Raw genomic sequence first — 288,358 nt, 5'->3', positions numbered from 1 at the left:
CCATTATTATCATATCTCCATCTTCCCCACTGGACAGCATTCTGTCCTGTTCTGACCTTCCTAACTGTGCTTGTCATCCATGTTTCTCTGGCTCCTGCCCCCATCTGCTAACATGTCTCGGTTATTCATAAACTCCAAGCATTTCTGGGGAATTCCAGAGATTATGTCATCAGTTTTTGGAGCATCTGAGGCTGAGATGCCACATCTGAGATGTCACATGGCATCTGCCATTTTTATCTTCTGCTGCTGCTCCAAACCCCTCCATCAGATAAACCTCATCCTTGCCATACAAGCACCGTTTCATTACAGGTCACCACTCCCGCTGTGTCATTCCTTTGCCACTGGCAGTCTGCTCTTGGTGGATACTTATGTGTCCTGTGGACACGGCGGCCCACCCAGGCATCTTTGTTCGCACATGGAGGACTCAGAGGGCCAGAGCTGTATGCCGTTCTAGGTTGAAGTGGGAGAGTTCTCTTTTCCCCTTTCATGTGCTACACTGTTAGGAAAATCTTAAATCAGTCCTACCTTCCTCATCACACCCTGTGGAAGGAAATCCAGAATTAAATCCAAGGATGTTGTCTGAACAAGACCTTCTACCTGGAAAGACCACCAAACAAAGTGCCTGGCTTTAATAAAAGGAAATGTCACCAAAGCACCATTTTTAATCTTAATGAACAAATCATCCAAGCTCTTTGCTGTATGTCACCTAGAGCAAAATCACACTGGAGCCTGCTTTTATAGCTCAACCTGTAGTGACCTGACCCATCGCAGTGAAACCTCAAATTACCCTGGCTGGCAGAGGCCAGAGAAATTAATCCCACTTTGCTTTAGATAACCCGAGCACAGGGCAGGTATCAAAACAGGACAGAATGCTGCAAAACTCCTTACCATAATAAAGCAGCAAAGGTATTCCCAAAAGCCAAATAACAGACAATTGCATCAATTAATTTTAAAAAAATATCCATGTATTAGCGTGCTAGGAAGGTATACTCCTTGTTGATCTGAATGGATTTGGAGGTTTTGTCTTTTGTTTTTTCTCCCCTGATTTTAATCCTGAGCAACCCTCTGAGGATTGCCTTTTTAAAAGATTTTTCTCTAGCAGCACTTTAAAAAAATCAGCCTCACTTTTTTTTCATGTACAAAGAAGCAACAAAAATCTGTTGATTTCATTGACGTCTCCCAGGGTTCTAAAGAGTCTAAAAATATTGAATGCAAGCCCTTCGTGATCCTGCTACCAGGTATTATGATCTCTTGGAAGCATTTCTTTATTTTCACGTCCTCCTTTTGCTGACTACCCAGTTCCCATGCACACTTTCATTCTGGGATTTCCAGTCCCCCTGTTCCTCACCCTATTAATTGCTCCTTTCTGTGTAGACAGGGTTTGCAATGTATTTTCCTAAACAGCTTTCATGCTTTTGTTTCATTTACTATTTGGGGAGGAAATCAGATGAGGTTTTGGAATTACCTACTATGTCTTAAGAAATAAAAAAGAAGTGCAACCTCCGGGTAGTGCTGTTTTGCCGAGATCCCACCCATCAGAACACCAGATGAAACGGCTAAATCCATTTCCCTACTGTGACACTCACAAGCTGACAACCCGAGACACTGAGATAAGGCCCAGGCAGCAGCAGACTAATACCCCCCAAGAATTCCTCAAGCAGGAAGATGCACCTGGCATCTGTGAGTCGTGAAGAAGGTCATCCTGATATGGTCCTGTCCTTGGCAGAAGGTGAAAGTCTAGCTGAAGAAGTAAAACCCACAGACAGGAAACAGTGGGGGAATAAGGAAGTAGCTGCTAAGCTCCTGGGGGCTGATTCTTGGAGAAGGTGGTTGGGAGGAGGCGTCTGGAGGAGGTGAGATTTGAGCTGGGCCTTGAATGAGCAGGATTAAAAACAGGCAGAGGGGAACAGGAAAGCATTTTGGGTAGTGGGTGAGCAGTTAAAGAAATGTTAGAAAGGAGGCTGGTATAAAGGGTGGCAGGGGAGGGTGGATGGAGATGGGTCAAGAAGGCAGAAGCCAGCCTGCTCAAGGGTGGAAAGCAAGGTTTAACACTGCACAGTCTACAGAGGTGATGGCAGGTGTGAGAAACCACAAGGGTGGCAAGGTATCCTTGGACCAGCAATGGTGGGGAGCAGTTATAAGCCCTGACCCTAGAGGAGCAAGGGGAGAGAGCCCGTATCTGGACCCAGAGAGGGCAGTTCTCTAGAGGGGGTCACCTGGAGGCACCTAAGGTCTTTGTAGAGTGAAGCAGTCCCACCCCAAGAGATTCCACAGGGACGGAGCTGGGGAAGGCCCAGCCTGACCAATTGCCACCAGCAGCCATGCTCTGGTCTCGTGCTGAGCACTGGCTAAGACCACACAAGTACCAGAGAACCCGCCAGTGGCTCTAAAGGTGACCAGGAGACACCTGGATGGAGGAGGGCAGAGAACAAATTCAGAGGGGCATAGAGGAGAGAGAGTTAGCAAACAAGTCAGCTGGAGACAGTGGCACCAAGTCCTATAGCAACTCGGGTTGGACATGATGGGCATTTAGGCTAAATGTAGTAGATGAGGCTTTCTGAACAGGTGAACTGCAATCGGTCCTCTTGTCTCCTAGGTATCTGCATTAAATGAGCCCCCCAAACCCCAAACACATTCTAACACATCAACCCTGTTTTATTTCTCTCACAGCCCTCATCTGAAATTATCCTGTTCCCTTTGTGGTCTTCTATCATCTGCCCCCAGGAGTGTCAATTTTCCCAAGAACCTCTCTCATTTGTCACTGTTCTCCCAGCGCTGAGAACAATGCCTGCCAGGGTCGCCACCTGCTGAAACCTAGACAATGATCATTCCTGGACAAGAACAAAACACACAAGCCCAAGACACAAATTGTGCTACAAGCAAACTCCAGTCTACGTAGGAGCTAGGGAGCAGGACAGGAAATGGGAGGGAGAGTGGGGAAAACCTCTTTCCTGCCGAATGTTACATGGTCACATGTTCTGTCCTCATCACAGTGTTACCAAGTCAAAGCTCACTCTGCTCGCCACATGACAGGCCAATAAACCAGGAGACAAGGTGTTGAGGCAAGGAATACGACTTTATCTGGAAAGCTGGCGGACCGAAAAGATGGCAGACTAGTGTCTACAAAAAACCATCTTATGGGGCCTGGATGCCAGTTTCTTTTATAGAATCAGACAGGAGAGTAAAGCAAAAAGGCAGAATAGAGAGGGAGAGGCAGGAAGAAAGAAAAGTAAAACTGGCAAACATCTCCTGGAATGGCCAGCCTCAGGCAGGGAATGTGTTCATTTCTTCTTTCTTGCAGCCATTCAGAGGTGGGTAGGATTCCCTGAGGCAGGCCATTATGTATGATTATAAAAAAAGCAACAAAAAGCAAAGGCTAAAGTCAAAGAAACAGGATCCAACATGGTGTCAGAATTGGCTCTTCCCTGTTACAACAGCAGATGGCCAAAAAATATGAGAGTTGGGCCCCTCTGTCACCTCCAAGGAGATTTCTCTGCCCATCCTTCATGGAGAGCTGCTGAGAGACTCCAAACTGGCAGCCCAGCCACTACCTACATGGGCTCTCTCATTTACTGAAGCACGAGGGCAGCTCACAGAGCTCAGAGTGCCTTTCCGGTTAGAGGGTCCCCAGCCATACAAGGATTTATGTTGCACCCACTTCCTGGGGGAGGAAGGTCTGTTCTGACATCAAACAGTCCGTCAGCATCACTGTTCCAGAAACTGCTGGCATGATGAGTGGGCCGCTCAGAGGTAGCAGGGCAACGATTAGCTCATCTCTAATTATATGGGATTTACGATTAGGCAGCAAGTTTATTTTGGAACATTGCAATAACAAGACGCACAGCACTGGAGGACGAGGGGGTGGAGTTCTAGCTTGGCCTTTAGAATATAATAGCTTGTCATTGCCATGGAAACCAACTCCCTGGGAGTTCGCAGGCACCTTATTCTATAATTATAAGAGATCTGATAAGGGCTGTGGGGGGATGGTGGTGTGTGTGGTTTTTTTCTTTATAAATTGTATTCAGTGGCTGAAAATAGAAGAACCTGGAGAACAAAGCCTGTTATTAACCACCATCTGCTAAGAGGCGCCTGCACTTCAGCTGCCTGGAGAGGCTCTTCCTGCGAGCTCTGCAGATATGCCCAGAATGCCAGGGGTTGGTCAGGATGCAGTTTGCCCGCAGAGGAGAGGGGTGTGTCCAGGCAAAGCAGGTGGAAATGCGGCTTCAGGCTGAAACGGCCCATTCGGGCTCATTGGGATGGACTGTACCCACTGTCCGCCAGCTGCCTGTGCCCCCCACCCCAGGAAAACCTGCGGGGTCTCCTCCCTCCTTCTACCCACATACCCCTCACTCCCAGACTTCACGTCCAAGTGCAATCACAGCCATCCCAACCATGGGACTTGAGCTTCAGCAAATGTCTTAAGCTTTCTGAACCTCTGTTCTTTTGCAATTAAAAATTGTTAAGAGGATTAAACAAAAGAATGACCATGCAGGGAACATGTCTGTCACACACAGCTGGACTCTCTGGAGAACGGAGCCAAACCCACTTTGGGAGAAAATCACCCTTCATTCAAAAATCAAACCACCAGTTGGCTGATTTTATCAATAATTCCACAGTAGATATTAAAGAGAACAGGAATGCCTATATAATAATAATACCTTTCATCTGTATATTATTTTATAGCTTAAGAGTGTTTTCACCCTGTTTTACTGTGGTTGCATGTTGCCTTAATGGAGGGAGCACTGCCTGTGTTGATTCATTTATAAGGAAGCCCAGGCAGTCTGGAAAGCTTCTTTTCTAAAAGGCCTTCCCTGTTTAAAATGGGTCATGGCCGTTAAAAGCGGAAGCCTAGCAGCTTTGCATATGGCTGTCTATGTGAAGGGCACTGAGTCAATAAAATCACCAGGAGTTTTTTTTGAAAGCTATTCAGACTCTAAAGAGTTCATCCAATTGCCCTCTGAAAGCAGGAAATGGGTGAGAAGAATAGAGGACAATACTTCATTCTGTTCATGGCCACAGTCAGCCACTGTCCCAAATTCATATACTTTCAAATCCAGAGACGTATCAGGGGAGAACTATCCCTCTTACGTTGCTCCCCAACTACCTATGACTCCCGTGGAGCGCCCATCAGTTCTGGAAATAGCAGGAGTGTTCATTGCTCAGTATCTACCACCAGTGAGTGTTCTGTAACATTTCGAGTAATAGAATCCCAAATGAATAATGGCTAAAGTGAGATAAAAGTGTATTTATCCCTCAAGTAAAGCTCCAGAGGTAGACAGCACAGGGCTGGTACAGGGATTCTGCTCATGGTGTCCTCAAGGACCCAGCTCACCACTCTGCCATCTCCATGGCCTGGCCTCATCCTCATGGCCCACTGGGGCAGCTAGAGCACTGGCTCTCACAACCACATTCCACAGATCTAGGTGGAGAAGGGACAAAGGATAGGGAGACAGAGAATGCTAGTTGCCTGCCTTTTACAAAATGTTCTTAGGAGCTTCCATACAACAATTCTGCTCACATGACCAACAATGAAGGCTGGAAAATAAAGTCTATGCGGGGCCACTAGTTTTCCAGCTTAAAGTCCGAGGTTTTAGAAGCAGGGGAGGTGGATTTTAGGGAAAACCAGCATGCTGTACCCATGTCTTTTACACTTTGACTCTGCTTCCACATCACTTTTTGCCAGATGACACACTTGGAGTTATCCTCGGTTACAGATTCAACTACATGGAGCCAGGAAGTTTCTGGGAGGCCAGAGCTAACCAGAGGCCCTTGTGGTTAGTTACCCAACAAACACATCTCATGCTCCTGGATATATAGCCACGTTATAGGCATGGAGGGGTACTTCACACCACACTCCTAGCCTCAGGAGCTTACCTTCTTCTGTGGTTCTCCCCTTCATTTCTCATGAGAAGACACTACAACCTCAAAGCCCACAGTTGACAACAGCTAGAAACCCAACCCAACTGGTCTAAGCAAAAACAAGGACTTACTAGAAAGATCATAGATGATCTCATAGATGTCTAGGACAGGAGAATGTGTCTGGACCTCCAGAGGACTAGCATCAGGCCCTGCAAAGCCATACAGGCTCCCATTCTCTCTGCATGTGTATCTTTCCCGCTGATGGACTGCTTTCTCCATGGAGAGGATAATGGGGCTGCCAACAGCTTCTGAGCTTTCCATTTGGCAGCTTCAACAACCTGAGAGAGAGTGTGACAAGATGTTCCCTCTGGTTCAAAGTCAAGAAACACCAGGAAGAAATTTCATTGGTCCAGTTTAGCCAGGTGTTGACACTGGGATAATCAGGTATGTCCAGGTGGGCAGGGCCAGCTGAACCACGTGGACAAGACAGGAGAAAGGTGGTTCCTGTAAACAGGTAGCTTGTTAGATTAAACAAGTAAGTATCCATGGCAACAGTCATTTTCCAATGATCAGTTTCCACAACAGGTCAAAATTCTCTGGGAAACAGCCACAGAGCAGTTGTCGTTGAGGACTCCTTCATATGGCTCTCCCCACCAGGCTTCCGGAGCCCTGAGGCACCCCGTTTTTCTCCCTTATGTCCCCTGAACAAATAGGTTCTCTGCCTACAGCTCCCAAGGGTACACACGTGAACCCTTCCAGGCCTTGCCCAGAGAACGGTGCACCTCCAAATGAGCAGGGCATCAGACACCAGGAAAGTATCAGACTAGATTATTTTGTTCCCTGTGATAAATTTTTTAAAAAATTTTAAATTTAAAATGTCTTTTTAAGAGGCATCTTGAAAAGGGAGCCCCAAAACAATTACATCTACCGAGGAGGAAGTGGTCCCTGGGCGCTCACACAGCTCAGGATGATGAAGTCCCTGAAGGTACTCTGAGAATCCTCTGCATTTCCACCTCACCATTCAACAGCTCAGGATCGCCAGAAGCAGGTCAAATTAAACAGCCACAAAAAATTTTTTTAAATATTTTAATGTGTCCCCTGACAGGAAAGCTTGACCCTCAGCTCCTGTCTCGGTCTACCGCATTCAACGGGCCCCCGAGGTCACACTGATCGGGATCATTTTTAAATAAGTCCACAGCATCTCTATACACTTAGGATCTCATCTTCCATGATATTTTCTTTGGCTTTTCTCAAGAGTGAGAAAAACAAAAAGACTAAATATCCCAATTCGGTCACCAAAGCATTCATCGTGAAGACATATTCACGGCTATTGCTAGACTACCCCTACTTTCCTCTCAGTGGCTCCCTTGAGATAACCTTTGCTGCTGTCCCTCAGAGCACAGAACAGCAGTCTCCCCGCAGCCACCTCACTTACCGTCAGAGCAGCAAGAGAGAAGCGGAGGTTCCCAGTGAGGCACTCACCTCGGTGCACCCCAAGAACTGAGCTCTGCCCCGGAGGACTCGCCCAGGCTGTGCAACGTGGTCTTCAGGCGCTAACCCAGGAGGCTTCCTCCACTGGGGCGTGTCATGGCAGTTAGCATCATGGAAACAATATTGAATCGTAAAAGTTTAACGTTCAAGCCACAGCTCCGTGACTTTCCATGAGCACTGAAGTCATGTAACCTTTCTCACCCTTGCTGAATACAAAAATAGGATCATACCTCCCTCAAGAATTTGATATTGGTCTATGAAAATTCTTTGAAACTGTAGGTTTTTAACTGCAGATAAAATGAAGTGTGCTGAATTCTCCGGCATCATAAATACAGAGATTAAAGACATAGCTGTTGAAAGGAAGACATGCATACAAGCAGATTATGCAAAGACACAAAAACAATTGCTTATGTCAGTAAAAACTGCAGATCAGTCATCAGAAATGGGACCAGAGGGACTTCCCTGGTGGCGCAGTGGTTAAGAATCCACCTGCCAATGCAGGGGACACGGGTTCGAGCCCTACTCTGGGAAGATCCCACATGCCACAGAGCAACTAAGCCCGTGCACCACAACTACTGAGCCTGCACTGTAGAGCCAGCAAGCCATAACCACTGAGCCCACGTGCTGCAACAACTGAAGCCCACGCGCCTAGAGCCTGTGCTCCACAACAAGGAGTAGCCCCTGCTTGCCACAACTAGAGAAAGCCCTCATACAGCAATGAAGACCCAATACAGCCAAAAATAAATACATAATAAATAATTCTTTTTAAAAAAAGAAAGAAATGGGGCCAAAGTCAGATCCCAAATTCCCACACCCTCCTTCCATGGACTCTCAACAGAAAATGGTCAAGGTAACCTTAGGTCTTTTTGACATCCTCTTCTAGACTGAGACACTGGGCTGGATGCCTTTCCTTTGAAAATTACCTTGGATATGTTCATTATGCCCCACAGGGCTGTTCTCTCTGGAACCATTTAGAAGGTTAGGGAAGAGAAAACAAAGCACCTTCGTCAAAACAGAGGTTCCAAGTAATTGAAACATCAAATTTATTTGTGTTCAATTTCTAGCAATTTGGATGTTTTATCTCTGTCCCTGAGCAATACTTTGAGGTTAAAAAATAAGTAAATAGCTTCATTTCCGGTACCAGTTTGAAAATTAGCCACTAGGTGGTAGGTTTCGTTGGTTCGCTTTTTCATATACTTCAAAATGTTTTTAGTTTGACATAATGTAGAGTTTAAAAAGAGTAACAAAACTTTCAAGGTAAGTTGCAAGCCAGCTAGTGACTCCAGATCTCAGTGTCCCAACAGCACATCAAATACTTATGACGGCCAAAGGATGCAAAGGTGCTATAAAACTGGAAACAAAGGAAATTAATAATCCAATGTTCTCCAGGCAAAATTTACACTAACACAGCATAGATGAAGTCCTGGAACAGAAGAGCAGAGAAAGGAAGTAACAGGGAATTTATGTTACCCTCCCCCACTCCACCTCCGACTCCCATTTCCTTGCAAACCTCCACCTTAGAGACATTAGGCCTTTGCTGCCCATGAGACTGGTAGCCAGTCTCCTACTGTAAAGAAACCAGTTTATGAGATGTCCACTTTTTGTTTCATACAATAGCAGTCACCAGTGCTGCCTACCAAGTATTTCTCTCTCTTTCCTGGTATCTGATAGAATTGCCTTTCCCCAATCCCTGGAGATTTGATATAGCCACATGACTCGCTTTGGCCTGAGAGGAGTGATGTGTGTCACTTCTGGATGGAAGCTTTAACACCCAGTGCACAAGTAGCCACACTCCTTTTGCCTTGGTGAAGGTGACCAGAAGCTCTCCAGGTAGTGGCTGCTCCAACAGTCTAGATCCTGAATGAGCACCGCTGACCCATGATGAGTACTCGGCAGGAGTGAGAAATGAACTTACTATATTAAGGCACTGAGAATTGGGGGTTGTTTGTTGCTGCAGCATGACCTCACTCATGCTGACTTCTACTCATTTATCCTAAAAGAGGGTTGTCAGATATTCCTTACAAGTATCAGACCTTCAGTGGATGCAAGGGGGGAAATATGCATTTTGTTTGTTAAGAAATCAAAAGCATTTATATTTTCTAATATTTACATTTCAAAAACTGTTCTTTTAACTATAATAACTATATAGAGCAGGAGTTGGCAAATTTTTCTGTACAGGACCAGACAGCAAATATCTTAACCTTTTTGGGCCATATGGTCTTTGTCACAAGTACTCAAACCTGCCAAAGTCTCACAAAAGCAATCCTAGACAACATATAAGTGAATGCCAATGGCTGTATTTCAATAATATTTCACTTACAAAAATATATGGTTGGCCACATTTGGTCCACAGGCCATGGTTCTGCCAACCTCTGACAGAGAGCATTGAAGAGGGAACATAACTAACTTTATACTTGCTTCTCCCAACATTCAGCTTCATTTATTGACTTACACATTGTTCATTACACTGAGAAATCTTTCTATAACTGCATTCAGGACAGGAATCAAAGCAGGAGAAATTAATTTTAACAATTTTAGAGCTTCTATTAATTAAATAACTGTGTTGCCCCACAGGAAAAGAAATGGTATAGTTAAAGTAAGAACTTCATCATAAAGGGAATTAGGAAAGCAACCTCTTTCTCCTACGTGAGAGTCATTAAATTTTTCCGATTTCATCCATGGTTGGGTATTTATTACTAGAAATGCAGCATGCACTGAGGCTATAAAAATGCAATATACAAAGCTATCCAAAGGATACATTTCCCTGGCTACCTTGCATAAATATTTAAGGCTTCTTTTTTAAATGTTCAATAAATATACTGGAAAACAATTGCTTGTACAATGTAAGTGTAACCCTTTTTTCAAAAAGCAATTTTTTTACCAAGGAATTAAATTTTCTCATAATGAAATAAAGGGCCAATTTATTTCTTATTTTGAGCAGTGACTATTATGACTACAGATATAAGTGAACAGAATAGACAGAGTTCTGGAAATGTTGCCTATCGTAGGAGGGTGAACTATTGGCTTAGAGTTCTTTCTTTCTCCCTCATCCTTGTCGGTGAAATCCACTGTTTACCTCTCCATCCCATTGATGACGGGCTCAGCCATGTGACTTGCTTTAGCCAATGGAATGCCAACAAAACAACAGTGTGGCATTTTAGAGCAGGGCTTTTAATGAACTCTCATAAGTTGGCTTCCCCATCTTGCACTTCTACCATCTTCCATGAGGAAAGCAGGTGCTTTGCAGCTGCTCTCTGTGATGTCCAAAACAAAGGAACAGACTTGAACCCAACTCTCAGCCTAGAGTAGAACCATTCCAACTAACCTGCAGATCTGTGGGTGAGGAAATTAATGTTTTTTGTTGTACACCATTGAGATTCTGGAGTTGTTTGTTATACAGTATTATCACATCAATAGTTGACTAATACAGCTATTATTGACCATTTTTTATTACCTAATCAGAAAATGTTTTCACAATGCCATATGAAAAATTATAATCTGTAAATGGTCATCAGTTCAGTAAAAATGTTTCAACTCACTCAAGAAACTGAGCCCTCAGTGTGATTAAGCCTAATAATTTCATATAACTCATTTTCAAAAACCTCTGAACTTTTCCAATGTTTAAATAGTGTAGCAGGACAGTATTTTGAAGTACTAAAAAATGTGTCCTCAACCATTTCCTGTGTTTCACTGAATTATTATCCATATACCTTTTTGCAGCCCAAGGGCTAGAAAAGAGACAACTATTAACTTAGGAAGGGATGTTTCCAACAGTGGATTGTAAACCATAATGGATCATCAAATCAATTAAGAAGGTCTCAACTAATATATTTAAATGAAAAACAGAATAGAAAACATCAGAGTGTCTCATACATAAAAAGGTAAACATTGTTTTGCAAATATATACAGGAAAAACAGAGACCAAAATAGGTTAAGTCAAAATTAAAAATTTTTGAGAGCCACTGCCTTAAAGGAAGTTTATTTTAATGGAAACAGAGGAATCAAATAGTTAGTTCTAGTTCAATATTGGACCCTTCTACAAATTGTAATTAGCACTTTACTTTCTGCATCATCCTGAGACCATAACTACATATAATGTAAAACAGAAAGACATTATTTAAAAATGGAAAAGGCCACAGCAAATTATATGCTAAACAGTGAATTACTGGAGTCATTTCCATTAAAATCAGGACCAAGATAGGAATGTATACTATGCCCACTACTTTTCAATAATGTTTAGAAATATTTAGCTAATGCACAAAAACAAAATAAACAGAATATGAAAAAGAAGATAAATACCTTTCTTTCTTTATAGATGACATTAAATTCCTAGAGAACTTAAGATTTCATAAAACATAGACTTGGTAAAGGGGCTAATTACAAAATAAATATATATAAATTAGTACCTTTTATCCAGATTAACCATAACCAATTAGAAATGTAAGTGAAAAAATTCTCAGTTGTGATCAAAACTATCACACATAGGAAAAAGCATTTTTTAAGCTATAGGACGTAAGTGAAAGGGCAAGCCACAGAGTAGGAAAAGCTATTTGCAAAGCATACATCCAACAAAAAAACTTATATCCAGAATATATAAAACATTCTTTCAAATCAATAAGAAAAAGACAAACAATCCAATTTTTTAAAGGCAAAAGATTTAAACCAGACACTTCATGAAAGTGGCTGTCCAAATGATCAATATGCATATGAAAGACACTCGGCATTATTAGTCCCAATGAGATACACTATGCACTCATCAGAGTGGCTAACATTTCAACAACCGACAAGGCTAAGCTGGCAAGAATGGAAACAAATGGAACTCTCAGAGTGCGGGCGGTAGTGTTAGTTGGTACTGGTACTTTGGAAAAAGTCTGGGATGCTCTGTTAGAGATGACCATATGCATACGTACAATCCTGTTCCTGGCATATACCCATGAAAACGTTTTGTACATAAGTGCACAAACAGACATGTGTAAGCATGCTTTTTGTATTATTCATAGTAGCCCAAACTAGAAACAACCCCCCAAATGTCCATCAAGAGTAGAATGGAGGGGTAGAAATGTAAAATGATGCAGCCACTGTGGAAAACAGTATGGTGATTCCTCAAAAAAATTAAACACAGGATTAACTCAAGGCCCAGCAATGTCACCTCTGGATACATACTCAAAAGAATAGAAAACAGAGATCTGAGTGGATATTGGTACACCCATGTTCCCACGAACAACATTCACAGTAGCCCAAAGGTGGAAGCAAGCCAAGTGCCCATTAATAGATGAATGGATAAATAAGATGCTGGATATCTGTACAGTAGAATATTATTCAGCCTTAAAAGCGAGGAAAGTGATACATACTACAACATATATGAGCCTTGAAAGCATTATGCTTAGTGAAATAAGCCAGACACCAAAGGACAAATATTGTACAATTCCACTTATATGATGTCCCTAAAGTAGTCAAACCCACAGAGGCAGAAAGTGGAATGGTGGTTGGCAGGGGGTGGGGGAAGGGGGAATGGGAATTATTGTTTAATGAGTGCGGCGTTTCTGTTTGGGAGGATGAAAATTTCTGGAGACAGATGGGGGTGATAGTTGTACAACAGCATAAATGTACTTAATGCCACTGAACTGTGCACTTTAAAATAGTTAAAATGGTAAATTTTTATCTTATGTATATTTTACCACAATAAAAAATTTTGAGTAAAATGGATAATTGCGATATATTCATATAGTGAAAGACAGCCTCTTCAATAAATGGTATTGAGAAAACTAACAGTTACGCTTCAAAAGCAAACAAACTCATAGGAAAAGAGATCAGATAGGTGGTTACCAGAGGCGTAGGATGGGGGGAGAGGGAATTGGATGAAGGCAGTCAGAGGGTACAAACTTCCAGCTATAAGATAAATAAGTACTAGAGATGTAATGTTCAACCTGATAAATGTATTTAACACTGCTGTATGTTGCACGTGAAAGTTAAGAGAGTAAACCCTAAGAGCTCTCACCACAAGGAAAAAAATTATTTCTATTTCTTTAATTTTGTATCTGTATGAGATGATGGGTATTCACCAAACTTATTGTGACAATCACTTTGTAATGTATGTAAGTTAAGTCATTATGTGTATACCTTAAACAGTGCTGTATGTCAACTATATCTCAATAAAAGTGAAAAAGAGAAAGAAAGAAAGAAAGAAAGAAAGAAAGAAAGAGAGAGAGAGAGAGAGAGAAAGAAAGAAAGAAAAAGAAAGAAAGAAAAAGAAAGAAAGAAAGGAAGGAAGGAAGGAAGGAAGGAAGGAAGAAGAAATAAAGAGAGAGAGAAAGAGAGAGAGAGAAAGAGAGAAAGAGAGAAAGAAAGAGAGAGAGAGAAAGAAAGAAAGAAAAAGAAAGAAAGAAAAAGAAAGAAAGAAAGAAAGGAAGGAAGGAAGGAAGGAAGGAAGAAGAAATAAAGAGAGAGAGAAAGAGAGAAAGAAAGAAAGAAAGAAAGAAAGAAAGAAAGAAAGAAAGAAAGAAAGAAAGAAAGAAAGAAAGAAAGGAAGGAAGGAAGGAAGAAAAAGAAAGGAAGGACACGGAAGGAAGGACATGGAAGGAAGGAAGGAAAAGAAAACAATCACACTGGAAAATATATACATAAATATAAACAAAATTTTAAGAGTAAAATGGATAAATTGTGATATATTCTATATAATAATATATAATGAAATGAAATGAAGAAACTACTGCTACACAATAACATAGATTTAAAATTTTTGTTATCCAATAGCTTAAAAATGTACATGTGTAAAGAGAAAGACAAATATTGTACGCTAACTCACATATACGGAATCTAAAAATGGTACTGATGATCTCAGTGACAAGAACAAGGACGCAGATACAGAGAATGGACTGGAGAACTCGAGGTTTGGGAGGGGGTGGGGGGTGAAGGGGAAGCTGAGATGAAGCGAGAAAGTAGCACAGACATATATATACTACCAACTGTAAAACAGATAGTCAGTGGGAAGTCGTTGTATAACAAAGGGAGTCCAACTCGAGGATGAAAGATGCCCTACAGGACTGGAACGGGGAGGGTGAGGGGGACTCGAGGTGGGGGGGGAGTCAAGGAAGGGAGGGAATACGGGGATCTGTGTATAAAAACAGATGATCGAACTTGGTGTACCCCCAAAAAAATAATAAATAAATAAAATTTTAAAAAAATGTACGTGTGTTTGAACAAGTATATAAAGTAAACAATGACAAAAATAAATTCAAAGGGACAATTTTACACCCTTAGGACTTTAGAAGACACATTTCTAGCAGTTTTATAATTACATTATGTTCCAGCTTTAACCATGAAGCTTTCTGAAAACTGAGGCCAAGAAAATTTCAAATAGTCAAGGCAAATATTTACATAACTTTTCTTTTAATATTTTTTAAAATTTAATAAACAAGAAACAACAATATCGGACTATTTTTTTCATACTGGGCCCTAGCATCTTTTCCCTAAACCGCATTGTCAGTTGGCTTCCTGCACCATTCTGAGGCTGTAACTACATGGAATGCAATCTGGCCAGGAGCTGAAATAGACAAGGCAGAAAATGATCATTTCCAAGGTATGGGATTTGGAGGAAAGAGGGACAGAATCAGGAATGGCCACTGGGGAAGTGTCCTGCAGAAACTGAAATTTTTTCTTTTCTTTCTCTGATGAAGAAAGAATGATAGGTTATTTCAAAAAGAACTACATTTGCACCCAATTATTCAACAGTCCTTACAAGGAGAAAAGATGCCTGCACAGTTAGCCAAGTATGATGCACAAGCACTCACCCTTATCCCTTAAGATCTGAGAAGAGGACACTGGCAGCATTCTGGTGGATATTGAGAGGGATCGAGGCCAACCCCTGTCCCTAGCCAGGTGAACCGAGCCTGACTAGCCCTGCACTGCTTCAGTGTCAAATAAACAGAAAAAAGCAACACGGAGCCTAAGAAGCAAAGTTCAGTGACTAGAGAAAAAGGAAACAGTACACTCAGGTTGCAGAAGAGAAACATACTTTTTTAAGAGCTAAAACCCATGACATTTATTTTTGAAAAAGAATGATAAACACTCAAATTAAGCTGAAAAATCATTCCCCAAAACTCATAGCCCAATACTACTCTTTTTTAGGAAACTTATTTCCCTAAAAAATGAAATACATAAGTGTGGTGTGTTAAATAGTGTTCCCCCAAAACACATCCACCCAGGACCTCAGAACTGGTCACCTTGGAAATAGCATCTTGGCAGTTGTAATTAGTTAAATTAAGATGAAGTCATACTGGATTAGGGTGGGCCTTAGAGGAAGGCCTTATAGGGTGGTATCTTTAAAGGAAGAAAAGACTCACAGAAACCCACACAAGGAAGACGGCCATGTGATGGAGGCAGATGGAGGCAGAGATTGGAAGGATGCAGCTACAAGCCAAGGATTCCTGGGAGCCACTAGAGCGAAGAAGAGGCAAGAAAGGCTTCTACCCTAGAGCTTTCAGAAGAAGCCTGGCCCTGGGGCTTCCTAGGTGGCGCAGTGGTTGAGAATCGGCCTGCCAATGCAGGGGACATGGGTTCGAGCCCTGCTCCAGGAAGATCCCACATGCCACGGAGCAACTAAGCCCGTGTGCCACAACTACTGAGCCTGCGCTTTAGAGCCCGTGAGCCACAACTATTGAGCCCATGTGCTGCAACTACTGAAGCTCACGTGCCTAGAGCCCATGCTCTGCAATGAGAAGCCACGACAATGAGGAGCCCACATACCACAACGAAGAGTAGCCCCCACTCACCACAACTAAAAAGAAAGCCCGCGCAGAGCAAAAATGACCCAACACAGCCAATAAAATAAATAAATAAATTTATTTTAAAAAAAAGAAGAAGAAGCCTGGCCCTGCTGACACCTTGATTTAGTTGCCAGAACTAAATTTCAGACAACAGAGAATAAATTTCTGCTGTTTTAAGATGCGGGCTTCCTTGGTTGTGCAGTGGTTAAGAATCCTCCTGCCAAGGTAGTAGACATGGGTTTGAGCCCTGGTCTGGAAAGATCCCACATGCTGTGGAGCAATTAAGCCCGTGCGCCACAACTACTGAGCCCATGCACCTAGAGCCAGTGCTCCACAATGAGAGAAGCCACCACAATAAGAAGCCTGCGCATCGCAACAAAGAGTAGTCCCCGCTCGCCACAACTAGAGAAAGCCCACATGCAGCAAAGAAGACCCAACGCAGCCAAAAATTAAATTTTTTTTTAATTTATAAAAAAAAAAAAACAACAGATGCCTACATTGTGACAGTTTGTTACAGTAGCCTTGGGAAACTAATACACTGAGATATACAAAATGGTGTATCCATATATGTAAATGAACAGTTCAAAATCAATAACAATAAAATAAACACCCATTTATCTGCAATCCAACTTAAGAAAGAAAAGTTACTGGTAATTTTGAAACCCCCTACAGCGCCCCTCCCTACTCACAAGCCCCCACCCCTTGTCTCTACTATCTGGACTTTTTATTAAGTGTTTCTTTCCTTTTATTTGTAATTTCTTCATACATACATATGAATAAATTCCCAAACAATATATTGTTTAGTTTTGTTTGTTTCAAGCTTTTATATAGAGTCATACCTTATATACTCTTCTTCATGTGTGTTTTGCACAGTATTTTGTTTTTGAAAATAATTCATGATGATGTGCAATATTGCCTATACAATATATTTTTTTCATTTTACAACTAATCACACTTAAATGGTACCCAATATTTTTCCACTGTAAACAATAGTACCATGGACATTCTTTATATGTCTCCTAAGAGACATGTGTATTGTTATGGGACTATAGCAACCTGAATTGGAATAGGCTTAGATTTGAAACAGAGTTTCTACCTAGTAGTAGAATTGCTGAATTATAGATGTTTATGCTCAACTTCATGAAAATTATACTTTAAAATAATAATAATAATATTAAAAGGAACTTTTTAGATATCAAAATCACAGACTAGAAACAGGACAGAAAAGACGAGATATGTAGAGAATGGATTTGAGGACATGGGGAGGGGGAAAGGGGAAGCTGGAACGAAGTGAGAGAGTAGCATTGACATACACTACCCAATGTAAAATAGCTAGTGGGAATTTGCTGTATAACACAGGGAGGTCAACTCGCTGATTGGTGATGACCTAGAGAGGTGGGATAGGGAGGGTGAGAGGGAGGCTTGAGAGGGAGACGATATGGGAATGTATGTATAAATACAGTGATTCACTTTGTTGTACAGCAGAAACTAACACAACTTTGTAAAGCAATTACACTCCAATAAAGATCTGAAAAAAAAGTTAAAAATTTTAAAAAAAGAAAAAAAAGATGAGATAAAAGACAATCAGTTAATCCATAACCTGACAAAAATAGAGGGGAAAAAAAAAAAAACCACAGAGCAATCTCACTTAGGAATATGATGTGAAAATTATAAATAAAATATATGCAATTCAAATCTTAAAAGTCCATAGTAATAATTTATCATTACCAAGTTGACTTTACTCCATGAATGCAAGCATGATTAAATGTTAAGAAAAAATGCATATAGTTTATAAAATTAGTCAAAGTATGAAAGCATATGATCATCTCAATCAGTATTGAAAAGATACTTGATACTATTCAAAACCTATTTTCCTTTTTTAAAAAAAAAACCTCTATGAATCAACACTAGAAAAATAGATTCTTAACATGATGAAATATATCCACAGTAACTAAATTAGGAGCAAGAACAGAATACTAGCTTTCACATCCATTATTCAAACTGGAACTTCTATGTATTAAAAAGGGAGTTCTAAACATTATAAAAGAGACAAAAATCAGAAAAGAGAAAATTTATTATTTGGAGATGATTTGATTTGCAAATGATTTTTCACTTAGAAAACAAAAGACCAAAAATCTAGTACTGTAAAATTACCATTGAAAAATTTCAACAGAAAGGAGACGGATATACACACCACTTGTCCATGTGCCCAGCAAAGACAATTTGTCCAATATTCCCTTTGTCATGCTTACTCTTGTATATAACTTTTTTAGATGGAATAGGTGATAGAATTTTCTAACATTCACATCATTTTTTTTCCTTTTCTTTCTTCCTCATTTTTTTCCCTGTCAGAGCAGACATTTGAATTCATGTACATCAAATGCATATATAATCCAACACCATTATAAATAAAACCTTGATATCCAATTATACCCATATGTAGATTCTGCTTTTGCTTCATGCCAAGCTTGATGCAAAATTCAAATCTGCCACAAATCCCACTTTCTAACAAATAATCCTCTAGCACTACGAATATTATTGAAAATAAAAACTAGAATCTGCTAGGATGTTGACATTGAGAGAGGTTGATGGGCGGGGGTATATGGGAATTCTCTGTATTTTGCACCCAATTTTCCTGTGACCCTAAAAATAAATTTTATTAAGGAAATAGAATTTGCTAACCAGGTAGCCAAACTGAAAAGCTGACACCACATAGCACACATTATTTCCATCAGACAATTCCTTCCATAGTGGCTCTTGCCAACAGTACAAACATGGATAGTCAGGACCCCAGCTCTTGGCCCCAGAATTAAAAGGCCTACTTCTGGCTTCTTTAGTTGAATCCACGCTTGTGATTTGGGGTCTTTGAGGTCAAGGAGCTGTGCTCACCAGAGACCACATTCTAGAACTTTCCTTTTGTCGCTCACCTACTCTTTCTCTTCTTTTAAAAGCTTCTTTTCATTTTCATGAAACCTAAATATCAGCCACACAATCACTTGTATCCTTGGGATTATTACAGTGTTTTTGCAGTAAAACCAAGCTCTTCATATAAACAAAAGTTAATATCAACTGCTGAGACACTAGAATATTCTTCACCTCATTTATATTCTGTCTACATGTCACCATTAATTTCTTAGAAACAGTAAGGGAAATTTTTCCTTTCAGAGAGCAATGGAGACAAAAATAACTAAAAGTAGAATCAAAACTAAATGCATTTAGGATTTATATGAAAAGGATTACAAACCTTTACTGAGGTACCTAAAAGGTACAAAATGTGGAAAGATATATTGTAGTCCAGATTAGAAGCTTTTATATTGTAAGCATTACAATTATTCCCAAATTAACATCTAATGGAATGAAACTCTAATCAAATTCACAATTGGATTTTTAAATTTGAAATGATAAAAATAAACAGAATAATAAAGTACGTATATTATCTCAAAAAAAAGAAGGCCTCAGAAGAATAGAATAAAACCCAAAAGCCATCTAGGAAAATATCAATAGAATGAACTCATAAAAATTTAGAATTTCTGTATGGCAAAAAAAGCTATGAAAACATTTAAAAAGGTAAATGACAATCTAAAATAAATTTACAACATAGAAATCAGAAAAAAAGTTGATGTATCGGAAGAGGTGTTTTCCATCAATAAAATAAAGCCAATAATGTATGAAGTATTATCCAGGAAAGTATTCTCAAGGATTCAGGAATTACACATTCTCAGGCTCCATCAGTGGGGGTCAATCTGTGTAACTTTTTTAAAGTACACATAAAATCCAAAAAATGTGCAATAACACTTGGGTTATTGGTCCTTCTTTCAGGACCAATGGAATTTCAGGACCAATGTAGTCCAAGGAAATAGTTATACAAAACGTATAATTATCTGGGCAAAAGAATTATTTTCTTGACTTTCACAAATAGTGAAAAATTAGAGAAGGCTTCAATTTCCATCATTTTCAGGATTGGTAAACAAAGTACGGCGCTCCCCTGTGAGGGACGATTGTGTGTGAAAAACGATGATTCAGGTTCCAGCCATGCAGCAACAGGAGTGGCAGCAGCCCTCACCACCACAAGCACAGCCAAGATGCCCGAGAGCCAGAGCAGTTCAGCCCAAGGGGCAGCAAAGAAACCCAGAGGAGGGATCAGCAAAATGGTCCACCAAACTGTATCTGCAAACATTGAAACTAAGCGGCAAAAAGGCAGCAGGGAAGAAGCAATCTTTAGTGTGCAAACCAAAAAAGGTGAAAGAGGAGCAAAAGAAGGAAGCTGAAGTGGGTCAGGAAGACACTAAAGAAGGGGTAACTGCAGAAAACAGAAGAGAGTCCAGCCTCTGATGAAGCAGAAGGAAAAGAAGCCAAGTCTGATGATGCGTAGCCTCTCCCAAATCTTCTCCATGGTCTCCATTCTCCCCTTACTGTTCAACTGTCTTGCAAAGGCATGTTTTTTAGATGCTCCAAAAATAACTAAGAATTTTTTTACATATTTAGATAAGTGTAAATGCTTTTTCTCAAAAGGTAAAATCAGTTGCTGTTTTTTATTTTTCTGCATAACTTGGAATTCGAGGAACGTTGAACTAAGGAAGTCTTAGACACCTTGTGCTCCATCTTACCGTTCCACAGGCTGGGAGCGGGGAGGGTTGCATCCTTTACCGTGAAGCATAATTAAGTGCAATTCACAATCATAATTGTGCTCTTAGCATGTCTCAAGCATTTCATTGCTGATCTTCTATACCCACGCTGTTCTTTGGTAGAATAGTTGTCTAGGGAAATTGCTTCCTGATCTTGGCCCTCTTGGTAAGACTTGAGTGCCATCTGTGACATCTTCGGTAGCAGTAGCCAAGTTTATCCTACAGCTTTGATCATACACTGTGAAAGACTGAACCTTTTTCTAGTATATTTAAGTGTGTTATTAAATCTTGAATTAGTGGGACTTTAACCTAACAACTTATCAATATTTTATCATATTAGTGATTGATATCCTCTTCCGAAGGACAATTTGCCTCCAAATTTTAACTGAAGTAACTGGGTGACTTTTTAGAAAAGGATTGCAACCACTTTTTTTTAGATTTGTTAGTACTTGCATAAGAATTGTGTATAGATTATTTTAAAGTCTGTGAACAGACAAAACGATAAACCAGTAAAATCTCAATTATAAAAAAAAATGATGCTGCATATATGCTATATTTCGCTGACTCTTAGACCTACATTTTTCACATAGGTTCTGCTCTCCTCCTAACTGCTTGGGCATGTATGAACTCCTGCAAAGCTTTTATATGTCATTTCAAATTGAGTTATACACCTTATTGGTATTACACACGTTGAGTTTGTTATTTAAAATGACTTGCTGTAAAGCAATTATATTCCAATAAAGAGCTTAAAAAAACAAAAATAAATAAATAAATAAAATGACTTGCAAAAGATTTCACATAACCAGCACTGAAACAAGATCATATAATGTATGCAGAAAGATATGGAAATAGAAAAGCAGAGCGCAAAGGTAGTATTACTGAAGCAAATAATTTTCATCAGAAGAATGACCACAGTTTCATATTTTTCTGGAGAAAAAGCAACCAGTGCTTGATGGCACCCAAGAAAGAAGATAGCCAAAGTGGCTAAAGATAAGGAAATGCAAAGAGATTGCCTTCGCATACCATACAATGCAGCTTGAAGGGTGGAGAAAATGGCAAACTTCAGAACAGATGAAGGAAATTTCAAAGCGTCAAGAAGCTGGTTATATCAGACAGAGAAAGACAAATACTGTATGATCTCATTTACAGGTGGAATCTAAAACAAACAAACAAATGAAAAACAAACAAAAAAACAAACTCATGGATTCAGAGAACAAATTGATGGTTGCCAGAGGCAGGGGAAGGGGGATGGGCAACATGGGTGAAGGGGGCCCCAAGGTACAAACTTCCAGTTATAAAATGAGAAAGTCCTGGGGATGTAATGTACAGCATGGTGACTATAGTTAATAATACTGTATTGTACACTTGAAAGTTGCTGAGAGAGTAGATCTTCAAAGTTCTCATCAGAAGAAAAAAATGTGCTGTGTGTGGTGATGGATGTTAACTAGACTTATTGTGGTGATCATTTTGCAATATACAAATACTGACTCATTATGCTGCATACCCAAAACTAATATAATGTTAAATGTCAATTACATCTCAGTTTTTTTTAAAAAAGAAGATGGTTTTGGCACAGGATTTTCCTATCTAGAAAGCGTTGTGCTATATAGTTTAGTTGGCACTTGTTGCTTGCTTTGTTCCTTTTTCTCTTTCCCTCTTCTTCTTTCTCCCTCCCTCCATCCCTCTTTCTTTCTTCCTTCCTTTCTTTTTCTTCCTTTCTCTGTCTCTCTTTCTTTCTTTCCTTCTTTCTTTCTTTCTCTGCAATACCTAAAACAATGGACACTAACAATCAATGATGTCTTATAGTCAATGAAATATAGTTCCTTTGTTAACATGAAAATGTATCCTTGATACATTTTAAGTGTACCTTTCAGGAGCACATAAACTAAAATTAGAATGATACAGAGTTAGCATGGCACCTGGGTAAGGATGACATGCAAACTGGTAAAATGTTCCACATTGTTTCTTTTTCTTAATCTGAGTGTTTATTTGTGAACATTTATCCAGCTCTTTTGTGCTGGGTAACACATTTATCCACTTATGTTTTGTGCACATTTTTCTAAGTGTGCCGTGCTTTAATGTAAGTTTTCTTAAAATATCAGTATATAACAGAGTTTGCATAGCATGGATCCCATTTCTGCAATGATGGAGGTATATGTGACTTCTCACATTGGTGCACATATTTCTGTATGTCAGCACAGAATTCAAATGTCAGCAGGAATTATGGAAAGACAGGTGACTTCTACTTCCTTCTTGGTCCTTTTCTGTGTCTGAATATTTTTTCACAGTGAGCATGTATTTCCTTCACAATAAGAAGAAAAAGACAGAAAGAGCTAGTCCCATTTTAAAAACACACATACTTAAACAAAACCTGCAAATTCTCTGAACAACAATTCCACTTCATGGAATTTGTGTGCAGAAATACTTAAGGGCATGCACAACAATTTAGCTGTAAGAATGCTCATCACATTTCATATCTTCTATCCAATATTTTCATTTGAGTATTTAGCCTAAAAAATGATTTGTGATGTAGACAGTTACTTATTCACAAGGTTTTTCACCATAGTGTTTTTTAAAATAGCAAATACTTCCAATAATGTGGAGATAGTTAGATAAGTTATTGTACATTCATGTGAGGAAACTAGTCACGAATATGGACATGGGTTTTGAAAAAATGGGGTGACGTAGGAGATGCTTATTAACACTGTCACATGAAAAACTAATACAAAATTCTCAATGCAATATAAAGCAAGTTTTGTAAAACATGTACAAAATAAATATATGACATATATATGTAAATAAAAAAGGAAAAAATACGTGCAAATGTTTATAGTGGTTATTCCTAACTGAAATTATAATTTTTAATTACATTTTTGTACATTTCTGTATTTCCCAGATTCTCTAAAATGAGTATTATGTGTTCTGTAACTTTTGGAAAGTCATTTTTTAATCACTGCAGTCACATGTACTTATCTAGAGAGCTAACATCCACATAAAAACAAAATTCTTATTCTAGAAGGAAGCACAGAAGGTGCCCTAGGCCCTGCTTCACAGTGCTTGTGCTCATGTAATTGAAGGATGGCCTGTTACTTAGAGCCTATTGGATTCATTTAAATGCAGTCCTATTACACCTGCTCATCCAGTTTCCTTGCCCCAAATAAATTAGAAATACTGATAGAGGCAGGCAGAGTAATGCAGCTGTCAAGAGCCATAAGGATTAATGTAAAAGTGAGGGAGAAGAGAGAAAAACAGTAATACTAGGCATATAATAATGTGTGTTTGTGTCAGGGCATAGGTACCTGTAGATCTGAGGGCAACAGAGAATTAAAACAGCGCATATTCATATCCAGGATGTGATTCAAGATGTTAAAAACTTTTATATGCATCACTTCTATTAAAAACCTTTGAGTTATAAAATTTCATGGAAATGAACAAAGTTACAAAAATCAAACCAAAGAGTTTTAAAATTCTTTTGATTACACAACAAATATTTATTTTCATAGATTAATATTATACTACTATATTTATATATAAAGAGAAACATACACACAAAAATACAATTTTTAAAGGATCAAAGTTTGAAATCTTTGTTTTTACTCCCAAAATGGATCATCTTGTACATTGATTTGGTTCAGAATTTTATTTGTCATCTTATGATTTTCCTGGCAATCTTACAAGAGAGCACAAGGACAGACCATATCATTAGTCTAATACTACCAGATGATCAAGTTAGGCAATATTTTGATATATAACAAATCATTCCTTTACCTGACAAACTCCCGATCTCTCAAAAGCAATACAAAGCACAATACAGGGACTTATCTGGTGGTCCAGTGGTTAAGAATCTGCCTTCCAATGCAGAGGACACGGGTTCTATCCCTGGTCAGGAAACTAAGATCCCACATCTAAGCCTGTGCACCGCAACTGCTGATCCCGCATGCCACAATGAAGATCCCGCGTGCTGCAACTAAGACCCAAAGCAGCCAAATAAATAAATAAATTTTTTTTTTACAAAAAGCACAATACATTATCTTCCTCATACCTACCCTGTGACAATTTGGGGGTCTTTATTTGTGTCTGCTCATGCCTCCTATAGTCACAAATTTTTCTTGATATAAGCATCTTGATATAAGCAAAGGAAAGCAATTTTATGATGAATTAAGTTTAGAAACTACTACATTCCTTTCTTGGAAATTGACAGTGTCATTAACATATCAAAAGCCCTGAGAAGGCCCATGATAAAGATGCTTTGTCTAATCTAGAACTGTATAATGTAGAATTTCAACCCCTTTCTTCTTTGCCACCTGCTAATATCTCATGGAACTAGTGTTCCTGGGAATATACTTAGGGAAGCTCTATCTCCAATTCCAAACAAGGAAATTGACCATGGAGAAGTTGGGTGACCTACCCAATATTTCACAACCAGTAAGAGGCAGGGCTGGAATAGGTGCTCAAGCTTCTGACCCACATCCATGGTCTTTACCTGACAACTTGTCTCTCACCCACTTTACTATTAATAATAAAATAGCTGAGTAAAGAAGAAACCTACGAGTCCTCATTTAAAATATGCTCTCCTTGTTTTGTGACCTTGTTTTATGACTCTTCAGCTGGCAGTGGTTTTGGTCTTGTCAATACTCTAGATTACTAATGAAAAATGAGTGACTTGTAGTAGAAAAATAAACGCTTTATGAAAACTGAGAAAGAAATGAGGGAGTACTTTATTCTGAATATTATTAGTTTTTCTTTCCTTTAAAAAACATTGAATTGTAAGATTTTATTGGAATAATATAATATACAAGAAAAATTATAGTTGTGTTTTTTGCTTCAAAAACCAATTCCTGAAACTATACAATGGAAAGAACTATAAGAACAATTGTTATGCAGATCAGTGGGCTTTTCCATGTATTTCTTACCAAGTGGCTCAAATAATATTAACATCTTTGTTGTTAAAAGAAGAAGAAAATAACAATGTTAAGTACTAATAAAACTCTTACTGAGTTCCTGTGACATGCCAAATACTTTATATCCATCGTCTCATTTAATTCTCAGCATGACCCTGCAAGGTACATGCTCATATTCTCATTTGAAAGGAAAATAGAGGCTCTGGGAGTTAACACAGAGGTTAAGAGGAACTTGGGCTCCAGAGCCAATGCACCTTGGTTTAAAACCTCTTCTCACTTCTAACTGACCTCAGCAAGTCACTGAGCATCCCTGCCTCAGTGTCTTTACCTGCAAAACAGGGGTAATACGTAATACTCAAAAAGAAGTCATCAGGATTAAATAAGGCTCCATAAATGTAGGTTCTTGTTTTTTAGTAAATGTCAGAAGCTCACAGAGTGGAAGCTTGTCCTCTCTCATGGCAACAACCAGCTCCCTCACCCTCTGAATTTGCTGTCCTATAAATGTTTTAAATCAGAATTCAAAAGCAGCAACATGAGTGGCATTTCAGTCTACTTTCTCCAGCTCATAGAACGAACACCCATACCTAGCATTCCGCACCGAAAGCACATCACTTTTACCCTCTGCAGAAGCACAGAGGCCTGGCTCTGACCCTCAGGTGGGATGCTGCTGGACACGCCCTGAGACAACCTGCAATTAACAAGGTTTCAAAACCACTGGCTACTGGGTCGCTTCAGACCCTCCATGCACTGTAAAGACGTGTATCAACAGCGTGCACACCTGAAAACACGGACAACCCAAACACAAAAACACCCAGGAAGAAAGGATGGAGAAGCTGTCTTTAACACGCTAATCTTTAATTTTCTCAAGTTTGTGAAGGTGATGAGGAAGAAACATTTTTTAAAAAATTGGAAAAGCTGACTGTGACTGTGAAGAAAATTCACTTCAGCTGCACAAATATTTACTGAGCATTTACTGGTTCAGACTCCGGCAGATGCAAAGGAGTAGGATTGGAATTTTAAGTAGTTTATAATTGGACTTCCTATTAAATATGGCAGGTTGAACACCTGTGTCCCCTCCCCAAATCACTCTAAAATGACTGAAAATGAATTTTTCAAAAAGAACAAAATAAGTTTAAACCCACCCTCTCAGCTTATCCCCATCCTCACTCTCAGCTAATGACCTTGCCTCACATTCCAAGAAAAATTCCCCAAACTCCCATCTCTGCCTTCAGCTGCTGCAGCATCCCTACCATGTGCCCTTCCTTCCTGTGACTGAAGTGAGCTAAGCATGGCTACCAAAGGCCGCCTTCTAGCTATAAAGCTCCCCATGTTGTGATCTAGTTCGGAGGACCACTCCAAAATTTTCCCCCATCCTACCCCATCATTTATCCTCTCTACTGAGTCATCCCCCATCAACATACAAACCAGCTGAATTCTCCTCCTTCAGCTCCCTCCTCATTTCTCCATACTAAAGGCCTGCAAAACCAGCTTACGATGCTTTTGCATTTATTCCAACTCCTCTCCCTTTTTAGGCTCACTCCACTCACATTTTCGTCCCACAATCTTAGCATGGTTACCAGTGACATCCGTATTGCTAAATCCAATACTCAGTTCTCTCTTTCCTTACTTGGCACAATTTTTCACCCCTCTGACTTGATACACGTTCTTCCCTTTGCTTCTCCAACACCACTCTCTCCTGACTGCCCCACATCCCTCACATTTAATCCTTTGTTCTCTCTTCCTGTTCCATGGGAACTTGGAGGCCACATATTGAAGATGGTGGCATCAAAGGAGGAAAGGAGTGTGGGTTCCTGAATGTGTGGAGAACATCTTCTCATCTCCTTTGATGACCTACACTGGAAAGAAACTTTTGTTGTGTTAAGCTAGGGTGATGGAGAGGTTATTATAGCAGTTACCATTACTTAGCCTGACTCATACATTCAACTACTGCAATAAGAAGGCAATGAAAAATCTGATTAACCAAGAAATAGACATTGAAGCAAATTATTTAGATATATGGATGTAGATAGCCAAGGAAACAGGAAAAAGAGCTGAAAGTGGTACATCCAAGGAGTGGTCCTAGTAGGACTAGAGTAGGGTGGGGTAGGTGACTGCTGGTTTTTATTATAAGCCAAATAGTATTGATAATACTTTACTTTTAACTACATATATGTATAATTTAAATAAAAATATAAATTATTGATTTAAAAGAGGTTTACAACTTTTGAGGAGAAGCAGATATGAACATAGATAATTATGGAATGTATACTGTAAATACCCAAAGTGAAGCATGATGTTTTATGAGTGAACCATAGGAAAAGCTCTTAAAAAGGATCAAATGCACTTGAGCACAATAAAAGTTGTGTTCCATTTGGTTAGATTGTTTTCCAGCTTTTGGATATGATGGCTTCACAGAGGGTAGAAAACTTGGGAGCGTTTTCTTTCTTTTTTCTTTTCTTCCTCTTTTGGGAGGAGTGTAAGAGGAAGATATTTTAAATAGTAAGTGGAAGAAGGCCAGGAAGCAGGGCTCTGCTAACACATACGCTTCCTTTGTGCAAATTTTTTTAAAGCACCCCTTCCACGAGACACATTTTTCTCCTTGGGAAAATTGCCTTTACCAGCCCATGTTGCGAGAATGAGACGCTTTACTGACACCTGGTGGATGAGCATCATAATAAATATTCAAGTTCAAATATTCACACCTGCAAAGTGCATGGCTCTCCTTAGATGTGTGATGTGGTCCATCCACAGCCTGTGCTCAGGCTCTGGGCGTCATCATTGCTCAAATATCTGTTGACTGCCCCAGGCCCTTGGCCCCGACCCTACCTTGCCAGCTCCTCTCTCTCCCCTTCTCCTTTCTCTCCTTCTCTTTCTCTCCAGCCCTCCTGTCTAAGAGTGCCTGTCCCCTCGAAAAATCACCCCCTACTTTTGCCAAGCAAAAGCCCTGTTTTCAGCAGACACCTAGACCTTTAGAGCTTCTCCTTCTATCCCGAGCTCTATCCAAAACTCTGATATAGATCCAGAGCCTGTTGCTTATAAAATAAATTATTTTCCACTTCAATCTAGATGCAGGCCGTAATTCAGTCTATCTTTTAATTAAATTCTGTGCACTGTGCAAATGGGATCCTAAGGCAGCTGCTCAAGACAGACTCTTTCCCTGAAGCTCTCCGGCTCCACCACTAGGACCGTGAACACCAAGGGCTTGGAAGTGAGTACTTGCCATGCCCACTTAGATTGTTTCCAAGCCCTCCACTCAGACAGGGGCCAGAAAATCAATATGTGCTTTCTTTACCACGTCTCGTAGGAATCTAGGCTGGTTTTGCTAATGGTTGCTCGGAGCCCCTGATTCAGCTTAGGTGATTAAAAGGGAAGCCTTACTTATTTTTCCTCTGCTTTTTTCTTTTCCGGTTTACTTAAGAGATTGGCTGATACACATTAGCTGGGGTGGGGGCAGGGGGGACACAAAAACAAAACTTTCTTTCCAGGTCTGACTCCTGTCTTTCCCTTTGTGGGAAACTGAATGAGGCTGCCTATGATTTGAGAATGTAAAGTGACCCAAAACCCCTTTACCTACCTGCAGAGTTTGATGCCACCACTTCTCTGCATTACTTTCTAAAACCCATAATACCAGATTGGATTAAAGGATTTACCTTTAATGAATCCCTTTCTTGCCATTCATCTGCCCTAACTGAAGGGAAATGAGGAGGCTACAGGAGGCAACCCAATCTCAATGACTAGCTTCTGAATCATTCTCATTCTTAAACATGATGAACTGTTGTAAAACAAAATAATTCTAGAACACATTGTCCCTAAACCAGGTATGGTATAAATTCAACTGTCTTTAGCAAATTTCATCATCCTCTTCTGAGTCTGAGTGCTGGGAAATTTTTAAGAAATTGAGATAATTTAGTCCACAAAGAAAAAGAAAGAGAAAGAAGCCGGAGAAGGTTTGAATGCCTTCAGATATAAAAAGAGTTGTATAAAGGTCTTACCATTCATTTTTATTTATGTCCAACAAAATTAGCTTAATCTGTTATTATGTAGCGTTCAGTTAGAGAAAGATCTTAAACATGTAGATAAATAAGCTTTGGAAGGCTATCCTAACTCACACTGGCGAGAGTTTTTGCTTTGTTGGCAGCTCACTGGAGACAGGGGAATGAAGAGACGGCTCCCCAAACTCCCTGGAGCCCTGAGCCCACCCTACTCATCCAACAAGCACTGATTGGGCCTCTCTATTTGCCAGACACTTGTGAGATTAGGAGGACAGAGTGAATCAGCTAAAATCCTTGCCCTAAGGAGCCCATGATCTGCCAGTGGAATCCGGTTTGTACAATCCTGTGAGAACTCTGTCTACCAGGTAAGGGGAAGTCCCTCCCTTAAGCTAAATTCCTGCTGATCTGAGCATCTCTCAGATTCACCTGCCAATATAAGTGCATCTGTAACTTAGCCTAAAGCACTGAATGCCAGGAATCTATGCTCTCCCTAAGAAGACCCCTTGGCTCTCTGTAAGCCAGCCAGCAAGGGAGGAAGGAGGGTTTTTTAAGTATCTCAGAGGTACCTTTATGTATTATACATTATGAATGATTGAACAGTAATGAAGGGAAGGAATTCCTACCCCAAGCTGGAAAAGTCAAGGCTGATCTGTCTCTTCTGCAGCTGTAGTTGAGGGTTTTTTTGCCTGTCCAGGATCACAAGGTTTGTAAAAAAATCAGAGCAAGGGTACTATCAAGACTGCTCACACTGATATATGAAAATGTGTCATATTGTCCCCTTAGTCCTCTTAGAACTAGGTCATTAATATCATGCTCAATTAATGACAGTTTTTCATAGATGTGTAACAGTCAAGGTTCCAGTAGGAAAAAAGATGTCATGCTCAAATTAGGATAATTCAAGAAATATTAAATAAAAGAATTATTGAACATTTTGCAGGGAAACCACAAGGAATAGTGCAGGCTCCGAACGAATGTCACTGGGATTAGACACGTGGGACTCCAGGGAAGAGAGGAAGCCATGGTTCCCAAGCTGAAGACGAAAGTCCTGTAGAGCATGCCATCTTGAGAGGAACTGCAATCTTCTGTCAAAGGGCACAGCCATCCAAGGCCAGCCCACAGGAGCAGGGATCCAGGAAAACAAATATCCCAACCTCACTCTCCTCCCTCCAACCCCATCAGCAGAATCCAAGAGAGAGCTGGAGGGCAAGGAAGCCCATTTGTTCAGTCAGGTTCATCACCATTAGGAAGAGAGCAAGGGAGAGTAGATGTAGACAGGCAAGGAACATCCAGCCCAGAACCTGAGGTCTGAAACTGACATCCAGTTCCTAGAGTCCCCCAAACAATCTGAAAATCATCTCAGTCAACCCAGGCTGATTAAGAAACAGATGCAGCAAATTCTCAGTCCATATTTGACCACTTCCCAACCCACCCTTCTGCCCTCCACACACTTTTTTCCAGCCCTGTGTCATCAAGTGCCAAGGAACGTCCTTAATAAGTCATGAATGTGTTAATGAACGGAGCCGGGGTCGGGGTGGGGGGGGAACCCTTTCACAGTACATGTCTGTCAGATCATCATTTGGTACACTTTAAATATCTTACAATTTTGTCAATTATGACTCAGTAAAGCTGAAAAAAATGATAAAATAATTCTTTAAAAGAGAGAAAAACATCACCTGAGAAAATAAAGATACTGGTAACAATTTAGTAAATGTATTTAAGACGCAGGGTCAGAAGCATGATTAATAAATGGAAAAGCATCTATAAAATTCAAAACCTTTCACCACTTTTTAAAATAATTCTTGCTTCTCTTCTCCTTGTTCTATATATTCTATATTGCTCTATTTATATCTACAGATAGATACAGATTCTATAAAAATAGAATGAGACTTTCCATTTGAAATACCCAACTGAATACAAACATTTACCTTTTCTCTGCGCAAAACCCTACTGAAGTAATAAAATAAATATAAATAATTGAAATAAATCTGTAGCAGTTCCTATAAACCAGAGCAGTGCCACCAGAAGATCAGATAGGGATAAATTTAGAGATAAAGCAGAAGGGAAGCACTTGATGGCAAACTTAATAGGCCTGAGGAACTCATAAACCCAAAACTAACAGGGAAGGACATCTACAAAGAGTGAGGTTCACCATTCAGATACTCTGAGTAATCTAAGTCAGCAACAAAGGTCTGGAGAAGGAGCCTTCAGGGGGTGAAAATCTGACCATTGGCTCTAGCTTTCTCAAAGTGCACTTCCAATGTGGCTGTGACCCTGGGTGGTTGCTGGGGGCCACCAAAGCTGATTTGTATAAGGGACACGTGATGCCCTTGTAACCCAGAGCACAAGTTACTAGCACACCTGCCTCGTACCTGGCGAGAGAAGTAGCTCATTGTGCAGGCTGAGGTGCTGGAACCCACACTGGACACTGTCAAAAACAAAACACAGCAAGTATATGTGAAGCTCTGATTGGCTTTATTCAGCAGTTCCCGAACTGGGCAGCATCCAGTGTAGCAACTTGCAAGACGCTCAGCTCCCAGGAGTGGTACAATACCCCTGGAAGGCTTTCATAGAAAGGAAGGGGGGGCAAGGAAGCCATTAGCAAAAACAAAAAAAGAAAGAAAAAGAAGGTCATTTTAGGCCAGGACACCTTCTTTTTGGAGGGCAGGGAACAGCATGGGGTTTATCATGCAGACTAGACTGCCTCTTCTTCCTCTGGAGGTGGGGTGGGCGGGTGGAGAGGACCCACCTGACCAATGATGAACAGAAAACTGATTGATTAAGATTCCATTTCTGGGAAAGGTCGTCACTGCAGTTGAGTTTGGTATTGACTCTAGGTTTGGCATCATGGACTTTAGCACAAGTGACGCCATCTTGGGCCTGTGGTTTTTCTCTTTAACAGCACTTTGGAGGGGACATGGGCTCCAGGCCCACAAACTAGCTGGTGCCTTTCCTAATGATTTCAATCAATATTAAATGTAACAAATTTTGTTTTTAAATACATGTGTGTAATACAATCCCACCCTTCAGAAATTATTTCTGTACATATGTGTGTGCACCCTCATGTAGATGCATGCATAGGTATCTATTTTAATGTTCAGAAAATAATAACACAGGTGTTTGGGGGATAGTTGAATTTAGTGTGGTTTGTAGCCTTCTTTTTTGTACTTTCTAAAACACACACCTTAAAGACTGAATGGACAACAAAAGGTGAGGTATCCTCCTTACTGTGTCAGAGCAGAACTGGGGCACAAGCACAGCTTCTTAATTCCTCTGCCTGTGGGGCTGTGAATCCTCGGTCACACCAGCTGCAGAGACCAGCCTTAACAACCGGCAGCAGACCCCCAGGCCCCCAGAGGAACATCGGGTGCCTGATTCACCAGCAAAGGTAATTCTTAGAAAATTAGGGGACAAGGGATGTGATGGGTGGTTCTAAGAAAATCGGGAGAGAAGTAGCCTCAGGAAAAGACTGAACTTCCTGCCAATCTAATGGGTTAGAACTGAGACTCTTTATAACGGGATATCAAGACAAGAGGAGCCTAATCTACTCTTCCACGCCGTTCTCATCCATTATCGCTCTCAGATGTTACTCTTTTCAACTCTTTTCCCTCATCAGAAGGAAGAAAGGAAGGAAGGAAGGATTGCCATTTATTTTTATATTTTTGTACCTGTATATATATTGCTCCATATCTTTATATATTTATGTATCTCTGAATTGCTAATTCAGACTTTTAGTCAACTGCTTTATAACAAATATTCCAGTGGCAATTATTTCATTTATCTGACAATTGCTTTCTTCTCCCTCTCTCCCACACTGGAATACAATCTCCAGGAGGGCAGAGAAAATACGTATTTTGTTTATTGCAATATTTCCACTGCCCAGCACAGTCCAGCACAGTCCAATGTCTGTGTAATTAACTAAAAAATGTCCTTACAGAACAGACTTGCGGTTGCCAAGGGGGAGGGATGGTGGGGGAGGGATGGATTGGGAGTTTGGGATTAGCAGATGAAAACTATTATATGTAGGATGGAGAAACAACAAGGTCCTACTGTATAGCACAGGGAACTAGATTCAATATCCTGTGATAAACCATAACGGAAAAGAATATTTAAAAAAGAATGTGTGTGTATATATATATATATATATATATATAAACTGAATCACTTTGCTGTACAGCAGAAATTAACACAACATTGTAAACAACTATATTTGAATAAAATAAATTTTAAAATAAAATAAAGTCCTGAGTTTGTACCATGTGGCATTTCATACACTGGGTGCTTTACCTGCATCCTCTCATTTTAGGGACTTCCAGCAGCTGGATTAGATTTCTGAAATAACCACCCATCACAAATCACTCAAACGTTGGATGAATTCATCAAACACAATTTATACCGCATTGCTGTGCTTACAAGAAAGTAAAGGACATCTCCACGCCACCTCACCCCTCCAGAAACCCCAAACCTAGGCTGCACTGGAGTGAGAGCCAATGCTGATGTCAGGGACCAGAGCCTCAGGCGTTCAGAGCCACGGGCACAGGAATAAGAAACCGGACCTTGAGTTCACTGAAAATGAGACTCCTGCAGAAAACCAGGACCACTGAAGTGGCTACAAACTCATTGAAGGGTGGGCAGGGGGACATCAGCCAGAATCAAAGGGAACCCACAGGGAAGCTTACCTGTCCCTACCAGCTCCCTGTAGAAAAACCAACAATCCTGTCGTCTCCCTGGAGAGTCTGTAGGCATAGGCCTGCTCACACAAGAAGCTGAGAAGAAACCCATCCTGGCTGGGGGGCTTTGCCACGTGTCCACTTGACTGGGATGAACCACATGTCCCTCAATTCCCTTCGCCCCAGGTTTCCTGTCAGGGTGGGAGACAAAAGAGACCTTGTGGGAGATCTGGAGGCCAGAGAAAACGCGGCAGCCACGTGGAAGCGCGTGCACTTCCTGGCTACCTGCTGGCTCATCTCCGCAGCACGAGGCCACAGCCAGTCCAGCAGCTTCTCCTCCTTCCTCTGGACCCTCTTCAACTTCTCTGACTCTTGGGCCAGGTGTGTGTGTGGAGCTTCATGACAAAGAGCCCACACCACCAAGATCAAAGGTGATGCGAAGAGTCATGGGTTTCAGTTCTCTCTTCCGGGGCTCCTGTTTCTGCAATGGTCTGTCGTGTCCTTGCTCTTCCCCACTTTACAACCATCTTCTCTTCTCCAGCACCCATAGGACTTGGCTCCAGCATCAGATGCAAAGACCACAATCCCAAAGAACCTTAAACAGCAGCCACAAATGCATAGTCAAGTCCTGCGAAAATCACATGCGTGTATTTATCCTAGTGGTCCAGCTGCTCTAACGGAACCCTGACTGATATAGAATTTGGTATCCAAGTCTGGTTCTAGAGGAGCAGAACCTTAAGGATAGGTTCCCTGAATTGCTTCTGGGTTTTCTTTTTTTATTATTTTTTAAGAATTGAGATATAATTGACATATAACATTGTATTAGATTTAGGTGCACAACATAGTGGTTTGATACATGTTTACATTGTGAGATGACACCACAGTTACAAATTTTTTTTATGCTGAGAACTTTAAAACTACCCTCTTAGCAACTTGCAAATATATAATACAGTATTATTAACTATAGTCACCATTCTGTACACTACATCCCCAAGACTTATTCATAAGTGGAAGTTTGTACTTTTTGATCACCTTCACCCATTTTTCCCATCCCTCACCCCACCCCCAACCTCTGGCAACTGCCAATCAGTTCTCTGTATCTAAGAGCTTAGTTTGTTTGGTGTTTGTTTGTTTGTTTGTTTTAGATTCTATGTATAAGGTCATATGGCATCTGTCTTTCTCTGTCTGACTTAATTCACTTAGTATAATACATGCCATCAAGGTCCATCCTTGTTGTTACAAAAGGTAGGATTCCCTTCTTTTTTAAGGCTGAATGATATTCCATTGTGTGTATACATACGGCATTTTCTTTATCCATCCATTTGTTGATGGATGCTCAGGTGTTTCTGTGTCTCGGCTATTGTAAACAATGCTGCAATGAATACAACTGCAGTTGTGATACTGATTTCACTTCCTTCAGATAAATATTCAGTAGTGAAATTGTTGGATCATATGGTAGTTCTATTTTTAGTTTTTTGAGGAAACTTCATACTGTTTTCATAGTGGCTGCACCAATTTTTATTCCTACCAATAATGCACAAACACTCCCTTTCCTCCTATCCTCCCCAAGACTTTCATTTCTTGTCTTTTGGTAATAACTATCCGAACAGGTATGAGGTAATATCTCACTATGGATTTGATTTGCATTTCCCTGATTAGTGACGTTTAGCACATTTTCGTGTACCTATTGCCCATTTTACATCTTCTTTGGAAAAATGTCTACTTAGACCCTCTGCCCATGTTTAATTGGATTTTTTTTTCTGAGCTTGTATGAGTTCTTTATATATTTTAGATATTAATCCCTTGTCATATATATGATATGCCAATATTTCCTCCCATTCCATAGGTTGCCTTTTCATTTTGTTAATGGTTCCCTTTGCTATACAGAAGCTTTTAGTTTGATATAATCCCCTTTATTTGGGGGGTTTTTTGGTTTTATTTTTGCCTTTGTTGCTTTTGCTTTTGGTGTCAAATCCAAAAATTAAAAAATCATCATTAAGACTGATATCAAGGGTTCTGGGTCTTCTGATGCTTGGTTCTCTGGTCTAATTCCATTTAAAAGGCACAAATGACTCCGCTTCCAGTGGTAAAGAGGGGACTGTTCTTTAGTGAAGTAATAAAACAAAACAACATTTTGTTTACCATACATACCTTTCTTAGCCCTGCTCTCTGTCAGCTAAAACTATTCTGGTTCTTGAAATGTTTGCTCCAGACCTAAGATTAGATATTATATAATTCTTCCAATTCTGTGCCTGAAGACTAGAGTTAATGTATGATTTTCATGTTTTATTTAATTTCTTAAACCTTAATTTAGTTTTATCTTTATAAATGTATACATAATTCTCTGTTTTTTTCCTTCACCTGTTGACCTATGTTCTTGAGTAACCCCATCATGCGATGTCATTTGGTATCTGCCTACCCAGAGCCCCTTCTAAGGAAAATCACTCTACTCACAGCCCCTGCCACCTAATCTTAAAGCCCGTGGCCCCTTTACCCCCTCATCTTTGCAGATTGGGCTAGGAAGGGTGGGACCCTGGAGATCAGGCTTTCACTGCAGAGGGACCAGGCTGAGTCTCTCTAATCTAGTCCAGGCTCCCAGTCTCTCCGGGGACAGAGCTGTTGGGACACCTTTTCCTCAGGTCCCATGTTCGAGGAGTCCCTGATAGCTCCCCTTCACCTGCACCTTTTTACCTCCACTCTATCTTGGGACATGAACCATTTTGAAAGTTGAAAGTGAAGTTGCCCCTGTAAGAAGACATCATTAAACTATGGACCTCACCAGACAGCCATCAACTCCCCTTATCCTTCCTCCTCAAACAGAAATACCTTTCTTTTCAAGGTGCTCTTGTTACAGAATTAAGCAAATAGAGCTGCTAGGGCTTGGTTACAAAATCCAGCAATTGTCCCAAGTGTTGCTAGGGCTCAGAAAGACAGGCTCTGTGTTTGTTCTTGTGAACAAAGGTTCTTCCCGTTGGTGGAAGAAATGTCAGATACACCAAGCATAGATAGTTTCAATTTTATAGTTTCAACAGAGACAGAAAAGAAAAAAAAGTTACCAACAGAGACATGGCCTCTGGGAAAGAGTTGATAAATACCAAATTTTCAAGTCTCATCCCCTAATACCATCCCTATGGGGCCTTGTCAGCAAGTTAATTGCCCTCCCAACCATCAAAGGAACACTTCTTTCTCACAAAAGAGCCCTTAAGAACCTCAAATGCAGAGAGAAAAACATCTCAACAACAGTGGTTTCAGGGGAACTTTTCAGAAGGAAACTCTGATCAACTAAAGATGAGGGATGGAGAAGCTCTTCAAGAAACCTGTGCCTTTGGAAGAATATTGGGACAACGGAACTTTGAAGTGGTCCCTGAGGTTGCAGGGGGCCACTAAATGAGCAAAAGATAGCAGGCTGGAAGCTCGACTATCAAGTTACTTAGACAAAAGTTGAGCTTCCTAAAAAGTGTGAAACAAGAACACATCAGGGACTTCCTTGGTGGCGCAGTGGTTAAGAATCTGCCGCCAACACATGGGACACAAGTTCGATCCCTGGTCCAGGAAGAGCCCACATGCTGCAGAGCAACTAAGCCTGTGTGCCACAACTACTGAGCCTGTGTTCTAGGGCCTGCGAGCCACAACTACTGAGCCCACATGCCACAACTACTGAAGCTCACACGCCTAGAGCCCATGCTCCACAACAAGAGAAGCCATTGCAATGAGAAGCCTGCACACTGCAACAAAGAGTAGCCCCCAATTGCCACAACTAGGGAAAGCCCATGCACAGCAATGAAGACCCAATGAAGCAAAGAAGAAAGAAAGAAAGAAAGAAAGAAAGAAAGAAAGAAAGAAAGAAAGAAAGAAAGAAAGAAAGAAAGAAAGAAAGAAAGAAAGAAAGAAAGAAAGAAAGAAAGAAAGAAAGAAAGAAAGAAAGAAAGAAAGAAAGAAAGAAAGGAAGAAAGAAAGAAAGAAAGACATTAAAAAAAATAAGAAGAACACATTATATGTCAGGAGCAAGTGTTTGAGATGCCTAAGTGAATGTACCTTGTGATGGAGCTTCGTGGGGAGGGAGAACTCAAAGAAATTCTGAGCATCAGTCCAAGTCAATCATCCAAAACCTCACTCACATCAGCTAGAGCATATCTTCACAACAGGGTACACAGAGATCTGAAGGTGGAAAGCACAATGGTTTAAAGCAGCTTTTTTGATGCTACCAACTTCAACATAAAGGCAATTGTGGCTTAGCTGTGGAAGCATGCTGTGAGGCGCGCGTGGAACCCCTGCAGCTATCAGTGCCCATGGCCAAAGCCAGCAATGTGACATTGGGTCATGGATGCATCAGGACATGTTATTATGTGGGAACCATACTTTATGGCAAGCTCAGAAGAGAAATGTTTGAATTAATAAAAAAGAGAGAGCTATGTTTTGAAAATCCACTAGGGGATTCTGTAAGTGATTGTGCTAAAAGCATTTTGAAACAACCTACAAAAGTGGATCTTGCAACTAGAATCACAGCTGAGAAACTGCTAGATGACCAGTCATTAGCAGGCAACATGCTTTCTCTGGCCAGATCAACCACTGTGTGGGAAATGATTTAAGCATGGAAAAAACAACTCAGGAACTGATGAAGAAAACACAGCAGATGAAAAGAAGAGCAATCGCTCTATTCAAGGACAATCAAGAAGTTACCAGCCCAGGGGAAGTGGAGCTGATGTCTTAACACTTTGATTGAAAAGGAAAACCAGCCCTCTGCTTGTGAAATTGTAGCTCCTGTGACCAGTAAGAAGGCAAAATGGCCAGTTTGGACATGTTCTCTTCAGCCTCCACATCTTGCAAACTCTTTCCAGTTGGGCTCAAGGAAGAAATAGAGAAACCCATTGTGATTTTGAGCCAAGGAGTAGAAACCAGATGCACTGTTAAATCCAATGCCCTTTGTAGAACCAGAAAGTGTACAGTTTCCTCCCACGCTGACTAGTACAAGGACAGGCTGCTCTTTCTAGTGCTGAGATGAGAGGAGGGGAGGGGAAATGGCAGGGCTATGCTGAGCCTGTTAGCAAGCTGAGCCCTGCATCTGACTGCATCCGTGAAAAAAAGTGAAGCTAGTTATCTCCAGAGCAGCATGACCTGCATAGAGAGTTTGAAGGACAATCCCCGATGGGCTTGATGGCAGGCTGTGGCTGGAACCCAGTTAGGACAAACAGATGCAAGGGTTGTCTAGACAGGCAGAGACCCCCCAAAGCAGCAAGGCCAGCTGGGAAGGCTTTAGGGTATACTTGCTCAGTTTCACTTACATCAGATTGCATTCAGTCACAATCATTTATAGAGGAAGGCAAGTGACCAGATGTGATTGTGGAGGTCCTAGATTAGATGCACTTTGCAAGAGAAGGCTCTGTTAGGAAACCCCCAATAACCTCGTCACAGGCTTTACAGGGAAGTGCTTCAGCCATTCACACGTGTTCTTGTGGTTTAAGGTTGCTGGAGACGGCTCAAGACAACTTATTTTAAACTTGGAAAAAGGTATTTTATAATTACTACGAACCAGCTGCTAAAGTCCCCATATATTGATTGAATTAATTAAAAGTAGATGTTAACTGTACCTACCCAGGCCCCTCAAAACGTGAATTATGCAAGAGTGTGCGGAGATTCACTGCTGATGGTAATGTAAATCACAACAAATTTTCTGCAAAGTTACGGAGCATGTACTGAAAGGCTTCACGACGTGCATATTCTTTGCACAATCATCTTTGGCCTGGGTTTTCTCACCTGCACAATGAGAACAATGACGCCCCTCCTCAGATTGCTGTGACGTCTGAAATTCTGTGTTCAGATCCCCTGAAATGAATCGCTGCCCCGCAAATGCCACTTGCATTTCTCTTTGCTCTGGTAAAACCGCATCTCGTTTGCCATCGTGTCCATTTGCTGTGGTCCTGCACATGTATGACAACTTGGTGGATACCGGGACTCCCTGTGTTATTATTCAGACCTGGCACCTCGTGGCATGCCCTCTGAGATGGCTTTTAAACGGGGATGATGAGCAAGGTATGTCTAAGGCCAAGAAGCCAGTTGCAACCAGCTCATGAGACATTAAATCCATGATGTCCCCACCTTGTTAGCTTTGTGTTCTGATCAAATGAGACAAGAAGGAGAGAGAAGATGCACCATGACTATCTGTGGTGTACCTAGGACTGTCCCATATGCGATCTTATTTCATCCTCACAGCAACCAGCTTAAATAAAGCAATATTAACTCCACTCTAACAGATGTTACAGTAACGTAATATGATGCATGAGGCCTCACGACCCAGAGGAAATGAGCGGCTCCCACATGGCAGTCAGAGGTAGATCCGGGGTTCTCAGAGGCAAGATGGCGGATGAAGAAAGATGGCTTTGTGAAGAAGCTCTCCTACGGTGAAGGGTTGGAAGGGGTGCTGGAGTGACCACCACTCTCCCCTCCAGCACTCACTGGTTTCTCTGAGTCCTGGACTCATTTCAATGAGCCTGGCACAACTAAAAATGAGCGGGTCTTCTTCCCCAACCCGCCCTCGTTTCTGTGAAGCCCATCACCGTTGCATAGAAATATGTAGCGCGACGGAGCCCATCACATTGTCGAGACGCTGGTGAAGCTCTGGGGGAGTTGATCTGAGAAGTGTGAGGAATGCCAGTGCTTCCTTTTCTCAAACTTTATAGGCACATGTTTCTGCATGGAGAATTTAACACATGGAAGGTTTCCTTTTTGCAATTTCCAGATGTTCTTCTGTTATCTGTGAGGAAGACAAATTCCATTTATTTTCTTTGTTTGCATATTAAATACACATACACACAACCATCCTCCCATCTAGCTACAAAGCAGAGAACATTTTTTTCTTCGATTTTTATCTTTCCTCTCCCTTTGAATACAGATCAAGCATGGAAACTGTCCAGTCAAAGGAATAATTCTTCCCAAAGCTGTGATACAAATGAGGAGGGGGTGGTAATGTTACATCCCTGGATGCAAGGCTGACCACTCATTGTGGTGTCCGGGGGACAAACACTGGCCTGGGAGGGCCAGCTCATACTGTGTCCACCCCTCCACAACTTGTCCAGACACTCAGCCACTCTGGGCTTCATTTCCCATCCTTCCAACAAAGAGGATGAAAGCATATGTTCTCTCCCCAAGGAAGCCATGGAAAGGGCGTGTGAGAATCCACTGTGTGCCGTTGTGTGGTCTGGGTCACTCTAAGATGGAAAACGTAAGAACAGAAGTATGAAAGTAAAAGACATGCTTTAAGGGGAGAGTCTTCTTTGATCTCACTTGGCGATTACATAAATCAGTACTATTAACCCAATACATACGTTTCCCACTCATTGCCTCAAAAACTCTTTATACAAATAATATTATAAATGTCGATGTACATGTATTTATGTAGAGACACACTTCTCATATGCAGTTATATACAAGGACACTGTAGGTTGCATGTATATTAAATATCTAGAAATCTTTTCTGAACTCCTACCCTGTGCCAAGGGTCCAGCTAAGTGCCACAGATTCAAAAATGAATAATGCACAAAATACCTTGTCTTGTGGGGTTCACTGTCTAAGAGTGGAAAGAGAGTTCTAAACAATCTCAGCCTGCTTATCAAGTGCAACATTAGGCATTTTGTTCAGATATAGAGAACATTCAGGGGAGGTTCAGAGCACCACTATCTTGCAGACAATAGAGGCTGAATAATGGCCCCCAAAGATATCCAGATCCTTACCCCAAAGGCTGTGAATGTGTTACCTTAAAGGTAAAGGGACTTTGCAGATGTGATTGTCCATGTGGGCCCACTGTAATCACAAGGCTCCTTACACAAGGGCTGCAGGATCAGATTCAGGATAAAGAGATGTGACAACAGAAGCAGAAGTTAGAGGGATATGCTTGAAGATGAGGGAAGGGGCCACAAGCTGAGGAATGTGGGTGACCTCTAGAAGCTGGAAGAGACAGGAATAGATGGCTCCTTCTGAAGTCCCCTCAAAAGGATCAGCCTTGCTAATATCTTGAGTTTAGACTTCTGACCTTCAGAAATGAGAGAGAATAAATGTGTGCTGTTTTAAGCCACTAAATTTTTGGTAATTGGTTATGGGGGTGAAAGGGAACTAATGTAGAAGGCTAAGAAGGGATTCCTGAAAGAGATCAGATTTGGGCTTAAAAGCTCAGTAGACTATTTCAGGAAGCCAATACGGGGCAACAGGTGGGGGCAGCCAGACAGGGGACCATCTCAGCAGTGGATGAAAGTGTGGAAGCCAGTGTGCTACAGAGGCTTTGCTTTAGTTGTTTGTTCTGTTCTGATGGTAGAGGGAGAGGAGGAAGAGGTGGCACGAAGCAGTCTGTGAAGGACATGGGTAGGGAATATCAGTTATGTCAGATAGCAGGTGGGCCGTGGGATGCTTGGTCGAGCTTGACCTCAGCTGGGGGTCTCGGCTCTACGTGTGTCTCTCACATTTTTCCAGGGGGCTATCTTGGGTATGTTCTCTTAGTAGTAGCAGGGGTCAAAAGAGAAGAAACAGAAACCTACAAGCACTTTTCAACCTTGTGCTTGCATAAAGGTGACTACCATCTGGCACTTCCCTGGTGGCACAGTGGTTAAGAATCTGCCTGCCGATGCAGGGGACATGGGTTCAATCCCTGATCCAGGAAGATCCCACATGCCGTGAAGCAACTAAGCCCATGCACCACAACTACTGAGCCTATGCTCTAGAGCCACGACTATTGAGCCCACGTGCCACAACTACTGAAGCCCACATGCCTAGATCCCATACTCCACAAGAGAAGCCACCACAATGAGAAATCTGCGCACCACAACAAAGAGTAGCCACCGCTCATCACAAATACAGAAAGCCTGTGCGCAGCAATGAAGACCAAATGCAACCAATTAATTAATCAATTTAAAAAAAAGATTACTACTGTCCCTGGCAACCTAAATGGGAAGGAAATCCAAAATATATGTATATGTATAGCTGATTCACTTTGCTGTACAGTAGAAACTAACACAACATTGAAAAGCAGCTATATTCCAATAAAAACTAATTAAAATGAACTCAGTGACAAGACAAGAACAAGGATGCAGATGCAGAGAATGGACTGGAGAACTCGAGGTTTGGGGAGGGTGGGGGGTCAAGGGGAAGCTGAGACGAAGTGAGAGAATAGCATAGACATATATATACTACAAACTGTAAAATAGATAGCCAGTGGGAATTTGCTGTATAACAAAGGGAGTTCAGCTCGAGGATGGATGATGCCTTAGAGGACTGGGATGGGGAGGGTGGGGGGGAGTCGAGGGAGGGAGGGAATACGGGGATATGTGTATAAAAACAGATGATTGAACTTGGTGTACCCCCCCAAAAAAAATAATAAATAAATAAAATGAAAAAATTAATTACAAAAAAGAAATAGGTAACGTGGAGTAAGAGGTATAAACTTCCAGTATTAAATAAGTCATGTACAGCATAGGTAATATAGTCAATAATAATGTAAAAAAAAATCAAATCGCAATGATGTACACCTGAAACCAATATAGTATTTTTACATTAATTATAATTCAATTTTTTAAAATTAAAAAAAAAAGATTACTTCCATCCCATTGGCAAGAGCAAGTCACATGGTGTAATCGTTTGCTAGGGCTGCCATAACAAAGTACCACAGACTAGGTACCTTACACAACAGAAACTGATTTCCTCACTATTCTGGAGGCTAGACGCCCAAGATCAAGGCGTTGGCATGGTCGTTTTCTTCTGAGGCCTCTGTCCTTGGCTTGTAGATAGCCTTCTTCTCCCTGTGTCTTCACGTGGTCTTCCCTCAATATGTGTCTGGGTCCTAATTTCCTCCTCTTATAAGGACATCAGTCATATTGGATTAGAGCCACCCTAATGACTTCGTTTTAGCTCAGCTCTTTAAAGGTCCCACCTCCAAGTACAATTACATTCTCAGGTGCTGGTGGCGGGGGGTGGGGGAGGGGGCTGCGGCTAAGACGTCAGCATACGAATGTTAGGGGGACACAGTTCCATCCATGACACATGGCCTAGTCCAGCATCACTGGGAGCGGTGGGTACCAAAGGGCCTGGACCCTGGGCAGCGTGAAAATTTGGGACCACTAAAGTCATCAACCTACCACACGAGGAACTGAGAATTTTGATTTAGACTCATTACATGATTGGAAGTCTGCAGACTTTTAACTGGGGAGTATACTAATAATAAACTGCATTTAAGGAAATTATAGTTCCAAATACATTTCTTGCTGAACAGAACACCGATTTACAGAATATTAACCAAAGTGGATTCTGAATGTCATGGCTGTGACCCAACACAGTGATTTCAGTTATCTACTGCAGAGTAGCCCAAAGCCTCATGGCTTCAACAGCCATTCATTAGGTTTCATAATTTTATGGGTCAGAAGCCTGGGCTGGACTAGCCCGGCAGCTCAGAGCACCGAGAGGGGACGTTCAAGACAGAGAGGGTCGAGGATTGCAGTCTTTCAAGGATGGGCTTGGAAACAGGCACAGAGAACCTTGCACTGCTCTCTGCTGGTCAAAGCAGTCAAACAAGATCCCTGTATTCATTTCTAAAGTCCTGTTGCTTCCTCCAGAGAATGGGGCCTGAATAGCTGGGTTTACATGTTGCCCTTTCTGCACATGTCTGAGAAGGGCTTTACAAGAAGGTGAGCCACATTTCAAACCTATGTGGAACAGCGTGTGACCCGGAAGGCAGGTCTGTGGCCCCTGCTCCATCCTGGAGAACCAACCTATGCGTGGCGTCCAGACCCAGGGTCCCCCGGCGTGGACTCCTGTGTTCTTGGTGCTGCCGGTAGCCCTGGGCTCCACACCCACTGGAAAGGGGTGGAAGGAATGAAGGAGGACAAACCTCTGACCCTTTCCTCTTGGTATTTTCATTCTCCTCGCCTCCTCCAGCAAAGCGGCGAGGGGCCCGGGAGAGCATCCTGCCAGCCCCTCCGCCCCATGAGAGCCTGGGGGCGGAGCCGAGCTCCTGGAAGGCTTCCTCCTTCCACTTGCTCCTCTCATAAGTGCTTACTTCTTCAGAATCTCCTCAATCTACCTCAACTACAAGAAGTTAAGGTGGGAAGTGATCCCAGGAAGCACCAGTATGGAGTGGGGAAGGGAAGGAAGCCAGGAGAGGACGCGTTACCCAGCAGATCGCCACCGTGGGCACCCAGGGCTCACCCTCGCTGAGACCTCTGGGGATGCCGTAGAGCGTACCTCAGAGTTGGCCCATCCACGGGTTGGAAGCTGAGATACGGACCTTCCCGGACCATCCGTCCTGGCTGATGCCTGCTCTCAGGCACCAACTCCCCTGCACGTTGCACCTGCCCCAGACACGGGCCTAGCAGCCAGAGATGGGCTCGGGCGGAGCCCCAGATGCTTGTGTGGGAAGCTGCCGCATGCTCAGGGCAGGAACAGGAAGTGTTGAGGGGTTACAGATGGGGCACCAGCAACGTCTGCCACATCTCATATTCAGGCACACACATTAGACCTCACATCACGGCCATTTTTACCAAACACATTACTGAGATATTTTTATCAAATAAGAAATAAACCAAATTTTGAATGTCGTATGTGTCTTCAGCAAAATAAAATACAGTGAAAGAGGTTCAAACAGTACAGAAAAGTATGGAACCAAAAATAAAAGTCAGTCTCATGTCTGTCTCTGCAGCCCATTCCACAGAGGTAGCCACTCTCTTAACTGTTTCTGTTTTAAATATTTGGTTATAATCATCCCCCTAAATACACTTAGACAGAAGGGCCTCATTATCCAAGGACAATTGAGCCACTTAAAGTGAACCCATTTAAAACAGAGAACAAAAAAAAAAAAGAGAGAGAGATCAAAATTTCACAGTAAATGGTGATTAGGAGATTATCTTGGAAACTGAAACTAAAATGATAAAAATAAATGTATTTTTATTTAATTAAACTTTTACTATAATGGCAACTGTGCACTAATTCTTAGAAAGAATAAAGAATAAATCAAGCATTTAAACGGTGTGGGGAGTAATTTTTGCAGACAAAATTGTACAATAGCAAAATAGGGCATCCTTCATTTCATATTTTACTTTCACGTTTCAATTATAGAGTGGTCATTTTTGTACAGCATTTGAAAACTTCATAAATTCCAAGCACCTCTCTTTATTGTGTGATATTCAAATCCATTTCCTCTGAACTGTTGTCATCCTGCTCAGCTTTTCTCTTCTCAGTTGTTAACCGGCCTCACTCCACCAGGCCCTCATTTGTCCTTGGCTTTGAGTGTGACTCATGGAGCTGTCCTGTACCACTTTACAGTTTAAATAAATTCCTACATCTTATTTAAGGTTTGCAATGACTGAATTAATGTAGTAGGTGCAGATAACTGCAGGTCTCAAGAAGGGAAGATGTCTTAGTAGGAACTAATTTGACCAATATTCATATAATTTTTGAATATATGCATACTTTGACAACTTTGGATTCCCTACACAACCTCATAAGTACAGGGAACAGCATAATGAGTATTCAGATAGCTGGGACCGCTATACCTCCATTTCTTAATTTACTAACCTTGGACAATATCCACAGATGTTCCCACTATGAAAGATGGAAAATTACTGCCCTTCAATAGCCTGCTGCATCCCCACTGTCCGTACCTCTTGATTTTTGTTGCATAATCAATCTTCTTGTTCTTCTAGGTTTGCCTTTATACTTTTAGATATACTTAAACTTCTATTTCCTGATCCAGAAATATTAACCTGCATCTCTTGACTCTGCCCCTGAGAACCACTGACTCAAGCCACCGACAGAGCTTGCCCAGCAGCCCTAAGAGCATGGAGACAAGTGTAAGTCATGACCACAAGCTGTGCAGTGCCCTCCCAGGCAGCTGAAATTGAACTTGATTCAGTCCAGGTCTCTAGATCTGTTCTGTTCTCAGTTTCATGGGGAAACTGAGGTAGCTGACTGCCAAAAACACAGCAGAGAAAAACATCTTTGACATAACAATCTATTCCAAAAACAGGAGCTAACGTCAATGATAATTTTCAAACCAGTGTATCTATCCCGTAAAGTGAATTAAACTTAAAATCTAAAGGAACAGTAACCTCGAGGGCAGCAGTCTCCAAAGCTGGTAACACATCCCAAGCACCTGAGAGCCTGATTTTGCAGCCCCACTTCTGGCCTCTGGGAAGAGGGCTGGGAATCAGCCTTTTCATCAGGAACCCCAAGTTTGTGGTCCTTCTGGAGCCACTGCAGCCCAGGGCCTCACAGGAGCCCTTCAGGACCACTTCTCTAGAGGCACCCAGTTATCCTGGCTAAGCCACAGGCGCTGAAGTGGGAGGAAGAGTGGGGAGGGAGGGGGAAAGACATGTAGTACGCACCTCACCCCACCTAGTGCCGGGCCAGGCTCCTAACACACATTGTCCCCTTTCACCCTCACAACACCACCACCAAGTACTGATATTCCCACTTTACAGATAATAAAACTGAAGCTCAAAGAGGTCAGGCAAATTATCTGGGTCATTTAGCTTACAAATGGAAGAAACAAGATTTGAACCCATGTAACTTGATTAAGCAAGACCATTTCTGGGGACAGAGTGGAGAAGAGGGTGTGATGGGTTGAACTGGGCCCCCTCAAATTTCATATATTGAAGCCCTAACCCCCAGTACCTCAGTGTGTGACCGTACTTGGAAACAGGACGTTTTAAAAGGTAATTGGGGTTAAATGAGGTAATAAGGGTAGGCCCCAATCCAGTAGGACTGCTCCTTATAAGAAGAGGAAGAGACACCAGGTATGCACCAGTACAGAGGGAAGAACCGTGAGGACACAGGGAAAGGATGGCATCTTCAGGCCAAGGAGAGAGGCCTTGGGAGAAACCAAACCCACAGCACCTTGACCTTGGACTTCCAACTTCCAGAGCTGTGAGGAAACAAAGGTCTGCTGTTTAAACCAGCCCATCTTTGGTATTTTGTTATGGCAGCCCTGGAAAACTAATATGGAGAGAAAGTGGAAAACAAAAGGAGGAAGAAGAGAAGAGAAGGGAACATTAAAAAACAGGAAGCAGAACAAGTAAGGAGAAAGTGTTCATTCTTGGCTGCACTTGGGATTTGGGGGAGGAGCTTACATATCATGAATCCATGGAAGTGCAGCGAACAAAACTTGGAGGAAACCTCTTTTAACCACTGACAGGGGCCCCTAGAATGAACTGCACGTGAACACGAGCTCTTCACACACGTCCCCATCCCAGCCAAGCATCTGCTGGCCCCCAACAAGGGATGACCTCTGCCTCCCCGCCTCCTGCACTGGACATGACAGGATGCCCCAGATGGAGGCATCAAGAGGAAATCGTTGAATTCCGACTAAACAGTCAGATTCTGTTTTTCAAATGGGTTTTCAAATTCATCATGGAGGGTTCAGAGCTGCATGTTTTTCCTAACTTTACAGCCCCTGTGTTTTCCCCATCCCCACTGCGGAGATTCTGACTTCAAGGGTCCAGGGAGGTTTAAAGAAGTGAATTGAAGACAAGCAGCTTTGTCTCCATCAAAAGCGGATTCCACAAAGCAGCAGTAGCCCTCCGCACAGAGCATGTGGATTGCTCCGCGTTCACGGTTAACAGCATGTCAGCTGGGGAGGAGTCCGCCCTGGGGGCACCGAGGCACCCACCAAGGTGTGTTCACAGCAGATGCTTCCTTCTTGCTTTAATGTCCTCTAATCATTAGAGGAAGCGGAGCTTGAAAGAGATTCTGTCCGAGGATGCAAAGGGCTGAGCACCTCACACTAGTAGCTGTGAAAGCAGGGTCTTCAAAGATGTGATAAATTCATGACCACAGGGAAGTGTGGTTAGGGCTGGGGAGGGGAGGGAGGATTTTTTTTTTTTAACCTTGCATTAGAGATTCCAAGAAAATAGGACAGTTTGTTTGGGGTTGTTGTGTTTTTTTTGTTTCGGCTTATAAACCACAGGAATTTATTGCTCACACTTCTAAGGCTGGAAGTCCAAAATCAGGAAGTCAGTATGGCTAGGATCTGGCGAGAGCCCTCTTCAGGGTTGTAGATGGCCAGCTTCTCATTGTGCCTTCACATAGTGGAAGGGGTGAAGGAGCTCTCTGGGGTCTCTTTTATAAGAGCAGTCGTCTCAGTGGTGTGGGCTCCACCCTCATGACCGAATCACCTCCCAAGAGCCCACCTCCTAATGCCATCACATTGCAGGGGTGAGGATTTCAGCATACAAATTAGGGGAGGAAAGGATACAAAGAGTTAGACCACAGCACAAGGTGACCAGTGAAGGCTCCTGTGAGGTGTGTAAGCTGAGATCTTCATTGAAGTGGGACTTTTGTGGTTGCAGGTCTTAGAAACTCAACTTGGAGCCACAGGCACACACACCCCAAAATAATTTATTGACTTGCCTAATAAGAAAGTCGAGGAGTAGCTGACTTCAGGCATGGCTGAACTTGGGACAGGGTCATTTATCATGTTATTAGTTTGTGTTTGGCTTTTACTGTGTTTTTCCCCTCTGAGAACCAGGAAAGCAATAATGGTTTCCTCATTCCCAAACTTCAGAGAGGGTCATCTTACAGAGAAAACAGAAGGAGTTGCCTGTACCCCACTCACATTTTGTTTCCCTGAAACATGGCATCCTTGGGAGGGCGACTTCCTGTGCCCAGGAACCCCAAAAACCCACCCTGAGACAAGGACATCAGTGTCCATAGCTGTTTGGGAGGTGATGTCAGGAGGAAGTGAAGGAAGGGAGGAGACGGGCAGGTTCCCAACGTGGGTGACTGGAGCTCACACTGACCAGGAAGCCCTGGGAGATGGTGTAGACGACATCTCTGAGTTATCCTAGTCAAGGGGGTATTTATCCACCAATCCCATCCATTGTTGGTTGAGGGCTGCTCCTGGGGGATGATAACAGCCCAGTACTTCAGCCTGATCAGTGAGCAGCCCAGGGGGCCACAGAGGCCAGAGGAAGGCCGAGTCCACACACACTTGCAGTTGGAAGGGGCTTGGGAATGATGAGGGCTGGAGGGACTTGAGTGGGACACCACAGTTTCTGCCATAGGGGTTATGCTAAGGGAAGAGACAGAGGTGAGTGCCTTTGAGGACCATGAGAGAGAGGAAGAGAGTTCCTAGGTTATAAAGAACTGGCAGTTTTCACACTTGACCACACATAGGTTGGTCAAGACCTAAGGTTATGGGCCCCAGAGAGATGACAGGACTGGACTGGCCATCCCGTGTTTGTCTTCCACACTTGGGACCTAAGGATTGTTCCTACCACTGGGGTTTAGCCTCCTAGGGTGCACTTCATAACTACCAATCAGTGCAGACACCCAATGAATCTTAAAGGACACTCAACAAATCAGAATAGATGTCCAAGTTAGAACTGACATTTGACCAGCCAGAACCAACGATGGCCATTAGCAGTGGGTTGAATGGGTAGAATAGCTCTGGCTGTAGGGAAACCCAGACATAAACAAAGGCTTGAGATCAGTGAGCTCTGAGTATCAGTTCCCAGCCTCCACTTTCTGCATCCTTTCTCTCTTCTCCATCTTCTCTCTCTCAGCCACCCAGTACCTTCATGTGGCCCAGTGCTCTTCACTTCAGAATTCTCACTCAGAAAAGACTCACTTATCAGTCATTTACACCATAGTATGAACTTTAGATACTAAACATCTGAACAGTGAACTTCATCTTGACTGTGGAAGAAAAGGCAGAATCTGTGAAAGACATAACCACAACAGGGAGATTTGTCCTAAAACAACTCCATGGTGACAGCCCACCGGGTAGGCTGTAAAGCAGGCAAACCTTACTTTAGTGTTTTGGGGGATGTTGCTGCCTGCCTGTCTTCCCAGATCCGTCACAGCTATTGGGTCTCATGTCCCTCACATGTCAAAGTCTGATGACCACCTAGGTCACCAACTCAGCTCTTCCCTACTGCCCAACCCACACATAGCACAGTCTCACCAGAAACCAGCTCTGTTTTCTCACTCCACGGGGCGGTGAGAAGCCTCAGGTCTATTTTAAACAGAACGTCCTGTGCTAAGTACAAGACGGTGCCAGCCAGGTTCCAAAGAACGCCATGCATGTGCTCTCGGTTATCTTGGATTAGGGCTGTCTCTGTGGCAGGGTGAGGAAGAACTCCTGTCTAATCTTCCACGGCAGCATCAGGCCCCTTTGTGTCATCTCAATCAGTCCCCCAAACCCTGGGCACATTTCTCCACCCTTCCTTCCAGTCACCTCGCCACACTCTGTCCTGGATTTTGCTGCAGATTTTTCATCTGAAAGCACAGCTTGAAGGGAGCCATTCCCTCCAGCTGCCCCTCCAGTGGGTTCCTGCTGCCCATTCAGAAGTTCTAAGCATTGAACCTGACTTCAATGTCATAAAACAACCAGTGCCATGCAGCTTTCCTACAGTCCTCTCCCAGTTTCAGAACCCAGGGAACGAACCACCGCAACCTCAGTGGCTGAAACAGCAACCCTTCAGCATGCCCATGGCTTCTGTGGATCAAGAACAAGAAAGGCACAGAGGGACAGCTCCCCTCTGTTCCGCCACATCTGGAGCCTGACCTGGGAAGACGCAGAGGCTGGGGTGACCCGGGATCAGGAGACTGGAGTCACTGGAACGCCCAGGCCTGGGCTGGGAGCACAGGAATGCTCGTCAGGACGCCTCCCTGTGGCCACTCGGTGTAGAGCAGCTTCCTCCTGCCCTGGCAGCCTAGCAGGGTCGGGGCGTCACACGTGGGGGCTGGGATGCCATCGGTGAGCATTCGCACGCACAGGGCAGTCCTGTGATGGCACTCCCACTTGTTCTGCTGACTCTGTGCAGGGCACTGGCCACGTGATGCAGAGGGAAGGGAATTCGACTACGCCACTTGTTGGGGAGAAAATTACGGGGCATGGAGATGCTATTGGGATCTTCTTTGGAAAATAGGATCAGCCTCATACCTCAAAGCCGAATGAAACACTGGCTGTTGGCCAAGCATGCCCACACTCTCCCACCCCTTGTTCCTTATCCCCACGCGTCTAAATCTGACACATCCGACAAGGCCTACCACGAATGCTTCCTCCTCCACGAAGCCAGCGCCCCTGCCAAAAGTAAACTCTCCATCTCCTCTCCACTGCCCATGCTGTAGCTGTTCTTCTCGGGTGCGTGCCTCTTCTACCCTACAACCTAGGTGTCTGGGCCTGCCCTGGCTCAGGCCCCAACCTCCCTCTGGCCCTTCTGTGCCTGAGAATTGGCCTGACCCACAGCAGATTTAAACCCTATACGTTTTCCAAGAGTATACCGTGAGGCGCCAGCGTTATGGGAACACCGTGTGCTGGGCATGTGTCTGTGGATGAAATATATCTCTGGAAAGTTTAGCAGCCTTTGAACGCAGCCCAACCCTGGCCCAGCCCCAGCTGGCAAGCTCTGGAGAACAAGCTGGACACTGTCACTTATACTCTCCAGGTCCACATTCCCGCCCATGGCTCCTTTAATATGGTGCTCTGAGATGAGGTTCCCCAACGCTAGGCAGACATCGCCTCCGGGGCTGCACGGGGCAGGCTGGCACACAAAGCTCTTGGCTGAGACGTCTTTTCCATCTGGCCGATGACATTCACGCGAAAGACTGTGGCCACTCCATCTTTTTTTCCAGCTTTATTGACGTATAATTGACAAAGAAATTTGAAGATATTTAAGGCATACATCATGATGATTTGATCTATGTATACACTGTGAAAATATTCCTCCCATCCAGTTAATTTGCTCCATCTTCTCAGTCAAGCCCTGCAATTTACACCTACGGGCCGTATCCAGCCCATTGCCTGCACTGGTGAGTAAAGTTTTACTGGAACACAGCCCCCCATTCATGCATTTTGTCTATGGCTACTTTCCCACTACAGTGGTGGAGTTGAGGGGTGTGACAGAGATCAGGAGGCTGGCCAAGCCTAGGATATTTCCTCTCTGGCCCTTTACAGAAAAGGTTTGCCAAGCCCTGCTATAGATGTTCCTGGATGCCCTCACCATCCCCGAGTCTAGAAATGAGTGTCAGGGAGGAAAAGGGCCAGCTGGCGTGTCCCACCTTACACTCTACTCAAGTAAAAACATAGCTCAGGCATTCAAACAGGGAGGAGAAGACACCAGAAAGTCCACAAGAGAGAGTCCCACATAATGGCTCAAAGGCATAACAAGGAAGAGACTCCTGGGACCACCAGGCCACCCAGCCTCTGCTTCTCCCATCTCCCCATATAGAGGTAGGCCAGCTCACTTACCCTGCTTTAGTAAGAGGTGGGATTGGTATTGTAGTAAAGGAAAACCCAGAAAAACAACCAACAAAGAGGGTCGGGATACATCAAAGGCTTAGGAGTGCACCTGTGCACACGGAGAGCCACACTGCTGATGGAAGGAAAGACCAGCTCCAATCAGCCAAGCAAGAACTGCCCCCAGACTCAGGGCCTGCAGCCCCCGTCCACCAGGCTGGGGGCACAGTGGCTGACTGGCGTGGAAACCTGGGTCCTCACATAAGATTCAGGTCCACCATACAACATCCTGCTTCTCTGGGGTCCTTTCTCATCCCAAATCACAGTTGTCACCACTGTCCCAGGACCCCTCTTATGGGACCAGTAGACCCATTCTTCTTCACCATGGTGAGCCACCCACCACATGAGTCTCTACAAAGAGACACTATTTTCACCTACCTGCAGGGGACAGATGGAGACCCTCCCCTGAGCTCAGGGAATGTTCAGATGCTTTCCTTCTCGGGGGACCAACTTGTAGCCTTTTCCTTAAGAAAGGATGCCTGCTGAGTTCTTGTTTGTAAGGCTTTCAAAATAACGAGTTCCAAGAGTGAATCTGTCACTTGCCAGCTTTGTAACCTTAAGCAAAGTACTTAATTCTCCTGAAACTCATTTTTCTTTTCTGGAAATAGAATATAATACAACCTAGGATGGTTCAGTGATAGACATGAGGCCTTTGGTACATGTGATGAATGAGGGCTTTGAACAAATGGAAAGAGTGGCACCTATGTGATAGGGGAAGTCTCCTTCCCTCACAGCACCCCTTGGAAACATCCCTGTTTTCTCCCTTTTGTCCCATTTCACCCAATTTGTCCTTATTTATCCACACAGAAATTCCTTTCTTTTATTCTTAAGGCAATAAAGAACAGGCGATACACGTGTAAATTAAATTTCTATTTGGTTAATTATGCTGTATTGAAATTATTATACTATATTGAAATTATATTATATTAAAATTTGGCAGGATAGTCCTACATCCCCGCTTCCTTTCTTTCTTACCCTAGACAAAAATTAGCCCCATATATGGAGTCAAAAATAAATATAGATATATGTGCGTGTGTACCTGGTTTGCACAAAGATGTAACTAAAACATTTTTAATGTCCAGTGACCAGGATTCAAGTCTTTGCTTTACCACAAACATTTTATACAACCTTCGGAGAGTCACTTGACCACTACGGGCCTCAGTTTCCCCATCTGTGACATAAGGGACTTGGACTAGATTCTGTTATGTCTGGCTGTATTATAGGATATACAGTGTGAGAAAGCAGTTTGGACAAAGGATCAGAAAGCTCTTCTGATTTCTAGCCAATCAGCCATGGCTGAGTCAAAGTTGGCAGACTTACTGAAATTAGAGACTAATTTTTACTTTAATTTCTCCTTATGTCAGTCCTCCTCATTTGTGCCCTATCCCCTAATCATGTAAGCTTCCACTACAAATTCACCCTCAAAGAAAAGAAAGTCTAAAAGAATCTGCTAAATCCCCAATTATCTGAACTCCTCCTCTCTGTGGATGTTGTGCATCTTCAGAATTTGGGCGAAGGACTGGAACCGATCAGCTGTCTGCCATGGAGCCAAATGTATATATATGTGTCTGATAAATATATGTATATGCCCTTGGTTTGCATAAGGAAGTAGCAAACTAAAAGGAATTATTCTAAAGGCATCCTAAAAGTCATCTTCAGCAACTTCCAGAAACCACTGACTGGGTGGGGTTTAATCCTCAGCCCCCAGTTAGCTGGTCTAGGCCAAGAGCCTCAAGTCCTTGGTCTGGGGTCCAGGGGCACTGCTCGCTCTTCAGAGAACTGTCATCTCTCAGGAGCAGATCAGGGAGGCATGGGGGAGCTCAGCCACAGTGGTGAGTGACCTCAGCAGCCACGTCAGGGCTCCTGCAGCTTTTCCCACTGCAGCAGCTCACCCCTTGGCTGTGGAGGACAGCCTGGCACCCAGTGCACCCACGCTGTCTACTCACTGTCCTCATCTCTACAGGTGGTTCCCAGCCTGGGAGGCCAAGCTTAACCCCAAGCCAGGCCCTCCTCTCCGGCCTCTCTGGAGCCCTTCCCTCCTCCCATCTACCTTCCACACCCCTCATCAGTGATCTCTGAATTTCGTAAATGACCTGGCCACCCCCTGTTTAAAAATATTCAATACTGGCTGGTAGCTTGAAATTCATTCTGCAGCATTATGACATCCAAAGATTCAGCCTACCCTTGCCAGCATTATTTTTATTCCATACATGCCAGCACACACACACACACACACACACACACACAAAGTCAGAAACATACACTCATACACACACAAACCCACATTCATACATATATACAAATACACCCTGCACATACAAAGTCACACAGTCATACACATACAACACAAACATACACATGACATACACACACACACACACACACACACACACACACACTCCAGAGTCACCATTTGCCAGAGTCACCAATAAATCCTCCTTGTGTTTGTACAACAGTGTTCTGTGAATCTGGACCTCAAGACATTGTCAGTCAGTGATGGCCCCCTCTCCTGGTCCCATCTCCTCTGTGATACAACTGTCTTGCTGAATGGTAAATTATCTATTTCTATATCTTTTTCCATCCAGACAGAAAGCTCTTAAGGGATAAGGACTGAGTGGATCCTAAAATTGGAGCATAACAGTTCTCTCATAACAGATTTGCTGAACCTGTAGCTCAGGTTGGGATCTGAAGCACAGAAAGTTGCTCAATCATTGTCACACCACGATTGACATAACTCATCCTGATCTCCTTTCATTAGCACCCACCATGACATGTGCCCCATTTGGGGTAAATGCAGTCCTATTGACATTTCTTAGAACTCTTTATTTCCTTATTTTGCACATCTGTGTCAATGAGCAGCTTCTCCCCATTCATTCTCACCCATATGGTATGCAGATGAGTCAAAGATCACTCTGTACACTCCAGGAACATAAGTAATCCCAACCCAAGGGGACCCCACAGCCCAGTCACCAAGTGTATCCACAGGATTATTTCTCTTCTCCTCTGACCCCAAAAGTCATTGTCAGCCATCCAGAACATGCTTAATTAGACAAATTTCTCCATTGAGATTTTTTTCTTACCTTGCATTCTCTTTCTCTCTCTTTTTTTCAAACAGACTTTGCTCTTTAGAGCAGTTTTGGGTTCACAGCAAAACTGAGAAGGAGGCACAGAGATGTCCCACATATTCCTGCCCTCCTCAGGCTCCCCTGTGATCAACACCCCTCAACAGAGTGGAATGTTGACACAATATTGTTACCACAGTCTGCAGTTCCACTAGGTTTCACTCTCGGTGTTGGATAAATGTATAATGACGTGTATTAGTCATTATAGTATCACACAGAATAGCTTCATTACCTTACACTCTGCTTACTCATCCCTGCATTCCCCTAACCACTAGCAACGACTGATATTTTTATTGTCTCCATAGTTTTGCCCTTTCCAGAATGTTGCGCAGTTGGAATCATACACTACGTACATTTTTCAGATTGGCTTCTTTCACTTACTAATATGCATTTAAGTTCCCATCATGCCTTTTCATGGCTTGATGGCTCATTTCTTTTTAGTGCTGAATAATAGTCCATTTCCTGGATGTACCACAGTTTATTTATGCCTCCGCCTGCTGAAGGATATCTTGGTGGCTTCCAAGTTTTGGCAATTATAAATAAAGCTGCTGTAAACATTCACATACAGGTTTTTGTTATGGACATAGGTTTTCAGCTCCTTTTGGTAAATGCCCAGGATCATGATGGCTGGATCTTATGGAAAGGGTATATTTAGTTTTGGAGAGATGAATCAAGAAGGCGGAGTAGGAGGACGTGCGCTCACTCCCTCTTGCAAGAGCACCGGAATTACAACAAACTGCTGAACAATCATAGGCAGAAAGACACTGGAACTCACCAAAAAAGACACCCCACATCCAGAGACAAAGGAGAAGCTGCAATGAGATGGTAGGAGGGGCGCAATCACGTTAAAAATCAAATCCCATAAATGCTGGGTGGGTGACTCACAAACTGCAGAACAGTTATACCACAGAAGTCCACCCACTAAAGTGAGGGTTCTGAGCCCCACATCAGGCTTCCCAACCTGGGAGTCCAGCAACAGGAGGAGGAATCCCCAGAGAATCAGACTTTGAAAGCCAGTGGGATTTGATTGCAGGACCTCCACAGGACTGGGGGAAACAGAGACTCCACTCTTGGAGGGCACACAAAAAAGTGTGCTCACCAGGACCCAGGGGGAAGGAGCAGTGACTCCATAGGAGACTGAACCAGACCTACCTGCTGGTGTTGGGGGGTTGCCTGTGGAGGTGGGGGGCAGCTGTGGCTCACTGAGGAGAAAGGGTATATTTAGTTTTATAAGAGAACACCAAACTGCATTCCAAAGCAGAGGTACTATTTTGCATTCCCATCAACAATGAATGAGAGGTCCTATTGCTCCACATCTTCGTCAGCATCTGGTTTTGTCAGTGCTCTGCATTTTGCCCTTCTAATAGGTATGTAGTGACATCTCACTATTGTTTTAATTTGCATTTCCCTGATGACATATGACGTTGAACATTCTTTCATATGCTTCTTTACCTACTGTATATCTTCTTTAGTGAGGTGTCTTTTAAGACCTTTGGCCTATTTTTGATTGGATTATTCATTTACTTATTGTTGAGTTTTAAGTGTTCTTTATATATTTTGGATAATAGTTTTTTTTTTATCAGATCCGTCTTTTGCCAATATTTTCCCCCAGTCTGAGGCTTCTCTTTTTATTCTATTAAAATTGTGTTTCACAGAGCAGAAGTTTTTAATTTTACTAAAGTCCAGCTTATCAATTATTTCTGCTGTTGATCATGACTTTGGTGCTGTATATAAAAAGTCATCACCAAACCCAAGGTCATCTATATTTCCTCCTATGTTATCTTCCAGGAGTTTTATGCCCTTAAGCTTTACATTTAGGTTTGTGATCCCTTTTGAGTTAATTTTTGTGAAGATTTTAAGGTCTTTGTTTAGAGTCATTGTTTTTTGCTTGTGGATGTCCAGTTGTTCCAGCACCTCTTGTTGAAAAGACTATCCTTTCTCCACTGTATTGCCTTTGCTCATTTGTTAATATATTTTTCTCCTTTGGCTATATTTATTGGGTCTATTTCTGACCTCTCTACTCTGCTGCATTGATCTTTTTGTCTAGGCTTTTACCAATACCACACTACCTTAATTACTATAGTTACATATTAAGTCTTACAGTTGAGCAGTGTCAGTCCTCCAGTTTTGTTCTTCTCCTTCAATATTGTACTGGCTATTCTGGGTCTTTCGCCTCTCCATATAAACCTTAGAATTAGTTTACTGATAGCCACAAAATAACTTGCTAAGATTTTTATTGGAATTGCATTGATCCATAGATCAAGATGGGAATAACCGACATCTTACCAATATTGAATCTTCCTACCCATGAGCATGGAATATCTCTCCATTTATTTAATTCTGACTTGATTTCTTTCATCAAAGTTTTGTAGTTTTCCTCATTAGATCTTATAAGTATTTGCTATATTTACACTTAAGTATTTCATTTTTCTGAGTGCTAATGTAAATGGTATTGTGTTTTAATTTCAAATTCCACCTGTTCATTGTTAGTAACTAACTTTTGTTTACTAACCTTGTATCCTGAAACTCTGCTATCATCACTGGTTAGCTCTGGGAGAGTTTTTTTGTGTGTTGTTTGTTTCAGCTTTTCTACATGGACAATCATGTTATCTTCAAACAAAGACAGTTGTACTCATATTTCTTCCTTCACAATCTATATACCATTTATTTTCTTTTCTTGTCTTATTTCTTTAGCTAGGACTTCCAGAATGATGTTGAAAAGCAGTGGTGAGAGGGGAAAAATTTTTGAGTTTCTCACCATCTATTCTTGCATGCTGTCTACTTTATCCTTTAGAGCTCCAAGCATGTTAATCATAGTTGTTTTAAATTCCCAGTCTTATAATTCCAACATTCCTGCCATGTATGATTCTGGTTTTGATGCTTGCTCTATCTCTTCAAACTGTGCTGCTTTCCTTTCAGTATGTCTTGTAATTTTTTTCTTGATAGCCAGATATGATGTACTAGACAAAAGGAACTGCTATACATGTGTATTTAGTGATGTGGTGGTAAGGGATAGGGGAGGGGAGCATTCTGTATTTGTATGATTAGGTCTCAGTCTTTAAGTGAGCCTGTGCCTCTGGACTGTAAACTTCATATGTGCTTCTCTGTCTTCCTCTCACTCTCATCCTACCCCTTACCCCTGAATTAGGTGGAAGGCTAGAGGAGGCTAGAGTTGGGTATTTTCTTTCTCCCAGATCAGTTAGGCTCTGATAAAATCCTAGCCAGTTAAATGGTTAAATGGTTTCTCCTGAAGAAACAACTTTGTTAAAAACAGAACAATCAGATTTCTCTCTGATATTCCTTGTGAGAACCTGGTAGATCTCCTGGAGGTAAAACTCACATCACAAAAGCATGTGGCCTCTCTATGACTGGGCCCCACCCCCGGAGTTTTTAACTCCAGCCTTGTTGACACTGAGTCTCCAGCAATTCATCAGTTACAGTTAGGTTTTCCTACTTTGGCACTGGTTCCCATGGAGTTTGCTTTGCTACTCATGGTTTTCTGCTCTGATAAGTTTTGATTTTCTGTATTCACCAGTCTGTGTCTCCAATTCTGGGGGCAATGGTTTGCCCTGTGACCTCACTTCTCTGAAGGAAAATTGTTGATTTTTCAGTTTGCTCAGTTTTTTAATTTATTGTTTGGATGGAGTGGCAACTTCTAACCTTCTTACATGCCAGATTGGAAACCAGAAGACTCCAACAAGATTTTTAATCTTGAGCAGTGGGGCTTTCCCAAATATGAAAAGTATGAGGCAAGTATGGAATTGCAGTAACTTGGAATAGGTAGATAAAGAGTAGCTCCACCAATGAAAAGATATTGACTCTCATAGTCTGTAGAAGGACAGACTCAAAGGAACAAATAAAAATATGAAATGATATGGAAGAGGAAACCACTGAACACAAGAGGGGGAAAAATCTACTCTAATCACATGAAATAAAATCCATCCACCATGCAAATCCCATATTGTTATCATTTGGAAATTATGTCTGGATTTCCCTCCCTAAATCTTTTATTGTGAGGGCATAAAATTATGCATATAATTAGCACATGCCTGGATCTTCCAAATTACAGTTTTCTTGATCATATCAATGATTTTCTGTTTGTAGCCTTGGGATCTTGTTTCAAATGGAATCTTTTGTGAAAGTCCAAGAGATAAGACAAATAAAAGTAGGTGCATATGACTGAAGAAGACCCTAGATCCCAAGGTTCTTGTCCTCTCTTTAATACTCTTGGCCCCTGAGCTGCCTCCTCTTTTTTCCTGGGGCCCCTCAGGGTAATTTTAGAAATCATACCTAAGATTATCTTTATTGTAATCTATAGTTTTCCTTACAGTCTTCTGGAAGAAATTCTACACTACATGGTTTCTACAACTTCTGCAAAGCAGCCCCTTTTACAAAGAAGGCCACCTTCCCACTCACTCTTAAAACTCTCAATACTCTGAAAGTATCCAAATGAGAAGCTAAGAAAAGGCAACACTGTCATCCTCCCTTGAGAGATTTCCTCCTGCCCAGAACAAGGCAGATGCTCTGGGGAAGTGAAGATACAATAGCTCAACAGCCTTTTGTCCTCTACCTTTTACACTACATCCAGGATCTTAGGTAGACTAAAGGTTCAAGATACTAAAATACTCTAACTTTACACCCATTCTTGGAGCCCAGAAGTTAGCTAGGAGATGGCTGTTGATTTTGTCTCAGTAGCAACTTATCCTCCTGCTAATAACAGCACCTAACTTTCCTGAGGATCCTTTCCTCCATTCTCAGTCTTTGCGCTTCACCTTCCAACTCCAGGGCTGAAGCATATAACTAACACCAGCAATCAGCAGATCATATTCCCCTGGCCATGGAATTAACTCAGGAGTGGGAATATGACTCAATCAAGATCAATGAAACATAGTGATACTTTTCTGAACATGGTAGACGTGGATATTTCTCATATGAACTTAAACTCTATAAGAAGAGGGGCTGGCAGCCATCTCAACATCACATGGCACCTGTGAATTAACACACATATTGTAAAGAAACCAAGAACTGAAAATATCATTTGAGCCTTGATCAAGCCATACCTGAAACTAACATACACCATAGTTGTTAGCTAATAAATTGTTATTATTGTTCCTTTGTTGAAACCTGGTTGAGTTGGGTTTGGGGGGGCTTTTTTGTTGTTGTTGTTTGCTTGGTTGGTTGGTTGTTTTATTGGCTGTGTTGGATCTTCGTTGTTGCACACAGGCTTTCTCTAGTTGCCACAAGTGAGGGCTACTCTTCATTGTGGTGCGAGGGCTCATTGTAGTGGCTTCTCTTGTTGTGGAGCACAGGTTTTAGGCACGTGGGCTTCAATAATTGCAGCACATGGGCTCAATAGTTGTGGCTCACGGGCTCTAGGGCACAGGCTCAATAGTTGTGGCACACAGGCTTAGTTGCTCCGCGGCATGTGGAATCTTCCCAGAGCAGGGCTCGAATCCGTGTCCCCTGCATTGGCAGGTGAATTCTTAACCACTGCACCACCTAGGAAGTCCTGAGTTGGGTTTTTAATCAACTAAATGTCTAGACGTCTAGAATGATTCAGACACCCAGGAATCAAGTGCCTGAGCATTCACAAATGCCTGTCAACTCAATTTCTTCTTAACAGCTATACTCTCCTTCCTGGACTGAGCTGACTATCTTTACAGACTAAGGCTCAGTCTTCTTTCTTTTGTACTCTGTTGGAAACTACCACTGTGCTTTGCACATAATATCCTGGCCCGCACATTAAACCTTTTTCCTGAGATGATATAGCATTCAGAGTTATTGAAAGTTGGAGCAGAATTTTAACTCCAAATTTTAAGTATTTCTCTCATACAAAAACTTGAACAGGACTGGTCATAGCAGCATTATTCATAATAGACAAAAACTGGAAAAAATGTACAATGTCCATCAACTGGTGAATGGGTTAAAAATGTAGTATGTCCATGCAATGGAATAATATTCTACAATTAAAGGAAATAGACAGCAGATATATGATGAGACATGAATGGACCTCAAGAACATTTTATTAAGTGAATGAAACCGAACACAGGAGACTACATGTTGTATGGTGTCATTTAAAATGTTCAGAAAAGGCTAATATACAGAGATAAAGTAAATTTGTGGTTGTCTGGGGTGCAGAACAGGGGAACTGGGAGGAATGGAGATAACAGTAAAGGTAGGAGAGAAGTTATAGGGAAATGTGATTTATGATAATGATTGCACACCTTGGTAAGTTATCCCAAAAATGAAATCATTGAATTGAGCACTTGAAATGGATGAACTATATGATATGTAAAATATACCTCAATAAAGTATTTTGTTTTCATTCTAAAATTCACAAGCTTGTATTTTAACATCCTTTTTGCATGACTCTGCCTCCCAGCCTCACTAAGTCGGTTGGGTGAACCATGCTGCATTTTCATCTAATTATTGCTGAAGATTTTACGCCAGAAATGCAGAAGCTTCAAATACGGAGCTAACACGTTGAGTCTCACAAGACCTATGCAGTAAGCTTTTTTTAGAAAATTCACAAGTCTCCAGCTTTGACACACCTGCAAGGTGTTCATATTTCTGTAGGCTGGGTTATAATTGATCAGGATTTTTATCATATTTTCTTCTCTCTACCTCCAGAATCTCCTCCCAGGAAAAGAGAAACAGCTAGACAGTCAAAAATGTTTTAGGAAACCTCAAATAGAGGCCCTATTTATTCCTGCACTCCCCTTCACCTAGCACATAGTAGGAGCTCCATGTTTATGTGCTAAATAAAAAGGCAGAGCATTTGTATTTCATTCGGGAAACATACATGGCCCACCGCCCAAGCACCTCCAAGTGGAGCAGCTGACTAAACACAGCACCAGTGAGTCAAATTTGTGTTTGCAGGGGAAACAAGTAATTAAAACAGATCAAAGACTCAGTGTGAGAATTAGAAACATGCCCATCACTGTTCAGTCGCCGCTGAGGATCTCTACTCTCAAAGATGTAGAAAAAGCCGCAGGCACTGTTTTAAAACTGTCTTCACTCCCTAACTCCATCCCTTGGGTTTAGTTTTCTTCTTTCTACTGAGGGGCTGACATTTCTGCTTGCCATATTTGCAACCAAAGGATCGGTCCCCTTCCTTCTCAGCCTGTTGGCTTCTTTTTTTTTTTTTTTTTTTTTTAATTTTATTTATTTATTTATTATTTTTGGGGGGGTACACCAAGTTCAATCAACTGTTTTTATACGCATATCCCCGTATTCCCTCCCTTCCTTGACTCCCCCCACCTCGAGTCCCCCCCACCCTCCCCACCCCAGTCCTCTAAGGCATCTTCCATCCTCGAGTTGGACTCCCTTTGTTATACAACAGCTTCCCACTGACTATCTATTTTACAGTTGGTAGTATATATATGTCTGTGCTACTCTCTCGCTTCATCTCAGTTTCCCCTTCACCCCCCGCCCCCTCCCATACCTCGAGTTCTCCAGTGCATTCTCTGTATCTGCGTCCTTGTTCTTGTCACTGAGTTCATCAGTACCATTTTTAGATTCCGTATATGTGAGTTAGCATACAATATTTGTCTTTCTCTTTCTGACTTACTTCACTCTGTATGACAGACTGTAGTTCTATCCACCTCATGACATATAGCTCCATCTCATCCCTTTTTATAGCTGAGTAATATTCCATTGTATATATATGCCACATCTTCTTTATCCATTCATTTGTTGAAGCCTGTTGGCTTCTTGTACATCCTTTAAGACAACCTTAAATGCCATGTCCTCTGGGAAGCTGGTCCTGGTCCCTTGGGGCGCAGGCTCACAGCTGTTGGAGCACTTCCTGCTGCTTTGTTCTAGGCCCAGAGATGAGGCTGCTGACAGCACCACCGGACCATAAGCCCCATGAGGGTAAAGCCTGTGTCACTCACCTCCTCGGCCTTCTGACCACCCACAGTGTGCAGGTATCCAGCATGTGCACAGAAAGGCTCACTCAGACACACCACCAACTCAACAGTGACGAGATCTCTTGCCCTCTTGGAAGGGCCCACTGCCTTACGAATCCAGCCTCACTCACCTCTAGATTCACCAAGATGAGAAACCATTCAGACTTAATATTTCCTCTGCCTCTAAACTGTTTGAGCTAGTTTTCACCCAGTTCCTCCCTGTCCAGAAGAGGAGACATCCTTCCTCCTCTGCAAAGCCAGACCTTCCATTCCATTCTTTCTCATTTCTTTGTTTCACCAAGTATTTCCCATCTTGCCTGATGCTTCGACCTCTCTCTCCTTCACTTCTTAACTTTTCAGCAAACTCCAGTCCGCTCTGCCCTTAACCTCCCTCTCACACACACAGGCACACACACAGGGCACGCGACACTCAGCGACAAGGGAAAGGAGGGAGGCAGGGAGGGAGGCCAAGAAGAGGAAAATAAAGAGGGAGGACCCGGGAGGGGACACTGGCCCGAATGCCACGACATATGAGCAGCCCCGCGTTTCTGCCATCAGCCTTCTCTCCAGACAATCTCATTCCCCCTCTAAGGTTCCGTCAGAAGGGCACGACCCACAGGTCACTCCTGTCTCCGTCTTCCCTGGAAGGTTCGACCAGCACGTAACTGTTCCCCTTCCCTCGCCGCCCTTTCCATCCACCCACTGCTCCACGCTCAACTCACTTCACAGCACCCCACCCCCACCTGTGGACCACACACTGCCGCCCAGGGCGCCCCCCCTGCAGTCAGGCACCGAGACCCAGTTTCTAATTCCCCAAACTGATTCTTGAATCCTTCTCTCCTGCCACTACTTTCTTGGCCCTCAAGTCCCCGGCGGGCGTCCTCAGAGAGTGGACTCCTCATCTCACTGACTCTAGGCTCACCTTCAGGTGACATTTGATCATGTCGCCTGCTCACATGACTTCGCTGGCTCCACATCACTCAGAAATTACTGTCCCCAACCTCGGCATGGCATTTGAGACCTTCTAAAACCCCCACCCTGAGCCTTCCTGCCACTCCCCACCCTGCATGCCAGCTCCACCAGTGACTTGCCTCTTCTTATCCCACCACACCCACTCTGCTCTGCACCTCCAAACGTGGTCTCTCCCTGCTCATCTTTCAAGATCTAGCCCCCTTTCCTTGGCACTCACAGCGCAATCAGCAATCTAGCACTTCCCGCCCTGCCTGAGTTGTCGATCTGTGTTTAATTGTCTGCATCTCCATCCAAAGTGTAAGGATCCTTAAAGCAGGGACTCCAATTTGCTCACCTGCACATTGTAGTGCCTCTCACCATGCTGGCACATAGTAGGCATCTTAATAGGTTTTAATATTATTCAGTTATGGTAAAGCCAACAGATCGAGAGAAGATTGCCATTGAAAAAATAGTTGATTACTCGCAGTTCTTAGAAGAGGGCACACCACACCTTAAGGGCCACACAGAGAAGCACCAGGATTGGACAGGAGGCTGAGGGAATGAGGGGGAAAATGTGAGAAGAGACTTTACTGCGGTTTCCACAGATAGTGATGGGCGAGGGTGGGTAAAACAGGCTTCAAATGGGCTGGTTTGAGTAGTTGCAGAGCACTCTAGTGTAGGGGTTCTTCCTAATTGCCTGGCCCTTGGGTGATCGGGCAAATGGATAGTACTCCTAAGTGTGAAAATCCAGTAAGGGAGTAGTTGTGGGGGTAGACTCTGGATTAATTGCTTTGGCATTGGAAATTCACCCCTGGGAGGAGGACATGGAAGGCAGTGAGGGAGACAGGACAGCATGGCAAGGTGATTCAGGCATATCATCAGTTTGTCCAGAACAAGGTTTGTCTGACATATGCGTGCAGGGTGGGTGTCAAAGCATCGACTTTACAAGATGGTAGAAACATGGTTGGGTGAATGGGTGGATGGCTGGATGGCTGGATGGATGGATGGACGGGTTGATGGATGGATGAGTGGATAGATGGCTCACATGCTAGTAGTTTCAGATAGTCTAGAGAGATCACTAAAGCATTTTGATTGTCCATCCTTTAGTTTTTTGCATATTTCAAATATGGAGAATTATGATTTGTCTATAAAACAATTTTAAGAAAAACTTGAGAAATAACCATTTTGTTTCATAGACTGGCTATGGTACATACATTTTACAGATACCATTTATTCACAATTTTTTCCTTCTAATTATGGTTAAACATAAAATTCACTGTAGTTCTAAGTTGGAGCAGAGGAGTGGAGGAGGGGGGGAGTGTGGAACCTATATTCACTATCCCAACAAATGCAATAAAACGGCAATATCCTGGTTTTGAAGAGCTAATACGTGCTTATAGAGTCCCAGACCTGAGTGGGATGTTCAAGGTCAGATGCAAAGAGGACTTTAGGAAACTGAGCCTCAGCATGGTTCAGTGACTTCAGAAACGACTGCACCGACACCCCAAGTCCCCTGCGCCTGATGCCCAAGCCCCTCTCTGTCTCTCTGCAGCAGCAAATACAAATGTTTGCCAACAATTAACAAACGACTGATGATTTCAAACCTAGTGCAAAGATGTTTCAAAAGGAAGCCACACTCTGGAAACAGAGCCCGAAATCCAACTCTCCAACACATCCCAGAAATATCCCTACTGTGCATCCCCCGCTTATCTGTTTCATGTGATTATAAAGGGATTTTATCTTTTTTACATTGGCACTACCAATCGCATTTAAAAAACCCATCCTTCCAGTGTTCATAATCCAAACAAATACAAAAAGAAGAAAGATTGTATTTATAAGACGGAAGACAGCAAACCACTGCCATTACTGAAACCCCATTTTTGATGGCTTTGGTCCCCCCTTGGAATAGTGCTGGAGACCATTTGAGATGCTCAGATGCGAATATGAAGCTGAGATTTCCACCACTCCCAGAAGAAAAGCACAGTGGCTCATGTAGCATGGCCTTTAGCTGGGAGCTAATAAAAAGTGGGGAAATGAAACAGATTATGGCAGTCAGGACAAACGAGACGGTGTTTGGTTAAGCAGGCCAGGCAGTTTATTGCCTATTGCTCAGGCCCCAGTTCATTAAGCGTCGCTGTTGAAAACCACGGTGGGTCTAAGTTCTAAATGATGCGGACCCTCCTGGCGATGAGAGATTTGGGTAACTGCAGACTAAACCAGTTTAATTTTTTCCCCATTGGGTGACTGAGCACAGGGAACAGATACCAGGCAGTCAGCACGCCCAGCCCCTCAATCCGGGGACAGACAGCAACCCTGCACAAACAATAAGGCATTGTCAGGGGCCTGGGGAACTCGTGCTGCCACCGTCTCTCTCCAGCCTCCAACACCAAAATCACTTCTGCCCCAGCTTTGTGAGTTCACTGCTGTTTTCTCTGTGCTGGGCTAATTGCAGCAGCCCTACTGGGGCAGTCGCCGCCCCCACCAAGGTGACTGTGTTTTTTCTTTCCGCCCTGCCATTGCCCCTGCGCCAGGACCCCTAGGTTTCCTGTCTCCAGATAAATTTGCTAACTTGCAGGAAAACTTCCAATTCAAAAAACAAACAAAAAATCCTACTCCCCACGCCCCTCTCAAAATTCCTTGAAGAATTTCTAATGCTAGCCTCAGCACCTATTAAAAACATAGTCCCAGGTGATTGTGATGCATATGCCAGGTTTGAGAGCCCTGAATATTATCACTACTTATTATATAAACATTATTATACTGAAATAATGCTTTGCATACACTCGATTGGTTTGCATATGGACTAGACATTAGATGATATTATGAAATTATTGGTAATTTTCTTAGGTGTGATAACAGCACTATGGTTGTTAGGAAAATTTGAGTACACACCCATAGAGATAGAGAAATCATATATAGCAAAAGGTGAATTACTGAATCTAGATGGAGCATAGGTGGGTGTTCCTCATACTATTATTTCAGCTTGTCTCACACTTCAAACATTTTCATAAGAAAATGTTGAGATAAGGAAAAACTCAAGTACGTATTATTATTATAAAATATCTATTATGATTATAATTTTTAAAAATATGTATTTACTCATTTATTTGTTTATTTTGGCTGGGCCAGGTCTAAGTTACGTCACACGGGATCTTCGTTGCGGCACACGGACTTCTTAGTTGCAGCATGTGGGCTGCTTAGTTGTGGCAAGCATACGGGATCTAGTTCCCCCAGCAGGGATCAAACCCAGGCCCCCTGCATTGAAAGCACAGAGTCTTACCCATTGAACCACCAGGGAAGTCCCTATAACTACAATTTATCACAAGAAAAAATTTAAATTTTTATTACATAAATATTTCCCATGCCAAGATATGCTAATCATTCAGATATTTAAGAGAAAGTGACAGAAAAGTGTGCTCCGAGGGATGGTGGGGGTGTGGGGCTCTTACTCTGCGGGGTTGGGTGTCCTCTGCACAGACTTCAGTGAAAGCAGTTCAGGAATATTCCTCAAAAGCAATTCCACTGCTAAGAGTTTAGCCTACACAGGTAAGACAACAAAGGGAGCTAAGACGTATGAAGGAGGATATTCAATGCAGCACAGTTATGAAAGCAAATACACCCCTTGATCAGGGGCACACATAGACACAGGGTGGAGCGAGACTAAGCCATCACCATTAAGGATACAGATCTATGTGTGTTAACCTGCAGGAAAACGTCCACAGCTGACAGAGGCAGGTTAGGTACAGACAGGCAGACACATACAGACAGGAAGATGTTATAGCTTCTTTTGGGGGGGGGGGGGCGTGGTGCTGGGGTGGGGGTGGGGTCTTCAGTCATTGTTTCCTGAAAATTTTTAAATGCTCATTTATTACTTTTGCAACTAGTAGGGGGAAAAGGCCATTTCCATTTGGGAACCAAAAGGACCCACTGCTGGTGACCCAGAGAAAATCAGTGGCATGGCCCTGCATGTCCCCAGAGAGAGGAAGGCTGCTCTTGACAGTTTCCTTTTTTTTTTTTTTTTTTTTTTTTACAGTTTTCCAGTCACCCATCCTGGGGGAACACGTGAACCAGTCTCTAGAGGGTGGACCCAGCGTCCCAGCTCTCAGGCTCCTTCGAAGGAAGAGCGCAGGGTGCCGTTCTTCCCCTCCTCCCTCCAGGCTGCCAGGCCGCCTTTCATAGTTTGACTGAAAGTGTGCCACCCCGTCTGTCTCTCCACAAACAAATGGGATATTCTGAGCTTCCAGCATTTGCAGGCACACAGCTTGCATGTTTTTATGAAGAAAAATAAACACTGTGTATGGTAACAACCGAGTCCTGATGGAGAAAACATGTTGCCATCCAGAAGTACTGGCGCAGCCCAGGCCGCAGACTCCAGGCAGCGGGGGACCGGCCGGGCGGCAATGGGGCACAGGCCCGGGGGCGAGGAGCACTAGGAGGCTGTGAGTGCGCGTGCCCTCGGGAGGACACCGTATCTGGTCACGTCCCCACCGTTCCTGAAGAACAAAAGGCATGTTGTTTATTCCAATGGCGGCAGTCAGTGGCGGCGCCCAGTTCCCTCTGAGCTCGCAGTCACCACTCCCATCATTCAGGTTCACCCCTTCCCCCCACCCGCCACGTCCTTCGGCCGCTCTGGGAACTGGAAGGAATCGATAGCTGCTCACACGTGTGTTTCCAACCCATTCCTTAGGACCACTGAGCAGTGGTTCTCAAAGTGCCGACCCCTGAGCAGAGCATCCACACTGGGCGAAGCTTGTGAGAAATTCACAGGTGTAGGCCCCGCCCCGAACTACTGGAGGCGGGATGCGCAAAGGCCAAGAGCGCAGCCCCGGGGATCTGCACCCGCTTACAAATTGTCCAGAAGGCTCAGCCGTGGGTACTACTGATGCGTCTGTGGCCAGAACTGTGTCCTGTGCAAGGAGGACTGGGAAAGGCACGCGCGCACCACCCCCCGCCCCACCCCACCCCCAATAAACCAGGGTTCAGACAGGGAGGAAGAGGGAAGGAAGGCTTCTGGGAGGTGAGGTGGGGGCGCCTGCTGCCTTTTGTGCCTCTTCTTCATCCTCCCTCTCCCGGGTTCTTATAGCAAAAGGACCAAGGAGAACGGTCCGCCATCTACACCGGCAGACTGAAGGGCGCTGGAGCTGTCCGCTTTCCAGCAGGGTTAATCCAGCTCATCCCTGATCGCCTTCTGCGTTGGGGCAGGAGAAGGTAACCCCCTCTCTGTACTCCCTCTTTGCTCTTCTTAGAATAATACTCCCTACGGCAGCATCCTGATGGTAGAAGGATGTCCTCAACTGTCCTCACCAGGGCCCGTTCCGTATGCACAACAGGCCCACAGATCCCGGTCTCTGTCCTGAGCGGTAGCTCGGTGTGTGGTGCCCACAGGGAGGGCGTCTTCATCAAGCCCACACAGCCAGGTCTGAGCCAAGGAGCGCCTGGTCTGGCCACCGCCGACCTCTCCCAGCCTTCTCCTTCCCTCTTTCCACCTTCTACACTAACCATACTGAGCACCTGTATCTTCTCCAATACTTGCTGCCTGTCTCTCTCCAGGCTTTTGCATATTCTGTTCCTGCTGCTCAGAATTCTCTTCCTTGGCTTCAGAGTCTGAAGTTCATCCCACAGGTCCCAGCTCAGACAGAATTTCCTCCAGGAAGACTGACCTAACTGCACAAGCCCAAGTGAGACGGCCATCCTCTGAGTTCCTCTGGTCCACCCCAGCCTGCTTGGCTGTCATTCACTGGTGCTCTCCCCCACATCCCATAGACCAATGACCCAAGACTGAAGCTGGCCCAGCGGATGGAGCAAACAGGTCTGAATACAAACACCAGCAGGAGGCGGGAGCCTTGTTCCCGTAAGAATAGGGCATCCTTCTCGTAAGGATAACTGACAGAACTGTCCCTAGGCACCAGGATCACCAGATGGGCTATTTTTGAGACTCTTTCTTTCGTAAAAAGAAGTCATTGGGCTGTCGTTGCTAAATGAGCCGTGAGCAGAAAGAAGAGGGAGGAAGCTGAGGCCGTCTCTGGATTTTGCATGAGAGTTGAGACATGACCACCCACCCCCACCAGAGCTGATGCATATACTCCCCACCGAGGCCAGGCTCTGAAAGCGGAGTCTCGTCTCTCCCACGGGTGCCTGCTTCCCTTCCTTTTGCCTGGGGGTTTCCTACAAGAGCATCTTCTGTCATCAAGGGTGGTAATCAACTGTCTCCAGGTTATAAACAAACAAAGAACCCTAGGTGGCAGTGGGGCAAAAGTGAAATAGGTGTTAAAGAATACAGTTCTCATCGAGAGACCAGTGGACTGCCAGAGCTCCGGGGAAGCTTGTACCTAATGCCAAAGCAGGCCTGGGCTGTTCTGGGAGTACTGGCCCAGGGAGGGGTGGACCTTCCTCTCTCCCCAGGCAGCACATGGACTATGTCCGGCCCTCACTCCTCTGCAAAGAAAACCACCATGTCCTGCAGAGGATGGACCCCCCCTCTCCCAAGGGAACAGAACAATCACCATCCTGTTTTTCCTCCTGCTTCACAACGCCTCCTCTGACTTTATTTCTTTGGGGTGCTCTTCCTCACTTAGGCCAGAGTAGCTGGAGGACACCTTTGTAACATGTAACATGTGTTCCCTAGTAAACAATGGGAGACAATAAAACATGGTAATGGGAAAAACAACGTCAAAGGAAAGGAGAGGCAAGAACTAATAGTTTAACCCAGTATGTGCCCTGTGTGGTAATAGCTGTTCTCATTCATTATCTTAATATCCACAACAATCTTCAGCGATATGTATCACCATATTACAAATGAGATGACTGAAAATCAGAGAGGTTCAGTAATTTGTCCTAGATCACACAGCAGAGGCAGGAAATCCTAAAATGATCACCTTTTTTTTCTCTTTTTCTCCTCACTTCAAGGTGGCTGGCCTTAAAGTGCTCCCCTGCAGTGCGAAGTCCATCTGCCATCAGAAGACCCCTCCTCCCCTGCCACCAGCTCACCTACTCCCACCCAGGCCCCTGGCTTCCTGGGAGCCTTCGGGTATGTTTGGCAACCCGCAAGAGAGAAAGCTGTTCCAGGCACACTTCCAGCTGCAAAGCTTTTTGGAATGAGGGGTTTAAAACTCACCTTTTTTGAATGATCCCAACTTTGAGAGAAACAAATACAAACCAGAATTCTTTAGCTGCGGTCTGTTGGAGTATCCGGACACTCTTCCCAGCACGTGACATCATTTTCCTTCCAGACTTCAATGTTAAAAATAGCCTGGCAAATCCTTTGAACTATTGTCTCCATCAAACACAATACGGATTGTGTGTGTGTTTACCACTTGGAAGAAACGTTCTGTGAGACGAGACATGCCGACAGCCTGTTCCCGTGGTGAAGGGCATCCACAGATTTGTTGAACTTACACTGAACAGACACACACACACCTGCACACAGGCACTCAGGCCACTCTCACGCGGTACAGCGATTCCAAACCAGCTGCTAGGACTCTTTTAAATAACCCTGTGAGGTGATAACTGACCAAAACTCCACAGGAAGCCCCATTTTCTCTCTCCCATTCTGGTTGATCAGGCAAAAAGGAAGAATTTAAGAAGCTGCCACCTTAAAATTTCTAACTGCTCTTCTGCCTGGATGGGCCCAGCAGTTTTTGTTCAAGGAAGAGTCCCTAGGTGACCTTCCTGGCTCTTTAAAGGTGAGACCCTAGGCCTGCCCTGGGCCTTAACAAGGGCCTTTCCTTCTAGAACCACTTTCCACGCAGAGCAGGCTGCTAGAGACATGAGGACATTTGCTGTGGAGACAGAACACCTCCTGGGAGCACAGGGGTGGGGAACTGACCTGAGTCTTTGAGGTTCACGATACTAGGATACGAGGTTCCTCTCGGCTGCACTGGAACATTCTGGCCACAGTCAGCTGGCAGGACAAGAGCAAGAGCTTGTCAGAAAACGGCATTTGACTGAGAAGTCCAGTTCAACACCAGCACCAGCTAGCTGGGCAGCCCTCCTAAACCAGTCACCCTGAACAAAACTGGCAGAACCTTTGACAAGCGTGTAAGTGGCTTTCCGCAGAGAACCACGGAGGCTGCCAGGGATTTGAGAGAAGGGCTGGGGGAAAGGCCTGACATTTGGAAACAGGGCGGATCCCTTTAAACTGAACAAACTCTGGGTAGCAGGGAGGCCCTGAGAAAGGGGGTGCTGGATGTTCTGTAAGCTGGGCAAGAGGGTGCTTGCGGCTCACCTGGAGTATTACAGGAAGACCTCATACCCATTGCACCACGCCTGGGTCTGTGCCCCAAGCTGGTCAAGCAGGTGATTCAGGTTACACCCTGTGCCTCACACTCAGCCCACAGTAGAGCAAGACTGGGGTGTTCCCTGCTGGACATCTTCCCACTCCAAAGACTGAGTGCCTTGCCTGCTTCTGGGGAAAGGGGTGTAGACTGCAGAAACAAGCCCCATTGTGGTTTACCAGGTAGCGCACAAGACGCCCAGTCAAATTTGAGCTTCAGATAAACAATGAATAAGTTCTTAGTGCAAGAATGCCCCAAATATCACACTGCTGTCTATCTGAAATTCAGGTGTAACTGGGCATCCTATCGTTTTGTTTGCTAAATCTGGCAGCCCCAGCCTCACTGCAAACCCACTGTGGGCCTCTTTTTGCTGTACTCTTCCCATGCATGGAACACAGCCCTCTGCCTTCTTCCCATGAATCAGAGGAAGAGGTTGGGCTGAGCAAGGATGGGGACCCCTATGCTCATGGGTGTGAATATTTTATTTAATCAGGAGGGGAGGAGGATAAAAAAAGAACTAGGGAAATAGGTTTGAAGACCCAGGAGGCCCATGGAAGCTGTGGACTTGAACTCCTACCATTCTTTGTGCCCTGTTAAGCCCTGGGGCAACTTAATGATCTCATCTGTTATGTTTTTCTTTTTTAATCTTTTTTCACCAAAAAGTTAAATCAACAGTAACCAGGGCCCTAAGTCCCATGACCAAGCTGTTCAGTCACCTGTTAACTGCCCCTGATGAGGGCTTCACACCCACATAAACGTCCCCGTCCACCCCACATCCACATCAGAGATGACCAGATGGGAGGAGGAGTGGCTAGCCCTCCTGTGAGAGCAGAGGGGGGATGGCCTGAAGGTTTGCAAGGGTGTGAGCCGTGTGGGTAGCCCTCCTAGCTGCACTTCCTTTGTGTCCTTGGGCCAGACCCAATGCACCAGCTGGTCCAGCTGTTTTTGAGCATCACCATGCCCAGGGCCAGCAGGAAATAGTACCCAGCTGAAGAGCCGGCCTGAGTCTGTGCAGAGGCAACTAGAGACCCCAGCCTGGGGAGGCCAGCCGCATATAACTCTGACCTCCAGGCCCAGGCTGGCCCCAGGGCCATTCACAGTGCAGGCCACCACCAGCCTGAGCCACCCAAACCTATGCCTCTGCCAAGGGTCCCAGGACAGGAAGAGAAGTCCCAGTTTTAAAGGGGCTTTAAGGAACATCTATCTCTTCCCACTTCCCATCTCTGCCCTCATCCCTGCCTGCATCCCTGCAGAGATGGGGAACTCACTCCTCCTTCGGCAGCATATTCCACCCCCATCCATCTCCTTACGTTGAGTCCAAACCCATCCGTCCTCACGCGTTCACCCAGAACCCATGGGGGCTGTCCGGAGCCCTGTAATCCTTCTCCTGTATGAAACCTCTACCAATTTATTGAGTAGTTCTTAGTTCTCTGGGGGTACAAGCATGAAACAGTTTTGTTTTTTGCCAAAGATTTTTTATTGAGGTGTAACTGACATAAAACGTTTATTAGTTTCAGATGCACAACATGATTCAATATTTGTATATACTGCAAAATGATCACCACAACAAAACTAGCTAACATCTGTCACCATACATAATTACAAAAAATTTTTTTTCTTGTGATGAGAACTTTTAAGACCTACTCCCTTAGCAACTTTCAAATGTGGGGACAGCTGCAAGAACAAAGTATTCCGACACCCAGAAGTTTGCAGTAACTAAGTGTGCACGCCCCTCCCTCACCTGGCCTTTAAAAGTGCCTTGCTGAAACCCTTTGGAGAGTTTGGGGCTCTGGGGGCATGAGGCAGCCGTCTCCTTGCATGGCCCTGCAATAAAACTTTCTCTGCTCCAAACTCAGACATTTTGTTTTGTTTGGCCTCACTGTGTATCAGGCAATATACTACTATTAACTATAGTCACCACGCTGTACATTACATCCCTAGGACTTATCTTAAAATTGGAAGTTCGTACCTTTAGACCCCCTTCACCCATTTTGCCCACCCCCCACCCTGCTTCTTGCAACTACGAATCTGTTCTCTCTGTGAGCTTTGTTGTTCTTTGTTTTTTTTAGATTCCACATATAAGTGAGACCATGTAGTATCTGTCTTTCTCTGTCTGACGTATTTGTAATAGGGAAGAACTACATGTTAGATCTATTCCTTTCCCTGTGCTTCGTCAAGCTGGCTCTGCACCTTTTGTAAAAGAATGTTGCCTGTAGTCTGAAACATACAGGATAGCCTATTCTCAGGGCTCTGACCTTTAAGAGTCCATTCGCATAGAGATAAAAATTTGTAGAACAGAGACTAACATTTGCCTTGTTGGAGGTTTACAGGAACATCTTGATGTGACATATGGGGACAGCTGTGAGAACAAAGAATTCAGACACCAAGAAGTTTGCCGTTAACTAAGTGCGCACACCCCTCCCTCACCTGGCCTTTAAGAGTGCCTTGCTGAAACCCTTCGGAGAGTTCAGGGTGTTTGGGGCATGAGCCAGCCATCTCCTTGCGTGGCCCTGAAATACACCTTTCTCTGCTCCAAAGTCGGATGTTTTGGTTTGTTTGGCCTCACTGTGCATCGGGCACGTGGACTTGCGTTTGGTAACAGTTTCACATAATGGTCAATAATTATTTTCAGTCATTCTGTGTCAACTCTCCCATTTCCTTCCCTTAATGATCTTTTGAGTTCACACATAGATTTAACTTCAGATTTTATCCAAGCCTCATCTGCTTCCTCCTCCAGTGTTGACTTGAGGGAGACCCTGAGCACATGCAGGGACATTTCATGGTTGACATTCGCATCACCCCTGGTCTTCAGGGCCGTGCCCCTCCAGCACGTGAGGGTGAGGAGCAGGGAGAGGCAAACGAGCAGGTGTTTCTTTAGTCCATCGGGTCCCAGGGTAGCCCTGTTTCTGCTGGTTGCCTCTGCTTCTTGGACTGAGAGTTAGCAGCAAGATTTGGTCCAGCTGTAAACCTCCTGGTTGGTTGGCACAGCTTTTCCGGCTCACATCCAGGGGCTTTTGGTGCCGTCCGGGGGCAGGTGATTCAGGAGGCCTGTGTCTGCAGGGTCCTCCTCGTGGCACACTTCCCTGCCATCTCCTAGTGCCCTCAGCTTGATACCAACCAGGGTTCTTGGCCGTCCCCAAGCAACAGAAATTGACTAGAGTCCAGACGAGACATTCAGGCAAGGCTTTCCTGGGCCCCCTGCTGCAGCAGTGGGGAGTGAGAGCAAACAACCGGTTCCCTTGCTTGCTCGCTCCCCCAAGGAGGGTAGGCCAGCTGCTTGCTTATATGGGGTGAGGGAGGGGTGTGTCCAGGAGTCGGGCCGGAGGGGTGGCTTAGCTGTTTTGCCCACCCCTTAGGTGGTGCTGAGTGCAGGCAGCATGCGCAGTACCCTCCTTTTTCTCCCAACACCCTCTTTTTCTCCCAGCTCTTCAGAAGTGGCTGTTGAGTTTTATTTTGTTTGTTTATTTGTTTAGTCTTTTATACCTTTTGGTCCAGAATTTGCCCCAACTGGGCAGGCACACAGTTGATCTCAGTCTCATATAGTTTCATTGTATTTTGTAGCTGGAGGAGAAGTGTGTCCAGGTGCAAGCTTTGCAGCATGGCAGTGAGGGGTTCCAGGTCCCGAGCCCCAGGCCTGTCTCAAGCTCATGCATCTCAGCATCCAGCCCACGGCCCTGCAGTAGGGTAGGCCCACCTGCTGGCTGGTGCCCTTGACGAGGACGCTGGGGCAGCATCTCCACAGCTGCTCCCCAGCTTCCCCTCCCAGGTGCACTGACCCCTGAGCATCCCTGTCTTACCTTTCCTGTCCCGTTCACTGGCTCAGAGAACTCTGTTCACTGGTAATCCCATATGTATCACAGGCACAGGTATGACCATGCTTAGTAGGACAACCAGAAAATTCCACTTTTCTGATATTAAAAAGTTAAAATGGCCAAGGTCACTCCAACTAAATGCAACATTGTAGTAGATTCAGAACACAAGGAAAATAAGACTGCATGACTGAGAGCATTGTGGAGGTGTGCAGTTCTCTCTCTGCATCTTGAAAATGACTCCACACAAATATGGATGAAAAACTTGCTGAGCTTATTTAAGCCCAACTGGGTCAGGCAACGTCCCAGAGCACCCGGCAGTTATAAAAGACAGTGATAGACCGCTTCATGGTTTCATCTGCTATGTTTTTGTCTCTTTTCCCCCAAAACTTAAACCAAACTGTTCTTCCACACTGAGAATTCATCACATGGAAAGCTTTAAAATTCAACCCATTCTGAACAATTTGACTTTTCTAAGCGAGGAAAGCGTATTTTCCTCATTCTTGTACTCTCATCACTCAAAGGGGGATTGAAATAAACTTTCCATGCACTTGCAAACAAATAAAAAGCAGCACCTTGAAGCTGAAGCCAAACATGAAAATGTTTAACTCAAGCAACAGGAAAGGTGGTTAGTGTCGTTGATCAAAGGAGTGGAGCTACAGGTTCATCAGACACACAGAACTCATCACGTAGGAGCTGGACGGCTGGCGGTTTTTGTTTGTTTTCCCTCCTCTGGATTAGTTTTTTGTTGCTACACATTTAGCAGGCTAACACTACTCCAAACGTAGCAGATTAAAACAACGCAAACATGTTACCTCCCTTTCCCTTGGTCACAAGTCTGGGCCCAGCAGGGCTCAGAGGGCTCTCTGCGTGGCCTGAACCCACATAAGGCTGCAGGCAAGGTGTCAGCAGGGCTGTGAGGCTCTGGCCACCAGCCTGCTTCCAAGTTCATTCAGGTTGTTGGCAGATTTCCTTTCCCTGGAGAACTGGAGCCCCGCTCCCTTGCTCTGGGCGGGGTCCCTCCCAGCTTCTGGGGTCGCCTGCATTCCTCGGCTCACAGCCTCCCTGCTCCATCTCCAAAGTCAGCACCAGCGCTGCAGCTCTCTCTGACAGAGCTTCCTGCCTTCTTTCTCCGAGTCCTCTGCTTTCCTCTTCTGCTTTTAGGGGTTTCTGTGATTATATCGTCACATCCAGATAATCCAGGATAAAGTCTCTATTTTGAAGTCAGGCGGTTGGTAACTTTCATTACATCTGCACAGCCTTTCAGCAGTCCCGAGCTGCATGTTTGGTTGGATAACCAGGGAATGGGAATCCTGGGCGACATCACTAGAATTCTCCCCACCACACTCTTCCTCCTCTCCCATTTGCTAATTTGGTTTTTAGTTTAATTTTCTTCTTTGTATAGGTGGAGATCCAAGCAATTTTAATACAAATTTCACTTCCTTTCCTCTCTTCTGATTTGAGGTGTATTGGAGTGGCAGCATCTCCTCCATGGCAGAAAAAGCACTGGACTTGCCACCAGATGCGTGGGCGTGGGCCTCCTCCCCGGTGTCCACCGTGGAATGAGCTGCACACATCATTTGCATCTGCCAAGGCTTGGTTTCCTCAGCTGTGAAATGGGGCTGATGATACACCACTTACAGAGCTATTATAACAATTTAACAAGGTAATATATTTGGAAGTGTTTTGTAACTCTACACTGCTTTGCACACGTGCACACACAGATGTACCCACAAACTTTTTTTTAATTAATTAATTTATTTATTGGCTGCATTGGGTCTTCGTTGCTGTGTGGGTTTTCTGTCGTTGTGGCAACCGAGGGCTACTCTTCGTTGCAGTGTGTGGGCTTCTCATTGCAGCGGCTTCTCTTGTTGCGGAGCACAGGCACCAGGCCCGCAGGCTTCAGTAGTTGTGGTGCATGGGCTCAGTAGTTGTGGCTCGTGGGCTCTAGAGCACAGGCTCAGTTGTTGTGGCACACAGGCTTAGTTGCTCCGCAGCATGTGGGATCTTCCCAGACCAGGGATGGAACCCACATCCCCTGCATTGGCAGGCAGATTCTTAACCATTACGCCACCACGGAAGCCCACAATCTCTTGATTCAGTTCAAATAACACCTCTTTTGTGAAGTCTTCCCCAACCCCTGAGGGCAGAGCCCCTGGGACTGGGCACGCTGCCATCCTGAGTAGAATCGGGATCCTCTTGTAGGGGTGAGCAGAGAACATTGCTGCCCCAGGAGTTAAGTGCTGCGCAGATACAGCCAGTATCTCACAATAATCAGAGACGCACAAACTCGTTTCTGAGAAAACAAGCAACATCTTACCCCAAATCCCCAATGCATCAAATACAGATAAGCAGAGCTTCTCTGCCTCCACCAGGGTGAGCGGTGAGCACTTTGGATCCCCACCTGCTTAGCCTCCTCTTTCCCACTCCCCATCAACAAGCGTGAGTGCACACACACGCATGCACACCATACACACACCATACGCACACCATACATACAGTACGCACACACATATACACCACACACACCACACCACACTCCACACCATCACATGCCACACACCACGTACAAACACAACACACACACCATATACACTCCCTACATACACACACACCACACAGAAACACGCACACACCACAAAATCACACACCTCACAACACACACCACACATACATACAGATCACAGCACATCACGCACACCAGATAGTCACACATCATACCACATCCATCACATCCACACACACCACACACACCCCCCACACACACCATATACATTCCCCACATACACACACACCACATACACACCTCACCACACACACACACCACATACATTCCCCACATACACACACACCACATACACACCTCACCACACACACACACCACATACATTCCCCACATACACACACACCACATACACACCTCACCACACACACACACCACATACATTCCCCACATACACACACACCACATACACATCTCACCACACACACACACCACGTACATTCCCCACATACACACACACCACATACACACCTCACCACACGCACACCACACACACACCACATACATTTCCCACATACACACACGCCACATACACACCTCATCCCGCACACGCATACCACATACATTCCCCACATACACACACACCACATACACACCTCACCCCACACTCACACAAACACACACACCACACAATCACATACCACACACACAGCCCTCACGACACAGACCACAATGCATACAGATTACACCACACACACACACATCCTACATGACTCATGGACATCTCTTAACAGTAGATAAGCTAGAAATTTTCAGAGAAAAAGATTATGTAAAAATAGTACCATTTGTTCAAATCACTTGGTTAATAAGGACATTTTTGTAAAGACAGGTATTTTCCACTTGCCCACAGTGGTAGGTAGAGGGGTGTGGATGTTCCAGAGGGTGAGGGGTAGTCACCCACCTCTCTGTGGGGACTAACCAGTAGGATGCGGACATTACCTGACTTAGGCAAGTATTCTGTAAGGCTGACCTAAGTTAAAGTGATTGCCTAAAATACCTGCCATTTTTTCAGGTAACAGAAACCAGAAACACTTATCTACTGCCTGTTTTAACAGACAAAGCTGGGCCAAATCATTGAATCACAGAGCTGGGGGACCTTAGGACTCCTATTCAAAACTTTTATAGACTAAGAAGCTGAATTCCCGGGAAATGCAGTACTTGTATAGGTTTGACCAATGTGCATGAGTAGACAAGGGGTTCCCCACTCAATTCTCTCCACTTAACTTTCCCAGACTGACTCTCCTTAGGGACTCCCTCAGCAAATTCATTGATCAGGAATTTGTTTGCAGTTCTGGTGAGAAGGAAAATTATTTGTCAATTGCTATAAGACCTGCTAGCCTCAGAGAACTGTATTCTGTGACATACTGATGTAGCCTAGAATCCTTAGTTGAAATGTCAAGATCCATAGTTTGCATGTGCTTGTTAAATCCAAGCCCATGATGTCAGACAGAGCACAAGTAACTCTGGTGTGACTCTCTCTGTCCATTTTCCCTCCTGGGCTGTGGAGCAGGCTGGGGCAGGTCCTGGCTCAGAGGGAGGGTGGTCTTGTTTCTGAGGGCTCCTAGTGGGCTTGTCACCTAGGGACAGCTAGTGGTCTGAGGGATCTGGGGGTCAACTACAAACTCATCCCCAAAGAAGGGAGTTGAGAGGCAAACCTAAGAAACCCAATTGGTTGTTGGATCCAGAGGTGAAATCAGGGGCTACCCTTCCAATGACTTTTTATCTTTCTAAAACGTAATACTAATCCTGTTACTTATTTGCTTAAGATCCATCTGTAGCTCCCCACTGACCTATGGATACAAACTCCATAGCATAGCTTCTGAGCCCTGTCCCCCCTACTCCCCACCTGCCCACCTCCAGCCTCTGTCTGTGTGTCTTGTTCCCTCTGCCTGGAATACCTCCCCCTGCCCACCCCCACCCCCCCCCCACCCCGCCAGCTCCCTTCTCCACTTTCCAAGCCCCAGCACTCTTTAAGATCCAGCTGGGTCTCACATTCCTGCGCCTTTCTCAGAGGCCCACTTCGGGACTGATCGTTCCCATGTGCCCCCTTGGCAATTTTGTCCCTTCTCCTGGTGTCATGTTTTGTCTTGCATCACTGTTTGTTTATTGAAACTATGCTTATCTCCTCCAAGGGACTCCAAGTTCCTTGCAGATAAGAACCTCGTCTTACTCACTTTTGCATTCCTTTCACTTACCGTGGTACCAGGCACGTCAGTACTTAATAAAAGTTTGACAAATGTACAAATGAATGAATGAATGCTCTCAATTAAGAGCTGTGAAGCTCATAGGCAGATTTTCTATGTGTCTCAAATCCAAAGGCAATAGGAAAGAAAAACTTTTTTTTTTTTGGATAGACCTACAAACAATATAAAGCACAACTTCTAGACAAAGGTTAGGAACATAAACATAAAGCTTTGAAAGAGAAAAAAAAAGTCAGTCCTGAGGTGCTTTGCTACAATTCTGCAAAATAATCAAAATCTTAACCAGTATTTGGGCAGTGACTTGATATTTTATGCCTTTCAAAATACAAAATGTACCAGCATAACCGCGGACCAACGATCAGACCACTGGTGTCACTGAAAAGTCCATTACTAAATCCCATTTGCCCAGATTTCTCATTTCACATGAGCTATCATCTTGCTACTCTCCTATGCCACCGCTTAAAAGCCTCATTATTAGGCATGGGGAGCGCATATTTGCATGGTAGAGTCATTGCAATTATCCTTTAAGGTGCTTCCCAGAGCTATAAAGTCAAAGCTATAAATGGCAAGACGGGCAATGTAACTGTCAACAGAATATGAAACACGTCCGAAATTGAGTCAGTTCTGCTCAGCCTAAAATGATGTGCCAGCAGAGGGTACACGTCAGAAAGGATCCGATGGGGGGGTTCAAGGAGCAGAGTCAGAAAGCTAGGTGGCCCCCGGCAAGCCACTTAACCTCTTTTGGACTGAATTCATCCAAAGAAGAGTGGGGGACTCAATGACCTCTGAGGGTCTTTTCAGCACAAAAGATTTTATGGAAGGACAGAAAATTTCCAAAATACTAAGTAGCATAAACAAAACAGAGTCAAATGGGCCACCGCCCACACAGTTACACTATTTACTGAGCTGTTATTTTGTTATTTTGTCCCTACAAACTTGCGTTTCTATAACCTCACAAGCTGTAAAAATATTTGGTGAATTCATTACATAGACAGTAAATCCTCCACCCAACGCAAACTATTCCAAATTAGTAATGCAGACCTATGAAAGGGCATCCTCAGTTCCATAGGTTATTTGAATCAGATTCTACTTACAAAACAATGTGAGAGACTCCTCAAGCCCACACCAGGCCCTGTGCCCCTCCTGGTGATAACCCTGATGAAGGGAGATACTCATTTTCCCAGGTATGTTACAATCTAGTTTCATCAATAAAGACAGCGAAACAGAGACCTGAGTCTCACAAAGATGCAAAAGCTGAACGAGTCAGGCACTAAGATCTGTTGGGTTTGCCCTTTTAGTGGTGCATTGACTAAAGTGTCTCCAATTTCCACAGTCTAGTGACATTTTTAACCCCAAAGGAAGAGGCAATTTCTAGACAGTTTTAAGCAAGATATAAAGATACATAGGATATCTCTTGCTTTCCTTCCCCCTGCTATAAATGTGCATTATCATCTTGTGGGAATAGAGTGGACTAAATTCCCAAGCTGCATCATTTTCTTTCTGCTAATAGCTTGCTGCTATTACTTCCAGTCTCTATAATCTCACCAGCTGTGACAGTAGTATTTTGTGAATTAATTAAATGGACATTAAATCCTCCACCCAATGCAAACTAATCCCAAGTTAGAAAAGTAGACCTGTGCAAGGGCATCCCTGGTCCCTTTGAACAGTCAGATAATGTAAAAGAATCCACAGTTAATAAGATCCCAGGCTTCGGAAACTGGGACACAAAAACAAATGTACTGTGCACAGCTGGTGAACACAGGGGTGGTGCTGATAAGCTGGGAGGCTAAAGACGAAAACAGCCATTCGACAGGTCTATGGAGAACTCACATCTTAGGTGTTATGACATCTGTCCCTAGTAAGTTCCTAGGCAGGTGGCTTTGACTTGGGGTGGGTGCTATTTGAATATTAACATACCAAAAATGAAAGGTAAAGTCTTGCTCTGCTATGTCTAGCTTCTGCCCTTTTGTCTTCCGGTGTGGACTTCTAAAACGACATCACTTTTGAAACAACTTTCCACTTCTCTAAGCCTGCAAAAGTAAGTTTCATTGTTCCAGCACAAGATGACACTTACATACAATGCAAAACTGCCCTGTGCATCACGGCCTTGTCACTGCCCTTGACTCTGCATGTTTCGGCCTGTTGATTTTAGAGTCCGTGGCTGTCTTGATACACAGCCCCCTTGCATTACCTGTTCAGTCGATCCCAGGCAGGTGCCTAAGGGGTAATGGACACGCTATAAAGTGCGGCACTTCCCTCAAGAGGGAACCCTCACAGTCCAACTTTATTAATCAGTGATTTCTCATCATGTTGATCCTCTAGATCTATAAACAAGTAGCATGGGAGATATTTTAGACGTGTGTGTTTGTGTGTGTGTGTGTGTATACATATATATATATAATTTTTCTCAGGATCTTCTTTTTTCTCTCCTTTTGTTTTAACAACAACAAAAGGTTTATGATGGGTATAATTGGGTAACTGGACCATGTGGTGGCTGAACTGCTATCTGAATTCCATTAGGCTTACACACAAGGAGGCATATGACGGGGGACAGCTTGTAAACAGAGCTACTCCTGGGAAGTTAAATGTGATGGCCATCCTCCTACAGTTCCTAAGAGTAGCGAGGGTCCTGAGAATGGACTTAAAAGTGAGTTCCACTGTACCTGTTCCTTGTGGGTATAAACAAAATGAGAGGCCCATGTACATAAGCCATGCTTGAATCATACTGGCCATGAAATGTACTCCCTGGTGAGATACTGTGGAATCTGGGATGACAACTTTGTAAAACCCCTAACGGTAGTTCTTACTGGTTACTTTCCTGCTGACTCAAGAATCAGCTGATGTTCCAATGTTTATTAATTGTATAATCTTCAGCAACTTAGTTTCCACATCTGTGAAATGGGGATAACAGTACCTGTCATAAGGTTGTTGTGAAGATCATAGGCATATACGTGGTACTCAGGTTGGTGCCTGCAGCACAGTAGGTACTCTGTAATGCTAGCCTTTATTACCATCAAGGCAAAGCGTTATTACTTTATTCCCTCCAACTATAGGACAGATTGACATGCTCTGGAATGGTCTTCCTAAAAGGTTTTGTAAATTTGATGGGCTTACTTGTAAAGAAATGTGAAACTTCCTGCATCACGTTAACTAGAAGAAAAGCCACGTAGAGTCCTAGAGCTCTCTTGCTGTTCAGGATGCTCATGCTTTTGGGTTTGGTGTACAGACCCTAAGAATGACCCATAGTGGGTGTCTTCCACAAGGCAGGCAGGAGAGCACCTTGTCAAAACCGGACAGAGGCGCTGACCTCGCTTTCCAGCTGATCACTGCTGCACTCGCACCCTTAGAATCACAGGACCTGGAGTATGAGGCAAGCCAAATCTAACCAGCCACTGAATAAAAAAGTCTCTAAAAATTCGGCCAAGAGCTCAATCATAAACGAATACAAATATAAGATTGGAGTGTTTTGGGCATTTTATTCTTGTTTGTATTATAAAAAGGCTATACTCCTCTAACTAAAATTCGATCTAGAAGACAGGTAATTGTGGGCTTATTTCTAAAGCTGATTTGTTAGACCTCAGTTAAAGCCATAGTGAAGCTACAGAATAAACTATCTACCGGCAAAAACATAAATGCTTTAAAGAAAATAAAACAAAAATGTACGTTAGGTTGAGTCTATGAGACAAAATGTACTTTTGGTAAGTATGTTAGACAAAATTCTTTTCCCTCACCAGCATAGGTAGAAAAGCAGCCTTAAGAGAAAGCAGAAAAGACAGAGAAAGCCTTGTACTAAATCATTACTTACTTTGTTAAACATAAAATAAAAAAGACTCCAGGGTCTCTTTCCTTTAAAAAAAAAATTAAGAGGTTAGAAACAAAAACTGGATGGACCACCTTTCTCCTAACCACCCATAAAAATACTGATTTGGAAAACACTGAGAATCATTCCATGAGCAAAAAGAGAAAATGTTTCCTCTGAGATCGTTTTTCATGAGGCACCCAAGAACGTGTTTCACACACGCCCGATGCTGTCGGGTGTCCCTCTGCCCACCCATCTTAGGGGCCCTGTGGTGCGTAGTGATAAAACCAGTGCATATTTTTCCAGTATCACCAAACTATCTACATGATGCCGACGGGGCTGGCTCGCTGGCAGAGGTGGCACAGGCTGCTGGTCCTCACCTGAGAGAAGCATAGGGTGGTTGGTGGAGGGACCCAAGGGGCACAGGGTGGTTGGTGGAGGGGCCCAGCTCTGCTACATACTACAAGTCCAGGAAAGTCATATGACCTCTCGAAGCCCCACGTTTCTCACATATTAAATGGAAATGCTAATGTGTCTGTTCCTTAACAGTGTTTTCGTGATGCTCAAATGAGATAACTTTTAGGAAAGCAACTTTGAAGAGCTGTTGAAACGCTCTCTATCTATGAATCGTGCGTGGATGAAAAGCAGGGATCTGCAGTTCCAGTCAGTGGGTGGATAGAAATCGGCAACGAACATTAAGACTTCATCCCATTATATTTGTTCATTGGTCTAACTGACGTAACTCAACAAAGGGATCTCTGTTCCCCCTCAGCTTGCTCCCGGGGTCCATCCTGTTATATGATGCACCATTGAAGAGGTACTCACTTTCAATATTAATTATTTCACAACATTTGTGTCCTCCACCACTACTACAGAAAATTTCAAGATGCTGAAAAGTCAGCTCTTAGGATAAATACTCTCTCTGAACAAACAATAACAGGTCTCATCACTGGAGGAAATAATCCCTGAGTTTTGAGTCAGCAATGACAAAAGTACGTCTTGTTTCTGGCCCAGTAAGCTTTTCTGGCAGACACAAAGTAAAAATGAGTTTGTCTGACATGTCTGAGTGCACCTCTGCTGTTCTTGTCGTCCCAGAGTGTCTCTTTCTTTTAACTTCTCTTAGGACACGTGCTTCGGGTGGAGCCACCCCTTCAGGGATGGACACCAGATGTTGCTGGTTTTCAGGTTGGTTTCAGACATACCTACCCGTGTAACAGACGTATCCTTTCCAGTAACAGAGAGTTCAATTTAAACAGCCTACACTCTGAAGGTGATTTATAACTGATGCAACTGAGACGTCACGCACGGCTTGATGCAGGGCTCAAGTGAGAGAAGGACCCAGTTTCTCTCAGTGTCTTGGCTCTGTTCCTTCAAACGCTGGCTGTTTTGGGCGTTGTCTCCTCTCAGGGCTGCATGGTGGCCGCCAGCGGTATTTCCTTCCTTACCAAGGCAGGGTCTTTGTTCCAGCACTACGTTCACTCTATTTGGATTGGCTTAGATCCTGTGCTCGGCAGGCTGAGCTCGGCTCAGGTCACGCGCTCCACTCCTGAAGTTGGTGACCTCAGAACACACAGATCTTGCAGGCGGGTTAGGGCAAAGGGGAGACTAGATGTGTGCCCACTCCATCCTGTAAGTGATCTCGGTTAAACCGTGACTTAGTTTTTGTTATTTGTTCATCTTGTGTAGCTCTTCAGGAGGGGGAAATAAAGGTTGGCAAAGGTAGTTATGCATTGGACACTCCTCTATATTAAATACAATTTATAATCCTTTAATAGGAAAATTTTGATTCTGAAATTTATCCTCTCCAATTCATGCACTGAGTGCCCACATTTTGAAAGAAAAAGAAAACAGATGAAATGTCAAACAGTTCTAAGAATTAAAAGGAGGAAAACAGGAGAAAAAAATAATCGTAGATAATATGAAGAATAGGAAAGCATAAATAATTTTAAAATATGACACTAAATAGAGTACGTAACTTGACTTTACTATTTTACTATGAGTATTGAACATGAAAATACATTCTACTTAATTACACCTTTAGCTAGAGGAAAAAAGCTTAGAGAAGTCAATCTATTTTCAAAGGTGTACACATTACATTTACTTATTAAACACTAGCCTTTCTACTTTAATTTTCAGTAATGAGCATCTTTGTCTTTTCTAATTTCTTCACATTTGCCATTTATCACAGATCTGTATGTGGCTTAAAAGTACGTTAGAAATATCTGGAAGACCAGCATCATAATTACTCTGACCATATTTTCCCTGCTGCTCACCTCATCTTCGCTTGGCTCTGTATCAGTGATGTCTTTGAGATGAATAGTATAATACAGTTGATATTATAAAAATAAACCTTCCTACATATTTGGAGCCCAATCTCTCCAGCCCTTTAAAGCTGTCTGGGTTTACAGGCAGAAGGGCCCTACAAATCCGTCTCTGCTTCACAGGGTGAGTATGTTGTGCACAGATGCACACCCGTGGAGACCCCTCCAGTACTCACCAGTGTCAACCACATCCCAGACTCCCACATACCACTCTGACTGGCCTGCTTGATATCTCAGATGCCACCATAACGGCCATGCACTTAGATCTGGGCGCTGCATGTTTAGCAAGCTCAAATTGGAAAAAAAGGTTGAATGACCCAATGCCCCCAACAACCAGCCAAGCTCTGAAGACTTGATCAGATTTGCCAGAGGGTGGCCAGCAGGTCCGAGAGCCTGAGTGTAAAGAAGGCTAATGAGGTGGAGTAGGAAGAATAAGTGGCTATGGGCCTAAGTTACTGTTCAGGGTCTAGAAAGAGGAGGCCACCACAAAGGCAGACTTCCTTTGTTCAGTGTCAGCCTGGTACAGGTAAGTAGTAGTGCTTTATAAATATCATTATTAGTAAAAAAGAACTGAAATGTACCATTTCAAGGACTAAAGCTTCAAAACACTAATCCTTATAAAGAAAATGAGACTTTCTTCTGAGTAGTTTCCTTTTTTCTTTTCTTTCTCTTTTTTTAAAAGAGGACTACTTTTTAAAATTTTATTTTATTTTTGGCTGTGTTGGCTGTTTGTTGCTGTGCACGGGCTTTCTCTAGTTCTGGCGAGCAGGGGCTTCTCATTGCAGTGTCTTCTCTTGTGGAGCACGGGCTCTAGGTGTGCAGGCTTCAGGAGTTGTGGCGTGTGGGCTCAATAGCTGTAGCGCACAGGCTTAGCTGTTCTGCGGCATGTGGGATCTTCCTGGACCAGGGATCAAACCCATGTCCCCTGCATTGGCAGGTGGATTCTTAACCACTGTGCCACCAGGGAAGCCCTCCTTTCTTCTATGTAGGAGTTTACATATGCTTTAACCAGAGAAATATTTACTTACTAATTTATAACGTCTGTCACATAAAGTAGAATGTACTTTCAATTAAAATATTGCTTCAACAGTTTTTTCCCTAATGGAGAAAACTAGGGTTTACATACAGCTACTAAACTTTCACCAAAATAAGAAAAAAGTTCACTGATTTTCAATTAATATTTTGTAATGATTAAAATACATATAGGAAAATAAAAGGATTTATAAAGATACATTTATAGTTTCATACTGTAATTTATTTCTGGATCATGCACAAAAACAATTCCATTAGTACACTTATTGTATTATCCATTTCAGCGCTTATATTAATATGATCATCTTAATTTGGATACTTGAAATTCAGAAGTATTATATTCATTGCTGTTCATATGCTATCCAAAGTGGAACTCTAGCTTACTTTTCTGTAATTAGGATTCAGACAATCGTCCATGTTTCCAAACACTACACAAAAACTGGCAAGTGGCAGAGACTGATTAAGAAAGATACTTAATGCAGAACAAAATTCAAACAACATTATGACTGCAATAAAGGAAAAGCCATTGTGAACCATAGGTTTTTGCCAGACAAATTTTATAAACTCAAGAAAGACCGACCCTCAAGCTTTTTTAATATTCCTCACTTTGCGGGGAAAGGCAAAGAACAGCATCTCCTTCTGTGGTAAGAACATGAGGCTAGCTGCCAGGAGACCTGGGCAAAAGCCCTGGCTCTGCCCCTCAGTGACCCTGTGACCTTACTTGATCTCCGTCTGTCTGTTTTCTTGATTCTACAAATTAGCTTGATCTAACTCATCCCTGGTGCTGATTTCCAATTCACAGGTCCTAAGAATTCTTAGGAAACTGCAATGCTAAAAGAGCATCAGAGCACACCAGTGGTTCTTACGGTGTGGCTCCTGCAGCACCACCACCTGGGAATTTTAGAAATGCAAATTTGGGGGCCCCACACCAGATCTACTGAATCAGTAATCTGTGTTTTGAGAAGCAAGTCCTCCAGGTGATTCTGATGCACGAGATATATATATACACATACAGTTTGAGGACCACTGGATTAGATCAAAACTACAGTTAAGAAATTCACAGTTCCAAACACAAGCAAGGTAAATTCAATAAATCTAAATTCCATCATCAGACTCAGTTTATCAGCCACATTAACTTGCGGCATTATGGCACTGAAGGCATCTCCATCATTCTTTGACAATCTAAAAAGACATAGCCACAAAGGTACAATTTAGGGCATTTTTAGCTACTCATAGCCAATGAAACTTAGTTTTACCCCTAATTAGGAAAGTTAAGATTTTAAATTATTTCTTACTTTTCCAAAGCTGTTTATTTTTAAAGAAAAAAGTCATTTCCTAACTATAAAGACCTTCTCTTCAATCTTGTGAATAATTGTTTAATAAAAGGCATATTCAGGTTTGTAGCCGACTAAAAGATGTGCCTCATTGATATAAAATATTACAGCAGCACGTGCTAAGGGGTTTTACACTGCTAACGTTAAGAAACACACTGAGTCATTCTGCACATTCTAGTGGCTGCAGCTGTCCTTCATACAAGACCACCTTGGTTTTTAACGTCTAGTTTTATAAGATCCAAGATAAGTTCACATACAGACATAGTGGCTCCATAATCCACCCACTGAAAAAATTACAATCATATGTGTAATTACTTTCTATATAAAATATGGAAATAATAAATAACTTTGTGAATCATTAGATAAATTACTAAATAAATAATACTTTACCTTGCTAAAGTATCCTGATCTTTCCTAAATCAGTTCACCACACACTAAGAGGGCTGGGTTCAACTGCACGATCTATTTAGTCTTTATTTTCTGAGATTAATAAGAATTAGGCTGTTTAGAGAAAAGACCTCATTATCAAGGTCTCATGCTACGTTTTTAAACATGGTTCCTCTGACACCAAAAAGAAGCTACACTGTGGATGAAATGCCTCAAAACAATGAAAATCATTGACTTGGAAAATGTGAAACTCTGAAATGCTCTTTTATAATTTCCTTTCCACTCTCACAGGTTTTTCAAAAAAGATTTAAAAAAATTCTCATCCGGAGTAAGTGAAGATAATGTGTCCAAACTAAAGCACTAGAGTCCTGGCAAGAGTCTGTTCATAAGCTATCTTTTTTGATTTGTTTTGTTACAACAGAAACTTAGTTCTTGAAGCATTTATCCAGAGTCACTGGACTTGTTTTATTTTACTTGAGGACAAAGACATTCCTGCAGCAGGACAGCTTAAACTCGGGAAGATGTCACTACAAGAAAAGGCTGAAATTCACTGCCATCTTCTAGGACTTGGTTACCAGTGTCAGCATATGCCCTAAATGAATTCACCTCAGCACGTCCAATAACAGCACAGCTCAGGAGATGCTACATAAGCTTCATACACATTTAACACTGGCTCATATCCTAACTGCATTTTTAAAGCTTGTTACCAAACTGACTGCAGTGACAAGCTTTAAGTGCAGCCATGTGACACAATTTTAGAGAAAAGAGCTGTTTATTTTTTATGATAGATATACCTATACTAATTAAGCATTCTGTTTTACAAATTTTTATCCAGGTATTCAGATGTCAGATTATTATAATATTCCCCCAAAGATTCTACAGACCAACTAATCTGAACTGGTTAAAAAGGATGACGAAATGAATGCAACATTTAATATAGTTTTTATTTGTTTAATTTGGTAAATGTAGAATGTAATGGTTTCAAGGCAAACTCTGGAGTATTTCAGTCACAACTCAACAGTTAACATGATTCTGAAGAACAGTCTTATCTTCAATATCTACCCCCCACCTTGCAAAGACACATCTACAGGAATCCATGTACACATATATTAGTTTGTAACAGCCCAGGATTCTCAACAACTCTAGAATTTAGATTTTATATTCTCACACACTTCAAAATTATCCATTTGATGCAGTATATAACCATAAGGAAATAAAAATTCATGCAATGATACTCAGCTTTTTAAAAAGTAAATCCAATATTTGATACTTCAATGCTATGTAAAGTGCATTGAGTATCTAAAATAAAACAAGTGCCAATTTTGTCATGAATTAACAACATATTTATTGTCTTGAAACCAAACAGGCCCAAGTTGCTTTCTGTATTTCTGCGTCAGCTCTCTATAAATTCATTTTTCTCAAACTTCCTGTGTAATAAAAACCAAGATATTTCATTTCTTCTTTGCAGTTAACAAGAGATGGCAAAGGGCTCAAGGTAGGTATGTTCTCGATAACTCAGAGTCAGAAAGTACTTCTTCTTGCACAGAAGTTTCATAGTCTCCTGGGTTTTCAGCCAATTCAATATCTAACTCATCATTACTCTCTGCACTGTAATCAACTTCTTCAAGGAATCGAGGTTCATCTTCATCCAAAACGTAAGTGGTGGGGCTGTAGCCAAAGCACATGGAACACACAAGACGTCGTTAGATTTCAAGGCTCTAATATAAGATTATTTGACCATACTGGATTAACTTTCAATATGATATAAGTAATTTGGGTTAATTTTTAAAATGTTATCCAAATGAACAAATTAAGAGATCTGTAAGAGCTGAAATCTATTGCATTGATAATAAAGGGTGAAATGATGATTTCTAATTATCTGACCATAGTGTCAATATATATCCTACAATTAGATAGCTACAAAAAAAAAAAAAAAAATGGACTCACTCATTAGGTTACTTCTTTGAAGGATTCCATCAATTTGTAGGCTTAAAAGTTTATTTTGATCACTATAAATCAAGTAACAGATAATTTCAATAGGCTTTATAAGAAACTGTGGTATCTAATTGGTTCCTCCAGTAATGCCCTGAAACCACTTATTCTATGTCGTAAAGTAATAATTTGCTGTAAAAACAGCCCGTATACCCATCCTCACAGTTTCCATTGGTCAAGAATAAAAATGAAGAACAAGTGAACACTCAATACCCAGATTAATTACTCTCCCCTGGGACACAGAAGAAGATACTTGCTTAAAAGCACTAAGTGCTTCTAAATATTTCATTAGGAAGGCTGTTTGGGATTAAGAACCCTTCCACTAGGGTAACGTATTCTTTCCTCTTCAAAAAATCACGGTATTCTGATTTCTTCCCATTTGGGAGATTTTACACACACACACACACACACCCTATATCAAAGAAACACTACAGAAACATTTCAACATCCCCATTTTGTGACCCAAACGATCTTAGTTTCACACAGATGTATGTTTGTTTATATCCCGCCTACTTCCAAAAAGAATTTCCCATTGCGGATGCAATTAAAAGCTATAAAATCAGACAATAAAAGGGGAACAATAATCTTTTCAAATGAGCAGACAAGCAGATGTTATTAGGCACCTAAACAGAAAATTCCTGCAACTGAATGTTAAATTCAGTTCAGATATCTGGAAATTTAAACAGGAAAAACAAGTTAACAGATTATATGGTTCTAATTTTCTGAGACGATAAGGCAAAACTCATCTGGTGAGAGAATCTTCTTTCCTAGAATTTTTTTAATCTTGCTAATTAAATAAAAGAGAAAAATACATCACAAAACCATCCTGATCTTGCATAGTAAACTTCCTCTTAAACGTTGAGCGCTTGCACCATGATACAGTCATCCTGCTAAATCAAGCTGAGTGGTTTGGAGGATTGTGTAAGACTTTACAACACATCTAACAATCACAAGAACAGTTTCACCGTTATGCAACTAAAATATCATCACTGTTAGGATTTTAGAAAAAAAAAGTTGGATTAAAAAATTTATTTGCCTTTAAAATGACAATTTTTCTCTTTCTTTTGAAAAAACTGTTAATTCATTTTATCTTGACCTTTCAAATTCTCAGCGTGTCCCAGGCAAGCTAAGTCCTAAAAAAATCAATCAATTTTCATTAAGGGAATGAGTTTAAAGAAAAAAGCCTAGTCTTATAAGCTGTAAGTCAATAAGGAAACTGAAGGAGAGAAGTTAATTTAGGAACAATAAAGATGCCCAGGATCAAGCCATAGACGCTTCCAGACAGCAAAGGAGACTTGGAGCAGTGTTGCTATCAGATGCTGGCAAGAGCTTTCAAGACAGAGAAGCACAACCTGGAAGGCAAGCTCCTGGAAATTTAGAAGAAATCCCACAATAAAGAATGTTCAGGGCTCTGGATACAGAAAGTAATTTAAGACTGTCAGTTCTTGGTCTTGGCTAATTCATGCGCTGCCTGTGACATGAACTCCATTCCCGTTCTGGCATCACCCACTCTAACACCCAGCAGTGGGCTAGTTTCATACTCTATTCCACTCCTGTAACCCACACTGGCCCTGATATTTAACTTCTGTGTCTGTGAATCCTAACAAAATCATGTTCCTAGCCCAGCTTCATTAAGGCCTACACTGCAGCTGAAATATTTGGTACATCCTGCAATGGTAATGGGGCCATCAGTGCTACCCTATGGTGGGGAGAAGGGCAGAGGGGAGAGGAGAGGTCAGTAGATCTGGGTTTAAGGAGTTAGAGGGATACTGAGATGAGGAAAGAGAAGGAAGAATACACCCCCCATCACTCACTGAAAGCAGTCCTCTTACTGCCTCTTTAGATGTTCCTCTTTATTAAAGGCCATCTTGGGACATGTGCCCTTTCTCTACATGCCCTTTGTACACTGCACATTCTATCTGATGCTTCTCACATGCAGCTGAAACCATCCACTGAGGGCCTGTCTTCTCAGTACTAAAACATAAGCGTCTCTTAGCACCTCTTGTCGGCTCCCAGAATACCTGATACATGGCAGCCCTGAACGAATGTTTGCTGAACTCTTTATGCGAAGCCACAAGGTTGACAAGATCGTCTACTTTCATATCACCCAATCCCAGTGATTTTTACCTTAGTGGAAAAACTGAAGGCACAAGACCAAACCTAACAACTCAGCCTTACTTTGATTAATAATTTGAACATGTGCTGCAGTGCTTTACAACTTAGGAAATGCCTGCACACTCATTATCTCACAATAACCTTCACTTAAGAGAAAGCCTTTAAGGTAATTCGCCCTAGGGTTATACAATAACCCCTTTGTATCAGCAGACAGGAATTCAAACATTATTTTAATCATAAAAAAGGAAAGTCTAAATTTAATTATTTCCCATTACATTTGTTTTCCCACCACTACCTTCCTTGTTCCCCTCATTTTCTTCACGTATGTTTACTCCTTTTGCCCTGTTTTTATTTCATTCTAATAGCTGTTCCATATATACCTGCCTTAATACCTTTCTGTTCTGGATTTTATTTCTAAGGGTAAAGGTAACTAAACAGAAAACAACTGAATAAGAAACATTTCATTCTAAAAGAGAGCAGCATTTTAGTTCAAAAACAAATCCTCCTCGTGCTGCTTCAAGGAAAATGTCAAGACTTTCCCTTAAAGGGCATTCTCACAGGACAAATCACTGCAATTCTCTGTTGCATGGTATCGTTATTATGCAGAAAAGGTTTATACATCTGCTTCATTCAGATTCAGAAAGTTTTCTGGCTATCGTTATGTTCAACTACTAAGTACTGCACAAAATTAAACCTAAAAGAATTCACTGTCTCCCTCAAATGTACACTCATCTGCTGCCCTTACAGCTGTTCTGACATCTGAGACACCAGGTGCAGATCCTCAGCTCTGTTACCTGCACCAGCACGGAGGAAACATGGAGTCTGAAAGTCTGGGTTTGTGCTTCTACTCCTTTGCTAATCAGCTGTGCGACCATGAACAAGTCACTTATTCTCTTCAAGCACCAGTTTTTCTCAAGTGTAAAGCAGCTCCACCACCTCACAAAGTGATCTGGCTCAAATTAGACAGTAAATGTGAAAGCATTTTAAACTCTTAAGCTGTACAAATATAAAATGTTATTACAACATTGATAAAACCTATCTTGTTAAAGAAAAAAGTAAATCAATCTTTCTCAGTTCCTAAAGAGTCCAGGCAATGGGCTGCCCCAAGTCAAGAGGACTAAAAATGCTCCCTTACATTTGTAACTCCAAGGACCCTCCCTTAACCCTGTGCTCTTTTACAATTCTGAGACCTACCTACTTGTTTTCAGACAGTACAATTTAAAAATAAAGATACCCTGGGGGAGAATTTCTGAAACTTATTTATAAACAGAAAATATTCCATTAGCAGAAATTTGTGACTCTCTGTGTCTTTCCTGTATTGAAACATTAAGTCTAAGGTGAAAGAAAATCTCTATCTGCATAAATATCGGAGATTATTTTATTTATATAATTTAATTCCTCCCTTATAAGAGATACAGCCTCTACTAAACAAAATTATGCATAAAAAATACAAGTAACGGGACTCCCCTAGTGGCACAGTGCTTAAGAATCCACCTGCCATGGTTCGATCCCTGGTCCAGGAAGATCCCACATGCCGCGGGGCAGCTAAGCCCGTGCGCCACAACTACTGAGCCTTTACTCTAGAGCCCATGAACCACAACTACTGAGCCCGCGTGCTGCAACTACTGAGGCCCACGAGAGCCCATGCTCCACAACAAGAGAAGCCACTGCAATGAGAAGCCCGCGCACCACAACAGAGTAGCCCCTGCTCGCCACAACTAGAGAAAGCCTGCACAGAGCAACGAAGACTCAATGCAGCCAAAAATAAATAAAAAAATAAATCTTAAAAAAAATACAAGTATCAATTTTTGTCAGTCTTAAATGACCACAGCTACATATAAGTACCTGCACGCACATTCACATGCAACACACACACACGCACACACACACACAGGCACACACGCTCGCATACACACACATGCACACACACATAGAGTACGGAATGTTTAAAAAGAGATTATTTATCTGTCTGGGTAAAAAAAGGAAAGTAGGTTGCTAATTTACCGATATTTTGTTGGAAAAAAAAGTGTAACAGCTGCCTTTGATTAACAATAAGTCTCTAAACTCCAACTTACTTTGTTACTGATCTAAAAACACTCCTTATGCATAATGAGAAGGTTAAATGGTTAATTCCCAAATAATTCAGGACAGCTTCAAAAACTGAAACCATTACCTTTCAGTAATTTTGCTTAGTCATTTGGAAGATACAAAATATAATGACAGCACAGGGGAATTTTGGAGTTAGACACAGATGAAATTCCTGGTTCTGTCAGGAATTACTAGATGGATGACCTTGAAAAATTCATTTCTGAGACTCGATTTACACACATATGTAGTGGGGTTACAATACCATCTGTCTCTGGTCATTTTCAGTAGAACATCAGAATCTCTAATATAACAATCCAACTTCACAGAAATTCAGAATGGGCACACATATTGGAGGTCCCAAGACCACACCAGGGTTAGTGATTTGCTAGGAAGATTTACAGGATTCAGTACAGAGTTGTATTCAGAGCTATGACATATTACAGTGAAAGGATACAAAGGAAAATCAACCAAGAGAAAAGGTGCATGGGGCAAAGTCCAGAGGAAACAAGGTCAGGCAAGGGCAGTGGCTAAGAGACAGAGTAGTCATCAGAGCTTTCAGCAATTTCAAAAGGACGGAGCCAAAAACTGGGAGTTCGGAGCTGCCAAGTTTTCTGAAGGAAGGGAGTTACAGAGATCTGACCCCCAACAGTTTTGCCCTAGAGGCATTTGACAAATTCTTAAAATACACAGTGCAAGAAGCTGAAAAGCAAAGCAGAAAGCAGCAAAACAAATAAAACAGAAAATAACAGAATTTTTGCAGTCTTGTGGTGCCGAGGAAAGGAGAAACCCTGGGCCTTCAATTGTGACCTCTGGAGGGCTACAACTTGGAAAGGGGGGAAGGGTGAACCAAGAATTATACAAGCTTCCTAAGTTTTGCAAACCCACCTCAAGTCAGATCAGTTCCTCACTAAACTGGAGTGATCTGCCCTACTCTATGGCCTGTCAGAGGAGAGAAGGAATCCTCTTTGAATGAACATGTGCTCTTCCTTATTCTGATATGTTATTTTGAAGTCTCAAATAGACACATATATGAGAAAAATAACTTCATTCTTCCAAGAGGTTACCAAGAATTTAACACATAAATATCTATAAACATGTATGGTCATCAAATGACTTGTACAGCTAAGCCTTAGAGACTAACAGTTACTAACTAGGCATCTATCTGAATCTCAATGATAAGGATCATTGCCTTCTCTTCTGATAAACTTCAAAGCTATCATTACAATCAAATCTGGCCTGCAGTCCTAAAGTGCTCATGTAAGTCCCACAGTTATTTTTCTAGATGATTTCAATCTCCTCTGTATTTGTGGATACAACTGCATTTCACTGACTTAGTACAAACACACAAATGGTTCGCTTTTCGTTGTAAGCAACTATGGTTTCCAGGGGACTCAAAGTTGTGATATTTTCTTCAATTACGTTGCATGATTTATCTGCCTAGAAAATATTCCAATAGCAATTATAGGTATAAGAATTTTCTGTGTGGTAGTAATAAATGACCCTCAGAAACGCAAACCAGACTCAAATATGTGCATCACAGTCATTAAAAGGGAAGATTAAGATTTTTAAGATTAGCTTGATTAAATGGCAAACTGTACATTAAAAATGATGCACATTAATACCTGTAAGCTTTACTACATAGCTAGGCACTAGATATTGCTGTTAACATTTGGCCACAAATGACCTATGTTGACAGAGACACTCTCCTTGACCAAACTTGAGGCACAGTCGGCTGAGTCCTCTTTCTGACTTGGCCCTGACCTGACGTTCTGTCCTTAGTTCAGTGGCTCTGCCTGCTTACTTCAGGTTTAGCAAGAATCGCGCAGAGTCTTTTAACCCCTTAATTCCCGGTATCTCCTCACCCTGGCCTGCTTTCAGCAAACATTCTGTCACATTCGTTTAGCCTCCCTTGCCCCTGATGTTTCCTCTCAGCGATTTTCCATCTGCTAATCCCCCACTCTACACCTTGGCTATAAATCTCCACTTTTCCATATTGTATTCAGAGTTGAGCTCAACTCTCCCGTATTCCAAAACCTCACTGTAGCAGTCCTCCTGAATTAAGTCTGCCTTGCTTTTCTTTAACAAGTGTCATGAATAATTTTTTTCTTTAACAATATGAATTTAATTTTCTCAGAAGAAAGTTCTTATATATTTACAAATAAACACTAGCTTCACACAAAGAAAGTGTGGATAATATGGAGGTTACTATTTCATTCTAATGTTAATAGTGTACAGCAATAAATATCTTTGTATTACTTTACCAATAACTTCCAGCTCTCCTCTCTTATAATTCTAGGGACGGGGTAGAGCCTTCACCCAAGCAACATTATGATGTTAACTGGTCCATAGACCTATACTCATTTTTTGTAGCTTAGTAGAAATACACTCCACGTGTATCAAAACATCAAATTAGATTTTTAAAGAAGTAGTCACACAAAATAGAACTAATGCTAAGCATGTTTTAAAGGCTTTCTCCAGGTTAAGTCCTATTTATTTTATTAGCTGCATTAGGAAAAATTTCTCGTCAACTCTTCTTATGTCTTTGTCTATGCACAAAACGGAATTCAGAAGTGATACATGGATGAATCTCAAAAACAAAGGTACTTGAAAGAAGCCAGACACAAAAGGTCACATGTTGTATGATTCCATTTATTTGAAACATCTAGAATAGGTAAATCCATAGAGGCAGAAAGCAGATCAGTAGTTGCCAGGGGCTGAAGATGCTGCTTAATGAGGATGAGGGTCTCCTTTGGGGTTGCACAACACTGTGAACATACTACCTGCTATTAAATTGTTCGCTTTAAAAATGGTAAATTTTATGCTGTGTGAATTCCATCTCAATTAAAAAAGAAAAAAACAGGTCCAAATGTGGTTTGATTATAAGATAGTAAGCAGGCTTCATTTGAACGTGGCTATATTTATTAGAATAAAACACTGTATAGAGTTTGGTATTTTTCAACTTCACTTTCCCATACTGTTTTAAACATACTTAAAACCATATGCCTAATATCCTGAAATTTAGTCACCATCACACTATCCTAATGAGAAGTACTGTTATATGTTTTATCAGTTCTCAAATCCTTTAAACAAGGGTCACTGAGAATACTGTTTAATAGTTCCGGTAACAGGTAAAATAAAAAACACTTTTGCTAAGTTCAGAAACACTACACAGCTGTGTGTGGTCAGGCCACTCAAGATGGCTGTTCTCTTGCTCCCTGTACGTCCCCCGCTCGAGGAGTCCCTGCCTCACCCACACCCGGCTCACATGACTGACCTTCCCTCTTAATCAGAAAATTGCCCCAACCCCCCGACCTCCACCCCTGCCCCCAGCTTAGTGATTATTCTACTCTTTAGATCAGAATGGCTCTACCTGCTAGTTTATCAAAGGGGCTGTGAGGGACATGCTCTTCTGCTGGTTTTCCTGGTAACTGATGAGCCAACCTGATGCCAATTCCCTGTATACCTGGTAACAGCCACCACCACCACCTGCAGCTAAGACTACTGCCATGTCCTGCCTGTGGTCTGTTCTCCAGGACCTTGCATCGGACATGTAAGATTCACTATTCAATAAACCACTGAGCATGAAAGTCAGAACTATCACGAATGCAGTCACTTGTCCAGCAAAATCCCCAGTATCATTGAAGGGTGGGAAATAGGAAATATGACTAATAAAACACTAGCGTAAGCTAATATAAGCTTGGACTGGAGCCTAGAGAGGGGCCAGGTAGAAGCAATCACAAAATCATTAAGGGATTAAGGGCACAGACTTGAAAGAGCTGGGGGTTCATTTAAAATGAGCTTGCAAATTACAAAACTCTTGAGAAACCATGGATGAGTTTACCAGCACAAAATAATGGCATAATCTACAAATGACTCTGAAAGTGTTAGGGTCTTCAAAGAAGGGAAGAATAGTAGCCATAATAATAAACAAGGAATCATGAAATTAAAACATGCAGAAACAAAAAAGAACAACTAGACATGAAATATACAATCTTTAAAATAAAAACCTCCCATGAGATAAACTTTAGACTAGAAATGACTAAATTTAGTGAATTATAACATACCACTGAAGAATTTACCTAGACTGAAGTAGAGACAGAAAATTTGAAAAAGTTGTTAAGAGACACATGTGGAGAACAGACAGAGAAGCTCCAGTGTAGGAATTCTGGAAGAAGAGAATAAAGGAATTGTCAGAGAAGCAATTTTTAAAAAAATAGTTGAGAACTTCTCAAAATTGAAGAGTCCTCAAATTAAAAATACATATTAAGTATCAAGCAAGGTTTATTCTTTTTAATATACCACTCCTAAACATAATGCATTGAAACTGAATAGCACTGAGGATAAGGATAAAACCTTAAACAAGTGGAGGCACAGACATTCTGGAAGAGGAAAAAACAAATGCAAAGATGCTGGGATGATAAAAAGATCTGCATGTTCTAGAATAGCACTACTCAAGGTATGGTCTACAAATTCTTTGTTACTGGTGCATGGAAACAAAAGCCCAGGAATTAAAATGAAGTGTTCAGAAATTTTTACAACAACTTTACATAAATTATATGTCTGGTGACTTTAATAATAAGAAATTGGAGTTTATATGTGCATTCTTTGGGTGCCCTCGTCCATTTGTATAGTACTTCATTCTTATTGTATTTTTATTCAATTATCAATCCATAACAAATTGGAAAATAAAAACTAGACCTCTGCTAGTTTAGGAGCACTGTCCTGAAAACTAAAAGATGGTCAGTGCGGTTGGAATGGTAAGAATACAGAGAGTAGGACAAGCTAAAGCGGGATGGAAAGGTATAGATGGCTCATTCTGGACCTCAGAGACTCTGATAACAGATATAGGCCATATATGTGGAAAATAACTGAAGGACTTTAAGCAGGACAGTGACCACCTCATACAAAGAAGCTGGAGGATACATAAAAAAGTAGGGAGAAAAAGACCAGTCAGAGGCTACTTGAGTAGAGCAGGCAAGAGATGATGGCAGCTGGACCAGTGTAATGGCAGAAGTGGTGGAGAGAAATAGAAAGATCTGAGAAGTATTTTGGAGGTGAAATAAAAAAGCCCTGGGTAATGGATTGGATTAAGGGTAAGGGAGAGAGAAGGAGATGACAAGAATAAGATTTCTGACATAAGCAACTGGGTAGTGGGAGGTGGATACAGATGAACAGGTTTGTTTGGGGAGAGGTAGGGGAACAGAAGTCACAAGTTGAGTTTTAGATAAGTTGGTTTTGCATCCAAGTGTACAAAATCAAGTTGGAAGCTGGATACAGAAGTCTAGAGCTCGGAAGAGAGATCTGGAAGATTATATGTGTTTTGGAATTATCAAGACACAGATATAATTTAAAGTTGCTGGAATGAATATCACCCATGGGAAGTGTGTTGGGTGAGAAGAAAAGTGAAAGAGGAGAAAAAGTAAAGAAGATAGAGTAGAAATACTCAAAGTTTTGAACACCACAACTCCCTTTTTTGGCCTCACCAAATAAACCCAACTGATCTGTGTTCCATTCACTGTGGCTTTTATTTACAAGGTAGCTGTTATCAGTGATCACCAATGCACAGCAAAACTAAAGGATGATTATCAACAGCTAGGAGAAAGACGGAAAGGTGAGAAATATGTACAACTTCCCTCCCACCCAGTTTACCAATAATGCAAATGATGACAAGAATTTACAATGATTTCTGAAAAGTTTCCAAGGAGTAATAAAAAGGACAGCCAAATGAGGAAGCAATCCTTATTAAATAAGATATTAAAATCATAAATGACAGTAGCTATGAGGAAAAGAGCTTTGTCAATCTTGGTTGGGGGGAGAGCAGTCTTAAAAGTAATAAGTATATACCAATAATTCCATCCAAAACATCGGAACTAGCTAGTTTCATCTTCAGCCAACAATCTGAACCTCTCTCATTCCTCCTTATTCACTCTGCTTGTATTATATAGAAACTAACTAAAACAAAATAAAATAAGAATAACAGATATCTACATTCAAGAAGCAGCACTTTGAATAACTGGACACCAGCAGCATATATTAGAAGTATCAACCTCAAAGAACAACTCCAGAAAGCTCTGCAGTCACCTTTTCCCTCAACTCACTATAATACCTGGTGCTTACAACACAGAAGTATTAGACTAGCATAAGCTTCTAAATACAGGAAAACCTTGGATTGCGAGTACTTGTTCTGCGAGTGTTCTGCAAGACGAGCAAACATTTCTAATAAATTTTAACTTGATAAACGAGAGATGTCTTGTAATACGAGTAGTACGTGATGCCGAACGTCACATGATCACAACTGAGCCCATGGAGCTGACCACCGACGGAACTGATGGATCTGCATTGCAAGCGACACCAAGAGGTTACGGAGGAGATCTCGTCTGCAGAGGAGGAGGAGAAAAAGGCAGAGGACTCCCTCACTTCAAATGAGATTAGGGAGATGTGTACAATGTGGGAAACAGTGCAAAATTTTGTAGAAAAGCACCACCTGAATAAGGCTGTAGCACTGTGAGCGATGAATCTGTTTAACAACAATGCAATGTCACATTTCCGCAAAATCCTCAAAAGGAGGCAAAAGCAAGTGTCATTGGATAGGCTCCTTGTTAAAGGTGCACAAAAAGAAAAAGGGTCCATTGAACCAAAAGATAGCAGTGATTCCGTTAGTGACAGTGAAAGTTGTCCTACACAATAACACTCCTCTCTCTTGTCTCCCTCACACTGGGCATGAAGGTTTTAAAAGGTAAGTGCAGGTTAATTTGTTTATTTTTCTTTATATTTTGTATTTTTTTATTATTTTGTATTATATTACTGTAGTGTAATCATTTTTATATGAATATTTTTGAATTGTGGAACGAATCATCTGAGTTTCCATTATTTCTTATAGGGAAATTCACTTTGCTATACAAGTGCTTTGGATTACAAGCATGTTTCCAGAATGAATTATGCTCGCAAACCAAGGTTTTACTATATTTTGAATTTTATACATCCTACATAGGATGTATCAGTTATCATTCCTTGCTTAAGAACATATACAGTTAATACTTTTCTATAAAATCCACACTCACTTTCCCATGAAACTGAACACTTGCTCCCTTAATGCCTTCTTCAACCTTAGCTTCTCTAAGCTCCCAGCAACCCTTTCCACCTTACCTAAATTAATCTACTTCTTATTGCCAACTTTGTTTCCTTCATGTTCAGCTGCTATTTCTTTAACAATCCTCACTTATTATCTTTCAAGTCCTAGCCTAAAAGTTACTAATTTAAGAAAGTAATTTCACATAAATCCAGGTGACTTTAAATTATTTACTCAGTAACTTTTTTCTCAATGTCTATGCAATTTTTAAATTTTTTTTAAATGTGTTAATGTTTTCTCTGTTTTTTTATAATTACCATCATGCCACTTCACAGATGTAAACTGTGCTTTTCCTATTATACTATTAGCTCCCTTCAGAACACTATCTTTTGGGCAATAACAAAAGTATGAAAGATAACTAAAAGCTCATGCCACAAGACCATTCTGTCAAGCTGGGAGAGGACGCTGTTCTATGTGATGTGCAGAAACGAACAGAGAGTCAATGAAAATGAAGAATTAGGGGAATATGTTCCAAACAAAAGAATGATAAAAATATCCAGAAACAGATCTTAATGAAATAAAGATAAGTGATTTACCTGATATAGAGTTCAAAATAATGGTCATAAAGATGCACATCAAAGTTAGGAGAACAATGCATGAACAAAGTAAGAACTTCAACAAAGTGACAGAAAATATTAAAAATTTCCAAACAGAAATGATAGAGCTGAAGACTACAATAACTGTACTGAAAAAAGCAATATAAGGGTTCAACAGCAGACTAGATCAAGTGGAAGAAAGGATCAGCAAACTGAAAAAGGCAGTGGGATTTATTCAAACAATGGAGCAAAAAGAAATAATGAAAAAGACTGAAAATAGCTTAAGATATGCATTATAGGGGTCCCAGAAAGAGAGGAGAGAAAAGGAGGCAGAAAGGTTATTCAAGAATTAATGACTGAAAACTTCCCTAACTTGAGAAAAGAGACATCAGACAACCAGATCTAGGAAGCCTAGAAAGTAGTAAAAAAGATAAATCCAAAAGGACCCACACCAAAACACATTATAATTAAATTGTCAAAAGTTAAAGACAAGCAGAATCTTCAGAGTAGCAAGAGAAAAAGAAACTCATTACATACACAGGAACCCAGATAAGACCATAAACAGATTTTTCAGCAGAAATCGTGCTGGCTGAAAGGGAGTAAGATGATATGTTCAAAGTGCTGAAAGGAAAAAATTGCCAATCAAGATAACTCTACCTGGCAAAGTTCTCCTTCAGAACTGAAAAAGAGATATAATTTTTCCAGATAAACAAATGATGAAAGAATTCATCAACACTATACCAGTCTTAAAAGAAATGTTAAAGAGAGTTCTTTAAGCTGAAACAAAAAGATACTAATTAATAACAGGAAAACATATGAAAGTATAAAACTCACAGGTAAAGGTAAATATATAGTTAAATTCAGAATATTCTAATATTGCAATGGTGATGGGTACATCACTTATAAATCTAGCATGCAGGTTAAAAGATGAAAGTATTAAAAATAAATGTAATTACAATAATTTGTTAATGGATATACAATGTAAAATGATGCAAATTATGATATTAAAATGTGAAGGAAGAGGAAGTTTCGGTATGCATTTGAAGTCAAATAATTATCAGCTTAAAACAGACTTTATATTTAAAATGTTTTATGTAAGGGTGGTGGCCCTTGGTGAAAAAGAAAAAGAAAATGTTTTATGTAAGCCTCAATGCAATGCCAAAACCTATTGTAGATACACAAAAGATAAAGAAATCAAAGCATACCACTACAGTAAGTCCCCTACATACGAACAAGTTCCATTTCGAGAACATGTTCATAAGTCCAATTTGTTCAGAAGTCCAACAAAGTTAGTCTGGGTACCCAACTAACACAATCGGCTATACAGTACTGTACAATAACAGGTTTATAATATTTCTCACACAAATAATGCATAAAAAACAAACACAAAAAATTAAAACATTTTTAATCTTACAACACAATACCTTAAAAAGTACAGTAGTACAGTACAACAGCTGACATACATGGGCTGGCATCGAGTGAACAGGTGAGAAGAGTTACTGACTGGAGGAGGGAGAGGAGGTGGGAGATGGTAGAGCTGAAGGATCGTCAGCAACAGGAGACGGAGGGCAAGCTGCAATTTCATTCACTTCTGACACTGATGGCACAGGTTCTGATTCCTTGCTGGACTCAATTCTATCTACCCTCTTGAAAAAACAATCCAGTGATGTCTGGGCAGTAGCTCTTTTTTTCTCGTCAGTTAACATGGTAGTACTGGATTGCATTCTGAACGGCTGCTGCACCCTTTGTGTATCATTCTAAGTTCAGGTCCTGTGCCTCAAAAACTAACAGCGCCTCCTCAAATAAAGAAAATCCCCTTGCCATTTCTTGCATCATGAATCTCTTTGACTCTTCAGTTACTACTTCTTCTTGTCTCTCCTCATCCTTTCTCTGAGCCTTCAATTCCATCAGGTCTTCATTAGTAAGCTTCTCGTGTTGCACAGCAGAGTTCAATGAAGTCATTCCCTTGCAGATCTAGCTTGAAATAAAGATACTGTACTACTGTGCTCTATACAGTATTGCACAGTAAAGTACACAAATCACAACCACTTGTTGAGGATGCATGCACATGACAATGTACACCAGACGTGAACTAACTTACATGACTGCACATGCGAACACATGTTCGCCATCTTTGAAAGTTTGCAACTTGAAGGTTCGTATGTAGGGGACATACTGTATAGAAAATCATCAAATCACAAAGGAAGTGAGCAAGAAAGGAAGAAAGAAACAAAGGAATTACAAAACAACCAGAAAACAATTAAAATGACAATAGTAGGCCCACACCTATCAATGATTACTTTAAATGTAAATGAACTAAATTCTCCAATCAAAAAATAGAGTGGCTGAATAAATAATAAAATAGACCCAACTATATGTTGCCTACAAGAGACACTTCAGTTTCTCAGTTTTAAGGATACATATTAAATGAAAATGAAGTGATGAAAAAATAAATTCAATGCAAATGGAAACCAAAAGAAAGCAGGGGTAGCTATATTTATATAGAAATAAAAGACTTTAAGCCAAAGACTAACAAGAGAAATTAAGGTCATTATATAATAATAAAAGGATCTATTCATCAGGAGGATATAACAATTGTAAATATTTATGCACCAACACAGAAGCACCTAAATATATAAAGCAAATATTAACAGCTCTGAAGGAGGAAACAGATGGCAATACAATAATAGCAAGGAACTTCAAACACCCACTTGCAACAATGAATAGATCATCCAAGACAGAAAATCAGTCTAAAAAAAGGAAACCACTGGAATTAAACTATACATCAGACTAGACAGACCTAACAGATATACAGAACATTCTATCCAACAGCAAAAGAATACATATTCTTCTCAAGCACATACGGAACATTATCCAGCGTAAATCATATCTTAGGCCACAAGCAACTCTTAATAAAGTTAAATAAGACTGAAATCATATTAAGCTCAACCACAATGGTATAAAACTAGAAACTGATTGGGAATTCCCTGGCGGACCAGTGGCTAGGACTCTGCAATCTCACTGCTGAGGGCCCAGGTTCAATCCCTGGTCAGGGAACTAAAAATTAAAAATTCCAAAAGCTGTGCAGTGTGCCAAAAAATAAATAAAAATAAAAAATAAAAAAAAATAGAAAGAAAAGAAAACTAGAAATTGGTTAGGAAAACTGGAAAATTCACAAACATGTGGAGATTACACAACATGTTCCTGAACAATGAGTGAAAGAGAAATCAAAAAATATCTTGAGAGAAGTAAAAATGGAAACACAATATACCAAAACTGATGAGAAGAGCAAAAGCAGTTCTAAGAGGAAAGTTTATAACAATAAATGCCTAAAAAAAGAAAGATTTCAAATAAACAGCCTAATTTTATACTTCAAGGAACTAGAAAAATAGGAACAAACTAGCCTAGAATTAGCAGAAGGTAGAAAATAGACATATGTCAGACACACATAAATGAAATAGAGACTAAAAAGAAAAAAGATCAATGAAATTAAGAGGTATTTATTTAAAAGATAGAATAGACAAAATGTTAGTGAGACTTCTCAAATGAAAAAAAAAATCAACAGAGAGAGAAATTATAAATGAAAGAGAAGACATCATAACAGACACCTCAAAAATACAAAGTATCATAAGAGACTACTACGACCACAAATTGGACAACCTAGAAAAAATGGAAAAAAGATTCCTAGAAACACACAACCTATCAAGACTGAATCATGAAGAAATAAATAGAAAATCTGAACAGACCAGTGAGGAGACTGAATCAATACTCAAAACCTCCCAAGAAAGAAAACCCCAGGACTAGATGGCTTCAATGATGAATTCTACCAAAAGAAGAATTTAAAGGAGAAATAAGAACAATTATTTTCAAACTCTTCCCAAACTGAAAGAGTAAGGAACAATTCCAAATTCATTTTGCAAGGTTAGCATTACTCTGATACCAAAATCAGAGAAGGAATTTTAAAAAGAAGAAAATTATAGGCCAATATCCCTGATGAGCTTAGATGCAAAAATCCTCAATAAAAGGTATTAGGAAATCGAATTCAACAATACATTAAAAGAATCATACATAAACCATGATCACCTTGCATTCTGGGATGCAAGGATGGTTCAACATATGAAAATCAATCAATGTGATACACCCTATTAAGAAAATGAAGGATAAAAATCATATAATTATCTCAATAGATGCAGAAAAGCATTCAACAAAAGTCACCATCCATTCATGATAAAACTCTCAACAAACCAGCATAATAAAGGCAATACACGACAAGCCCACAGCTAATGTCATACTTGACAATGAAATACCAAAAGCTTTTCTTCTAAGATAAGGAACAAAACAAGAATGCCCACTCTCACCACTTGTATTCAACACAGTCCTGGCTTGAGCAATTAGGCAAGAAAAACAAATAAAAGGCATCCACATCAGAAAGGAAAAGGTAAATTTTCTCTATTTGCAGTAGACAAGATATCACATAGAATCCCTAAAAACACCACAGTGTTAGGAGTAATAAATGATTTCAGTAAAGCTGTAGGATATAAAAATCAATATACAAAACCAGTTGCATTTCTATACACTAACAATGAAACATCAGAAATAGAAATCAAGAAAACAATCCCACTTACAATAGCATTTACTATAGCATCAAAAATAATAAAATAGGAATAAATTAACCAAGAAGGTGGAAGATCTGTACACTGAAAACTGTTAAGGGACTGGTGGCACAGTGGTTAAGAATCCATCTGCCAATGCAGGTGAAACGGGTTCAATCTCTGGTCCAGGAAGATCCCACACGCTGAGGAGCAACTAAGCCTGTGCACAACAACAACTAAGGCTGCGCTTTTCTAGAGCGCACGAGCCATAACTACTGAGCCCTAGTGCTGCAACTACTGAAGTCCATGTGCCTACAGCTGTGATCTGCAACAAGAGAAGCCACCACAATGAGAAACTCATGCACCGCAATGAAGAGTAGCCCTGCTTGCTACAGCTAGAAAAAGCTTGCATGCAGTAATGAAGACCCAGCACAGCCAAAAAAAACAAAAAACAAAAACCAAAACCAAAAAACCTGTTAAGACACTGTACTCATGTTCAAAGCAGTATTATTCACAGTCAAAGTATAAAAACAATCTAACTGCCTATTGATGGATGAATGGATGAAGAAAATGTGGTATATAGATATACAATGGGAATATTATTCAGCCTTAAAAAAAAAAGAAAAAAAGGAAATCCTTTCATTTGCTACAACATGGATGAAACTGGAGGGCATTATGCTAAGTGAAATAAGCCAGACAAAAACAAATACTGCATGGTGTCACTTACATGTCAAATGTTAAATAAATAAATAAATAAATTAGAACAACTCTTAGAAACAGAGACTAGAAAGTGGTTGCCAGGGGACAGGGGGCAGGCAGAGGAGGCAATAGGGAGAGGTTAGTAAAAATGATACAAACTTTCAGTTGTTGAGATGAATAAGGTCTGAGGAAGTAATGTATAATATGGTGACTATACTAGATAACACTGGATTGTATAATTGAAATTTGTTAGAAGAGCAGAACTGAAAAATGTTCTCTCACACACAGACACAAAGGTAAACACATGACATGATGGATGGATGTGTTAATTACTCCATGGGGGAAATCCTTTCACAATGTATACATATACCTAATAATCACATTGTACACTTTAAATATCTTACAATTTTATTTGTGAATTTTACCTCAAAAAGATGGGGGTGTGGAAAGAATACATGAAATAATGTAAAAGGAGGCTTCTAAACATCAATGGGAACAACTTTATATTTATTTATAAAACTATATTTATATTTATTTCCATTATTGTTTAGCAAGTGTTTTGAAGTGTAGAGAATGCAGAGGATCACTGTCTCAGTTATCATATTATATAAGAACAGAGTTCTAATTAATGTTTCACTACACTTATAACTGCTAAATTGATCTCTATATAACAGAGCTTGGCAATAAATTAATAAATTTGATGTCAATGTCTAACAATAAAAATCATGTAGGTTCCATAAAATGGGACTATTCCTACTCTTACGTGTCAAACTATAAAATGCTAAACTCTGGTATTATGATTAAGAATTGTGATACTAAATTATCTCTGAGCCTATAACTGATCAAACTTTACATACACTGAATTCTAGGAGCAAAAGTTTACCTATTTAGAAGAATACTACTTGGCAGATGTAGTTAAATTTTCAGAGGGATACTAAATTAGCTGTTTCTAGCAGATGTAATCAGAAGGTGATTGAAAAGCCATCTGATGTGTAGATACAAAATTTCTTTTGAAGTATGAATCTTCACTTCAAGCCTTCTTAATTTACATATTATCTGATACAAGTAACTGTTTTCCACATTGCTTATTTTTATGTTAAAAGTAAATCATTAAAATCAGTGAAACAGCATTCCAAATATAAGGGTATTTCATGAAAATTTTATCCAAATACCAATGTTAAAAGGATCAAGAATATTAGCACATTTTGGAACAAATATTAGATGTGCAAACTTATTTATATTAATTCTAAATATGCTCCTGGCTTTCAAAATCTTTGTGCCTTTCCTCTATTTAACTAATTTAATGAAGTCTAACAGTATACTACCATATAACAAAAGAATAAAACAAGTGTGCCTTACCTAGTTACTTTGCAGCTCGATTCAATCAAGTCATTTTCAAAGTCAAGCAGGCTGGAAGGCAGATTATATTCCAGTGGGGATGTCAGTCTTTTCAAACGCAATAGACCAACACAAAATTTTGCTCCCATCTCTTCCAATTCTCGAGTACCAATCTGTAAACCCTAAAAATAAAGCAATAATAAATGTGTAACTGGGACGTTTGCTATCCTCTGGCTGTATCTTAGTAAAATGACATAAAAGGAATCTGTAACTATATTAATAAAATAAAAGGCTGGCACTTTGTATGATTGAACCTAAGACTCATAAGCATAGTGTCTTAACAACATAAGATTATTCTAAGTCACAAAGGAAACTGCCTTAAAAAACCATTTCTAAAATGTCTATTCTCATTCACTGCGTGCAAGCTATTTTCACCAACACACTGGGAAGGAGAAAAAACAGATAAACATCTTGTGGTTAAGTTATTCTTGGAGTTCATGCGTGAAATTATATTTTTACAATATAAGCTAGTACTTGTAATCTACTACTTGGATGCCAATGTTGCAATATTATAGTGTTACAATCAAGGCTCCAATTTGTACCCTTGAACATTACTTTATACAAACTTTTCCTGCATGATAAAAAGAAACTGGTAAGTAAAAAACAAACAAAAGAAAGGTAACTGTGTCAAAAAAGAATCAAACAAATCTAAGCCAATGAGGTAGCAGTAAAATAAGTTCGTATGTTCCATGTCAGTTAAGAATGCCCGTTTCAAATTTGGTCTACTAACACAAAAACATTTTTACCACAACCCTTTTTAACCAATAGTTTCCTAATAAACAATATAAGATTTACCAAAAGTTAAACATTACCATATAAAAGGATAAAAATAGACTATAAATCAAGACGTTGTTTATCATTTAATTTTCAGATAAAAAGATTCTCTAAAATAAATGAAACCCTTACACCAACAGAGGTTGCAGGTGTAGATGAAAGCAGACTAGACTTTCAATGACCAGACTAAAAGCACACAGTAACTGAAGAGATAAATCATAAAAATTGTTATTTACTCTATGTAGCACACGCCTTCATAATAATGACTGACTGATTGTTTAAGTAGTTTGGCCATCTCCAAATATTCTAAGAAATGTATCCTGACTTAATTAGAAAACGCATTTACCTTCTTAATCTAAAAACTTCAGAAAGGCTATGCCTGTTTCTGAATTAGCTCATCAAAAATAAAAATAAAGAATATTTGAAGCCTAAAATTGAGTAATATAAGAACATTCTTGAGACTGAAGTGATTTATTTCTTAAAATATTACTAGACTCACACAACATTAGCTAATATTAACAAGTTTGAAAAGTATATGTTATGCGTGTGGGGGAGGATGGAGGTATATGGGAATTCTGTACTTTCCACCCAATTTTTCTGTGAATCTAAAACTGCTCTTTAAAAAGTTTATTAATTAAAGAAAAACTTTTAAAAAAGTGTATGGTATAATCAAAGCACTGAATTTTACATGTAAAAAACTTAGCTTATTATTAGTAGTAAGACATACTTCTCTCCATAAGAGCTTTAAATCAATGTAACTCTATCAGCGGAAATCACATAAAGTATATATATAAATGTAACCATAAACGTAAATCATATAAAAGAGAAATGAGTATTTATTAGGTATCCATTTTACTTTTTAAAGTTTATACATTAATTTTTAGAAAACTCATCTAACATTTTGTTTCAAAATATATTTTAGCTATTTTTTAATGTGTTTTTTTCAATGACTAAATAAATTTATCAAAACACAAAAAGAACATTTAAAAAAATCCAATGAAAGTCTATCAGTAGAACCCAAGTATAGTAAGAAAGTGCTACTATTATTATGCAACAGAGATTTCAAGGGGCATGCGAGTTTCAGCTTCCCTGACTTTTTCCTCTCCCTACTCCCAAGGGACTAGTTTCACAGACACTGATGCTTTTAAGTTGCCTTCTCCAGCCTGACTGCATCTCTTTAAGAACAAATAATTTACAGTCTGTTTTACAATATTTGGAGAGATTTCAAGAGACAGTACATTTTGGAAGAATGGTATACTATGGTCAATCTAAAACTTAGGCAAGAGCCATTCTACAGAAAGTGCTGAAATTTCACTAGGTTCTACTCAAACAGGCCCTCAAAGTTTGAATGTCAGTTGCAAAATCTATATAATTTTCTTCCAGTTTGTTACAGACTGGAAAAGTCATTTAAGCTCTCCACTTAAACATTTTGGCATCAATCATAATATGTTTACATTTTTAATACTAACCAACTGGAAGATTTTTAACTCTTTCCAAACATAAAGTTATAATCACTTTTATGTGAAGTATATGAAAATTACTATGAGAATCAGATTCCTCTTGCCCGTGTCAAGAAAACACAACACAACACAACAAAACAAAGCAGAATGATTAGAATAATTAGCATGACACCTGAAAACCTTTTTGTGGCAAGGCAAGAAAAATAAATATTTGCATTTACAGTTGCTTACCTAAAGTCCAATTCATTGCCTTTTGAGTTCTCAATCTTTTGTGGTACATATATACAATGGAATATTACTCACCAATAAAAAACAACAAAATAATGCCATGTGTACCAACATGGATGGACCTAGAGATTATCATACCGAGTGAAGTAATAAGTGAGACAGAGAAGGACAAATATCATAAGATATTGCTTATATGTGGAATCTAAAAAAGTGGTATAAATGAATTTATTTACAAAATAGAAATAGAGTCACAGATGTAGAAAACAATCTTATGGTTACCAGCATGGAAACGGGGGGAGGGATAAATTGGGAAACTGGGATTGACATATACATACTACTATGTATAAAATAGATTAACTAATAAGGAACAACTGTATAGCACAGGGAACTCTACACAATACTCTGAAATGAACTATATGGGAAAAGAATCTAAAAAAGAGTTGATACATGTATATGCACAACCGATTCACTTTGCTGTACACCTGAAACTAACACAACATTGTAAATCAACTACCCTTCAATAAAAAATTTTTTAAAAAGTTCTCCATCTTTAAAATTAAAAAATTCAAAATCACCTGACATTTAATCAACTCTTAAATTTTGAATGTAAAGTTTGAACTCATTATTTCCTATGAAAGCCTATGGTACCACAGAAGAGGAGTCTTAGTAAAGAAAAAAAAATGGTGAAGGGATATGCATTTAAAAGTCACACACACACATAAAATCTAAACTAAAAAAACTTTATAAATAAGTGTAATGTGTTTATTTCTAAATGCATAAAAATATATTTACATGCAATAAATTAAAATGATAGAAATTTTATTAATAATGTATTCCTTGTACAACTCATTATAAATTACTAATCATTGTTTAAATATGTACTACAGTGTGCTTCTTAAAAATTATGACTGTAAAGAGACTCAACCAAGATTTCATAAGTACCCAAAGCAAGCTATTTTGTTCAGAGAAGTAAAAAAACAAACAAAACTGTTCTTAAGATTGCATATAATTCAATTCCATTATTGCAAATTATACATAACTCACTATAACAAACATATCATTTAATACATACTGGAAAACTACTAGAGCATATATGAAAGTCTTGAAATATGTTTATGGCTAGAAGTCCTGAGATGTTTTACCTTATATTTTCCCTGATCACAGCCACATAAAGTACTCTCCATGGTATAGCTTCTTTGTACTCCTATCTCTCTCCAAACTACAACACGTGCTGTAGATTCTTTAGACTTTTCTACTACGAAGCTACAGCTGCTCATGCAAAATGCTGGGGCAATATGGCTCAGAATCTTAGGCAAAGTCTGGAAAGATAAGAATGATAAAATATTTCAAGAGCTTTCTTTTTTGTCGCTTAAAATTTTTTTTATTTATAAATTTTGAAAAATTTTTATGAAAGCATAGTCATTAGAGCAGTCATGTGGATCTTTTTCCTATATCCCTTGCTATTCAAAACATCAAAAGAATCCTCTTACTTTTCTGCTTTCCTAGACAGTAATCAGAAAATAGAATGAAAGAAAGGATAATATTCATAGTAGCAATCAACAAGTGGAATAAAACCATGTAAGAAAACCATGTTTTAAAGTACGAAGAAAAACCTATTTTAAAAAATGAAGAAACTTTAGTCAGTCACCCCTAAAGTAATCAATAAAGCTAAGACAATCACAGTCTAAATGCCCACAACATTTTTGCAACTTAAAGTTATCCTCAGGTTCACCTGAAAATGAAATATGTAAGTATACCCTGGGGAATTTTAAAAGAAAAGGCTATTACTGGAGAAATAATCCAACACATAATTATATACCTAACATTAGTTAAATGGTGATACTGGTGTAGGAATAGATGAATCTTTAGAAAGAGAGTTCAGAATTAGAACAAAAGGTATTTGTTAAAGTTAGTATTATTATTAGTGAGAAACACTGATCATTCACGAAAAGCTGACAACTGGTCAGCCACTGGAAAAAACCAGCTAAAGTCACTCTCCATTAAATTAACTCTAATTAGATTGAGAATTTAAATTTTAAATTAATAAATTAAATTTTTAAATGAAACTCAAAACAGTAAACATGAAACTCTACTTTTAAAATCTGAGAATGAGAAAAGTCCTTCTAAGCCTTTAAACCCAGAAGCCACTTTAAAAAAAAATCAACAAATATGATAAAAGTTTGAAATCACTACACATCAACAAAAAAAATTTAATATGCTTATTACTTACAAAGTTATTTTAAAAACAATAATTAAGATACGTGTACAAAAGTAAGCAGAGAATATGAGAAAAGGCTATTCCTAAAAATCAGAGAGATCATAAATGTTCATACATAGAAAAAGATACTTGAACTCATATAATTAGATACACAAACTAAAACCATCTGATAGTTTTTTCACCCGGCAAAGATGAGAGTAAGATGTTTGGAAAAACAGCACTATCATTCACTGGAGAGTAACAATTTGTACAGTCCTTATGAAAAACAACTTGGCAATACTAACGAAGTGACCACCAACAAGGGACACAGAATAAATAAATTTTGGTATATCCGTACAATAATGACAAAAATACACAATAAAAATCTTGTGCAACTGTCAACAAGACGGAGACAGATCCAGATAATGAGGACTTGGAAAGATAGCCAACAAACATTATGTGAAAAAAAAGTTGCTGTGGAGCGTTAAAAACATAAAAAGCACAAAAACTTCACATGCTATGTGTATATACATCTATGAATAAATGCGCTTAGAGGCAAGTCTCACAATTACATATGGTGAAAGTGATTAATTAGTAAGTAATTGAGAGAAGATGACTTTCACTTACTACTTTGTATTTCTGGAGTGTTTCCATTTTTTAAAAGACTCTAATCATTTTATTTATTTGGGAAAGGAGAAGAGAGAGGACACCAAAAAGAAAATGTGCTTTGAAGTTCTGCCAAGGAGAGTGGTATGTTATTGAACCTTTTTTTGGGAAAATAACCTGGGATGCTGGTTAAGGTGTAAACATAGTAGGAGAGACACTGTGACAGAATGAAAAGCACACGGGATGTAAAACAATAGATGTCACTTCAGTCCTAGCCATACCTCAAAACACACCCATACATGTAGAAACAAGGTATGTAACAGATGGCTTTATAAAACCAGCAGAGGAATGAGGTACTGTTTAATAAGTGGTGCTGAGACAACTGGTTATACGTGGGGAAACTAAAATTAGATGCCCACATACAAAAATAAATTCCACATAGATTAAAAATCTAAATGTGAAAAGCATTTTTAGAGGAAAAGCTTTCAGTTTTTCACCAGTGAGTATGACATGAGCTGTGGGTTTGTCTTAAATAGCCTTTATTATGTTGAGATAAGTTCCCGCTATACCAACTTTGATGAGAGTTTTTAATATGAATGGATGAATATTGTCAAATGCTTTTTCTGCATCTATTGAGATGATCATGTGATTTTTATCCCTCCTTCTGTTAATGTGGTATATTACAATGACTGATTTGTGGATATGAACCATTCCTGCATCCTTAGAATAAATCCCACTTGATCATGGTGCATGATCCTTTTTATATATTGTTGGATTCGGTTTGCTAATATTTTGTTGAGGATTTTTGCATCTATATTCATTATGGATAGTGGTCTGTAATCTTTTTTGTAGTGTCTTTGTCTGATTTTGGTTATTAGGGTATTGGCCTCGTAGAGTGAATTTGGGAGTGTTCCCTCCTCTTCAGTTTTTTGGAATAGTTTGAGAAGGACAGGTATTAGCATATAGGTAGGTATTAACATATTAGGTATTTATATGTTTAGTAGAATTCCTCTTTGAAGCCATCAGGTCCTGGACTGCTGTTGCTAGAAGTTATTTTATTACTAATTCAATTTCACTACTAGTGATCAGTCTGTTCAGGTTATCTATTGGTTTGGCCAAAAAGTTCCTTTGGTTTTACGCAAAAATAAAAGACACATTCTTCATTTTCACCAAGAACTTTAACAATGTATTCACCATTTTGTTCCACTACCTTCTGCCATTTTTCAGGCAACTCTATAATTATATCTTCCCAAAAGATGGGATTTATCTTTTTGAGCAAAGAATTGTTCCAGGTGCCTTTTACAGTCTTCCAGGGAACTGAAATTTTTTCCATTAAAACAATTTTGTAGAGACCAAAATAAATGGAAATCCGAAGATGCGATGTCTGGTGAATGTGGCGGATGAATCAGAACTTCCCAGCCAAGCTGTAACAGTTTTTGCCTGGTCATCAAAGAGACATGTGGTCTTGCATTATCCTGATGGAAGACTGTGCGTTTTCTGTTGCTAAGTCCAGATGCTTTTCATCAAGTGCTGCTTTCAGTTGGTCTAACTGGGAGTAGTACTTGTTGGAATAAATCATTTGGTTTTCTGGAAGGAGCTCATAATAGAGGACTCCTTTCCAATCCCATCATATATACAATATCACCTTCTTTGGATGAAGACTGGCCTTTGGTGTGGTTGGTGGTGATTCATTTCACTTGCCCCATGATCTCTTCCATTTCACATTATTACACAGTATCCACTTTTCATCGCCCATCACAATTTATTTTAAAAACAGAAAGTTTTCATCACATTTAAGTAGAGAATTGCATGTGGAAATACAGTCAAGAACGGTTTTTTTTCACTCAACTTCTGTGGAACCCAAACATCAAAGTGATTAACACTACCAAGCTGGTGCAAATGATTTTCAACACTTGATTTGGATATTCTGAGTATGTCAGCTGTCTCTCGCATGGTATAACATTGATTGCTCTCAATTAATGTCTTGATTTGACCACTATCAACTTCAACTGGTCTATCCAACCATGGAGCATCATTCAGCAAGAAATCTCCAGCATGAAACTTCACAAACCACTCTGACAAATTCAATCAGTCACAGCACATCCTCCACACACTGCACAAATCTTATTTTGCGTTTCAGTTGCATTTTTACCTTTCTTGAAATAATAAAAAATAATGTGCCAAAAATGTTGCTTTTTTCTTCCATCTTCAATATTAAAAAGGCTACACAAAAATTCACCAATTTTGATAATTTTTTAAATGCATGCTGACATGATGGCTGTTACAATACTATCTAATAAAATTATTTTGAATGAAGTTAAAGACTACTTAGTGCTAAAGAAATGGAAAGATATCCCTGTTCATGAACTGGAAGAATTAATATTGTTAAAATGTCCATACTACTCAAAGCAATCTACAGATTTAATGCAATCCCTATCAAAATACCCAGAATACCCAAGACATTTTTCAGAGAAGTACAACAAATAATCCTAAAATTTATATGGAACCACAAAAGACTACAAAAGCAATCCTGAGGGAAAAAAAAACAAAGCTGGAGGTATCACTGACTTCAGACTATACTACAAAGCTACAGTAATCAAAACAGGAATGTATTGGCACAAAAACAAACAAACAAAAAACAGACATAGAGGTTACTGGAACAGAACATAGAGCCAAGAAATAAACCCACTAGCATATGGTCAATTAATCTACGAAAAAGGAGGCAAAAATATACAATAAGGAAAAGACAGTCTCTTCAATAAGTGGTGGTGGGAAAACTGGACAGCTATGTGTAAAAGAATGAAATTAAAAACATTTTCTCACACTATATACAAAAGTAAACTCAAAATGAATTAAAGACCTAAATGTAAGACTGGAAACCATAAAACTCACAGAAGAAAAAAGGCAGAACACTCTTTCACATAAGTCATAGCAATATTTTTTTGAATCTGTCTCTTCAGGTAAAGGAAACAAAAGCAAAAATAAATAACTAAGGCCTAATTAAATTTAAAAGCTTTTGCACAGCAAAGGAAACAAGTTACAAAATGAGAAGACAACCTACGTAAGGGGAGAAACTATCTGTAAACGATATGACTGAAAGAGGTTAATATTTAAAATATATAAACAGCTCATACAACTCAACATCAAAAAACAAACAAAAACAAATAAAAAACAAAATAACAACAACAAAAGCCAACCTAATTAAAAAGTGGGAAGAAGAACTGAATAGACATTTTTCTAAAGGAGACATACAGATGGCCAACAGGAACATGAAAATATGTTCAATGTCACTAATTATTAGAGAAACACAAATCAAAACCACAATGAGGCATCACTTCACATAGGTCATAATGGCCATCATCAAGTCTACAAATAATAAATGCTCGAGAGTGTGTAGAGATAATGGAACCCTCCTACACATTTGGTGGGAATGTAAATTGGTGTAGCCACTATGGAGAACAGTATGGAGGTGCCTTAAAAAACTAAAAGCTACCACATGATCCACCAATCCCACTCCTGAGCACATATCCAGAAAAGACAAAAACTCTAATTCGAAATGATACGTGCACCCTGATGTCCATAGCAGCACTATTTACAATAGCCAAGAGATGGAAGCAACCTAAGTATCCATCAACAGATGAATGGATAAAGATGATGTGGTATATATTATACAATAGAATATACTCAGCCATAAAAAAGAATGAAATTTTGCCATTTGCAACAACATGAATGGACCTGGAGGGTATTATGCTTAGTCAGACAGAGAAAGACAAATACTGTAGATTATCATTTATATATGGGAGCTAAAAAACAAAACAAATGTATATAACAAAACAGAAACAGACTCACAGGTATAAGGAACAAACTAGTCATAACCAGTAGGGAGAAGGATGGGGGCAGTGGCAAGATAAGAGTAGGAGATTAAGAGATACATACCTACTATGTATAAAATAAATAATGCATAAACAATACAAGCATATATTGTACAGCACAGAGAATACAGCCAATATTGTAGAATAACTTTAAATGGAGTATAATCTGCAAAAATAGTGCACCTGTAACTAACATAATATTGTAAATCAAGTTTACTTTAATTAAAAAAATGTGAAAAGCAAAAATTTTAGAGGAAATATTTAAAACTAGAAATCTGAAACAAAATGACAAAATGGCAACATTTACTTAATCTGGGTAGTTCTTATATATTAAATTATTTTATGTAGTTTTATGCATGTTTGAAATTCAAAAATTCCTGCCTTATCTGTAATAATTACCCTGTATCCCACATCTTCCACAACATCACATGAAGCTGCATTGTCATTCGTATGCCACACTGTCTCTTTGATGCTGCAGCCATACATAAATACATTCTTCTTTCGGGAGTGGCCGTGGTAATCACAATAAACCTTGAAAAGATAATATATTTTAAAAATAAAATCCTTCAAATTCACATATTGCCAAGTAAAGCTAGTTAATATGAAGCCAATAAACAGATCGGTGTTCCTTTGTCCTTTTATTGTAACTGAGCCACCATTTAATAAGCAGAATTAATAAAAGTAATAATACATATCTACTTTTGGGAAGGATCTATGATAATCCTAGAATGGCTAAATCCTTTGCGGGCAGGTCCTGCATCAAGCCACAAGTTCCACTTTTTCTTTTGTATCTACTATTCATCACTTAAAAAATAATGAATTCAATTATAGGTCAAATCTACAGCTGCAGTCATCACCTCCCCAAGGGTTGTTAAAATATTTACCTAATTTAAGAGAACATAAAAATGCTTTCATGAAAAACCCTCTAAAAGGGGGTATGGTTTCACTTTAATTTTTAAGAGCATCATTTTAAAAATGGAAAATGAAGGACAGACTTGCATGTCAATTTTGCCCCTTTGTAAAGTGTTCTATCTTTCCCAAAGGAAGATTAACTCATTTAAAGACTAACACTATGGAAACATTCTAAACAAAAGTTGCTGAAATTGGAAGAAACACATATACCCAGTTCAGGAGAGTCTCCCACCATGCCTATACAACCTCTCTCATGTGTATACTTGAGACTTACCTACTTTAGAACTGGCTGAAGAGCTCAGAAATAAGCTACTACCGGTTTGAGAATTTGGAAGATACATACTGTACTTTTACCTTGGTATTGTTCAAACAGTGATGTTAAATACCTAAAACTTACAACCAAGAGTTACCAAGATTCATAAACAAAAAAAGAAAAGGGCTCGTGAGAATTATAAAAATTAAACCTAATGAAATAAGAATATGGATACACTATATTAATTTGACAACATAATACACAAGTGATGAATAACAAAGGTGTTTTAAAGAAACTGCTATTGAAATTAACATAGCTTTTATAACCAGAAAATAATTTACAAAATACTAACTTACAACAAAATCACCTCTTTATACAAACAAATATTGCTGCTTACCAGTGGCAAACGCTTCACTGCAGCCAGATATTGCAGCAGACCCTTGGCATGATAAATTGTAGGATGTAAATCTGGATTTGGACTTTGCCACTGTCTATTCAAATCCTCTCCACTTAAAGAACAGCGGTGACTACACATATGTAAACACAATGACAGACAAATATTGGTACCAATAAACTCTTACATACACTTGATTCAATTTTATGATTCTATTCCACTAAATATTTCAAACAGGTATAAATGGTGTGCTCACCAAAATGCATGTTATAGTCATTAAATAAATATTTATTCAGTGTTTGCTATGTGTAAGATCTCATGTTATATGCATTTAACTCTGGTAAGCTTGCAGTTTCATAGGTTTTCAAGCTATAGGAAAAATTCTCCTTTCTGGGGTTTTGTTTCATATGCCATACATTTATTCATTTTCCATTCTGACTCCATAATAATCATTTCTTATGCTAACATTCTGTATTTTGATTGTACTAGTTATTATTAAAAATGCTAAATCCTCCTTCTAAGAAAGATAAGTATTGTATACAAAAAGTACACATTCTTGCAAAACTTCAAATACATTTTCATTAGTTGTAGGCGTTAAGTATTAAAGTCACTGAGCAAAAATTTAAGCAAATAATAACAGAAATATAAACAGAATTCTAACTGGTCAATATATCTTTGAATTAAAACTAGGCATAAAATCTCATTTTAGTTCCATAATCATACTACCTAAAGAGAAATGATTCTATTTTGTAATTCAAAAATTTCCTAAATATGAGAAATATTCATGGTACTTTTACTGAATAAATAAATATGGTATCCTCAACTTTGGAGATGCTCACAAAAGCTAGACTAAATCCTACCTTTCAGAAGCACTAAAGAGACCATGGTCTAATTGACACAATAAATGAACTGTACTAACTACAAGCCACTCCACTTAAAAAGTAATCTCCCAGTATTTCCACTTTAAAGAATTCCTACTCATATCAGGAAGAGGTTAGCAGATGGAGCCAATATTCCATATCAGTGGAGAGAGATCCCAGAAGATTCTAAATCTTAAAACAACCTAAGATCATGCCATTTGACAAATAAGAAAGGACTATAAGAGGATGTGCTAAAAATCTTTCTCATATCCTAATGTGATTTTTCTAAAACAATTCAAGCAAGACATACATTTTATAAAATCATATATTCATGAATAGATAACAGAACTTCTCAAAATATACTATAAATAATATACAAATTATATTTTCATTTAAAATTAACCCTAGATTAATTCTTCACTAAATTTTTTTTGTTCTAGAAAAATCACTAGATTTGTTTTCGAAACTAATCCAGATGCTTTTATTTCAAGTTTACACAGAACAGCCACAATAATCTATAATATTTCTATAACTACTGCTTCACTTACTTTCCATTGACGACACCATCTGGATTTAGCATAGGGACAATTTTAAAAATATAGGATTCTCGTAAGCTCTGAGCAGTAGGGTTGTTACTCATGAGATACTCCAATGTTCCTTTCATTACCCAGCTTGCATTAGTTTCTCCAGGATGTACCCGAGCAGATAAGAAAACGTAAGGGCGATTTCCTAAAGTAGACATAAAACCTCAAATTAAAATGAACGGCTACTAAAAGTCTATGATGTTTGACTTTGGGGCTTTAGAAATATTTCTACTCAATTGTGAATACTGATATAAAGTCAAAGTAGAACTCACTGGGCACCTACTATACATAAGCACTGCGTTAGGCTCTCTACAGAAAACCGATTTAAAACCCATGTAAGCCCTGTCTTATATGAACATACCACATTAAACAGTATTTAAGTCACTTATTTATTTCCAATGATTAATCTAACATATAAAATTACCTCTTTAATATTGTCTTGGCTTCATAAAAAACAAGTAGCTGGGGAAATATAGATGGAATATTTATTTTTCATAAAGTCATGGTCAAAAGAAGGAAATATAAACTTATTCCTGCTTTATAGATTGTACAATAAACACAGAACAATAGGTATATCTGCTCAGAGATTTACAAAGAAAAATATTTTTCACTATACATTTAGATATACAGGTCTACAAAATAATCACTTAATTTACCTGCTCATATTTTCATGAATAAAAAGCTCTTTTTCTTTCCTGAAAATATTTTACCTTCTTATCAAAATTAGAACAGTTTTCTTATATGTATATATATTTTTTACTATAGCTGTACATTTAGGACAACTTTAAAAATATAAATGGCACAAGGAAAAACAAGTAGCTATTTAGTACTAGCATCAAAACACTCGATAGGTTTCTGGTAGTTTTATTCATAAGTAAAATTACTGTAAATTCTCAAACTGATGGTATAATTTGTTGTACTATACTTTGGGTATAACTTCCAAGGATGAGAACTGCAGAATACTAGTATCAAAAGAGACCTCAGATGTCATCTCAGGCAGCTCCCTCATATTTGAGATAAGGAAACCAAGGCCCAGAAGTGGGCCCAAGCTAGGCAGTAACAGGACCTTGACTAGCAGCCAAGACTTCTGATGCCTGTTCCTAGTACTACTGCTCTTACAAAACAGTCACGAAGCAAAGAGAAACAAGTAAGAATGACTGGTATTGAGAGTGAAGAAGACAAACTTACTGAATTGACAGATATGTTCATAATAATTAGACTCTGGCATTGCTGTTATCGTCACCAAGGGACAGCTGTTTCCAGACAGGGTTTCACATAACACATCTTTTCGAAAATAGATTTGCTGAGGATTATGTGCTGATTCCAATTTTTGAAGATGCATCTTAATAAACATTTAAAAGCAAAGAATACAGTCATTTAAAAACTCCCTATGATAAACAGAAATAAATGCATCCAGATCTTGAACATAACTAAAAGTGAATCAGATTCCTAATCCCCTCTCTGAAACCCTCAAGGGTTCAGATACAGTTAAACATCAGTATTTGGGGAACTTGAGAAAGGGAACAGACACAGTTTGGATACCATTAACAGTGCAATATAACCAGTGGGGTCAGTGGCAGCAGCCTGTAAATGAGCACATTAGTATTTTCGTAGCAAAGCACATGAACAGTCACGCTAAGTGGAATCGATATTCTAAATAAGCTCGTATCAATTCAGGCCAGGCTTTGCTGCCAAATGGGTTATGAAAATGCTTTTGGTTTCCAAAGCCTTCTGAATTTTGTAATTTTGTGACTATAGATCTGTTAACAGCAACCTAAAATATGGAGAATGATAATTATGTAGCACAAATTTTTTAACAATCTTTCCTGATTTCAAGATTAATAAAGGCTTATTGTAAAATGTCTGGAAGATGCAGAAAGTACAAGAAAAAATTTTAAACACTCCTAATTGCATTACCTAGATTACTACTAACAAATGCCAATGTATATAAACAAAACTGTAATTATATGTAAGACTTTCTATAATCTGATTTTATCACTTAGTAATTTATACATTCATATAAATATATTCATAATTTTAAATACTATGCCATTATCATTAAACATGTTCAATATACGTCTTCTGAAAACACACGTTTTAATGGTTTCAGCATATGGTCACAACCCAAAACAAACTGTTCAATCCCTTAAAGATGCTGGTTTCCAAACTTCTGCCTATGTTCATTCACATAATCATGATTTACCAGGTGGTCACTATTTCAGGACTAGAAACTATGCCAGGCATTGGGGACATAACAATGAGTAAATGGTCCCCACCCTAGAAACAATACAGAGTGCTATGAGACCTGAAAAAAGGGAAGGCAGCCTCACAGAGTCTGGGCAGTGAAAAAAGGTCTTCTAAAAAAATTACATTTAAAGTGAGATTCAAAGAATGAGTGAAATGGATAGAAAGTGTGCTGTAGGCAGAAAGAAAGAAAGTATACAGGAAGACCATGAAAATAAGAAAAAAGGACATTTCAAAGAACTGAAAAAGATTCATTATAGCTAGACCAGAAAGAAAAGGGTAAGAAATTGAGAATTTAACACAGAAGGAAGGGCCTGGTAGACCATCCTTCCCAGAGCATAGTATCTGTACTACTGGTAATTAAGATAACTAAGTGATATGTGGATAACCTTTCAAAAAATTTTAATAGGTATGTATTTTACTGTGAATTAGAAAAAAAGTTCAGCACTTTAAACCTGTAATTCCACAGATATTAATTTAGGATGAGGATAATCTTTAAAGAGTGAATTACTTTAAAGTCTACTTAAAGATAAATATTAAGGAAGTAACAGTTCAAACAGTATGAAGAAATGGCAAAAACTGTGCAAAATAGAGAAATGACTGAATGAGCTATGGTAAGAATTTTAGACTTCAAACAAATGGCAAGAAAAATCACTAAGGAGTTTTAAGCAGGGGATTTTTACAATTAGATTTGCCATCAAAGAGCCCTCTTGCTACACTGGGAAAACAATGATGAAGAGGAAAGGGGAAACAAGTGAATTCTAGGACACCAATCAGAAAGAGGCTGGCCTGAGTCCAGGTGAGACACAATGGTAACGCCTGGAAAACGTCATGGTAGTGGGACCAGAAGAAAGTAGGGGCTTTTAAAATATAATAAAAAGGTAGCATCAGTAAATGATAGTAAAGAATACCATGTAAATCAGGGGTCCCCAACCCCCGGGCCACAGACCAGTACTGGTCCAGGGCCTGTTAGGAACAGAGGCAAACAGCAGGAGCTGAGCAGCAGGTGAGCGAGCGAAGCTTCACCTGTATTTACAGCTACTCCCCACTGCTCCATTACTGCCTGAGCTCCGCCTCCTGTCAACATTATGGTGAGTTGTATAATTAGTTTATTATATATTACAATGTAACAATAATAGAAATAAAGTGCACAATAAAGGTAATGTGCTTGAACCATCTTTAAACTATCCCCTCTCCCCCATCTGTGGAAAAAACCTCTTCCACAAAACCAGTCCATGGTGCCAAAAAAGTTGGGGACCGCTGCTGTAAATAACAACACTATATTTCTGATGCTATGTTATTCAGCACAGAAAGATACCTTTACTGTAGGCTGTAACCTTACTAAAATAAAGTGAGCCTCATTTAATGTTCTCAGCCTTGATATTTCTTCTGCTCTCTGGGCTATGTTTTTCTCTCATTTTCTCCTCTCTAATAATTTGCAAGCTTGTTTCTAATCATAATGTTCCAATTTCTTTCTGGGTAAATTAATCACATGAAGTGTCATGATCCTTGATCATTAGGACAGACATTCTGTTCTGAGTATAAATCTGCCACAGTAATTACTTGAATTGTTTGTTTTACAAGGCAAAGAATAAAAAATTCTCAAAAGAACCCACAAAACAACTCTTATATGCCATATTCTAAGCAATCTGGATCTAGGACTCCATATGAAATCATTATAAGACATGAATTCACGACAGAAAAACTTAAACTGCATATACATTTTCCACTGCTACATCTCCTGTGAGATTCAATCCTTTCCACTAAACAAGCAGAAATCTCACCTAGTTAAAATTTATAAATTGTGATTTGTAGATTTCTACCCAAAGATGGAAAGTAAAAATCATGTCACATTTCCATAGTATTTCTATTAAATAAAAATGAAAACTACAACTACATTCCCATTTTACTTTAATGATTTCAAGAAATATTGTATTATTTTCTAAAATTGTCAACCCTGGATCTTTTCCTTATCTTATCAAGATACTTAAAGCAATTTTCCTTCAATTATCTGACACATACACCTACAGCTCAATAGTGGTCACAATACAACTTAATGAGTTCTCACCTGTAAAGTTGAATACGTATATGGGTAGTGATAAGCAAAATAGCACACGTCATCTTTATGTGGAAAACTGACGGTGAATGTAATTGTATAGTAGGATTTTCCCTTTTGCCCACCTGCAGCAATTGAACTTCTTGCGAAGTGATTTCTGCAACAGAAAATAATAAAACATGTTGATTTCATCCACACCAAAATTCTGATTTTTCTTGCTATTTTATTAAATAGAACTTTAGAAAAAAAAAAAGGAAAACCATGGTTTGTAAAAAAAGTTTAACTTAAGTACTCTTAAAAATTAGACCGTACTAATAAAGCAGTTAACTGCTATCAGCCAACATCCTGACTTTCCACTTCTGGATTTACTAATTAAATAGAGCTACTACTCTATACATCAACAGAAGTTGCAGACCGCCATTCTTTGATAGCCATACATATTACTGGATCTAGGCAGTGAACACCAATGGCTGCTAAGACTATTGGATGAAAGGCTGATGGATCAGATGACAATACCTGAATTCACTGGTCAATTTTAAGATTACAAAAAAAGAAATAACCAGAGATGACATGTTTCCTGATGTGATGCAATAGGAATTCCCTGCACCATCTATGAAGTATTCTTGTCAAAAATGAAACCTGAAGTGAATCAAGCTTCTAGATCTAACTACAAGTTTATAGGAAATTGGTGAGATGGAAGAATTCATTAACACCACAGGGATGCAATCAGCAAAATCCAAAATACGGAAAATCCTGCAATGACAAATGATCTAATTTCTTCAATAAATAAAGGAGGCACAGGGAGATCGGCTTGAATGCTTTGTGATGACCTAGAGGGGTGGGATAGAGATGGTAGCAGGGAGGCTCAAGAGGGAGGGGATATGGGGATATAAGTACACAAATAGCTGATTCATTTTGTTGTACAGCAGAAACTAACATAACATTGTAAAGCAGTTATACTCTAATGAAGATTAAAAAAAAGGAGAAACTTTAAAAGAAAGAAAAAGGAAGCCTATAAATTAAGAGACTGAAGGAACATATCAACAAAAATCAAATGCAGTGTGTGGTCTCTTGGTTGGTCTGATTTAAACAAACCAGGTATAAAGTAACATTTATGAGACAATTAAGTAAGTCTGAACACTGACTGGATATTTTATTATATTAAGGAATTTTCTTAGGTATACTAATAGCACTGTGGTTAGATTGTCTTAAACATGTATCTCTAGAAAACGAAGACCTTTGAAGTATTTATGGATAAAATATATCTGGGAATGCCTTAAAAAATTCAGTATGGACATAGGGGTGAAAGTATAGCTAAAATGAAACCATGTGTTGATAACTATTGAAACTCAGTGATGAATACATGGGGCCTCATTATCCTATTATCCGCTTTTGTAAACATTTGGAGATTTCCATAATAAAAAGTTTTTAATACTACATATTACTTTCCAGACTTTAAACATCACTGAGATAAGATGACGTAAAGATGCTTTGGTCTATCAACTTAATTTCTAAATTTCTAAAATTCCAAATCACCTTGTATTATTTAAGCCATAATCTGAAGAAAAGTCATGGCCTATAGATTATTTATCCATGCACATAAACATTCAAGGTAGATCACATCCTTAGAACTACCCTGGGATCAGGCTTTCTAATATAATCTTATAAAAATCAAATTTGTTATTAATGAAAATAAAAGAACACTGACCTAAAAAAATGGTATAGTTTTCATTAACTTAGCCACTATATCTTGAATAGCTACTCAATAACACGGTGCTGAGAGTTGAGGAAAATGCAAGCTAAGGTCCAGAAGTAGATCCTGCCAACTCTTTTCCCCCAAAAGTTTAACATCTAAGTGGGGAGGTATTTATGCCACCACATTACAGCTACATGGCATTTTATAGGTTATATTCTCTCATATACTCATGGAAGGTAGTTTTATTCTCATTCTACAGATGAGACAAACAAGTATCAAAGGACAATGCAAAAATAGTAGTTTTTAATCCCCACTATCTGGATTTCAGGCTTGAGGAAAGCAACTAGAACAGTGCTTGTAACAAAGAAAGTGGTTAATAAATATCTGTTGAATTGGCCTGAATTCCAATTCCAGATCTGAAAGTAGCCAAAAGAAAAAATAAAAACTAAACAAACAAAAATCTTTGCTATCACCCCTTACACAGAAAAGAAAAACCACCTGAGACGGTATGACCATTCACTTTACAGTGTGAAAAACAAAAACACTCACTGATTGATAATTTCTATTGTGCAAAGAGAAGCATGAAAGAAATAATACTTTTTGAAAAACACTGTTTCACCCTTTAACATTTTAAATCATTCTGCCAAAATCTAACCAAGCACTTCCCAGATAATCACTGTTCCACTCCAACTTATGAGAAAGAGATAAATAAGAGTATTTTTATATTAGCCTATCACTAAAAGAAATATGAAATTCATTCAGGTGAAGAAGAATTACACATAACCTTATACTTCTGTTACTCATTTATTTACTATTTATTTTGCTAATACAATGGGGGAAACCCTACTGAAAAAGGAATATTTCATTCTTAGAAAGCAATAGCACTTAAGACCTACACTTTCCCAAAGCCCTCTCTAAACCATTAAAAACAGTTTAATTTTAGAAGTCTTCTTCTAACTGATAAAACTGAAAGAGAAGGAACATTAGTGCTAGTTAAGTACAATATAAAATATAAAAAGTCAATATCCATTAAACAGAAATGCCAGGATTAAGATTAATAACACAGAAGAAACAGGGATGTCAAGTGCATTCAACAGTGGATAGAAGTTATCCTGAAATGTATTACATGTGGAAACAGTAAAAATGGGAAGCAAGGCATATGATAATCCTATATTACTTAGTCATGAAGTTGAAGAATAATCCAATTATTCCACTGAAATAGTAAATGATTTCTAGCACATATATCTAACTTGATAAATAGATCACCTCTTTGAAGTCAAAGTTGAACTGTATAAGCTGAAGTAATGTAAATGGAATATATCTCCAAATAAAATATTCTGGAAGTTAAAATAAGATAAATATTTGAGTACAGAAGAGAAAAGAATATCATCAGAACAACAAAAAACCACTGTAAATTATTTCCTACAGTTTCTAATTTGTCTTACTCATTGAAGTTTCCAGAGTTTTAAAGCTAAAAAAGTTGAGAACACATCTAAGTGGGGGAGGCAAGATTTGGACCTAAGTCTGTCCATCTGTAAAACACATTTTATTTCCATTAAACATACCCACTAAAATGGATCTAAAATTTTTTAAAACTCTGTTAGAAGTAATACTAAAAGCATATCACAATTCAAAGAATACAACTTTTTATCTTTAAATTGAAATAGGATAAAGTAATATTTCCTTCTGTAAACTGATATCCTATTATTGTCAGAATACTTACTTATAGTAACAAATGTCAGTCCCTACACGAATCCACCATGGTCTAGCATTTAATGCTTCCTGAACAGAATACATGAGTGGTTGCATACCTTTGACAGAGAAAAAAAAAAGAGAAAACTCTTCAGAATTTTTGAGTTAAAAATTAATCTTGCCATTGTAGAAAGCACCAAAAATTCAGGAAAGCTAAAAGAAAATACATTTTGGCTTTTCAGTATGTATTTTAAAAATCTGAGATCTTTCTTTAAAATCTCCCCAATCAATATGTTTTGTTTCTAGTTTAACTAAAATGGGGTTACAACTTCAATGAGTGAAAAGTCATTAAAGATTTTCCTATTATCTTTGCTATATTAGATCAATTACATACATTATAATTATAATGTATAATTACATACACATTATATATTACACAAAAAATTATATATATGTATTATATTACACAAAAAAGTATACATATATTCCTTATAACAAGAGACAAAAACATATATAACATTAAGTATGATCAGCCCTCTAACTCTCCATAAATTCCCATCTACACCAAGGTAAGGAAAACAATGTCACTAAAATGGCATTAATGTTTTCTTCCTCAGCCTTGTCCATACAAATAGGTGTTTATAGCATGGAGAAGGAGGGAGGGGAGGAGGAGGAAGACGGACTATTAACAAAAACATGATAAATATATAGTATTTTTTTTAGGGAGTTTTAGAAATATACTTTCTACATGCACTTTAAAATCAGTTTAAAGGTTTCTAGGTTTCTAACTGGAGTTAATGAAATTCATATGTTAATTTTGGAAAAGCTGACGATTTTTATTGAGATCCGGTTCAACTTTCCTTAAATTCTAACTTAAAGACAGAATCATTTTCTTCCCACAGATCCATTATGTTAAACTTACCTCTGAGTATTTTTATTAGTCTTTAATAGTCTCTTGGGTTTTCTAGGCATGTAAATCATATCATTTGTAATTTAAAATATTTAATCTCCTGTTTTAGTATTTTAACAGTTACTTTATTTTCTACTTTTATTATATTTAGAGAAATGAAACAATCTCAAAAACGATTCTGAATATACTGGTAAGAATGAAACTGTCTTGTTGATAATTTTAATCAAAATACTTTGCCATTCAATGCAATATTTGCCAATTATTTTTTTAACAAATCAACTTTATGTTATTTAAATAACAGAAAGAGCTAACACAATAATTTCTATGAGCCAGATACTTCTCTAAGTATTTTTACATATATTAAGTCATTAAATCTTCACAACAACCCTCTGTGGTGGGTGATAAAATTATTTCTATAACTGGAGCAGCTTCTCCCATAATTCTTATCACACTTAAGTGTTTTTAATTATTTCATCAAGTGTCTTTTTAGCATCTACTAACAGAATTACATGGCTTTTCTCCTTTAGTCTGTTGATGCAATAAGTTGATAGGTTTCCTGTTGTGAACTACCGTTGCATTCCAAGAAAATGCTATTCTTTTACTGCTGTATGATTAAGTTAGCTATATTTCATTTAGAATTTTTGCATCTAAAAATTGGTCTTTTAAAAAAAAATTACCTTTACCAAGTACTGGTATAATATTAAACTAGCTTCAGAAAAACATATTAAAAAGCTGTCCATCACTTACTAGAATAAAAGTAAAATCTATTTTTTTAGAAGTAAATATAATTCAGCTAGAATATCATCCTGATATGATGACTAATAAACACATTTTTTAAGTTCCTTTTCAACAGTTATAGTCTGTTCAGAATCTCTACTTTTTTTCAATCAATTTCAGTATTTCTATGTTTTGTTTTATTTCTATCTCATTATTTTCAGCATTTTAAAAAAATCCTCTTCCCTACTTCCTTTTGGTTTTATTTTTTGTTTTTCTAATATCTTAAGTTGAGTACTTATTTTTTGAGTACTTAAAAACTGAGTACTTGATAACTTATTTTCAGTCTTTTTTATTTTAAATAATGCAGTTATTAAAGGCATTCAATTTTCCTCCAAATACCAGTTTAGCTATGTCCCGTACGTCTATAAAGTGTTTTCCTTGGCAGTACTCTCCAGATCAGAGCCATCCAATTAAACTTTTGTCCAGAATGGAAATGTTCCATATCTGTACTGTCCAATGTGGCAACCACTAGCCACGTGCAGCTATTAAGCACAGGAAATAAGCCTAGTGCCACTAAAAGAAAAGACTTCTAAATTCTCACAGTAACTGTCTTCTAATCAGGTTGTATTTCTTGGAGCTCTTGCTCTACCTATGTGGGTGCCATGTGGTTATGGTTATTGTATTGTATAAGAGGTTAGTGTTAATGGACATTTTCCAAAGAAGACATACAGATGGCCAAGAGGTACAGCACTAATCATCAGGAAAATGAAAATTAAAACCACAATAAGATATCACCTCACACCTGCTAGAATGGCTATTATCAAAAAGACAAGAAATAATAAGTGTTGGTGAGAATGCAGAGAAAAGAGAACGCTTGTGCACCATTGGTGGGAAAGTAAATTGGTGGAGCCACTGGAGAAAACAGTATGAAGGTTACTCAAAAAATTAAAAACAGAAGTACCATTTGATCCAGCAGTCCCACTCCTGGGTATTTATCCTTAAAACACTAATTCAAAGAGATATACGCAGGTGGATGGGTTGGTGAAAGTGGTCAAAAGGTATGAACTTCCAGTTACAGAACAACTAAGTCATGGTGATATAATGTACAGCATGGTGACTACAGTTAATAATACATAGTGTATATTTGTAAGTTGCTAAGAGAATAGATTTTAGTTCTCATCAAAAGAAAAAAAAGTGTAGTGATGGATGTTAACTAGACTTACTGTGATGATCATTTCAAAATATATACAAACAATGAATCGTTATGTTGCACACCTGAAACTAATACAATGTTATATGTCAATTATATGGGAGGGTGCAAATATTATAGTATCTTCAAGGATTGCAACTTGAAAATACACAATATCCAGTCAGTGCTTTTGACCTTGAATTAGTCTGACATTAATATTACCACTTTTCCTTTATTTTCCTTTACCTAGTTTATCTCTGCCCAATCATTTATTTCAACTTTATCATTTAATTAATACACACACACACATTCTCCCCACCCTACAAATTGTATAATTTTCTATGTCTGATTTCTGAGGACATTTTGGCTCATTCATAGTCAGTAGTGACAGATAAACATTTCATTTCATTCCTTCCATCTTGTTTCCTTTCTATTATTCATTAAATGTTTTTTCCTTCTTTACACCTTCTTATGTTACTTGCTTGGTTACATTTTCCCACACTTCCTTTTCTTCTTCTGTCATTTGAAAGCTTTCTATTGTGTTTCTCAATTCCATTTCCCATACTAATAGTTATGAGTAACTGATATTTCTCTAGTGTACCATATCATATTACATAACTAAGCAATCCCACCAAGACAAGTTAGCTTTCACTTCTCCCATATCACTCCTTTTAGAACATCTTCACTTCACACATTTTATAAATTCCAAGTCTTCTATCTTGAGATCTTTTTCCTCATTTATTTTTCTCAGAGAAGGTTCAGGGTAGCAGATTTTCTGAATTCTACATATGCAAAGATGTAGTTTGCTGGCAGTGACAAACAAATGACAAATTTTGCAAAAGACATGTGGCTCTCCTCTAGCTCCCAGTGGCACAGATGAGAGTTCAATACTAACCTCACTTTTTCACACACAGAACAGCAAAGTGATCAAGAGCATGCAGTCTGTAACCAGACAGCCTGGGTCTGAATTCCAACTTCACCACATGCCACGTGCATGACCCTGGGCAGATTACTAAACCACTCATGCCCCCTGTATCTCCTATGGATAACAACCTTACTGACTTGCTTTGCTGTGTAGTTTAAGAGTATCACGTGTTAGCACTGAAAGGAGATCTGGAACATGATACATTTTCACTAAACGTTAGCTGCTGTTATTATCAATATTATTCAAGTACTATAACTAGCTCTTCAAAAGTGGAAGTATGTTAAGATTTCTCTTTATACCTGAAAATTAAGTATTTCACTGGTACATATAAAAGATTCCTGTCTTCCTTATTTCTTCCTAGGGGTTGGTGAGCCATTTCAATCTGAAACGTCAACCTCTTCCAGGCATACAAAACTCATAATAATGGTTAATTACAGTAAGGTGGAACAAGGTTCAGGCTGAGGTCAAAGGGATAATAGATTTATCTCAAGTGTTCTAATTTTATAAAAGACAATGTATTCTCTTATTATTTTAAAAATGATGGTTAATTCTGGTCACAGTGAGGGGAGCTATATTTGGAAATTCTGATTATAATGAAAACCATTTGAACAAAACAGGTTGCCCCAGTAAGAATCAATCAAATGAGGTAATTCAGACTGAATGAACCACAATTTACTCAACCTGATACAGAAGGGCCATATTTGAGTAACCGATTTAGTCATTAGCCAAAGGATAAACTTTTATGTGTTAAAATAAGTATGCTAAGAACTGTCAAGTTTGTCACTTGAAAACAGACAATCAAAATATTAAACTGCCAGAGTGAAACCAACATCCAATGGCACTGGCCTCTAATAATATCCATGTAAAGGCTTAAGTTGTATTGAGTACGTGCTCCGTAACAAGTGCAGACACAAAGGAAGACAAGGTGTTTTAGGCCCTAATCATCAAACATACTATGAATCACAGTCTCAAAAACTTCAAGTTGAAGCTAATACCATCATTTAACAGACGAGGGGGAGCTTGAATAACCTGAAGGTACCTATCACAAGCTGTATATGTTATCAGTAACTGTAAAGAGAAAAAAACACATGCTTCTAATATGGCTGGTATCACAGCTGAGAGTCATACTAAAATCAGGAAGATGAGATTCTTGGTCTGGAGGGTAATGGTAGCCACTTGAATCGGAATCACTCCACACATCCTCACCAAGAACAAGTAAATAAATTCAACAAGTAGCACAAATAAAACCACACCTGCCCAGGCCTTCAGCATTACTGGAAGACAGAAGATAACAAACTTTAAGTTGCCTATATTTAGGAAAATGGGCAACGATATACCAGGGAAGTGGAAACAATAAAAGAGGGGTTGAAATCCTGACCTCAAAGTAGATTGCAGGCTAAAAAATAGTGACACAAAGAAGGAATTTTATAAAGTCACAACTCACAGTGAAAATATAGCAAGACGCAATATCTACGCACCAGATGAGACCAACCTCTTATATAAAGCAGAAACTACAGGAAATATAGAAGTACAGGAAAACCTTGGATTGCAAGTAACTTGTTCTGCGAGTGTTCTGCAAGACGAGCAAACATTTCTAATAAATTTTAACTTGATAAACGAGTGATGTAATACGAGTAGTACGTGACGCTGAACGTCACACAATCACAACTGAGCCCATGGAGCTGACCACCGACGGAACTGATGGATCTGCATCGCAAGCGACACCAAGGGGTTATGGAGGAGATCTCGTCTGCAGAGGAGGAGGAGAAAAAGGCAGAGGAACCCCTCACTTCAAATGAGATTAGGGAGATGTGTACAATGTGGGAAACAGTGCAAAATTTTGTAGAAAAGCACCACCTGAATAAGGCTGTAGCACTGCGAGCGATGAATCTGTTTAACAACAATGCAATGTCACATTTCCGCAAAATCCTCAAAAGGAGGCAAAAGCAAGTGTCATTGGATAGGTTCCTTGTTAAAGGTGCACAAAAAGAAAAAGGGTCCATTGAGCCAATAGATAGCAGTGATTCCATTAGTGATAGTGAAAGTCGTCCTACACAATAACCCTCCTCTCTGGTCTCCCTCACACCAGCCACGAAGGTTTTAAAAGGTAAGTGCAGGTTGATTTCTTTATTTTTCTTTATATTTTGTATTTTCTTTATTATTTTGTATTATATTACTGTAGTGTAATCATTTTTATATGAATATTTTTGAGTTGTGGAACAAATCATCAGAGTTTCCATTATTTCTTATGGGGAAATTCACTTTGATATACAAGTGCTTTGGATTACAAGCATGTTTGCAGAACAAATTATGCTCACAAACCAAGGTTTTACTCTACTAGAAACATACTACTGCTAGTAGACTCTAACACTCCACTCTCAGTACAAGACAGACCAACTGAACAAAAATCAAGAAAATTTATACAGACCTAAATAACATAATTAATAAGGCAAATCTTATACACATATATTGAACACTGTATCCTGATAGTAGAGAATATACCCTCTTCTAAGAGCATGTGGAATATCCACAAAAACTGATCATATATTAGGTCAAAAGGAAATGTCAGTAAGTTCCATAAAAGAAAAACATTACATACAAAACTCTCTGATCACCATGTAATAAAACTAGAAATTAAAATCAAAATGAAAAAAAAATCCAAAAGGGAGGATACCCATGCAGAGGGAGGGGAGACAGGTAAACCTGGATGTCAGACCTTGAATGGAGTGAGGAGGGCATCTGCCTGAAAGTGCAAAGGACAGACTGTTATGTATACTGGAATTGAACAAATAAATAAATATATTAAGAACAGTAGAAGCCAAAATTCTCCATGTTGGAGAAGCAAGTTGCAAATACGGAAAGAAAACTAGAATAAATCCTGTGTAAGTGAAGGTATCAGTGTGACTTCACGAAGATATTGTGTGTGCATACGTGTGCCTGTGGTGTGTGTATAAAATACACACACACAAAAAAACATATACATACGTATAAATTACTACCAATGAAAATTTCTATCTAAATGCTTGTATATACAAATATATATTCCCTAGCTCTGTCCATGGACAGGTCTAATAACAATGTACACACTATGCACACAGATCTTATTTTAAAAATATCACTCTCCACTAAAATAAACCAGGGCTCTTTGAAGAAACGATTGTTTCTAGGCTGGGGCAGGAAAGGCAAGATGACCCCTGAGTATCTTGTGCCAAAAAGCAAGGACACCTATAAAGAATGATGAAGACATGTCAAAAGAACACACAACCCAGCATGAAGGGATCCCAACAGCCATATCCTGGGCAATTTAAACATCAAAGTAAATAATGATAGCAACAACTTACAACCCACTGAGTAAAATAGGAAACAACTCTATACTGATATTAACATGTAAAATACTTACTAATTACAAAGAGAAGAAATGTAACTTTACAATGGAAAAGTCTGGCAGACATCAACTTAAGTGATTAAATTATTACTAGCAGTAACAAGATCCTGTGTCACCAAAACACAACATTACTTCTGTGATGTTCCTGCCAAAGATGCCTAACTTAAATCAAATCATGAGGAACATGAGACAACTCCAAATTGAGAACCATTCTACAAAATAAGTGCAATAATTTTCAAAAGTGTCAAGGTCATGAACATTAAAGACCACAGAACTGTTCCTGACTACAACAGTCTAAAGAGACTTGACAACTAAACATAATACGTGGTTTGAGTTGAGTCCTTGTGCTATTAAGGTCATTAATGAGAAAACAGGGGAAACTTAAATGGGGATCTAAGGATTAGATGGGATTCATATCAACGATAATTTCCTGATGGTGACAGCTATCCCCAAAATGCCCTGTTTGCACAAAATATACTGACAGTATTCTAGGATGATAAGGCATCATTTTCAAAACCCAACATGTAGATAAAGGGCACAACTTTTCTGTAAGTTTGAAATTATTTCAAAATAAAAACATTTAGAAAACAATGATCATAAACTGAACTAGAGTCTCTCGACATATACTTTGTGCATGCCACTTTATGTTCCTAATAGGATGTTCACAGTTTATTCATCTATTGCCTCATTCGTTGAACAACTATTTACTGAGCATCTACTAAATGCCTTACTAGTGGGCAGCAACTAGTAAATACAGTGGGCAGCAACTCAGAGATACTGTCCCTGATCTCATGGAATATACAAACAATTTGGGGGGAGGGGCACACAGAGGAAAGGTATTAATTGGCCACATACAAAAACAACATAAAACTGTGACGAGCACCCTAAAAGGAAAAAATTACAAGCAACATTTATCAAGGGTACTAATCCAGCCTGCAGAGTCAGGGAAGGCTTCTTTAGTCAAGAGATGCTCAACTTTCAAGAAAGGAATTAACTACTGTGAGCAAGGTGGGAATGCTACAGAGTTGACTCCAAAATTCCGTTTTGTTGCCTGGTTCCACATATGTTAAATTTATATAAGAGAGTGGTTAACATTTTTCATATGTTAAAAAAAAATCATATCTGGGAGATATGGGGAGGAAGGGCAGGGAGAGAAAGGGGGAGCTTGTGACTAAAGTTCTAAGTTATTAAAACGCAAGACTGCCACCTAGTGGTGCTTTGAGCAAACCCTTTTCAAGTAACGGGGGCGGGGGGAGGGAGTGACAGATTACAACAGCTATATCAGTAGTATATACTGATATAAATTCTCAAATACAAATTCACAAATAAGATCATTCACTGTGAGAAAACTAAAACTACAAAAACTAAATATTTAATAGAATCACTTAAAAATTCTCCAAGAAAAGGGCAACTTGTGAAACAAAAGAAACTGTAATTCTGCCCTTTTTTGAGGGTCATTGCCAAAGAATAAGACCTCTTTTGGGAACATCTGCTAGAAGAACCCGACATTTAAATACTCCCCCAAGCAGTATGTCCCGATGAAAAACAAAATAAATTTTACAATTTCCTAATATTATTTCCTGACTTCAATCATGCATGACAATTAAATAAATTCTTCCAGCTGAAGACGTTTCCACTACAAATATTTTCAGTCATCATTACCATCCCTGAAGGGAATTCAATATGAATCCCATGACAGTTAACATTAACTACATAGCTAGTTATTTCTTAAAATGTTGAAATCTAATTTACTAAAATATTGGTCTCTTCCTTCTTCTAACTTTACTGATGCTCAGACAAACCAAGACTTGCTGTATGTTGCATTAACCTAACAAATCTAATAGTAGAGGTTCATTTAAAAATTACTTCTACCTAACAACTCCTTCTACAGCTTCTACCAACCTCCTAGTTCAATACTTACAAGTACAGGAAAATGAAAAAAGACAACAGACAACCTCTTGTCAGAATCTGGGAGAAATCTCCACTAAACTTAAGGCAGACAGAACAGGACTGAGAGAAATTCAGTGCAGAATATGCTTCACAATCTATTTTTATATATACATAAGAGGGTGAGTCAAAAAATATCTGCGCTCCGCTTATATTAAAACTTTTATAAATTCTACAGCCCGACTGAGGATAATTTTTGACTCACCCTCGTATTCTGGTTTCCCACAGCTAAAAGAAGTGTTTTACTACACCTTGAAGGCCCTTAAAGAATAACAAACACATGAAGGATATAAAGAACAACAAAAATAGAAAACATAAAAAACCAAACATATCAATTTTATAAAAAGAATTTTAAATAGGTTAAAATCACATTTTAAAAGGCAAGGATTGTACAACAAAATGCAACCTCTATTTACAAAAACAATCAGCAAAGATGTATCAAACAAATTCAAACCAATATAATATAAGAATACAATTCTGGGCAAAAGATACTGAATGGAATAAATGTGACTATTTTATACTGTTAGTGGGTATACACAAAAGGAACAGGAAAAGTTATAAATGTCTATGTGCCGAATGATACAGCATTAAAATGGAAAAAAATATATGTATATTTTAAATGAGGCATTGATAGAAACATAATAGAAGTGAAAGACTGCTAAGTTTTCTTAAGCCTTGGGCAAACAGACAAGATAAAAAATAAAAAGGATACAGAAAACTGAATAAACAGAATTATAACAATAAACTTAACAATGTATGTTAAATTATGTTGCCAACAAAGAACACATACTTTCCAAGAACCTGTGAAAACTAAAACTGGTCAGATATTAATAAAAATTATTCCAAATCATGAATTTCACATCTGTGAACAAAACTGATTAAAATTTGAATGTAATGAAAAAAATTATAACCAAAGTAATTTAACCAACTAAAAATATAACCAACCCTTTTCTAAATAATTCTTGGGCCAAAAGGGATACCCAAACCACACACAATTAGAAGCCATCTAGAAAATAACAAGGAGGTCTTAGTATCAAAATCTGAAGGGGAAGGGGTATAGAATTAAGTCATAATTGAGAACAAATCCAGAACCTAAATGCTGGCAGGAGAGTTCCCAACATGGTAAAGTAGAGAGACCCTGAGCCCACCTCCTCTCAGAGGCACACCAAAATCACAACTATGCGCAGAACCATCAATGAAAAAGACCAGAACCCACCAGAAAAGATCTTCTATAACTAAAGATACAAGGAAGACCCACACCCCTCCGTGGGCAAGCCACAAACAGCAGAATACAATTGCAGAGCTTCCCCAAAAGCAGCAAGGAGTCTAAGCCCCATATCAGGCTCCCTAGCTCAGGGGTCCTGCACCAGGAAAAAAGCCTGGAGAATGTTTGGCTTTGAAGGCTAGCAGGGCTTAAATTCAGGAGGGCTGGAGAGCTGTGGAAAACAGACTCTACATTTAAAGGATGTACACAAAATCTCACACACTCCAGAACCCAGGGAAAAAGCAGTAATTTGAAAAAAGCCTGGGTGAGACCTAACTGCTGATCTTGGGAAGTCTCCCAGAGAGGCAAGAGGCAACTAGAGCTCACCCTAAGGACACAGACACTGGAGGCAGCCATTTTTGGGTGCTTGTTCTACCAGGACACTGGTGCTGGCAACTGTCATTGTGGAATCCTCCCTCTAGCTTATTAGCCCCAGGACCCCAGGACTCAACAGCCTGTAGGCACCAGTTTTGGGACACCTGAGGCCAAGCAACTAACTGGGCCAAGATATACCCCCACCCACCAACAGGCAGGCTGCCGTAAAAGCCCCTGCACCAACAGCTGCCCCAGACATGACTGTGCCCACCAGAAGGCTCAGGACCTGGCCCCACACACCAGTGGGCATGCACTAGATCTGGGACCCCCCAGGGCCCTACAGGCAGAGGTTTCAAGACCCAATTCCACCCACCAATGGGCAGCAAGTCAACACTAGCCTCAGGACCAGCCTCACATACCACTGGACAGGCATCAGCCCCAGGACCTACTGGGTCCAGGCCCTGCCCAAAAGCAGCCTGCTCTAGCCTTGAAACCAGTCTCACCCACGAGCAGGCACTCACTAGCCCCAGGACAATCTCAGCCCTGAAGCCTGACAGGACAGGACCTAGCTGAACCACTAGCAGGCCAGTACCAGACCTGGGACAGCTGGGCCCTAGCCCCACTTACCAGCAGGCCAACTCAAGTTTTAGGACACCCCAAACCCTGTAGCCAGCTGTATCAGGAACAAGCCCCACCCTTCAGTGGTCTGACACCAGCTCTGGGACCCGTAAGCCTTGCAGCCAGATCCCAGTGGGCCAGCACCAGCTTCAAGACCTGGCTTCAGCCCCAGGATCTCCTGGACCCCAACTCTGTCCACCAGTGAGCCAGAAGTAGTCCTAGGGCCCCCCAGGGTTCCACAGCCAGCTGCCTCATGATCCAGCCCAACCAATCAGCAGCTAGCAGCCTGCACACAAGGCAGGACCTGGCAACCGACCAGACCAGGGGCCAGCCACACCTACCAGACCACCCACAGTGGTCACCGCACCACAACAGAAAGACCCTAAAAGCCCATACAGGAGGCACCACTAGAGCACACAGCTCTAGTGACCAGAGAGAAGTACACAGTAGGGACGAACAGAACATCTCCTACAAAAGGGTACTTTTCTAAGGTCAGGAAACATAACCAACATACCAGATACATAAAAACAAAAACAGCAACTCAGGCAAAATAAGGTGACAGAGGAAAATGTTTCAAACGAAGGAATAAGATAAAACCCCAAAAGAAGAACAAAGTGAAATAAATATAGTCATTCTACCTAAGAAAGAGTTCAAGGTAATGATCATAAGGATGATGACAGACCTCAGGAGGAGAACAGATGCACAGAGTGAGAAATCGTAAGTTTTTTCTAACAAAGAGTTGGAAAATACAAAGAGAACTGAGATGAAGAATGCAATAAATAATATGAAAATTACACTATAAGGAATCAATAGAAGACTAAATGATACAGAGGAAAGGATGAGCAAGCTGGAAGGCAGAGTAGTGGAAATCACTGAAGCTAAACAGAAAAAAGAAAAGAGAGTAAAAAGAAATAAGGACAGTTTGAGACGTGTGGGGCAACATCAAGCATACTTGGATTCATATTATAGTCCCAAGAGGAGAAAAGACAAAGGGGCAAATAACATATTTTAAGAAATAATAGCTGAAAATTTCCCTAACCTGGGAAAGGACAGAGACATCCAGGTCCAGGAAGCACAGAGAGTCCCAAATAGGATCAACCAAAGGAGGACCACACCAAGACACAATGCTATTAAAATGGCAAAAATTAGAGACAATATTAACAGCAGTAAGGAAAAAGCAACAGTTTCATAAAAGGGAACTCCCAAAAGGCTATCAGCTGACTTTTTAGCAGAAACTCTGCAGGCCAGAAGGGAGTGGCATGATATATTTAAAATCACAAAAGGGAAAAACCTACAATCAAGAATATTCTACCTGGCAAGCCTCTCATTCAGATTTGGAGAGATCAAAAGTTTTGCAGACAAGCAAAAGCTAAAAGAGTTCAGCACCAACAAACCAGCTTTACAGAAAATGTTTAAAGGACTTTTCTAAGTGAAAAAGAAAAGGCTACTAGAAACATGAAAATTATGAAAGGAAAAAGCTCAGTAAAGGCAAACATACAGTAAAGGTAATAAAACAACATGTACTGAGCTAGTAGAAAGGTTAAAAGACAAAAGCAGTAAAATCACCTATATCCACAATAAGCAGTTAAGGAATACACAAAACAAACAGATATAAAATATATATGATACTGAAAATGGTAATTGTGAGGAGAGAAGAGTACAAATCAGGGTTGTTAAAATACATCTGAAATTAAGAGATCACCAACCTAAAATAAACATGTATGTAAATATACTGCTATATATAAACCTCATGGTAAAAACAAAACAAAAATCTATACTAGATACATACACAAAAGAGCAAGGAATCTAAACATAACACTAAAGACAGTCATCAAATCATAGGGGAAGGGAACAAAGAAAAGAAACAAAAAAACCTAAAAAACAACTCCAAAACAATTAACAAAATGGCAATAAGTACATAAATATCAATAATTACTTTAAATATAGAATAAATGCTCGAGTCAAAAGACAGAGAACAGCTGAATGGATGCAAAAACAAGACCTGTATATATGCACCTACAAGAGACTCACGTCACATCCAAAGACATACACAGACTGAAAGTGAGGGGATGGAAAAAGGTATTCCATGCAAATTGAAATCAAAAGAAAGCCAGGGTAGCAAAATTGTGTGAGACAAAATAGATTTTAAAACAGAGACCGTGACAAGAGACAAAGAAGAACATTACATAATGATCAAGGGATCAATCCAAGAAGAAAATATAACAATTACAAATACATATGCACCCTAAGCACAAAAGGCAAATATTAACAGACATAAAGGAAGAAATCAACAATAACACAATATTAGTAGGGGACTTTAACACCCACTTACATCAAAGGACAGATCATCCAGACAGAAAATCAATAAGATAACACTGCCCTTAAATGACACATAACATATCAGATGAACTTAACAGATATATAGAGAACACTGTCCAAAAGCAGCAGATAACACACTCTTTTCAACTGCATATGGAACATTCTCCAGGATAGATCACATGCTAGGCCACAAAAACAGGCCTCAGTAAATTTAAGAAAATTGAAATCATATCAGCCATCTTTTTTGACCACAATGCTATGAGACTGCAAAAAATATATACATATATAAACACATGGAGGCTAAACAATATGCTCTTAGATAATCAATGAGTCACTGAAGAAATAAAGAAAATATCCGGAGACAAATGAAAACAAAAATACAATAAATCCAAAATCTATAGGATGCAGCAAAAGCAGTTCTAAGAGGGAATTTTAAAGTGATACAGCTTACCTCAGAAAACAAGAAAAATTCCAAATAAACAACTTAACTTTAAACCAAAAAAAAAAAAAAAAAGAAAGGAAAACAACCTAACCTTACACCTAAAGGAAGACGAACAAATGAAACCCAAAGTTAGTAGAAGGAAAGAAATCATACAGATCAAAAATTAATAAAATGGAGGTTAAAAAAAACAATAGAAAAGATCAGTGAAACTAAAAGTTGGTTCTTTGAAAAAATAAACAAAATTGATAAACTTTTAGCCAGATTCAGCAGGAAAAAAGAAGGCCCAAATCAATAAAAATCAGAAATAAAAAGGGAGAATTTATAAGCAACATTACAGAAATAAAAATAATCATACAAGGGCTTCCCTGGTGGCACAGTGGTTAAGAATCCACCTGCCAATCCAGGGGACACAGACTCGATCCCTGGGCTGGGAAGATCCCACATGCAGTGGAGCAACTAAGCCCGTGTACCACAACTACTGAGCCTGTGCTCTAGAGCCCACAAACCACAACTACTGAGCCCAAGCACCGCAACTACTTTAGCCTGCACGCCTAGAGCCCATGCTCTGCAACAAGAGAAGCCACCACAATGAGAAACCCTTGCACCGCAATGAAGAGTAGCCCCCACTCAGCACAACTAGAGAAAGCCCATGCACAGCAACGAAGACCCAATGCAACCAAAAATCAATCACTCAATCAACCTTTAAAAAAAATAATCATAAGAGATATGTCAATAAAACATACAAACTAAAAGAAATGGACAAATTTTTAAAAATGTACAGTCTCCCAAGACTGAACCAGGAAGAAATAGAAAACACAAACAGAGCAATTACCCATAATGAAATTGAATCAGTAATTTAAAAACTCCCCAAAAACAAAAGTCCTGGACCAGATAGCTTCACAGGTGAATTTCACCAAACATTTAAAGAAGAGCTAACACCTATCCTTCTCAAACTATTCCAAAAAGTTGCTGAGGAGGGAATAGTTCTGAATTCACTCCACAAGGCTAGCATCACCCTGACACCAGAATCAGACAAAGAGATCACAAAAAAAGAAAATTATAACCTAATATCACTGATGAACATAGATGCAATAATCCTCAACAAATTACCAGCAAACTGAATCCAACAATATGTTAAAAGGATTGTATACCATAATCAAGTGGGATTTATCTCAGGGGTGCAAGGATGGTTCAATACCCACCAACCAATCAATGTGACACACCACATTAACAAATTGAAGAATAAAACCCATATGATCATCTCAATAGATGCAGGAAAAGCTTTTGACAGAATTCAACACCCATTTGATAAAATCTCTACAGGAAGTGGGTATAGAGGGAACACACCTCAACATAATAAAGGCCATATATTATTAACCCACAGCTAACATCATACTCAATGTTGAAAAGCTGAAAGCATTTCCTCTAAGATCAGAAACAAGACAAGGATGCCCACTCTCCTCACTTTCATTCAACATAATATCAGAAGACCTAGCCACAGTTATCAGACAATAAAAAGTAATAAAAGGAATGCAAATTGGAAAAAAAGAAAGTAAAACTGTCATTATGTGCAGATGACATGACATTATATGTAGAAAATTCTAAAGATGCCACCAAGAAACTACTAACACTCCTTAATGAATTCAGTAAAGTTGCAGGATTCAAAATTAATATACAGAAATCTGTTGCATTTCTATACACCAACAATGAACTATCAGAAAGAGAAATTAAGGAAGCAATTCCATTTACTGTCACATCAAAAAAGAATAAAATACCTAGGAATAAACCTACCTAAGGAAGTAAAAGACCTGTACTTGGAAAACAGTAAGACACTGGTGAAACTGAAGAAGATGCAGATGGAGAGATATATCATGTTCATGGATTGGAAGAATCAATATTGTTAAAATAACCATACTACCCAAGGCAATTTACAGGCTGAATGTAATCCCTATCAAAATACCAATGGCATTATTCACTGAACTAGGTCAAATAAATTTAAACTTTGTATGGAAACACAAAAGACCCTGAATAGACAAAACAATCTTGAGAAAGAACAATGGAGCTGGAGGCACCATGCTCCCTGACTTCAGATTACACTACAAAGCTTCAGTAATCAAAACAGTATGATATTGGCACAAACATGGATACACAGATCAATGGAACAGATAGGGAGCCCAGAAATAAGCATGTACCCCAATATTCACATTATTTACAATAGCCAAGATATGGAAGCAACCTAACTACCCACTGAATGGATAAAGAAGATGTGATGTGCACACACACACACACACACAATGAAGTACTACTCAGTCATAAAAAAGAATAAAATTTTGCTGTTTACAACAATATGGATGAACCAGGAGGGTGTTAGGCTCAGTGAAATAAGTCAGACAGAGAAAGACAAATACTGTAATGTTATCACATATATGTGGAATATAAAAAAATAAAACAAACTAATGAACATAAAAAAGAAGCAGAATCACAGATATTGTGAACAAACTAGGTTACCAGTGGGGAGAGGGAAGGTGGGAGGGGCAAGATAGGGGCAGGGGATTAAGAGGTACAAAGTACTATGTATGAAACAATTAAGCTACAAGGATGTTGTACAACACAAGGAATATAGCCAATATTTTTAATAACTATATAGATTATAATTTATAAAAATTTTGAATCACTATGTAGTACACCTAAAATTAACATATTATAAATCAACTATATCTCAAAAAAAAAACCCTAAATGCTTGATCATCAAACAAAAAGAAATTTAAGCAAATAAACTAGAAGTTAGAAACAGAAAAAAATCAACCTGCAGGGAGAACAAGGGAGAAATTAATAAATTGGAAAAAAAAAATTTTTAAAGGAAATAATGAATAAAACTAAAAACCAGGTTTTTAAAATAGTAAAATAAGACAAATTATGTTTTAAACACACACACACACTAAGGAAAGCAAACAAGGGGACATGTAAGTACACATACTACAGATATCACACAGAAATCTCTGCTAGTGAATTTTTAAAATCTAAATGTCACCTGTGTAAGAAAAAATAAATTATCAAGACTGCTTCAGTAAAAAATAGAAAACTAGACTGTATGGAATTACATAAAACTGAAAAAGTTACCCAGATGCTCCCTCTCCCACCCAAAAAGAGGCACAGAATCAGACTGCTTTAGAGGTGCATTATTTCTTGAATAATTTATTCTGAATATTATTCTGAGTAATTTTATCAAGTACTCCTAAATTTCCATTTCATTAAACTTATAGAATAATGTGGGAGAAACTGGATGTCTTATATTGTGTTAGATCTTGCCACTTAGGAACATATAAATGCTGTATAAACTGCTCCAGAACACTGGGTGGGAAAATAAAAGCTTTTCATTTAAGTGTTCAAGGTCAGCATTAGCCTGCTTCCAAAACTAGACAAAGATAGCCCTCCAATAAGGAAACTGTCTTGTCTAACTTATGACCAATGATGTAAAAACCTTTAAACAAAATACTAACAAATCCAAAATATTTGTATTAAAGATTAATTCACATGGCAAAAGAGACTAATTTCTGAAACTCAAGGATAGTTCACTATTAGGAACACTATTAAATGATTATAATATAGCACATTAACAGGCCATAGCATTATATGGTCACACTGATAAATGCAAAAAGTGAAATAAAACATTTTTGATTTTTAAAAACTCTGTAAAAATAGAAATTCTTTAGTATAAGAAAGAATATGTATCTCAAAATGAGCTAACATATATGGGATAAATACTAGCAGGATTTCCCTGGCGGTCCAGTGGTTAAGACTTCACACCCCCAATGCAGGGGGCACAGGTTCAATCCCTGGTCAGGGAACTAAGATCTCGCGTGCCATGTGGTGAGGCCATACACACACATAAACACACACACACACACACACACACACACACACACAGAGCATTCACATTAGATTCAAAATCAAACAAGGATGCCCAAAGTCTCCTTTTAGTTGAAACAATCTCAAACTCCTATCCAAAAGCAATGAAACAGTGAAACATATACAATATAACTAGGAATAAGGAGAAATTCTAGGGACCTATCAAGAAAATTCAAAGTATCAACTGAGAAACTATGAGAACTAATAAGAAAGCTCCGTAAAGAGTTTTATTTTCAAGTAAACATAAAAATCCTTAGCTTTCTTAATTAAAAATAATAAAAAGCTTGAAAAAGGGAAAAGTACTCTTCTACAACAGAAAAAATATACATAAAATATTTAAAAATGAAGGTACACTTAAGAAATGTATGGAACTTACAAAAAGAAAACTAAAAACTTTAAGTGAGAGCATAAAAAACTTGAGTAAACAAATACACACACCATGTTCCTAAGTGGCAAGATCTAACACAATCTAAGAAATCCAATTTCTCCCACATTATTCTATAAGTTTAATGAAATGTAAATTTAGGGGTACTTGATAAAATTACTCAGAATAATATTCAGAATAAATTATTCAGGAAAAATAAAGTTAGAAAAAGTTGTTAAATTGTTTTTGAAAAAGACTACAGGATATTAAACTAAATTTATAAAGTCAAAATAATTTTAAAAACAAAATGGTACTAGAGGAACAACGATGTTACACAAGACTGAAAGGTCAGAATAATTAAAATCAAGTGGTGCTAGAGCAACACACAGCCCCCAAACAAATGCTAGTGTATCATATGGGCCACAGCTTTTGAGTTGTGGTGTTTCAAACCAAAAGAGACACATAATATGACTAACAGGTCAGAATAATTTGACCCAAATTCAGAAAGTAAGAAATTATGAGTAAGCAATAGTGATACCTTAAATCAGTTTCTAATCTGTTTTTTTTTTTCCTAAATTCACTGTTGTCTATAACAATTACAACAGAGCAACAATGTACAATGTCTTCTGAGTGATGTTCCCTACCCTGTTTTAACTAGCAGGTCAGGAATAGAGCTGCAAATGAGTTATAAATGTAAATGTCTGACAGCCCAATGAATTCATCAACAACATTTTAAAACTCTTTTGAGAAAGAATGAGCTCAGCTATAGCTGGTTATCTGCAAATGATAGGATTAAGTTAGATCCTAATTCACAGAATATCCAAAATAAATCCTGGATGGATGAAGTTAAATAAAAACACTTAAATCATACTGTCAAATGCACTTCAAAGGGGCTGAACTAATTCAACACTCCCACCAACGCTGTAAGGACCCATTTTCCCTACTCTTCACCAACATAAGTTCATTTTCTTTGAGAAATTCTACTTGGAGGAATTTATGACAAAACATAATCAGAAACATACACAAAAATAAATAATTAAGGATATCTATTGCAACACAGCTTATAATTTTGAAATGTTGAAAAAGACAAATTCTCAACAATCTGTTATCATTTAAATAATTACTGTATATTACTCAACAGAATATTATAGAAACATTAGTAATGATGTTGCTGAAAACATGTAATGGCATGGGGAAATATTTTTACAATATATCATGTAATTTAAAAATATAGTTTACAAATGAGTTTTCATATTGTGATCTGAAATCTATAAAAGGGTAAAACTGAACTTTAAAATTGTGTGAATGTGAATAAGTTTAAGGATGGATAACCAAATGTTAAACAGCGGATTTTTTCTTCTCTTTCCTTCTTAGAGATTCCTCTAAAGTGTACTTTACACCAAATTCCTTAGTTTGGACAGTGGATCCCATAAGATCCACTGTTTCATAATCGGGAAAAAAAAAAACCAAACACATTTACAGCTGGCAGACAAAGAAATTCCAAATCTGTTAATTTGTACCTACATTATTATACACACAAATATCTAGTACAATAATGTTGATCTCAGTAGTATTCAAAACAGAAAATAATTAGAGGGACTTCTAATGTGGTCCAGTGGTAAAGGATCAGTCTTCCAATGCAGGGGACACGGGTTTGATCCCTGGTTAGGGAGCTAAGATCCCACATGCCATGGGGCAACTAAGCCTGTGCCGACACAAGTACTGAGCTCTTGTGCCTCAATGAGAGAGCCTGCTTACCATAAACTACAGAGCCCACGTGCCCTAGAGCCCAAGCGCCACAACTAGAGAGAAGAAAAACCAGCACGCTGCAACTAGAGAGAAGCCTGCACTGCAACAAAGAGTCCGTGTGCCACGACGAAAGATCCCGCATGCCTCAAAGAAGATTCAATGTGCTGCAACTAAGACCTGACACAGCCAAAAAATAAATTACTTAATTTAAAAAGAAAAAGAAAATAATTGGAAACTACTTAAGTTGTAATAGGTTCAATAAATATTGTAATCATTTCATGATACAAGTCAAATCATTATACTGCACACTTTAAACTTATACAGTGCTGTAGGTCACTTATATCTCAATAAAACCGGAAGGAAAAAACAACTTGGAAGTCCAATGAAAGAATGTTTGGATGAAGGAGTTACAGAACTTCCATAGGATGTCCATTAAACTCTGCTTCAGATGGATATTTAACTAATCAGAAAAATATTGACAATATAATGTTTGGTTAAAATATAGACTGTGAAACTGTGTGGGTTATGAGCATTATTTTTTTAATAAATACATAACTATATGTACAGAGAAATCATATATTGCATTATTTGAAAAGCTGGAAAGCAATGAGAAACATTAAAATAAGCTTCTCTGGATGACATCCTGTTGATGGTTTTAATTTTCTTCTTAACATTCTGTTTTCCAAATTCTCCACAAAGTGAGTTTGGAAAAGATGATATACATACAAGAATACCCAGAGGGCAAGGGGTAAGGAGGAGGGGAGACTTAAAAACTAAAGCAGCCATCTGTCTCACTGCTTTTAGTTTTACAGAATTTTATTCATTTTAAAATTAAAGTGATACTAAAGGAAGAAATTATTTATCACACAGAAGTATAGTTTTTTAATAGAGAAGTATTGCTATGAAATATGTACTTTTAATTATAAGAATTAAAATATTTTAATGAAGCTTGAAGTAGTAAGAGTAATATTTTATAAAAGTGAATAAATATAGTTAGTAAAAATGTCATCTACCTATAGCACTAGTATTTGAAAATTATATTCCCTATCATTTCAGGAATAAATATGCCTTTATATTTTACACATAGGGAGCACCCAAAATATAAATACAATTACATTTAATTAATTGTCCTTTACTCCTCTAAAATATTATGTTAGCATTATACTTATAAGTTAAACAGTGAAAACACAAGAGTCTTTATTTATTTTGGTATTATTTTGAATGATTTTCAACTAAGGCAATTTTTAAAATTATGTGAAGTTTTAAGGTCAACAAGTGTTTCTAAAAAATATGACATTCAATGATTAGCAGTTAAAAGAGAAAAAGAACATGAAATAGATTTTATCAAGAATATTCATATCACTATTCATACAAATCAATTTAACCACTGAATCCTTAGTCAAAATATACATATTTAAACAGATTACTTAAATATTTTCAAAACTTTAAGAAATGTTTATAACTAAACCAGATATTACTCAACCTAATCTTCCTATAGTTATTACATTAAATTAGTGACTCTGACTAAAGCTTTATCATATACATGTGAAGTAATTATCTGGAGGATACAATTTTCTTCTATTTTTTTTTAAGAACTTTTATTGAGATATAATTGACATACAATAAGCTGCCTATATTTAAGGGTACAATTTGGTATTTTTTTTTCTTATTAGTAATGTATATATGACAATCCCAATCTCCCAATTCATCCCACCCCAACCCCTTTCACCCTGCTTTCTCCCCTTGGTGTCCATATGTTTGTTCTCTATATCTGTGTCTCTATTTCTGCCTTGCAAACGGGTTGATTTGTACCATTATTCTACAGTCCACATATATGTGTTAATATATGATATTTGTTTTTCTCTTTCAGACTCACTTCACTCTGTATGACAGTCTCTAGGTCCATCTATGTCTCTACAAATGTCCCAGTTTCATTCCTTTTTACAGCTGAGAAATATTCCATTGTATATAGGTACCACATCTTCTTTATTCATTCGTCTGTTGATAGACATTTAGGTTACTTCCATGATCTGCCTATTGTAAATAGTGTTGCAATGAACACTGGGGTGCATGTGGTTTTTTGAATTATGGTGTTCTCTGGGTATATGCCCAGTAGTGGGATTGCTGGGTCATACGGTAATTCCATTTTTAGTTTTTCAAGGAACCTCCACACTGTTCTCCATAGTGGCTGTATCAATTTACATTCCCATCAACAGTGCGAGAGGGTTCCCTTTTCTGCACACCCTCTCCAGCATTTACTGTTTGTAGATTTTCTGATGATGCCCATTCTAACTGATGTGAGATGATACCTCTTTGTAGTTTTGATTTGCATTTCTCTAATAATGAGTGATGTTGAGCAGCTTTTCAAGTGCCTCTTGGCCATCTGTCTTGTTTGGAGAAATGGCTATATAGGTCTTCTGCCCATTTTTTCATTGGGTTCTTTTTTTTGTTTTGGGTTTTTTTTTTTTTGATATTGAGCTGCATGAAGTGTTTATATATTTTGGAGATTAATCCTTTGTCTGTTGATTCATTTGCAAATATTTTCTCCCATTCTGAGGGTTGTCTCTTCATCTTGTTTATAGTTTCCTTTGCTGTGCAAAAGCTTTTAAGTTTCATTTGGTCCCACTTATTTATTTTTGTTTTTATTTCCATTACTCTAGGAGGTGGGTCAAAAAAGATCTTGCTGTGAGTGTTCTTCCTATGTTTTCCTCTAGGAGTTCTATAGTGTCTGGCCTTACATTTAGCTCTTTAATCCATTTTGAGTTTACTCTTGTGTATGGTGTTACGGAGTATTCTAATTTCATTCTTTTACATGTAGCTGTCCAGTTTTCCCAGCACCACTTATTGAAGAGGTTGTATTTTCTCCATTGTATACCCTTGCCTCCTTTGTCATAGATTAGTTGACCACAGTTTATCTCTGGCCTTTCTATCCTGTTTCATTGATCTGTATTTCTGTTTTTGTGCCATTACCATATTGTCTTGATTATTGTACCTTTGTAGTATAGTCTGAAGTCAGGGAGTCTGATTCCTCCAGCTCCATTATTTTCCCTCAGGATTGCTTTGGCTATTCGGGGTCTTTTGTGTCTTCATACAAATTTTAGGATTTTTTGTTTTAGTTCTGTAAAAAATGCCATTGGTAACTTGATAGGGATTGCACTGAATCTGTAGGTTGCTTTGGGTAGTATCGTCATTTTCACAATGTTGATTCTTCCAATCCAAGAACATGGTATATCTCTCCATCTGTTTGTGTCACCTTTGATTTCTTTCATCAGTGTCTTATAGTTTTCTGAGTACAGGTCTCTTACCTCCTTAGTTAGGTTTATTCCTAGGTATTTTATTTTTTTCATTGCAATGATTAATGGGATTGTTTCCTTAATTTCTCTTTCTGATCTTTCATTGTTAGTGTATAGGAATGCAAGAGATTTTTGTGTGTTAATGTTGTATCCTACAATTTTACCAAATTCACTGATTAGCTCAAGCAGTTTTCTGATGGCATCTTTAGGATTTTCTATGTATAGTATCGTGTCATCTGCAAACAGTGACAAATTTCTTTTCCAACTTGGATTCCTTCTATTTCTTTTTCTTCTCTGATCACTGTGGCAAGAATTTCCAAAACTATGTTGAACAGTAGTGGCAAGAGTGGACATCCTTGTCTTGTTCCTGATCTCAGAGGGAATGTTTCAATTTTTCACCACTGAGAATAATGTTTCCTGTGGGTTTGTCATATATGGCCTTTGGAGTATACAATTTTCAATTTTCCATATAAATGATGACAATTGGGAACCTCTTCAATTCTTGAAACTTTCAATTTTCAGAAATGGCGTCTTAGAGAGTATCATCATGTTCATGCTTTTAACAACTTAGAACATTTATTTGTAACAGATAATATAGCATCTCATGTCTTCGCTGTTTAAGTTTTTCAAACTTTACAACAAATGATTGAGACCTTTGAGAAACTGTAACTTGTTTTACATAATATATCTGTTTTTCCTCAATTCCCAATGTAAGTGGGATTTTTATATACCAGAAAAAAAATTATTTTTTACTCAAAAATTACTATCATCAGATAAAATACTCAAAACTTGATATTTTCAATTACCATATTAAGTTTATACAATTATATTATCTTCCACTGAAATAATATTTGACTATAAAATCCTGATGCCTTAGCAAATCACCCTAAGTTTTACATTTATTAAAGTACTAAGTACAAAGCCTTAAATGAGGCTATAAATTTAATTTTTTTGCTAGTACAACCCCAGAGTTTTTAAAAATTGCCTCAGAAGGAAAACAGTAGAGAAAACCAATGAAACAAAAAGTTGGTTCTTTAAAAACATCAACAAAACAGACAAAAAAAAAATAAAGACAAGGCACAAGTTACTATTATCAGGAATGAAATAGAGGGTATCACTAGAGACCCTGCAGACATCAAAAGGACAGTAAGAAAATACTATGAACAACTTTACACACACATTTGAAAATTTAGAAGAAACTGATCAATTCCTAAAAAGCACAAACTACCCTAACTCACTCAAGTGAAATAGATAATCTGAATAGTCCTAAAACTATCAATATTAAAGAAATTTACTTTATAATTTTAAAGACTACCAAATAAGAAATCTCCAGGCCCAGATGATTTCACTGGAGCATTCTACCAAACATTTAAGAATTAATACCAAATCTATTCCTGTTGGAGGAAAGGCTGTAAAAAGGAACTAGGCTGGATTATTGTTTCCACTGCATATATTGTTATTCAACATTAAAAACAATCCACCCTTTGGGGGAAAAAAAAGAATTAATACCACATCTACACAAGCTCTTCCACAAAATAAGAGGAAGGAATATTTCTCAATTCATTTTATGAGGTCAGTATTACCGTGATATGCCAAAACCAGATACAAAAAAAACAAAAAAGAAAGAAAGAAAGAAAGAGAGAGAGAGAGAAAGAAAGAAAGAAAGAAAGAAAGAAAGAAAGAAAGAAAGAAAGAAAGAAAGAAAGAAAGAAAGAAAAAGAAAGAAAGGAAACTATAGCTTAATATACCTCCTGAATATAAATACAAAAATTCTTAACAAAATATTAGCAATTATACAAAATGACGAAGTAGTGTTTATTTCAGATAGAAAAGGCTGGTTCAATATTCAAAAATCGATCAATGTAATACACCATACTAACAGGCTAAAGAAGAAAAACCACATGATCAGATCGACTGATGCAGGAAAAGCAGGTGTCAAAATTCAATACCCATTCATAACAAAAGGAAACTTCTTCAACTAGATTTAAAAATTTATAGAAAACTACAGCTAACATTATACTGAATGGTGAACTATAAAGGAGTAGCACAGGCTTGGTGGTGATGGAAGAATTCTGTATCCTGGTTGTGGTGACCATTACAAGAATCTACAAATGTAATAAAATGGCATAGAATCATGCACCCACAGTGTGCCAATGTCAAACCCTGGCCTTGGTATTCTAGTACAGTTATGTAAGATGTAACCATTAGAGGAAATACGGTGAAGAGAAAATGGAAGCTTTATGCAACTTCTACAATACTTTAACTTTTTATGAATCTACTCAAAATAAACAGTTAAAAAGAGATTGCTTAATGCAACTCTCTTCTGGATGATTAGACTTTATTAAAAACTTGATTTTAGACAGGATGCATAATAAATCTTTAGTTGTATTCAATTTAGATGAAATCAGCCTCAGTTATTACATTTTAAAGGGCTTGCTTTTATAAGGATAATGCTTTTCACCAACAAAGCAAAGCTTAGTTTATGTCAAATCTTGCATAAATAACTGAATTTTGAGAACTGGAGAAAACAAAAGAACACTGAAACTTTTAAAAAAACATCAGTAATTTTTTAAAAACTTATATCCTATAGTTATGATGCCTGCATGCCCTCTAAATTGGGAAGGAAAGTTGTCTTACCATAATTAAATTGACTGTTGGACTTTTCACAGTTAATGATGTTGAACCTATAAGCAACACTTGGTCGCATTCCACTGACTTCAAAGTAAAACCACTGATGATAATGATTGCTATTTATATCTGAGTTCAGAATAAGGTCATATTCATTTCTGAAAAGAGAAAACAAACAAATTTCATGAAAATTAGGAAAATATCTGTACACATACAAAATGAGAAAAATTTTAATGACTTACTTTCTGATTTGAATTACTTTGCGCAGATTCCCAGATTCAAATTTGGAGTTAAACTTCAAAATATCTCCTTCTTCTGGAGTGAGATAACTAAATAAAATTTTAGAGTAAGAATAATAAAACACATTGTATTTAAACAAGTGAGAAAAAAATAAAACACACTACAGATTAAAAATACACCTTTATTGCTACCTCACCCTCCTCATTATTTTTAAACCAAAGAACAAAACCAACACAGGCAAAATACAAACCAGCGAATATTTACAAAAAATTTATGATTACAAGTAGAGATTTGTTCCCACATTTAGAGTTAATGTTAATCACAAAAATCTTTGCCTCACTGAATGCCATTTCTAAATACTAACAATCTTACAGAAAAGACCAGACTTATTTTTTAAAGTGTATATGACCTGAATTGAGCACCAATAATTCTAATAAACTATGCAAGTGAAACTATTATTTTAAATTTAGAGAGCTGCATTATCTATTATCTTATATAATTAGCACTAAAAAGGTGACGGTATTATCCTCATTTTACATATTCATAACTTTAGCAAGTATTTATCGAGATCCTACTAGGTGCCAGGTACTGCTTTAGTTATCTATCTCCCTGACTGAATACAAATTCTTGCTCTTCTGCAGCTTACATTCTAATGGGGAAAATAAAGACTCCAAGAAGATCAACGGTTTTGTGCAGTCACTTCAGTTAGAAAGGGCACTGGTATGCTGCACTCAGGGCTCTTGAGGGTCTGTTTTAACACATCTGTCTGGTCTGACACAGAATTATAAACGTTGAAATGACTAAGAAATTATGAGTAAGGGGGATTTGTTTTTCATTTTTGAGGATATCATTTCAAATTCAGTCATTAGTGCTGACATCACACCCTAACTCTTAACAAAAATCGTTTTAAAATGTTTTATTTCTTCCAAAATAAGACTACTGAAATATGAAATTTCCCAAAATATTAGAATGTTAAGATAGAGGGAAAACCCACTTGCAGGCTGATTAAATTTCTCATTTGAGGGGACAAATGATTAAATAGTAGTCACATTCATCATTTTTCACTGTCATTTATTTACTTATATTTAAATCATAAAGTGCGATGGTACCAGTGATAATCCTAAATTGGAAGTTACAGTAAAACATCAAGTATCACAAACAAATGACTTCGAAGCTCAGGCAAATAATTTCAAGGACTGAAGCAGACTGTAAACAGTCAGGGACAAAAGAGAGAAGTGAGGACTGTGGAGAATTAGGAAGCATATGTTCCTTCTACAGGGGATGGTAATTTGTTGTCCTAAGGAAATGAAGGCTCAGTACTACAGGACAAAATTGCAGCATTCACGTGAAATCTCCACTCTCTTAAGTGGAGGTAATTTCAGTTTTTAAAGACAAAGCATCAGTTTGTGACCTTTCCCTTATTAAACCTATTAAAAGCCCACCTAAGAACAAACAAAAACTTGTGATATATTCAATTTAAGTAAATAAACATGATTTATATTACCATTACATCTCTGCTAAAAGATGAAAACATAGTAAGGGATAACTAGGTGGAAGTTAACGATATTTTTTTGTCTTTTAAAAGAACACTGAAACTTTACAGTAAGAATAAAACCAACGAAAGTAAAACAAACAAACAAAAATCATACTTACTTTGGGTTATCTAAGTCATATACCACTCGATCTATGATATCACTCTGATGTATTAGCCTCTCAATATCTTGGGCAATTTTTGTCCTGAAATCATAAAAAAGAAGTTTGACCAAAATTCATTATTATATGCCAAGGCACAACTTTCTCCCAAGTAAGTTTTGGATAATAAATACAAAATGATAAAAAAAAAATTCTTAAAATAAAAATGATCATTCCTCTACATATTTTGTGTACCAAAAAAAAAACATCAATACATAACAAGACAAAAGCCAGTATTTTAAAAGTCTGAGTTACAGAAAAAGCTACAAGGCCAATAGTTGTTTATTTTTTTTACATCTTGAATGTCTATTATGCTTTTCTACATAGAAATTCTTAATCTAGCAGTTATACCGTTAAGCATAATTTATTGTTAGTTTTTATTTTACAAAAAATAAGTCATCACTGACAAAGCAGTCTATCAAGAAAAAAACCTAGCATGAAAGGATTATGATATAAATCCTTGATTTAGAGTCAATGTCATAACTTTCAAATGTCAAATTCTTCCTAAAGAAACAAACTTTTAAAAAGCTATTAATTATAATAATAAACAAATCCAAAATTTCTATCAACCAGATCTTCAACAATGAAAGAGATGGCACTTATACTCAGATATATCATACCAAAAAATAAAGAGTGTTCAAGTATGGTGAATGACTAAATACATCCATTTGTCAAAATAATTTATTAAATATTAAGGTTGATATGTATCACAAATGTGCAAAAAATTAATACTTAGAGAAGTTTGGGATTTTCCTTAAGGAAAATGGTATTAAAAGGCTGATACAATTGCTCAGTTCTACAGCAACGTTTCATAATGTAAAACAAGGTAAAAAAGCTCAACAGCTACAGAGCCAGCAGGTGATATACCTGAGGAGCCCAGCTGCACAGCGCTGTGGAAAACTGGGGAGCACAGGCTCTGTCTAAAAACAACCGAATGTTGCCAGGTAGGAAACAGAGGTTAAGGTTGTCATATCAATTTTCCGAGAAACACCAGAAACTTGGATCTCTGTGTGGTATCTCTCAAATGCTAAATATTGTCATTCAGTTAAAAAACAGAAACAAACAAACAAACAAAAAACCCTATGCATGTGTAGCTAAAATCATGAGGCAGTTGAATATGGCCTATAGGCCACTGGTTTTCAACCTCTGACACTGTATTTTACGAGATATAACTCCCCATTTATATTAGACTTAGATTAGACCTAAAACTAATACCTGAGGGAAATCTTGCCCTGCCTTCAGACCTCATTAATAAGGAGGAAAAATAGTCTTCTATTCATACATTTGTGTTCAGCAGCACTTCTTTCATAAAAGGATATCAATCCTTCCTTCCTTTACCTCAGTTACCTATTAAAATATATGGCTCAGTCAAAACAAAACAATAAATGTTTTCTAGGTATCCTTGGGGGACTATAACCTCAAACCTACTGATATTCATCACCAAAGGCCTGGCTCAGAGGAAAATAATTTGTGCAAGGTAGTCTGAAAAGTGTGCAGTCCATTCAGTCCAGTAAATACTCAAAAGTTTACCTGATATATGGTCATCACTAAAATTGTACTTTTGTTAAGTTTCAACTGATACAGAACAACATTATGAGAAACAACTTAGCACACCTCACTGCTACATTTATTTTACCATAAGGATATTACGGGATATGTTGTTCATTACATAGTCCTCTCTGAGGACCCGCAGAAGATATTCTTCATGAGATGGTATAACCACGTATACATGATCACTATGTATGAGTGACTGAACAGAACAGGCTCATGACGAACACCAGGCTGACTCTTGGCTCTACCATTTATTAGCAGTGTGACCTTGTATAAGTTACTCAAGTATCAGCATAGTTTTAACATATTCTTCCATAAAATTAGAGATATAATAGTAATTTCCTCATAGAGCAGTTATACCATTAGATTACATAATTTATAAGCATATATACACTGCATACAAAGTGCTTTTTACTTATTTCTGTGTCTGATGCATAAAAAACACTCAATATGAAAGTTTTCCACTACTGTTGCTCCTACTAATACTTCTACTATTATCTCCATTCCAGAAGTACTTAAACCATTCTAAACAAGATATAAAGAAGTTCAAGGTTTTCCTTTCCTTATTTTGCTTTTCCCACAATTCCTTCACCTACTTTTTAATTTTAAATGTCTCAACAGGTAATATATTGACATGGTACAAAAATCAAATACTACATAAAAGTGTAAAATGAAGACTCTCACTTTCAACACAGCCTACATCCTTCATTTATCCAGTTAACCACTTTTACTACTCACCTTCCACAAGCACCTTGATTATTTTATTTAATAATACATCTTGTAGCTCTTCCCATCACTGTACAGAGATCTTTTTGTTTTTTAATCACTGCAAAGTATTCACAGATATACCATAATTTACTTAACTAGTCTCTGACTGATGGGCATTTGAGTTGCTTCCAATCTCAAACAATGCTACAATGAAAAACTTTGAACATAGATACGCAAATTACGTGTATATGTACATATATATCATATATATATTTTATAAATTTTCAGATGTGGGATTAATGTGTCAAAGAAATTTAATTTTGATAGACTCTGTCAGACTGCCCTCCACAAGTTTTATCAATTGAAAATCCCACCATCAATGTATGCAAGAGCCTGTTTCTCTATAGCCTCATCAACAGAATGTACTGTTAAGCTTCCACATTTTAGCCAATTTTTGATATGTGGGAAATGGTATCTCAGTACATTTTAATTTGCATGGTGGGGTGGAGGGGTGGGAGGGCGGTCCAAGAGGGAGGGGATGTATGTATCCATATAGCTGATTCACTTCCTTGTACAGCAGAAACTAACACAACATTGTAAAGCAATTATACTCCAATTTTAAAAAGTCTCATTTTGAATGAAGCTGAACATATTTCTGAGGTTAAGAGTCACCATGTTTCTTTGACGTTTTTTTCATTTTATTTTGATGAAAGTATTTTTCTAAAATACCTTAAATACTTTTTAAAACAAGGTAACATGAATTACATTTTATACTAAAATATGTATCATTATAGAATACAGCTAGGCAATTTTCCTAAAACATATAGAAAATCAATGTGAAGCAAATTGAAATGCTAATAATAGTTGTTACCTCTGGGGAATGGGGCAAAGAGTGACCTTTCTTCTTTCTACTTTTTCTCATGTTCTAATTTTATGGAATATAAAAACAAGGAAAATGCACCAAAATGCTAAGCATACTTTAAACTAAGAGATGTTTCATTTTAATTTTTGATCCAACTTAAACAAAAAATATGGATTTCAAGTAATCATCAGTATGTATTTACAATAATTTTTTAAATGTCAATCCAGATTGAGATATGAATATTAAAATGGATTTTTCCCCTTCCAAATGAGGTGAAGAGATCTTTAATGAAATTTTATTCATTCATTGTACTTTTTTTTAAAAAGATCAGTGATTACATACAAGAAAGATTATCATAAAGTAGAAATTCAAAATGACAAAAAGATATTTTCACTGATCATTATAAGGAATCTAATGCTTCCTTTTTCTGAAAATGATAAAATAGTAAATTCTCATTAATTTTGACATTAGTCATTTACAATGTTACTGCACTCAGAGAGGGAATGAGCTACAAGTTGACAAATAATTTACAAAATGTCTATCATCTGCTCAAAAAATAAGTTACAGAAGATGAAGCAAATAAGCAAACTAGAATCAATACTCTCAATGTATTTCAAAAAAAAAAAGAAGCACTTCTGTGTATTTTAGAAATACCTATTACCTGGCATATATTTGCTATTTTATTACAGATACAGAACCATAAAGCCTTCAGACTACCTAGCTACAAGGGTCAGCAAACTTTTCCTATAAAGGTTAGATAGTAAATATTTTAGGCTTTGCAAGGCACATGGTCTCTGTCACTACTATTCAACCCTGCCACTGTGATGAAAACACAGCTACAGATAGTACATAAACAAATAGGGATGGCTCTGTTCCAATAAAATTTTATTTAGGGACACAAATATGAATTTCATATAATTTTCATGTGTTACAAAATACTATTTTTCTTCAGATTTTTTCGAGCCATTTAAACATATAAAAACAATTCTTAGCCTGTGAGTCGAAGATAAATAGGCAATGAGCTGTATTTGACTTGTGGGCCATAGTTTGCTAACCATGATTTAGATGAATGACTAACTTTCTGGATCATGACCTTCAAGAAATACATTAAAAAACAAAAAAAAGGGGGCTTCCTAGGTGGCGCAGTGGTTAAGAATCCACCTGCCAATGCAGAGGTCATGGGTTCGATCCCAGCTCCAGGAAGATCCCACATGCCGCGGAGTAACTAAGCCCGTGTGCCAAAAAAGAAAAAAAAAAACAAAAACAAAAAAAACTCACAGCCCTACATACACATGCATGCACGCAAGCGCATGCACGTGCACACATACATACACGTACACACACACACACACACACACACAGAGCTGAAACAAAGGGTTTATAAAACAATACTTGGCTGTACTACATGTGACACACTGTTATTTTCTCTTTCAATACTGGCCGCTAATGGACATCAACCCACAGTTTGAAAAACAGTGATCTGCTTTTAGTTAAGAAAATTGGTATCTGGAGAAACAGTTAATTGCTCAGACATACACACACAAAGTCAGTGGGAGAGCCTAGTCTAGAATCCATGTTCAGAGTATCCTGACCTGTCAAAATGCCTCACCAAAGTCAAGTCCAACTGTCCAAGTATTGCTGCTACATACAGGCATTTGTTCTTCTAGCCTCAAACTAATGTCACTTGAAGGAACAAATAATTCTGAAGAGTTTTATACCTATTATTCAAAAATGATGGGAGAAAAGATGCTTTGACACATTGCATCTCTGTACATCAGGGCGACACTGCCTACCACAAATTCCACATAAATACTCGACAAATATTTGCAGACAAAGTACATAAAATACGGAGGAAAAGAGTAACGACCTTCAAATCTCAGAATACTGCTGTCTAATATGTATTCATAATTCATAAACATTTTAAGTATATATTTTTTGCATTAGTTATACCTAAAGCAATGAACATTACTGGGGAAAATCCTATACACCTAAATAAACAGAATCATATTGTTCTGTTTCATTGAAATAGAGTTATATTCCTGCCTCACATCAAATATCTGAAACCCATGGAAATTATGACAAATAAAATAAAAGGTAGCAACAAATCAGAAGGCAAAAAAATATTTATCAAGGTCTTAAGAAGCAGTGGGGTAATAAATCTTTGAAACTTCCAGGAGACATGGATCACTTAACCCTCCAAGGCATCATAGGGTCCTATTTTTCTCATTGTAAATTTTCCGAGTGAACACAGGAAACCAGGTTGTAAATCATTGGGTTTTCTGTGTTTTCACTTCCTTGAGCTCCACCTCCTTTGCGCTTTAACTTGCACCAACACACCCACCTTTAAAACACATATCCCAACTCTCAGTGATCTTTTTATCCTTCATCATGCTGTTTAGTACCAAAATTATATCTTAAAGCTTTGGTTTGAAAAACATACAGACGCCATGGTACATTACCCTGTGTAGAGAGGCAATAAAAAAGTCAATTACTTCAGGAAAAAAATCTGAAGGTGGCTTAATATACTCAAGATGTCGAACTTCTAATCTGTAGATTAGATGCATAAAGCAATTGCAGTGTCTGTGCTTCAGGAATGGGGTGAAAGAATTCATCATATATATGAAGAGAGAGGGAAGGGCTGAGAAATGCCACAGTAATTCCAGTCTGCATAAACTCCTCCTCTACCAGGAAAGGCATAGTCCTAGGGAGACAGCAAGTAGAGTGTGACACTGTGGGTGGAATAATTCTCTCTGAAAGACCCAGCCAGGCAATGACAAAGCCCAACACTAGAAAAAGCTGCTCAAAGAGGACAGAGGCCACCAGAGCTGAGGGGGTAGCTCCCAAATGGCAGCACAGACATTTTGAGGACCCACAGAATAGGCGTAACAGCTACTTGTGGCCATCATACATTTATTTGCAATACAGCTACACTTAATTAAAACAAGTTTCTTTACTCATCAATATCAATAAATGTCTCAACTGAAAAGGTGATCTAATGTTAATCAGAGGCTCCACTTGGCAGGAATTTCTGTCTTTTATTAGCACAAATGGGTAACATACTTAAATAAGAGTCCAGATTGAGAAAAGCTTTCATAACATAAAGTCTATGAGGGGAAATAATAAGGAGCCTTGGTAGTTAAAATTAAGGCTGAGAATCAGAGACCTATATAACGGCTATAGCTCAATTCCACAATCTTCCTCCCTTCTAATCTTACTTCAGATATTATAGGCTAATAAGGAAAATTAAAACTTTCAGACTGAGGCAATTTAATGAGGAAACTTACTCTCAGGGTCTAAAGAACACTTAAAGTTCAGGAATTGCCTTCTGTAGTCAAGATGACATCTTTGACTTTCGAGAGAGAGAGCCTAAGTGGTGATGCTGCAAAGGAGAAACATCTAGTTGCTGACTGATTCTGACTCATGCCAGGCATGTCCATTCAGGTCCTTCAAAAAGCAAATGCCAGACACAATCATAATCTCTTGCAGCCAACTGTGCAAGGGATCTATTAGGGGAAACACATATGAAAAACGAAAGGGAGAGGGAACAGTAGTAGGTGTGAAAGGCCTTTGGGTCTGTTCAAAAAGCAGATTTTACCCCTGGGAAGAGACAGAACACTGAGTAGGAGAGCCTCACACTGCAGTGCAGCTCTGCGAACGTCTCACCATGCCAACAGGAAGCCGGAGAGCAAATACTGCCTGTGAGCAGATCCCCATCATGTCAGCCAATGGCTGAAGCAATGCAGAGAGGACATGGCCTCAGCAGTAATGCTGCAAGAGATCCCCAAAATACAGCGGCTGAAGGCTGTGGGCAGCTACAAGCCTCACAGCAGGCTCTCTCAGGAAGGGAGAGATGAGAGACTCATCGCCACGGCTGCCACAGCCCACCTTGTGCTGTGTGGGTCCACTTCCCCACCCATATGTGGAGAGCAGCTGCTCCACAGTTCCTGTGGGCCTCTCCTAAGGAGACACTTAGAAGAAAAACACAAGCAGGACAAATGTCGTCCCCAACACTGCAATTATTCTCAGGGCTGCAACGCATCTCCATCCTCCAATATCTATCCAAATTCCCTTCCCCCTCACTTATCACCTTTACAGGTCTTCGTAGCTGATGTGATTAAGTGACCTGAACATTCCTTAGGTGTCTGAGCCCCTGGCAATCATATCATCCTCATTCCATGGTGACTGTAACGTGTCCACTCACACAAAATTAGTGGATCACTTGCCTGCCACCCAGAGCCAATCTGCTGCTGTTGTATAGAAGCAATCCTACCTCCTTTAGCTGATCTGGGTCCTATCTGCTGGTCCTAGACACAAGACACTAAAGCCTGGCAACCACAGCTTGCAGTCAAATCATGCCCTTGCTATGTCCCCTGTGGAAACATTACACCCACTTTGGGACTAGGACTACAAACCTGCAGAGCTCAGAGGTGCAGGGACATACACCTGCACACAGTTCCCCAGGGGGACGCTGTGAACTACAATAAGTACGACTACTTCTGTTTCCACCTCCTGCTTCCCAGACCCATGTAGTCTTTCTCCTGGGAATACAGAACCAAATGGAAGTTTCTAATTTAGTGCCTATACTGCATCCTGAAAGATGGCGGCCCATCCTTGCAGAGTACTTCCCTGAGTTGGAGCTTCATCTGTGCCCTCTGAAGGCCACTCCAGCACTCCAAGAGGCCTGATGCCTCTGGATGATGCAGCCTGTGATACAACCAGCGGATGACAAGGCACAGGCCCATCCCCTCCATCACCTCCCACACTCCACATTTCCCAGCAAAATCAGTCCCTTGTTCTGATGCTGTGTTGTATGAGATTCCATATCAAGGAGTAAACTGGTAGCATTAAACATATACTAAGCTGCCATGTAAAACTGATTAATTATATTACTTGCTAAATGTAAAAAATAAATAAGATAGAGCTGTTGCCTTAAAGGAGCTCATAGTCTAAGGAGAATCAAATACCCACAGCAAGGTCTTCCTGCCAGTACATACCATACTCATAACAAGAACAGGTAAATGTTCTCAGGTACTGGGTAAGCACCATCACAAACCCTTAATCATAATCACCGAAAATACTCAAGTTGCACCAAAAATGTATTTATATGCCCAATATTCACTAGTTGGCAACAGTTAATACTAACCGTAATTTCTAAAATTAATTGGAAAATATGAACAGACCAATCACAAGTATGGAACTTGAGACTGTGATTAAAAATCTCCCAACAGACAAAAGCCCAAGTCCAGATGGCTTCACAGGCAAATTCTAGCAAACATTTAGAGAAGAGCTAACACCTACTCTTCTCAAACTCTTCCAAAATATAGCAGAAGGAGGAACACTCCCAAACTCATTCTACAAGGCCACCATCACCCTGATACCAAAACCAGACAAAAAAGTCACAAAAAAAGAAAATTACAGGCCAATATCACTGATGAATATAGGTGCAAAAATCCTCAACAAAATACTAGCTAACAGAATCCAACAGCACATTACAAAGATCATACACCATGATCAAGTGGGGTTTATCCCTGGAATGCAAGGATTCTTCAACATACACAAATCAATCAATGTGATCCACCATATTAACAAATTGAAGGATAAAACCAGATGACAATCTCAACAGATGCAGAAAAAGCTTTTGACAACATTCAACATCCATGTATGATAAAAACTCTCAAGCAAGTGGGGAGAGAAGGAAATTACCTCAACATAATCAAAGCCATACATGACAAACCAACAGCCAACATCATTCTAAATAATGAAAAACTAAAAGCATTCCTTCCAAGAACTGGAACAAGACAAGGGTGCCCATTCTTACCACTATCACTCAACATAGTTTTGGAAGTTTTAGCCACAACAATCAGAGAAGAAAATGAAATAAAAGGAATCCAAATTGGAAAAGAAGAAATAAAATTGTCACTCTTTGCAGATGACATGATATTATACAGAGAAAACCCTAAAGACTCTACCAGAAAACTGCTAGCACTACTTAGTAAAGTAGTAGGATACAAAATTAATGCACAGAAATCTCTTGCATTCCTATACACTAATAATGAAAAAGCAGAAAGAGAAATTAAGGAAACTCTCCCATTTACTATTGCAACAAAAAGAAGAAAATACCTAGGAATAAACCTGCCTAAGGAGGCAAAAGACCTGTATACAGAAAACTATAAGACACTGATGAAAGAAATCAAAGACATACAAACAGATGGAGGGACATACCATGTTCTTGGATTGGAAGAATCAACATTGTGAAATTGACTATCCTACCCAAAGCAATTTACAGATTCAATGCAATCCCTATCAAATTACCAATGGCATTTTTCACAGAACTAGAAAAAGAAATTTTATGATTTGTATGGAGACACAAAAGACCCCGAAGAGCCAAAGCAATCTTGAGAAGGAAAGACAGAGCTGGAGGAATCAGGCCCCCTGATTTCAAACTATACTACAAGGCTACAGTGCTCAAGACAGTATGATACTGGCACAAAAACAGAAATGTAGATCAATGGAACAGAATAGAGAGCCCAGAGATAAACCCATGCACATATAGGCACCTTATCTTTGACAAAGGAGGCAAGAATATACAATGGAAAAAAGACAGCCTCTTCAATAAGTGGAGCTGGGAAAACTGGACAGCTACATATCAAAGAATGAAATTAGAACACTTCCTAACACCATACACAAAAAGAAACTCCAAATGGATTAAAGACCTAAATGCAAGGCCAGACACTATGAAACTCCTAGAGGAAAACATAAGCAGAACACTCTATGATATCCATCAAAGCAAGATCCTTTTTGACCCACCTCCCAGAATTATGGAAATAAAATCAAAAATAAACAAATGGGACCTCATGAAACTTAAAAGCTTTTGCACAGTGAAAGAAACCATAAACAAGACAAGAAGACGACCCTCAGAATGGGAGAAAACGTTTGCCAACGAAACAACTGACAAAGGATTAATCTCCAAAATAGACAAGCAGCTCATGCAGCTCAATATCAAAAAAGCAAATAACCCAATCCAAAAGTGGGCAGAAGATCTAAATAGACATTTCTCCAAAGAAGACATGCAGATGGCTAATAAACACATGAAAAGATGCTCAACATCACTAATCACTGGAGAAATACAACTCAAAGCCACAATGAGGTATCACCTCACACTGGTCAGAATGGCCATCATCAAAAAATCTAGAAACAATAAATGCTGGAGAGGGTGTGGAGAAAGGGGAACCCTCCTGCACTGTTGGTGGGCATGTAAAATGGTAAAGCCACTATGGAAAACAGCATGGAAGTTCCTTAAAGAACTAAAAATAGAACTACTATATGACCCAACAATCCCACTCTTGGGCATATACCTTGAGAAAACAATAATCCAAAAAGATACATGTATCACAGTGTTCACTGCAGCACTATTTACAATAGCCAGGACATGGAAGCAACCTAAATGCCCATTGACAGATGAATGGATAAAGAAGATGTGGCACATATATACAGTGGAATATTACTCAGCCATAGAAAGGAATGAAATTGAATTATTGTAGTGAGGTGGATGGACCTAGAGTCTGTCATACAGAGTGAGGTAAGCCAGAATGAGAAAAACAAATACCATATGCTAACGCATATATATGGAATCTAAAAAAATGGTACTGATGAACCCAGTGACAGGGCAAGAATAAAGATGCAGATGTAGAGAACGGACTTGAGGACACGGGGGCAGGGGGCATGAAGGAGAAGCTGGGACGAAGTGAGAGAGTAGCATTGACATATATACATTACCCAATGTAAAATAGATAGCTAGTGGGAAGCTGCTACATAACACAGGGAGATCAACTCGATGATGGGTGATGACTTAGAGGGGTGGGATAGGGAGGGTGGGAAGGAGTCATGGGAGGGAGGGAATATGAGGATCTATGTATAAATACAGCTGATTCACTTTGTTGTACAGCAGAAACTGGCACAACAGTGTAAAGCAATTATATTCCAATAAAGAGCTTAAAAAATTAAATTAAATTAAATTAATTGGCAATATTTAGTAAGTTCAGTTCTATGAATCCCAAATTTTTATACTGTATATTTCCAATTCCAAATTTTACAACAAAATAATGCTGTCCATATTGCTATCTTTAGATTATATATTTAAATCAAGTTCAAATAATACTCAAATTACTAAATTAACATATATTACTAATATAACATTTATTTAAAGGTTACTGAATAATATTTTTATATTTTCAGAATCATTCTAAATAGAAAATTTCTAAATTGTCCCATGTTCAGGTTTATTATGCTGGCTTCATTTGAAGAAGTACTGAACTTAGAAAAGAAAGTGAATCCACATAGACAATTTCAAAACAATGCAAAATTTCCAAAGCAGGATAAAAAAATGACACTACCTTTTTTTTTCTTTTGCTAGGCAAGTAGATTTATTAATACAGGACGCTTGTGAGGGATACGAGCAGGCAGGCAAGGGTCTCTGCCGACACTAACTTTAATTCTGAGTAATTTTCTTCCTAAATACCCAAAGCAGTTTTTTTCACTATGCCCCACCTTTTGAAAATGGTCTTGTTTATAAGGAAAAGGAAATCTGCAACTCACCTTTGTACACCATAAGGCCTTTCCAAAATAGGCTCTTTGAATGGAGGAGGAATATGACCAAAATAATCAGGATAAGCCACCTCTGAATATTCTGGGACAGACTTTGTACTTTTCACAATCTCAATATAAAGATCTGAGTCGTGGAGTGTTGGTCCCTCAGGGACTTCAACTGATGCTTGTTCCACTGATGAAGTAGACTCAGTGTCTTCATCATCCTCAGTTTCGACTCCGGTACAGCAAAGCTTGCCTAGCTGAACTGTTCGTCCCTCAAACAAAACATTCCCACAAGTAGCCACATGGGAACATGCTTTAGTGCATGTAAGGACAGGGACAGGGAGACTGCAGTCGTTCTTCATTCCTGCAGTAAAACCCAGGGCTGTTTGAGAAGGAATATTCTGCAATGTAATTCGGTCCAAGGCCTTCACAATATCATTGTTTACGCCATGGCCTGATGAAATAGTTCTATTTTGATCACCTAGCTGCTGCTGTAATGTTCTGTCATTATCTTTAATGTCTTCTTTTGCCAGATCCGCACAGGCAGGTTTCTTATTATCTTCATCTCCTTTAGGAGCCACAGCTGCCTTCATTACAACTCCTTTTCTTAAATTGCCTGAATTCCCAGATGCTTCCTCTCCTGCCGTGGGAACAACGATAGGACCACGCACTTTTCCCTCAAATACAAAAGGCTTTGGTTCTTTGGAGATTAAATCATAGTCCTTTGAAAATAAAAAATATATTTAATCTTTTATATGTAAATATTAACGCACTAACAAAACTAAGATCATATTCATTTTACGTACTGATTCAGAAACCTAGCATATGAAATTTTTAAAGATGGATAAAACAGTGTATATTTTAATTTTGCTAATAAAAGACAAAACATTTCACCAGCACAAAATTCATTACACTGATTTTACTTTTTCTATTATGAAAATAGTGCCTATGTATTACAAATATGGGAAATTTTAGAAAAGTATAAAGACATCAAAATCATCCAAAAATCTATTAAAGGAAACACAACAGCTAAATTTCTATTCATTAACTCAACAGACATTTAAAGTGTTGGTTTTGTGCCAAGCACTGTTTCAGGCACTTAAGACCCATCAGTTAAAATAACAACAACAACGACAACAGCTCTTCCCTTTTGCAGCTTATATTGTTCTACAGAAGGAGGGGAGAGGACTGTCAGTACAAAAATATAAATATATTTTATGGAATGTTAGAGGGTAAACTGTTACAGCAAAAGAAGAGGAGGAAAGGGGTAACGTGGGTTGGTAGTGTCGGGGGAGGTCAGATGGGTGGCAATATTAATGCCATTGATTAGGGAAGGCTCACTGAGCAGACATAAGCAAAGACAGAGAGGGCTGCCGGTGCCCAGACCCCTCAGTGGGAGAAGGCCTGGTGTGGTCAGAGAACAGCAAGGAGGTTAGGATGGCTGGAACTGAAGGACCAAGATGAATTCCAAGAGGTAAAGCAGACCAGATACTGTAGGGCCTTGCAGGCTATTGTAAGAATTTTGGTTTTTACTCTGACTGAGACTGGGAGCCAATGGAAGGTTTTGAGAAGAAGAGTGCCATGATATGATGTATTTGGGGAGGGGGGTGGGAGGATAAGAAAAAAACTGTGGTGTAGAGCTTGTTAATCACAGCATTTAGACATTTGGGGCCAAATAATTCTTTTTTGTTTAGTTTGGTTCTGTCTTTCTGGGGAGGAGCCGGGGGTAATAGAAGCAGAAAGATCAATTAAGAGTTTTCTGCAGTAACCTATCGAAACTGGTAAGAAGTGGCTGGATTTTAAATATGTTGTGAGACTGAACAGACATGATAACCTGATAGATCAAATATAGGGTAGAAGGTACAAAGAGAGGTCACAGATGGTACCAAAGCATCTGCCTGAAAAACTGAAAAGCATCAGGAGTTTAGCTTTGGAAGGTTAAGTGTGAGCTATTCACATACAGACAAGTATGTAAAGCAGGCAACTGAATGTATGTGTGGAGAATTCAGAGGAAAGGTGATGCAGAAGACGTAAATTTGAGAGTCATTCACGTACAGATATTATTCCAAGCCATGAGACTGGAAATCATCAGTGGAAAGAAACAGAGAAGAGGACAAAAGACTGTACCTGGGATACTACAATCTTAAGAGGTTGAGGAGAAGAAAATGAAACACAGGAGATGGAGAAGAAAAAGCTGGGCTGGAAAGATGAAAACCAGGAAAGGAAAGTGTCCTGGAAGAAAAGTAAAAAAAAGGACGCTACTGACAGATCAAGTAGCCTTTTCTCTTTTTATACTTTTAGACTTTTTTGGTCTATATAAAACTTTATAAAAAAAATACCTCAATGGATTTAACCTTTATTCTAGTGTTGGGCATTAAATCCTTTACAGAATAGGGAAGGACCTAAACAAATACGATGTGTATTTAAGCCATTTCCAAAATTTTGCTATTATAAAGAACTGTGCATTGAACATCCTTTGGCATAAAATTTTTTATTTATGATAATTTCCCAAGCACTGAAATGGTTTTACAGGGCCAGATACTATAAACGATTTTAATGTTTAATACAAATTGTCCAAATGCTTTCCAAAAATACTTATATTAATACTATTCCCAGTAACTGTATATGAGAGTATCTATTTCAACTTCTCTCTTCCTTGACAACAGTAGATACTATAGTTTTTAAGAACTTTCTAAAGTGGTAGATAAGAAGTATTGTCTTACTGCCACTTTAATTTGCATTTCTTTGACTATTAGAAAAGCAAACAATTTTTCATACATCTATTAACTAGTTTAATTCTTCATAAGTAATATATCTGTTCCTAGAATATAGGGTTTTTCTTGTTTTGTAGTATAAATTCTCACAGTTATTTACACACACACACACACACACGTCCCTTAAACCATTTTTGCAACAATTTTTCTGGATTTGCAATTCATCTTTTAATTTTGTTTAACGTCTACACACACATTATATAGTCAAAATTAAGAATCTTTTCCTTTGTGATGCATTCCTTAAACATCCACTGTATAAAAACCAGGGATTCAAATATAATTCACTTTCAGCTTCTGTACTATACCTAACCCGAGGAGACAAGGAAGCACAAAGGAAGTAATGGGTAAGTGTCTCTGCATTAAAGGGGCTGAAGCAAAGAAATCTGCATTAAAAAATCTGTTGTAGGAAACCTGGTGGGCTAGGTATCTTCCCCACAAAAACATATATAACTGTTGGTTAAGATATTAAAATATTTTGGGAGTTCCCTGGTGGTCTAGTGGTTAGGATTCAGGGCTTTCACTGCCATGGCCCACATTCAATCCCTGGTTGGGGAACTGAGATCCCACAAGCCACAGCCAAAAAAAAAGAAAAAAAAGATATTAAAACATTTTAAGTATGACAACAAGTGATAAGAAAGCAAGGATAAAGACCAATTATTAAGTGAAGACAGGATCCCAAAGTTGTAACAATGAAGCTGGCTTTCACTTGGAAAACCTTTGCTAAAACAGGAGACCTAGGGTTTAGGTTTTCCCATCTCAAAAAGTATAAAGAACAGGAGAGTAACCCAGAACTTGCATACAGTGGGGAGTCCAACAGAAGATCCCCCTCTCATAAGATAGAACCCCAGAAAACTAAACCTTCAATACAGAGGCCCTAGAAATACCCTACCACAAAACAAATAATAACAAGGAAAGTCAACTGTCTCTAACCTTAGCACTAAGAGGGTGAAGAACAGCACTACTGACAAAATGGTACCAAAAGCCTGCATCATATCACATGAATTTGAAGACTGAATTCACATTATCTGGGTGGTCCCAAAACCCTGAATAAGGAATGTAATCTATTACAGTGCTTGTCAAAAGCAACAACAACAAAAACACATAATTTCCACAAACAAAATTATAAAGAAAATGAGCAGCTCATGGTAAAAAAAAAAAAAATGCAAGAAATTCAGACACTAAAACTATAAGACTAAGAAATGCCTATATTTAATATGTTCAAAGACAAGAAACAAGAAGTTAAAGACTGATGAAACATTTTTTTCAATCTTCTAAAAATCAAAAGCAAATTTAAGTGCCCAATGTATGTTTCTAATTCTGGAGCTAAAAACAGAATTAGGGAACTGGCAGACTATTCTGATGAAATTACCTGAATGCACTGCACTGAGAAACAAAGAGAAGGAAAACATAAAAATGAGTTAAAAGATATGAAAGAGAGTTAGAAAATCTACATTCAATTAGAAATGCCAAAAGAGAAGAGAGAGGGAAAGAGAAAGAGGCAGTATCTGAAGAAGAGAATAAAGAATTTTTCCAAATCTTATGAGAAAACAAATCACAGATTCCAAAACACAATGAATCCCAAACAAGATTTAACGAAGAATATCTACACTTAGTAAATACTGCTGGGAAACTGCAGAGCACTGAAGCTAAAGAAACTATCTTAAAAATCACCAGAAACAATTTCTTATAAAGTGACAACATACAGTCAACTACACATACAACCCAGCAATTTCACTTGCAGGTATTTATCCGAAACAAACAAAGGTATATTTCCACAAAAAGCTTTGTACACATGTTAGTATCAATTGTGTTCATGATAGCCCAAAACTGCCAACATTCCAATACTCATCAAGAAGTAAATGAATAAAGAAATCATGGTATATTCATACAATGAAATACTACTAAGCAATAAAGAAGAAAAACCACTGATAAATGCAAAGACATGGATGAATCTTAAAAACATATGGAGCAGGGCTTCCCTGGTGGCGCAATGGTTAAGAATTCACCTGACATGAGTTCAAGCCCTGGTCCGGGAAGATCCCACATGCCGCGGAGCAACCAAGCTCGTGTGCCACAACTACTGAGCCTGTGCTCTAGAGCCCGCAAGCCACAGCTATTGAGCCCATGTGCCGCAACTATTAAAGTCCGCGCGCCTAGAGGTGCTCCACAACAGAAACCACTGCAATGAGAAGCTGGCGCACCGCAACAAAGAGCAGCCCCCACTCTCCGCAACTAGAGAAAGCCCGCGTGCAGCAATGAAGACCCAACACAGCGAAAGAAAGGAAGGAAGGAAGGAAGGAAGGAAGAAAATTAAAAAAAAAAAAAAAACCACACAGGGCAAAAGAAGCCTTACACAAAAGAGTACATACTATATGAGCCCAATTTTGAGAAATTTCAAAACCAGCAAAATTAACATAGAGTGACAGCAGATCAGTAGTTAACCTGGGCAAGAGATGAGGAGATTGTCTAAAAAGGAGCCCAGGCAGAATTTCTGGTGTGACAGAAACAATTCTATATCTTGACAGGGTTGGTAGTTACACAATTGTATAATATTTGTTAAAATTCATTGAACCTAAATATTTGTAATTTATTGCATGTACATTACGCTTCAGTAAAGTTGATTTTAAAAAAGCAGCTAGAGGGAAAAAGTGAATAACTTTCGAGAATAATTACGTGATAAAGACATTTTTGGACTAAAAAAGAGACAGACAGACACTATAAAACATTTCAGGCAGGAGGAAAGCAATCCAGACAGAAAGTCTGAGAAACAAGAAGAAATAAAAAATAAATAGGTAGTGAAAATGTGGGTAAATCTTAAACAATGAAACTAAACACAAAGCAGTACCATCATAGGCGTTTGTTTTCTTTTTTTTTAACCTAGAGTTAAAATACAAATTCAAAGCATGTAAGTTTTGAAGGTTTGGGAGCTGTTTATAGTTAAAGTATCCTAAGTTTCCTTTTATAATTAAGAGAAAGAGAAAAGAAAGATCCAAATTAACTTCAGAATTTAGTAAATACATATATTTACTATTTTCTCAAGAGTAGCTAGAATTTTTGCATACATGTCAAACACACTTTAAATGAATGCAATTTGTTGTACATAAATTATACTCAAGAAAACTGAATAAAATAAATATAACAAGACTGTATAGTTTTTAAAAAAGGTGAAAAAATTGAAACAAGAAAAAATAACCCAAACTAAGGCAAGAAAAAGACACAAAGATACAGAGATGAAACAAATGAAAATTCAAAATAAGATTTCATAAATCCAAATATATGAATAATTATATGTGATCTAAATGCTCCAATTAAATAGCAAAGACTCAGACCTGAGTTTAACATCCAACTATATGCTATTTAAAAGATAAACATCTAAGAATACCAAAAAGTTGGTGAAGATTTTAAAAGACACCAGGCAAGTAACTAAAATTTATGTAACTACATTAATATTATTTTAAAAAACTTGTTGCCTTAAGTCTCAGAGATAAAAACTAACTTCAATAAAAGGTTCAATTCAAAAGGAAATCAATTTACACTTATACACAATAAATAATAAGCCTCCAAAGATATGTAATAAAAAATGACAGAGCTGCAAAAAGAAAGAAACATATTCGCAATCATAGTGAGAAATCTTTAATACACTTTTCTCAGTAATTGATAACATCGGAATAAAAATCCATAAGAACAGAAAAGAACTTCTGAACACAATTAACAATCTTGTCCTATTAGGCGAATATACAACTGTGCCTAACTGCAGCAGAATTCTTTTCAGAGACGCGAGAAAAAATAACAAAAGTTGACCATATTCAAAGTCATAAAATAAGCCTCAAAAATTTCAGAGGATGATAACCATAAAGGATATGTCCTCTCATCCTACTACAATATGTTAGAAGTCAATAAAAAGATAAAAAATTGGAAATTAAAAAGTCAACTCTGACATTACCAATGAATCAAAGAAAAAAGTCATGATGGAAATAAAGTTTCAAAACAAAGATAATGAAAGCACTAAATTTCAAAACCTGTGTAATGCAACTAAAACAGTCATTAGAGGGAAATTTTCAGCCTAAAAATGTAAATATTATTAGAGAAGAAAGCCTGAAAATTACTGGATGTCTATCTGAAGATGATAAAATAAAGAGAGAGAAAGAATGAAAGCAGCAAAAATCAAGACATGGCACTGTAAGCATATAATTTAGTAATACAGGGATTAACTTCAAAAACATACGGAAAATTGATTGTAGGAAACAACAGATAGGAAGGAGACTACAGTTTTTCCTGTTTAAAATATATAGAACTATTTGCTCTTTAAACTCTGTCCATGCATAACTTTAATAAAAATTTAAAACCAAATTAAAAACAGGGGAAAAAACAAACATAAAAAAAGTCCATACGGATGTCATCATGCTACCACAGGTGTACAAAAAAGAGCTGGGAAAAAGTAGGATTTTGACACTTTTAATATTCTGCCATCAAGAAACAAAAGAAAATAAAACTATACTTGTCACTACAAATAAATAATCATGGCTTTAAAAGCATGCACAAGGTCCCCTCAAAAAAGTCTGTTGACAATTACTTTAATAATTCTTTATGTTGACTTCAAATGCACTCATTTTGCCCCCCTCAGGCCACTGAATAGTAGCTTTAACATATCTGGAACAAAGTGGGTGGTGTTCAGGATACAAACAAGCACATCAAGTAATTTTAAACTTCAGTGGTTGATGTTGAAAGTGACATGCAAATCCAAGTGGAAAAGTCATAATCAAAATTAATTTCATTTCCATTTAATATCTCATGATCTGTAAGTATTTGATACAATGATAGCTGAAAAAAAAAAACTCTTTCAAACACTTCCTATTTAGATTATTTTTAATCCTCAAAAATATGAGAGTGAGTCAAAAATTATCCACATTCCAGGTATATTAAAACTTCTGTTGGCTGCACTCTCTTATCAGCACTTTCCATTTAAGGCTACTGTCTCCCTAGTCACTGCTGTGCAGGTGTGAATGTGTTACATCAGTTCATTTGTAACTACGGTGAAGCAAAAATGGATGCCCCACTTGAGATCTGCACGAAAGAAGAGCAGCAAGCAGTGATTTGTTTCTTGTGGTCTGAGGATGTGCACATCTGCACACTTCTGCCCACACTGTGGACACTCTGCAAAAGCTTTCCTTTTGAGGTGTTAAAGCATCCTCCCTATACTGTTGATCTTGCTCCATTGGACTTTCACCTGTTTGGTCCCTGGAAAGCAGCCCTATGAGGATGAAGATTCACTTCTGATGAAGAAGTGAAGACTGTGGTGCATTCATGGCTCGCAGCTCAGCCTAAAATATCTTTAATGAGGGAATACAAAAGCTTGTTGACTGATGGACAAAGTGTATTGAAAAGCAAGGAGATTATGTCAAAAATGATGTATTTGTCTCTTCTAAAAGTTAATTAAAGTAAATTCTACAGCCAGAGTGAGGGAAATTTTTGACTCACCCTCGTACATCACTTAAATATCGCTGCCTGTACATAGTTCCAACGCACACTTTAAAAATTAGAGACTGAAGTATTTGAACAGTGCATTCCTCTGAAACTGAAAAATGAGAAAGAGTGCCAACACAATTACTTTAGAATGATTTTGCAGTTACGTACATAGAAGAAAATGTGCTATTTCCTACAACATATACTATACAAATAGAGCTAACTATTCTACTTTAAGCTTTAAAAACATGACATTAATAAGTATGTACTATCTTGAAATACTTAGAGTAACTTCTTTTCACTTAAACACAATAAAAAGGGGTAACTCACTTGGGAAGACTTTTCCGAGCTCTTAACACTCAGACACACCTGTCTTTACCATCTGACCCTGGTCACACCAAGTCAGGCCAAAAGTAGAAGTCTGTTCTATGAGTAGCCAAACTAAAGGACAAGTTGGCCAGCTCTTCAATGGTGCCAAGCAGGAAACCATCAAGAGTAGCCTATTCTGGGTGATGAACTAATAGGTAGACATACAAGTACTCATCAGCACAGTCTACAAGAAAGAACTGGCTTGTGAAATAATGAGAATCAAAATCCTGACCTTAACACCTATTAAAAAACTATTCTTCTCTATTCCCACATCAAAACTCCTACCATTTTTACTCACATTATATAATTCTTATATGTAAATAAATAGAGAAGAAAATAGGTCATTTCTTCACAGAATAATCAATTCCTTCCCCAAACCCCTTCCACAAATTTTTTTTACTTTGAAATGGCAGGATTTATTATTTCTGGGGTTTCATTTTTAAGTGGTTCTTAGCTGGACACAAAAGGGTTAAAAGAGCAGCCAGATACTTCCTGTAGGTGGCATGAAAGAAAAACACCCTGTATTCTTTCCCAAGTGCCTCTGCCTGCCTCCTTCTTTTTCTTTGACAAATACCCTCTCCGGTCATTCCTGCCCTCTTTCTACTACCCCTGATTTCAACGTACCTTCCAACATACCCCAAATCTATGGGGAGTACCAAGACACTGGGGGAGGGGGAGAGGGAGCAACTTGCTGCTTCTTCTATTGCATCCAAAGCTCATTAGTTCCCAAAGAGAAACCTGAATAATTAGAACTGTGAAATGTAAACATTAGCTAGCAAGTATTTCTTGATTATTTCTCACATATAGCTTCACATTTAAGTCTTTTTCTTTAAGAAACCAGGAATTAAGTACGTGAAACTTGGGGGGATGGCGGTTTGCAGCAAGAGCTAAATAAATCCAAGATTATCTGGTTCAAACCCTTTATTTTATAGTTTAAGATTCTGGGCAGTTTCAAGGACTTACTCAAGAACCCACCACCATAAGTGAGCAGCAGAGTGAGCGTAAGAAACTAGATCTACTACTTGCCATCAATTCAATCAGCTTTACTTGCTGTACCATCCAAGCTGAATATTTTATTCTAGTAAATAAATGAGGGTAAGAAATGTTAACAAGAAGTCACTCTCCTTACGAAGCAACTTAGACTTAAAGACTTCCATTTGTCCTCTTTCCCCAACATTCCATGATTATATGGTGACTATCAGGAAAAACAATTCAACAAACATAGACTATATTTTTAATTATTTTCTCAGCTCTCATCTCCTCTTAGTTGAAAGCAACTGATAAAAGGAAGGCTTTAACATAAGATTCTGAAATGCCAATTTAAAGATTATTTTTTAAAATGAATAAAAAACTATGTTGATTAAACTGATAAACAAAAATGAATAAAATATTTAAAAGCTAGTCCAAAAATTTAATGGCCTAGTCGCATCATTTTACAGACAGCAATTTGTAGCTCAGAATGTGGAAATAACTATCCAATGTCACTCAGAAAAGCAACACTACTTTCACTTTTTAGAAATGAAAAACAGTGATTACAGGTCTAAGAGAAAAAGAACTTTTTCTTAAAATGAGTTAAGATGCTGAATTTTCTGTATACCTGAAAATCATCAACAAGCTCAGGGAAAAGATGTTCATACATTTTAAGTTCTTCTATTGTGCGTCCTGGTTCTTGCTGGGGTTTTAGTTTGTTAATATCCGTTTCAATATCATCATTCTGAAATAATAAAAATGTATGTCACCAATTAAGAAAAACGTAAAATTACAAAATACATTTCAGATTTAAAGTTTTCCAAATTATTAATTACACGCACCTAGAGAATAATCACTGCAGAAAGGTTGAATAAATTTCACTGTAAATTAAAATTTGCTTATATTTCTTGCTTGTGTTATTGTTATTTTGTGTTATGTTTTTATCAAAGATTATTCTAACATAACATGATATTTGGGCTCCTTAAGATAGAAAAACTAACATCAAGATTAAAACTAAAGTGTGCTCCCCCAAATCTCCCTAACTGCCATCATTTTGCTCAGATTAAAGAGCAGTAAAACTTAAGAAAACTAAATTGAAAACCATAAGTATATGGTGGTGTGGTGGTAATCAAAATAACTAACTTATCGAGCAATGAAAATATGTGAGGCACTATGCTAAGGATTTTCATGATGATCTAATTTAATCTGCATAAGAACTATGAAGTAGAGAGTATCATGACCTCCATTTAACTGAAGAGGAAACTAAGGTACAGAGAGGTTAAGCGGCTTGCAAAGAGAGGAGCCAGAATGCAAAACTAATCAGTGATTTCAAAAGAATACACTGTTACTCAATATAAGGCACTACATCTTATATTCCACGGTCAATAAAGCTCCCTTAGAAAAGCTCATTATCACCATTCATTGTTTTTCAGGAAAAAAAAAAAAAAAACACCGAGGAGTAGAACAACAGCCAGAAATGATTTCCACGTCCCTTTGGGAAAAAAAGAGGGTAAATGTAAAGAAATATAACCTCAGAGGAATAGGATATGTATCCAGGATCAATCTGATCTGTATCTGTACCAAGTGCTAATGTACATCATGATGGAAAGAAAGACAAGTGTCAGTTACCTACTATCCAAGCTATTTTCTAAGACCCTCAACAACTTGGCCTTACACAAATACAAACCCAGCATTACCTTCACTGATGGCTAAAGACAGATAATAAAACTGCTTATTAATTTTCAACTGGTATTCATTTTCAATTTTACATTTATCTTACTATCAGAGTAAAGTACTTAATTTTCAGACTTAAATTCACTCCACTATGTGTCAATCTTTAAAATGGTTTATATACATGTACCTGATTATATTTACATACTGTCATATTAACATGTAATTTAAAAAAGAAAAACATACTATATATTTCTCATATTTCATATTTAGGAATTTAGCTATTATTTCTTTAACCAATAAAAAAGATTTTCCCCATTGCCATAAATAATAAAGACTGGTTTTATTTAAAGAGTATCATATTAATTATTGCACCATAATTCTGTAATTATTATTACATGAATATATAATTTCATATATCCTTAAATTATGTATTGATGAACCAAAAATATGTAATTTTCTTGATTAGGATCTGTTAAAATAGATAATACTTTTAAAATAATAAAAAAATTTTTTAAGGTATTCCTTTCTCTAAACATACTAGTAGCTCAATATTCAATATTATTTTATGAATATAGCTTTACGAAGTAGCTGTTTAAAAAAAAAATTATCTGTAAAACAGGCATAGTGAGGAAAGAAAAACCACAGTTTGAGAGGTCAACAGCAAGAAATTTTGTGTTTTGGTTTGGGGAAAAACAAACATAAAGAGCTCCTGACACGCTGAGAAGTGCAATAAAACAAGGTGTGCCTGTAAAGCACATGGACTAAGCCCAGGATGAAGTTTTCAATAAATTCAATGTATTATTTTTTCTAATTATTATAACTGCTGTGTTAAGATAAAATGTGAGTAATCTTGAATACCCCAGTGAATAATGCTGCCAATAACTGTATTTTTTATAGATGTAAATGTCAAAAAAGACAAGGAAATCTGTGGAAATGTTCTAAATTAAAGGAGACTTAAGAGACAAGATAATTAAATGCGAGATCCTATACTGGAGAAGGAAAAAAATCTTATAAACGGCATTATTAGATCATCTGACAAAATGGAATGTGGATGGTCGATTCGATAAAAATGATATATCACTATAAATGTATTAAGTTGGTAACTGTATTATGGTTATATAAGAGAACACAGTCAGTCCTCCATATCTACAAGTCCCCATTCCTCAGATTCAACCAACCATGGATTGAAAATATTAAAAAACCAAAATTCCAAAAAAGTAAAACATGAATTTGTGGCATGACACCAACTACATACACAGCATTTACACTGTGCTTACAACTATTTACATAGTATTTACATTGCATTGGTATTATAGGTAATCTAGAAATGACTAAGTATATGGGAGGATGTGCATAAGTTACATGAAATACTATGTCATTTTATATAAAGAACTTGAGCATCTGTGGATTTTGGTATCTGGGATGGGTCCTCAAACCAATTCCTCTTAGGACACTGAGAGATGACTATATAACTGTTCTCAGGAAATATACACTAATACATTTGGGGTAAATGACCATGATACATAATATATGTAACATCCTCATATGATTTTTTTTTAATTTTAAATATGTATTCATGTATATACACTAACAATTTTCAAGCAGAAAAATTAGAATCATTGTTATAAATTCCTATTGAGTTCTATTTCCCTACCAATCGCCATCTTTACATCTGTAGTGGTCACAACAGATATTTTTAATAAGGTCTCTGAGCCATAAAGAATAAAATACACTCAAAATATTTTTAATAGACATGAAAAAAATACATAAAAGAAAGGTTTCCATAGAAATACAAAACTTTAAATTATAAACAATATTAATCTAGGAAATTTTACTATCTCTAAACACTCACTTCCCAAAGATTCCAAACAGTTGATTTTAATATACCTCCTGTTATCTAGGAACACTTTACCTACAGAATGTAAACTCTCCTAACTTGGATCCTATCAGTTCTTTCACCATATCACATTCATAAGAACCAACACACAGTTACCCCTGAGTTTTTGCCTTGAACACCAGAACCTGCACTGTTTTTCTTCTTGGCTTCTTGAGGCCAGTATGTATGCCATCATGTTGTCTAGACTGGCTACCTTGACAATTTTGCCAAAGCTTGCCTTGGCGATCACATTTGGTGATAATAAAACTGGTTTTACATCTGCTATCAAGAGAGAAATCTCCTTCCAGTATCTCAGATTCTATCTCCAGAAAGCGTCAAATACTCAATGTACCCCAGTTCTGATGTAGCATTTCAAGACAAAATGGCCCAGCAGACAAGAATCAAATGAACTCCCTCTGCCCACAAAAGGGGCAACAGCTAAACACTTGATAAATAAAGGAGCTAAGCAGATGTTTTTGTACAGATACTAAAATGGCCCCCTCTACCACTTAATAAAGCAAAATAGGTTGCCACCTAAGAGTCTCAAAACACTTTCCTTCAAACTTAGATTTCCTTAGACTTTAAAATCTAAGTCAAAAAGGTTTAGATAAAATCTTCCTTGTCAGAGAGAGTGAAAATAACTTATTTTAAGGCCCTTTTCAGACTAAGGTATTCAAAGCAACATTATTTTCCTTTGAACAGCTTAGTGTCCATAGTATTCCATGATAAAAAGATGTGGAAAAAAATATTAATCTACTGTTAGCTCTATGTATCTACCTAATCTTTGTTCTGCAGCTGTGTGTTCAAGTTATAAAGTTGACTAAAGACAGAAATTTATACCAACCTTAAAATTCTGATCCAGGTCATCTTCATTTTCAGTTTCGTTTTCAGCTTCTAAATCAGTATCATCATTGTCATCACTTTCATCTACCACGTCATCCACTGTGATACAAAATGTGCTATAAGTAGGTCAGAGGTAAGCATTCTATAACATGCACATCCAAAAGCAGAAAGTTACACACATAACGATGGTATTTCAATCACCAACAGAAAAGTAAATGAAATTTCCTTGTAAAAGATGTCTCTAAAGTTGTTCCAGGTGTTGAAAAACCTATGAGATGAAGTGAAAGTACTTCAAAATTTGGAAAAGCGCTCTAAAAATATTGCGTTTTACTAATGTTGTCAACTACTAAAAAATTAATAATGTCTTAACGCTGCAACAGCCTGAATGAAACATCTTGTTTCCTATTTATGATAAATTTCAATAACTCCTTTCATCCATTTACAATTCACTTTCCATTTATTTTTCTCAATGACTGCCATGTACATGGCACTGTGTTGTGTGCTGGGAATTTTTTAAAAGATGTGTAAATATAGTCCTTGCTCTCAGGGAGCTTATGAAGTTAAAGAGAGAGAAAGAGCAAAAAATAATTATAATACTTAAAAATGCTATGGGAGGGGCTTCCTAGGTGGCGCAGTGGTTAAGAATTCACCTGCCAATTCAGGGGACACAGGCTTGATCCCTGCTCCAGGAAGATCCCACATGCCGCCGAGCAACTAAGCCCATGCGCCACAACTACTGAGTCTGCGCTTTAGAGCCCATGAGCCACAACTATTGAGCCCATGTGCTGCAACTACTGAAGCCCACACACCTACAGCCCGTGCTCTGCAAGAAGAGAAGCCATGGCAATGAGAAGCCTGCGCACCACAGGGAAGAGTAGCCCCCACTCACCACAACTAGAGAAAGCCCATGCACAGCAAAAAAGACCCAACACAGCCAATAAAATAAATAAATAAATAAATTTATTTTTAAAAAATGCTATGGGAAAACAAGGGATGGAATAACAAATGCAAACTGTGTGGGGCCAAAGTTATTAGTGATCACAAAACAGGAAATAATTAAGTAGTATCTTGGAGAAAAATACAGCAACTTCCTGGGTGAACATAAAAGTTTGTGAGTATGGATTCTAAGAAGAAGAAATGCTAATGCGAAAAAAAAGAATTTAAATGATATCTTTGGAAAATAATAAGTTAATCGTGACTTGACTTGTATGCTTAAGAAAGTACAAGGAGAAGCAAATAAGAATGAGAAAATGAAGGGTATGATAGGCCAAGTGGTTTAGATTTTCACCTGATGGAAGATAAGCACTGGGGATTTTTAAGAGGAGAGTGATTTTACTTACATTTTTCAAAAGATCACTGTGGCAGGTGTGAGAAAGGGAGCATTTTTGTGGAGGGGGACCAATTAAAAGAGGAAAAGACAATAACTGTCTGGACCAGTACAGCAGTTATGGGGATGAAGAATGAATATGCGTAAGAGAAAAACCCAGGAAATAGAATGCAGAAGGACATGAGGACCATGGATGTGGGGGAAAGAAGAGTGGAGAAGTACTCTGAGGGTACTCACGTAAGCAAAGGAGTGTATTAAAACAAAGTAGAGAATATTTTAAAGGATACTTTTCTAGACTTTGTTTTTATTTTTTTACCCTATTGAGGAATAACTGACAAATATAACTGTATATATATTGAAAGTATAAAAATGTGATGATATAAGGTAAAATGGTCAATCATGGTAAAATGGTAATCAAGATGAAAGTAATTACTACAACCATCACCTCACACAGTTAACACGGTTAACACTGTTAACACTGTGGGGGGGGGTGTGCATGCACGTGTAGTGAGAATTTACTTAAGATTTAAGAATTTACTTCAGAATTTACTTAAGATTTACTCCCAGAAACTTTCAAGAACACAATGCTGTATTATCAACTATAGTCACCATGCTGTACATTAGATTCTCGGGGCTTAATCTTCTTAAAACTGAAAATGTATGCCCTTTGACCTTATCACCCCATTTACCATTCTTCCAGCCCTTGGAATCCAACAGTCTACTGTTTCCATGAAACCTGTTTTTTTTATTATTATTCAAAGATTCCACATATAAGTGATACCATACAGTATTTGTCTTTCTCTGTCTTGCACATTTCACTTAGCATAAATACCCACCAGATTCATCCATTCACCCACAAATGGTAGGAGTTCCTTTGTTTTATTGGCTGAATATTATTCATATATATGATATATAAATATACATCATATATGTAATATATATGAATCACTTTTCCTTCATTTCTTCATGGAAAAACATTAAGGTTGTTTACAAATGTTGGCTATTGCAAATAATGCTGGAATGAACATGGGTATGCAGATATCTCCTTAATGATTCTGATTCCTTTGGATATATACCTAGGAGTGGGTTTGCTGGTAAGGTAATTCTATTTTTAATTTTTGAGGAACCATGTCCTTTTCCATATTAGCTGTACCAGGTTACATTCCCACCAACAATGTATAAGGGTTCTGTTTTCTCCAAATCCTTGCTATTTGCTGTCTCCTGTCTTTTTGATAATAGTCTTCTAAGAGGTGTGAGGTGATATCTCTTTGTGGTTTTGGTTTGCATTTCCCTGATGATTACTGAAGTAAAGTACCTTTTCATTATCTACTGGCCATTTGTACATCATTCTTTGTGAAAATATCTATTCAAGTCCTTTGCTCATTTTTAATTGGACTATATTCTTTTGTACTGTTCAGCTATATGAGTTCTTTGTATTTGCTTGATATTAACTCATTAGATATATGGTTTGCAACTATCTTCTCCCATTCTGTAGGTTGCCTTTTCAATATATTGTTTCCTTTGCTGTGTAGAATATTTTTAGTTTGATGTCCCACTTGCTTCTTTTAAGTTTGTTACCTGTGCTTTTGTTATCTTATCCAAGAAATCATTGCTAAGACCAATGTTAAGGATCTTTTCCCCTAAACTGTCTTCTAGGTGTTTCAGTTTCAGGTCTTAAATGTAAAGTCTCTTATCCATTTCAAGTCAATTTTTGTGAAAACTGTAAGATAGGGGCCCGGTTTCATTCTTTTGCATGTGGATACCTAGTTTTCCCAACATGATTTATTAAAGAGACTGTCTTTTCCCCATTGTGTGTTCTTGGCACCCTTATCAAAAATTGGTTGACCACACATTGGTGCACTGTGTTTATAAATCAGAACATAACACAAATAAATGAGATAATTTAAGAAAAAAAAAAGATTGACCATAATATGCTTGGGTTTATGACTGGGCTCTCTATTCTGTTCCGCTTGTCTATGTGCCTGCTTTGAGTACTATACTATTTTGATTACCATAGCTTCATAATAGCTTGAAATCAGGAAGTGTGATGCCTCCAGCTTTGTCCTTCTTTCTCAAGACTGCTTTGGCTATTTAGGGTCTTCTGTGGTTCCACACATATTTTAAGATAGTTTTTATATTTCTGTGAGAAATGCCACTGGAATTTTGATAGGGACTGCATTGATTCTAAAGAGCACTTTGGTTAGCATGAACATTTTCATATTAATTCTTCCAATTCAAGAACACAGGATATCTTTCAATTTTTTTGTGTGTCTTCTTCAGCAACCTTCAACAATGTCTTACTGATCAGTATACAGGTATTTCAACTCCTTGGTAAAACTTATTCATAAGTACTTTATTGTTCTTGATGCTACTGTAAATGGGATTGCTTTCTTAAGTTCTCTTTCAGATAGTTTATTATTAGTGCATAGAAATACAACTGATGGTTTGTATATTGATTTTGTATCCTGTACCTTTACTGAGTTCATTTATTAGTCCTAACAGTTTTAGTGGAGCTGTTAACAGTTTTCTACATATAAGACAATATCATCTGCAAACAGAGATAATTTCATTTCTTCCTTTCTGATTTGGATGTCTTTTCTTTCTTTTTTCTGGCCTAATTGCTATAGTTAGCATATCTAGTACTATATGTTGAATAAAAATGGTGAGAGTGGGCATTCAGCTTTTGTTTTTCTGTTGAACTCTTTATCTCTCTTTCATTTCTGAAGAACAACTTTGATGGATAAAGTAGTTTTGATTGAGAGTCTTTTTCTTCGAGCTATTTGAATATATCATCCCACCCTCTCCCGGCCTGTAAGGCTTCTGCTGAGAAATCTGCTAATAGGCTTATCATTACCTACCACGTAGGTAATGAGTTTTTTTTTTCTCTAGTTGCTTTCAAAATCCTCCTTATGTCTGATTTTTAAGAGCTTGATGAAAATGTCTTGGTGAAGATCTCTTAGGCATGAACCTATTTGGGGATCTCTGAGCTTATGTATCTAGGAAGCGATATCGTCACCAGATTTGGTAAGTTTTCAGCCATTATTTCTTTAAATAAGTTTTCAGCCATTATTTCTTTAAATAAGTTTTCTGTCCCCTTCTCTCTCACTTCTTCCGAGACTCCTGTCACACAGATGTTGTTTCACTTAATGGTGTTCCATTACTCACATAGGCTTTCTTCACTCTTTTTCTTTCTAATTTCTTCCTTCTCCTCTGACTACATAGTATCAAAAGATCTGTCTTCAAGTTCACAGATTCTTTCTTCTGCTTTATTGAGCCTGATACTGAAGTTTTCTATTGCATTATTCATTGTATTCTTCAGATCCAGAATTTGTTTGGTTCTTTTTATGATTTCTTTCTCATTGTTGAATTTCTCATTTTGTTCCTAAGTTCACTGAATTGTTTGTCTTCTCTTGAATTATCTGACCTTCCTTAATTATTTTGAATTCTTTTTCAGATAACTCACAGATCTCCATTTCTTTAAGTTCAGTTACTGAAAAATTACAGTATTCCTTTAGCACTGTCATGTTTCCTTGCTTTTCCAGGTTTCTGATGGTTTTACATTGATGTCTGCATGTTTGAGGATACAGTCAACTCTTCCAGCCTTTTTGGACTAGGTTGGGTAGGGAAAGACTTTCACCTGAAGATGATTATGAGCTCTGGAGCTCTGGGGCTCACTGTAGTGACTCTAGCTGGGGGGAGATGCAGCAGCTACATGAGCCCACAACAGCAGCTCCATCCCCAAGGAGCCAATGCAAGAGGCAGGACTCCGGGCAGCTCCATCAGCTGAAATCAACTTTGGTGAAGACTTGGGAGACCTCGGAAACAAAGGCTACAAACATCCATAGCAATTAGGCTCTCTGGGGTTCTTCTGCTCTCCTTTTCTCCACAGGGTAAAATTCTACTGAGGGGAACCCTCCTGGTACCAAGCTGCACTGGACTGGGGGATGGAATGATGGAGATAAAATGCTTCCTGTACTTTTCTATGTGACCTTACTCAGGTTTTGAGCTCTGCAGGGTTTCTGATGCTTCTTCATTGAAGTCCAGAGCTATCCCTGAGATACTTTCATTAGTTTGTAGTTGGTTATTTATTGTATTTGCTGTATTTGCAGGGGAGATGAGTGTTGGGACCTCCTACCCCTCCATCTTTTTTACTTCCAATTCCAATGTGACTTATTATAGCCAAGATTATAAACTCCTCCCACCCCACAAGTATTCATTCTCCTCTCTTTCATTTCAGTAACAGAACCTCTGAGTTTTAGCTAGAGGTTATAAATTCCAGTCATCCTCACAGTAGTTACAGCCATATGACTAATTTTTGGCCAATAGTATGTGAGGCAAAGTTGTAAATACAAACTCCAAGTCAAATTCTTTAAAAAGAAAATTGCCCTCTCCATTTTCTTTCACTACCATGTTCCCCATGCACATGCACATGAGGAAACCACCACAGGACATGATGAAAACAAAACAATCCTCTCCTCTGATGAGCTGGTGGACAGAAGCCTACCATCCAGGATCACCTGCCCATCTTCTGGACAGATATGTGAGAGGAAAAAAAAATCTATCTCATGGCAGTGTAGCAAATGGACTCTGGAGACAGAATACCTAATTCAAATCCTGGCTCCTCCATTTACTAACTACTTGACCTTGAGCAAGTTACATAAGTTATTTGTGTCTCAGTTTCTTCATCTATAAAAAGGAGATACCCACGCATACTGTTCTTGGGAAACTTAAAAGAGTTAATACATATAATGTGCCAGGCAAAGAGTATGTGCTATAAAAATGTCTGTTATTACTATTGTTGCCTGAGTGACTGTGCTACTTTACTGGGTCACTGTGTAACAGCAGCTCAGTCTATCCTAACTAATACAGTTACCAAACTGCTCTAAATTCTTTTGGAAATAGACTACAAAAAGTTTTTATGTTGCATATAATAACTGGGTCTATTTATGTCAATGTACTAATAGCAGTTAATCATGGATAAACAAAGGAAGAACTGACATTTGGAAAAAGAATCATTAGGAAAAAAGAAAGGACTAAATTCAGAAAAGCCTACTGCAAACAAGAGAGACAACTCTGTCCAACTCGAGGATGGAAGATGCCTTAGAGGACTGGGGCGGGGAGGGTGGGGGGGGACTCAAGGGGGGGGGAGTCAAGGAAGGGAGGGAATATGGGGATATGTGTATAAAAACAGATGATTGAACCTGGTGTACCCCCCCAAAAAAAATAATAAAAAAATAAATTAAAAAAAAAGAGAGACAACTCCTTGAATAAGTAGAAGGAGAAATGCAGTTCAGTAACAGAGAGAAAATACGTTTTCAATTTTTAATCAAACCTTTCATATATCTTCCTTTTTAGGTATTTTCCTTAGGTTTCACACTCCAGATGTGAAATGTCATATAGCTTAGGGTGTCTGAGACCTTCTTTTCTATTCCAATGACCTATTCTTATACTATCACCAGTAAATATCAATTACTATAACTTACTGTCACAATTAAAATCAGGGAATATAAATCATCCGTGCTAGTTTTCAAAATGTCCTTGGCTGCAAGCAACCTCTGAAGACTGGACTACTCCATCAGTAGTCAAGTAGGAGGCTCTGGGGAGGGAACATTGAATCCAGGAGGCTAGACTACTAGGGAATCCTCAGACACAGGGAAAATTAACTGCAGAGAAATCTCAAAGAGCCCTGTATCAGAGTCTAAGACCTGGCTTCATCCGACTGTCTGCAACTGCCAGTGCTGAACACTTCACACCAAACTACAAACAAAACAGGAACACAATCCCACCCATCAGCACACAGACTATCTAAAGCCATATTAACCTCAGACACCCTAAAACACATGACTTGACATGGCCCTGCTCATCAGAGAGAAAAGAGACAGAGCCACACACCAGAAAGCAGGCACCAGAACTCCCCCAACAAGAATCCTACTTAAGACACTGGAAAAACCCCACCACAGGGGTTAGAGAGCAGAAACAAGAGGAATTACTACTAGACAGCATGAGGAAAGGAAAAAGCAAATCCTATAAATTAGACAAAATGAGAAAACAATGAAACACCTTGCAAGCAAAGAAGCAGGAAGAAAACCCACAAGACCAAATAAATGAAGAGGAAATAGGAAAATTGCCTGAAAAAGAATTCAGAGTAATGATAGTAAAGATCATCCCAAATCTCTATAACAAAATACAGAAAATACAAGAAACAGTTAATAAGGACTCAGAAGAACTAAAGAGCAAACAAACAGTAATGGACAACAAAATAACCAAAATTTACTCTAGATGGTCTAAACAGCAGAATAACTGAGGCAGAAGAACGATTAAGTGAGCTGGAAGATAGAATGGGGGAAATAACTGCCATGGAGCAAGAAAGAGAAAAAAGAATAAAAAGAATGGAAGACAGTCTCAGAGACTTTGGTGACAATATTAAGCGCACAAAAATTCGAATCATAGGCATCCCAGAAGAAGAAGAAAACAAGAAAGGGTCTGAGAAAATATTTGAAGAGGTTATAGTGGAAAACTTCCCCAACATGGGAAAGGAAATAATTCACCAAGTCCAAGAAGCACAGAGAGTCCCATACAGAATAATCCCAAGGAGAAATACACCAAGACACATATTAATCAAGCTAACGACAATTAAACACAAAGAAAAAATATTAAAAGCAGCAAGAGAAAAGCAACAAACAACATATAAGGGAAAACCCATCAGGATAACAGCTGACCTTTCTACAGAAACTCTGCAGGCCAGAAGGGAATGGCAGGATATACTGAAAGTCCTGAAAGAGAAACACATACAGCCAAGAATACTCTACCCAGCAAGAATCTCATTCAGATTCAATGGAGAAGTCAAAAGCTTTCCAGACAAGCAAAAGTTAAGAGAATTCAGCACCACCAAACCAGCCTTACAACAAGTGCTTAAGGAACTTTTCTAAGTAGGAAACACAAGAGTAGGAAAAGACCTACAAAAACAAACCCAAAACAATTAAGAAAATGGTAATAGCAACACATGTCAATAATCACCTTAAATGTAAATGGATTAAATGCTTCAACCTAAAGACACAGACTGGCTGAATGGATACAAAAACAAGACCCTTCTAGATGCTGCCTACAAGAAACCCACTTCAGACCAAGGGATACATATAGACTGAAAGTAAAGGGATGGAAAAAGATATTCCATGCAAATGGAAATCAAAAAAAAGCTGGAGTAGCAATACTCATATCAGACAAATTAGACTTGAAGGTAAAGAATATTACAAGAGACAAGGAAGGATACTACTTAATGATCAAGGAATCAATCCAAGAAGAAGATACAACAATTGTAAATATCTATGCACCCAGCATAGGAGCACCTCAATAGATAAGGCAAATGCTAACAGCCATAAAAGGGGAAATCAACAGGAACATAATAATAGTAGGAGACTTTAACACCCCTCTTACATCAATGGACAGATCATCCAAACAGAAAATAAGTAAGGAAACACAAGCTTTAAATGACACATTAGACCATCTCAACTTAATTGATATTTATAGGACATTCCATCCAAAAACTACAGAATACACTTTCTTCTCAAGTGCACACAGAATGTTCTCCAGGATAGATGACATCTTGGGTCACAAATCAAGCCTTGGTAAATTCAAGAAAATGAAATTGTATCAAGCATCTTCTCTGACCACAACGCCATGAGACTAGATATCAATTACAGGGAAAAAATTGTAAAAAATACAAACACATAGAGGTCAAACAATATGCTATTAAACAACCAAGAAATCAATGAAGCAATCAGAGGAAATCAAAAAATATCTAGAAACAAATGACAATGAAAACACAACAACCCAAAACCTATGGGATGCAGCAAAAGCAGTTCTAAGAGGGAAGTTTATAGCAATACAGTCCTACCTTAAGAAACAAGAAAAATATCGAACAAAAAACCTAATCTTACACCTAAAACAATAAGAGAAAGAACAAAGAAACCCCAAAGTGAGCAGAAGGAAAGAAATCATAAAGATCAGAGCAGAAATAAATGGGGAAAAAAATGAAGGAAACAATAGCAAAGATCAATGAAACTAAAAGCTGGTTCTTTGAGAAGATAAACAAAATTGATAAACCATTAGCCAGACTCATCAGGAAAAAAAGGGAGAAGACACAAATCAACAGAATTAGAAATGAAAAAGGAGAAGTAACAACAGACACAACAGAAATACAAAAGATCGTAAGAGACTACTATAAGCAACTATATGCCAATAAGTTGGATAACCTGGAAGAAATGGATAAATTCTTAGAAATGTACAATCTTCCAAGACTGAACCAGGGAGAAAAAGAAAATATGAACAGACCAATCACAAGTATGGAAATTGAGACTGTGATTAAAAATCTCCCAACACAGAAAAGCCAGGGCCAGATGGATTCACAGGCAAATTCTAGCAAACATGTAGAGAAGAGCTAACACCTATTCTTCTCAAACTCTTCCAAAATATAGCAGGAGGAACACTCTCAAACTCATTCTACGAGGCCACCATCACCCTGATACCAAAAACAGGCAAAGATGTCACAAAAAAAGAAAATTACAGGCCAATATCACTGATGAATATAGGTGCAAAAATCCTCAACAAAATACTAGCTAACAGAATCCAACAGCACATTACAAAGATCATACACCATGATCAAGTGGGGTTTATCCCTGGGATGCAAGGATTCTTCAACATACACAAATCAACCAACATGATACATCATATTAACAAATTGAAGGATAAAAACCAGATGATAATCTCAATAGACGCAGAAAAAGCTTTAGACAAAATTCAACATCCATGTATGATAAAAACTCTCCAGAAAGTGGGCAGAGAAGGAAATTACCTCAACATAATAAAAGCCATATATGAGAAACCAAAAGCCAACATCGTTCTAAAGGGTGAAAAACTGAAAGCATTCCCTCTAAGAACAGGAACAAGACAAGGGTGCCCACTCTCACCACTATTATTCAACATAATTTTGGAAGTTTTAGCCACAACAATAAGAGAAGAAAATGAAATAAAAGGAATCCAAATTGGAAAAGAAGTAAAATTGTCACTCTTCACAGGTGACATGATATTACACATAGAAAACACTAAAGACTCTACCAGAAAACTGCTAGCACTAATCGATGAATTTAGTAAAGTAGCAGGATACAAAATTAAGGTGAAGAAATCTCTTGCATCCCTATACACTAACAATGAAAAAGCAGAAAGACAAATTAAGGAAACGCTCCCATTTAGTATTGCAACAAAAAGAATAAAATACCTAGGAATAAACCTGCCTAAGGAGGCAAAAGACCTGTATGCAGAAAACTATAAGACACTGATGAAAGAAATCAAAGACATACAAACATATGGAAGGACATACCATGTTCTTGGATTGGAAGAATCAACATTGTGAAAATGACTATCCTACCCAAAGTAATTTACAGATACAATGCAATCCCTATCACATTACCAACAACATTTTTCACAGAACTAGAAAAAGAAATCTTACGATTTGTATGGAAATGCAAAAGACCCCGAATAGCCAAAGCAATCTTGAGAAGGAAAAATGGAGTTGGTGGAATTAGGCTTCCTGATTTCAAACTATACTAGAAGGCCACAGTGATCAAGACAGTATGATACTGGCACAAAAACAGAAAGGTAGATCAAGGGAACAGAATAGAGAAGCCAGAGGTAAACCCACACACATATGGGCACCTTATCTTTGACAAAGGAGGCAAGAATATACAATGGAAAAAAGACAGCCTCTTCAATAAGTGGTGCTGGGAAAATTGGACAGCTAGATGTCAAAGAATGAACTTAGAACACTTCCTAACACCATACATAAAAAGAAACTCAAAATGGATTAAAGAGCTAAATGTAAGGCCAGACACTATAAAACTCTTAGAGGAAAACATAAGCAGAACAATCTATGACCTACACCAAAGCAAGATCCTTTTTGACCCACCTCCCAGAATTACGGAAATAAAATCAAAAATAAACAAATGGGATCTAATGAAACTTAAAAGCTTTTGCACAGCAAAAGAAACCATAAACAAGACAAGACAACCCTTAGAATGGGAGAAAATACTTGCCAACAAAGCAACAGACAAAGGATTAATCTCCAAAATATACAAGCAGCTCATGCAGCTTAATACCAAAAAACGCAAATAACCCAATCCACAAATGGGGAGAAGACCTAAATAGACATTTCTCCAAAGAAGACTTACAGATGACTAAGAAACACATGAAAAGATGCTCAGCATCACTAACCATTAGAGAAATGCAAGTCAAAGCCACAATGAGGTATCACCTCACACCAGTCAGAATGGCCATCATCAAAAAATCTTGAAACAATACATGCTGGAGAGGGTGTGGAGAAAAGGGAACCCTCCTGCACTGTTGGTGGGAATGTAAGTTAGTACAGCTGTTATGGAAAACAGTTTGGACATTCCTTAAAATACTAAAAACAGAACTACCATATGACCCAGCAATCCCACTCTTGGGCATATATCCAGAGAAAACTATAATCCAAAAAGAAACACGTACCATAATGTTCATTGCAGCACTATTTACAATAGCCAGGACATGGAAGCAACCTAAATGCCCATCAACAGATGAATGGATAAAGAAGATGTGGCACATATATACAACGGAATATTACTCAGCCATAAAAAGGAATGAAATGGAGGTATATGTAATGAGGTGGATACACCTAGAGTCTATCATACAGAGTGAAGTAAGCCTGAAAGAGAAAAACAAATACTGTATGCTAACTCATATATATGGGATCTAAAAAAAAAAAAAAAAAAAAATGGTACTGATGAACCCAGTGACAGGGCAAGAATAAGGATGCAGATGCAGAGAATGGACTGGAGGACACGGGGTTGGGGGGCGCAAAGGAAAGGTGGGACGAAGTGAGAGAGTAGCACAGACATTTATATGCTACCAACTGTAAAATAGATAGCTAGTGAGAAGTTGCTGTATAACAATGGGAGATCCACTCAATGCTGGGTGATGCCTTAGAGGGCCAGGATAGGGAGGGTAGGAGGGAGTCACAGGAGGGAGGGGATATGGGGATATATGTATAAATATAACTGATTCACTTTGTTTACCTCAAAAGCTGGTACAAGAGTATAAAGCAATCATATTCCAATAAAGAGTTTAAAAAAAAATGTCCTTGGCTCATTTACAGTAGAGACAAAAATACAGGAAAAAACTTAAATGGCTAGCAATAGGAAACTAGTTAGATAAATTATACTATATCTGCATGATATAACAATTAAAAGGTATGATGAGTCAGCACTTTCCAAAAGGTTTTGGAAAGTATATGCCAAGGGGTTTACCTATTGCTCCTATAAATGTGATCTTTCTATAAATGTGTATTCTCTGTTACTGTTTTTGTTAATACGAGGATTAGTCAAAAATTATCCATACTCTGGTTATATTAAAACTTCTATAAATTCTACAGCCAGAGTGTGGATAATTTTGACTCACCTTGTACCCACATATACGTATATACACACATACATATATGCACACACAAAGGAAAGCAGTGAATTTTATTCATCTTGTAAACAGTACTTTATTGAACTTTTATTTGGTCTAAGATACATTTTATAATTGATTTGCTTGCATTTTCCACATAAACAGTAACATCCTCCAGAGACACTGATATAACTTTATCTCACTCTTTTAATGATTAATACCTTTCCTTTCCCTGTCTTACTGATCTGGCTAGAACTTTCAAAACGATGTTAACTAATAATGGTTGAGAGAGCCTTCCTCTAACACTTCATAACTATTTGTCATGTTGGTTGCTGATGTGAGTTAGATAATACTCAGCTAGCTTTGCAAATATTCCTTGATTCCTTAAGAAATTTTATCTGAACTAATAAAGATTTTTATTAAATCTCTTCATGGCATTTATTAAGATAATCATTGGTTTTCTTCCTTTAACCTATTGATCAATTTAAATTAAAGTCTTAATATTACAATAAACTTACTTTCTAAAATAATCCTTCCTTTGTCAAAGTATCCTATATCTGAAAATTCCACTCAATTCAATTTGCTAATATCTTAGAGATTTATATTTATTTTCATGAGTGACAATGATCTATAAGCTGTTTCAGGTTATTCTCACCAGGTTTTGATTTCAGCATCATACTAGCTTCTCAACTTTTCTTTTTTTCCTATGCTCTGGAAGATAAAGTATAGGAAAATTTCTTTAAAGTTGAGAGAACTAATTTATAAAGTCATCACTGTTTGGTGTCTTCACTGAAGGCAACTTGATCACATATTCAGTTGCAGGTTTTCTACTATTTAAGTCAATTTTAGTCATTTATATTTCCTTAAAATATTGTTCATTTCAATCATATGTTCATATGTATTAACAAGAGTTATCTTTAGCATCCACTTAGATACAATGGATCTCCTCTATTTAACTTGCCAAAAACTTAGAGGTATATGAAAATCACTCACTAATGCTGTGTCTCTATCAATTTCTCCTTATTATTCAAATAATTATAGCTTTATCTTTATTCTAGTACTTGGCACATTTGTTATTATCTAGCTTGTATAAAATCGTATTTGCAATCTTGCTTTAAACATTTTGTTCTGTATTTATATTTTGTGGGGTAGCAATAATGTCTTCCTCACCTTTTTCTGAGCTAGGGATAACAGATACACAGTTGCCAATCTGTTTATTTTAAACTTTCAGTCTTGCTGTCTTAAGGGTTTCCAGGATGTAAGAGCTACTTAGATTTTGTTTTTAACCCAATCTGACAGTCTCTTTTTTTCTAATGGAAATATTATCCATTTAGATATCTTCTTACTGACTGATTTACTTGCACTTGCTTTGTATTCAGCGTTCTCAGATTTTTGTGCATCTTTGAAATTTTCTTGCTTTTCTACAGCAGTCAGTAATGGATGGACCACTTCAAGAATTTTTCCAAGAAAAAATATACATAATTTTATATAGAATTTCAAAGGGTTCTTAGTCTCTGAGGTCCATCCATAGATTCCTATTGTTCAGCAGATCTTAGTCTAAGGATCTCTGTTCTAGATGTTACTTTTACATTTTAAAACATATATTTGGGCCACTATTACTATAATTTCCATCTTAGAAATACAATATTATAATATTAAGAAATCTATGAATATAAATTGTAAAAAACCGAGTTTACTATAGCCATATATTATGTATCTTTCACCAAGAATTAGTTTATATATTTCAAAATAATAGTACAGCAACTATTTAGTATTACATAATTCACAATTTGCAATGTTAAATACAATTACTCTACTACCATGTCTTCTGCATTCTTGGCTTCTTAATCCATCACTGCCCTGGCTGGAGTATTATCTCATATAATTACTTTAGGAAGGGTACCTGGGCAATATGTTTCTGTACCCTTGCACATCTAAGAATGTGTTACCTTCATATACAGGTGGCAACTAATAAGGGTTCAGAAATCTTGAGTCAAAACTCTTTTCCTTCAAATCTCCAGAGGCTGCTTCACTATCTTTTGGCATTAAATGTTTAAGAGAATAAGTCTTGAGTCCAGCTCAATTCATTCATTAGCAAATGTTAAATGCACATTTATGTCTCACGCAATCTAATGGATGCTGAGGATAAAATGAAGGAAAAAACAACAGTCCTATCTTCATGGAATTTATAGTCTAACTAAGGAAGGTAAAAAATAATGAAAACTGTGATAAATGGAACCTGATATGTGAGAAAATGATGGAGAACAGGGTGTTTTCCTTGTGTCTATGCAATTGCTATTAGAACCCTTCTCTCACATCGTATTCATGAAGGTTTGTTAGTCAGTGCAAGTCTCCATTTCTAGTTCAGTGATCCATCAGTCTGAAATGAGGCAGAAAAAGAGCCCTCAGAAAAATATTACCTCTGTCATTTTTTTGCCATGTTTGATATATTCATTGAACTACAAGTCAGCTTTCTCTAAGCATGTGATTATTCTAGACACTGAATAAAGAACATTCTGGGGTATATCCTATCTCCCTCCCAGTGTTACTACCTGCCACACATAGAGAAGTCTCACCAGCTTTCTACCAGTTAGACCACCACTTAAACCTCTATAATCCTACATTGTGAGAGAGAAAGAAATTCCAACAGCTCCTTGATTATCCCTCCAAATTAGGTACTAGTGGCCCTCAACCTGGAGCCAGAAGTACTGCATTTCACAGAATGGTGGATAGAGTTGACACTCTTCCTTAATCTATTCTTTTCTCCACCACGTTGAGAAAAGAATGTCCTATGTTTATTTCAAAAGAATGTTCCTTTTATCTAGTTTTCAGATTCAGTACAATTTTTTCCCCTATTTTTAAAGTCAGTTGGTAATTTTAAATGGAATGAGAAGAAGGAATTGGATCACTGTTTTCATTTAGCTATTTTTAATCAAGTCCCAGACTTAGTCTCAGACTTTTAAACCTTTTAAAGGAAGTTTCTGAATAATCCATTTTGATATTTTGTGTGGACTGAACTTCTACTTTAATAATTAAATACTTTAGAAATGAAATCATGTCAAAGTACTCTGAAATATATACCATAGACAAATCTATATTAAGGATAATAAACTAATTATAATTACTTGAAAATTCTCTTAAATCACTTAAAGAATTGCTTTTAAATATAAATAAAAGACCTTTTATTTTTTTAAAAAGTGATCAACAAGAAAATACTTTAGAAATTCTATTAATAGCCTAGACTACTTTCTCTTTTTAATTTTGCTAGGTCTTATCAAAAAAATTCTGCTTTTTCCCCACAGTAAGAAGTATAAACTCTTACCTGCTTTGCTATATACATAGTATTGTACCAAAAATGACAGAGCCAATTTATGATAATTTCATATTTCTGTCAGATAAGTAACTGTGCAACATAAACCATAACATGCTTAGTGATTAGACATCTTTAACTTTAAAAAAAATGAAGCTCATTAAAAAAGCTACAAATGTAAGCTCAAATATAATTACCTAAACATCTGATGTTTACGTTCTTGTATTTTGAAGATTTATGTAAACTGTCAAATACTGTTCCTATATTGTGCTTAAAGTTTTTCACAATTAACATTTACACACATGTAGCACACCCCACATTCCTTCCCTTAATTACTCAACTGCAATTTCTTATATTTGAAGGAATATTTATTAAGTAAAATTAATCTAGAAGTTTATCATGTTCATTAAAGCCTTCTTTTGCTAGAGAGGTGAACAAAAGCAAAAATAAAGTCACACAACTTCAATAACCACTGAAAGTCAGCAAGAAATATATGGTCCTACCTTCAGGGGGTAAACTGTAGAGCTGGGCCACAGGCCCAGTCACAGGAATAACTGGTAACTGGAAATGGAAAGAACTTTTAATCGTTGGGAGTGGCAGGCGATTTTTAGGAAAACACTTCCTCATTATCAGACTGGAGGTGTTGACAAGAGGATCAAGGGTCCTGACTGCCAAACATTCCTGGTTTATAAGAAAAGAAAAGAAAAAGATAATGTGCCTTTGGTGAATAAGCGAAACAATTTTACATTACTTCAGAAAGTAATATATTAATAATTTTCAAAAGGCAAATATCACAAAAACCAATATTTGTAACATAATTATAAAATAGCTTTGACTAATTAGAAATATCTCTTTGTAAGTAAGAACCTCATATGGCAAATTTAGCAGTAATTTTCCTTAAATATTTTAACTAAGCAGAAATCAGTACCATCTTTGGTACCAGAAGTCACCAAAGCACTAACTAATATCTATGAGTGACTTAGGCAGCATTTAGCAAGCCAAGGGCATAAAATAAAAATGAAAATTTAAGGAAAGAAGAAGAAAGATTAAGAAATTAAGAAAGGTATAAGAAATAAAAAGGAATGTGCATTTGGCTGAGCCTTTCTCAGAATTCTATCAGTTATCATGCAATAGCATCTCTAATAAGTTAGCTGTTCAAGTTATAAAAGAATAGCTTGAATATCACAATTTTAAGTTTTAAGAGTTCAATTTGCTATCTGGTATCTAATCTTGAGAAGGAATAGTGAATAGGGGATTTGAAACTATTTCATATAACACTGTTATTATTATTGACAACTGACATTTAGATGGCTTTAGATGGCACTTTGATAACCTGTGAAATTTTCAATAGAAATCTTCACATCTGTCAAAACAGATGAAAAATTAAGGCTCAGAGATGTGATGTGGCATAAACAAAGTCACCCAATTCTTGCTCATATATTCAAATATCCATCCTGTCTATATTAGGAATAATAAAAATAAGTGCATATGATTGATCTAGAAAAGAAAAAGCTGAGTTAACACAAAATGTGTGTTCATTTATCCTAACTACTCTCACGTAGAAAAAGATTATTTGTTGTGTGTAAGACCCGGAGGGCACAAGCAAGATGACTGGTTGGAATTTTCAAGGAGACAGATTTCGTTCTAATAATTACAGCCTTGTAAAAATAAAAGGTTACTTTGCAACATCTCCACTCTCCATAACTGACAGTCTTCTATAGATGCTAGAATCTTGCTAAATACTTGTTGAGAAAGTTTATGCGTAAGACTGCTGGCAGAACCAGCATTCCTAACTTCAGGTTTCACTTTGGTACCTTCGCTATTTAAAAATATTCTCTCCAGAAGAAAGACACTAACACTCACAAACAACATATCTGCCTCACCAGCCATAAAGGATTCAGGAATACTTATGAGGAAAATATATGAAATTGAGTACAGCCAACTGCACACCTTAGAAAACATGGCTATAAGGAATCCCTTCCTGCCCCGTGGAGAGATTTATACATCTTCCTTTTACGAAAAATCTGATATTGCAGAGATACGCACTGAGCACTTTCTCAAACTTAGTCTGAGGTCACGTGAGAAACGATTATGCCTTTTGGTTTTCAGATTTTTTAAATATATTTATCATACTTTTTGAGTATTTTTAGAAATTCTAAGTTTTCTTAAGAACCAAATCCTATCATGAATAATCATAATAATAGGAAGAAAATTAAAAACTCACTTGTGAAGTGTTATAAAGAATTTTCATTCCATTGGCATCAACAAATGCTTTTCTTCCCAACTTGATGTTTGTAACGCTTTTTAAACTCTGTAAAATTCCTTTTCGAATGAGCATGTTTCTATGCCGATTATCATGGCGGTGCCAATCTACATAAATTGTTAAAAGGACCTGGACATATCCTCTGTCTACAGCTCTCCTGGCATTTGTTTCTTTAACAAAAGAAAATTGAGAAAGAATATTTTTTAAAGAATAAGAGACACCAGCAGAATAAATCAAATTAAAAACATAACCACAATACTGTAATGATTTCTTATAATTCTTTTTTCCAAAAAAAAAAAAAATATATATATAGCAACCACATATTTAAATATTTTTTAGCTAAACAAAATAAATATGACAAGTTCCAGGTAATTTTCCAGAAACCTGCCCATATAGTGTTTTGTGGTTAATAAATATATCAAAGTATCTTTAATACAATTAAGGTTATATCTTTTTAAACGTTAATACTAACAAAACTTTCACATATTTTAAAACTTATGAATACACTGACTTTGATTACACCAAAAGGAATATATAAGCCATTAACTTACTAGCTGTGACTATGATTTTGTTAAAAGCCATTATCATTATTGCAACTTCTATTACAATCTTCATGTGAAATTAACTCCATTGGACTGTAGCTCCTACTACAAATTTTATGTTTCCATTGAAATTATTTTAAATTTTAATTACCCTGACGATTACATAAATATCCATGCTATAACAAAGCTAAGTTAAAAATACCTAAACAACTTTTCACTAAATGAAATGTAAGAAGTATTATATGATTAGAAGATGGTGCTTTATTGTCATTAATTTTTTAATGTATGAAAACTACATCAAAAATTCTTTTGTAAACAGTCAATTTTATTGGGGTAAAATTAACAAATAAATCCAAAAATTTGATCTATTTTACTTTTTTAATGTTAATATTTAAGAATTTTAACCAAAAGTGTGCATTTCACCAAGGTGGGAGCAAGGTAAACATATCATAGCAACATCCTGAGCCACCCAGCACCACATGGGCGGACCAATGGTAAGAGTGCAAGATAATGTGGAAGACCAACCCACCTGAGGTTGTTTAGTTATAAAGAAATACCAATCTCTTCCTCAACTACGTTCACCTATAAAATGACCCCTGGCTCATGGCATGGACACTAACATAATACAACAGTAAGGCTGTGCTGCTTTCAGTGGCCTGAATTACTACAGTTTTAAATGTGCTAATACACACCTAAAACATAAAGTAAAGACACTGAGACCAACAAACTTATTAATGCCCTCTTAGAAATTATATTCTGATATTAGAGAGCTCGAAGGAACCATGAGGGCGGGGGGGAGCACTTCCTTATGTAAAAGGTTTAATATCTCTATTGTGTCTGTAAGAACTAGTTTGCTAAGGCTGTGGCCATCTACAAAACAGTTCAATAGTTCTGACTAACAATAGTTCCATGTATTTTAAACAAATATACACATTTTGTTTACACCAACTGGAATACTATAAGCCTTTAGTTTACTAGCTTTTTAGTATTACCAGTATTACTTAAAAGATATTACTATCATAATGTCTTTTAAGAATGATTCTCTTAGAAGACATTATAATCACTGTGTAACTCCTATTAAAAACTTTTCCACTGTAATTCCCAAAAGCCTAAATGGTACTCCTGAGAAATATTTAAATTCTTCATTGAAGATCAAATAAAAAACTTGTCCATAACTCAAACACAGGTGCTGAGTGACCCTTAAGAGAAGTGAATAGAGCTATCTGCAATCCAGGACCATTTATTTGTCAGTTACTTTTTTACCTGATGGAGCAAATAGATATGTTTGCCCACCATCCTCCTTTGAAGGAGAAGAAGGGAAGGAGTAAAAGGGAGCTTATTATTTAAAACTGAAGATATCAGCATTTCAGTCATTTTAGGTTAACTGATTTCTAAAAATACCTGAAACTTAGAATTTTAGTTTTTACTGGCAGAATTAGTGACTTTGTCATCAGTGAGTCTGAAGATTAGTAAGCTTTAATAAGAGGTTAGATTTAATGGCTATTTTAATCTACTCTAAATTAAAAAAATGCCTATATTAATTTAAAAATTAATCTTTAAACAATTTGAACCACAAAGGCAGGGAGGGCACATCAAAGAAAGGCTGCAAATATCTTTGAAATTAATCCAAGAATTCTAATCTTGGTCTAAAGTTTATCACATCATATATGAAAACAAAGCTACATAGCTAATCTAATTGAATACCACACATTTCATTCCAAGGATAAAACTGTTAACTGAATTTTATGTATTCTAGTATATAGTACTAATACCTAAGGTGATTTTTTTAACTTAATAAATCATTACCAAATACCAGATTTTCAATCAACTAATCATTTGCTACTATTCTTCTCATCATTCAAACTTAAGGGCAAGCTGGTCTCACCCTCGATATATAGTTTTGGAGAAAAATAACGTTGAAAGCCATCAATATAGATCTTTAGGACTAAATGTTACTGTGGTTAAATAAGATGTTAATTTAATCAACCAATGGGAATGGGAGTGCTAACAAAAACTAATATTTAAAATACAGATACTGAGTATCATGGAAAGAAAAAAAGCACATAATGCAGATGGTTACTCTTCAAAAGCACCATATTGTGATAAGACACATTTCCTCCAATACTTTAATTGTGAAGATAAAAAAAAATTGTGCTTTACTTTGTAAATGCATTTAGTAAGCTGTAACTTTACATTGTCATTTTTAATGTTATAAATTTGAATTTTATGGTAGAAATAAAACTTCTAATAAAGAGGTTTTAACTGAAAATCATGTTATATAGAGACAGTAGTTGTCAAAGATATTCTTCATGGTAGATGTTCTCAAGGCCATGTTAGTGTCACTTTTTCAAAATGATACTATATAATATTTACATCTGGCTTTCCCCTACTAACAAGGCTTTATGTTTATAAAAGTAACTTAGAAAAAGGAAGTCAATATATTTGAATAAATTATATAAATGTACTGATAAATTAGAGCTCAATAAACATAAATGACATTCATTATGATGTATATCAATCAACTGTACTAAAAGATAAAATCAACTTTGACAGTAAATTATTATGAACAAGCTTTATAACCATAAACTAAATCTACATTTCAGTTTCTTTAACATAGTAGATAGAATACTCAGAAAAATAGTATCTAGTATTTCTAGTATTTAAAAACTTACTTGATTTTAGCAATGCAGCAAGAGTGTCTAAAGCAACCCTGTCAACATGAGAAAACACAAACAACAACAGAACTAGTAAAATTAATCTACAATAGTAAATTCATACAATCTTTTTAGATAAGAAATTAGTATCTACTCCAAATGTCATTTCTGTTATAGTCAATTACATATGGTGTTTCTCTGTATGCCTCGCTTTTTTCAGGTTAAAATTGGATATGAGGAAGATTGAAATGTCAACAAAAAAGACCCAAAAAATGTTTAAGAAAGAAAAAGGAGAAAAATAACAATGTCTAAATCTTCATATTGGAGGTTAGAGGAATGGCATCATTGTACCTGTGTCTGACTGGGACAGAGTTCACTAAGAATCATAGACTCTGATTCACAAAAAAATTAAAACAAAAACAACTTTTAACACAAAGTTTGTAACTACAAAATTCTATAGATATTCGTAGCTATCTGACTTCAAAGTATTTTAGCCCTATCAAGCAATAATCCTAACATTTATTGTGATAACAAATGTAAAATATTTTGGAATTAGGAAGTTTGGGGAGAGGAAGTATTGAGCCCTTAACATTTTTCAGCCATACAGCACCAAGAGAATAATGACCTAATTAATACCTCAAAAATTCTTACCACCCATTAGAGGACTTATATTTTCTTTGAACATAAATGTGCAGTTACACACAGTGAAATCAATGGCCATTAAGCAGCTTTAAAAATATATATAACATCACTGTGGAAAACCTGTAATTCAAATACTTTTTAAAAAATGAGTTACTGAAGAAATGGCACTTTCAGGAACTTTAAAAATATAAGGCTACATACTACAGTACATCTTAGTAAGATTTCAACAAGGATAATTAATTTGTACACTGTCAAATTTAAGCATTTCACTCATCACTAAGCATTTGTTGAATGCCTACTAGATACCCACAGTGGCAGATTCTTTATAGGTATAAAATTAGAAAAGAAAGTTATCTCTTGGATAATTTTACAATCTAGACAATGTAATAAAATGTACACATCTATGGAAAAACACATCTATGGAAAAGCTACTCAACAAATTAAAAATGAAAACAAGGTAATAAAGTTATAAAGCTGCATACATACTAGCGGTACACATAGCGTGACCAGATGATGACTTCTAAGATGACTCAGAAGATTTAAGACAGATACTGGTTTAAGGTGGATATTGGTTCATAATAAAACCTGAAACAATAATCCAGGACTAGGCACAGACTAAGTAATCATTTATAATAAAGGCTCATCACTACCCTCTAGAGCAAGCTGTTAACAGTTACACTTTAGTTTATTGACACAAACAAATCAACCCTATAAAGCTTTATTTATGGTAATATTTGTAAAATAAAAACAACAGTATATGCTGTAAAGAATATAAACTCATGCGTTTATACTTTCAAAACAATGTGCAGTTTTGGTAATGGTGAGTTAAAAGTAAATGAAAACTATAAAATTAAAACAGAATTTTCATAGCATTGAATCATTAGTAAGAAACTCTTCATAATCTTATAATTATGCAATAAAATGCACTTAAGACTGTAAATCTATCAGAATAAGGATGGCTTTTAAATTGGTCAAAATTAAACACAGAACTAAATGGATCTTCTCAGTAAAATGGCAATTTTGGGGAAAAAAATGGAAAAAAAGACTTTATTCAGCAAGACCTGATAAATGCCAAAAATTGTTACATGTGCCTTGTATATGTGTTTTCTAGTTTAATTCTTTAAAAAAAAAAAATTCTTTAAAAAAAAAAACCCTAGTCCATAGAAATGGCACATTTTATGAATAAGGAAACTAAGGATTTCAGAATGTAATATGCCTAGGGTCACGTAAAAACTAAGTGATGTGAAAAATAAATCATATAAGATTCTTGTTGAGAAAGAAAGTTATGAAATCAGAAATGTCAGTCTCCTCCAAAAAGATATGCTGAAGTCCTAACCCCTAGTACCTCAGAATGTAGCCTTATCTGGAAATGGGGTCTTTGCAGATGTAATTAGTTAAGATGAAGTCATGCTGGGGTAGACTGCCCTTAATCCATCAAGCCTGATGCTTTTATAAAAAGAGGGAGGACTATTTGAAGACAGACACACAAGGAGAGAACACCATATGATGACAGAGGCAGAGACTGAAATGCTGCAGCTACGAGCCAAGGAACACTAAAGATTGCCAGCAAACCACCAAAAGCTAGGAATAAGCAAGGAGGGATTCTCCCCTGCAGGTTACAAAGGGAACACTGGTTGTGCTAACAAGTTGATTCTCAACTTCCAGCCTCCAGAGACAATAAATTTGTTATTTTAAGCTACCAACTTTGTACTAGGTACTTTGTTACAACAGCCATAGGAAACTAATACAATCGCTAATACATTGCAATCATTGGCAATGAACTCATAGGATTTTGCCATCTACAGCTAAGTCTTCATTCAAAATTTTTAAAATCTTAAGAGTACTTTCAGACACAGTCTTTCTCCCTGCTGGCAGTTGTTTACAACACATATGAACCAAACAAAAGTGCTCTGACATTTTTCTAAGCCTTAAACTACATATTTTTCTCTTGATGTTTATTTTTCAACACTGGCAAAACTGGATATGCACCCAATTCCTTCTGCCCATCATGCTTGTTCCATAGCTCCATTAGATGAAAAGAAATTATGAAGTAGGGTGCAAAGTCGTCTTGACAGTTTTACCAAAATGGTTTTTAAAAGGTATTTTTAAAAACTTTAGTACAAAGGAATTTGTGAAATTCTATGTCAGTTATAAGCAAGTATGGGGTTTCCTAGGTGGCGCAGTGGTTGAGAACCCGCCTGCCAATGCAGGGGACACGGGTTTGATCCCTGCTCCAGGAAGATCCCACATGCCACAGAGCAACTAAGCCTGTGTGCCAAAAAAAATAAAATAAAAAATAAAAATAAGCCAGTATGAATTTAAAATATAAAAGTTACCCAAAAATTACAGAATAGTGCTTATTGAAATGTACATTTTTATGTCAATTGATTAGAATTTCTCAGCACCAATATTTTATACTTCCTCATACATTTTTCCAATCTTCGTAAGTCCCACACAGAGTAACATAACTAACAATGGCTTTAAAAGCAGCCTGTGGTTTATTCATTTAGGAGCAGTGAAGGAGGAAAAGCTTAAGCCCCAGGTACTCATGAAGTTATTTAAGTTGAGGGGGTCAATCCTTGAGATAACCTCCAAACCTGTAGGGAAACTCAAAAAGATAGAGTTATCATAACTTTCAGAGTTGCTTCCTTCTAGATTAACAATGTTTAAATCTAAAACCTAAAATTGGAAAGGAAAGGAAATCCTAAAGGGAAGCATCGTCCTTCAAACATAAACAATAACCCTCAATCTTCTTCAACTAAATGCAGGACATTGTTTAAGGGGAGGAAGAACTGGTATACAAATGCTCTACATGCTAAGACTGTTTAATTAAGGGGGAGATCCTACATTATTCAAAATAGTAAAGGAATCATGATGTACATGTCTGGTCAATGAATAGTTTATCCTTTCTAAAGTAAAAATAAAGTAAAAAAAGGTTTTTCTCTTTAATATACAGAAAAAAGAATGAAGGGATAATTTAGATAACTACATTCCTTCCTCAGAAGTTTAGACCCACTGATTTCTACATAGTTTTGGAAATATTCCATGTTGTATATTATAAAGATTACTTGCAAAATGTTCTCTCCTCCTAGGAACTTTTTATATTACATTTGGTAACTTGGTTACAACAGAGTAATGTAAATCTTAAGCAGGAGATCATAACCTAGATAAAGATTAATTATAAAGTACTTTAAAGATCAAGAAGAGAAAAGCCATAAAAATTTTTAAGATAAAGAATATATTTTTAATATTAACTAGGATTCATTCACATCCACATTACTACATTACTTACCTAAACTGATTACACTGCATTAATACAGGCACTGTGCTAATTACAGCAATCATCTCATTAAATCCTCATAACAACCTTATGATGTAGGCACAAACACTACCATTTTACAGACAGGAAACTGGGGCATAAAAAGTCAGGCAACTTACTTCATATCATGAAGCCAGTAAGTGATAGAGCTAATGTGTAAATCCAGTTCTGCCTGCCTCCAGAGCCCACTCACTACACTATACCAATTCTGGAAACTGGTTTTACTAATTGTGATATAATCATTTTCTTTATCTTGTCACATTTCATCAGATGATCAAAGACTGTGTGTATGACCTTTACACAAGTAAGTATGTTGTCATCCCACCAAATAATATTTAATAAATAATTATATGTGCAAATAAGCTCTCATTTTCAAGAAGGGTACATGCTAAATATTTGACCTTTATTAAGAAAGGGTGAAAAGACTGGGTATGTTCTGAACCTTATTCATTTGTAAAATTTAACCAAATAGTTGATGTGGACAAGTTCTTCCTTATAAAAGAATCACAGCTAATAAGTAGAAAGAATGAGAAAATTAGAAAAGTCACTATTTTGCAACCTTTTAAGAAATAATGGATCAGGCAATGTCATGAAATATTATTAGGTGAAAGGGGATGGACGACTTCAACTCAATGATTTTAAGTGGTGCAAAACAGAGACCCAGCACCATCTATGAAGTATTTTGACCATTAAAAAAAAAATCTAATCAAACCTCAAGGTCCATCAGTCTACAAAAAATTTGAGGGATATACCTGTAAGTTAAATGACTCCAGGATACAGTCATCTTAATCTATTTTGGGACATTCTATAAGACGTCAGTCACACAGTTCCTTCAACAAATAAACAAAACAGAAGCAAAAAATAGGGAGCCTGTTAGTGACTGTGAAAAATTATAAGACTTATCAATCAAATTGAATGTAGAGCCTTTATTTGGATCCTGATTTGAGCAAGCCAACTGTAAAAAAGAGACATTTCTTAGATAATTAGAAAATATTAGATGACCTTAAAGAATTATTAATATTGTTGAACAAAGAAATAATACTTTGGTAACACAAAGAAAAAGCTCTGTGTCTGATAGTGGTCACACTGAAGAATTTACAGAGTAATGTAACGGCTGATATTTGCTTTAAAGGGCATTTTGAGATAACTGGAGAAAATTAAACACACTGGATGTTAGACTGTGTTAGGGAATTAATAATTTTGTTGAGTGTGATTATAGTATTACGGTTATTTTTTAGGACCCTATTTAGCAGAGTTACATAATGAAGTATTTAGGGGGAAAATGAGAAGATATCTGGTATTTGCTTACAGAAATTCATATATATGTGGATAATATCTGGGATTTGCTTAAAAATACCCCAGGTAAAATAAATAAAAGTGTGGAGGGGGAACAAATGAAACATACATGGCAGAATATTGATAACTGTTGAATATAAGTAATTAACATAATAGAAATGCTATATTTGTTTGGAAAATTCCATAATAAAAAATATTTTTAAAGAATGACCATTAATATGGCTTAAGAGATTACTAAATATAATGAAATAACTGGAAACCGCTTTCATTTTCTGAGGTTGAAAGACCTACAAATGAATGTACATTTATTTATTTATTTATTTATTTATTTATTTGTGTATACACACACCCACACACATACACACACATATATAACATATATGTACGTATTTCAAAATAAGAAAAAGAATGACATTATTTTGACAAAAAAGAAATGTATAAATTTAAAATATATCCAGATAAATGTGAGAATGAAGGAAGTAGTCATTAAAAGACTGTAAAATTGGGTAGGGAATATAGTAGGCACTCAATAAATGTTTCTGAATGAATGATACTCTATAAATGGTCTTTTTTCCTATTATAGTATGTTCAAAGTCTAAATTTCGATAACACTAGGTTCAATGAATTTATTTTCTAATTTTGTTATGTTTTTGAAGATTAACCTTTATACTAAAGAAAATCTTTATCATAATTAAATCACTACTTAAGAACTAAGAAAGGACTCTGGATACAACTTAACTTAACCTGCTCATTGTACAGATCAAGAAGATAAGGCCCAAAATAACAAAGGGTACACCTTTATTTACACTTAAGACATTTACTCACTTCATAAGACCGGAATTCTTCTTACTAAATGGTCCAATGATTTTAAACATCAGTTCCACAACTCCATTTTTCCCTAAGGATACGGAATTCACAGCTGGGAAGGTGAAAAAAAGATGTGAAGTGATTTAAAAATCTCAGTGAGTAGAAATGTGTATACACGTAATACACAACCAAAAACTTAAACAAATTGTTTAGTAAATGTGAACTCAAGTCCCTCATAAAGTCCACCTCTGTCAATACTTTAAAGGAAGATTTTTTTTTTGGCTTTATTTTTTACGAGAATTTGCAGGAAAATTGCAGTTATATGTTGTTAAAACAAAGTATTACGCAGAGGCATGCCAATGGGAAGATAAGGTGGGAAAAGTAAACAAATTATAAAAGGTTCTAGAAGTTATTAATTCTTTCAACTATAGGGAATCACCCAAAAGGAACAACAAATCAGATCTGCATTTTAGATACAGGTCAGATCTAACAGCATTGTAGAAAAGATGGATTTGAGAGATATTAGGAGGCTGTGGTCTAGGTGAGAGGTAATGAGGACCTTAATTAAAGCAATTGCAGTAGTGAAAAACAGGTTAACAACTTTAGACAGAACATGCAAATAATTACCTAACCAGAAAATTGTGACTGACATTTTCAATCCTGAACAAATATTTTTTAAAAATTATAGAAACAGTGATTACTAGCCTCCAGGTGATTAAATAAAATGCCACCAAAAATGCAGTTCCCAAAGTTTTGTATGACTATTTTGATTTCCTCTGTATCTGTTTATTACTCCATTATCGCTTCTAATTTTAGTCTGTTTTGTCTTCCTTTTTCCTTAATTGAGGTATTCAGTGGTTTATGTTTTATTTTTAATCCAATTGTTTTATTTTTTAAATCAGCTTTTAAAAAATTTTTAACGTATTTTTTTCTTTGCTATTTCATTCCTCTGCTTTCCTTATGTTTACTGCTCTGTTCCTAATTTCTTTGTTTAAACAGCCAGTTCGTTCATTTCCTTATGCTCTTTTTAATTATTTAAGTATTAATTATTGAAGTGTTCAAAACTATTTTCCTGTAAGCACACCTTTAGCTATACTGTCAAAGTATAGATACAGATAAAGAAATATACACACACACACATCTACCACTTTATTATCGTTATTCTGCAATGATATTCTGCAATTATATGTACTCTACAATCTCAATTTCGGGTGTTTTGTTAACCATTCCAATTCCATAGTCAGAGAATAGGAAGAAAATCCACACCTCAGGGGTTTGAGACCTAACATTATATTAGTGAGAGAGAGAAAAGAGAGAGAGAAGGCGTGTGTGTGTGTGTGCACGCGCGCGTGCACATTCACACATGTTGGGAGACACTCCATCTGAGGCTCTCTCTCTGTGATTGCTGCTCTCTCCAGCTTCCTCAGAGGCTCTGCACTATTTATTTTCGGTTCTGCTACTTCCCTATTGATTGCTGAAGATAATTAGCTCCAGGTGACCAGGCCATCACATTCCTTCCTTCTCAGTTTTCCTCCCATCTGTGAAAATCCAAACAGGCACAGCAGTTTTTCCAGCTGCCAATACCCTCATATTCCTCCACATCTTTTCCACAGGCCGCCTACTCATCCCCTGCACTACATGCCTTTACCAACTGAGAGAATTAATGATAATTCTCTGTCTTCTCAGCTCACCTTCTTACCCTGCATCACTTTGGGGAGCGGGGGAAGGGGGGGTGTTAGAATTACCAAGAGCCATATAAAATATTCTCTTTCCTTGTCCACAAATTTTAGAGATTCATGGAGTTAAAGGACTTTGAAATTTTCATTTTGTGTTAACTTCACAACACTGACCTAACTAAAAGCTGCTCTGAAATACTCACAGTTGGCAGAATATACTCGTAAAAGTTGAAGACAAGGCAAAACCAAGCGATGATTCTGCAAATTCTGTTTGACCAAATTCAGGGTTATATTTAGAGCCCCGTTAATTCTAGCTTTCACGCCAAATTTTTTGTCTGTTAAAAAAAAATGAACAGAATTTATTCATATGTAACTTCTGAATAAAATGAAAATGTCATAAAACAATGAAATTTCTAAAACTAGTATTATGAATTCATATTATCAACTAAAAGTTGATCTGAAATATTTAAAACTGTAATCATTTTCTTATACGATTTTAATACTTTTAAAACATGGCTTGAAAGAAGTACTACAGGGCAGGCAGGGTGATAAAGCAAGTCAACAGGGGTTGAAGTAGCCCAACATTCAGACTGTTATGAAAGGAATAACTTAACTGAACCACTCTGCACACGTAAAGTATGTCCAGTTTAACATAGTCAAAGGAATATCATCACGTGGTTAAGGAGAACTGTAAAGAATCTAAATGTCCATTACCAGCATTATTTACTTATCATTAAGTATATTCTTTTCAGACTTCTAAAAGAATATAAATGAAAAATGAATAGCTTATATAGAAAATAATCTTAAAAAATCATCAAATAAATTTCTAGAGGTTCTAATTCTTAACACAGAAAAGGAAGAAAAGAAAAGTTCTTGATTTTTATTCTTAGAGATTAAAACAGTAAAAAACAATCTGGATAACAAGAACTTACAAAGAAAGTAAGCAGGACCAGCAAAGACAGTTATTTCATCAACAACAGAAATTTTAAGTCAAAAAGACCTAATATTCCTGAGGGAAAATTACTCTCAGCTCATAAGGAAAAAATTTAAAAGATGGAAAATCATTCAAGAAATTACTGCATAGTTGAATAACATAAAAATAATAAAGGAAATAGCACAAATGTAGAAGTATAGAGGAAAATAAAATTTTAAAAGCTACAACTTAAAAGGGACATTAAAGACATAAAAATATAAATTAAATAATGTCTTAATTTCATGAAAAGCAAAAGCAAGATAATCTGATTTTAAATAGAGGAGGAGTGTAGTGGTTGGCCAAGTGGTTAAGGCGATGGACTAGAAATAGAGGAGGAAATATAACAATATTCACCAATAAAAAAGGTTTTCTCATTTTATTTTTCATTTTCAACAAAAATTCCAGAAAGGAGCCCTTAAATCTCAAATGTAAGAATTAAAGAAAAATAAGAAAGAGCTAACATAGTTCTTAAATAAACTGAATATATGTTTAAGTCTTAAGGTCCCTAAGATATTTGGAAAATTAAAGTCCTCTCAGGGATGCTTTCTTCAACACAATGCTTATTAATAGTATTACTTAAACATTCATACAATACATAAAGATATGCATGAAGTACACATAAGTATACAAACTGTATACACATACATAGACACTTTTTAGAAAAAGCATTTTAGCCAAATACTTTAAAGTTTAAAGCTCATATGTATGCCATAAGGCACAGTCAGAACTCTTAAAAATCACTACTCAAGAGTTCAGGGAGTCATTTTAATCACTGTACAGATAGACAACAATACACTGAACTTGGGTTCTCTTCAAAGAATACTTTTCTCTGTTAACATAGCCTAAATCAGCTTCCTCCTTTGTTTTACAGCTGGTGTTTTCTCAATTTGTATTTTTTTAATATTTTGCATGTCTTACTGTTGTAATAATCAGTCTTACAATTTTTCATATCTCCTTTGGCCTTCTAACTAGTTTGTAAGCTTTTTAGGCACTGAGACGTGACTATAAGATGACTATTAATGAAAAGCAAACACATTCTACCTCCATGCTCCTCAAAGCATTCCCATCCACACTCCCTCCTCTGGCCCCAACAATATCCATGTTATCATCCTTCATAACATGTATATGCCAGGGACACACACACACACCAAGACACACTTCTGACTCTGACACAGTTTTTTCTTTGTTTCTTCACCACATGCAATAGAATTACTTGGGAATTTAGCATCCTCAATTCTTGCAAGTCACTAATTGCCTGTAAAAAGCATTCCATGACTCAGATCAAGAAAAAGCAGTCACATTTTAGATTTTAAAATCTACCAGTTTCAAGGCACACAGAATCAATGTAACAAAAATAGCTCCACTTGAAAGTCATACAAGCAAAATCGCTACCTTTAGGTCCAATCTTTGCAAGAATGGAATGAATCTGCACCATTAACTCCTCATTCAGGGGAGATTCTTTGCTGGCGTTCATAAGTAACTGTAATAATATTTGGGAACCACCTTTGGAGACTAAGAAACTGGCTCTTCGACCTCCACCTAAATTTTTTGAAAGAAATATGTTAAAATTGCAAATCCTTCCATAACATTAGATATCACAACTTGTTAGCTTTAAAAAAGTATTAAAAGTGATGACTTCAGAAAGCAAATAACATCAAAATAAAAGTTTATTTATGTTAGTTAAAAAAATAGTACAGTAAATAAAAGTGATGCAAAACTCTATGTTCAAGGCTCTAAAACACAAGGGTTTGAGAGACACTGGAGGATACCAAAAACAAAGCAACAACAGGAGTATGACATTTTTGTTTCCAAATTCCAAACACTCAGTATAGCCTCTGTATGAGTATCAGAAAATTCCAAACAAAGTATACATGATGCATTTTTTATCATTGTTTACAAACAGAAATTAGACCAAAGGAAACAAAAACTTACCAGCTGACACCAGCTCAACAAGAATGCTTAAGATATTAAGTGTAGTTTGAAGATCTTTCGTATTCTGAAATAAATAGTTTATTTGCTTTATTAAAACCTTGTAAATCTGTGATTCCCAAACTTTTTCTGTCTGTCAGGAACTACCTATATTTTACAGATGACCTTTTTGGTTTCTCTAAGAATACATGTATTCAGGTTTTCACTATTCTCACACATCACTTTAGTCTCTTCTTAGTGCCCTTAAAAATTTTTGCAAATCATCTGAGCTGTCACTTTCTTATCATCAACAGGAATTAATATGTCATTTGAATTCATCGACTTCTACCAAATAGATAATACAAATAAATGTATCAAAGTATAAACCGCACTACAATGTATATATGGTGACTACCCAGTGAGCTCCCCTCTCAAAAAGTAACTGCAGTATCAATTTCTTATGTATCCAGAAAGATAGCATCAACAGGTAAGAGAAGTCCATGTAGATATACAAGTATCTGTAGACTTATTTCTCCAAATGGTATTACTGCTCTATAGATAACTAGTTTTTACACTATTTTTACATGTCAATAAATAGCTTCTTCATCCTTTTTAAGGATCCTGATATATATTCCATTATATGGCAATACCACTGTTTATGTAACCAGTCACCTATCAATGGGATATTCAAATTTTTTTAATCTTTTGCTACTAAAAATTGCAACCAAAACTAAGTACATACACTTACAGGGAAGCAAGTAAAACTGCACATGGGATAAATTCCTGGAATTTCTGGGGTAGTGATACAGGCATTTATTTTGATAGATATTACCAACTTGCTCTTCATGGAGCCAGTTACACTCCCACCAGCAGTGTAGAAAAGTAACTATTTCCCAAAGTTTGAACAACCAATCTAACAAGAGAAAATGTTTAAATATTATACTTTGGTTATATTTCTCTTACTAACAGTGATGCTTGGATGAAGAAAACCACATGGACAGCAGAACTGTGCCCTATTCAAGGAACTGCCTCACCCTCAGAGTCGAAGGATTTTACAGTGTTTATTTAGAGGAATTTCAGAATTGCAGTGTATCAGAGACTGGAATGGGACTCTTGTTCTTCCCCTTTCCAAAAGGGAGTAAGTGTTCTCTACTTCACCATTTAAGGGTAGAGATTAATGGAACCAAGAAGTCAAATCCAGAGCAGAAAGAGGACCACAAATTAACCAGAGACCCTTGTCTTAGCACTGGGGGTATTAACTGACCACTGACACACTGGGGACGGAGTTGGAAGAATGACAGACAAACATTTGTTAAAGAAAAGAATGGACTGTGGCAGGAGCAATACTGCTAAGTGTTCATCTTCTTCCTGGGTACACAGCCAAACCACATTTTCCAGCTCTTCTGTAATGAGATTTGCACCATGTGACTGAGTTCAGGCCACTGGAATCTGAATGGAAGTTGCACTGTTATCTCTAGGCCTTATCCAGACAAGTCTCCCATATATAATTCACCACCTCCCATCTCTGCTGACCTCAATAAACTGAGACATGAGCAAATAGAAAAAAGCAGGGGTAGCAATACTCATATTAGACAAAAAAGACTATAAAACAAAGGGTAAAACAAAAGACAAAGAAGGGCATTATATAATAATAAAGGGATCAATACAAAAAAAGGACATTAAACTCATTAACATACATGCACTCAACATACAGCACCTAAAAATACAAAGCAAATACTCACAGACATACTGATGAAAGTTTCTCCAGCCATCTGTAAGGCCTGAATCCTTTCTATTACATTTTTGTATTCAAGATAGCAACACGCCACTTTTTAAAACTCAATTATCGACACTGTAATTAATCCACAGGACTTAATCCACTATTTTGTTTAAGTCTAAGGTATACAATGTACTCACTCACTCCTTATTCTTAACACTGTACCCAATAAAATATAAAATCTTAATTCTATGTCTTGCTGATCCACCCCAAACTTTTACACTAGCATAGAAATTTAATTAATATCAATATAATATAGTTATTCAACCAATCTAGGAAGTGAACTTAATCATAAATACCTATCAACTAACACAATAAATGAGAATTTCCAATTTCAGTCTTTTTTTTTTGGCCATGCCACAGAATCTTAGTTCTCCAACCAGGGATTGAACCAGTGCCCCCTGCGGTGGAAGAGCAAAGTCTTAACCACTGGACCACCAGGGAATTCCCTCAATCATTTATTTTAAGCTAAAGATTTATTTCCAACTAATGCTTTATTTTCTATTATCAATTAGAATGGCATGCTAAGATTTAAAATACGGTTATCATTATAAACATACGGAAATACACTTCAAGATTTACCTAATACATATCAGAATGCTTATACCCCCATTCCAAACAATTTAAAAAATAAAACAAACTTCCATTCACTGGCTCTACCTCTAGGATAAAAATTTCGTACTTCATAATTTTTTTCCCTCAGTACTGGTTGGTATTAACAGCTACATAATTAAACCATGTCAGTGATTACCTCTAATGTTGACAGCAGAACTTCCATTCCTGTAGAACCTTTGGCTGTCATTTCTCTCCTTGTTTTTTCTGAAAAGTAGGGGGAAAAAAAGGTTTCTTCTAAAACATGAAAGAAAAAAATTTACATATAGTGTTATCATATAGTTAACATATCCTAATATTAATGTATACAACATATAATCAACAAATCTCTATTGGCCCAGTAAACATTCTAAATTGGTTCTTAATGTTTCTCCCTCTAATGTTGCTAACTCTACTCTGTGTGGACTTCTAGATTTCAGTTTACAAAACCTTCCTTGCATTTCATCACAGCTTCTATCATGGACTAGGTGGATCCCTGTCAATTCACCTAAAATTTTTAAATCAATAACATAATACAGGTATAAGAAACAGAGGTGAGGTAGGAATGATAAAGGCAAGCCTCTTTATCATCTTTATGACAAAAACTAGAAAATACTTCATCAAAGTTGGTGAAAATAGAAATCTGCCACGATTTTGAAATGGTTTGATTAAATTAATACTATTTTAAAATTCTGACTTCAATTAAAAAATCCCACATTATAAACCAACTGTACTTCAATAAAAACTTTTTTTTTAATTCTGAAGGACACAGAAATAAACAAAACTAAGGAAGAACTACTTCTGTAGAAACTACAAACCAGATGATCCAGATGATCCTTTTCATCACAATAAATAGAAAAAAAACCCCAAACACTATAAACTGTTCTATTATTTAAAGGTTTCTAAATTTCTCCACAACTCTTCTCCTTTAATTAACAAAAGGGAAAAGGGAGCTCACAGGCCAATATTTAGGAAAAGAAATTTTAAATTTTTTTATATATTTTCATATTATTTTAAAAAGTTATAGTCCATGGAGAGTTATTACAAAATACTGGTTGTATTGCCCGTGTTATACAATATATCCTTCTGGCCTATCTTACATCAAATACTCTGTACTTCCCATTCCCCACCACTATATTGCTCCTCCCTCCCTCCCCACTGATAATCAATAGTTTGTTCTCTGTATCTGTGAATCTGCTTCTTTGCTATATTCACTAGTTTGTTACATAGTTTAGATTTCACATTTAAGTGACATCATACTGTATTTGTCTTTCTCTGTCTGACTTATTTCACATAGCATAATGCCCACCAAGTCCGTGCGTATTGCTGCAAATGGCAAAACTCTGCTCTTTTTTTATGGCTGAGTAGTATTCCATTGTGTGTGTGCATCACATCTTCTTTATCCATTCATCTCTTGATGGACACTTAAGTTGCTTCCATATTTTGGTAACTGTGAATAATGCTGATACGAACATTGGGGTGCACATATCTTTTCAAATCAGTGTTTTGGGGTTTTTTTTTTTGGATATATACACAGGAGTGGAATTGCTGGGTCATATGGTAGTTCTATTTTTAGTTTTCGGAGAAACCTCCATACTGTTTTCCACAGTGGTTGCACCAATTTACATTCCCACCAACAGTGTACAAGGGTTTTTCCCTCCACATCCTCACCAACATTTGTTATTTGTGTTCTTTTTAATGATAGCCATTCTGACAGGTGTGAGGTGATAGTTCACTGTGGTTTTGAGCTGCATTTCACTGATAATTAGTGATGCTCAACATCTTTTCATATGCCTGTTTGCTATCTGCATTTTCTCTTTGGAAAAATGTCTATTCAGTTCTTCTGCCTATTTTTAATTGGGTTGTCTGTTTTTTTGATGTTAAGTTGTATGAGCTGTTTATATATATTAGATATTAATCCCTTATCAGTCATATCATTTGCAAATATTTTCCCCCATTCAGTAGATTATCTTTTTGTTTTGTCAATGGTGTCCTTTGCTTTTAAGTTTAAATAGGTTCCATTTATTTATTTTTACTTTTATTTACTTTACTTTAGGACATGGATCCAAAAAAATATTGATGTGATTTATGTCAGTGTTCTGCCTATGTTTTCCTCTAGAAGTTTTATAGTATCCAATCTTACATTTAGGTCTTTAATCCAATTTGAGCTTATTTTTGTATAGCTATTAAAGAATGTTCTAATTTCATTCTTTTACACGTAGCTATTCAGTTTACCCAGCACCACTTTTCTCTATTGTATATTCTTGCCTTCTCTGGTATAGATTAACTGACCATAAGTGCCTGGGTCTATTTCTAGGCTCTCTATCCTGTTCCATTGATCTATGTGTCTGTTTTTTGTGCCAGTACCATACTGTTTTGATTATTGCAGCTTTGTAGTCTAGTCTGAAGTCTGGCCATGTGATTCCTCCAGCTCTGTTTTTCTTTCTCAAGATTGTTTTGGCTATTTGAGGGTCTTTTGGGTTTCCATACAAATTTTAAAATTATATGTTCTAGTTCTGGGATAATGCCATTGGTATTTTGATAGGAATTGCACTAAATCTGTACATCACCTTGGGTAGTATGGTTACTTTAACATTACTGATGCTTCCAATACATGAATATGATATATCTTCCCATCTGCTTGTGTCATCTTCAGTTTCTTTCATCAGTGTCTTACAGTTTTCACAGTACAGGTCTTTTGCGTTCTTAGGTAGGTTTATTCCTAGGTGTTTTACTGTCTTTGATGCAATGATAAATAGGATGGTTTCCACAGTTTCTCTTTCTAATACTGTTGTTAGTGTACAGAAATGCAACAGATTTCTGTATATAAATTTTGTATCCTGTAACTTTACTGAATTCATTGAGGAACTCTAGTAGTTTCTGGTAGCATCTTTAGGATTTTCTATGTATAGTATCATGTCATCTGCAAACAGTGACAGTTTTACTTTTTCCTTTCTAATTAGGATTCCTTTTATTTCTTTTTCTTCTCTGATTGCTGTAGCTAGGACTTTCAAAACTATGTGGAAAAAAGTGGTGAGAGTGGGCATCCTTTTCTTGTTACTGATTTTAGAGGAAATACTTTCAGCTTTTCATCACTGACTATGACATTAATTGTGAGTTTAGCATATACAGCCTTCATATATTGAGGTATGTTCCCTCTATACCCACTTTCTGGAAGAGTTTTCACCATAAACAGATGTTGAATTTTGTCAAAAGCTTTTTCTGCATCTATTGAAGTCACATGGTTTTTATTCTTCAATTTGTTAATGTGGTGTATCACATTGATTGATTTGTGGATACTGAGCCATCCTTGCATCCCTGGGGTAAATCCCACTTGATTATGGTGTGTGATCCTTTTAATATATTGTTGGATTCAATTTGCTAACATTTTGGTGAGGAATTTTGCATCTATGTTCATCAGTGAAATTGGCCTGTAATTTTCTTCTTCTGTGATACCTTTGTCTGGTTTTGGTACCAGGGTGACGCTCACCTTGTAGAATGAGCTCAGAAGCATGCTTTCCTCTGCAATTTTCTGGAGTAGTTTCACAAAGACAGGTATTAACTCTTCTCTAAATGTTTGGCAGAATTCACCTGTGAAGCCATCTGGTCCAGGATTTTGGGTTTTGGGGAGTTTTCTAACTACCTATTCAATTTCATTACTGGTAATTGGTCTGTTCATATTTTTTGTTTCTCCTTGGTTCAATTTTGGGAGATTGTACATTTCTAAGAATTTGCCCATCTTTCCTAGGTTGTTCATTTTGTCGGTATATAGCTGTTCATATAGTTGTTCATAGTAGTCTTTTATGGTCTTTTGTGTTTCTATGATGTCAGCTGTAATTTCTTTTTCATTTCTGATTTCATCAATTTGAGCACTCTTTTTTTGACATATCTGATTATAGGCTTATCAATTTTGTTTACCTTTTCAAAGAACCAGGTCTTCTTTTCACTGATCTTTTCTATTTCTTTAAGTCTCTATTTCATTTATTTCTGCTCTGATCTTTATGATTTCTTTCCTTCTACTAACTCTGGGGTTTGTTTGTGCTTTTTTTTCTAGTTTCTTTAAGTATAAGGTTAGGTTATTTGAGATTCTTGTGTAAGCTTGGTGTAAGCTTGTATCACTATTAACTTCCCTCTGAGAACTGCTTTTGCTGCATCCTACAGATTTCAGACCATTAGTTTCATTTCATTTGTCTCCAGGTATTTTATGATTTCCTCTTTGATTTCTTCAGTGATCCATTTCTAGTTGAGTAACATATTGTTTAACCTCCACATACTTGTGGGTTTTGCAGGGTTTTTTTCCCTTGTAGTTGATTTCTAGATTAATAGCGTTGTGGTTAGAAAAGATATTTGATGTGATTTCAATTTTCTTAAATTTACCAAGACTTATTTTGTTACCTAGCATGAGAACTACCCTGGAGAATGTTCCATGTGCACTTGAAAAGACTATGTATTTTGCTGCTTTCAGGTGGAATGTTCTATATATATCTATCAAGTCCATTTGGTTTAATGTATCATTTAAGGCCAGTGTTTCCATATTGATTTTCTGTCTGGATGATATGTCCATTGATGTAAGTGGGGGGTTAAAGCCCGCTACTATTATTGTGTTACTGTCCATTTCTCCCTTCATGCCTATTAATACTTGCTGTATATATGTATGCTCCTATATTGGGTGTAAATTTATTTACAACTGAATAGATCCCTTGATCATCATGTTAAGTCCTTCTTTGTATCTTGTAACGGTCTTTATTCTAAAGTCTATTTGGTCTGATATAAATATTGCTATTCCAACTTTCTTTTGATTTCTATTTGCATGGAATACCTTTTTCTGAAGAAGAAATGATTGGAGCTAGCAGAGGTTGATTCATTAGGCTTAATGAAAGAAGCCATCTCTATAACATAAAAGTGCAAAGTAAAGCAGAAAGTGCTGATGTAGAAGCTGCAGCAAGTTCACTACACAAAACAACAGATTTTCACTGTAGACAAAACAGCCTTATATTGGAAGAGATGCCATCCAGGGCTTTCATAGCTAAGGAGGAGAAGTCAATGTCTGGCTTCAAAGCATTTGTCATTAGGGACTAATGCATCTCATGTCTTGAAGTTGAAGCCAGTGCTCATTTACAATTTCCAAAATCCCAGGGCCCTTAAGAATTATGCTCAATCTACTCTGCCTGTACTGCCTCAATGGAACAATGAAGCTTTGATGATAGCACATCTGTCTCCAACACTGTTTACTAAATATTTTAAAGCCCACTGTTGAGACCTACTGCTTAGAAAAAGAAAAGATTCCTTTGAACATGGGACTGTACACTATCAATGCACCTTGTCATTTCAGAGCTCTAATGAAGATACACAAAATTATTGTTGTTCTCATGCCTGCTAACACAGCATCCACTCTGCAATCCATGGATCAAGGAAGAATTTTGCCTTTCAAGTCTTCTTATTTAAGAAATATATCTTATAAGGCTATAGCTATCATAGATAGTGATTCCTCAACAGATCTGTGCAAAGTCAATTAAAAACCTTCTGTAAAGAATTCACCATTCTAGGGATATGTGTATAAAAACAGATGATTGAACCTGGTGTACCCCCAAAAAAATAAAAAAAAATAATAATAATAATAAACAGAATTCACCATTCTAGAGGCCATTAAGAATATTTGTGACTCACAGGAAAGGGTCAAAACATCAACATAAACAGTTTAGAAGAAGTTGATTCCAACCCTCAAGGATGACTTTGAGGGATTCAAGACTTCAGAGGAGGAAATAACTGCAGATGTGGTGGAAACAGCAAGAGAACTAGAATTAGATGTAGATCCTGATGATGTGACTGAATTGCTGTAATCTCATGATAAAATGTTAACAGGTAAGGAGCTGCATTTTATGGATAAGCAAAGAAAGTGGTCTTGACATGGAATCTACTCCTGGTGAAGATTACTGAAGTGACTACAAAGGATTTAGAATACTACAAAAACTTAGTTGATAAAGCAGTGGTAGGGTTTGAGAAGATTAATTCCAGTTTTAAAAGAAGTTCTGCTGTGGGTAAAATGCTATCAAACAGCATTGCAAGCAGCAGAGAAATCATTCATGAAAGAGTGATGTGTGGCAAACTTCACTGTCTTATTTTAAGAAATTGCTACAGCCACCCCAACCTTCAGCAACCACCACCTTGATCAGCTGGCCGCCTTAAATATGAAGGCAAGACATTCCAACAGCAAAAATATTATGACTCACTGAGGGCTCACATTTTTTTAGCAATGAAGTATTTTTTAATTAAGGTATGTACACTTTTTAGACATATGCTATTGCACATGTAACAGACTACAGTACAGCATAAACATAACTTTTATATGCACTGGGAAACCAAAAACTTCATTGCAATATATGCTTTATTGCAGTAGTCTGAAACTGAACCTACAATATCTCTGAGTTCCTGTAGTTCCACATATGAACCACACCATATATCATAAATAATTTATTATTGATAATAGATGCATAATGTAGTTATAAAGTCCCACAGTTTGGCTACATCAAAATTAATTCAACCTTTCTCTCACTGTTGGATATTTAAGGTTGTTTCTTAAGCTTTGATTTTACAAACAACACTGAAATAAATGCCTCCAAAGATTCATTTATATAGTAAGATTTTTACTTCACTCAGATTTCTGAGAGTTAAAGTGTTAAGTAAAATGGCAGGTGCACTTTAAATTTTAATAAACATTGCCAGATTCTTTTCCCTAAAGTTTATAATAATTATTGCACCACCTACACTGTATGAGAATACTCTATTTTCTATGCCTTTGACAGCACTGGATATTGTCATTCTCTAATTTCTGCCAATCTAAGTAGTTAAAAATGTCTTAGTTGTTTTCATTAGTAATTCCTGACTTTTAAGAAGGTAAAGAACCTTTTCATATGTTTACCAGTTATTTGCATTTCTTCTTTGAGCCATAAATTCCTAATCTTTCTCAAATGGATAGACAATTGGATTATCCTATAAATAATGATGGGACAATCTTTCACTACTAATTTACACTGTGTCAACTATAAACAGAGTCATATTACACAACCCTAGGGGGCACTATTCAGGGGCTGGTTCCCCCATTGGTGGGTGAACAGGTGAAGAATAGGACAGTCTCTGGTAGCAGCATGACTAGGGACATTTTCAGTGGTGATGTTGGAGTCGGGGCTTCTAGACTATGATGGGAAGAGTCTATAGTGGTGAGAGCAGTTATACGCAAGTAGTATCTATAGGTTCGGAGAATTTGTTTTCTTTTGTTTGTGCTGGGGCATTTTGTTTTGTTTTAGGGAGTTATTTCATATGAGAAAACAATGAATATAATTGGTACATCCATCTTTGCACTAATACAGCTACCATCCTTATACATTTACCTTAGTTGATAAGCACAATATTTCCAAAAGCTAGAATCCAGCATAGTGACTTTCTGAATTAAAAGGTACAGATATTCTAGAGTTTGCTGGAAACAAATGCAAACTATTAGAGACCTCTCCTGGGTTTGGGGATGCTGTCAAATACTCCTTAAATGGGCTGCATAAGAGGAAGTTATCAAAATAAATGAAGGCCCTATGACTACAAAGAAGAGTTAATAAATACCAAGCTCCTGAACATAGTAAACTCTTGCTGAACATCTTATTTCAATGACCTACACCTCCAGAATAATGAAATAATAAAAAAGTAAATAAATTAATCATTAATTGTCTGGATCTTAAATTTTAACAGAATGCCTTCAATGTGTCACTGTTAAATACAAAAGTAGCTGCTGGTTTACCCTTATTTAGAAAAATCAAGGCTTTTTTTTTAATCAAGCACAGGTTTTGGAATCTTAAATTTCTGTTTTAGGTCTTACTAAGATAATCACATGGGTTTTATTCTACCTGTCCAAATAATGTTATGCTGATATATTTCCTGATATTACAATTAGACTTAATTCACACGTTTTATTTGGGATTTTTCAAATTTGTGTTCCTAAGTGCAAAGTTAATACTTTTCTTCTCTTGTACTCTGTCAAGGTTTTGCTAACCAACTCAGTAGGACTAGCTTCATAAAATAGATAAATTATGCCTAATTACAGATATCATTTATTGAACACTTTTAACATTATTTTTACATGCTCTTCACGTAAATTTCATGATAATTACACAACACCTCTTATCTCTTATTTCCAAGATGGTTCAGCTAAGTCCTAGAGGTTCAAAACTTCCCTAAGGTCAACCAATCACTGAATGACAGGGACTGCATTTCAAAGTGGGGAACAACATTAATAACCAATATAATACCTGACATCTTCTTGTCAATATTCTAGAACAAGTAGTACTGGAATCAGCTGTTATCTGAAAACTGGGGAAAGGGGAGGCATTCATATATAAGTAAATTCATAATCATTTTTAGAAACAATGCTTTGAAGACCAATTTCTTTCATAGTTATTCACTTTTCTACTTCTTTTTTTTTTTTTTTGGCACACAGGCTTAGCTGCTCCATGGCATGTGGGATCTTTCTGGAGCAGGGATCAAACCTGTGTCCTCTACATTGGCAGGCAGATTCTCAACCACTGCGCCACCTAGAAAGCCCAACTTTTCTACTTCTTGAGTCTATGGGAGCAAATTTGACTTTTATATAAAATCCTGTATTTATCAAAAGTTTGAACATTCTTAGCACCTACTCTTTAGAATTAAGAAAGCATTCCAAAAACAAGAGATTAAAGTTTACCTTGACTCTGAGTGAGATGAAGAATTTTTGAGGTAACATATCTGGCAGTATCTGATTCTGTAGATTCAGTATTGATCTTCTCCAGCTGAGCCAGGAGTCCCACAATCCGAGAGTTATTGGTAAGGCTAAAAAGAATATTACTTTAAATTGGGGCACATTCTACATCAATTGTAAATTCAATACTATATAGATCAGTGTTAAAAACAAATCAAAACAAAATTCTACCCTTCTAAAAACATTAAGCACTTACACGTCACATTTCCTTACTCCTTTAGAGCTTAACATTGCTAATATTCTGTTAATTTAACTGAGAAACATTCTATTTCTGAAAACCACAAATGTGCATTCAACCCTGTCCAGCAATCTTCTACCACATCCTGAAAACCCACCTTCCCACTCTCCAAGCAGACTTTTAACATATCCTACGCTCTCCTCAAAACTCTAACCATCCTTTCTACCCCACTCCATGTTGTTAGTACCCTGCTTCATAACTGTTATTAAATCAAAACAGAATACATTCATCTTCCCACAACCAGTTTCTCAAACCTCTCTGATTCTCTACCCACATTCTTTCTTCCTTATTCCCATTCGTTATACATTTGCACATTTGGTACTATTCTAGGTATTGACAAGAGTAAACAAAATGAACAAAAAGTCCTGCTCCTCAGAGTGAACATTCTAATGGGACAAATTAAATACATAAATAATTATATAGTCTGAAAGTGGTAGGAAGCACTAAGGAGAAAAACGGGTTGTGGAAATAAAAGGTGCAAGGGGGCAGAGAGTTGCAATTTTAGACAGAGTGGTCAGGAAAAACTTTGAGAAGGTACCATTTAGGGAAAGGCCTTAAAGAAGTAAGAGAGTGAATGGTGCAGATACCCACAGAAACAGTTGACCAGAAAACAGTCACAATCATCAAAACATCAAGGCAGGACCATTCCTACTCTATTCAATTAAGAGTGAGATGGCTACAGCTTAAGCCTCCAAACTTAAAGGAGAATAACGGTAAGAGATGAGGTCAGAATTAGGGGCGGGGTAGAAAAGAGCACGATCATTTAGAGCCTGGTAGGCCACTGTAAAGACACTGAATTTTTTCAGCTAAGTGAGACGGGAAGTTTTTGAGGAGAAAAGTGATGTGATATGATCTGACTCTCTTTTAAAAGGCTCTCCTTTGGGCAGCATGTTGAGACTCAAAGAAAACTTCCCTCCACTTGCACGCCTGAACCCAGCCCTTCTTGCATTCCCGAAGTATTTGCTCCTTCAATTAATCTTTCTCTGATTCATCATTTAGCTCTCCCTTCCAACTAGATCATACCCATCAGCACACAATATGGTCCAGAAGCTCCCACTAGTTACCACCCCATTTCTCTGCTACTCCTTGAAGGAGATGTCTGTACTTAACCTCTCCATTTCCTCACATATTGTTCACTTTTTCAAACACCTGGTTTGGCTTCTGCACTCTGAGATCTCCCCAAAACCTCCTGTGGTCACTTCTTTCCTTGTCAGACTCAGAATCTCGGCACTATCCAAATGAGCTCCTTCTTTCTTCACTTTCTTCTTCAGCTTCAATGGCTCCATACTCTCCTGATTTTCTTCCTATTGCCACTTCTTTTAGATTGCTTCTAATGGCTCCTCCTCCAAAAAACCTCTACATGCTGAAGGCCACCCCATAGCTCTACCCCAAGCCCTCTTCTCTTCACTCTCTCCATTCTACTGCGCCAAGCAATCTCATCTAACGCTACAGCAGTAATTAAAATCGATATTCTGCCTGACTCCTACATTCGACTTCGACCTGCTCCTCTTCCAATCTTAACCTTCCCAAACTAACACAAAACCATCAGCTGCTCAAGATAAAAATCTAGACTCCATTTCCTACACCCAAATCAATATTAGCTCCATCTCTAAAACACCTCATATTCATCCACTTCTCTCCATATATTATTATTACTACCCAAGTCCAAGCAATAATCATTTCTCGCTTGGCAACTGCAGCATCCTAAATAAACTGTCTCATTCTTGCTGCCCTCATATCCTGGGATCCAGACACACTGGCCTTCTATCAGCTCCTTGAATATAGCAAATTTTCCCCTAATCTTGAGGTCTTTATATTTGCTGTCCTCTTAGCCTAGAGGATAATTTCTTCTAGTTCTTCATATGGCTGGCTCCTTCTCATTTCAGGTTACAATCTAAAGATGTCCCCACTTCTCCACCAGCCCCTTGGCTTCCAATATTAAAATGTGCCCACGAGTCCAGGACCCTGGACCACGAGAGAATTCCTGGCCACAGGGAAGATTAATCACCAAGAGCTCTCATAGAGACCTCTATCAGAATCCAAGACCTGGCTCCTCCCAACTGCCTGCAGCTCCCAGAACTGGATGCCTCATACCAAACAACATACAAGACAGTAACACAAATCCACCCATCAGCACACAGACTACCTAAAGTCATACTAAGCTCAATCACAGAGACCCCAAAACACAGTACCTAACATAGCCTTGTTCATCAGAGGGAAAAGACTCAGCTCCACCCACCAGAATGCAAGCACCAGTCGCTCCCATCAGGAAGCCTACTGAGGACACTGGACCAACCCCTTCACTGGGGGCAGAGACCAGAAGCAAGAGGAACAACAACCCTGCAGCCTAGCAAAAGGAAACCTCAAATACTGTAAATTAGACAAAATGAGAAGACAGAGAAATATCTTGCAAGCAAAGGAGCAAGACAAAAACACATAAGACCAAATAAATGAAGAAGAAACAGGCAAATTGCCTGAAAGAGAATTCAGACTAATGATAGTAAAGATGATCCAAAATCTCAGAAACAGTATAAAGAAAACAGAAGAAATGTTTAACAAGGACCTCCAAAAACTAAAGAGCAAACAAACAGTAATGAACAACACAGTAACTGAAATTAAAAATACTCTAGATGGAATCAACAGCAGAATAACTGAGGCAGAACAATGAGTAAGTGAGCTGGAAGAATGGTGGAAACAACTGCCACAGAGCAGAATAAAGAAAAAAGAATGAAAAGAATGGAGGACAGTCTCAGAGACCTTGCAGACAACACTACATGCACCAACATCTGAATCACAGGCATCCCAGAAGAAGAAAGAAAAAGGGTCAGAGAAAATATTTGAAGAGATTACAGTCGAAAATTTCCCCAACATGGGAAAGAAAAAAGTCAATCAAGTCCAGGAAGCACAGAGAGCCCCATACAGGATAAACCCAACAAGAAATATGCCAAGACACATATTAATCAAACTAACAATAATTAAACACAAAGAAAAAATATTAAAAGCAGCAAGAGAAAAGCAATAAATAACATAAAAGGGAACCCCCATAAGGTTAACAACTGATCTTTCTGCAGAAACTCTGCAGGTCCGAAGGGAGTGGCAAGACATATTTAAAGTGATGAAAGGGAAAAACCTACAACCAAGATTACTCTACCCAGCAAGGGTCACATTCAGATTCAACGGAGAAATCAAAACCTTTACAGACAAGCAAAAGTTAAGAGAATTCAGCACCACCAAACCAGCTTTACCACAAATGCTAAAGGAAATTCTCTAGGCAGGAAATGCAAAAGAAGGCAAAGACCTACAAAAACAAACCAAAAACAATTAAGAAAATGGTAATAGGAACATACATATCAATAATTACCTTAAATGTAAATGGTTTAAATGCTCCAACCTAAAGACACAGACTGGCTGAATGGATATAAAAACCAGACCCATATATATGCTGTCTACAAGAGACCCACTTCAGACCTAGGGACACATACAGACTGAAAGTCAGGAGATGGAAATGGAAGTCAAAAGGAAGTTGGAGTAACAATACTCATATCAGATAAATTAGACTTTAAAATAAAGACTATTACAAGAGTCAGGGGAGGACACTACATAATGATCAAGGGAATCAATCCAAGATGATATAACAATTGTAAATATCTATGCAGCCAACATAGGAGCACCTCAATACATAAAGCAAATACTAACAGCCATAAAAGGGGAAATTGACAGTAACACAATAATAGTAGGGGATTTTAACACCCCACTTACACCAATGAACAGAACATCCAAACAGAAAATAAATAAGGAAACACAGCTTTAAATGACACATTAGACCAAATGTACTTAATTGATATTTATAGGACAACCCATCCAAAAACAGCAGATAACACTTTCTTCTCTTGAGTGCACATGGAACATTCTCCAGGATAGATCACATCTTAGGTCACAAATGAAGCCTTGGTAAATTTAAGAAAATTTAAATTGTATCAAGCATCTTTTCCAACCACAACTTTATGAAACTAGATATCAATTACAGGGAAAAAAAACTGTAAAAATTACAAACACATGGAGGCTAAACAATACACTACTAAACAACCAAGAGATCACTGAAGAAATCAAAGAGGAAATCAGAAAATTACCTAGAAACAAATGATAATGAAACACAATGATCTAAAACCTATGAGATGCAGCAAAAGCAGTTCTAAGAGGGAAGTTTACAGTAATACAGTCCTACTTCAAGAAACAAGAAAAATCTCAAACAACCTAACCTTACACCTAAAGCAATTAGAGAAAGAAGAAAAGAACCCCAGTTAGCAGAAGGAAAGAAATCATAAAGATCAGACCAGAAATAAACGAAAAAGAAATGAAGGAAACCATAGCAAAGATCAATAAAACTAAAAGATGGTTCTTTGAGAAAATAAACAAAATCGATAAACCATTAGCCAGACTTATCAGGAAGAAAGGGAGAAGATGCAAAGCAAGAGAATTAGAAGTGAAAAGGAAGTAACAACTGACATTGCAGAAATACAAAGGCTCATGAGAGACTACTACAAGCAATGATATGCCAATAAAATGGACAAAGTGGAAGAAATGGACAAAAGCTTAGAAAAGTACAACCTTCCAAGATTGAACTAGGAAGAAACAGAAAATATGAACACACCAATCACAAGCACTTAACTAGGACAACTCCATAAAAAGAAAAATCCCTTATTTAATTATCCAGAGGTATAATTCATCAAATAAAAGCAAAATAAATGCTTGATTTTTAATTTATCTATATTTACCAGTTTTCAGAAGAATGGGTTCATTTCCAAAAATCTTCCCCAGGTAATCAATGAAGTGTTCTGATTTCATGTATCAACGTGTACTCACAGATTTAAATGCATATGATACACTTTATCCACTGTAGTTATTAATATTCAAATTGCCCCATCTTTGATCAATGGGAGCCTCTTTGTGTGGGCTCCCAAGTCCTTTTGTTATGACCCTAGTCTTTGATAGTTTCCTGGATTTCTGATATGGTAAGACTGTTACTGGCCAGCAGTTCTCAGTATGCTCTACCAAACTGAGTACTTGACATTCTTTCAGAAAATCTGCAAGGTCAAAAACTATTTTCATAAAAATACTAAGACACTATTTAACTTTGACATAGTGCTGACATTTGCATTGTTGGTCTGAAGGCAATGGTGGGTAAAGTGCTGGCACATGATACAATCAAGACAGTGACACCAAAATGTAGTCACTGTGTGATCACTAGCAGTCATGTGTTCTTCACCAATATGCACTCATAGTTAAAAAAAATGCCAGTTTTACCTATAAGTACACATTTTTTAACATTCTGTGGGCATATAAGACACTTCAGCTATACAATAAAATATGATGGTTGAGGGAAAACACTTGTGTGATTGTTTAAACTGCAAACTGAACTAGTTACTTTTTTCATAGAACATCATTTTTACTTTAAAAAAAAACTGACAATGATTATTCAGACAGGTATTTTGGAATACATTTTCTTGGAAATAAAGTGAGTCTATCATTTCAAGGAAACAACTAATAGATTTATTGCCAATGATTAAATCTGAACTTTCCAAGCAAAAATTAGAATTTTGGAAAACAAAGATCTATCATCATGACCTTGACAGCTTCCCCCTACTTAAAGAATTTTTTTCTTTTTTTTTTCATCTTTATTGGAGTATAATTGTTTTACACTGTTGTGCCAGTTTCTGCTCTACAAAAAGGGAATCAGCTGTATTTATACATATATCCCCTCCTTCTTGAGCCTCCCTCCCACCCTTCCTATCCCACCCCTCTAGATCATCATCAATCATCGAGTTGATCTCCCTGTGTTATGCAGCAGCTTCCCACTAGCTATCTGTTTTACATTTAGTAGTGTACATATGTCAACACCACTCTCTAAAATCACTGCTGATATTAATAAATGTAATTTTTTAAAACTGTGTAATAAACTGTGTCAATATTTAGAAGATCTTCATTACTCACTTCTGTTACAAATACTGACCAATGTGTGATGTTACAAATTCAGACATCAGAAAAAGAACCATTCAATATGCAAAAGAGACCAATGGATTTCAATGTAAAAGAAAACAAAAAGTTTATATATGTGGTTTCTGATTCCACAGTGCATCTAACCTTTAAGAAACTACCACTTAACCAAATTTTAGTGTAATCAAAGAACATCCACTTCAATTTGAATTTCAAACAACATGGCTTTATTTCTAAAGTACACTGTTATCACTGAGAAATGTTTATTCCCCACTTATAATTATTACTCTTGCTTTAATCACATTTTTACTGTTTCTCTCCCAATGCTGAACACACTTTATTTTCCTCCAACATAAATCAAAGTACAAGACTTCCCTTATGGCACAGTGGTTAAGAATCTGCCTGCCAATGCAGGGGACACAGGTTCAATCCCTAGTCTGGGAAGATGCCACATGTCGTAGAGCGACAAAGCCCATGGACCACAACTACTAAGCCTGCACTCTAGAGCCCGCGAGTTACAACTATTGAAGCCCATGTGCCACAACTACTGAGCCCACACACAACTACTGAAGCCTGTGCACTCTAGAGCCCACATGCTGCAACTACAGAGCCTGTGCTCCACAATAAGAGAAGCCACTGCACTGAGAAGCCTGAGCATCGCAACGAAGAGTAGACCCTGATCACCACAACTACAGAAAGCCCACGCACAGCTACGAAGACACATCCAAAAAAAAAAAAAAAACAAAGGACAGTTAGCCACAATTACCTGAAAAGGCCTTTTATTCAATTATTTCTTCCTTCTAAATATATATCTATGTGAGTCTGGATTGTAGTCATATACTTTAACAACAAGAACACAAAGAATACACACAAAAAACATATAAATGTATGTATAACATATGTGCATACTATATATAATATGTATATTGATATATATATGACAGATTGAACTCAGAAGCAGGTAAGAGAAATCTAGCTGTCTTCCATTAAGCCAAACATTAAAGAGATTTGCAAAAATTTAATAAAACATGTCACCTTCTAACTAAATATTTTTGATAATTTAGTTATTTTAATATAAAATATTATTATGTTATTATGCAATGGGTTTATTATTATTTTTAAATGAAGAAATATTTTTTTTAATTTCTCAGTTTTAACGTATAATATGGTAAATATCAACAGATAAAATAACGCACATTCGACAAAAGCTTTTTTGAGTCTTCGTTAATTTAAGAGCACAAGCGGGTTCTTAGCCAAAAAGTTTGAGAGCACATTTTGTGCTCTGATCTGGAATCAACCCTTTCTCCAAAGAGCCCTGGTTGTTTTTGGTAAGAAATGGTATTAAGACACCACAGTCTGCATACTACAGAGCAAATACATCTTTAAAAACAATTCTATAACCTAGATTTAAGAAAAATTTGCATTACAGAAGCCAGGATTCTGAAATTTAATAATTGAGTAGGTTTTTTGTTTTGTTTTCTCCAACTATTTTTCCCTTAAAGGACACCTGTTAGCATTTTTCAGTAGCTAATAAAACATCTACTGTTAAAATTATTCAAAAACATACAAAACACACTGAGTATAACACATGCTCTGTCCCATTCCAAAGTAAGAGTTTGTTCTGTCAGTAACTCTTAAAATTTTAAATTAAATTACACCACTACCAAAATAAGACAACTTGCAACTAAGTGATTCCTTTCTAAGAATCATGGTCTTACAAATTATAGATGGATAGATGCAAGAATTTTTTGAAGGAAGGCAAACAAATGGAAATTAAGAATATAGGCAAGTTGACTTTCCTATTTTTACTTTTCTCGTTGACTGAATAAAAACTGAACACAATATTCCAAGCCAGCCCCAACTCAGCTCTAAAAATTTAAGGCTGTTAACACTAATGTTGAGAGAACTGCAGGGTGAACACCAGAGGGCAGCTCCACCTATTGAATGCTTTTTAGACTGGAAAATCCAAGGGTAAAGGATAAAAAAAAGCTATACAGCTATTCAGTGAACAATCTGAGCTACAGAGCAAAGCAGAAAATCGTTAAATAAAGAGATTTAGACGGATTTATCTCCCCTGCCGTGCCCTATTTTTAGATGAATCAAAATGAGACCAAGACCAACCTCGGGAGGTTCCATTTAAAACTGATAATGTTAATTACTTTATGGTAAGAAAATCAAGGAATTAAAATATGATCAATGTGAAATATATCAAATCAAGTTAACTTTCCAATGTATATTTTAAAGACATATTCACTGTAGTGGTCTCCTACTGCTTTTGATTCTTTGAGTTTACACTCAGCCTTACAGCTATTTTCTTAAAAACAAATTTTTTGTATGTTACAAAAGTCTCAATGGTATATAGATACTATCTTGCAACAAATAATTTCTGAAGCAAGCACAAGAGCTAAAGCACCTATCTTCGCATTATAAATAAATCACCTTTTCATCTTAAAGTGTAAATTGAATGCAGGTAGTAAACATGTCTTCATAAACAAGATATATACATCTGACAGCAAAAAATTCATTAAACTATATCAAAGTTTTAGACTCAACCGGGATTCACAGGAATTAAGATTTAATTTCAAACAATGTGGTTTTATTTCCAAAATATGCACATTATCTTTCAGAAATGGTTGTTCCTCATTTATAACTCTTTAACTTTTATTTATTTTTATTACTTTTGCTTTAATTACATTTTTATTGTTTCTCTCCAAACACTGAACACATCTTTATTTTTCTTTATTGTAGAGCAAAGGACAATGAAAAATAGAAATTTCACTATCATTCCTTTGCAGAAATAGTTAAATATTTAAATACTTAAGTTTGGAAAACAACATTCTTCTAACTGGAAGAGAACAACAACTACTTCTCTAACTACTTCTAAGATAATAATTAAACACAGTAAAGGCTTCTTTAACAATAAATGTAGCTCAATACTACCAAGTGATTTGTTAAAGAAAAGTTTGTTAAAAATTTAAATTACCTGACTTTATACCAGTGTCAACAATAATTATCATAAGTTAGCCTTTAAATTCCTTCGCCAACATTAACTAAATGCTAATTATTTTATATTCATTATTTTTTAAAACTTCTCTGGTCATGTTCTAGTGGGATGTTAGGTAAGTGCATATGGCTAACTTCTAACTTTCCCCCAATATTTGTTCTCTCTTTTACAATAATAAGAGTTTTAGCCAGGCCTATGGCAACTCTGTTAAAACCACATTTCTCAGACTCACTTTATACTCTTAAAAATTATTAGGGACCCTCCCCAAAGAGTTGTTATTTGTATGGGAAATAGGGCTAACCCTGAAGGACAAGTGCTCTGAAAACTACAAAATGCTACTGAGAGAAATTAAAGAAGATCATAAACAAAAGAGAGCTATATCATGTTCAAGGCTAAGAAGACCATCTTGTTAAGATATCAATTCTCCCCAAAATGATCTACAGAATCAAGGCAATCCCAATCAAGATACCAGCGGGCTGCTGTGTAGAAATTGTCAGACTGATGCTAAATTCATATGGAAATGCAAAGAACCTAAAATAGGCCCAAAGAAAAAAGGCTGGCAGACCAACACTACCTAATCTTGAGACTCATTAGAAAAAAGAAAAAGGTTGGCAGACCAACACTATCTAATCTTGAGACTCATTATAAAGCTACAATTACTCAGGCAGTGAGGTACAGGCACTAAGATAGACATGTTGATCAACGGAACAACACAGAGTATATATAAGAATAGACCTGCACATACACAAATAACTGATTTTTGATAAAAATACAATGGAAATTCAGTGGAGAAAGGACAGTCTTTCTAAAAATGGTGCTAAACAATCAGATATCCATATGCAAAAAAAAAAAAACTATCTATACCTTGCACCACATATAAAAATTAACTCAGAAAGGAGCATAGACCTAAATATAAAATCTAAAACTATAAAAACTTCTAGAAGAAACATAAAAGAAAACATTGGTAATATGGGTTACACAAATATTTCTTAGCTACAACTCTAAAAGCATAATGCATAAAAGAACAAATAAATGGAAATCATATAAATTTGAAACTTCTGATCTTAAAAGATACTGCAAAGAATATGAAAAGATAAGACTGGAAGAAAACGTTTGCAATTTGAATACCTAATAAAGCACTTGTATCCATAATAGGTTAAAAAAAACTTCTAAAACTCAACTATTAATAAGCACTACAATTTCAAAGATTGGAAGATTTGATAAACTATTTCACCAAGGAAGTTATGCTACAAGATACCTCACCAAACAAATGCATGAAAAGATGCTCAACATTATCAGCCATTAGGGAAACGCAAACTAAAATCACAAGATACCAATACCCTCCTATTAGAATGGCTACAATTTTAAAAGAATGATCATAAGAATTTAAAAATTTAAAAAGAATGACCAGGGATTTCCCTAGTGGTGCAGTGGTTAAGAATCCACCTGCCCTAAGAACAGGAACAAGACAAGGGTGTCCACTCTCACCACTGTTATTCAACATAGTTTTGGAAGTGTTAGCCACAGCAATCAGAGAAGAAAAAGAAATTAAAGGAATCCAAATTGGAAAAGAAGAAGTAAAATTGTCACTCTTTGCAGATGACATGATACTATATATAGAAAACCCTAAAGACTCGACCAGAAAACTGCTAGCACTCATTGATGAGTTTAGTAAAGTAGCAGGATACAAAATTAATGCACAGAAATCTCTTGCATTCCTATACACTAACAACGGAAGAGCAGAAAGAGAAATTAAGGAAACTCTCCCATTCTCCATTGCAACAAAAAGAATAAAATACCTAGGAATAAACCTGCCTAAGGAGGCAAAAGATCTGTATGCAGAAAACTTTAAGACATTGATGAAAGAAATCAAAGATGACATAAACAGATGGAGGGATATACCATGTTCCTGGATTGGAAGAATCAACATTGTGAAAATGACTGTACTACCCAAAGCAATTTACAGATTTAATGCAATCCCGATCAGATTACCAATGGCATTTTTCACAGAACTAGAGCAAGAAATCTTACGATTTGTATGGAAATGCAAAAGACCCCGAATAGCCAAAGCAATCTTGAGAAGGAAAAATGGAGTTGGTGGAATCAGGCTTCCTGACTTCAAACTATACTACAAGGCCATAGTGATCAAGACAGTATGGTACTGGCACAAAAATAGAAAGGAAGATCAATGGAACAGAATAGAGAACTCAGAAGTAAGCCCAAACACATATGGGCACCTTATCTTTGACAAAGGAGGCACGAGTATACAATGGAAAAAAGACAGCCTCTTCAATAAGTGGTGCTGGGAAAATTGGACAGCAACATGTAAAAGAATGAAATTAGAACACTTCCTAACACCATACACAAAAATAAACTCCAAATGGATTAAAGACCTACATATAAGGCCAGACACTATCAAACTCCTAGAGGAAAACATAGGCAGAACACTCTTTGACATCCATCAAAGCAACATCCTTTTTGACCCACCTCCTAGAATCATGGAAATAAAATCAAGAATAAACGAATGGGACCTCATGAAACTTAAAAGCTTTTGCACAGCAAAAGAAACCATAAACAAGACTAAAAGGCAACCCTCAGAATGGGAAAAAATAATTGCCTATGAAACAACGGACAAAGGATTAACCTCCAAAATATACAAGCAGCTCATGCAGCTTCATACCAAAAAAGCAAATAACCCAATCCACAAATGGGCAGAAGACCTAAATAGACATTTCTCCAAAGAAGACATACAGATGGCCAACAAACACATGAAAAGATGCTCAACATCACTCATCATCAGAGAAATGCAAGTCAAAGCCACAATGAGGTATCACCTCACACCAATCAGAATGGCCATCATCACAAAGTCAGGAAACAACAAATGTTGGAGAGGGTGTGGAGAAAAGGGAACTCTCCTGCACTGTTGGTGGGACTGTAAGTTGGTACAGCCACTATGGAAAACAATTTGGAGGTTCCTTAAAAAACTACAAATAGAACTACCATATGATCCAGTAATCCCACTCCTGGGCATATACCCAAAGAAAACCATAATCCCAAAAGAAACTTGTACCATAATGTTTATTGCAGCACTCTTTACAATAGCCAGGACATGGAAGCAACCGAAATGCCCATCAACAAATGAATGGATACAGAAGATGTGGCATATATGTACAATGGAATATTACTCAGCTATAAAAAGGGATGAGATGGAGCTATATGTAATGAGGTGGATAGAACTACAATCTGTCATACAGAGTGAAGTAAGTCAGAAAGAGAAAGACAAATATTGTATGCTAACTCACATATACGGAATCTAAAAATGGTACCGATGAACTCAGTGACAAGAACAGGGAAGCAGATACAGGGAATGGACTGGAGAACTCGAGGTATGGGAGGGGGCGGGGGGTGAAGGGGAAACTGAGAAGAAGCGGGAGAGTAGTACAGACATATATATACTACCAACTGTAAAATAGTCAGTGGGAAGTTGTTGTATAACAAAGGGAGTCCAACTCGAGGATGGAAGATGGCTTAGAGGACTGGGGCAGGGAGGGTGGGGGGGAATCGAGGGGGGGGCGTCAAGGAAGGGAGGGAATATGGGGATATGTGTATAAAAACAGTTGATTGAACCTGGTGTACCCCCAAAAAAAATAAAATAAAATAAAAAATCCAAAAGGAAAAAAAAAAAAAAAAAAAAAGAATTCACCTGCCAATGCAGGGGACACAGGTTCAACCCCTGGTCCGGGAAGATTCCACATGCAGCAGAGCAACCAAGCCCTTGCGCCACAAGTACTGAGCCCGCACACTGCAACTACTGAAGCTCGTGCACCTAGAGCCCACGCTCTGCAACAAGAGAAGCTACCATAATGAGAAGCCTGAGCACAGCAACAAAGTGTAGTCCCCACTCTCCACAACTAGAGAAAGCCCACGTCCAACAACAAAGACCCAACGCAGCCAAAAAATAAATAAAATAAAATTTTAAAAATTCTTAAAAAGAATGACCATAATGAGTGTTGGTGAGACTGTATAAGAACTAGAACTTTCATACACTGCTGGAGGGACTATAAGATGATATTAATGTCTTTGTAAAACAGATTGCTGGCAGTTTCCTGAAAAGAAACACAGACCTACCATATGCTTCAGCCATTCCACTCCTAGGTATTTAGCCAAGAGAAAATAAAGCATAAGTCCATAATTAGTACAAAAATGTTCACAACAGCTTTATTTCTAACAACCCAAAACTGGAAACAACCCAAATGTCCAAAAGTTGAATGGATAAACAAATTGTGGTATATCAACAATGGAATACTACTTAGTAATCAAAAAAAAAAAGGTATGATTGCAAGAGATGATTCTCAAAAATAACTATGCTGAATAAAAGAAGGCATACCCACACCCCTACCTTCTACCCCCACCCCCACTCCCAAAAAAGACATACTGTATGGTCCCATTTATATAAAGTTCTAAAAAAGCCAATATGTCTGTAGTGACAGAAAGCAGGCAGATGCCTGGAGTGACGGATGGGATGGGAGAAAGACTACAAAAGGGCACCAGGAAACATTTGGGCATGACAAATATGTTCAGTATTTTGACTGAGAGGATGATTTCAGTTATACATAGGCCAAACTTACCAAACTGTACTCTCTATGTACAGCTTGTTGTACGATGATTATATCTCAAAAAAGCTATTTAAAAATTCATAGGTGACCTTAAGTACTGTTGGTGTAGTGGATACTGCAGAAACTAAACAAGAGTGGTTGGAGAGTGCGAAATGAGATGTAGATTGCATTTGTAGGCTATTTCAAATTTTTTGGCTTTTGAGGAGATCAGATAAATTGAGTAGTAACAGAAGAGCAGAGTCTAAATATTGGAAAGCCCAGATCATGTTTAAATCGTAAGGAATGCAGGAGTTAAAGATTCAATGCAGAACAATACTAATGATTAAAAGACCCTGAGAAGGAAAGAGAGAGGTGAAATCTAGAACACAGGTGACAGTATTAGTCTTCAACAAGAAAAGAGACACATTCTCTGTTGCAGTAAGTAACAGGAGGGTAAACACAGGAAAGGGGCGTATGCAAATTTTGTGTAAGAAATATGAGGATAATTAACTGTATTATCTCTATATCACAGAGAGGGTCATTGCTGCGGGTATGTATACGATACATCTGAGGATTTCAAAGGTTTGAAAGGTATAAAGAAAGTGTAAAACAGTCATTTAAAAAAATTGAGAAAATGAGCTTTATAGAGAACCACAGTGGTAAGATTGCTGATCAATAATGATCGAAAATTTTTAGCAATATCTTCCAAGTTAGTTCATCCTCCGACATTATTCAGCTGCTTAGTAAAGGTCTATCCAGGGAAAGAACTTTGTCAGGTATGTGTGATGAAAAAACACAAAGTGGGGTAAAAATATTTCAGGTATTTGCAAGAGTGTGATGATGAACAATGGACTGTACACTGGGTAAGAGAGGAAGAGGTGGTAGAAGTCAACAGCTCAGAGCTCTGGATAAGGCAGAACTCCCGCAGTACAGACACTTAAACAAGTGAGCTAGAAAGATAAAAGATTATTGTTGGAGAATGAAAAGTCTGAATTAGTACTCTGAAAGGACAGTTTTCCTGGTGATAACATTTAGGGCACAACCATGACGATGGAGAGTAGGAAGTAGAGAAAACTTCTGCTTCTTGTATTTTATAAAATTTTGATTATTTGTCTCACCACCCACTCACATGGTCTTTAAATCTGCCAATCTAATCCATCCTTGCCTAAACTCAGCAAATATCAATAGTCCACCCACCCCTCCATTTGCGAAAAAAGTAAGAAAGTCTCAAGGCAGCCCTGCCTCTTCAAGTCCATATCACACAATAAACACCTATTAATGAGGATTCTATTTATGTTTTCTAACTCTAGGAATCTCACAATTCAACACTTCACTACATACTGGCTAAACCACTATATTGCATTTGTTCAGGTGTTCTCATCAGGTTATAAGCTTTGTATAAAAAGAGAATAGGGCTCATTTCTTTAGAACATACTCAACACCCACTTTCTGCAAAGCACTGTATTAAGTGTTATCTTTATGTTTCTTTTCTACTCTCCCAGATTCAGTGCTGAGTTAGGCACATAAAAGTGTTTAACAGATATCTAGCAGTTAAGAAATAAATATAAAAGGGGCAAAAAATAAACAAACTAAAAAGAGCATCTATAGAAGCCTTTAAAGATAGAAAGTATATAATAAATTTTCTGTGGAAATTGATGTGCTTTTATCAAGTCTCACATAAGGAAAAAAATTCAGTGGCCAGGCACTATATAAATAAATGAATACAGCTGTGTTCCAGTAAAACTTTATTTACATACACTGAAATTTGAATTTCATATAATCTTCACATGTCAGGAAATATTATTCCTTTTATTTTTATTCCCAACCATTTAGAAATGTAAAAACCACTCTTAGCTCACAGGCCACACAAAAACAAGAGGTAGGCCAGATTTGACCCATGCATCATAGACTGCTGACTCCTGCTTTAACTGAAAAGTTAAACACTAATAAATATTAATAAAATAACATAAATATAACATGCTGTATTTAAACAAATTTTTTTAAAGTAAAAAGTTTCAAATAATCACTTCATGTATTATTTCTATAATTTATACATACTGGTATTTAAAATTACAGTACCTTTTCTCTGGTATCACTTTTAACTTGCTCATCTTGAATTACTTCATTTCACCATTGCAGATAATCTAAAAAGAAAAAACAAAAAGTTTAATGACATTAAACACACAATTCTGTTTTCTACACATTACATCATAAAAGCCATACACCTTAAAGTTTTTATTATGGATAACACAAGACTGGAAACCACAGGTGAATGTTTGAGTTTTATGTGCTTCTGGCAAGTCACTTTAATGTGCAATGTGTGACTATTAAATTACCCAAAATCATCCAGCAAAATGTTATCAAAAATCCTTGTGCTACAAAAACACAAAAACTTAACATAACACAATTTATGATATAGTGCCAAGATTTCTTTTGAGACAATTCAAATTATCCTTCCTCTTCTAATGTTCCACCTTGAAAATACTCAAACCAATCACAGTATCACGTAATTAGTGTATTGTCCACCATTCACACAACAGTCAAATACTGGTAAACATACATGATGATTTCAATATGAAAACACTATTAACAACAAATGGTTTAGAAAGAGCAAAAATCTTCTAAAACATCATCTCATTTAATATACTTATGCATATTTTCCTTCAATCAATACAGGGTTCATCTTTAGAAAGTGCACATTACACATTTAAAACCTTAAATCCTTTTTTTTTTTTTAAATAGAAGGGATCTAATACAGGAATTGGTTACACGGGTGTTGAAAAGCTAGCACGCTAAAGAGGAAACCTAGGGAGGCTCGAGGTAAACAGCTGCAGGAAGCAGTTACCACCCTGGGCTGGGAGTACAAGAAGGAGAAGGGGTTTAAAACCCTAAATCTCAATTCACGCAATTTTTATAATTTCAGATTTATTTTACAACTACTCACTCAAAGCAAACAAACAAACAAAAACCCTGGATATCTTTTAATTTTACATATCAATGCTTATTAATGAAGCAGAATTTTGTGGCATCACAAGAAATTTAAAAATTACTGCCAATTCAAGTTACATCCTTATGCAATATTTAGTAATGCCATATTTAAAGGAAAACAAACACACACAAAAAAAGACTTCAAATTGTTCAATATAATAGATTTAGAAGATAGAGATATTCTGGATGTTTTTCTTCAATAACAAAGAACATTAACAAAATAAACATGATTTTTTATTTTTATTAACTCAATTATAAAAAAGGAAATGTATTTAGGATTATGTACAAAAATTACATAGGCTGTTTTAAAGTAGATAAGAAATTTTTTAAATGCTAATTATTCTTTCTTTTAATTGACTTTTTTAATGACTACAAAGTCAAAGTAACTTTACCCAATTTCCAAATTAATTAAGGAGGGGAGAATCGTGTGTGTTGTGAAAACTGCTGTTGCTGCCATGAATAGAAGTTAATTAACCTACTTCTACTTGTTGAGCGGTATGACTTTCTCTAAAACTACATATAACACAAGCCCACCTCACCAGCTAAGGGGTCTCGTCTCTCCTGTCTCGGGTGCCCAGGGTAAAGGGAGCAGTAATGCTGACTTTGGAAGCATACTGAAGTGGGATGACGGGTCTCAAAGGGTCCCGGACATCAGCTGCAGCCTCCAACTCCACGTGGAGGGCTTCTATGAGAGACAGGCTGCTTATTACAGAGCTTGCAGAACATGAAGCTAATTTATAATACCTTGCACATGTAAAGTGCATTTTTCTGATCCAAACAAACTTCACTGCTTTCAGCAAACTGTAACTCCGGCCTCTCAAAGCGAAATGCTTGACCAGGACCACGGGTAAAATACGTCTAAGTTTACTGAGAGAACATTCGGTTGATGGCACCGGCTGGGCTCCCATGAGGACACGGAAGGATGTTGTTTGGGGATTAAACTTTGTTTCCTGATCCTCTGAATTCTGATGCTCCACTGAATACTGAAGCTGCAGAACATCATTTGCGGAACAAGGAGGACTTGGGGAATAAAGCTTAAAGACTACATGAAGCGTTATACCAGATGATAGGAGGAGAAGGCTGCAGGGCCCATAGATTGTGTGTTATAGGTAGGTCTCCAACTTAAGCCGAAAGGAAGCCCTCCTCCCCAGTCATCAAGCTCCCTCTCAGTCCCACTGGGTCATCCAAGTCCTGTGACCATGTTGTCCTGAGGAAGAACCTCTTCACAACTGCCCGTCATAGATGGAGAGTTCTACATAAATACAGCAAGAAAATGTGTCCCGAGTTCTAAAGACTTGCCTGCTTAATTAATGATCTTGTCACAAATCAGCTGTGTGTTAACAGTGCACAGTAGGACCATGTTCATTTGGTTAGTTGGCCTTGAAAACTGAAGACTGCATGGCACAGGGAGAAGATAATAGGCTAATGAATATCAGCCTCTCCCTCTCAAATTACCTCCCCTAATCTCCCCTTATACACTGCCAACTGCCTTACTGGAGCAAACAAGCTCCACAAGTGTAATGAAAAACTGGAGGGAAACTTTAACCTTAATGAAAAAAGCTTTATACACAGTTGCCCCCATTCCTAACGCTTTGATATTGGTGTGAACATTCCAAAATGTGGACTAAATAAATTACAAGGGGCTTATACTGTGAAATGTTTGGACTTTTTGTGATTTTCTCATTTAGTTGTTTGGTATGCCCTTATGTCCTACACATTAACATTTGTAACTTACAAATATGTCTGATAATTCAATGTGGCAATTTTCTGAGGCTAAGGTGTGAAAGGAGGGCCAGCAGACCATTCTGGTAAGGTTAGTAATGAAGAATTGTATCTTGCAAGTCATTTCACTAAATCAGTGCAACAAGAGACACACAAAAAAACACATCCTTGTAATGAAAACTACTTATCAATGGATTTATACAATGGAATATCCCATTCCATTTTGTGGAAAACAACGTTTCAAGTGCAGCAGTGGCTCCAGCAACATTCAAAAGACATAGCTGCAAATTATGGTCATTTGACACATTAAAGGTATTAATGGCATCTCAAAATAAGCATAATAAAGCTTTTGCTTAAAAAAATGACATATAATGAAAAGGCTGAGGTAGCAAGTTATATAGTAGCAGATCTTATTGACCAGAAAAAGGAAAGCCACCCCAGTTGCTGAGAACCTAATACAGCCAGAATGTAAAATTATGCCCAGTGACATGTTTATATGAGATGCCGTAAGAGAAATTTTTAACTTCTACAGTACAATAATAGTAAGGTAAGTCAATGTATTGACATGTCATGTGATGTTAAAGACCTATGTGAAAAACAAGTTTATGCAGGTTGATGAGCCAACAGAGTTCATCGTCTGTAATATTTGTAAGATTACATTATGTATTTACAGATTTTGTAAGACTTAAACAATGATATCAAGAAAACTTTTTTTGCTATAGAGTGCTGCCCCAAGTCAGCAAAGGACAGGATATTTCCATCTTGGAGGAACTATGTTGGCATCTGTGCTGAAAATGTCCCACCAATAGCTGGCTCCATGTGAAGATATGCCACTATTATTAAACTGCCCCACCCCCTCCCAAAAGAAAAACCTGACTTCTCAACACAGTGTTTAATTCACAGAGAAGTGCTAGTGTCAAAAGCTCTGGGAGATGAAATGAAAAAGTTCTGTTTGAAGCTACAAAAAATAATTAATTTTATTAAACAAAAACCTGTTTACTCAACAATGTTTAAAGAACTATGTGAAAACCTGGACAAAGAGCACATAAATCTCCTGCTCCATGCAGAAATCCAGGGGCTTAGCAGATGAAGAGTTCTCAACAGGGCATCCAAGCTGAATGGTGAACTGCAGGGGTACTTTCACAAACACAGCAGGCCAGCTTCTGCTAAATGCTTAGAGGATGAAGAATGGCTACTGAAACTAGCCAACTTAGCAAAGATGTGTTATCACATGAAACAAATGAACTACTCTGTGCAAGTAGTTATAGTTAGAGAAAGCATCTTGACTTCAAGTGACAAGTATAAGACAATGAGAAACCCTTTCTCTGAATCATCTATGCAGGCTGAGAACTTGACTTTGAGGAGGAAGAATTTTGTGCACTGCAGTCTGACTATAAACTCAAGATGAGACTTACTGATCTGCCCCTAAAAAGTGCTAGATTTCTATCAAAGAGTAGTGTCCTGAAAATCATAGGAGGGTAATGAATATTTTGCTGCCAGCTTTCAGTTTCTTATATATTATGGAATTTTTTGTTTAACAAGCATCAAGAGCAAGGAAGAAATCATCTCATGTCGGTTGAAAATGAAATCTGTGAATGGTTATTTAAAGTTCAACCAAAGAAAACAAAAACAAGTTTCATGTGAAAGAGATAAACTTCACTCTTTATTTTTAGCCTTAAAAACTAATAACTTTATTGTATAAAACCTTTTCATAAGATATCAAGTAATCAACACACATACATATAATCATTTGTAACTCCTATATTTGAGCCTCTTGATGTCAGTTAGGAAAAAAAAAGTTTGTTTTTTTCAAATTTTGGTATAAACTATAACAGGCTATATTTTCATTAATGTTACTTTGGCTTATGGTTTTTGGTAGCTTTTCTATCTGCACTGTCAATAATTTTCATGTTTGTAGTTAACTCTAGTGAAAATCAATTTACAGTGGTACTGGCAAAAAGATAGACAAAGAGACCAATGGAATAGAACTGAAAGTTTAGAAACAAATACATACATTTATGGCCAACTGATTGACAAGTGTGCCAATTCTATTCCATAATGAAAGAATAGTCTCTTCTATTGCTGGGACAACTGGATTTCCACATGCAAAAGAACTCCCACTCACACCATATATAAATATTAACTCAAAATGAATCAACGACCTAAAAATAAGTGCTAAAACTCTTAGAAGAAAACATGGGAGCAAATCTGTATCAGCTTGAATTTGGCAATGGATTCTTAGTTATGGCAACAAAAGCATTAGGAACAAAAAAAAAAAAGATAAACTGAACTTCAAAGTTAAAAACGTCTGTGCATCAAAGGACATTGTCAAGAAAGTGAAGACAACATACAGAATGAGAGAAAATATCTGCAAATCATACATCTGATAAGAGTTTAATATCCAGAATATATACAGAACACCTACAACTCAACAACAAAAAGAGAGTCCAATTTAAAAATGGGCAAAAAACCTGACTAGACATTTTCCCAAAGAAGATATACAAATGGCCAATAAGCACATGAAAAGATACTCAACACCATTAGTCATCAGGGAAATGCAAATTGAAATCACAATATTACTTTACACTAGGATGGCTAAAATAAAAAAAAAAGTAAATAATAAGTGTTCTCAAGAATCTGGATAAACTGAAACCCTCATACATTGCTGGTTGGAATGTAAAATGGTACAACCACTATGGAAAATAGTTTGGTGGTTCCTCAAAAAGAATTACTACGTGATCCAGCAATTCTACTCCTAGGTAAATACCCACAAGAACTGAAAACAGAGACACGAACAGATAATTGTACGTCAATGTACACAGCATTACTCACAACACCAAAACACAGGAACAGTCTAAGTGTCTACTGAAAGATGAGTGAACAAACAAAATGTGGTACATACACAGAATGAAATGTTATTTAGCCATTAAAAGGAATAAAGTTCTAACACATGGTATGATGTGAATGAACCTCGAAAGCATTATGCTAAGTGAAATAAGTCAGAAACAAAACAAATATTGTATATTTCCACTTACATAAAATATCTGTAACAGGCAAATTCATAGGGATATAAAGCAGATTAGGTTACCAAGGGCTGGTGGCAAGGGTAAACGAGGAGTCACTGCTTAACGGTTACACAGTGTCTATTTGGGGTGATGACAAATTTTGGAAATAGATAGTGGTGACTGTTGTATAACATTGTGAAAGTAATTAATGCTACTGAATTATAAGCTTAAAAATGATTAAAATAGCAAATTTTATGTTAAATATATTTTACCACAATAAAAAGATAATTTTTTTAAAAAATCAGCTTACAATATTTTTTAAACTAAGTCTACCAAGCCTACTTTTCAAAAAAAATTGAATCCCATTTTAGCTTAAGCCAGTTATTTAACAGAAATCTATTATTTTCACCATGTGTTTTTAAAAATCATAAAAAGTAAAGAGATTAGTTTCCAGAATGATAAGCTAAGTTTACCTGTTTATTTTTCAAGTAAGGTTGGTTAATGTCTTTTTTTTATTTGCTCTAAGAAAAATAAAACTACTCTTACACAAGCCATATACCACGAGCCATACTTTATTAATCTCTTGCATAGTAAAAATTTGTAAGACTCCTAGGCCTACTTGGATAAAGTAAAAAAGTACAGTGGGAAATTTAGGAAAAGGAAAACCTGGTTTTCCTATCTGCATTGCTAACTCACATAAGAGTTTATATCCTTTGTGGGGCTAGAGATTCATGCAAAAGAATAATTAGACTGCCAAAATAAATAGGTGCACAGAAAAATATCGTTGACTATCAAAAAAAGCATTAGCAATTATTACTCGAGTACTGTATTGTAAGGCCTAAAATTTCCAGTGCTGCTCCGACAGCTTTGAGCCTCTCAGGGCCCCAAAGGCCTAATGAGAGTTCTCCCACTCAGCACAGCCTCACCCAGCCAGGTTCACTATCAGCTGAACCAGTTGCACTCCACTCAGTCCTCAACCTAACTAGTTTCAGTTCCCTGCCAGCCCTCAGAATTATTCAAACTTATCACATCCTCCCACAGGGATGGAGAGTTGGGGGGAGTACTTCATCCTTTACACCATTTGGCTAGTTGAATCTACTCCCAAGTACCAGTCCCATAGGTTGTGAGTATATATAACCAAAAAACTGCTGTCAGTGTCATCTGATCAGGGCAGGTAGTAGCCATCTTGTACAATTTAGGACAAGAGATCTTCACTAATCAGGTGAAGGGAGGTGAATAGGAGGTGGTCAGAACAATTACTATATCTAAACTTTCTGTTTATACTAATATCACAGCTATAACTTGAGACCTGAAAATTATTTCATGGATCCTCCACAGTAAAAAAATTGAGGAAGGCTAGTTTAGTCTCTTGCAGGCAGGGCTGCTACAGACCAAAAGAGGTCCAGTGTGGTTCCAGACCTGATTAAGTATAGCAGGAGATTCCTGATCACCATGGTCTCCTGACCACAACATATTCCTGATTTTAAAACAGCAATAAAGATCTAGCGGCAATTTCACAATTAGACAGGAGGCCTCTTAACCAAAAAAGAACAATACCTCCTTGCATGTCTCACTTCTGTGCAGAGGTTTTGGAGGTTGTTCCTTTGAAGCTCAACCTAGAGTCTTTCTTTAGATGTCTAAACAATTCTGTAAACCACTTAATACCTGTGCCAGTTATTGATTTATTCCCCTTCTCTCCAAATTCACCCTTTTTGCCTATGCTGTAAAAACAGATTTACGCCCTTAAAATACTAATTTCTTTGCCAACTTGCATGATATTAAGCTTTGTCAATAGAGCACTGTAAAGACGCTGCAGGGGAAAAGGATTCTTTCCTGGTCTCAGCATGCTCGCTTGGCTGCAGCAGGCAAGGCTTCTCCAGGACCCACTCCAACATGGATGGATTCTCCAGCACCAGACTCCTGAAGCAAGTGCAGCTTCTCCAACAGGAGGTTAGGCAGTTTCATAGCAGAGTGCCTCTGGTGAGTCACCTGCCAGGAACAGCTTTTCCTGGCACCCAACAGGGCACATATCCAGCAAATTCTCCTAGTGCCACATCTTATCTACTTGACTTGAACGTGCCCTATCCAACAAAGTCTAGACCTCAGTGAACCCTGGGGTTAGTATAAAGTATAGCTTTATATCAGCTATACTTATACTCTTTAGTGTTATCTTGACTTCTTACTGGTAAATCTCTTATTGCTCCAATCCCCTGTTATAGTCACTAATTCTTTTTTTTAAATTTTTATTTACAATGTTGGTTACCTTCTGCTGTATGCAAAGTGCATCAATTATACATATAAATATATCCACTCTTTTTTACATTCTTTTCCCATATAGGTCATTACAGAGTACTGAGTGGAGTTCCCTGTGCTATACAGTAGGTCCTTATTAGTTATCTATTTTATAACATATTAGTGTGTATATGTCAATCTCAATCTCCCAATTTATCACTCCCCCTTGTACCCCCTGGTAACCATAATTTAGTATTCTACATCTGTCACTCTATTTCTGTTTTGTAAATAAGTTCATTTGTACCTTTTTTTAGATTCCACATATAAGCAACATCATATGATACATTTCTTTCTCTGTCTGTCTTACTTTACTTAGTATGATAATCTCTAGGTCCATCGATGTTGCTGCAAATTGCATTATTTTGTTCTTTTTTATGGCTAATATGCCATTACATATATGTACCACATCTTCTTTATCTAATTCTCTATTTATGGACATTCAGGTTGCTTCCATGTCCTGGCTATCATAAACAGTGCTGCAATGAACACTGGGTGCATGTATCTTTTTGGATTATGGTTTTCTCCAGATACATGCCCAGGAGTGGTATTGTTAGCTCACATGGTAGTTGTATTTTTAGTTTTTAAAGGAACCTGCGTACTGTTCTCCATACTGGTTCCACCAGTTTATATTCTCACACACAATGTAAGAAGGTTGCCTTTTCTCCACACCCCCTCCAGTCATCATTGTTTGTAGACTTTTTTTTTTAAGCTCTTTATTGGAATAAAATTGCTTTACACTCTTGTACCAGCTTATGAGGTACACCAAAGTGAATGAGCTGTATTTATACACATATCCCCAAATCCCCTTCCTCCCACGAATCCACCCCACCCTCACCGTCTGGCCCTCCAAGGCATCACCCATCATCCAGTTGGTCTCCCTTTGTTATACAAAAACCTCCCACTAGCTATCTATTTTACATTTGGTAGTATATATATGTCTATGCTACTCTCTCACTTCGTCCCAGCTTCCCCTTCGACCCCCGTCTCCTCAACCCTGTGTCCTCTAGTCCATTCTCTGCATCTGCATCCTTATTCTTGTCCTGTCACTGGGATAATCAGTAGCATATTTTTTTTTTTTTGATTCCGTATATATGAATTAGCATACAATATCTCTTTTTCTCTTTCTGGCTTACTTCACTCTGTATGATAGACTCAAAGTCTATCCACCTCATTACATATAGCTCCATTTCATTCTTTTTTATAGCTGAATTTTTACAATATTCCATTGTATATATATGCCACATATGCTTTATCCATTCATTTGTTGATGGGCATTTCGGTTGCTTCCATGTCCTGGCTATTGTAAATACTGTTGCAATAAACATTATGGTACATGTTTCTTTTTGGATTGTGGTGTTCTCAAGGTATATGCCCAGCAGTGGGATTACATGGTAGTTCTGTTTTTAGTGTTTTAAGGAACCTCCAAACTGTTTTCCATAGTGGCTGTACCAACTTACACTCCCACCAACAGTGCAGGAGAGTTCCCTTTTCTCCACACCCTCTCCAACATTTGTTGTTTCCAGATTTTGTGATGATGGCCATTCTGACCTGTGTGAGGTGATACCTCGTGGCTTTGACTTGCATTTCTCTGATAATTAGTGATGTTGAGCATCTTTTCATGTGTTTGTTGGCCATCTGTATGTCTTCTTTGGAGAAATGTCTATTTAGGTCTTCCGCCCATTTGTGGATTGGGTTATTTGCTTTTTTGGTATGAAGCTGCATGAGCTGCTTGTATATTCTGGAGATAAATCCTTTGTCCGCTGTTTCATAGGCAAATATTTTCTCCCATTCTGAGGGCTGCCTTCTTGTCTTGTGTATGGAATCTTTTGTTGTGCAAAAGCTTTCAAGTTTCATGAGGTCGCATTTGTTTATTCTTGATTTTATTTCCATGATTCTAGGAGGTGCTGCTTTGATGTATGTCATAGAGTGTTCTGCCTATGTTTTCCTCTAGGAATTTTATACTGTCTGGCCTTACATTTAGGTCTTTAATCCATTTTGAGTTTCTTTTTGTGTATAGTGTTAGGAAGTGTTCTAATTTCATTCTTTGACATCTAGCTGTCCAATTTTCCCAGCACCACTTATTGAAGAGGCTGTCTTTTTTCCATTGTATATTCTTGCCTCCTTTGTCAAAGATAAAGTGTCCGTATGTGCTTGGGTTTACCTCTGAGTTCTCTACTCTGTTCCACTGATCTACATTTCTGTTTTTGTGCCAGTATCATACTGTCTTGATCACTGTGGCATTGTAGTATAGTCTGAAGTCAGGAAGCCTAATTCCAACAACTCCATTTTTCCTTCTCAAGATTGCTTTGGCTATTCGGGGTCTTTTGCGTTTCCATACAAATCGTAAGATTTCTTACTTTAGTTCTGTGAAAAATGCCATTGGTAATTTGATAGGGATTGCATTGAATCTGTAAATTGCTTTGGGTAGTGGTCATTTTCACAATGTTGATTCTTCCAATTCAAGAACATGGTATGTCTCTCCATCTGTTTGTATCGTCTTTGATTTCTTTCATCAGTGTCTTACAATTTTCTGCATACAGGTCTTTTGCCTCCTTAGGCAGGTTTATTCCTAGGTATTTTATTCTTTTTGTTGCAATGGTAAATGGGAGTTTCCTTAATTTCTCTGCTTTTTCGTTGTTAGTGTATAGGAATGCAAGAGATTTCTGTACATTAATTTTGTATCCTGCTACTTTACTAAATTCATCAATCAGTGCTAGCAGTTTTCTGGTAGAGTCTTTAGGGTTTTCTCTGTATAATTCATGTCATCTGCAAAGAGTGACCATTTTATTTCTTCCTTTCCAGTTTGGATTCCTTTTATCTCATTTTCTTCCCTGATCGCTGTGGCTAACACTTCCAAAACTATGTTAAATAACAACGGTGAGAGTAGACACCCTTGTCTTGTTCCTGTTCGTAGAGGGAATGCTTTCAGTTTTTAACCATTCAGAACGATGTTGGCTTTTGGTTTCTCATATATGGCTTTTACTATGTTCAGGTAATTTTCTTCTATGCCCATTTTCTGGAGAGTTTTTATCATAAATGGATGTTGAATGTTGTCAAAAGCTTTTTCTGGATCTATTGAGACTATCATATGGTTTTTATCCTTCAATTTGTTGATATGATGTATCGCATTGAATGATTTGCATATATTGAAGAATCCTTGCATTCCAGGGATAAACCCCACTTGATCATGGTGTATGATCTTTTTAATGTGCTGTTGGATTCTGTTAGCTAGTATTTTGTTGAGGATTTTTGCGTCTACATTCATCAGTGATATTGGTCTGTAGTTTGCTTTTCTTGTGACATCTTTGCCTGGTTTTGGTATCAGGGTGATGGTGGCCTCATAGAATGAGTTTGGGAGTGTTCCTCCTTCTGCTATATTTTGGAAGACTTTGAGAAGGATAGGTGTTAGCTCTTTTCGAAATGTTTGATAGAATTTGCCTGTGAATCCATCTGGCCCTGGGCTTATGTTTGTTGGGAGATTTTTAATCACAGTCTCAATTTCCACACTTGTAACTGGTCTGTTCATATTTTCTATTTCTTCTCATAGCGTTATGGTCAGAGAAGATGCTTGATACAATTTCATTTTCTTGAATTTACCAAGGCTTGATTTGTGACCCAAGATGTCATCTATCCTGGAAAATGTTCCATGTGCACTTGAGAGGAAAGTGTATTCACAGTGTTTGGATGGAATGTCCTATAAATATCAATTAAGTCAAGATGGTAAAATGTGTTATTTAAAGCTTGTGTGTCCTTACTTATTTTCTGTTTGGGTGATCTGTCCATTGATGTAAGTGGGGTGTTCAAGTCTCCCACTATTATTGTGTTACTGTCGATGTCCCCTTTTATGGCTGTTAGCATTTGCCTTATGTATTGAGGTGCTCCCATGTTGGGTGCATAGATATTTACAACTGTTATATCTTCTTCTTGGATTGATCCCTTGATCATTATGTAGTGTCCTTCCTTGTCTCTTGTAATAGCCTTTGCTTTAAAGTCTAGTTTGTCTGATGTGAGTATAGCTACTTCAGCTTTCTTTTGACTTCCGTTTGCATGGAATATCTTTTTCCATCCCTTCACTTTCAGTCTATATGTATCCTTTGGTCTGAAGTGGGTTTCTTGTAGGCAGCATATATAGGGTCTTGTTTTTATATCCATTCAGCCAGTCTGTGTCTTTTGGTTGGAGCATTTAATCCATTTACACTTAAGGTGATTATTGACATGTATGTTCCTATTACCATTTTCTTAATTGTTTTGGGTTTGTTTTTGTAGGTCTTTTCCTTTTCTTGTGTTTTCTACTTAGAATAGTTCCTTTAGCAATTGTTGTACGGCTGGTTTGGTGGGGCTGAATTCTCTTAACTTTTGCTTGTCTGGAAAGATTTTGATTTCTCCGTCAAATATGAATGAGATTCTTGCCGGGTAGAGTATTCTTGGCTGTAGGCATTTCTCTTTCAGGACTTCCAGTATATCCTGCCATTCCCTTCTGGCCTGCAGAGTTTCTGCAGAAAGATCAACTGTTATCCTTATGGGTTTTCCCTTATATGTTATTTGTTGTTTCCTCTTGCTGCTTTTAATATTTTTTCTTTGTGTTTAATTGTCATTTGTTTCTAGATATTTTTTGATTTCCTCTTTGATTTCTTTAGTGATTCCTTGGTTGTTTAAGAGTGAATTGTTTAGCCTCCATGTGTTTGTCTTTTTTGCAGTTTTTTTCCTGTAATTGATATCTAGTCTCATGGCGTTGTGGTCTGAGAAGATGCTTGATATGATTTCAATTTTCTTGAATTTGCTGAGGTTTGATTTGTGACCCAAGATGTGATCTATCCTGGAAAATGTTCCGTGTGCACTTGAGAAGAACGTGTAGTCTGTCGTTTTTTGATGGAATGTCCTATAAATATCAATTAAGTTGAGATGGTCTAATGTGTCATTTAAAGCTTGTGTGTCTTTATTTATTTTCTGTTTGGATGATCTGTCCATTGATGTAAGTGGGGTGTTCAAGTCTCCCACTATTATTGTGTTACTGTTGATGTCCCCTTTTATAGCTGTTAGCATTTGCCTTATGTATTGAGGTGCTCCTATATTGGGGGCATAGATATTTACCATTGTGATATGTTCTTCTTGAATGGATCCCTTGATCATTATGTAGTGTCCTTCCTTGTCTCTTTTAATCGTCTTTACTTTCAAGTCTAATTTGTCTGATATGAGTATTGCTGCTCCAGCTTTCTTCTGACTTCCATTTGCATGGAATATCTTTTTCCATCCCTTTACTTTCAGTCTATATGTATCCCTTGGTCTGAAGTGGGTTTCTTGTAGGCAGCATATAGAAGGGTCTTGTTTTTGTATCCATTCAGCCAGTCTGTGTCTTTTGGTTGGAGCATTTAATCCATTTACATTTAAAGTGATTATTGACATGTGTGTTCCAATTACCATTTTCTGAATTGTTTTGGGTTTGTATTTGTAGGTGTTTTCCTTTTCTTGTGTGTCCTACTTAGAGAAGTTCCTTTAGCACTTGTTGTAAGGCTGGTTTGGTGGTGCTGAATTCTCTTAACTTTTGCTTGTCTGGAAAGCTTTTGATTTCTCCCTCAAATCTGAATGAGATTCTTGCTGGGTAGAGTATTCTTGGCTGTAGGTTTCTCTCTTTCAGGACTTTCAGGATATCCTGCCATTCCCTTCTGGCCTGCAGAGTTTCTGTAGAAAGGTCAGCTGTTATCCTGATGGGTTTTCCCTTATATGTTGTTTGTTGCTTTTCTCTTGCTGCTTTTAATATTTTTTCTTTGTGTTTAATTGTCGTTAGCTTGATTAATATGTGTCTTGGTGTATTTCTCCTTGGGATTATTCTGTATGGGACTCTCTGTGCTTCTTGGACTTGGTGAATTATTTCCTTTCCCATGTTGGGGAAGTTTTCCACTATAACCTCTTCAAATATTTTCTCAGACCCTTTCTTGTTTTCTTCTTCTTCTGGGATGCCTATAATTCGAATGTTGGTACGTTTAAGGTTATCACTGAGGTCTCTGAGACTGTCTTCTATTCTTTTTATTCTTTATTCTTTTTCCTGCTCTGTGGCAGTTATTTCCCCCATTCTATCTTCCAACTCACTTATTCGTTCTTCTGCCTCCATCATTCTGCTGGTTATAGCATCTAGAGTATTTTTAATTTCAGTTATTTTGTTATCCATTGCTGTTTGTTTTTCTGAGTTCTTAAGAACTGTTTCTTGTACTTTCTCTCTTTTGTTATCGAGATTTTGTATCATTTTTACTATCATTACTCTAAATTCTTTTTCAGGCATTTTTCCTATTTCCTCCTCATTTATTTGGTCTTGTGGGTTTTTTTCCTGCTCCTTTGCCTGCATGGTGTTTCTTTGTTTCCTCATGGTTGTCCAAACTTTTGGGGTTGCTTGTCCTGGAGATAGAGGTGTTTATAGAAGACTGTCCAAGCCTCACACTAATGTCCAAGTATTGGATTAAACGAATATTAAGTCTAGGAAACACATACATGTATAAGACACACAATTACTGAATCCGTTAGGACATAAGGCTCTAGAAAGACCTGACAGAACCCCAGTGTGCTATCAGATATTCAAAGAGAAACCCAGCAGAAATTGACAACTGAGACAGAACAAATCAGAGACAAAAGCAAAAGCAAACAAACAACAAATAACACCCTACACATACAAACATCAATCCAGGGAGATTTTGTAAGCTAGGATCAAATATAGAAAAGAGCTGGAGTACCACCAGAGAGAATGGAGATTCTCAGAATGTAATTAGACAACTGTACTAAGAACTAAGATAAAGACAAAAGCCTAATATTAAATACCAAGGCAGTGCGTCATCTGGAGAATAGAGCAAGGAGTCTGAGCAGACCGATAGTGTTGCTTATAAGTATGTTAAGATAAAATAAACTTAAAAAGGCTGGAAGAAAGGGGAACAGAAGAGCGTAATGTGGTTGTAAATATCGAAATAAAAAGAAAGGAATAGAAATGTATAAAAGATAGGGATGAAAGGAAAGTATGAGAGATATTTTGTCCGTACTGCCAAAAACCTAGCTAGATATAGAAGTACATAAAAAGGCAAAAAAAAAAAAAAAAAAAAAAAGAATAAAAAATATCGTTAAAAAATTATGTTATAAAACTTGTAGATCCCTAAGGGCTAAGATCGTATTTAATAAATCAAAAAAAAAAAAAAGAGAGAGAGAGAGAGAACGAAAAAAAAAAAAAAAAGTCCAGAACTGATCCCAGAATGGACCAGTTCAATAGGTATTGATACTACTATTTCTGTTTCCTTAGCGTCTCAGCTGTAAGTGTCCTTCTCCTTGCCTTGGGTTTTTTTTGCGTTATTCTGTGACCAGCAGAGGTTCCTTTATTGTTCGTCTGTAAGCATCGGTGTGTGGGGAGGGAAAGGGTACAATAGTGGCTCCTTCTCCTGGGAGTGAGTGAGCAGTGGCGCACTGTTGTTTCAGTTGGGCTTGGGGGTGCCTGTTGCAGAGGGCGCTGGTGGCTCAGGCGTAAACAGAAAGTCTTAGAGTTGGGCCTCTCTCAGGGTTTTTTTCTTTTTGATGCTGTTGTTTTTTTTTTTTCTCTAGGCAGCCTCCCTGCTGCTGGCGTTCCAAGGGGTTTTAATCTAGCCCCGCCCGAGTGCCTGAGGGTGCTTGTTATCCCTGTGCGCCTTAGGTGGCCCACAGGGCGTCTCTCCACTGCCTGTTGCAGAGGCGCCGAAAGAGAGAGAGAGGCTATGCGCGCGGCTCCTCCCCCCTGCCCGTGAGCTTGCAGCCTCCAGCCGCCTTCATGGCCGGGCAGCTCTCAGGGACGGGCACTCCTCTCCGCGGACCTCCTCCCTCCTGTCCTCTCGGTCCGTCACCCTACCGGCAACAATGTTTCTCACCCTGAACCAGCTCTCCGGTTCCCACGCTCCCGCTCCTGGACCCTCCGTTCAGCCGCGGATCGATGTCTCAGTCCGGGAACGCTGAGCTGCGCTGCGGACCCTCCGTATGTTTCTCACTCCCTCCCGTCTGCCACAGCTCCACCGCTTCACCCTCTTTGAGCCGTCGTAGATGCCTCCCTACCGGCTATGTCGGGCTCCCCGCAGCCCTTTCTGGTGTCCGAGGCCGTCTGCTGGTGTTCAGCTGGTTCTCTGTGGGAATGACTGCGTCCTTCCGTGCATTCCCAATGCATCTGTGGAGAGGGATGCACTCCACGTCTCTCTACTTCGCCGCCATCTTTTCTCCTAACCTCTTGAAATATTTTCTCAGACCCTTTCTTTTTTCTTCTTCTTCTGGGATGCCTATGATTCGAAAGTTGGTATGCTTAATGTTTTCACCAAGGTCTCTGAGACTGTCTTCCATTCTTTTTATTCTTTTTTCTTTTTCCTGCTCTGTGGCAGTTATTTCCCCCATTCTATCTTCCAACTCACTTATTCATTCTTCTGCCTCAGTTATTCTGCTGTTTATACCACCTAGAGTAAATTTTGGTTATTTTATTGTCCATTACTGTTTGTTTGCTCTTTAGTTCTTCTGAGTCCTTATTAGCTGTTTCTTGTATTTTCTGTATTTTGTTATAGAGATTTGGGATGATCTTTACTATCATTACTCTGAATTCTTTTTCAGGCAATTTTCCTATTTCCTCTTCATTTATTTGGTCTTGTGGGTTTTCTTCCTGCTCCTTTGCCTGCATGGTGTTTCCTTGTTTTCTCATAGTAGTCCAAACTTCAGAGGTTGCTTGTCCTGGCAATAAAGGGGTTTAAAGAAGACTGTCCAAGCCCCAGACTAATGGCAGAGTGTTAAGTCAAACAAATACTAAGTCAAGGAAACACATACACGTATAAGACACACAAATACTGAATCCAATAGAACATAAATTACTAGAAAGACCTGACAGAAGAACCCCAGTATGCTATCAGACAATCAAAGAGAAAACCAACAGAAATTCAAAACCAAAACAGAACAAAACAAAAACAAAAGCAAAAGCAAAAGCAAAAACATAACAAACAAAAAAACCACATAAACAAAAACACAAATCCAGGGAGATTCCAAAAGCTAGGATCAAATATAATAAAAAGCAAGAGTACCACCAGACAGACTAAAGATTCTCAGAATGAAATCAGACAATTATACTTAGAACTAAGATAAAGACAAAACCTAATAATAAATACCACAGCAGTGTATCATTTGGAAAATAAAGCAAGGAAACAGAGCAGACCGATAATATTGCTTGTAAGTATATTAATATAAAATAAACTAAAAAAGGATAGAAGACAGGGCAACAGAAGAGCGTGATGTGACTGGAAATATGAAAAGGAAAAGAAATATACAAAAGATAGAGATGAAAAGAAGGTAGGAGAGATACAGTCAGCACTACAAAAAAACAGCTAGAAATAAAACTATATATAAAGGCTAAAAATAGAAATAGAATAAAAAATACAATAAAAAATGTTATAAAACGTGTAGATCCCTTAGGACTAAGATTGTAATTAATAATAAAAAAAAAAAAAAACCAACTAGAACTGACCCCAGAATGGACCAGATCAATAGAATTAATACTAATATTTGTTTCCTTGGGGTCTCAGCTGTAATTGTCCTTCTACCCTCCCTGGGCTTTTTGTATTATTCTGCAACCAACAGAGCTGCCTTTATTGTTCGTCTGTAAGCGCCAGTGTGTAGGGAGAGAGAGGGTACAATAGTGGCTCCTTCCCTTGGGAGTGAGCGAGCAGCAGCATCCTGCCTGGGTCACGGAGGCTCAGGCAGCTCGGGCAGTGCCTGTTGCAGAGGGACACTGGTGGCTCAGGTGTAAACAGAATGACTCCAGAGCTGGGCCACTCTGAGGGCTTTTGGCTCTCGGCTGCAGGCACTCTAGGCCAGCCCCACCTGGGGGCCTTTGTTATCCCTGAGTGCATTAGCTAAGCCCACAGGGGTCCTTCCTTTGCTCCTCGCAGGTGGACAAAGGAAGAGAGAGGCTACAGCCACGGCTCCTCCCCCCCAGCTTGTAAGTCAGCAGTATCAAGCTGCCACTATGGCTGCGCAACTTTCCACAGTAGGCACTCTCCGCTGCGGATTTCTTCCCTCCTGTCCTCTCAGTCCATCTCCCCACTGCCAACAATGTTTCTCACCCTGAACCAGTTCTCTGCTTCCCACGTTCCAGCTCCCAGACCCCCTGTTCAGCTGTGAATTGACGTCTCATTGCGGACACGCTGAGCCGCGGTGCGGACCCTCCGTGTGTTTCTCACTCTTCCCCGTCTGCCACAGCTCAGCCTCTTCACCCTCTATGAACAGTCCCAAATGCCTCCCTTCTGACCCAGGGAAATTCCCCATTGGAGAAGGGGTTTCTCCGTCAGATGAGGGACGTTTCCCAGAATTTGGCAATCTCCCCTCTGTTTCAGAACCCCTCACCCTAGGATGTGGGACCCGTCCCTTTCCTTTCTTTTCCTCCTCTTTCTCCTTTTTTTTTTTTCTTTTTCCCCTCTGTCCTACCCAGTTATGTCAGGATCTCTGCAGTCCTTTCATGTGTCCGAGGTCATTTGCTGGCATTCAACTGGTCCTCTGTGGGAATTATTGCGTCTTTTGGTGTATTTCTGATGCATCTGTGGAGAGGGATGCATTCCACGTCCTTCTACTTTGCCACCATCTTTCTTCCCCTCTGTAGACTTTTTGGTGATGGCCATTCTGACCGGTGTGAAGTGATACCTCATTGCAGTTTTGATTTGCAGTTCTCTGATAATGAGTGATGTTGAGCACCTTTTCATGTACTTTTTGGCCATCTGTATGTCTTCTTTAGAGAAATGTCTATTTAGATCTTCTGCACATTTTGTTATTGGGTTGTTTGTTTGTTTGTTTTTGACATAGAGCTGTATGAGCTGTTTGTATATTTTGGAGATTAATCCCTTGTCAGTTGCTTCATTTGCAAATATTTTCTCCAATTCTGTGTGTTGTCTTTTCGTTTTGTTTATGGCTTCCTTTGCTGTGCAGAGGCTTTTAAGTTTAATTTGGTCCCATTTGTTTATTTTTGTTTTTATTTTTCATTACTCTAGGAGGGACCGTCTGTCCTAAATTGTACACGATAGGGACTACCCAACCTTGATCAGATTAAAAAAGATATTACTGCGATTTATGTCAGAGAGTGTTCTGCCTATGTTTTCCTCTAAGAGTTTTATAGTGTCTGGTCTTACATTCAGGTCTTTGATACATTTTGAGTTTATTTTTGTGTACGGTATTAAAGAATGTTCTAATTTCATGGTTTTTTTTTACATGTAGCTGTCCAGTTTTCCCAGCACCACTTCTCAGCCTTTTGGCTAAGATCAAGTGTAGTCAATAATTCTTTATACTACTCTTTCCCTGTTAAATTACTATGTGGCTTCTATCTCCTGACTGGACCCAGACTGATATATTCCAACAATTTTTTAACCTATTTAGTACCCCATGGTAAATAAATTCTCTCTGCTTAAGTTACATCAAGTGGATTCTGTTCTCTACAATTGAATCTTCACTGTTTTCTCCTTCAATAAAGAATTGTTTTTGGTGGGGAGTAGGGGGATCAAACAATATTCATGACATCATTTATTTAATTAGGAAGTAATACTAATTATACATAGCCAGGGTTAAGAATGGCTACTGAAAATTATATTCCTAGGTTACCCTATTAAATACTTTAATTGTAATATTAACTCCATCTTAGAGTACTATCATTTCTGTAATGCCTAACCACTATTCAAAAAAATTAGTCTACAGTGAGATACTTCACACCTACCAGAATGTCTATAATAAAAAACACAGATAATGACAAGTGTTAAAAAGGATGTGGAGAAACTAGAACCCTCATCCATTGCTGATGGGAATGTAAAATGGTACAGATGCTTTGAAAACAGTCTAGCAGTTCCTCAAAAGGCTAACCATAAAGTGGCCATAATGACTCAGCTATTACATCTCTTGGTACATACCCAAAGAAATGAAAAGTTATATCCATACAAAAACCTGTACACAAATGTTCATAGCAGTATCGTTCATAAAAACCAAAAAGTATAAACAACCCAAATGTGCATCAACTGATGAATGGATAAATAAAATGTGGTATATCCATACAATGGAATATTATTCAGTGACAAAAAAGAAACAAAGTACTTATATGTGCAATGTGGATGAACCCTAAAAATATTATGTTAAGTGAAAGAAGCCAGTCAAGAAAGATCACATAATTATATAATTCCATTTATATGAAATATCCAGGATAGATAAATCTATAGAGACAGAAAGTAGATTAGTGTTTACCTAGGGCTAGGAGAGATGGGGATGGATGTGCGTGAAGAGGCTAAAGGGTATGGAGCTTCTTGAGGGATAATGAAAATGTTCTAAAATTGACTGTGGTGATTTTTGCACAGCTCTGTGAATGTACTAAAATCCACTGAAATGCATACTTTAACTGGTGAAATTGTATGATATGTGACTTATATTTCAAGACAACTATTTAAAAAAAAACTTTAGTCTTTGCAGGTACTTTCATAATTCAACCATTCCTAAATCAGGGTTAGGGACTTAAATTCCTCAGTATCTCAGTGCATGCTTCCCATAATGGAATACAATATCCTTTACACAAAAGCAAAACTACAGACCCACCAGGCTCTTGGAGATGAATTCTGAGTTATTTACCCAAAAGAGGTTTGGGGGGGGGGGGAAGCTGGACTGTGCTGTCACATAAAAATTCACAGTATACACCTCCCTAAATTAGGGGAAGAGTTTATATAAGTTGATTTTTATACATTTAAAGGTGGCTTACACTAGAATTAAATGTGGGAATCTGGCCTTAGCAGAAAATCATACAAGCAAATAAACTTGCTCAAGCTAGCCCACACATAAGGAAAAGTAAACAATTTTGCATATTCTAGCTCAAGAAAAGTACAAAGGTTTTGATCTTCTGAATTTTTGAGATTTTCCTGATCTTTTGCTCTCAACTAGAACTAGTTCCAGAGCCTAGAGAATCTAAAAACTGAAACTCTCAGTTCTCATTGGCTTAAGCCCGGAATCAAGCCCATCAGCCAAGTCAATAAGTGTGCAAACACACGTGAAGCATCAGAATTTCATACATGTAAGCTGTCCTAATTTTCATTCCACAAACAAGCCACAGAAGAAATTCTGACACACAGCAAAGGTAAAATTGTATACTCTAAATATATAATGACTTCAAATACACATGGTTTTAAATTTATTTCAAATCAAACTGCTAAAAAAGAAAAAATGCCAAGAACTATATACTGTTCACACTCCAAAACCCCATTTAAATCTTTTAAAAACAATCTAAGGAAACATGATTCCCTTTGACTTGCCTTACTTAAACAACTTGGTCCAGTCCCCATTCAGCCAGAACAACTTCATTATTTTACACTCATCTGTTTGCTAATAGGTCTCCCCACAAGATATCATTAGACAAAAAGCTTCCACTATTTAAAAATATTTGAGAAACATTGCTCTAACCAATAATAACCTTTGCTGTTAAATACCAGGTAATTGTTCTTGTTGGAATGGTTGTGAGCAACTAGGAAAACACTGCAGTTAAAGAAGATCTGGGTAGCCGGTTCTACCATGGGGAATGGGAAAACAAGTATGCTGCAAAGGTATCATCTTTTTTCAGCTCTTCCTCACTGTTTCATCATCTGAACGGAAGAAATCACTTTTCAAGAATGTAACTGAGCTACTATTCCCCTATACCAGCTATGTCAATGTGTTAGAAAATTGCAAATCCTGATTATTTAAGAAGAAAGATCCCAAAGAATATGCTCATACTCTTTTCCCTTATTAAAGGAAAAAGAAACTTTAAAGAAAAGCGCTAAATAATGTCTGTTGTCTAAAGGAAAGAAGAGTAACATTCCCAGCAATAGGCAGATAGAAATTATCATTTAAATTTAAGAGAGAAATATATACACTGGACTTGATCTGTATTTATTAACCTCCTCTAAATTACAATATTAAGATATACATTTTCACCCAGTTACCTTAAACATATGACGTCCTATGATTAGTTTATTAATGTTTTAACCTGGTCTGTAAACAAGCAAATTTATTTCACCTATATTACTGTCACTAATTTTATCCAAAAATGTGGATAACAGTAAACCTATAAGAAGGTTATACCTTTTACCCTTCTTCATTAAGCATCCTCATTAAAAACACAAGAGTGGCACAAAGAGCGAAATATAGATCAATGCAACAGAACAGAGAGCCCAGAGATAAACCCACGCACATATGGGTGCCTTATCTTTGACAAAGGAGGCAAGAACACACAATGAAGAAAAGATAGCCTCTTCAATAAGTGGTGCTCGGAAAACTGCACAGCTACATGTAAAAGAATGAACTTGGAACACTTCCTAACACTATACACAAAAAGAAACTCAAAATGGGTTAAAGAGCTAATAAGGCCAGACACTATAAAACTCTTAGAGGAAAACATAGGAAGAACACTCTATGACATACATCACAGCAAGATCCTTTTTGACCCACCACCTCCTAGAATCATGGAAATAAAATCAAGAATAAACAAATGGGACCTAATGAAACTTAAAAGCTTTCGTACAGCAAAAGAAACCAAAAACAAGACAAGAAGACAACCCTCAGAATGGGAGAAAAAATTGCCAACAAAGCAACGGACAAAGGATTAATCTCCAAAATATACAAGCAGCTCATGCAGCTCAATATCAAAAAAGCAAATAATCCAATCCTAAAATGGGCGGAAGACCTAAATAGACATTTCTCCAAAGAAGACATGCAAATGGCTAACAAACACATGAAAAGATGCTCAACATCACTAATCACTGGAGAAATGCAAGTCAAAGCCACAATGTGGTATCACCTCACACAGGTCAGAATGGCCATCACCACAAAATCTAGAAATAATAAATGCTGGAGAGGGTGTGGAGAAAAGGGAACCCTCCTGCACTGTTGGCAGGAATGTAAGTTGGTACAGCCACTACAGAAAACTGTATAGAGGTTCCTTAAAAAACTAAAAATAGAACTACCACATGACCCAGGAATCCCACTACTGGGCATATACCCTAAGATCAACATAATCCAAAAAGAAACATGTACCACAGTGTTCACTGCAGCACTATTTACAATCGCCAGGACATGGAAGCAACCTAAATGCCCATCAACAGATGAATGGATAAAGAAGATGTGGCACATATATACAATGGAATATTACTCAGTCATAAAAAGGAATAAAACTGAGTTATCTGTAGTGAGGTGGGTGGACCTAGAGTCTGTCATACAGAGTGAAGTGAGCCAGAAAAAGAAAAACAAATACTATATGCTAACTCATATACATGGAATCTAAAAAAATGGTACTGATTAACCCAGTGACAGGGCAAGAATAAAGACGCAGATGTAGAGAACGGACTTGAGGACACGGGGTGGGGCGGGGGCGAAGGGAAAGCTGAGATGAAGTGAGAGAGTAGCATTGACATATATACACTGCCAAATGTAAAATAGATAGCTAGTGGGAAGCTGCTGCATAACACAGGGAGATCAACTCGATGATGGGTGATGACTTAGAGGGGTGGGACAGGGAGGGTGGGAGGGAGCTGCAGGAGGGTGGGGATATGGGGATATATGCATAAATACAGCTGACTCACTTTGTTGTATAGCAGAAACTGGCACAAAAGTGTAAAGCAATTATACCAATAAAGAGCTTTAAGAAAAAGAAAAAAAACAAGAGTTTGGATGGTTCACACACTACTCCACAAAAGATGCTCTGACATTTACAAAGGTCTACTTTATTCTGCTATGTGATGTTTTAATTATACTACAAATAATTGGGTCTTATTGTTGGAGGAGCAAAACCCGACTACACTTCAATTTAATTAGTTTATTTAAAAAAACTCCAATACTGATTCCAACTGATTATTTTTAAACTTAAACAAAATTCCTAAATCCATATAGGTGATCATTAAGATTAAAAGTCTTACCTTGAAACACATATTTTCCTTACCTCTAACTTATGACTCTAACTCATTAAAATGGTTTAAATTTTGTTTATTTGTTTCTTTGTTTGTTTTAAGGAAAGTACCACAGCCCTAAGTCATCTCCCACTAATATCACAATAGGAATCAAAATATACAGGACATGAGAAACTCAAAAAGCTATAAGGCATATGAGAAACAAATAGCAAAATGACAAAACTTCCTCCTTATGAATGATTACTTTAAATGTGAATGTATTAAACTCTCCAATCAAAAGTCAGACATTGACAAAAATGGATTTTAAAAACATGATCCAACTATATGTTCTCTACAAGAGACTTACTTTAGATACAAAGGTACAAATGGGTTGAAAGTGAAAGGATGGAAAAAGATATGACATGCAAATAGTAACCAAAAGAGAGCAGGGGTGGCTGTACTAATACCAGACAAAACAGACTTTAAATCAAAAAAGGTTACAAGAGACAAAGAAGAACACTATATATTAATAAAAGACACAAGAGAGCAAGAAGATATAACAATTATAAACATTCATGCACCTAATAACAACCATCAAAATAGATGAAGCAAAAACTGACAGAATTAAAGGGGAAAATAGACAGTTCTTTAATAACAGTTGGCAGTTTCAATACCCTACTCTCAATAATGGACAGAACAATCAGACAGAAGATAAGTAAGGAAACAGGGGACCTGAACAACACAATAAACCAACTAGAGAAAACAGATATATATATAACAATCTACCTAACAACAGATTATACATTCTTCTCAAGTGCAAATGTACATTCTCCAGAATACTCTATATGCCAGGCCACAAATTATGTCTCAATATATTTTTAAAGACAGATAACCATACAAACTATTTTTCCCAACTACAGCAGAATGAATTTAGAAATCAGTAAGAGAAGAAAAATGAGAAAATTCACAAATTTGTGGAAATTAAACAATACACTCTTAAACAACCAATGGGTCAAAGTAGAGATCATAAGAGAAATTAGAAATAAGAGACAAGTGAAAACAAAAAACACATACCAAAATTTATTAGATGCGATGAAAGTAGTGCTAAGGGGGAAATTTATAGCTATAAACACATATTAAAAAATAAGAAAGATCTCAAATCAACAAATTAACTTCATAGTTTAAAGAACTAGGAAAAGCTGAAACCCAAAGCTAGCAGAAAGAAGAAAATAATAAAGATTAAGGCAGAGATAAATGAAATAGCAAATAAAAAAGTAATAGAGAAAAAAATCAACAAAAACAAAAGCTGATTCTTCAAAAGATTAACAACATTAATGAAACCAGCAAGATTAACTAAGAAAAAAGAAGCAAAATACTAATCAGAAAGTGGAGACATTACTGATTCTACAGAAATAAAAAGGATTTTATGAGAGAACTGTGAACAACTGTGTAACAACAAAGTGGATAACGTAGGTAAAACTGACAAATTTCTAGAAACCTATTAACGCACAAAGAAAGAGAAAATCTGAATAGACCCAGAATTATTAAAAGATTGAGTCAGTAATCAAAAAGTTCCCAACAAAGAAAAGTCCCAGACATGATGGCTTCACTAGTGAATTGTACCAAACATTTAAAGAATATCAATGCTTCTCAAATTCTTCAAAAAACTGAAGTGGAGGGAACACTTCCTAACTCATTCTACGAGGCCAGCAACACCCTGACACCAAAGCCACACAAAGACATTACAAGAAAACTACAGGCCAATATCCCTTTTAAACACAGACCCAAAAATTCCCCACAAAATACCAGCAAACTGAATTCAGCAGCATAAATGCAAATCAAAATCACAATGAGATATCACCTCGTACCCATCAGGATGGCTACTACCCAAAAAAACAAAAACAAAAAAACCCACACACAGAAAATAACAAGTGCTGATAAGGATGACAAGAAATTGGAATGCCTGTACAATGCTGGTGTTGGTGTGAATGTAAAACGATGCAGCCGCTATGGAAACATTATGGTCATTCCTCAAAAAATTAAAAATAGAATTACCATATGACCCAGCAATTCCATTTCTGAGTATGTACCCAAAAGAACTAAAAGCATGGTCTCAAAATATTTGCACACCCATGTACACAGCAGCAGCATTATCCACAATAGCCAAAAGGTAGAAGCAATCCAAGGATCCACTGATGGATGCATAAACAAAATATGGTATATACATATAACAGAATGTTAGTCAGCCCTAAAAAGGAAGGAAATTCTGACACGTTATGGTGTAGATGAACCTTGAAGACACAACGCTAAAAGAAATAAGCCAATCACAAAAGAGCAAATACTATACGATTCCACTCATGTAAGGTAGATAAAGCAGTCAAATTCACAGAGAGAAAAAAAACAGAATGGTGGTTACCAGGGACAGGTGGGAGGGGAGGAAATGGGCAGTTATTATTTACTGGATCCAGAGTTTCAGTTTTGCAAGATAAAAAGTTCTAGAGATGGATGGTAGTAATGGATGCACAGCAATGTGAATTACTTAATGCCACTGAACTGTATACTTAAAAATGATTAAAATGCTAAATTTTATGTTATATACATTTTACCATAATTTTTAAAAATAAATTTTTAAACTAAAATATAGATCAAATATATGAATGAATCAGTAAGTTAAAAATTGGAAAAAATAAGTTTCAAATGTAAACACAAAATTAAAACTGAGATGAAATTTACAAACCAAAGAGACATCTTGAAGGCAAAGAAAAAAATCTCAGAACTCTAGAGTTGCAGCAAGCTTCAAAGATCTCATGGAAGTTATATTGTTTCACTGTGTAAATTAGGAGAGAAGCTCCTCAGGGAGGTTAACTGTCTTGCATTAACTATCACCAGTCAGTTCTGCCTACATTCAACAAGAAGCTGTGCCTACCGTAAATTAATAAATCTGAAGAGTTTTTGTCAAAAATAGCATTCTTTTCAATTTATTGAACTCTATTATATGTAGACAGTGTTCACACTTTTATTACTATTACTCTACCCCAAATCCTTCATTGACTTTATTATTATTATTATTGTTATTTTCCCAATGTAACCTATACCCTTATTATCATAATCATAAATCATTTTCCCCATATGGAAAGATGTAAGGCAAAGATAGCAAGTGCTGGGCACCTCTCCTTAGGATGGTTCACCCTCAGTGTGAATTAAATGAGAAATGAATGGAGATTAAGAAGGGAGCTAAGCAATTTTTCTTTTCTTTTTTCCAGCTATGAGCTGGATATCAAGCAAGTTTTCCATACTGTGCCTTCACTATATTTAAATCTAACATGCAAAATCCAAAAAACTCAGATTTGAACATTTATGTGGAAATGTACTACCAAATCTTTTGTTTCAAGATAGTGTAATTTCAGAATACTAACAATATAGACCCCTTGTACCAGCACTTGACTAAAACCCTAAGAAACCTCTCAACTTTCTACGAATAACCTTTACTGTGCTTAAATTTTTTTTAAAGAAGGCCTTTACCAGGACCCAAAAGTCTGAAGCAAAACAAGCTAGAAATAGTTACTACCACTTCCCTTCCTAATCAAAGTTTGGTAGAAATCCTCTATGATTTATACTAGAAGTCCTCAAAGTGTAGTCTGTGGAACCCTGGCATCCCAACATCCTTTTAGGGGGTCCACAAGGTCAAAAACTATTGTTATAATAATACTAAAATGTTATTAGCCTTTTAAACTATTTTAGCATTTATACTAATAGTGCAAGAGCAACAGTGTGTAAAATTTCTGGCATCTTGGAACAATTTATGACAGTGGCACCAAACTATACTGTTATTAGTAATTGTGGCACCAAACTGTACTGTTATTAGTAATTGCATTTTCACCATCAAGCACCAGCAGTTATAAAACAGAGTCTGTTTCACTTAAGAATGTCGCTGAAATAGTAAAAAAAATAATAATTTTATTAAATCTTGGCCCTTGCGTACACATTCTTTTAATGTTCTATGTGAAAAAATGGTAAGTATGCATGAAGCATTTCTTGCTATATACTGAATTATAACACTTGATGGCTGCCTCAAAGAAAAGTGCTTGTGTATCTGAATTAACAGCTTGAATTAGCCTTTTTCGTTAAACACCATCTTTACTTAAAAGAATAACTTAGGTATTTTAGCAATGGTTTGCTCAGAAATGAATGAAGTCTATCACTTATAGGAAACAACTCACAATCATATTTGTTGCCAATGATAAAATTTGAGCCTTTAAGCAAAAATCAGATTTCTGGAAAACTCGTATCTACCATCATGTCACAATTGGGACAGCTTCCCAATAACCTGTTTCTGATGGAATGGGTGGTGATATTGATATTAACAAATGTGACTTTTTTTAACTATTTTATAATGAAAAGTAACTCACTGAACCAATATTTACAAATGACCAAGGCATGATGTTATAAATTCAGGCATGAACATAAGATCTACTCTAAGTTCAGACCAATGGATTTTAAAATAACATTATTTAAAAAGTCCACTGATGTGATTTCAGATTCCACACTGCAACTGTAAGGGAGGAAGAAAACTTTCCTCTATTCTTCTAGGTTCTTCTGGCTGGTCTAAGAATTAAATTGGCATCAGACAGATTAACAGGAGAAAATCAAATTTAATTTCATATGTATGGGAATCCCATACACATGAGGGGTCAGAGACCCTACATACTTGAGAGTTTCCAAGACCGAAAGGCAAAATGAAGTGTATATGTCATCCTGAGCTATAAAATGGGATAGGGGTCTAGGGCTTCCAAGAACAGTAGGGTCATTCACAGGACAGTAAGAGCAGATGTTTGACAATAAGATGTGTGTCTGCCATATACATGGGGCTACTACGATAAAATCTGTCTCTGGTAATAACTCTTTTTCTGAGAAAAATCCCCAATTTAAATTCTTCTAGGCAATTAAGGAAGGGGCAGTAGTTTCTGTTGAACCCACAGGGTCTCAACTGCCTTTAGCTCAAAATAATCCTCACGCAAAAGTGGCACATCTGGGGGAGGCTCATTCCAAACCCCTACATAACTAACTAAAAACTGTCATATGGTGAGTTCTGATGTAGTACCAAACAAGTATATCCATAATTATCTAGAGGTTATCAAAATATCCCTTCCTTTTTCAGCCATTAACTGTGTGAGGCTGGATTTCTCCCTGTAGATATACTTCAACCCAAACAACATATTGCAGTAGACTGAATGCAGAAGCAGATATGAGAATCCTGCTGTTTCTCCTAAACCAGACACTAGAGATTTGCAAAAATCTAAAATGCCAGTCTCCTCACTCCTTTGTTCTTGAAAAACAGTCATCTTTCACTAAAAAATATGTTTACATGACATGTAATGGGTTTATAATGATCATTTTAAGTGAATTAATAAAAATTTTATCTTTGCTTTAATTTATAATATAATATAGATATATATAATGCACAAAAGCTCTTTACGGTGCTCAATAATTTTTTAAGGGTATAAAAGGGTTCTGAGACCAAACATTTGAAAACACCTGATTTAAAGAACAGAGTAATAATATTAGATCCCTGAAAACAAGAAAGAACAAGAAGTACATTTTAAATTTCTGTTTTCAGTTTTCCTAGGAAAATTAAATGAAAACTGAAAAGGAACACAATGGCAAATCAAAATTAACCTCATGCTAAGTAACATCAATACGGAATTTAAAAAAAAAAAAAGAATGCTTAGATGAAAGTGATTTTGTATATCCTGGAAACATGCAGTATGTTGTTCAGATAACACATAAATATATCCATTAATAGTGTGATAGATAATATTTTTGATAGCTGCAAATGACAGCCAAAGAAACATGCAATCACAAACTCAAAAACAGGTGATTAAAATAGCAGCCACCACTACCAAGAGGGAGACTATCCAAGGTTCTGTCTGAAGGGACAAACAGAGGTACTTCAGCCACTCTCTCACAGCATCTCAGGGCACCCAGCTCAGGGTCTAGCTGTTCTATTTTAAACTAAATTACATGCTTCCAAGGCAGGACAGTAACACTAAGCTCTCACTTAGCCCCAAAAGAGCAAATGGGTCACAGTGGAATTAATCTGGAATAACAGCGCTCGATCAGCCCAAAGCCACTTTTCGGCTCACTAGATCCCTTGCACTGAGGAAAAACACTGGCAATAATATTTACTGAGCATGTACTATGTGCCAGTCATTGTGGACTAAGCACTTTACATGTATTAACTCATTTCATATTCAAGATCATCTTAGGAGTATACACCATAACTATGCCCATTTTTGGAGCTGAGAAAATTGAAGCACAAAGAAGATAAATAACTTGCCCAAAGCAAAGCCAGGATTCAAATCCAGCCTGTCTGGCTCTGAGGCCCAGCCCCTTAGCCACCATACTATAGTACACACAGGCATAGTAACCAACAATAATATATAAAGTTGAAATTCAGTGTCCACTGTAGACAATTTCTGTTGTTCACACTGAGACCTTCTGCCTCAGAGAAGCTCCCAATCTGTAGAGAGCCCTCTGACAGGTCATCCATTACTACCCATGCACTGTTCAGCTTTCAGGTACTAGAGGACTTCAACTAAGAAGAGTAGATTTTGGAAGGTGAAACTGTGGAGGAGATTTTTTCTTAGTCCAAAATACAGAATATAATACAAATTAGATGATTTCACAAGTCTTGGACCTCTTTTCCTTCCCCTATTGAAGATAAAACCATTATTATATATGAATCTAGCTAGACTTATTCCGAAGAGAATAGTGTCTCAACTCAAGCCAACTGAAAAAGCTTTATAAAAACCACTTTTATAAAAGTTCAAATTACACCATACATTGAAATGTTTTGCAATGTGGCTAATTACAAGGGTAGCTCTATGTATACGCCTTTCATTTCAGTGTTCAGAGTGAGACTGCAGTTCTAAATATGTGTTGTAGCAATTGAAGGCAGAGTTTTGAGGTCATTAAAAATAAACCTATAACTTCATTGTGGAAATTAATTCAAGCAAAGTGGAATGGGAAACAGAGCAAGTCATGTTACAACTCGGCCTTAAGGATGAGAAATAAGGAGTGGATAAGACACTGCTAACTATCTCACAGTAACTACATTAGAAATGCTTATAGATCTTTCAGGGTTTGGTTTTAACATTTGGCACACGTTTTAAAGTATGTATCATATAAAGTGCCTTAAATAAACTACTACCTTTTTGGCCTACTGAACTGAAAACATTCCACAATACAATTACAAAAATAACTTCCTAGTTTCCTCAGAGGGAAAAAAAAAAAAAAAGACAATTCATAAGACGAATTCAGAGGTTAACAGATAACCCGATTTACATAAAGATCCCAACTCGGACATAAACGCCAAGTGAAAATGAGTGATCCAGAAGATGTTAAAGTCCTTTTCTACCTATAAACTGTCGTACATCATAAACACAGCTACAATTCTGAATAGCTGGAAGAAAAAAAAAAAAAAAAAACCCCACATAACTAAAATTGCTAAAGAAAATTTCGACTGCATATTAGGTCATCAGCAGTGCTGGACCTTCAGGCACTTGAGGAAGCTATCTTAAAACGAGAAATGGGCTTTAAGTTACCAACATTCACAACGATGTGTAAAACTCTATTCTATGATGAGTAAATGTCCAGGAAAGGAAACCAACCGATTCAACACCCCACTGGTACTTTAAGAGACTTAAAGGCACAGGAGGGGAACAACCGTGGAGCCCAGCACGCCTCTGCGCTGGGGTGCAGGCGTCCCTGAACACTTGCATGAAGAACCCGCAACTCAGGAACGAAGGCTGGAGGGAAACTCTGCACTGTCATCTAGGGAGACCTGATTCAGGTTCACATCAAACCCACGAGGCGACAAGCTGTAAGCAGAGGACACACTTCAGGCCAAGCCACCCCCCGAGAGGAAGCTAGCCCAGCCATCGCCGACGCCACACCACAGCCCACCTGGGAGCCCCGCGCACCTAGCGGGTGGGAGACCGGGTGGGTGGGGAGGCGGGCTGCGCGCCCCGCCCCTCCCCGCCGCCCCTCGGCTCCTCTCCGCTCCGCGCCGCGCCGCGGTCACCGCCGAGAGAAAGAAAGGGCAGGGCAGCGCGGGGGGCCGCCTCTGCCCGGAGACCGCACCCGGCACCCTCCGCGGGGTCTGCAGCGGGGACGACCGAGCGACCGTGGGTGGGGGCTGGGTGCGGGCGGGGCGGGGCGTTTTCCAGAAACCGGCCAAAGCCCCCACCCCTCAGGCGTTCCTCTCAAGACCCGGTCCACCCCTCGAAAGACGCGGGTCACACAGGCTGTCAGGGAAGGGGCGAAGGGGTCGCAGGGCTCAGACCCGGGCGGGCCCGGGGTCGCTCCTCCCCTGCTTCTGCTCGCCCCCAGGACGCCGCGGCCGGGGAATCGGAGGGGCGGCGGGCGGGCGGGCTGGCGGGCTAGCCGCTGCCGAAAGGCTGCCGGCCCGGACGCGCGGGAGGCAGCGGGGCGCTCACCGGCTCAGGATGGAGCACTGGCAGGGACTGGATAGAGCTGCAGCGCCCGGCTCGGCGTCGACAGTGCTGGCGGCTGCTCTCCGGGCGCCCGGCGGATCCCTCGCCGCCCGCCGCCGGGTGTTTTCATACAAACCCCGGTGGCAGGCGAGCAGGAGGAGGCGGCGGCGGCGGCGGCGGCGGCGGCGGCGGCGGCGGCGGCGGAACCTGCCCGCATCCCCGGCGACGTCAGCGCGGCGCCCCGCCCACCGCACTCCTTGGCCAGCAGGCTTGCGCGCGCCGGGCGGGAGGGAGGGCGGGGCGCGCGTGCACGCGGGCCGGGTGGGCGCGCGCCGCGGGGAGGGTGGGGCGCTCACGGGCAGGAGCGGAGCGGGGGTTTGGGGAGCGCGCTTGGGGAAGGAGGGAGCGCGCGCGGGGGGAGGGCAGGGCGCACGCGCCGCTGTTTGGGAGCGGGGAAGACCCGGCCGAAAGTCTGGAGTGAGGGCTGCGCGCTCCGCCGGCTGTGGTCCCCTGCAGCTGCCGCCCTACCCAGTCAAGCGGGTCTCCGGGCGGCTGCCCGCGTCCCGCAAGTCACCTCCCTGTACGCTCCCAAGGAGAGCCCCCGCCTTTTCCCAGAACAAACCGGAGCCCACCCCCTCCCTCTCAGGAGGCTTTTAGCAACGCCGGACCAGTGGTTCTTAACTCTCCGACCCACGTGGTACCGGGGTGACATTGGACCCTGGCGACCGCGGTAAAACTTAGCCTTCTCCTGACCTCAAGGAGAGTCCATAATAAGAAGGCGAAGACAAGCAGCTATCACAACTGGGCTCCCAGAACATAACGAAATTCCACCTTGTGGCCATGCCTCAGTAAATCAGATACCTAGTGCTGCAACGAACAAAATAGCATGCTGATTTATTTTTTGCTTTTTTGTAACGTGCGTACATATAGTCACAGAAATGGTAATGCTAAATGGGCCACTGAAGGCAGAGACGGAATGTTATATCTAAGCCAAGGTAATGTGTCAGAGAGATAAAATATTGATACACCCCCTTCTGTTTTGACTGCATGTAAACGCACTATAATAGGTTCTTAATAAATACTGACGTTTACTTCAAGAGCATGGATCGTTTGCTGCTGTTTATAGTAGCTAGTAAGGAATGTAAAATTATTACAACCAGATAGGGAAATAAATTGAGAGCTGTGAGGTTTTTGTTTTGTTTTCTTATCATCATGTTTAAAAGAAATTAAGCAGGTGTGAAGGCCATTGAAAAGGTTATCCAAGGTGCAGCACTCCTGCTTTGTGCAGTTTGCCCTTGGCAGATGTCTTTACTCCCATAAACAAGCGACTGCCATTTTATAAATACCATGGTTTCCTTGACTGTGAGCACCAAAAGGTAGGGTACAGTATTTCAAATAATTTTAAAGCAACTACTACCCCAAACCACCCAGGCTGAAAAACATTATTTGAGAACACCTAATTATCTGAATATTTAACACTTCACAGAAATTAAATGTATCTAATACACATAAAACTTTATTCAAAGAGCATCTTGGTAAATGAATTAACCTGCAGTGTAGAAAAGTATAGATATAAACGTGAATGTGTCTTTTTGTAGAATTTGCATTCAACTTTAACAAAGCATTGTTAGTGTGGTTTAATGGCCAGGACACAGACCCAGTAGATTCACCCACACAACTAAGTAAAAAGCAGAATTAATCCCTGTTGGTCCCTCAGCTTTCTCCATACACCCTATTATGATATATAAAACTTGGTGTAAATAACTGTGTGATGTAGACCAGAGTCTGACCATACAGTGATATTCATTTAACTGGGATTCTTCAAATCAGTCTAGCTCATACCTTGTAGGTATTCAATAAATATCTGATTATTTTAACTTTGTACTAGCCTGGAGAGAAAGGTGAGCATTGGAGCCCAGCTATCTCTTTCTCCTTTTTTTGCTGATTTCCTTACCTCCATACCTTTGTTAGAGAAACATACAAAATGCAACAAACTCATATGAAACTGTGTAGCCATAAGGTTTAGAGTAATGGTGGTCCTCTCAAAAGTCTACAGTCTTTTCCATCTGGAACCATGAAGGTTTGGATGCACAAGCTCAATCATGAAATTTCTGAAACATATCCAATCTTCTGGAGTTGTAACCTCTATGGGATTGTCGTAACTATTCAATATCATTCAACAGTCATCAATTTATTGAGCACCTCCTATGTGCCAGACACAATCCTCCTGAAATCTTCTGAGGAGTTACACAAATGATAACGTTCAACAGAATACCTAACAGCTGTTATGTGTCAAACTAAAAGATTTCCCACAAAAAACCATGGAGCAGAAGTGCAGTGAGAACAACCTGAGCTGAACCTGAACAAACATGACAAGGCTGGGAGGCAACCCCAGCCTTTCACACAATGGAGTGGTGCTGGGGACGAAACCTTTTACGGTGGCAAATGGTTCCCAGTAGTCATGTGGTAGACTGAATGACATATGATTCAGGGTCAGAAAAGCTGAGTTTAAAGATCCATATCCGTAAATCACTACAACCTCACTTTCTTCATTTGTGAAATGGAACTTAAATATTCCTGCCAAATCTAACATTTGAAAATTTGGCATACCCTTTGATCCACTTAACAGGAATTTATCCTAAGGATAATCACCAGGGAAGTGGCAGAGATTTAGCTAAAAGGATGCTTATCCCAGAGTGGTATTATAAACTATTTTGTGTTCAAGAGAAGGCACCTGGTTAAACACATTATTGTACAGCCCTGCAATAGATCACTAGGAAGCCATTAAAAATGGTGCAGTAGAGACGGAGTTTTAGAGCTGGGGCCAAGTAGGTTTCACTCATGAACAGCCGTGGATTTACCTTGAGGCTAATGGAGTGAGCAGCAAAGAGGGCTCTCTTAGCCCCCCACTTGTGCAGGCCCCTGTGAGTGCTGAGTTACTGAGAATTAAAGAATTTTCTAGGCATGAAGGGGAAGCCAAGTTGCAATCAGAAAGCATTTCTACATAGCATTTCTGGTAAACTCCTGAACAGATCTCACTTAAAAAGGACCTGAATCTCCAAGTCTCCAGCAAGATATTTTGATTTCTCATTCTGAATAAATAATGATTTTATGTTTTTCCTTTTTGAGGGCTCCCTGCAGTGTGAGAAGGAGAGAATTTCCCATCATTTTCAGGTCAGTTTCTCAATCCTACAATCTAGACAAGTGTTTTGTTTTGTTTTTTTCTTAACCAAAATAATAAGCTTTTTAACAGAAATCACAAACACTAAAAGTACTCTTTTCTATTTAATAAAACTTTACCATTTCCAAAACACTAATAATTAACTGATTTGAAAATATTAAAGCAATAGTTTTCATACCAGATAATCATTAATTAGATTGAAATTTGGAAATGGAGAGTCAAAATTAAATTTACTTTCTCATATTTAAGAAGTTCTTTAATGTCTGCTATAGTATTAAATGAGAAAAGCAAGTTGTTGAACTGTATGGATTGTATGATGCAATTTGTATTTTTTTTAAAAATCAACTACAGAAATTAGTATGCATTTATAGTTTCATAAATAGGGTTCTATAAGGGAAAATACCATTCTACTTACTAGAATTGCTTGGGGCCAGGTTGGGGTAGGTACTGCCATTTTATATATTTTGCATTGTTTAAATGTTTTAAAAGTAAGCATGCAACTTAAGAAAAAAGAAAGTTTAAGAACAAAAAATGAAAATAAAACAGGGTCTCCAAAATCATATAAACTTCAAATCCCATAAATCCTAGATCCTCCTCTATTTATTAACTGATAAATTTTAATTGTGTATTTGCATAGCTGCTTCTTCTGGGACTTAGGGAGTGTAGCTTTCATTAGATTCTTAAAGATGTCCAGTTATAAAAGAATTAAGATCATGGTTTAAGAGGAATACCCTTCATGACACAAAAACATATTCATGATACATTATTATGTAAGTTAACAGATTATGTGCAGCATGATTCCATTTTTATAAAAACATATGTCTTTATATGTATAAAACTAAGACTGGAACATTAAAGTTTTAACAACAGTTATCACTTGATAAAGGGATTTAAGATTTATTTTTTTTAATTTCTAAATGGTTGTTAAACTTTCTACAATAAAAATAGGATATTTTAACAAAAAGTTTACATTATTTAGGTTATCATAACTAATTTTTAAAGTTGTTGAGTAGATTAAAAGTTAGAGTGTATGTAAAAGCAGGTTATACATCATAAGGCACCTGCAAAGGTTAATTATCATTTTTTTTAACTTTAAAGTAGCCATGAAACATGGGCACCAATAGACTGCATTAGCCTGAAACCAAAGCCAAGCATTGGGAAGTCTCATTCATACGTTACTCTCTTCTGTCACAATCGACTTTATGGACAGCACCTTTTAAAACAAGAATTAATGCAAATATGAAAGATTTGGATTATTTTTATTCACAAAAAAAGTCATACAGAATTATCTTAGGTTTCAAAATAAATTATTTTTTATGAATAATTAAAGAAACATTATTTCCTATTTCAGGATGTATGAAATTTGGGGATACCTTTATACTCTTAAGGCTAGGCTAGAGTTTGATTCCTCTCATTGCAATGAGATGGAAATTTCAGGACAATAATCAATCCAATTAATGAAAGGGTTTACTTATTCTCTATCTGTATTAGTCCCCAGGTTCAAGATCCAGATCTTGGAGAGAGCACAGCAGTGACTCACAGAGATGATGGAGAAGTCTCTGTGGTACTGTGCTGGCATAACTTGCTGCAAACCTGTCCTTTGGAACTTACTATAACTCCATCATCTAGGATGCTGAGGAAAGCTATTCATGGGGAGGCGTCCCACCAAGACACTCCACTGTGAAACTGCCTGAAGGGGTGCCAGCTGCTGCCCACTGGGTGCCATGTGTTGGAGAAGCCACCCAATGGGACTTGATGTTGGTCTTTGCTGTTTGCAGGTTAGGCACTCAAAAGTAGTGTTAGCCAAGTCAGCCTTAGTAAGCGAAAAGTCATGTTGTTGAGCCCATGCAGAGCCCCCATCCCAGCCACCACAGCCACTTTGCCCGGGTGTCCACTGAGCAAACACTGTGGTGGCTGAGGAAAGTGACGGACATCTCAGAGAGCATCATTTTGTCCATTTGATAATTAAGTTTCTCTGCAGTAGATGCCCTTAGGTGGGCTTTCTGTGCAGCACAAATATTTTCACGGTTTGTGCCCCTTCAGAGAAGTCCATCCACATAAACTCCTTTCCAAACTTCCTTGTCCCCAATTTTTCAATCCCATTTCTTCCAAGTCCCTAACTCACCAGGCCAGCAATTAGCAACTACCCAAGGAGCAGCATAGATGCATACTTCTGGCCATCTCTCACTCCAGACATGGGCAACCACATCTATTGCTCAAAATTCTGCCCATTGGAAGGATTTTCCTTCACTGTTGTCCTTCAGGGTCACCCCCAACGTGGGCTGTAATGCTGTAGCTGTCCACTTTCGTATGATGCCAGCATATTGTACAGGCCCATCAGTAAACCAAGTTTGATTTTTTTTCTTCCTCAGAAAACTGGTCATATACACAATGTCCCCCAGAATATCTAGGTATTATCTGTAGTGCTTTCGGTCTTCCTCCTATAGGTGGGAATCTTTGATTTGCCAGAGGAATCTAGACCTGTGATTCCTCCCTGAGAAACTGAGACTTAATGAGCTTTAATTTTGGGACACTGGGAAAAAATACTTTTACAACTTCCTTTTGCGTTCAGATTCAAAGTGACAGACTTATACCTTGACTATTTATAAAGTAATACATGTCGAAAAAGTAAGAAAACAGGATTCATAAACAACAGGGATTTTAACCGAAAGATTAGTGGATATTGCTCAATGAGACGTGAAAATATCTTTCAGGAAAAGATTCAGTGGCTCTGGCCTGCAGTGCTTGTGAACAGTGGTCACAATATGCTGGTATATTGTTCCTACAAGAAATAAAAAATCTTACTTGTCTGGAGCCAGTCACGTCAGGCATTTGGAGATTTTCCCAAGAATCTCACACAACCCAGGACAGCGTGGAAGGAATGCTTTATTTCTCTGGGAATTCATTTCTCTTGATCACTGTGGTAGGAAGAATAATGCCCCCTCCCCAAAGACATCACATCCTAATGCCCAGAACCTGTGAATATATTACCTTACATGGCAAAGAGACTTTTCAGATTTTATTAAATCAGGGACCTTGAGATAGGAAGATTATTCTAGATTATCTGGATTATTCTGAATTATCTGGGCCCAATCTAATCACATGGGACCTTAAAAGCGGGAGTCTTTCCTGGCGGTGGTCAGAGGAAGATGTGACTACAGAAGACAGATCAGACAGGTGCAGTATTGCCGGCTTTGAAGGTGGAGAAAGGAGGCCATAAGTCAAGAAATGCACTGGCCTCCAGAAGCTGAAAAAGGCAAGGAAAGGGAATCTCCCCAAAGTCTCTAGAAAGGAATGCAACCCTGTCAAAATTTGTATTTTAGCCCAGTAAGACCTGTGTTGGACTTCTATCTACAGAACTATAGTATAATTAATGTGTGTTATTCTAAGCCACGATGATTATGGTAATTTGTAACAGCAGCAATAGAAAACTAATACCACCTCCATGTTGACTATCCATGAGTAATGAGAACTACCATGTCTGCTAGACTTATTAAACACGCATAACCTACTCAATTCTAAATGTAATTGTGCTGGGGCTTTTTCCTTTTGAACTTTCTAGACAGAAAATTTAGACATGTTTCTTACTTCTGAATTGGAGAAAGTCTCATTATTATGCAATTATCATCTTACCAACCCCTAACCCTCACCCCCAAAGTCAGGATTCTCTAAGTGAAGGTATCCTTACTGTAACCTGTGTGTACCAGGTCTTAATTCATGTTTGCCTTTCTATAGAGAAAAGGCCTTTCCTGTAGAGATCAACCTGTACCCATGTATTACAGATATGGAAACTGTGAAAAGAAACGAGTCAAATGTCATTACATTGCAAACTCAAAGTTTAAAAACTCCTCTGAAAAAAAAGTCATGTTAAAAAAAAAAAAAGGTCACATGTATGTGGGTGAACATGTGTGCTTGTGTAAATGGCTAGAATATACACCAGAAGTAATAGTGCCTGTCTTTGGGTGGTAGATAAAGTGATTTTCATTTTCTTCTCTAGGATTGTCTAATTTTCTAAAAATTTTAAGAGATATCAGGTCACTTTTGTAATTAAAAGAAGAGCCATTTTAAAAGAAACTTCTCATGACCTGAGCTCAACTCACCTGATTGACTACATTTTCCAGTTTCCTTGTAGCAAAGAGAAAGTTTCCCGGTTGCTCCATGTAAGAGAGAGCTAGCGGAGAGGACAGCATGCTGACCACCCTCAGAGAAATCTCAGAAGGGCAGTTCCTCACGGATGCATCTGGTCTTCAACATGGTAACTCAATAAATCTGAATTTTCTGTCAGTGCATCATGGCTTTATCAGTTGATAGGAAGCTGACTGAAGTTAACTAAACTCACAAGTGGCCGAATTATACCCAGAAAAATTGTTAACTTTAATAAGGGATGTGCTTTTCCGGCGAACAAAGAACTCTGGCCTGCTGTTTTTGAAAGTTTTTTTTTAGCGGTGGTATGCTTTCTCCAAGTAACTGTTTTGTGTTGGGTTCTGTGTGTGTGTGTGACCAATATGTAAACAGAGAAAATGAAGCTGCTTCGGTTGAAGACAGATGAAAGGCCTGCTCAGCCTGGTGTGATCTTTTCCTCTTTCCCCAGATGTCCTCCAGGACAGTTCCTTAGAAGCCCCAGGACTTGAAGGAATACCATCCGACACCCATTCATCTACTGGTACCAAATAAATAAGCAGAAGGTTGCTTAGTGAGCATAGACCTGAAGGAAAGAGTCTTGGAGGACTACTCCATCCAGGTTCTGGGAAATGTCTGGTGAGTTTTCCCAGGTCTGCACAACACAGACCTCTCTGAGAGATGGGAATGTATGTTTTCCTGACAGATGGGCTCTCTTTGCCTCTAGCGGTGCTGGACAGCGGTGAATTGGTAAACAAACTCTCTGAAAACTAAACAAAACTAGCAAACAAAAATCCATGGTCTATAGCATCTGCCAGTTTCTGTGATTTACACATTCCCACTGTGGCTGATTTCAAGTGACCAACAGAATTTACCTGAATATTTAGCAATCAGTTCTGTAAAACCTGTACTGCCAACTCCAGCGGCACACTGCTATACGTGTGCTCCATGCAAAACACAACCTGCTGTTTCTTCTCTATTTGTTCACATCTTTGGGTTATAATACAGCTTAGTAGGCTATAGCTTTCTTCAGTAATATTCCTGTCTTGATATATGTAGATCAGCTTTATAAAATTTAGAGGTTTCCTAAATCTCTAATAGTCACACATCTACAAACCATGGTTTCTGCCGAGGGTAAATCTACTTGTCATGTGTTCATTCTTTCTGGTTTTATTCAGAGGGCAACCAGATTCTGCAACTTTCACTGTTTATTGACAGCAGTGATTCTGACAAATTGTAGGCATCTCTTTGTCCTGGTACTGACTTCATACCTTACAGGCCTTTTCCCCTCTTATGAATCATGCTACTGTTTATTGCTGGAAGTGAGATGGACAGTTCTTAATAAATGCTGTGTTCACACAGTCACAGCAGAATTGGACCTGAACAAATAATTGAGTTAGTCTCTCTTACTGTTTATTATCCATATGTTCTGGTTTCTACCAAGGACCTGCATGACCAGTTCTGCTTTCCAGGTTGAAGTAGCTCCTAATTTAGTTTTTTGCATAATCGTGTAAGATTTCCATCTTCACAGAACCATAAACACTGTAAAATATTTCTATTCATCTCCTAGGCAATGGTAGCTAGTGTCGATTGGGTAAAAAAAAAAGCATAACCTAAAAGTTGAGTTATGGTATTCAGCATACATTCTGAGGACTTAAATCCGGGAGACAGGACTCTCAGATCACTCTGAGGGACCACTCTCAAGAGGCAAGGGGAGGAGCCAGGATATATAGGAGTTTCTGCAATAAAACCAGATAGTGGGAACATCAAAAGATTTCTGTTAATTAAAGAAAACCAGATGTCTCAAGTTAATGAACTTAGTGCTTTTTTGTGTATGGGAAGACGCGAGTGTCTGGGCTCACTGAAATCATTCCTTTGATATGTACCTGAGCTATCTGGGGCCAGTATCCTGCTTTTCTACATCCTGAATCCCCTCAAGGTGCACAGTTGGGGGTGACTGCAGTGGTTGAGGGCTTGGCAGTGGGCAACCCCTTTGTCTCCATCCTGAATTCCCTCAGGACTCACAGTCCTGGGGGCTGTAATGTGATGGCTTGATGGCTACAACATCCTTTGTTTACTGATGCAGCAGGGAACATTTCTCATTCACACTAGCATGAGTGGCTAATGTGAAATAAAGAAAACTTAAATGCCTATCCCAAATATCTCCAACTGCAGGTTCATCAAGTTACCTGAAATTCCCAGCCTGGGAGTTACTCCTTTGAGGCAAATTCTAATTCTCCAAAGGAACTTAGAGCTATGAGATATTTGACTTATGAGGGAGATGCCTTAGCAGTTAGAAATATAATTTTTAGATATTTATGAACTTAACGAAAAGAAAATAGGTTACAAAAGACAGACTACCATGAAGGAATGGGAGAAAGGTTCAAAGCTTGGAAGAATGCTATATGTGGGCTCTGGGCAGGGCAAAGCACAGTGAGCTATGAAAGTGACTAGAAGTCCACAGTAATGGGAGGTGAATTACTCGAAGACAGACTATAATTCTGTGACTTTTCTTCTCTTGCTGGCTTTGATTCTAGTACATACATTATTCTGGAAAACAAAATGCAGTTCTCTTTTTCTAATTGAAGTACCTTCAGTTCCTTTGGCATTGCATCTGAAATTGAAAAGTGGATGAGAACACTATGAAGATGCACCAGCCCAGTACAGAGCCCTTCCCTCTATGAATTAGCAGCAATCATGAGTATTAGTCAACAGAGTGTGCCTGGAAGGCCACCAACGTGTAATGGGATCAGGTATCACTAATGATTGCAGGAAGATGAAAGGAGAGAGTAGCTGAAGTAGGAGTCTGAGCTGAGGCAGGCAGCCTGAAGCAACTGGAAAGCCAAGTCATTATATGTGCAAAATTGATCCTTCCGGTCAGTCTTTGGGAGACTCCCTTATTGCCAAGAAGCGTTTAATTCAATTAGCAAAGTGCTGTGGGAAAAAGGCTTGTGCAACCTTGAGCCTGACTGGATATCTTTACCTCTAAAGCAAAGTTATTTTGGAAGGATCATCATAATTCGCTTGCTTCAGCACTAAACCGATCCAGGATATGCTCCCTGAAACTCAGAGGAACACTGTCTCTCACATCTTGTGTTTCTGCATGTAACTTTCCATGAACTTTACTACTGCTCCCTACGCCCCTCTCTCCCCGGCTTCCCACCGTATGCTCTCTTCTTCCTGAATTGGATAAGAGCATTGTGAAAGTACCTTAAGTGCAGAAGAGGAGCCATCTCTACGTGGAGCTAAAGGGAGAAACTCCAATTCAGTGTGTGCCCTTGGGTAAGCCATGCCACCTCTCTGGGCCTTGGTTCCCTCTTTTCTAAAACTGAATATCTGGAAAACAAACAAACTGCAGGGCTGGACTAAACAAGCTCTAAGGTAGTATTCCAAACAAGTGTGCCAGGTAACATCAATGTGACCGGAACAGCTTCCAGGCAAGCTGACAGTCATCTGGTTGCCCCTGTCTAGCCACACTAGCATGCAGAGGTATTGAACCCCTCGGCCTTTAGGGCAGCTGGAGCCCCCAAGTCTGCCACTTCCAGATGCAAACCTCCCAATCCATTTTGGTATGCAGTATATATACCAATTTCTATGGAAAACACTAGAAAACATTAAGATGCCTTTCAGAGCTAATATTCTGCGAATCTGTAAGAGTGGCATTTGCATTTCCCAGAGGGAGAGCTTCCAGAACCCTCAGGAAATATGCCTGGGAGTCCATGAAAAAATCAGATGAGGGTTGGACTTCCCTGGTGGTACAGTAGATAAGAATTCTCCTGCCAATGCAGGGGACACAGGTTTGATCCCTGGTCCGGGAAGATCCCACATGCCACGGAGCAGCTAAGCCCGTGCGCCACAACTACTGAGCCTGCACTCTAGAGTCCATGAGCCACAATTGTGGAGCCCATGTACCACAACTACTGAAGCCCATGTGCCTAAAGCCTGTACTCTGCAACAACAGAAGCTGCCACAATGAGAAGCCCGTACCCGCAAGGAAGAGTAGCCCCCGCTCGCCGCAATTAGAGAAAGCCCACGTGCAGCAATGAAGACCCAATGCAGCCGATAAATAAATAGACTAATTAATTAATTAAAAAAAGATCAGACTGGAGAACTCGAGGTATGGGAGGGGGCGGGGGGTGAAGGGGAAACTGAGACGAAGCGAGAGAGTAGCACAGACATATATATACTACCAACTGTAAAATAGATAGTCAGTGGGAAGTTGTTGTATAACAAAGGGAGTCCAAC

At 38.0% G+C, this 288,358-nt stretch overlaps 1 protein-coding gene and 2 pseudogenes across 5 annotated transcripts; 2 read left to right on the top strand and 1 right to left on the bottom strand.

The window, feature by feature from the left end:
- Window positions 1-22,603: 22,603 nt before the first annotated feature.
- Window positions 22,604-22,704, top strand: LOC130847315 (U6 spliceosomal RNA; annotated as a pseudogene).
- A 69,494-nt stretch (window positions 22,705-92,198) lies between these two features.
- AGTPBP1 (ATP/GTP binding carboxypeptidase 1) lies at window positions 92,199-276,996 on the bottom strand. Of its 5 annotated transcripts, none has more exons than XM_057722059.1 (27): window positions 276,817-276,996; window positions 244,492-244,556; window positions 228,528-228,652; window positions 219,963-220,030; window positions 217,459-217,522; window positions 216,919-217,065; window positions 214,757-214,888; window positions 212,896-212,989; window positions 206,832-206,869; window positions 203,579-203,787; window positions 201,858-202,035; window positions 185,238-185,335; window positions 181,472-181,588; window positions 180,499-180,612; window positions 171,275-171,990; window positions 159,520-159,603; window positions 157,869-157,955; window positions 157,636-157,784; window positions 131,684-131,771; window positions 128,277-128,421; window positions 125,153-125,306; window positions 123,929-124,109; window positions 122,524-122,653; window positions 121,361-121,492; window positions 115,429-115,605; window positions 111,786-111,946; window positions 92,199-92,943 (listed from the first exon to the last, which is right to left on the bottom strand). In XM_057722059.1, exons 2-27 carry the CDS (start codon window positions 244,521-244,523, stop codon window positions 92,766-92,768), a joined length of 3,798 nt encoding a protein of 1,265 aa, XP_057578042.1. In that variant the 5' UTR covers window positions 244,524-244,556; window positions 276,817-276,996; the 3' UTR covers window positions 92,199-92,765. The 5 variants fall into 5 exon arrangements, with proteins under 5 accessions (XP_057578042.1, XP_057578045.1, XP_057578043.1 ...); XM_057722062.1 differs by lacking the exons at window positions 244,492-244,556; window positions 276,817-276,996 and adding exons at window positions 225,435-225,568; window positions 228,097-228,157 and having other exon boundaries at window positions 228,528-228,654; XM_057722060.1 differs by lacking the exon at window positions 180,499-180,612.
- Window positions 245,898-246,467, top strand: LOC130844372 (NEDD8-conjugating enzyme UBE2F-like; annotated as a pseudogene).
- Window positions 276,997-288,358: the final 11,362 nt, after the last annotated feature.

The sequence above is a fragment of the Hippopotamus amphibius genome, chromosome 2 (genome assembly GCF_030028045.1).
Source record: "Hippopotamus amphibius kiboko isolate mHipAmp2 chromosome 2, mHipAmp2.hap2, whole genome shotgun sequence".
In the NCBI taxonomy this organism is placed as follows: domain Eukaryota; kingdom Metazoa; phylum Chordata; class Mammalia; order Artiodactyla; family Hippopotamidae; genus Hippopotamus; species Hippopotamus amphibius.
Note: the sequence above shows the minus strand (reverse complement) of the source record. Positions and strands in the feature narration are given on the sequence as shown.

Excerpts from the sequence above, each read along its gene's own strand:
- AGTPBP1 (XM_057722059.1), bottom strand. The coding sequence starts at position 244,523 with ATGAGCAAGTTAAAAGTGATACCAGAGAAAAG. Across the intron at positions 128,422-131,683 it reads ACTGACATTTGTTACTATAA|AAATCACTTCGCAAGAAGTT; the intron begins GTAAGTATTCTG and ends TTTCTGTTGCAG. Across the intron at positions 121,493-122,523 it reads CAGTGAAGCGTTTGCCACTG|GTTTATTGTGATTACCACGG; the intron begins GTAAGCAGCAAT and ends TATCTTTTCAAG.